Raw genomic sequence first — 275846 nt, 5'->3', positions numbered from 1 at the left:
TGGTAGAATCTAAATGCATAATCCTAAATATCGTGCTTATAAATCGTATTCACTAAAAAGTATGTATTAGGTAGCTTTTTTAATTAACCATCGTTATATCCGGGCAGAGGATACATATATTGATTTCAGTAAGCAAAGGACACGCTTGCGAAAATATAGTAAATATATTCATATTCAGTATCAACAGTTTACTCAATATACATACATAGCTATGTCGTCCGTCTTTTTTTGACGCAAACTAAGTTTACGGTACTACGCAAACTTTATTTTATTGCAGCATGGAATTTAGATCATGTTTTTCGGATACGAATTTTATTGACCATTATTAAAATAAAGTACCTGGAATGTTTGTCCGTTTACCGTATGAACGTCGAGATCTAGAGAACTATAAAAACTAAAAAGTTGGGATTGAGCATATGCATTCTAGTGCTGCCTAGGCTGCAAACGTTTTTTTCAAAACAATTTGACGGTCAACAACAAACCTCTTTTACGCCGAAGTCTTTTATTAAAGTTCTGATTGGTATAATAATTTTTAGTAACCACTCAAATACTTTTTTAGATACATTAAGATTTTAGGGCGTGCCATAGTCGATGACGTGTCGTTCGGTGCGTTTCGAAAACATTCGCTCTGCACGTCTCATCTCCCTCGCACTCCCTTTAGCCATTGTACACTTTCGACAACATTCGGTTTGCTGCTTGCATATCCGTATTTACCTCTCAGAAGGATTAAGTAAAGGGTATCTGATACTCGTTGCACTCGACTTAAGCCTTTTCACCTTTTCATATTATTAATGAAACCCTGTTTTGAGGTCATATCCATATGTACATAAGGGCGGGCGGGTGCAAAATTATAAAATTATGTTTGCAACAGTTGATAACAGATTGTTCTGAATCATATTCAATAATAAATTAGATTACCAGCAAATATATTATTATATAAATCTTTTTGGAAATTACGCAATATCGCTTGTAAGTCACAACATATCTGCCAAACAGAAGTATGAACTGGGTATCATACCCTTTTGGTGTTATTTACATAAAATAAAGTAAACAATTAATAAAGTAAAACAATTTTACTTGAACACGAGTATATTACACGATAAAACTCAGTAAGGCGTGTTGACCGTAGAATATATACTTTTGATTGCCATTAGTTGCAGATTACTGTAAGGGGGCACTTAGGGTACTTCAGCATCACTCCATATGGCGCGATCCTTAAATATTTTTTGATTGAATGGACTTAATTTGTATTTAGTTAAAATCAACTTGGCAATACAATTGTTTTCAATAGATACATTTTATTATGTAATTTGCAAATACAAGTTAAACACCAGGTATCTCCCAAAACCAGTTCCACTTACTTGAGTATTTTAAAAAATGTTCTTCTACCTCCAAAAACAAACTTGTTTAATATTGTTATCTTAATGTGTAGAGAATTACGGTATTATACAATGCCGCTTATATGTTTAAAAGGAAAATGTTCTTTACGAAAATGCTTTTATAAGTTTCAGCTTAAAAAATTAGGAAACATTTGCAAACATACACCCATGATTAAAGACCAACACTGAAATCGGGCAGCTACCCTTGAAAGAAATGCTTAGGAAATGAATCTTTTCCTTTAATAATGGATGTTAAAATCATTTAACCAAAGCACAATGTTATTTCATGTTAAGGTTATAAACTAATTTTAAGCTATTAAAATATATTGTTTGTACATACGCATTTTATTAACTTTTGATTGTCGTAGATAACTGGAAAGTAGCAATGCCAGTCATATACAACATCTAAGTAACAACACGATTAATGGATAAAACAAAGTGTAATTAATGTGGAGTTGCTTTAACCTCCTTTATAAGCTTTTAAATATTTTTCATCTCAATTGTTTTCATATTTCCTTTTTAAATAATATATAAAATTAATTTAAAATAAACAACAAAATAAATTTTATCAAAGTACCAACATTTTTAACAATAACCAGGCCTAAGATATTCCAAACCCCTTTACACCATATATTAAGCTCATTACAGAAGTATACTGTGGTATCCTAGACAGTATCTAAGTACAAATAAATTGTATTAACTCTATAATTACTACATAGATGCAAAACACAAATTATAAGTATAAGCTAACAATAAAAATCTTAAGAAACCAAGTATTTTAATTTTTGTTATAATTTTTTTGTTTTAGTGTTAACAACATATTAACACTATTAAATTTTATAACATTTATAAAAAGGATAATAGGGAAAATGGTTAAGTAAAAACTGATATGACAATGTTTTTTCAACGGCGAAAGTTAGATGAACGTACCCCGAAATCAATCAAACAGCATATAAGCAGTATAAACTGGCGCACCACATTGGAAAGAAACGTGTCAACGTTTTTTCTTGCACAAAGAAAATATACTATTTTGAGGAATCCAAATTCGAGCTGTTTCAACTGAATTAAAAAAGAAAGAAAACTATTTTCAACAAGCCGAAGCTTATATAGTCATGCAATAATTATACCTATATTGAAAAAATCCATGTATACCGGGTGAGAATATATGATTAAAATAACGAAACTTTGATTTCTTATCTATTACGTTCAATTAATATCCTTCCATATCTATATGATTATAGTATATATATATATATATATATATATATATAATTGCCTGATTTGTCTTATTATTAGAATGCCGTATGATCAAAAACAACGAAGCTACGTTTTCTTTGCCTTTAATTAGTTTATCAATATCCGTGTTTTTCTATGCCAGCTATATAAATACACATTAAAACATATTACCTTTAAAACTAAGATAATTCTTTGTTGACTTAATGACGGACGTGGCTATATCGATTCGGCTGTTGAATCATTAATATATATACTAAATATCGGTCAAAACTCTTCCATTTCTGGTTTGCAAACTTCTGACTCAAATCAATATACCCTACTGATTTGATCAAGAATATATACTGTATTGGGTCGGAAACGCTATCTTCTTCCTGTTACAGAGGATGTATGCAACAAATGTTGCATACCTTTGAACTCTAAGTACAACGTAGGTATAATAATAAAGTTAATTAAAAGCGTAAGCCCCTTGTTAAATTGAAATCTACACTGAGATTAAAGAAAAGTCAATCCTTTAAAACTTATATAATTGTATGTGTTATTTACATTAAAACAATTTTGTACAATATAATAGTTACATTCGGTAAATACTTTAAATAGTTTCAGTTAATGTATATTTATTTATAGAAAACTACTTTTATATGCTCAAAATTTAATGTTTTAAGCAATATTTATTAGGTTTGTGCACACATACACACATACGCATCTTAAACATAAAGAAAAATCTAATTTTAGACATACAAATATTTGATTTAGGTGTCATTTTAAAATTTGCAGTATTAAACTTAAAACTATCTTCAAAAGTTAGTTGTGTACGACGGCTGAGGAATGTTGAATGCTTCGTTCAAATTCTTCTAAACTGAGCGCTTGGTTCACATTTAATAGTGGCAGTTTTCCAGCGGAAGCTTTTGCTAGCAGCTCCGGGGAAAACCATTGCGCTAATTGATTGGTTGGTGATGAAATCCTATCATCCCTCTGGTAGCTAGGAGACGTGAGGCTATTAGTTTTGATCACATTACCAGAGTCGGAGCTGTCAGAGAAACCTTGAAATAATGAAAACTATTAGATGATTTATAAAACTAATTTTGTTTATAATATTTTACCTGGGAGTGGTGGGGACATTTGTAGATTTGATTGCCGGTGCATTTCTTCATAAATCACCCTTTGCCTCGGTTGCTGACGTGTCTGAAGATGTTGTTGTTGATGTTGCAGGTAAAGTTGGTGCCTTCCGACAGGAGATGCCATGTTTTGATGAACATTTTCAGTTTTCACATATTCCACAGATATAAATCTTAGTTGCTGCTGCTGCTGCATATGCTGATTAGGTTGATTAGGTTGATGAATGGGTTGCATTCCAATTTTATGGGCATTAAAAGGAAGTGCAGAATTGGGTTGCGGAATTGAATTTAGACCTCCTTTCAGAATAGGACGACCTAAAAAGGGTAAATGAAAATAAAGGCATTATTTATTTTTTACAGTTATCTAAAAGTTAATAACTGAAAGAAAGAATTATACCTGATTTATTTAAAGTATATATTTAATATTCTTATTTAAGAAGCACAAAATCTGTTTAAAACTAATGCGTATTATACCTCATTTTTTAAAATTAAATATTCTTATTTCAAAAGCAAAATTTCTGTTCAAAAGTAATGCATATTTTATTTAGTTTTGTTATCACAGGATGCGGTAAAAATGCTACGTTAAATCAATAATTATCCCTACAGTACCTGTGTTTGGTTGCAGTCTGTGTTCATTTGCGTCTAGAAGGGATATAATTTGTAGCCCATTTTGAAAAGATTTTTATCGAAATTTTATAATTAATTAATTATCAGTCGCTTTTGTAGTTTATTGTGTGGTGTGTTATTTTTGTGGTGTTATTATTTTATGGTGTGCCTTCGATTCATTAATTATTACAAAGTGCGTGTGCAGCTTATTTACAAACTAAATAATATATAAGAGATAGATAGATTTAAAACGGTCAAACAGGTATCACTTATGCGGATGTTTGAAAAGCACTGAACTTGTCTAAACGTATTACATATATATGCTCCCAATGCTCCCCAGTCTCCCCAATAAAATTTTCGACTACCAGTGCAATAGAATACTTATTTGTAGACATAAAATATCAAAAACGTTTTATAAATCTATTAATAGGGCGTGTACATAGACCTAATTGCCGAACGAACCTATAACTTAAGACTCCTAAATTTGTAGGAAAACATATAACTATATATGTTATATAACATATAACGTTTGACTAAAAAAATTAAAGGAGCATACTTTTCGCATATTAAGCAGATGAAAAAAAAAGGAAAACAAAAGTCCTTTCTTTGGTAAAGTCTTTAAAATATCCGTAAAATTGGGATTTGAAATATAAACGGATACTCTCTTACATTGAACCAAACTAATGAATTTACAATACATTTTTAAAAAAAATGTCACGTTTACAAATGAAAACAAAAGAGAATGCTCAGCTACTGGAACAGCAAAAGAAGAAATTGGGGAAAAAAATCGGTCGAAATTGGCGTGGCAAATCGGTAGAAATGTACAAGACTAATAAAAAAATTAAAAATATTAAGAAATTTTTCAAAAGTGTGGGCTTGGCAACATTTGGAAATAAACTTGTGCTGCTTGTCTTTGGAAGTTGCATGCGACTATGAGACTAACATAATTCTAGCTTTTGTAGTTCCTGAGATCGACGCGTTCATAGGGACAGGCGGACATGGCCAGTTCGACTCGGAAAACTAACTCTGATTGAGCATTATATTTAGTATAAGCGTATTTAAACGCTGTTTATGGTTATTTAAATTTCCTATCGCTTAGGATTTTCCAACTCCTGATAAATAACATGACATTTTTTAAAGTTACTTCTTTTCGTAGTATAATTACTATATAAATGTTGACACTAAGTTTATGAGAACAAATAAATAAAACTGGTGGGTGGTAGCAAAAAACACAAAGCCTAAAATTAGTCAACCTATAAATGTTTCTTAATACTCTTCCGTTCAACTTACCAAATGATTTTCCTTGTACCATTTGCATATTGCCAGAAGTCCACTTTAACACTTGTTGATTACGACTTTGTGACAAGTTAGGAGACAATTGTTGATTGTTTTGGACCATGGCAAAGTTTCCACCGCCTAATATCATTCGGGGCTGTACAGCCATTGTTGCGGTCAGCTGTGGCTCATGCATGTTTTCCCGAGTACCGAGTTGCTTGGCATGCTGTTGGTGTATTTTATATTGTGGATGCTGGCTATAAGAGCTTGGTGATTGAGTATCCTTGTCGGCTGTCATTTTTCTTAAAACTGAAGTAGGAGTAAATGCCAAAGGAGTTGGAGAGTTACCGTGGGAAATTAGCTGATTAATCGTATGGTTGGCAGTATTTTGCGAGTGCAATTCTAGAATTAAACATTTGTAGTCTTAGTTAATAATAGTAATGTAAATAAAGGTACTAGCCCAGTGTTATATATACGATTCTCTAACTGAATCAAATAAGAATCGCTTGTAACCCCATATTCATTTCATTTTAAAATTTTTAAATAACGGAGAATTACTAACCTTGAGAGTAGTGCTGATGGACCGATTGAGGCTGAAGAAATGATGATTGGTTAAAGATATTGGGATCGACTGTGACCACCGCATTACTTTTAGGATGAGAGTATTCACGGAAAACTGTTGCAATCACATCCTTTGTGGCCGCTGGAGTGCTAGGATTATCGAGCTCTTTTTCCAAAAATTCATGAGAAACGTCTCCACAATGAAGTCCTATTTATTATTACAAATTATTTTTTTCTTATTATTAAATTACAGTGCAAAAAAAAAAAAGCATAAAGGCTTTAAATAATTTCTCGTTCTTATGGCAAACATGTATATAGTAAACTGTAATAATATAATAGTAAAGTATTAATAATAAAATAGTATACTGTAATTAGCCTGAAAGCTTTTATTATTTTACCATAAGAACCAGAAAAATTACCATTGTATGGAAACATAGTGTGTAGACATGGAATTTTTAAACATATCTTACTTTGAATTAGATGTTGGATTTCCGAACGCTTTTGCAAAAATACATGAGTACTAGTTGGCATGGTTGGCACGTTAACACTTAACTCTGGTTGCTGCGAATGACCATCATTTAATTTTTTATGTAATTTTAACTCAAGCTGTTCATGAGTTGCTACATTTGTGAGATTTATTGAATGGAAACTTGGATGAGGCTGCCTGGCTTGAGAGCCCAACTGTTGGAGTAGTTTTTTGAATGCCTCAGTGTCTCTAGCAATAGGTTTTTCCACTTGTACTGTCTGAGAGAATGACCCTGCTATTGGATTTATTAAATCAGTCCTCATATCCACTTTAGTCATTTGAGCTTCCAGATCTTTTACACTTGGCATACCTTAGGTATAAAGTAAGTTCTTTGATATATAATAAATTATAATATAAATCTAGACATACCAATTTTTTCTTGAGCATGCGATTCCCGCAACCCTGAAAGCTCATTATTATTCGCAGCTTCTTTATGTCGAAACCATAGGCTAAAACGGGATGTTCCTTTTGCTTCACTTTTTTCAGTATCTTCATTATTCTGTAAATATGCAATACAATATCTCAATTATCTTTACATTAATTTTGTTATATTAAAAATATAATTCTTAGGATATTAACGCTATAGCTTACTACCTGTTACTTAGCAAAAGGCAGTGCAGGGATATAGAGATATGCTAGCGGCTGTATTCCAGATTGTGAACACGAGCCACGATTAGCGTTATTGTTTGCCAAGTTCATAGTAAACTTTTAATTTTTTAAAACCTTTCTCTACAATGTTTCTGCAGGGTTTTATATATTTTTTTTTTCTAAATAAGAAGACGACCTGATTAATTATTTAAAAATGTGGTTATATGGACAGACAGACAGACGGACAGATTGCCTAGTCGATCTGAGTGATCGTGATTAGGAATATATATTTTTATAATTTAAAACGCTTCCTTCTACGTGTTACATACTTTGCAACGAATCTAGAATATCCTCTAACTCCACATAAACATTTCCTTTACAATTTATTCGAACACTTTTAATAATCAGTCAGAAAAAAGTAACACGGAAGTTGTCTCTAACTTGTTAAACGTTGTTTTTTATGTTAATTTTTTTTCTGTTTTTTAACGTAACGTTCATAAATCAAGTTTTAGCGATATATTTACCAAAAGAGAATTATCCAAGGGATGCATGTTAAGAAAGGCATCAAAATTAAATTCACTTTCAGAACTCTGACTGGACTGCATCTGACTCGGTTGGTTTTTATTGTGATGACCGAGATCCGTTGAGTTTTGAATAAAAGTCACATTTTCCCCGCTGTCTTTCATTTGGTCACTTGGGTTTGCATCGCACAAATTTGAACTGACGTTGCTGTTTCTCATCGAAGCATTATCGATGGTTGCTTGTGTAGCTAAATTTTTGCTAAGTTGTTGAATTTGATCATTTTGATCTCCTATTTCAGATCGCTCTTCGTTGATTTCCAGGTCGTCAAAACCGTGTAGGTCAATAGTTTCAAGCTGTGATTTAGGTCCTGCACTGAACCATTCAGGTTCTTCGTGAATAAGATAGGAATTGGCGCGCTTGCCACGGCTTTGATTACTAAAAGTCTCCTTACCAGATATGCGTCGATTATTAATTCCCTGACGATCAGCAGGCTTTTTGGAGTCATATTGAAAACGACGATCTGTGTGATCGAGAGCACGTTCAACTGATTTCCCACTGATTGTTCGAGAACGATGCTGACTATTATTATGCTGATTAAAACTGCTTGTACCTCCAGATCCATTCAGTGACGTTTCTTTTTCATTCTCAATGCTGGCTTCCATGGTGTTCTGGTTTTTGTATTCCCAATTATCACTTCTTGGCAACAGGCGACCGCTACCAATTCGCCTTTCTTGACGGGATGTTGAAAATGTAGGTGAAGATGACAAGCATTGGTCTTGATCCGGTTGAGCATAATTTAAACATGTTCCAGCAGTATCTAACTCGCTACCCTTACGACTAGGAGAACTGGGTGCTTTGCCCTTGCTTGCACAAGTGTTTACTATCCCCTCGTTGCTGTCCGCGCTGTTGCCGCCTTTCGATATGACAAAACGCTTCTTTGCAAATGCCGGCATTAAATGGGAAGATGATATGCTACGATGATCGATCATAGTCGACTTATAGGGCTGTCCATGAGACAGCGCGTCTTTATCCTTTTCCTCCCCGCTAATTAGAAGAGAATCGGTAGGTACAAAGCGCTGGTAATAGTTGTTTGCCCGCTCTCGATTTCTCATAGCGCGACGTGAACTAATAGAGCTGCTATTGGAACAAACTAAGGTCGAGTTATCTGCTTCCGGAGAAAGTCGGTTTTTGTTTTGATTACAATAGGTGTTGGACACGGTTAATGCAGCTGTGCTCAAATTTATTTTCCAAAAACCTAAGGTCTGTAATTCAAGTCGACTTGCACATTGCGGGCGCTGTCGGCTTTTACCTTCATATCTTAGACCTAACAGATCTGATTTCGAGTACCTAAATAAATAAATTAAAACAATGTTAGTATCATGATTGCATTGCTCAGTATATACAAATTTTAATTATGAAACTTTAATTTTAAAAACACTATACGAGAATAATAAATAGCGATAAAGTTGACCAAAATGTAACATAAGGCTTAGCGCACATACCTGGCACTCAGTTTTGATGTATCCATTTCTGAGGACTCTAGTTCACTCTGTAACGGCCAACCTAACTTGATACAGAAACTCCCTAAGTTATAAATCAAAAAAAAAATTGTCGAAAACAATTAAGAACGGAACACTCGTTTATATGAACGGAAAAAAACGTACACTGAATATACAAATAGTACGCACCACTTATGCAAACACACACGAAAGAACTTATATATATATATAAGTATTATAAGGCCATATATATTATTAGAATCGCTACTTATTAATACATCCAACGACGTTAATATAAACAAATATTTTTCTTAATCCTGATAATGTTGCGATTAGTTTTGTGAAAATCACGCTAAATTGAGAGTTGGATATAGACATTGAAAATACTTCATTTCTATTGCAACTTAAGGAATTCTAAAATATTTTTATTGAAACAATGAAAGAGGAACTAAAGATATATAATTGATTATAGCGTATTCTCATTAGATAATCACCGTGAAACGGTAGATTGTTGGAGAAATGACATTCGTGGGACACGAAATTTTAAGGGTGTGTGTGATCAGATATATTCTTGATCAGGATCACTACTAGATAGCTGATCTAGGCAAGAGAAGATTAAAAGTTTCTTTTTCAAAAATGTATAGCTTGTAAAGACAATTATACTTTATAAGTTTTAGGGATATCCCTTCATTTGCTTAATATGATAATCAATTAAATAAAAGAAATTTTGCGCGATTTACGATGGGGCACTGAATAAAATTAAAAAAAGGAAAATGTGGGCTTAGAACAAAATTCAGAAACGCTATTTAAGTGTAAACGGACCCCATGCGTTTTGTAAGCCATTTGTCCGCACTGTAATGATGCAGAAACATCGATAAAGTTTATTAATCTCTATCGATATTTTTGGTGCATTCACTGTTTAGAGATTATATCGATAATATTCTATAGGTTTGTAATATGTTACATTAACATTTATATATAATAATCTGTTTGCAAGACATCCATTAGGCGCGATGATGTGGCACATTTAGATAAAACATTTAAAACTGGAAAAATCTATGCTCGCCGTATTACACACATACACTTTGCAGATGGGTTAACTTTTTCGTAGTGTGAAGTTTGAAATTAAATATCAAATAAAGTTTTGTTAAATAATTTTAAGAAAAATACCTAAACAAAGACTTTAAATTGATGCAATATACAAAAAAATGGGGTAATGGTATGCATTAATGACGAAACCATTTGTGTTTAATGTAAGTAAATCTAAGTAAACGAGCGAGTAAATGTCTCAAATCTTTTGTCGGCGGTCTGGCGAAACTTGCACGCAATAGGTGCTCGAGGGACTTTGCCAATTGGTCTGGGTGCACGCTGTCCAAAAAAAAGCGCGACATCCGCGTTCACACATTGTCATCTTCTATCACAATCAAGCCGGTTTTAGAGTTAAATATCTATTTTTAAAGGGCTTATAAAAGGTAGCTTAGTTACTTTCTTTTGCTAATTTATACATATATTGCTACATATCCCCAATCCCAATCTTTTGAACAAATTATCGGATTGATAATCGTCGGGTAGACCTCTAGGATTGATAAAGATGAGAGCATAGTAGATCGTTAGGGAGGCAAAGTAGAGAGCACAGTATGAAATATATTACAAAGTCAAAACTCTAAAGGATACCGTTGTCAACTACAACTGTAGTAATACAGTTTTACAGGTAATGTAGAAAAAAAAAAACAAACGTAGTTTCCAAATTTATGGAGCATTTGAAATTATTTATCTTTTAAAGGCCGCCGGTTTAAGATAAAATATTTGACAAGTAAAAGTCAATAAAGACGTGCACATGAACATTTGCGGTCCTAACCAAATACAGGGGTACTGGCAGAGATTGTACAAATAAATATTTTCAAACATTTCACAACTACTTTAAAATGAGAAAGTGATCTACAATTACTTGGTCCAGAGGTGCTGTTTTTATTTTAAATAAAAAGTTTATGGAGAGAATAATAATTCCCCCCTGTTTGGTTGTGTTTGCTTAAATATCTCTTGATAAGTTTATATTTCAACAAGCGACATTATAAAACTGTATGTTATATTTCAATAGTTGGATATTTCAATCTTAAGACCTAGGAAGTTTAAAGGGCAATACAGTTTTCAATCTAAAAGTTAATTGTTTGAGTATTTTCGGCCAAAAATTGATTTCGTTGTGTTATTATTAGATTCGTTGAAAAGTATGTAACAGGTAAGAGAAAGCGGTTCCGACCTTATAAAATCCGACCAAAGAATCTTAAAATTTCTCGTTCGCTCGCACACTAGTTTTTATTCTAACTAGAAAAAATGGGTTTGATATTTATGCATCCCATTATAACTACAGCTTCTTATGCTGAGGTTTTTAGGAACAAAAAATTCGTTCAGGACTTTAAAATACCGTATAAGTACAAATTGACAAAAATTTACTTACCATTGAAATTCAGCTGCTGAGAGCGGATGTTATGTTTAATGCCACCAATTTTCTAAACGTAGCGACCCCAGCTTTGCTTTTTGTTTTTAAAAAATTTTTATTTATATTGTTTCTAAAAGTGTAATCTTTTTTTTTAACTTAAACATAAAGTTAAGCAATTTGTAATTATATACTTTTGTGTGTATTATAGTATCTAGTTTTTTTTTAGGCACCGTTAATAACAATTGTAAAATAATTTTATTATTGCAGTGCTTTTGAAAATTATTTATTTCTGATCAATTTCTTATTTTGAGCATAGCGTTAAGATCCTTTTAATCAATAAGATTGATACATTTTCTTACTTCTAAGTGATTTTTTATTTCTTCAAAAATTACTTAAATTCTAGACAATTTTTATTTCCAGAAGTTTGGTAACAACATAATGGGTCAACGTTGCCGACTTGATAACTCCATTTATTAGACTCCGCCACAGAATTAGGGCTAAAGGATGCCGCCTGCTGAGCTTGTTGAGGACGAAACGACTGCGTGTGTGATTTTAAAAATACTGGGAAGGCAACATGCTGTTGAATTTGTAAACTGGATGATAGTTCATTAGCAGCTAAGCCCCTTATTAGCGATTTCTCACTAACATATTTTGAAACTGTTCTTTTGGAAAGACATCGATCCTTATGGATTTTGTCTTTTTTTCGGCGAGTTAAAACTTTTATATGTCCATTAATTCCTTTTGTCTCCTGAAAAGAAAGATATTTAAAAAACCAATTTTTTGTACAAAATAGCGGTTTATTACGCTGTTAGTATATGCCCCCTTCCAGTCCAACTTATCATTTCGGTAAGATGTTTTAACATGTCCGTTCTTTTGCTTCCGCTCATAAATACTCTTTACTCGATGGTCGGTTTTTAAAATAAATATACATATATGTGTTTAAAAAAATAAACTTCAAACAATGTTCTGTTTTATTTTTGATAAACCTGAAACCTATAGAGTATAGCTTCCATTTAAAGTCGGAAGATGACTAGCTTATTAACGGAATTTAGAATCCCTAAATTCGTTTTTTGTGTTTAATCATAAAATACGAATAGATCACATTTCTTTTAATAAATAAAAATTAAAAAAAAATATAACCACACCTGAGCCTCCCTTTTGACCATTTCTCCAAAAGTGTTGCCACCAAAAATCGTACAAAAACGGTAGTTGCAAAAATTGATTCTTCAACTAAAGACAGTGCCAATAATAATTGATTGACAAAATCAATTTAATAATTTTACAAAAGCTGTTTAGTATGAAAGAGCCGTTTTCTTAGTAAAATTGTTACTTGCCTTTGAAGTGATAGTTTCATTATCGCCGAGCCTCATTTTGGATTTGGGAGACAAATCTGAAATTTTTATTTTCTCAGTTTGGAAAAGTGATAAGGAATGACTTGTGTTTTCAGTTGCGCATCGGCTGACATTTAACTCTATTTGGTTCTCAGCGTCTGTTGTAATGATATCGACATCTACATCGACATCTGCTTCTACATCTATATTTGTACTTGTTGACGGAGAACGGCTGGTACTTTCGCTTCCGGAAATAACGGCGTCCGGTGTTTTGGGGGCGTCAGCGTGTTGATCTGCGAATTTCCCTTCATCTTCAGTTGTCTCGATGTCCACTACTTCGTCGTCATCATCATTATCATCTGCATTCCTGGTCACACTGTTTGCTAAAACAGAAGCTATTGACTTCTCTGAAATACGTTTATTATAATAAAATTTGTGTAATATTAAAATTTTGCTTACTTTCTGGATTAGACTGAATTTTTCCTAAAAGTGGCGAAAAAGTCTCATGACCTACTATCTTATGGGAAGAGCCTGACATACTATCATGTGTTAAAACCGTTGTGGTTCTTGTAGATTGTTTCGGGTTGTTACAATCAGTTCGTTTCGAATCATTAGATCTGGTGTACAAGGACGTAGACACAATGGCTGTCGAAGCTACAACTGGTTTAAACGCAGAGCAATTAAGAATGGAAGGAATGTTATAATCGGGCAGGTTAAGCCCGCTGTTCGCCACTCCAGAGAGCTTACGGTTCTTTATAATGCCATAAATTGACGAATGGGACTCGTTTTTGATATTAAAAGAACAATTATCCAAAGTTCGAATTGAATTTGCATTCGGTAATGGATTATTTGTGTCTGGTCTAACCCAAGATCGCGGGCAGGAATCAAAGTCCAGGCTTGAGTCACTGTTGTCGCAGTTGGGGATTTTTCTTGAGTAAGGTTGCTGATAATGTTGGTCCTTCTGGTGCCACATGTAGTCCACTACAAAGTTCCTGGAAATTGGCATTATAGAAAGATCACGTTCATTGCGAAGGGAATGCAGAGGTGATAGGACGGTTGAGCCATGTAAATTAAAGGGAACGCCGACAGTTGCAGCTGCTACCGCCGTTACTCCAACTACAGCAGCGGCTGCAGCTACAGTACCGTAGTTGTACTGGTTGTCTATCTGCCGTTGTGGGAGCGAGGACTCCGATTCCCCGTCGACTTCCTTGTCATCTCTTTCAAAATTCGTTGGGGAGCCACATGAACTGCTGCCAACTCCCGAACTTACCGCCGTGGATGGCGTCGGTGAGCCAGGATTTCGATTATTAGTGCTGCTGCCAACAAGGCGCTTTCTTGTCCCGCCATTAAACATGGCTTTCACATCTTCCCATGCATGAATTATTTTCTCGTCGTAGTCATTTCCACTCAGAGACATGTGCCGACGCCAGGAATTAAAGTTCGCTGCATCAGGCTGAACGTACCTGTCATTAGTTGTTATGCGATGTGAGTGAAAAATAAATTTATTTGGCGAGAAAAACATGCCGCAATATGAACACTTAATGCACTTAGCCCTTGATGAATTGTAGCGAGAGGGAAGGAAGGATCCGCGGCAGCCCCAAGCACATTTGTGCTGGACGTTGAATGCGAAGTCGTCAGGAAGTCGTGGTGGTGCATTGTCGCCCAAAAAACTCTTGCATAGACGCTCCGCTTCCCTTCGGGTTATCATGCCACATCGTCGGGAACTCACTGGCATGGCGCCAGCTCTTCTCAATATTTCCAATTGCACGGGTGTACATTGTACACAAGTAATGCCCAGAGCAACTCTCCTGTTATGTATCTCGTTATAACTAAATTGTTTCAGTAATGTATTTGAGATTTGCGCCAAGCAAAGGCGCTCTTGACCTTCAATGTGCAAGGATACAATCTGCACTCCGTACAGCAAAACGGAGCTAACCTACAAATATTAAGCTTTCATTATTTAAAAATTAAAAAAAAAAATATACAATTTATTTCCGTAACAGGCTTAATTCGATTCGATGAAAAATATGTAAATGGTAGAAAGAGCGTTACCGGCCCTAAAAAGTATGTATGTACATTCTTTATTAGGATCATTGCTTCAGTCGATTTGGCCACATCCGTCTTAAAAAGCTATAAAGTTAAGATTAAGAATAGAGATTCCACAGATTTAGAAAATTACCACGCCCACCCTACTATTGAAAAACAATTTGATTTTTCGTTTTATTATTTGGCTTCCCATTTTTTTCTATATACGCACACTCTATTGCCTATAAACCGCCCAACACTGCCACGCCTACACTTTTAAGAAATGTTTTAATTCACATCCGGATTGGTCTGCTCCTTTTTGACTTTCTTATTAATGACCTTCCATTAGTAATAAAACATTCTCGTGTACTTATGTACGCAGAGGATGTTAAATTATGCAGTATAAGATTACTTATTGCCATTCGGACTTTCAATCCGATCTAGACAGCTTTGGACAGAAAAGCAGGGCTGATGATCCTGATGTTTTTCTGGATCCTAAGCTTACATTTGCGATCACCTGTTTGGAGTTCACAATACGGAGTTCACTCGGACCGCGATGAATCGGTTTAAAGAGACTTCTTTCTGTTTCTCTACGACGCCAAAATTGGGATGCATCATTTTATTACCTCCCCATTCCAACTGTTGTTAATTAAGTTAACTTCCCTAGCTAACCGTAGAGCGATGATTGGAATAGTCTTTTCTCGGTTACTGACTGCTTCCTATATCGAGTCTATCTTATCGCGAACCGAGACGCATGGGACCTGCGCGTTAAAAGAAATAAATATATATATAATATATAGTATATATATACTCCGACACTCTTCTGGTCCCCTTTTAGAAGTCACTACGTTGGGTGCTGTCCAACAGTGATTCGTCGTAGTCTTATTCAAATAGAGCATCAAAGAGGTTCCGTACGGACTGATGTCGGACATGTCGATAGCACTGGGTAATAAATTTAAAGCGCATATAATATGTAAGAACTAACATAAAATTATGCACTGAAGATTTATTTGTTTTCAGAGGATATCTTTTCATTCAGTGAAATCTTGTGTTATTCACAAAAGCACTAAAATATGAAGCTGTAATAGATATAATCAATCGCTGACCAGTGGCAAATTAAATATTGGAACATGGCATAGCAGATTTGGACACCTCTACCCAACTCAATTATCATGATGACTATGACCAATCTAAAACTCTTCGATCGTGTAACATGTAACATGATATTTTAATTTATATTTTAAGTATATAAATTCTAAACCAGGATCACTAGCTGAGTCGATCTGGCCATGTCCGTCTGTTTGTATAAAGCTATAAAGGGCTAGAGAGCTGAGATTAGGCAAGCCGATTCTAGAGACGAATTGATAGTTGGTTTTAGAAGATTGCCATGTCCAGTCTACACAAACGACCAAGCCGTCACACACCCAAACTTTTGGAATATTATTTTATTTTTTTCGATATATTATTTGGTATGCAAAATTAAAATTAAAAATTTCGGAAAATTAAAAGAAATGTGGTTGTTCACAGCACAGAAAATTAGCACGTTCGGTAATTACCAGGGAAAAAAAAATAAAATAAGACAACAGATATCCATTACTAACATAATGGGAATGCTGGTGGGAAAAATCGAGACATTTTTATACCCGCTACTCGTACAGTAAAAAGGGTGTACTAGATTTGTTGAAAAGTATGTAACAGGCAAAAGGAAACGTTTCCGACCATATAATGTATATATATTCTTGATCAATAGCCGAGTCGATCTAGCTATGCCCATTTTTCCAAATGTTGCCACGCCCACTCTAACGCCCTCAAATCGCACAAAACTCTCACTCCCACACTTTTTAAAAATATTTATAACATTTTTTAATTTTATTATTTGTCTCCAATTTCTACCGATATACCAGAAAATTTTACAATTTTCGTTAGCACTTGCACTAGCTGAGTACGGCTATCTGATAGTCGGGGAACTCAACTATAGAATTCTATCTTGGTTAAAAGTGTTTTAGCCTAAGCTCGCGACATATTGATTCTATAAATAAAATAAATAAATAAAATAAATAAATAAATAAATAAAATAAAAATCAATAAAACAAATTGTAATTGTTTGTGCCGTCCTAAAGGTTCAAATATTCCTGTTTTAAATACGTTTCAAATTTTATTGCATAACCGAACAGATAGTCATGTCAACATCAACATTTCATGTCAATTTATGTATATCATTTGAAACAGGTTTGCTTTTAATTATGGTATAGACATTTTTCTAAAGCAGTTAATTAGTTCAGTTTATAGCCTATTAATCACATCTGCAAAGTACATTACATTATGTTTAAGTAACAAAACAGAAATACTCTATTTTTAAAAAGACAACAAATTTGTGAATACTTATCCGTTCTCTGGTTGTTGTTGTTTTTATTAACGTCATGGTTTTTAGCCTTTTGTCAAACAGACATAAATCTAACCACGTAGAAAACGATTTCTCAAGGGATAGATTTGTTTTACTTGAATTGGTTTCTCCACCCTTAAAATTTTTTTAAATTGCCTAAAAATCTTAGAAGAGACCCTCAAACTAACACCAGTCCCTGAACCAAAAGACAAATTTCGACAAAGAATTGTCAGGAAACAGCCTTATCGCAATGAGCTATTAAATAAATTGTGACTGATCTATAAAGTATTCCAATCTATAAAGTTGGACATAGCTAGATTAACTCGGCTAATCATCTTAAACAAGTACATATGTATGTATATACTGGATAGGCAAACTGGAACCAAAATATACTAAATGTAATTTTATATCTAGTTTTCTGGTAATGTTTAGACATTTTGACAATTATTACATTAATATAAGTATATTTTTTAAGCTTTCGAACAGTTTAATATTCTGTAATCGTCAGTTTTAAATTAAACCATTTATAAAGGAGAAATATCCGCTCTACATACTTACACCGGCATCAGCAGTAATATACAATTAAAAATAAAAATAAATAAAAACCGTGTACTGTTATGAAGCCTTTAAATAATTTACCCACTGTTTACAATGTCAAAAACTTGAAACAATAATTTGCCCGTATTTGTTTGTTTGTTTGAAGTTAAAGTACATACGTACATGATTTATTTATATTAATCCATATAAAATAAGTAATCATATAAAAATAAGTATATAAAATAAGTAATAAGTAGAAGAGAAATTTCCTATAAAGTAGGACACAATGGACATTAAATAAACTCACGAATTACCTTAAGTTGATGTTCATGCATTACATAAATCTAAAATTGTGGGCCATGTTGTCACATTTTAGGCCACACACATTTAGGCCATTTCTGTTACATATACCATGCTAGTATACATATATATATTTACGAATTCAGACCGAGGGTTTGATAAAAAAAAAGAATGGATATTTGGATGTAATAATGGATATGTTACTTCCCCATCCTTAAGAAAAAAGCCTGTCCTCAATACATACAGGGGTATTTACTTGGGGTACAACGTTTTCTGTTACAGGGTGTATAATAGTTTGTCATGTATTGTTTCACTCAGTATGTTACTGTTTCTGGGTATGGTATTATTTCAAAAACTGGTGTTTTAATTATTTCTCTCGGAATGTGGGATATTATCAGAATTTCGTTCGTATCAGATTTAAGCCAAGCTGAAGTTTTGATATTAAGAATTTTTTCAGAATTGACATGAGTTAATGAATCGTGTTTTAAAAGTTTTGGGTTAAAGATACCTAAGCGTGTCAGTTGCAAACCAAGTTCTATGTCTTCTATGTATTCAGTGAATTGTTGTAGGTTGAAAATTACTAAGGCTAACATTTGTTCTCCTTCAAAGTTACTATTTAGATGATTGGTTAATTCAATTCCTTTATTAATGGCTTCTATTACGTGGTTGAGTTCGCTTACTTGTGCATTATTTTTAGAGATGTCACCTATTTGTTGTTGCAATTCTTTTTTATCTTCTTGATTTAAAGTGCCCAATAAGTATTTGTACATTGTTCCTATAAAATTAGCGAGACCGCGTTTACTACGTTTTGCAATTCTTATACCGTTCATTTCTCTGTTATGTTTTTCTGTTAGATACTGAATTTGTGGTAGAGTTTCAAAGATTTGAGTTTGCTTGATAAGTTCTTCATAAGTGTTTTCGGTTTTAGTTAAATTAACAGAAGAGTAGTGATATTCATAGTTTATTGGTAAATCTAATGATCCGGTTTGAAAGATTAGGTTACCGTTTTTGGCCTGGATAGGTGTTACTTCTAAGTATTGTGTGCTAATTGTCGATAGGAGGCATAACATGAGTATCATGCTCGGGAGTAGGCCTGGAATTATCGTTATTATATTTACTTTTATTCATTTTCTTTTTCTTTTTAAACTTAGATTTATAGTGTATTATTTTTCTACCTCTATTTGTTTCTTCAAAATGTTTTTCGTCTATTTGTCGTAAATTTCATGTCTTTTTGAATGGGTTAGTCGTTTTTGAATTACCTAGAGGGGATTCTCTGATATTGGTGTCTATACTGAAGTCTTGTCTAGTTTCATTAAGTTTGTTAATTTTGTTCACTTTATTTTCTTGTGTGTTATAGGAAAGGGTTCCTGCAAAAATAAAAATGTCTGCTGGTGTTCGACCAGTTGTGTTGTGTTTTGTTTTGTGATTGTATACGTAAAGTATTTTTTCGAATTTTGTGAATTGGTTTCCGGGTTCATTTTCGCTTGATATTATTCTTAATTTTTCATTAACGGTTTTATGAAATCTCTCGATGTCAGAAATTCCATTTTTACTTGTTGTTATATTTAAGTTTACCCTTTCTGAATCTAACCAGAGTTTAAGTGCGATGCACATGAAAGCGGAGTCTTTGTCGGCTTTTATTTCTATGGGTTTACCCATGTCGTTGAATATACGTAAAATAGCTCTTTTAGCTTCAAGCTAGTCTCTACTGTTTACTTCTATCAGGGAGGCGTATTTAGAATAAATGTCAATACATGATAGGAATTGTTTATTGTTTATTAAGTAGAAATCCATGACATATTTGTCTCTGGGGCTGAAGGCTTCTGTTGAATGTTCTGTTTGAATTTCTATTAGTTTGTTACTGGTTTTCATGGTTTTAATGAAATTGTCGGGACTTATGATTTGAATATAAGCATTTTAAAATATCTGAAAGTCGATTTCATTAGGGAAGTAAATAACACTTTTCTTATTACAGAAGTATTCTTTAATTAAGTCTTTAGCAAGGGTGTCGCTCATTTCTTTATAACTGATTTGTATTCTAGTTTTGTGGAAATATTTTATTATCTGGACGTCGTCAAAATTGTCTTTTATGAATTCGAATTGTCTGTTATAATAATTAAGGGGCCTTTCTGTTATTGGAATGTGATTTTGGTTATCTTCTGATGCACTATGTATAGTAGCTGCTGTGGGGAAGGGAGATTGGGTCATTTTCTCCTAGGAAGTTTTCTTGAATTTGAATTCTGGATAGAGCATCCGGAACATGATTTTTTTTACCAGGTAGGTATTGAATATTATAATCGTATTCGTTAAGTTTTATCTTCCATCTCTGTAACTTCATGTTAGGGTCTTTTATATTGTTTAGCCATACAAGTGGCCTATGATCGCTTAATATGTCGAATTTTCTACCGAATAGGTAAGATCTAAAATATTTTGTTGCCCATACTATAGCTAATAGTTATTTTTCTATTGCTGAATAGTTTAAATCGTGTTCGTTAAGAGTTCTGCTTGCATAACAAATAGGTTTGTGTTCTTGGGATAATACAGCGCCTATAGCTATATTACTTGCGTCTGTCGTTAATGAGAATTTCTTTTCTCAGGGTATATCAGGATTGGATCGGACGTAATGAGTACTTTAAGTTTCTCGAAGGCGGACATGTAGTCATTACCTTTTGTCTTAATTATTGCTCCTTTTTTCAATTTAAGTGTCATGGGTTTTGCTATTTTTGCAAAATTGGGAATGAACTTACGGTAGAATCCGCAGAGTACAAGGAAAGATTTTATTCCTTTTGTAGTTTTTGGGATAGGAAAATTAACAATTGCATTTATTTTGTTAGGGTTTGGTTTTATACCGTCTGTCGTGATAATGTGACTGAGAAATTCTTTTTCTTTCTTCAGAAATTCCCATTTATCAAGTTGCCATTTTAGATTTGCTGATCGTAGCTTATCAAATACCCTTTTCAATGACATTATGTGTGACATTATTATGTGAAGTCGAGTAAACGATAATATCATCTAAGTAGACTAAGCGATCCTTATAGATTAAATCTTCTAGAAGGTTGTTCATGCAACGTTGAAAGGTTGCTGGTGCATTTTTCAAACCGAAAGGCATACGAGTATATTCTTAATGTCCATGTTTTGTTGAGAATGCGTTTTTGGGTATTGACTGTTGGTCCATTTTAATTTGATGGAAACCTTTAGCTAGATCAATAGTTGTGAAGTATTGACAGCGTCCAAGCTTGTCTAATATTTCATCCATTACGGGAATAGGGAATTTGTCGTCAATGGCTATTTCATTGAGGTTACGAGGTAGTCTATGACTAATCGAAATTTTGGTTTGCCAGAAGCATCGCTTTCCTATGGAACAATTTGAAACAATAGGGGGATTTCGATTTCCTAATTATTTTTTGTTCTATCATTTCATTGATTTGTTTATTAACTTCTTGGTCAAATGCTTGGGGGTATTTATATGGTTTTTTATAGATAGAGTCTTCGTGCTTTGTATGAATAGAGTGTTTAATCGTACTTGTGAAATTTTCACCTTCTTTGTACTGAATATCACTGTATTCGAGCAAAACGTGTGAAAGTTGTTCCCTTTCTTCAGTATTTAGATGTTCTAATCTGAATACGTTGGATTCTCTTAACTCGTCGCTTAAGGCGTAGTTAGAGGATGTTACTAGAAGGGCCTCTACTATGTAAGGGGTAATAAGAGGATTTTCCTCAGATTCAGAAGATTTGAGACACTCATTGGTAGTCTTGGATTCTTCCGGATTAGATGGCTTTGGCTCATCTGGTTTTAAGTGGGGTTTCCGCTTAATTTTACGGAGGGTTTTCTCCTAATAATATATCATATTTTTTTGAGAAATTGTGAATAAGCAATGTTTGTTTAGTCGGACAAAGTTAGCTTGAATGCAATGAAACGCTCTGGCTCAATACTATAGTGCCATTTATAGTGTGGACTTTCATTTTAGAGAATTTTATTGGGAAATTAAAAAAATGTTGTTTCATAATATTGATAGACGAACCAGTGTCTACCAGGCATTTGAGATTAATATTATTTAATTTAATTTTTTGGAATGGATTACCTACTCCTCTGGATCGCTTTCTGATTCCGAGGCTGGTTGAAGAAAATTTTCGCTTGTGTCCATTTTGTATTGACACACTGCCATTTGACGGGAGGGTTTGGTGCCTTACTATTTTGTTGTGGGTAATTTAAAGGGTTCTGGGCTCTACCCTGATTTAACTTTTGCTTAAATTCATGCATAACCTGCTGGTTTGATACAATAGGTATTAAATTATTGTGGAGATTTGATATATTTGTGTTGTGCATAACATTATTCGCGAAATCTTGATAATTTCCTTTATTCTTAGAAGTTTGGGGTGGATTTGTGTTAGGATTGGAGTTATTTTGGTGTTTCGTTCGGTCATTGAAGGTTATTTCGTATACACCTTCTTGTTGCTATTTGTTAGAATTTTTTATACTGTCGTTATGTCATGTCTAGCAAGGGTCGTAAATAACCTATCGGGCAATTTTCTCATGATCACATCTTTAACTGTGTTGTTTAATGCATTTCTGTATTTGACGTTCTGTTGTTGACGTTATTTTCTAGCATAAGCTTATTTGATATTGTGAATGATTTAGTTTCTAATTCTTCGACGAAACTTACGGATTCTTCCGTTGAAGGGTGTATTGTAAAGGCGACGGAGTAATTCTTCACATGGTATTTGCGTTTTATATTCGCTGATGAGTGCGTTCATTAGAGTTGGCCAGGTTGTTGCTCTAGATAATTGTGACACTCGTTGGGCATCTCCTGCGAGCTGCATCTCTATTGTGCTGAGGAATACATGTTTTTGTCTGGGGTCCGTTGTTGGATACAGTTTGAGTATGAACTCTACCCTTCGTATAAAGGCACTTGGGTGTCTCCACTGAATGAAGGTATTTGCCTAATTTGATCTAAGGCTTGATTCAAGTGGGATTCTCATAATAGTTGGATTTGTTCGGTTGCCATGGTTGATTTTGTTTCTGTAGACTCTTTTGGTTTTTTGTTTTTACACTTTTATTAATCGTATGCAGTAGGTTGACTATTGTGTGACAACCACCGACTATACGTAGTTCTTTTGCGGATAAATAGAGTTTATTGTATTACGATTTACGTTACGCTTATGGTAAGATACGCTTGGTCATACAAGGATCTTTTGTCACTAGATTGATATTTGTAAGCGAGTCGTACAACTTTTTCTTTTTATCCTACCGACTGCGTCACTTACGAATTCAGACCGAGGGTTTAATAAAAAAAAAAACACGATTGAGTTTTATATTTTATTAAACCTTTTTATTTATTCCATTTAAGGAAAGAACTAGAGCCATTTGATTATCACTAAGTTGGAAGTTTAAATCGGCTTTAGCGGAGTTATCGCGGTTGATAACGTACTCAGTACTAAACTGCTGCATGGAAGCATGCTTGCTGATTTATAGGCAATTTGGGGTAGCCAAAGAGCGAAGAGAGTTGGGTTGTAAACCTCTATTTTCCTGTTGGAAGAGAGTCTTGTCCTGGGATAAGTGCGTAGGCGTAGGTGCCGATCGCGAAAGTTTATTATTTCAGTTGGCTCGCCAAGTGGTCGAATGCAAATGATTAGGGGACGAGAGTCTGTGTTTATAAAGGCGGCAAGTGTCTATGTTTATGATAAGGCGACAAGTGTCTATGTTTATGATTTGCGATCTGTGAGAAAGGAACATGACGCTGTGTCCAAGGTTAATCGAAGGGCTCTCGTTCTTTGATTACATTTTGTGCTTAGACTTAGATATTTTGTGTTTATACATTAATGTGTGTATATGAGCTTATACTAGTGTATGTTGCTTATAATTATCTTATGGGGAGTTGTGGGTGTAATAATGAATATGTTAGTATATGTATGTATATATGTAGTTGCACATATGTATATAGTTTTACTCTATGAGGAACGGGTATAGCAAGAAGATGCTAAAGTCGAGTTTCTCCACCCGTTACTCAGCTACTGATAGTACAAAAAGAAACATATTTTGAAAAATATAGTTTAGTTCCTTGACTGTTAGATACCTCTTACTCAGCTAATGGGAGGAGTACGTAGGCATAAACTAGAATTTGGAAAGTAAACTAAATTTCAAAAGTGTAGGCGTGACAAATTTGTGCGGTTTTTGGGAGTCATAGTTTATTAATTTCATTATTATTGTAGTGCCAAATCTTTATGATTACCAGAGAAAATTGATAACATTATAAACGCATTTATTTTTTTAATATTCCTGCTGACATTAACCTACATACATTTGTTTTTTAAGAAGACGCATTAGACTGGGTGGCACGCCTCTATTTTGGGACGAACTTTTCTAAAGATTTTTATAAAGTTTGAAATATAATGGCGCAATATTGCCCATGTTAAGAAAATTCAGCGAAGTATTTATACACAATTTAAATATATTTTCTGTGAGCTCGCTAAGACGTTTTTAAAACGTTTCAAAACGTGGATAAATCTTCTCGAAAATAATAAAAACAAAGCTCTCTTGCATACTGAAAATTTTAAAGTACGTACGTGATTTGACCTTTGAGGCGTTTGGCAGTTTTCCATCCCATCAAATTGAGCCACTGATAGGGAAGTCATTTGAACACTTTTATTTAAAGCCATTTAAAAACGCTGTGGAAATATTTTTTTAATAAACATTTTGTTAGCATATTCTTAGCCATAGGCGATCTTAACAATTCAAGTCAGGCATAACTATACTAGCATTACACGTTGATGTGTATGCGTAATTGAGTGAAGTGGTATACATTTTAGATCAAAGTGGATAAATATTGTAATACTTAAAATAAAGAAAAACTCATTAAAAATAAGTTAACATTATTATAATTAAGAGAACAGGAAATTATAATTATTTTTACTAAAAAAAAAAAAAAAAGTATGGAAAGTTTATGCTTCTCTGCTTTTGCATTTATAAAAAATGCACTACTCAACAAGGCTTAGATGCTTTTTCTGTTAATATAATTAGTAATCAATTTGAAATCAACGACCCGAAAGCTTTTTGACTGGTCTATCACATAAAATGTTATGTATAGATTACTTGTAATCAATAAATTAGGGTAGTTGCAATAAGTGCACCAAGATAGTGTAAAATAATAATATGAAAAGAAATCGAACACTCTTTTAAAAGTGTGGATGTTAAACTCATGCACAGTTTATGCATATTTAATCTCTATTTTAAAATTCCCGATATCACAAAAGGGTATAAAAACTGCACTATACTGAAACTTTGATTTCTTTTATATTATTTTAATTATTTTCCGATTGTTCCAATGTTAATCAAGTTAAAATCGAATCTATGAATTGCAAAATACCGAAATACAACAGTTTAAGATCAACTTCAACAAAGATACTTCCAGCCCGTTCCGACTTATAAATAAAATAAATACAATAAAAATTGGGCGTTATGAAAGTTTAAAACTGAGAGACTAGTTTGTGAAGAAACGTACAGACGGAAATAACTTAGTCTCCTTTACTGCGTTGCAAATGTCTATTTTGGTCTTGTTGTCCCAGTAATTAAAAACTTGCTTTAAGTTGAGTAACCCACATTTTTATACATTAGACAAAGTATTTCAAAGTATTGCCACGGCTATATACCATTTTAGTAAATATTTTTAGAAATACAACTGTATCGTATAAAAAACAAGATAGAATGCTATAGTCGAGTTCCCTGACAATTACATACTCAGCTAGTGAAAGTGCAAACGTGAAATTTCAAAATTTTCTGAAATATCGGTAAAAAGTGGGAAAAAAATATTAAAATGCAAAAAAATTAAAAGTGTGGGCGTAAGAGTTTTAGGCGGTTTGTGGGCCTTAGAGTGGGAGTAGCAAAATTGTTGGGCAAATCTATAGAAATTTACAAGATACATATATAAAAAGTGAAAAATATCAAAAAATTTTACTCTACGAGTAACGGGTATAACAAGAATATATCCTTCAGCGGCAACGATCTGAAACAGAATTGCTCAGCGTGGGCGTCACTAGAATAAGCATATCTAATCTCAACTTTCTATTTTTTATAGTCAGTTCTCAACATCGTGACAAAAATATTTATACTTAATAGGGTCGGAAAGAATTCCTTTTGCATACTTATAAAGAAAGGTACATGTTTCTTTAAAACTGAAAGACTAGTTTGCGAAAAATCGTACAGACTGAACTGACTGAAATCAATATACCCTCAGCAAGGGTATAAGGAGGGAAATTTTCTAAATACATTAGTATTAACTTATACTACAAATTTATTCGTAACGTGAAAACTCCCTTATTCAATTATAGAATGCGTGTGAATAGCATAATTGAAAAGGAGCCTGTCCCTGGAGACCATTTCGTTAGAGATAATAAGGTTAGCAAAAAAGTTATAAAGTACAGATTGTTAGGCTTAATGCCTTTGTTACTACATGCCCACGCTTAAATTGCAAACGGCAAGCGAAACAAATGATTACGGTATTCCTTAACTTCTGGGGAATCCGAGGGTTGAACGAATTACAAACCAGTGAGGTAAATAATGACAAAATTATGTTAGTATTTAGAAAAACGGCAGATTGCTAACAATCTGGCAGATGTACTCAAACTTCCGATCAAAATCGAGTAAGCAGGGACGAGTGCCTGAGGTTTAACGCATTAAAGGCGGGGTTGTTTGCAAGAGTGAGCTTCAAACATTTTTTTAACATTCACATTTCACATACTATTTATATACAGCAATATAGAGCGTTATTTAATCTAAACTTTCTAGCTTTCATAGTTCCTCAGACTCTTACATACGGGCATGGCCAGATCGTCTCGGCTATTGATCCTAATCAAAAATATATGAGATTGGTGTATACGAAATTAGAACATTAAAAATTATTAAAAAGTGAGAACAATTATATAAATCACTGGGAACGGAAGGCCTGTAGTGACGAATCGCACCGGGAGAGTATTCCAAGGCGACTACATACATATACATACACTGAGGAATGAAAATATTTTAAATGAATCAAACTTGGAATTATAAATATCATAAATCATAATCATAAGTATAATTTTAAATCGTCCTTTCAACGATATATAAAAAAAGTGGAACAGCTTCAGGGTTTCAGGAGCTATGTCAGTATGAGACTTAGCTATTTATAGATTTTGTTCGGGAATTGAAAACTCGCGTTATACGGAAATACACCAAAATGTGAGTATTTTTTGAATGGGTCAATCGGATTTTAACAATTGAGGTGTCCATCGATGCGAATTTTAAACAAGAAGATAACCACCGGACAACCACAGCAGACTGTCACATACTCTTCTGGACCTCTTCGTCACTACGTAGACAGCCACTGTGATATCGAACAGTAGCCGTCGGACGAAAAGGAAATAAATAGAAAAATCTACATCGATTTTTTTATTGTAAGTATGAAGATATGATAATTAAATCTGTAAGCTTGGACAATAAAAGGTGCAAACCGCATTTGCAACGTGAATTCAATTATCCCTAATTAATTTGAGTGGTTGTTTACTCCTGGGAGTGCCTCAAACTTTCACTTCAATTGCTTGTCCAGGTTTCATATTTCAAATGGGAAGTGTGTACTCGTCATCCAATTGTACATATACGCCTATTAAAATCGAAAACGATTACGTTTTGCAAGTTCCGGGGGTTGATTTCAGAAGCATATGCCTTTTGACGATACAAATTCAGATACTGGGGTAGATAAAAAATGGACTAAAATACCCACTGATGAGTTGGCAATAATTCGCTTGACTGGGTACTGTCAACAGGCAAATAATAGGTGTTCTATTTGAGGGCGGGCAAACTTTACAACTCAGCTTGTCGCTGCTGGTACCGGTCCCAGTGATGGCCTTTTGTTTACACGTAAAACGTCATGCATATTTAATTGGGTTAAATTGCTTGACGATTAACATTTGAAAATGAAATGTGCGGATAATTGAGTTTACCTTGACTAATTATTTTTGCTTTTGAGGCTAACGGCTTGCATCCGTGAAACAGTAAATGTACTAAATTACTAGTAACTCCCAAGTGAGCTCAATTTTCAATATTGCTTTAATGTGAGAACATATATTGTTTTTAAAATGCTTTCATTTTGCAATGAAAGTTAATAAATAAAACTTCCTATTTTCGTGGCAATTCACTTAGATTAACGTGTTTATAAGTTTATAATATTTATACGAAACAGGTTTTCGTTTCTAAACTTATAATAACATACAAATAGCGTCCACCAGGATCATAAGCTTTGTCTGTTATTAACGCCAAGAATTTAGAAGCAATAAGAGCTTTTTTTTACTGGCATGCTCGTCAAAATTTCCAGAAATCACTTATTAGCGATTTTTAAGACTTGGTTAGAATGAAAATATAGCTTTTACTGGTAAGCGATAAACTTTTGCCGCGGCCTATATACCATTGCAGTAAATATATTTGGAAGTACAACTGTATCGCAAACAAAAACAAGAATATACCCTTCAGTGGCAATGATCTGAAACATAATTGCTCAGCGTGCGCGTCACTAGAATGTCTAATCTGTCAACCAATCTCACGAGTAATGGCAAGTGCTTAATAAGGTTCCTTCCTTAATTCCTTAATTATACCCGTTACCGTAAGGTAAAAAAACCTTAAGCAATACTCTACTTCTAATCCGTAATCTAAACTAATCCCTAATAGAAAAAACTTAAAATAATATCACAAAATAACTAAGTTCCATTTAATTAACTTATTAAAAGGGATAATAACATTTTCAAAATAATTATGTAAGACTTAAAACATTCTAATCACTACTAAATAGTAAATGGTAACAATCATTGGAATCAATGGAAATCATCATAAATTGGTAACATTATAAAATATTCAAAATAAGACTAAATATTATAAGAGTATATGTAAATACGAATAAAAAAAATATATACAATATAAATATATTTTTTTTAATAACATAACCGCTTTATTACAAAAATTTTTTAGTTTAGCCTTTTCATGCATTTTCTATTGAAGTGTGTCGAATTAGAACATTTTTGATATTGTATATTTATATTTGAATAAATAATCAAAGTTGAAATCAGCACTTTTGTTTGTTATAGGTTCAATCGTCACTAGTTAATACCTAAGAGGTGTTTTTGTTTCATAGCAAAAGTTTTTAAAGGAATATTTTAAGTAAGTTTTCAAATTACCATATAAAATTGATTTTTATATCCGTTATTCGTATAGTAAAATGGTATACTAGATTCGTTGAAAAATATGTAACAGGTAGAAGGAAGCATTTCCGATCATATAAAGTATATATATTCTTGATCAGGATCAATAGCCGAGTCGATCTGGTCATGTCCGTCTGCCCGTAGGAACGCCCCGATCTCAGGAACTATAAAAGCTAGAAAACTTTCTAGCTTTTAAGAAAGTTTAATTTAAGGAGGTTAAGCAGAGACATACCCGCGCCGCAATATTGTTTCCAAATGTTGCCACGACCACTCTAGCGCCTACAAACCGCTCAAAAAATGTTTTGAAATTTTACCAGTTTATTATTTGTCTTTCCAATTTATATATCCTAATCTAAAAGCCGCCCACAACTTTCACACACTTTTGAATTTTTGTATATATTTTTAATTTTTAATATTAATATTTTTTTTTGCCAATTTTTATCAATATACCATAAAGAATGTTGAACTTTTTCGTTCGCTCTCGCACTAGCTGAGTAACGGGTATCTGAAAGTCGAGAAACTCGATTATACCGCTTTCTCCTGTTTTTCATTTAATTGTCGTTTTTCCCTATTTCTGTCGATATTCCAGAAAAATGTGAATATTTCAATTTAGCACGTTTACTAGCAGAGTAGCGGGTATCTGATAGTAGGGAAACTCGGCTGTAGCGTTCTCTCCTGCTTATATTTGTAGTTATAGAATTCAATGTAGCAATAGAAAAGAATCTGTGACAATTTTTTTTGGGGTTTAAGACACTAAAGACATTAAAGCCGCCACACAGACTCGCGTAACCCTTCTATTTGTTACATACATTGCAAAGAATCTTATATACCATTTATCTCTATAAATATGGTGTATAAAAATGTTGTTAAAAATGTTGCATCGTTTACAATTACATATATGTAGGGTCACTTACCGACTTCATTTTACTATACTCGTATAGTCGCTTTGCATTATTTTAAACAACGATGAGCACTCCCGCCGTTGTTAACGCAATTTTTTGTATTAATACAAACCACTTTCTTTGTTTGTCCTAACATTTGTTATATAGCTTTATGAAAAAACTAAACTATTAATTTGTTTGTTTTAAACATTCTCTCCAATGTTATGATATATTTGATATGCGTATTTTTTTTCAATGCGTAATCATTCTGATTATTGAAGTTACATCTTTTATCTTAGATACAAGAAAGGTAACACTCGATTTTTATTAAACAATTTAACACACGACCGTTACTTTCTCTGAGGACTAGATTATTGCAACACGAAAAAGGTGCGAAAACTGAATGAGAAACACCATATTCGTTGGTATTGACATCGTTTAAGGAAAAAGCGCAGGAGTGAGAAACCGATACCGAACCAGCTTGTGAAGTTCTAAGATCAAAATACTCTTGACCGCTTATCAGCCAATAAGAGACCGAAAGCAAATGATACACCACAGAAGAAAAGGAATATATATATATACTAGAAAAAACAAACCAATACGAATCAACCTATCCCAATTTCGAGGGCGTTACCAAAAGTACGCGCCTGCGCTATTCTGTAAATAAAAGTTGCCATTTTAACCCTGTGTTTCTACAAGTATGTAGCGAAAATTGAAACGTTTGAACTGTTGAATGTTGTTTTTAATTTAATTAACTTTACCAATGAATTTAGGTAACGATAATTGAATTTAATTAGCATGTTAAAGCATGTGTGTGCAGAACATGAGTTATTTTTCTCTCACAATCCATGTATAACTGACATTTTAAAGCAGCGCTTTAATACAAAAGTATTATTAACATTCATGAAATGGCTGTAACTGTTCTAGGAAAACACAAGATTGAATGCTATAGTCGAGTTCCCCGACTACCAGATACACGTTACTCAAGTACTGAAAGTGCAAAAGAGAAATTTCAAAATTTTCTGGAATATCGGTAGAAATGTTAAAAAAGTTCAACATTTTTTAAAAGTGTGGAAGTGAGAGTTTTGTGCGGTTTGTGGGCGTTATAGTGGGCGTGGCTAAAAGTATTTTGGCAAATACATAGAAATTTACAATATTTATTTAAGAATTAAAAAATATCACATTTTTCAAAAGTGTGGCGTGACAGTTTTGTGCGGTTTGTGGGCGTGGCAACATTTGTAAACAACTTGCGCTGCGTCTATGTCTCTGGAAGCATAATCTCAACATTCTAGCGTTTGTAGTTCCTGAGATCGAGGCGTTGATACGGACAAACGGACAAGCGGACGGATGGACATGTCCAGATAGACTCGGCTATTGATCCTGATCAAGAATATATGTACATAATCTCAACATTCTAGCGTTTGTAGTTCCTGAGATCGAGGCGTTGATACGGACAAACGGACAAGCGGACGGATGGACATGTCCAGATAGACTCGGCTATTGATCCTGATCAAGAATATATGTACATAAATACCTTATATGGTCGGAAACATTTCCTTCTGCCTGTTACATACTTATCAACGAATCTACTATACCCTTTTACACTACGAGTAACGGGTATAAGAAGATAGAATGCTATAGTCGAGTTCCCCGACTACCAGATACCTATTAATCAGCTTGTGGGAGTGCGGACGAGAAATTTTCAAATTTTTCTGGCATACCGATGGAAAAACAACAATTAAATGAAAACAAATTTAAAGGTGTTTTAAAAGTGTGAACGTGGCAGTTTCTGAGCGTTATAGTGGACGTTGCAAAATACTATTTGGCAAATCGATAGAATTTACAAGGTTAATAATAAAATGAAACTATATCAAAATATTTTTTTTGTTTATTAATAAGTGTGGGTGTGCAATGAGTTTTTTGGCAAGACTAATAAAAAAATTTAAATATATCAAGACATTTTCCAAAAGTGTGGGCGTGGCAGTATTGGGAAGTTCGTTGGAAATTTACAAGACTAATACAAAAAGAAAAAATATCAAAACATATATTTTAAAAGTGCGGTTTTAGGCGGTTTTGTTGGGTGTTAGAGTGCCCGTGATAACTTTTGAAATCAAACTTGTGACGCGTCTAGTCTCTGGAACCTGATTTAATTCACTTTCGAGCTTTTATAGTTTTTAAGATTGCAACGTTCATACGGGCAGACGGACATGGCCAGATCGACTCAGAAATCTATACTGCTCAAGAATATATACATATACACTATACTTTTCAACGAATCTGGCCTAGTATTCAGGCCATACAACGGGCGTCCAATAAAAATAACTTCATATATAAGTGCGCACAAAATTTTAGTAGCTAAATTTTGTTCGAAGCCTTTGGACAGTAGTATTTAAGGCGACAAAAAAAAAAATGGTAGGTACCGTCAAAAAAATACATAATTTTATACATTTATTTTTTTTTTCTTAACATTGAATAAAATCTGAAAATGAGTTTTGATCATTCATAAAAAATGCTGCAGCCATAGCAACTACTATAGCATTAGTTTCAATATGTTTATTTACCATATCCTTGTTTACATTTGAGTTCTTAATAGTTATGTATTTTGGTTTAACCGGTGAGACCGTAAATGTGCGGGAGACCAAGATGTATATGACTGACATATGTGCGTCAAGCTAGCGTCAATGAGTTAGCGGCGATTATGGAACAGTGAATTTGTAACATGGGGACATTTCGTTGTTAAGCGGTGAATTCAACAAAAAAAATGCAAATATGTTAAGATAAAAGATCTATTTCTCTATATGCGACTTAAGTTTAAAGGGATCAAGAAAGTATTTAAAATATGCAATTGAAAAATCGGTTTCCCACTTTTAAGGAATATCTCATCTCGCAAAGCGTGTTCCAAAATGAACGCTAGAGCACCTTGAAGGACATTTCGGGAAAAATTAAAAAGAAATTATCTACGAATTTTGAGATAATATCATAACAGTGGGTCAGGCTATAAACCAGTCCATACATAAGAGAGCACCTGAAATTAATTTTATTTTGTGGTTAATCACAGATCATGTTCCGGATTACCATGCTTATAGGTTTAAGTAGGCCTAATTAAGTAATGATCCTAAAAAAATTCATCAAAAAATTATTCACAATTTTCCATGAAAATCACAGTGCGAAGAGTTTAAAGGTATTTGAAAATGCCGGCATCTCTAATACAAGTACCACAGCCAATTCAGCCAATTTAAGATTTCTGATGTGTGTTAAATTAGCGTCGATGAATTGACGGCGATACGGAACGGTGGAATCTGTAACATGGGGATGTTTTTTATTTATTTATTTTTTCGGTATTTGGAAGTGAATTCCGAAAAAATACAAATGCAAAAGTGTTAGGAAAAGAAAGATCTAACTATCTATGTGCGACTTATGTTTATAGGACTCAAGAAAGTATATAAAATATGCAATTAAAAAATCGGCGACCCACTCTTTAATATCTCCACTCGCAGATCGAGTTCCAAAATGCACGTGTTCCTTAGTAACAGTGGGAGGACTTTAAAAGCATTTAAAAATGGCGCCTTCTCTAGTTCAAGTACCACAGCTAATCCATGTCATGAACCGCCTCATTAACAGTAAGATTTCTACACTAACATCAAATATTTATTACTCTGTTCATATAGCGTGTTCCAAATCGCACGGTAGCTTAAAAGTTTTGTGATTTTATTAATTATTTATGCAAACATTTTCATTACAGTTTGATCTGTCTAATAAACATTCCGATAGTTGGCGCTAAACAGTACTGGGCAAACTATACATTCTAAAATTCATTCATTCTACTAAACAAACCGCTTCTTAATATGTAGCATCTTAACGAGAGCTGCAGCTACGAACACGTCTGTGAACACAGTAATTAATATTTGTAGTTAGGTCTTTTATACATGTATGTTGCCTCTTGTCTAGCACAGCTTCGAACACGATGAATGTAAAAACACGTGTCGTTATAGAAATGTGCCATTTCCTCCAAAAGTGTGGATCAAATTGTAATGAAACTTTTCGCATAAATAATTATTAAAATTAAAAAACTTTTAAGATACCGTGCAAAGTGAAACACGCTCTGTAAGCGTAGTTATAAATATTTAAAGTTAGCACTGAACTCTTATTGTTGATAAAGCGGCTCATAACATGGATTGGCTGTGGTAATTGTATTAGAGGAAGCGGCATTTTTAAATGCCTTTAAACTCCTCCCATTGTTTCTCGATTTTCTCGAAAACTGGATAATTTTTTGATGCTTTTTCCAGGATCATTACTTACAGGATTAGGCCTCCGGAACACGCACTGTGAACAGCCACAATATAAAATGGCATTCAAGGCTTCATTTATGTATGGGCTGGTTCATAGCTGAACCCACTGTTATGACATTATCTCAAAAACTGTTGATAATTTTTCTAAGAAATTTTCCTGAAATGTCCTTAAAAAAAAAGTCCTTTATTGTGGTTTAGCGTGCATTATGAAACACGCCGTTTTGATCGACCGTTTATCGACGTTTTGATGCATACATGTATATAAAATAAATAAATAAAAAACGTCCGCACCTTCCAATTTCAACCGTTCCTTCGTCTCCGCTTATCGACGCTGGTTTGATGCACATGCTTAACATAGTGAATTATTTTTTGGGACTGTTTCTGCCTGAATACTTGGCTTTTATATGGATTGGGCAGGGTACTTAATTGAAACAGATATGCTCCGATGTTTTTGTATATGCTAACATTTTTTAGCTATGACTTAAACACATTTATACACATCGCATATTTAAAATAATTTCATTGTTAGATTTTTCTATTTTATTATCGATTAGATTGAGTACTTGCGTAAACATTAAGATGGTAACTCAAAACATCTGCAAAGAGCGTGATGGCAACTCCCTATATGTATAGAAATAAGGATGGCAACATCGTTTAACAGGGCATTCATTGGTGGTGTTTACGTGGGAAATTAAAATAGTCGTGGGAATTTTACATGAACGAAATTCTTTCCAGTTTTTGTAGAGTTTTAGCTATTTTAAGTTTATTTGTAAATTGGTTTTAGTCTTGGTTTCAGAGCTCTATTATCAATTAGTATATTGAATAAAATGATGGTAAGTCTCCTTTTAATGTACATACATACACAAAACTAAAGATATTAAAAGGACTTTTTATTTAAAAGCAGTTGAACGTGCATCTAATTCAGCACGTCCAAATAAAAGATTTTAAGAAGTATGAAAACCAGAAATGGTAGTGGTCAAATCATAAATTCTATCAGCATGCCAACAATTTTCCGAATCGACCTTTCGTTAAAACGTTAGGAGTTGTCAATTTAATCGTAGGAGTTTCTGGAACAACAGAGGGTCAAAGGGAGCAGATAACCCTGACCAACAAACTGCGACAACGAAAAATTTTTCATCATATTTTATTGTAAATTAAAATATATTTTACTTCAAAATACATATCCATCTAACTCATAAAAGTACACAGTCGTTAATAAAAAAATAATGCTGTAAAAATATAACATTGTTGCTTTTGATAATTTTGCCTCCTGCTAATATTCGTTCTTTCGAAAGTATGTTTAAGGAAGCGTTTCCGACCATATACAAATTCCTAATCAGAATTACTCTTAGAGTAAAAGCGTATACTAGATTCGATGAAAAGTTGTAACAAACAGTATATATATTCTTGATCAGGATCAATAGTCGAGTCGATCTGGCCATGTCCTTCTGTCCGTATGAACGTCTCGATCTCAGGAACTATAAAAGCAAGAAAGTTGAAATTAAGCATGCAGCTTTCAGAAACATATACGCAGTTTGTTTCCAAATGTTGCCACGCCCACTGTAACTCCAACAAACCGCCGAAAACCACACGACCACACTTTTTATATATATTTTTTAATTTTATATAAATTTGCCAAACAACTTTTTGCCCACTCCAACGACCACAAACCGCCCAAACCTCCTTTGGAAAATTTTAATTTTTTTTAAATTGTATTTTTCACCAATTTCTACCGATTATTTTCGTTCGCACTTCCACTAGCTGAGTAACGGGTATCTGATAGTCGAAAATGGACTATAGCATTCTCTCTCGTTTATATTAAAATTTTACCGTAAAGGTAAAGGTAGATCGGCTTTTAAGGGTAGTACGTTACATAAATATATATTGCAAATGCCTCTTAATTTAATTTTAGTGCTCATAAGTTTGTTTTAGCATAGTAGTCTCTTATCGTGGAGTATGCATCGACGGAAGTAATACTTTTCATTATCTGCTTGTCGACACAAATAATAGGGTCTTTATGGCCCTTTAACAAGAATCTCGGCCTCACTGTTCGATATCAGCAGCCTGAAGCTTTTGTTATTACCTAAAAAATGTCTAATTTTGAAGCTGGTTCAAAAAAGTCGCCAGCCACAGATATCATCCTGATTAAGGTCAAACAAAAAAGCAAGAGAGATAACAATTGAAGATCACGACCGAAAGACGGGCCTGTAGTACAGCTTAGATAACAAAGAGTAGGAGATTCTACTACAAACCACAGCCGATGCCGACAAGGTTTTGAAACAAACAAAAGAGGTCAAAATCGTTACACTAAACACCCGAGCAGAGACGTGCCCTACATAGATAAATGGAAAAAAAGAATAGTCCTTAGCCAACCCCTACTTAGGGATGTGTTGTGAGGAGAGTTGAGCGCTACCCTTGAAGCAAACAATTAAAATTATGCATTGTGTGTGGATTTGTGCATGAATAAATGTGCACGATCTTCGTGTATGTATTCGCTGGTTAAAGGGCGGGACGATTATATGTCTATATGTACATATATATGTGCTGCACTTTTATACGCGTAGGTAACATGTACATATCTATGTATGATTTGATTTTAATTAAAACAAGATATAATTGAGAACATAGTTGAGATCCCCGACCATAAGAAAACCGTTACTCAGCTAGTGGAAGTGCTAACGAGAAGTTTTAACATTTTCTGGAATATCGGTAAAAATTGGGAAACAAAACAATAAAATTAAAAAAAAATTGTAACTTTCCAAAATGGCTTGGCAAAAAGTATTTTGGCAAATCTATAGATACTTACAAGGTATATAAAAAAATTAAATCACCATAATATCACATTTTTTTAAAAGTGAGTTTTGTGCGGTTGGTGGGCGTTAGAGTAAGCGTGGCAACATTTGAAAACTAACTTGCGCTGCGTCTATGTCTCTGGAAGCTGCGTGCTTAGTCTCAACATTCTAGTTTGGGAGTTCCTGAGATCGAGGCGTTCATACGGACAGACGGACGGACAGATCGACTCGGCTATTGATCCTGATCAAGAATATATACATCATATGATCGAAAACGTTTCCTTCTGCCTGTTAGATACATTTCAACGAATCTAGTATTCCCTTTTACTTTACGAGTAACGCGTATAATAAATGTTGATGAAAACTTTTAGTACACCCTTTTATTGGTCATTACTTATTTAAGTACACATATCGTACAACCTGTAGATTTTAAAAGGTTATCTGAACCAACTAACGATTACGATATTCACAAATTTGACTGTGAAACGCCAGGATGGTCGGCCTTCGGTGCGCGGAGGTCTTTAGAAGAAACACGCGTTTCATATTATTTGCCGGATACGGAAATATTATTTTAAATAACTGCGCACCATCACGAAGGAAACATGTTCCCGTGGGTTCGTCAAGGGACTGAAAGTGTGTGTATATATCCTCGGCCGTAACTACTCTTGCCCTTATTAAGTGGTAATGGGATGGGAAGAGTGTGCGTGTGCACGGGAAATTAACAAAGGAGCGTGCAGAATCTGATTCTTAATATTTGCTTATTCTCGCTTATTAATTTATTACTTGGATTATACATACTTTGAAAATATGTCTTAGTATTATAGTTTATAGTTTGTCTCAAAACCGGACTATTGGAACCTTTAATACCCAACAAACCAGCAATTTTTAAAAGGACAAGACAAGATTTACTTCTTCAAGTTGCACAATATTACATTAAGTTATCCATTCGACTTTAATATAAACAGATATTCGGTGCTGGAATGCTTTTTTTTCTTGGTTACACCTTTTAAAATTTAACGTGTCTGTGATGAAAGGCACAAAATGGCTACACTGGTTTTTGAAATATCATTTATGCGAAGGAAGATAATTTCTTAACGTATGAAGTTAAAAAAGCGTCTGTTTCCGAGACTTCACGCTAGCGTCAATTAGTAGGTATTATGGTTCCAAAATGTCGCAATCTCTGTAATTGATCCTGATCATGAATACTTTATAGAGTCGAAAACCCTCTCTATCAGCTGATACATACTTTTCAACTCTACAAGTAGCGCGTATAAAAACCTGCGCATCTGCAACTATATCGTTAGGTAAAGCTGAGAGATAAAAATGCCTTAATGTAAAATCAATCATTTTTGTTAGCTTGCTCTTCAAATTGAAATACATTGATTATTTAGAGAGGATACAGCTATGGAGCTATTGTTAATTCTTTGTGTTGCGTTGGCGACACATAGCTGAAAAGTGGCCAACCGATAGCAGAACAGCGTTTAAATCTCTATTTAGTGCACCTCGTCTCCAGCAGCGTATTACGGGTGTGGAGATTGCTTGAGTTGCTGTTTTTGAATAGGGCTGACGCTTTACATCATCATCATCACCGGCACACGGCCCTCGTCCATCCTCATCCTCGTTTATAATCGATGTTCTTGCAGCCGTTCAACCACACTGAAATAAACTTGAATTTGAATTGAGTGTAAGAATATAAACCACAGTTGTTGTATACGTACAATGATTTCATATATGTAGGAATATTTTCTTCCTATTATTAACGGTTTCCTCCGCAATCTCTATATTCTTCGGATGTTTTTCTGAGTGTCCCTAAACCAGTGCGACCAGCCACCCACCACCGCCTGCCTGCTGTTGCCAGCAAACTAGAAAGCCCGACCGAAACAGCCTTCCGCCACGTGGCGCTGACAAACTGCTTAAACACGCCATTGATGATTCAAATACAGTCTGGTTGGGTCTCTAGCCGCCGTCGTCAGACGTTCTCCCTCTTCGGGCTCAACAAATTACACACTTTGCGGCATTTTGCGCTTTTAACAATTTTATTGTTATCGATCGGCGGTCGCCAGGCTGCCAATTACCAAGTGCTAGAGCAGACAAATTCCAAATATATGGCTATACGTAGCCGGCAGTGATGCAAATGCCGTGTATTCGTCATTACGTATTTAGGCTACTTAGTACTGGCCTTGACTCTATTCCCGACAGGTGACCATTCGCTTACTTTTTCTCTTGCAAGTAAACTGGAATACTTACATAAATCGATGTCAGGTGGTACACGTGTTGAAGGGGATTAATGTGTGGTCATCGAAGGTAAGCGCAGCTGTAGCTGAAAAACAGGATTACAAGAGGATATCTTCATTGAAAATTTACTTTAAATATGTAACGCTTTCAACACGTTATATGATTTTCCAACATATTTTTAATAGACCTAAGTAAATTGTGTTAGTTGACAACTTGATTTACTTGAAATGGAACTGCATAGCTAGCGTTCTTATTGTTTTAGTGTTTCGCAATCCATAAGCCATGTGTTCTTAAGGGACTTTGTTACCCGCTGGGCGATTTTAAGGAAACTTATCATCGCATGATGTTTTCAATAATTACAGTTTATCTAGTCCAGAACAGTATTGTAATGCCTTATGCATGTATGCCTTATTGATCTAACTCAATTATATCAATACCCAGATACATATGGGCAACTAATAATTATGGGTTGTAGGTATCATAAATCATAAATTATAAAAAAATAGATGATGATCTTACGTGAAAGATTCAACATTATGACATACATACACTTTAAATTGAACAAAAAACGGCTGCCTGTTGGTGGGCAAGTCGAATGCACCTGGATTCAAGTGACAGAATTTGATGTATGCGTTTATTGAATTTATGTTGTATTTTTAAAGTAATAACGTACCAAAAAAATAGTTGACAGCAAAAATATCTATAATGAAATTACACACGATTATACCCAACGTCGTTTACAGGAATTACTCATAAGTTCTAATGAATGCTTTTAATGAATTTAAATCCCTTTTGGTGAAAATCCCATTTACACAGTCTCATTTTGGCTCTAGTAGTTTGAGTTTAGTTGTCGGCATTATAGCTAAATTGGACTTCCTTGTCTTGACTCTCTTGTTATTTAGTTCCCGAGATTTTCTCAGACAGATTTACACTTTATGGGATCGGAGTCGTTCCCTAAGACCAACCAAGGTATACTATATAGACTACCTATGTAGACTATGTAATAGATTCGTTGAAAAATATGTAACAGGCGGAAGGAAACGTTTCCGACCATATAAAATATATATTATCTTGACAGGACACCATGTCCGTCCGTCTGTCTGTATGAACGCCTCTATCTCAGGAACTACTAGAAGCTAGAATGTTGAGATTAAGCATGCTGCTTCCAGAGACATAGATATTTCTACGGATATTCCAGAAAATTTTAAAATTTCTCGTTTGCACTTCCACTTGCTGAGTAACGGGTATCTGATAGTCGGGGAACTCCACTATAGACTTCTATCTTGTTTATTTTTTACACACGAGTCCCACGGCCACACCTCCCGCCCAGCCGACCGAGGGGCACTGCGTGTATCGTAGATCGTAGAAGATAGACGCGATATAGGAATTGGTAAAGGAACGAGTAAATGTAAATATTAGTAAGATCTAATTATGTATGTGTTAAAAAAGTTAGTATTGATCGCTTTAAGAGCGGCATAGAGTAAGGATTGGATGTAATAACATAAAGTGTATTATATGATTTTAAATTAGGGGTAGCAGTTTCTAGTTAATCTGCTTGGAACAGAAAAGTTTAGCCGACTATCTAAGTCGGGACCTATAAACTTCACCACGAATCTGATTACAAATAGGGATTACAAATTAAATTAGCTAGGGAAGGTACATTTTTTTAAATTATGCTACTATATACATGTATAACAAATCTACCCGAGCAACGCAGTGGTTGAGCTTGTATGGAACCGCTGCAAAAGTACATATATAAATTTAAATTTTACTAATATGGATTCAAATTGGCCAGACCGTACCACAACATCCTGAGCTTCCCCGATAATATTTGCCACCGGAATGAATGCGTCCATTTCTTTCAGTCAAATAAGGTAGCCGTCACTATATTATTTCGTTGAAAAGTATGTAACAGGTAGAATGAATCCTTCCCAATCCTATAAAGTATATGCATATATTTTTGATCAGAATCACTAGCGAATGGATCTGTCTATCTGGGTGTCTGTGTCTGTCCGTACGAAAGTCAGGATCGCGTGAACAATAAAAGCTAGAAAGCTTAGACTCAGCAGAGTTTTACGCTGAGCAAGTTTGTGTCAGAGCGTTACCATGCCTACTCTAACGCCCACAAACCGCAGAACTATATCACGCCTACAATTCTTTTAAGTGTTTGGATTTGTATACCCGTTGCTCGTAAAAGGGTATACTAGATTTTTTGGATTAGTAACTAACAGGCAGAAGGAAGCGTTTCGGACCATATAAAATATATATATTCTTGATCAGGATCAAAAGCGGATTTAAGCTGGCCGTCCGTCTGCCTGTATGTATGAACGCCTCGATCTCAGGAACAGTAAAAGCTAGCATGTTGAGATTAAGCATGCACATTTCAGAGACATAGACGCAGCGCAATGTTTCCAAATGTTGCCTCTCCCACTGTTTTGAAAAATGTTTTGATATTCTTTAAATTTTGTATTGAAAATTTTTTTTTTAATTTCTATCGATTTGCCAAAATACTTTTGCCACGCCTACTCTTTTGCCCACAATCCGACCAGAACTGTCACGCCCACACTCTTGATACTTTTTTAGAAATTTTTTAATTTTATTTTTTTTCCCCCAATTTCTACCGATATTTCAGAAAGTGTTGAAATTTCTCGTACGGAAGTGCGTAATAGCGTAGTAGCTGAGTAACGGATGTCTAATAGTCGTGGAACTTTACTATAGCATATAATATATGTATATATATATACTGCATATATACGTATAATACGTATATAGCAAAGATATACAAGTATAAGTTTCGACTTGCCGATGGCAGGTTTCTTTTAATGTCGTATTCAATTTTAGTTCGTATTGAAAGTATCCTGTACCTTCAACTTGTTTACAGGTATGTAGCGAAATATAGTTTAAAATTGTCAGAAGAGGTTTAACGTTACTATATTATAATTTATCCGTGTGGTTGGCAACAAAATAATTGAAGAAAATTTGTGTATTAACTACTCAAATCACATTCATGCTATAACAGCAAGCAGTATAATTTAAACCTTATCTATTACTCGCAAAGGCAGCAAATTAAATTATTGTACAACAAATGTTTCGGCAATTTTCATGAATTCAAAACCATTGAGATGAAATAATGAAAATCCCAAAAAACAATCAAAGGGATACCCATACCCAGTTCTCAACCCTGGTGCATTCATTCCCTGTCATGCTTCTTTGCTTCCACCAGAAACACATCCCTAGCTCTACAAATATATTTCGGTCTGCTCCTGGACCTGACCCTTTTTGAATGTTTGACTTGAGTTTGGGGTGTCGTCTATGGACGCGTGCGTGATTGTTGGTGAGCCACACACATTTGCGTCACTTCAGCATCAATATGAAAAGTAGGCGTATCTCTACTGATGAAGTTAAATTAGCGCACTCAGTTGATCCAGGTCTTATTTATCTGAACTTTCCAATTTCTGTTACTGGCAGTTGCAGTACGGCTTCTAGGTGGGTTACTGTGATTCTGCAGACCATATGAGGCTTTGCTATACGGAAATGAGCATTTTGGGAGATTCAAGATTGGGGATTCAGAGTAATCAAATACATATTTTTGAAGCATTAAGCGATTTGACTTTGAACCTATTTTAAAAAGTTGTACCGTTTACTTGAACAGTGTTATTACAATTATTCCTGCGTTACAGTGCAGTTTCATACCGTGTTGAAATGAACAAACTCATTGTTTCATTATTTTAACAACGAATGCAATAATAAACAACACAAAATAATTTAGGCAACAATGTGATGCGCGCCCTAGGAAGACGATGACAATTACAATGAGGATTTAGCCATGGCTGCGGTGGATGGTTGTCCTCATCAGGGACACAGACTGAAGCACAAATCGCTTGGCTGTAGCCGGGGCTGCCACTTCACTGGGCAATTAGGCATTCGACTGGAAAAGAAAAAGGGGAGCTTTAGCAACAGCAGCATCAAGGAAAAATGATCAAACTAAATTTGTGAGCTCTGAAACCTAGCTTTTGCAATTGGATTTAAGTGTTAAGGCAAGATGTTACCGGTGCCGTCACTGTAATTCTCGGATGCCGTCGGCAACTGGTATTATTTCTCCAAATCGGACTCCATAATATACAGCTTTTAAAGAAATTAATTATGGTATTATTTCTCCAAATCGGACTCCATAATATACAGCTTTTAAAGAAATTAATTATCCATATACGAGTATGATAAAATTTCATTATATATTACATTAGCACAGTAAAAGATTATACCAAGTTATGTAAAAGGTAGAAGGAAGCTTTTCCGACCATATAAATTCTTGATCAAAATCACTAGACGATTCCGAATAAAGATCTCGAAGACTATAAGAACTGGAATGTTAAGATTGGGAATATTGTTAAGATTGGTTCAGAACTCGCGTTCTAACCCACAAAAACCGCCCAATCCGGTACGCCTACACTTTTGAAAAATATTTTTCTAGCCAATTTCTATCGATATACCAAAACAAAAAGCAGTCACGCCTTACATTCTGAAAAGCGTTTTTAATTTTACTAAAATGCTTTTTTAATTTCCATTGATATGACAAATTAATTTAGAATTTCTCTCTCGCACTCCCATTAGCTTAGTAAAAAAAGTCTGATCGTCTTGAGAAACTTCTCCTTTCTTAAAATTAATATCTTACATTTATAAAAATATTGTATTTTGTTTAAATGGATATTAAAAGTTTTTAAGTAATAACTTACTTAAATTTGAGTCTTTGATTAAATATAAACGCACACGGTCCCTTCTTTATTCAGTACAACAAGTGCTGTTGACAGCATCACTTTCCGCATTTCATTTTGTGTCATTAATTTTGGAGTCGGAGAAACCGCATTGTGAAAAATAACAGCTGATCCCCCTTTTCCCTTTGATTTTGTGCTCGGCATGCTTGTTCGAATCGCCGACTGGAACTAAATTGTGACATGTGATAAGAATTTTTCAGATAAATCTCGATGAACCGACGAAGTGTTGGCATATGTACCAAGTTCTCAATTTTCTTAATGCTCAGCTATTCGCAAAAGTTAATTTATAATAATGCTTTTAAGATATCTCAATAATAAATGCGTTAGGAATTTTATTTTTACAGTGCTATGTTTGCAACCCTATTGTTATTTATACATATTTAATGTTCATAAAATTATACATGGGAGTTGTAACACTTGTTTCTTTTATGTAATCTATTTTTTTTTTAACAACAATGAGCTTCACAACTACGCAACTTGCCACGATGATAATAAACAACAATGAATTTGGAATTATACGTTTACATTTAAAGCATTAGCGGATCAAGGAACTCGGCTTGTCCGTGCGACAGCCAGTTTCAAGGTAAAAATGAGCTCTGCGGCTCAAATACATAGATACCTGTAGATCTTAGTTATGAGTATCAAATTTTGTTATCATACATATTTCGGCACTTTTAAGTTGTTGTTGTTTACGTACAAGGGAATAGAATTAGATTAAAGATATAAAAGGCGCATCTAAGTTAAGTCACCTGTTTTACACAATATATTTAAAACTATGTCTTTGAGCAAGGACATACAGAGGTTTTATTTTGAAGCTTCTCTCTGGGCACATGACGATATTTAGTAGTTTGCGAATTATAATATTACATTTTTATAGCCGTTACTCGCAGAGTAAGGGTATACTAGATTCCGACCATATAAAATATATATATTTTTGATCAGGATCAATAGCCGAGTCCAACGGATCAATAGGCATGTCCGTCCGTCTGTATGACCGTCCGTATGAACGTCGAGATCTCAGAAACTACAAAAGCTAGAACTTTGAGTTTAAGGATGCAGCTTCCAGATACATAGACGAAGCGCAAGGGTGATTCCAAATATTGCCACGCCTACTTAAATGCCCACAACCACACAAAACTGCCATGCCCACACTTTTGAAAAATGTGTTTTTTTTCCATTTTTTTTTTTGTTTTGTAAATTTCTATCGATTTGCCAAAAAACTTTTGCCACGCCCTCTTCACCGCCCACATGCCGCCCAAAACTTTCATGCAATTTACATAATATATTTAAAGGCATATAATCGTAAGTATACCAAAAAAGAAAATATCATGAGTGCAATATCCAATGGTTATATGGATTTTTTGCAATTTAGACATTACGCCAAATTATATAAATTAAGGTATTTTCACACATTCCAGGAAAATCAGATTCGTCACCTTTACAATGCGCCATGAAGTTTTTGGCACACGCAATAGGAATGACAAAAAGGCGATTCAAGAATGTTTCCCTTTGAAGAACCCCAGCACACTGGATGCCGGCACTAAAATAATGGGAAATGCGAGGGGAAAGGGAAATAGATTCGTTGATGCGTGTGACTTCAAAAATCCAAAAAACGTGTCGGACAGGATGTTGAGAGCAAGTAAGCTCAGTGGTGGCTTTTTAGGGGTGGTTTAGGTTTCGAATGCTGTTACTTGGTGGTTTAAATTCAGTAAATAATATATATCGAAAATGTAAATGCAAGCAGAAGTAGCAGCGTATATGGTATATGTGTTTGCATATTTTATTTATATGTACAAATACGAACTAATAATTAACAAATATTCGAGTACGCGAACAGTCTGCGTTTACTCATTTTCACAACCATATATAAAAATGAATATACATATATAGAATGCTTTAGTCGAGTTCTCCGACTATCAGATACCCGTTACTCAGCTAGTGAAAGTGCGAACAAAAAATTTCTTCAATTTCTGGAATATCGTAAAAAAATTTAAAAAAAAGATTAATTTTTTCAAACTTGTGGACCTGACAGTGGGCGTGGCAAAACGATTTTTGCCAAATCGATTGAAATATACAAGACAAATAAATAAAAGGAAAAATTTTATAACATATTTCAAAGGTGTGGGCCTGGCAGCTTTTGGCGGTTTTAGTGGTCCACATCATTAAACTTGCGCTGCGTCTATGTTTCTGGAATCTGCATGCCTAATCTCAACTTTCTAGCTTCCATAGTTCCTGACATCTCGACGCTCATACGGACGGATAGACAGACGGACATAGCCAGATCGACTCGTCTATTGATCAGGATCAATATATTCTTATTCAGGATCAATATATTCTTGATCAGGATCAATAGGCGAGTCGATCTGGCCATATATGGTCGGAAACGCTTCCTTCTGCCTGTTACATACTTTTTAGCGAATTTAGTATTACCCCTTTTACTCTACGAGTAACGGGTATAACAACAATACAAAACATATCTAATAATACATACTTTTCAAAACCAAAAAAAAAAACCCATACATTTAGTTAAATATATTTAAAAAACGAGATAGAATACTATAGTTGAGTTCCCCCGCCGACTATCAGATTCCCGTTACTCAGTTAGTAAAAGAGCAAACGTTGGCGTTAGAGTGCGCGTGGCAAAAAGTTGCTTGGCAAATCTATGGAAATTTTTCAAAACAAATAAAAAACTGAAAAAATATCGCATTTTTCAAAAGTGGGGGCGTGACAGTTTAGAGCGTTTTGTTGTCTCTGGAAACTGCATGCCTAATCATTCTAGCTTTTGTAGTTCCTGAGATCGAGGCGTTCATACGGACAGACGGACATGGCTAGATCGACTCGACTATTGATCCTGATCAAGAATATCTATATATATCTATATGGTCGGAAACGTTTCATTCTGCCTGTTACATACATTTCAACGAATCTAGTATAACCTTTTACTCTACGAGTAACGAGTATAACAATTCAGGTCTCATGTAAGGCAAGGGTTTTTGTACTTCTGATAGTGTTTGACTATTTCAATAATTTTAATTAAATACATATTAAAAACAAATCTGGAATCAAGCCCAAGTGCCGCTACTCACGCTACAGGTAAGACAAGGCCTTATAATGTTTGACGTTTTTGAAGCCGGTACCTAAAAAAATATTTCATTACATTTTTTTGTGTTCAAAATAATCGAACTTCATTACGTACATAAAAATATGAATATTAAATAAAATAATTTATACAATAAACCAACTTCAATCACAGAACAAGAATTATTGTTAATATGCACATATAGTTTGATAACTGTAAGCATATTTATATACATACGTTGTATCCATTAACACAACCGACATCACAAATAATAATAATACTTACCTTGGAGATGGGGAAGGGCTTTTAAATGCCCAAGTCTAGTAAGCAGGTCCGTAAATAATTTGTCTTGAGTTCGTTCCATGCTTTCTACAAACAAAATTATGACACATGTTTAGATTGTAAATTATTCAGAATGTTCAGATTTTTTATAATTTTGGATATATTTATGATCAAATATGTTAGGGATTGAGAGCACTAAAGTTGATAAAATATCATCATATCCAAACATATGCATACAAAGACGAATAAGACTTATACATATACATGTCCATCTAGACTTATATGAATTCAGTTTTATTTGCCACCGTTATTATCGCTGAATCCATAAAGTTAAAGTTGCCCACGATTTATTAAACAACCAACCAAAACTTCAATAAGATTTTCGAGGGGATAGGGTACACTTTTCTTTCTTCTATAGCCATCTCCCTCCTACTCAACTCTTATTCGCCAGATGTGCGCACGATGCATTTCGTTGTAATGCCTCTCTCCCTCAAGTGTCTATAGCTATCTCTTTTCAAGGCACGGAAAACAGCACAGTTGTTAGCTACCGATGACTGCAATGGAAAAGAGACAACCAGAGCAACGCCGTCAAAATGGCTGGCCGATGTGTTAGCCGTTGCTCTTGCCAGTGTTTTTTCGCATGAGAGCTCATTAACGTTTCGCTTGGCTAAGTGCGCACCTCGTCACTGAAACCAGTTAGCAAAATAAATTTTTGTTCAAGCTTAAACCGATATCTACGTCACTATTCGATCATTTCGAATGCAAATTACTCCCAGATTAATAAACTAGGTCGCCATCCGTGGCGCTGCCGCCGGGCTGCGGACCGGAACCTTCGGCGGAAAAAATCGGGACCCTGTTTTATAAAGCCATTTATGATACACAAGTTAAAACCCTTCGTGCCCATCGTGCATACCCAAAATCAAACTCATAAAGTGAAAGTTCAGATCTTGGAAAGTAAAAAGTGATACATGTTTAACAGTCTGCCGAATTTGATTCATAAGCAATGACCAATTGAAGTGATAGTCTGGAGATTGATTACCAGGTGAAGAAGATTATTAATACGAAGTACAAAGTTGGCAACGAAAACACCCTCTTCTAACAACAATGAAAAATGAAGTACTCCTGCTAGCGCATTACCAACAATAAACATACGCACATATTCGACCACATCAGCCACCATCGAAGTCTCCAACGGCACATTAAAACTAATTAATTATGATGCTAACAACTGAACACATAATGCATGGGCACCCCCACTCGTCGGTAGGACAGAGTACTCTATTTGGGTGCTCCACGGCGGGTCATAGCGGCATAAATCAGCTGGGCGGCGTATATGTTAATGGCCGGCCACTGCCCGACTCGACGCGTCAAAAAATTGTAGAATTGGCTCACTCCGGCGCACGTCCTTGTGATATTTCAAGAATACTGCAAGTGTCCAACGGTTGCGTAAGCAAAATTTTGGGCAGGTGAGGCATTTTGAATGCATAATGACATTTTCTTAACTCAACAGGAAGTAAGGCAGTAGCCTCCTAGAAACATATTGCTGTGCGGACTTTATTATAGATCGTCGGCGTTACAGCCAGGGACTGATTATTTCGTATCTTATAGTTGTTATAGTATTGGAGACATTTTCGAGCATATAAAGAACATATGTAGACCTATCGATGTAGCCATGTTGGCCCTCCGTGTATGGCCGTTCATGCGCGACAGTTTTCAAAGTTTTAGGGCAATCGACATGAAACTTTCCGAAAAAAACTTGTTTATGCTTCAAATGGTATCAAGATAAATCAGAATGGATCTGCTCGGACCACTATATCAAATAGCTATGGAATACTTAAAAAAGTGGGACAGTTTTTTGACAATTTATAATTTCAAAATCGCTACCAAAATCTCTGTAACTTATTTTATACCCATTACACGTAGAGCAAAATGGTTAAAAAGAATGTAAGAAGAAGAAGGGAGCGTTTCCGACCTTATAAAAAGTATATGTTCGTGATCAGGATAATCTGACCATATCTGTCTGTCCGACCGTATAAGATCTCAGGAACTATAAAAGCTAGAAAGTTGAGGTTAGATATGCAGATTCCAGAAACATAGACGCAGCACAAGTTTGTACTCATGCTGCAACGCTCACAAAGCGTACACTCCCACACTTTTGAAAAATGTTCTGATAAATTGTAATTCTGGTGTTAGTCCTGTAAATTTCTATCGATGTTCAAAAAACCTTTTTGCCACGCCCACAAACCGCCCAAAACTGTCACTTGCAAAAATTAAAAATTTTTTTTTCTATTTTACAAAGATTTGAAATATTCTAAGTATTTTCATGGCTGTAATTAACAAAATTGTTGTTCAACAAAATAGTGAGATACCAAAAAGCTGATCTTCATTTTTATTCCCTACTTTTTTTTTAATATCATTTCTATATATTTTGTACTTTAATAAAAATGTTTTATAATATATATGACAGTTATTTAGAAAACGATATATGATATCGGCGTCCTGGATTTTTCCAGAATTTTTTCTTGTATTGCTATTCGGGACGTTTTGAAAATCATTTGTTATGGGTTTAAGAGCTTCCTTGGACACCATATCAATTCAAAGGGAAAAACAGTTTATATTTTTTATTCATAAATGAATTGTTTAACTAAAGTTTCGGCAGTTAGCATATAGATAAAATTAGAATTCCTACGAATTTATTTCGTACCCACAAGACAATATTCGTAAGACTATGCGTAATGCGTTATTATATGCGTTAAATCGTACATTAAATTATAACTTACTTAGCTTATGTTATTCGAGCAAGAGAACTCGGTTTCTAGAAAAACCGCTGGTACATTGTAAGTACAGTACATTGTTATGTTCACTAGCAAATGCATTTCTTCCCTTAGCTTCTAATTAATACTTCTTTAACTAACCATTTTTATTTGGAATTGTATATGCAATTGCAAAAAAATCATATTTAATTAAGTTTCCATTAACAGAAAAGAACAAAGTATGTATCAGTTAGAAAAAAGCATTTCGGTACGGTACCGGCGTTTTGCCCTTTAGCAGCTGTATTTGACTAATTCCATGTAGTCCATAGTCCATAGGCCAGAATACATAAATATGTCAGTGCTTAATCAACAGAAAATTAATGTTGCCGGTAGTTTGCATTATCTTACCGCTAAACTCTTCGACGGCGTTAAGTATTGAGACCACCGTATCTGATAACGCATATTCGGTAGGGCATGACAATTTGCAGACTTGGCTTATATTGCACCACTACGAATTATCTATTTGTGGTTTCCAACACTTTCGGAAGATGAGACTACCAGGGGTTTTCGAGAACAGTTCTGGGTTGACTCGCACCTTAAAGCTGTCCGTACTGCTTCTTATATTTTCCCTAAACATTTACATATTTTGAACGCTAAAAGGTAAAAGCAGTTCTATATTAAATACTTTAAAGTTAGACTGAGTCCGGGTGAGTGTAACAAGTTCTATTTTATTCGGACTTGTTGTTAATACACCTAATTACCAATATGAGTGAACTAACAAGCCCAACCCTGTATAAAAATAACTTAGATTTGTAAATTTCCTAGAAACTCGAGTTTCACACAACAAAGAAGCACTTTTGTAGAGCGCTTTCTAAAACATATATTTTGTGTAACCGCTTACAGCCGATGATCAGCTGAACGCAAGGCTTATAAAATGCAAACAAAAAATATAATCAAGGCATCTACATCGATTTGTGAAAAACAATCAAAGTTTTTCTTTATTTGAAAATCTGAATTAAAGCCCGCTAGCACTACCTAATTCTTCTTTTCTTAACCATTCGATAATATTACACAGGAATCAAAATTATGTAAAAAAAAAAATATATTTTTGAAAAATCATAGGATTTTTACATGGTAAAAATGTTTTTTACATAGTATGTAAAAAACAGAAATCTTGAAATGATTGATTAGATTGTATTTTGTATACTATAAATGTATATACCTATCTAAAATGTAAATATGCTTCTTTTTATTTTTAGATATTATGAAACAGGATCAATAAAACCTCGAGCGATAGGTGGTTCAAAGCCACGCGTAGCTACAACCCCGGTCGTACAAAAAATTGCCGATTACAAACGGGAATGTCCCAGTATATTTGCGTGGGAAATACGAGATCGACTGCTATCGGAACAAGTTTGCAATAGTGATAACATTCCAAGTGTAAGTTATACTAGGAACACATAAGAATATTTCTGCACTTATTGATAAAAGTGCAAAACCACTTAAGAGAAGAAACAATTTCAATTTCACAAAAAAACCCTATAAAATATATGTATATATTTTTGATCAGGATCACTAACTATAGATGCAATTTCGATTAATACCGAAGCCCACTCTAATACCCGCAACTGCCACTACCACCCTTTTGAAAAATGTGTTGTTTTTCATTTTATTAGGATTCTTGCTCATCGAAATGCCAAAAACATTTTTGCAACGTCATTTCTTTTAAAAAATGTTTTGACTTAATTTTCATATTTGTATTTGTCTGGCCAGTCGATCTAAAAATAATTTGGCCACGTTGAGCTGATGTAACAGATAGAAAGAAGCGTTTTCGACCATAAAAAGTATACATACATATATTTTTTTATTATTATTATATATTCTTTTTATTACCTATTCCCATATCCCAGAAAATGTGGAAATTTCTTGTTTACACTTCCATTAGTTGAGTAACGGTTAGCTGATAGTCGGGGTCAGTCTCTTTTTTTTATTTTAAATATAATATCTAATCAAAAAAATAGATTAAAAACAAGATAGAATGCTATAGTCGAGTTCCCCGACTATTAGATTCCCGTTACTCAGCTAGTGGACTGCAAACGTGAAATTTCAAAATTTTGTTGAATATCGGTAGGAATTGGGAAAAAATAATTAAATGAAAAACAAGATAGAATGCCATAGTCTAGTTCCCCGGCTATCAGATACCCGTTACTCAGCTAGTGGAAGTGCAAACGAGAAATTTCAAAATTTTCTGGAATATCGGTAAAAATCGGGGGAAAAAATAATAAAATGAAAAAAAATGTCTCTATAAGCCGCATGCTTAATCTCTGGAAACTGCATGCCTAATCATTCTAGCTTTTGTAGTTCCTGAGATCGACGCGTGTATACAGACGGACGGACATGGCCAGATCGAGTCGGCTATTGATCCTGATCAAGAAGATATATACTTTATATGGACGGAAACCGGTTACATACTTTTCAACGAGTCTAGTATATCATTTTACTCTACGAGTAACGGGTATAATAAGAGCTTCACCAGTTGTTTTATCAAAAGTTTAGATATTTATATTTTATATTAAGTTGATATATTTATCGCAGTAGCACACTTTCCTAATGCGCTTCATCACTCGTGGACTGCCGCCCACAGCGATTAATTAGAGTCACTAGTAGAGTAAAATGGTATACTATATTAGATGAAAAGTCGAGTTCCCTGACTATCAGATACCCGTTCTGAGCTAGTGGAAATTTTCACATTTTTCTGGCAAATTGAAAGAAAAAGGGAACAAAAAAATTAAATAAAAAAAAATTGGTTTAAATGTTTTCACAAGTATGGGCTTGACAGTTTTGGGCGGTTTGTAGTCGTTAGAGTGGTCTTTGCAGCATGTCAATAAACTTGCGCTGCGTCTATGGCTCTGGCATGCTTAATCTCAACATTCTACCTTTTATAGTTCCTGATATCTCGACGTTCATACGGACGGACAGACAAACAGACATGTCCAGATCGACTCGGCTATTGATCCGGATCAAGAATATATATATACTTTATATGGTCAGAAACGCTTCCTTCTGCCTGTTACATACTTTTCAACGAACCTAGTATACTCTTTACTCTACGAGTAAGAAGTATACAAATTGTAAAAATTCAGCATTACATAGGTAATAGCTCCTTTTCAGCAAAATATTGATGTGAATTTGGAAAAGTGGGGTTAAGTCTTAACAATTTTAATTCGTAAAATATCGTGTACTTTTTTACAATAATCTAAACAAGAATATTAAGAGCTACAACATGACGTTCATTTCATTGATGGACTCACTTTAAATGCCTATTGAAAGTTAAGTCATTATAAAAAATAATACTTTTGTAAGGAAAGTTACATTTTTACTATATTACGGGTACAACACGAGTTTTTTTTTTGCTATTGACAGTGACAAATACTTAATTATTAAATTAAATTACTTACACTTAAATTATTAAAATGCCTTTTACAGAATGGAAATTAAGGGTATAGTGTCAAAGATATCACAACTTTTGTAACGTGGAAAAACTTAACGTTGCTTTGTCAATACAAAACAAACGTCAAAATTTCGGAAACCATAAAATTTAGAAAGCTGAATCTAAGAATGTCTTCACTTTACTTTACGTTATTTAGTGCTTTGTATATTAAAAAAATAATGGAAAGGTTTTTACAGTGCTATTGCTTCGCCCAATTCTGAAAATAGTTTCAAAACCTAGTTTCGGCAATCTGAAGTATTCTGTACTACACTCTAAAAAAAAGTATTTCATGCAGTTTTTATGGAACGGAGGGTTAGAAAGGATTACGTTTGAGGAAGGGCATCAAGAACGAAGTCCCAGTTAAAGATGGCTATAATAGATTCAAAATCGATAAGCAACGGTGCACGAGGATTAAATAATTTTGGTACAAAATCATTCCATTATATTTAAAACGGATTATGAAAAGGATATCTTCGACTCTCTCGTGTCATTTTCTGCGTTTTATAGGTTTCTCGAAAGTATGCTCTACTTATGATAAGCCGAATAAAAACATTTCCATTCTTCAGGTAAACAAAGGCATACTTTTATCTTTTTCACCAAATCCTTCAGGATAACGAATATACCTTACCTGGGGGATTTAGGTTTTGCGGTTTAATGATTTGTAGAGTCGTAGCGTTTTTAAGTCTGGATGTATACAAACGATGAAAGACTGACGAGAAAGAACAATAAGTTTGTAATTAAATGTATTAGGGATTTTAATTAATTATCTTAAATCATTCCCCTTACGAATTTATATATATTATTTTCTAACCAAATTTTAATTTTAAAGAATTCTTATATGTTTTGAAATGTTATTAACTTAAAAAGCCTTTAATTTTTTCTAAAAAAGTTCGTCCTCACATATGTATGTATACCGATTAAACATCTAGGGGTTCAGTTTATTTGATGTTCTTTGATGTTTTGTTCACAAATTTAATGGGCGAGTAATTCATTATGACTATATTTCATCGCAACGTCAATGTCCTTCTGTTAAATAAAGAACAACATTTGGCTCAAGGCCCAAGCACGTGCCAGCACTTTCGTCGACTGTGAAAGTGGCATATTTCATGTCTCCTAATGACGTTGTTCATGTATACACAAATATGTATAAATTTTGCTTATAAAAACATGTAAACCCAATATAAAAAAATGTTTTAATTTAGAAAATGTTACCATTAAAAATTGATTACACAGCAATATAACGCTTAAGACAATTTCTTCGACTGAGCCAAATGGAGTGCGAGATACGAGATTTGCAAGCAATAGAGGGAAGACTTTTGGACAAGTTGCATGCAAAAAGCTGGCTAGTTTGAGAGCCTAATTGATAGAATGAACTTCAAATGGCTTAAAATGTCTCCTTTTCTGCGGTGAAAAGTAACACAATATATTGATATAAATATACGGATATATATGTAAATATACTCGCAGAGTAAAAGGGTATACCAGATTCTTTGAAAAGTCTGTAACAGGTAGGAGGATGCGTTTCCGACCACACTTTAAAACAATGTTGTTCTGGCCATGTCTGACTTTCCGTCCGTCCGCATGAAAGTCGAAATCTCAGAAATTATTAAAGCTAGAAAGTTGGGATTACACATGCAGATTCCAGAGACAAAGACGCAGCGCAAGATTGTTGTTGATTCCTGCTGTTACCACTCCTACGCTAACGCCCACAAAATGTTTTGAATTTTGAATTTTTTTATTAGTCACACTTTTAAAAAATGTTTTGAATTTTTTGGTTTTATTATTTGTCTAGGCGTTAGATTTACTTGATACTGCATTCATAATCTTAGCTTTCTAGCTATTATACACTTATGTATGCAAGTAGTTCGCGATATCGCACGGCTTATGTGCACAGAAGAACATACCACGATCAACTATGCTTGTTTCACACTTTTCAGATTAGTTGATAAATATATATATATGTACACATATTTTTATACGAATCTATTATATCTTATTGCGAGAACGGATAACTACATATGAATATATATATTTTTATATGATTGAAGTGCCGTGTGGGATCTAGAATCGACAACCGAGCTATCATAATAAGTATACTAGAATGGTTTAAGCCATCTGGCTTCGATTTCCGTGTACATATCTTTCTCGCTCTCAAAAGCGGATTGGCTGAAATATTTGGTTAGCCAATCGAGAAGCAGCAATAAAGCAAGGGGGTTGGCTCAAAAAGTTACGCATCCATCACGAGTTTGGTTAGAAAGCATGAAAGAAGTAGGAAATATGTTTGGTCTTCAGTAATTTAAACCGCTCCAAGGCATCATACTCAGTACATATGTGCACAAGATTTTTTCAGGTCTTGCATTCGCATTCGCGTCAGTAAATAAGACCGTTTACATGTGTTTCAGTACACATCGTTTTCCCATTTGGAAATGTACCTATTGTGTCCATGTATTTTATTATACGCAGTAAATTGGGATTAATTGCAGGTTTCATCTATTAACCGAGTCTTACGTAACCTAGCTTCACAAAAGGAGCAGCAAGCTCAGCAACAAAACGAATCTGTTTATGAAAAGCTTCGCATGTTTAATGGTCAAACGGGTGGATGGGCATGGTATCCAAGCAATACAACGACGCCACATTTAACGCTACCACCAGCAGCTTCCGTTGTGACATCTCCGGCCAATTTATCAGGACAGGCAAATCGGGATGATGGTCAGAAAAGAGGCAAGTACTAATATTGAATACAAATAATTATATACTGAACTGATTAAAGCTAGAATGAACGCATATTCCGAGTCCATATTTGTTGTTAGATTGTTATAAATTTGTTGTAAGCTACAAAGTTAAACTTTATATTTTCAATACCTTATCAAAGCGTTTCACACTATTTTGCAGCACAAGTGTTGCTCCTGCACCACAACTAGTTACTTATAAAACATGTGCCCACGGGCCCAAATCGCGAGGCGGGGAGTTTCTACATAGTATGTGCATATGTATGGAGATATTTATCTACAGTTAACATTATTGCTCTAGAAGTAAACGTGTCCTAAGATTATTTGTATACTTCTTGGCTCGTTTGTCCAATTCATTATAATCATAATTTATAAAAGTATTTTAGTGATAGTGGAGTTAGAGACAGAAAGTATCAGGTGCATATGTACATTGTGCATTGTGCATACAACGCACAATCGTATGTACATACATGCATATATCAATGTAAATAATCCAACATGCATACATATTTACGAGAATATAAAAATGCGCTACATTAATGCGATCCTCTGTTTACTGTGATGACTATAGAGGACTTGAAGTCTGGGTAAAAATAAAAATATTCAAGTAAAATGTAATCATTATTATGCACTAACGTACTAAACAAAAATTAAGTTAAGTAAATCTATTAAGAAAGATCTTCCACTAATGAAAAACTGGGGTTAAAATTGTCATAATATAAATTTCCTTCTGTCCACTTTCATTGAGAAGAACATGCGTACATTGCAAGAAAGGGCCTTGTGCTAAATAAAATTCAACCCTCCTTAGAGTCGGAAACAAACAATTGCAAGTATTTTGTCACAGATGATCAAACAACAGGGTAAACAAATAGTTAATTTGTTGGTCATTTGTTATTTGCCATTAAGTTTCATTGAATCAGCTACTCTATCCCAGCTTCTGGTAGGTTGAATTGTTTTTGTTTTTTCTTCAATCAATAAATTGAGCTAACATATGTCTTCATTACCAGTTACCATCAACCGACCCTTTAATAACATTTTACTTTATCTAATGTCGTTCCGTTGCGACGATTAAAACTAAGTCAATTAAGAAAAGAAATTAAATTTGTTAGTGGAATTAAAGAAAATGCATAGACATTATGACTACAACCGACTATTTAAAAATTCTTTTAATTTTCTAATCCTTATTTATACCCTTTACTCGTATAAATATATTATGTACATATGTTACAAATTTTTTTAAAGTTATCTTGCCTATTTCTTCCGATATTCCAAAAACATTTTCACAACGCCCACTCTTACTTAATGTGATACACATATATATACGATTAGAATCAATTAAATATATTCTTGATTAATGTCCCAGGCCTGGGTCATATAGTCAAGTCCGTCTGTTCGTATACGCGGCCAGATCACGGAAACTTAATGAACTTTGGCGTTTCTTCTTTTTTTTTTAAGTACGTCTTAGATCGAAAATTTAATGTATTACTTTCAATATTTGTTTTAGAATTACAATTTTCAGTAGAAGTTTCGCATACAAACTCTCACGATAGTACGTCGGATGGCAACTCTGAACATAATTCATCCGGGGACGAAGACTCTCAAATGCGGTTGCGCCTAAAAAGGAAGTTACAGCGCAATCGGACATCATTTTCTAATGAGCAAATTGACAGTCTCGAAAAAGGTAACCTTTATTTGTATTTTAACGGGAAATAAATTTTACTCTTACGTACATGACAAACTCGAGACGCGTTTGTGATGTTAGACCATACAGTTTCCATTTCTATTTTAAAATGTTGCAAGGGTGTGTCTAAGGGCATTCATGAGCAGTCAACAAATATTCTGCTTATACCTATACATACATGTATTATAAGGTTGGTTTTAAGGTCGGATATACCAGGCTCGTCTTTAATATGGAACTACTAAGATTAGAGAATCACTTCTAAAACTATAACGTAATTCTAATTTAATTGTCACGAGACTTATCTTACTACATTAAATGATTGGATAATATAATTATGAGATACGAAAATGTCGTTTTGTTTAGTGGCGCGCCTTGGGAAACGGCATATTTTGCTTTTCTTACTACCATCAAAGCTATAATAAGCGATTTAAAAGGTACTTGATGCTGATAATAAATGTATGTATACTCTTAATAGTAGGGTCAGTCAATTGCACATCAAAGTTAGGTACAACTAAAAACTACACCAAATTTTTTTGTTACGTCCATCCGTAAAGAAAAAGAGACCTCAAAATACCTCTTGCTTATAGAGAACTATTTTAAGTATATATACATTGGGCAAAATTAATTGTACATATAAATTTCTCGCATGTTTGCTTTGTTTAAAACTAAGACCTGACAAAGAACTTTCAGCGAGATTAATATTTGTTAAAATATATTATTTCATATATATTTGTTAATATATTAATAGTATTAGGTCCATTTTGGTATTAATCATTAATTTATAATCGAACTTATACATTTGAATTTTTATCGACGTGCATTGCAGAATTTGAACGAACACATTATCCGGATGTTTTTGCGCGAGAAAGGCTTGCAGATAAAATTGGTTTGCCAGAGGCACGTATTCAGGTTTGTCTTTCAGTTTTGTTTAATTATATTCTGTTTGTAGTCCTATTTTGCATAACTACATTTTTTTTTTCTCAATTATTTTAATATGTTCACACATATAACATTTTTGTTCCATAAAAAAAAATTATTTAAGAAATTATCCAGAAGTGTATTTTGTTTGGAATTTCTCCTTGCATTTAAGCAGAGCTTCGAATAATTTGGTGGTCAATTAAAGCGTCAAGTGTATTTTATTAGAAACTTCTCCTACCATTAAAGCCCAGTTAATTTAAAAATAAAATTAATCTTCGATTAATTTTGTGGTCATTTGAAGCGTCAAGATCTCTGTAAACTTAATAAAAAAAAACAGAGAAAAACCCGTTCTCCATTTGAGAATTTTTGATTTAAAAATCTAGCCAAGATGCTCAACGTATACTTAGAACGAGATGAAAGCATTCTCAGGTTTCCAATAACAATCGCCAATTGAAAAAATTACTCCTCGATATTGAGAGAACCAATCTCGATATCAAAAAGAACCGATTTCGAACCAATTGTCAATCCAAAATGAAAATTATTTAAAAATTCATTTAATTATCATAAATATTACATTCTTTTTATATTTTACAATTTCATTTTAATCAATAATTAAAGCAATATTAAATACTATTAAAAAAAAACGCATTTTTGTTTTTAACTGTTTTATGTTTTAAGAAATATCCAAGTGCTCAAGTTTCTGGCGAGGTTTGTTAAACTTCTGATGGAGATTTTTCTTTTTGAAACCTCCGGGAATTAAAAATATTTTTCATAAGATTTTGTTGTAAATAATCTTTACCTATACGTACATATGAATATGTCGAATATTAAATCAAAATAACATAAAATTCACACATAAATTAAGGCAATGCTTTTTATAAGTTATATTGTTTAAATATTCGACACAAAAATAATTATTATTTATTATTAAACTTGTAAGTAAGTAAGCACATATAATTACTTACATACGCATGACACATTCCCGCAACCGATGACACAAATATAGTTACTTACAAGTGGAGAAGCACTTTAGTTAGCCGATTTATACGACTTTTCGCAAGGTAATATTTAATTGTTAAGGATTCGAAGCTAAAATCGATAGCTCCGAGAGAAGATTTTTCTCATCTGAAAATATCTCCATTGAGATCGTTTTCGTCTCGAAATCAAGGTTCCTCTCGTGAGAATGTTTGAGGCCATTGAGTACGCTGAGCGCAACCGATGTCTTCTTCTTCACCCTCAATTTTTGTGGGTGTAATAACTAGAATGGAGCAAAAAGTTTCTGAAAGTTTAAGTATTACTACACCCAGTTTAACACCCACAAACATATTCAAATAACAAAAGGTTTTACAGGTTAATGAAAAGAACAGTACCTTCCTTGTTTTTTATCATAATTCGGTATACTCCAGTTTTTTAACAATATATAATTTGGATTTTATAAAGATAAAGAAAATATAGCTGCCTCAGACACATTAATAAAATTATTTGAAGATAATACCGAAAAAATCCGCAAGGGTATATAAGCTCCGGCTTGTAGAAGAATGCTTAATTTTTAGTTATACCCGCTACTGGTAGAGTAAAAGGGTAACTCGTACTTTATTCGTTAAAAAAATGTTGCAGTATGCAAAGGAAGCGTTTCTGACCATGTAAAGTATATATATTCCTGATCCTGATACTACTGATCCTGATCAAATATATATATATATTTACATACATAGTTTAAATGGTGGTATACAAATAAAGCAACAATAGGCTTTAATACCCATAAATAAAACATTTATCAAAATTTTTGCAACACATGCATAAGAGTGCCAACGTCGCAAATAATCTTAAATGATTTACCTTCCTTGTTTTTTATCATAATTCGGTATACTCCAGTTTTTTAACAATATATAATTTGGATTTTATAAAGATAAAGAAAATATAGCTGCCTCAGACACATTAATAAAATTATTTGAAGATAATACCGAAAAAATCCGCAAGGGTATATAAGCTCCGGCTTGTAGAAGAATGCTTAATTTTTAGTTATACCCGCTACTGGTAGAGTAAAAGGGTAACTCGTACTTTATTCGTTAAAAAAATGTTGCAGTATGCAAAGGAAGCGTTTCTGACCATGTAAAGTATATATATTCCTGATCCTGATACTACTGATCCTGATCAAATATATATATATATTTACATACATAGTTTAAATGGTGGTATACAAATAAAGCAACAATAGGCTTTAATACCCATAAATAAAACATTTATCAAAATTTTTGCAACACATGCATAAGAGTGCCAAAGTCGCAAATAATCTTAAATGATTTACCTCGGTCCGTTTTTTTTATTACTGTATCTTGTAACGTAATAGTAAATCATTTTAACTCGAGGCGGCGTCAAGAATAAGCAGCGGAACGGGCGGTTTAAAAGTCATCCCTCAAACAGGCTTTTCACCCCTACGTCTACTGTGTTGTTTTGTCGTCAAAGTGAGATGAAATATTCATCGTTCCGCTGTTGATTATTTGTTTAAGTGAATAAAAACAATTTGACTGTAAAAATACTTGAAACTTCTTGTGATTTTTCGCATTGAGTGGTAATAACGGGGGCGAAGTGGAATATACCAAATTGAAGGGCTTAGGCGGAAGTCGGAGTGGGAGCTGCAACAATAACGCTGGGTAGTAAATGTCATAGTGAAAATATATTAAAGCAAAAAAATATTGTAATCCGTTTTTACCCCTTTGTCATCTCCAATGTTTCGGCTCACTTTATTTCGCTTGTGTTATGTTAGAAGTAAAACCGCATACAAAGGGTTTATTTGCCCCTAAACTAAACTGCGTGACAAAAGAAATAGGTTCATTAGACTGCAAATGTTTTCTTCTCAAAGAAAACAATTTTTTTATGCTCTATCCTGTTCCACTTCAATAATAATACAAATTAATTCTCACAGTTCGAAAAATGCATTATCCCAATAATGAAATTTATTTCTTATGTTTTCAGTAAACTGCAAACAAACCGTATACTGAAAAATTTTAAACACTCAATTTGCTTTCTTTAACATAAGAGTAACCACCTTCTACTTTCCTCTAAATTCTTTTAAGTCCATAAAATACAGAGCTCTACATCAAATATTTCATTAATTCAGCGGAACTGAAATTATTATTTTTGCACATCAGACTTTACAAGAGTACAACCATACATTAACTGGGAAGTTTAAATTATAATTTTTTCTGTTGCACCTATCCCGCTATTCCGTCTGAACTGTTGGATGTTTTCAAAGCCTTGGTAAGCTAAAATAGTATTTGTCTTCTCGGTTGTTGTTAATTTATAACAAAACACGTTCTACATCATCATACCCTCCATAGCTTACATCATAGTTCAGAATCTAACTAATGTAACTAACTTAATATAACTAGCATCCCCGTACGTGTTTCGCCACGTATAACTGTAAATAATACAACAAAATAATTGATACATAAATTTCATTTATTAAAAAAAAAACAATTATATATAATTGCTATTTATTTAAAACTCAAACCAAAAATTTGGGTACAAAACATTTTTTGTTTTTGCATTTTGAGCACGAAACAAACGGTTAGAAACATAAAGTAGGCCATGTTAAAAAGATGATTTCTCCAAATGTACACACCTGTTACTCAGTGAAAGTGCGAACGAGAAATTGCGAAATTTTCTGGAACATCGGTAAAAATAAAATAAAATTTAAAAGTTTTACAAAAGGCGCGTGGTCCAAATATTTCTAGTATACCGATGGAAAATGGCAACCCCAATAATATATCGAAATATTTCAAAACATTTTTAAAAAGTGGGCGTGGCAATTTTTGTGCGGTTTGTGTGCGCTAGAGCGTGGCAACATTTGAAAAAAAAACTTGCGCTGCGTCTATGACTCAGGAATCTGCATGCTTAATCTCAACTTTCTAACTTTTACAGTTCCTGAGATCGAGACGTTCATACGGACAAGCGGACGGACGTGGCGAAATCGAGTTTATAGTGTCGGAAACGCTTCCTTCTACCTGTTATATTACTTTCAACGAATTTAGTATATAATTTTACTCTACAAGAAAGCGGTATACAAATTAAAAAAAAAAAATGGCAATGACATAAGCTGTTCATAAACGCTAAAACGAAAAAAACAGAAGTCGGGTCGGCAGATTTCTATGGTGGGCTAGTAGCTAATAATATGTAGCTATATAAATTATTTAGCTTCATTGTTTTCTCCTTTTAGTTTATATAGTTATTTTTTGAAGAAAATGTAAAATATATTATTATATTATTCAAATATATTGTTTTTATAAGAAAAATAAATAAATGAACTTCATCGAGGAGTATTTTTAATAGGTTTGGTTTTCAAACCGACGAGCTAAATGGCGTCGAGAAGAAAAAATGCGAACTCAGAGACGATCGGCCGATACCGTGGATGGCAGTGGTCGACCCAGCACGTCAAATAATCCTTCAGGGACAACAGCATCTTCCTCCGTCGCAACGTCAAATAACTCGAATCCAGGGATTGCTAACTCAGCCATTATCGTTGCAGAACGAGCATCATCTGCATTAATTAGTAATAGCCTACCCGACGCTTCGAATGGACCAACTGTAAGATATTTTCGTTGATCGTAATATTTTTACATTTTCTTACATTTTTTTAAATAGGTTCTTGGTGGTGAAGCTAATGCTACACACACCAGCTCTGAAAGCCCACCACTTCAGCCAGCGACACCGCGGCTACCCTTAAATTCTGGATTCAACACCATGTACTCATCTATCCCACAACCGATTGCAACGATGGCTGAGAATTACAAGTATGTTTTTTATTTTTAAGTTAGTGCCCAAATTATTCTTCTTAAATTTAATTTAAAAACAACAAGAATGGAAGCTGGTTTTGGCATGCCGGAGCTTATATATTTAAAAAATATCTAATCTATGCCGAGCTTTATAGTTAAAAACAACGAAGGTACTTTTCTACTTATTTTCTATTTTTCCCATGACAGCTATATGATATAGTTATCCCAACCAGCCTATTTCGACTTATGTATGTATATATTTCTAAAACAAGTTTGCGTAAAAACAGCCAAGTCCGTGGCTATATCAACTCGGACAAAAAATATTTATATGCTTTATATGGTCACAAGTGTCTCAAAATTCCCTCTGCAAGGGTATAAAATTGGCTAGGCAGCACTGTTTTTTTTTTTTGCTCGCCTCCATGCCTAACGATTCCATTGTTTCCAAAGTCCGAATTAATAGCCATTGTAGCCTTATTGTAGCCATAATAAACGATTTTTTTTGAGCTAATAAAATATATTTTTATTTGCGTCACGCAACCAATTGAATGGTTTTAAAACGTAGAAACTAACAATTGCAACAAACATTACACGGAAACATAACAGCAATAATGAAATTACAATTTGATTGACATTGGATTTAGACAATATTTTTTGGCGTTCTTTGCCTTCCCCTTGTCCAAAGGTATCCTGGATGACACCTCTTCGGTCTACGCCTGGTCGTCAGGTTAGCTAATGCTCCCTAACTGAGGGGATGTTGAGGTCGTTAATGATGTTAAAATTTCCCGCATACCAGGGCGCGTTTGTGATTGTGCGCAACGCTCGGTTTTGGACCCTTTGGACTCTCATAATTTTAGAGTCCAGTTCAGCTTCCAGAGTTCCCGCGGCAAGTTGGTGCAATTTTATTGGTGTGCTGCCTCCATGTGAGCCGTTTGTCCAGGGTCAATCCCAGCTACTGCGCCTGGGGAGATTAAAGGATAAGCGTGTCCTGCAGATTAAACTTAGGGACGGTTTTGTGCCTCAGGGAAAACTTACAATGTTGGGACTTATCACCATTAATTGATATGTTCCAAATAACATAAGAAATGCCAGATTCTAGCTTAAAAATCTGAAATAGAGTTCAATGTATCAGCATTATTGAATTCATTTTTGTTATACAAATATTTGATTTAATATAAATTTAGAATTTCAGCGTACAAAATATTTTAAGAACTTCACTCAGGTAATCATTTAATCTAAAACTTTTTACATTGCTGATTATTTGACAGCTCATCATTAGGATCAATGACACCGTCATGCTTACAACAACGCGATGCCTATCCTTACATGTTTCACGATCCGTTATCACTAGGATCTCCCTATGTGCCAGCCCACCACCGGAATACAGCTTGCAATCCCGCAGCTGCGCACCAACAGCCACCTCAACATGGCGTTTATACCAATAGTTCTGCAATGCCGTCATCAAATACAGGTAATGTTGTGAACCTATTGTTACAGGTGTCTGTTAACAACCATTCATTTTTTAAGGTGTAATTTCTGCAGGCGTTTCGGTGCCTGTCCAGATTTCAACGCAAAACGTGTCTGACTTAACGGGAAGCAATTACTGGCCACGTCTTCAGTGATCGTCAATCTTTGACTCACCATTAGATCTTTTATCAAAGGCGACTGCCGCGGCAATCATTGCCGCACAAGCAGGCGAGGAAAGACATAAACACCGAAATGCGCATTCAATTGTTAGTATACACACTACAAAAAGTAACAAAAACCCACCTAGTTTAAAGAGACAGACAATGTGCTGTTCATCCAGATATTTAAATATGACCGTCGGGGCGGGGAAGGATGTAGATGTTGTAATAGGTCAAGGTCTTATAGTTTCCTTAACACCACGTATTTCAGGAAAGCCGGATCTCTTTGGCAGTCCTAGCATGAACTATCATCAGGACTTTCAAGTAATTTAGAAAGGGGTTTCCCTTTCAACCTGAAACGTGTATACTGCATTCTGAATGTGTTTTAAAAAGGTACACAATATGTCTCATAAGTCTAAAATAAACCGAATGATTAAATAAAGATGTTGTTATTAATTAAACAAAAATGTAATATTTTTAACAATATTTCCGCTTGTTTTACATCCTTTTGAAGTTCCGACATTCCTAACATGCTAAGAGTTTGTTTTAATAAGTTATAGTATATTTAACAGATAATATATTTTTTTATCAACCATTAAAAAAAAAGGGTTGAACTTTTAAGATGTAACTAACCTTAAATGCTCGAATATTTGGTATTTATTTCTTAACAAAATATACATAGATATAGACCCAGTGCAATTATTTTCATGTTAAAACTATTTTTTTTATTTTTAACCTTTTTTAACCAAAATTGTATATCCGTAATATATTTATGTTAAAACACCTTTATTACAGACTTGTCCCACACATTAACTCAGCCATAGTGATTTGATGACCTTTGCGCTTTTTCTTGCAGACCCGCATTCCACGGCTAAAATATTGCCGTTATGCAAAGCGTTATACATCAGATACATTTAGGAGCGTTCACATCAAATTCGTAACTTCCTATTTAACTTCCAATACCTTCTTAGTTTTCTAAATTTAACAATTTTTTGGTTGTCGACTAGTAATACTAAGCAAAACAAAAACAAACGTACTTTTATCATTGTCGGTGCTCTTAGTTTCTTCTACTTAACGTAATTTTAAACAAATTTCTTATAATCTTTTATAAAATGTAAATCATTCATAAATGAATATGAAAATAATTATTTATCAACATCGCCATAGCTGATCACGGAATTGTTTCGTTTCCCATTGTAACCATTCCACATTTTTAATAAAAATTATACATTTTTAAGTTTTGCGAAAAATATTGAATGATTCCAATTAAAGGCTTTAATGTATACTTTAAGAGGGAAACTATTTTCTTTGTCGCCTTATAAGCATTTGGACGAAATTTTAATCCTGCAACTAAATGTATCTAAGTTATATTGAGGAATGTTAATACATGAACATAAAATATTTATCCACATTGTACATAGCTATTATAAGATATATATAGGTACTATAAAGTGTTTCTAATATGATCGGATGCAATTAAGTAAAACCATTGAATAATTTGCTTTAAAAAACAGTAAACCTCATATAGACTCAATTAATTTTAAGTTAATAAATAAATATTACTGTGCGTATACTGGTCTATATCTTTTAATAATTCTATATTATAAAATAATATTTAATTTTTAATAAATGTTGTGTACATGATTTTTTTAAATATATGTTAATTTTACTCCATATGTACACCATTTGTAAAAGAAATAGCTAGTTTTTAAACAAAAACTTATAACAACGTAAGATTGAAATGAATTGCAACGAACTTGACTCCAATGAAGGAAATGAGCCAACATCTCATCCAGATAAGCACCACCCCAACAAGCCTTCAGGTTTATAAATTTAATAATAAAAAGTCGTATATTTATAATGTATGGTTCAAATTTATAAATAGAATAAATTAATGTAATATTTCAGAATATACAGGCGTATCGGTTGTTCTTAAAAGGAACTTAATAAAATCGTACAAAAATGTAAAAATATTTTTTTACACTCTTACATTTTTCAATGCGAATTTAATAGAGAGTCCAACGTATATCAATACAAATTGGAACCGTTAGGAGTTTTCGTTAAGAATCTATAAATCCCCAGATTCAAAAATATAACAAGCAAGTATAATAGGAGAGTGCCTCAATTTTCAGAGCTCTACCTATCGGCGGTCACATTTATTGCTGATAACATTTTAATAAATGGTTCGATTTTGAACAATTCTTGTTCGTGGATATGAACAAACAACCAGTCACAATTTTGGAATATCTTTGGGCATGTAGACAGTTGGTGGTAAGTGAAAGAAGCTACAGTTTTAAGTAGGCGTGCACTGCGTAGAGCATGTATGTCGAGGCTCTAATAGCCCCAAGATCTAAATGTTTTTACATGGCTATATCACAGGCAATGGCTAGAAATCTTGAATAAGAGTATTTAAATATACTTTATCGGGTTGATAACTATATTCCACATGTTACAAAATATTCCACGACATTCCTGAGTACTCTACCATTGAGAGTTATTTATTATTCAAACCCAACTTAGTCTTGAAATAAAATAAAATAAGTAAAAATAAAATAATTGCTCAAGGGAGCCTCTAATAAGGGAAGGACATAAGGGCGTAAGGAAAATATTAATTTTGATTTATTTTTTTGATATCTAAACAGGGCTGTGAGCCACACTAAGCTATTTTGAACACAAGCTAGCGCATTTCTGCTAAGAGAAAGAAATACCCTATGCTGGTAATGATCGTTTGACAGTATCATTTAATTGCTGGAGCTCATGTATACATTTTAATTATAATGGAGTATTTCCACTATGCAATGGTCGACTTTGTCTGTTGAATGCTATGACATTTATAAATTTTGAAAATAATATGCATGTGAATTAAATATAAAAAAAACGACCAGCCACCATAAAAAGTTTATTATTATTGAAATTGTCTTTTTAACATAATGTGTATCTCTGTTTCGCCCTGAAACAACGTCCCAGCAAGTCGACGAGCCAGATCGTTTTACGGCTCCGAGTACCAGTTATTCAAAAAAATGACATATCAAGTATTAAAAAGGCGGACTATTTTTATAACTGTGCGTTGACCGCGTGCATCTGGAGTGATATTCATGGTGCCTACCATATAGAGCCATCTAGTTCCTAGACGATTATATATTTCCTAGACTTCTGCCAAAGGAAGTAAGAGGAAGATATATGCAATTAGGAAAGCCCGACTGTTTCCCTGATTGGCAACTATGCACTTTCATTCATTTTTATTATACCCGTTACTCGTAGATAAAAAATGTGTAGTAGATTCGTTAAAAACGTAACAGGAAGTGTTTCCATTCTATAAAATATATATATTTTTAAAAGCCGAGTCGATTTGGCCATGTCCGCCTGTCCGTCCATATGAACGTCGTGATCTCAAAAACTATAAAAGCTAGAAAGTTCAGAAACGCATGCAGATTTTAGAGACGTAAGCGCAGCGCAAGTTTGTTTACATATGTATGTACGTCCAAAAACGGCCACGCCCCACGCACAAATCACCCAAAACTGCCACGACCATTCTTTTGAAAAATGTTTCGAATTATTTTTCTTCTATTGTCCGTCTCGCCAATTTCTATAGGTATACCAAAAAAAAACTTTGGCCACGCAACTTTAAACGCCTACAAACCGCCCAAAATGTCACTCATACTTTTTAACCATTTTTTAATACTTTTTCATTGTAATTTTGTTTTCCTATTTTTATCGTTTAAACTCCATCTATCTAAATAACATGTATCTAATAGTCATGTAATCTAATCTAACATGTAATCTAATAGAACTCGAATATAGAGTTCTCTCTGGTTTTTAATGTACGGGAGAGCGTGTAGTCAAAGAAGAATTAAAATCTGCTCTAGTTTTCTAATCGTAATAAATGATACACCAAAACAGTTAGCTACAAATCCACAACAACTGTCACGCCCAAAGTTTTGGAAAATTAGTTGATTTTTGTTATTTATCTTGCACATTTCTGTCGATATAAGCCATGGCAGAGATTTTTTTCCTAGTAAATGTAGTAGTTTTTTCATATATGTATATTATGTATATATGTATGTGTATATGTATATTATTAGATGTATATATATTCAACTCGAAAGAAAACGCGACGAAAACTTTATTGCTTTATTGATACACCAAAACAGTTAGCTGCGGCTACAAATCCACAACAACTGTCACGCCCAAAGTTTTGGAAAATTAGTTGATTTTTGTTATTTATCTTGCACATTTCTGTCGATATAAACCATGGTAGAGATTTTTTTCCTAGTAAATGTAGTAGTTTTTTTCATATATGTATATTATGTATATATGTATGTGTATATGTATATTATTAGATGTATATATATTCAACTCGAAAGAGAACGCGACGAAAACTTTATTGCTCCCACCCTCGTCCTAAACTACTTACTCTACCGACCACTGAAAATTATAAGCATCCTAAGTTATCATTGGTTTTTAAAGTTTCATGACTAAATATCACAAAGTATTCAAAGGAAATATTTTGACCAGCGTTTAAAAAACTGCGTTAAGTTTCATTTTATATGTATACCTTTTGAGTCACTATTATGCTCTATGGCACCTCAGCTGTTCAACAATAAATTAATGCAAAAAAGCTGCAGAAGCATCTAGGCTCGCTTCTCGCCCTTGTACTCGCGCTTGCACTTTTAGTTTAGCGTTCTGCTGTCCGCTCAGCAATATAGCCTATATGTTTATTCCCTTTTGTAACGTACGCATATGCGCATCTATGCCAATTAACGCTGTAACCAACTAACATAAAATACATTCGAAAATCGATACATTATAAATCGTCAATGTTCTTAAAAACAGCTATTAAAAAGGTGTATTAGCTCAAATTAGTGTATAATTAATCAAATCCGTGTTTTACATTTCTAAACAATCAATCGTCCTGGATTCTTAAAAGACAGTTTACCACAGTTTACAGTTGTATATTTATTCAAATATATTACAGACACGTATACACACACAGATTAAAATACCATAATTATTATTATAAATGTTACTTAGATAGTACGTGCTGTAAGACTGGTTAACGTTTCGTTTCCATAGTTAGCCTGACATTCTTATATATACTTGTTGGAGATACATATACATTATAGTGGACTCGGATTTCTTTGTGTATTTCATGTATATTCTTATTAAAGCCCCTGCAAGAATGTGGAGATCAAATAATAAAATCAAAAAATATCAAAAACTTTTTTAAAATATGAGTATGACCGTTTTGCATGGCTTGTGGGCTAGGTGTAAACGTTTTTGATATATAGGTAAAACATGAGAGGATAAATAATAAACAATGAATTAAAAAAAGTTTTAAAAAGGTTGTTGGTGTTTTTTTAGCGTTAAGATGGGCGTGGTAAAAAGTTTGGCAATTTTCTGAAACAAACTTGTGCTGAGGTAATTGTCATTGAAATTGTCCGTGATGCAGATGGACGAAAAGACAGAAATGTCTAAATCGATTCAGAATTATACTAATGTCGAAAACGATTCCTTTCCTGTGTATACAAGGTATGCAAGGTAAGTCCATTGGGTATACAAATATTCCATCTTAAGCATTTTCCAATTTATTTCATGATTTTAAAATATTACCATGTTTAAAAATCATCAAATTTAAAATTTTAAACCGTTGACTAGCCCGAATAGTTGCTAGTTTTATGATGGATTTCTATATATTTTTCAAGTACCTGATGTAAGCTTTTTCTTAAAAGTTCAATCTGCCAAACTTCTGTTATTTCTAAGTTACTTTCATTGTTTTCAACACAAAAGAAGTAACGAGTACAAATCTCAGTATCTGATCTAGGTGAAGTTGATGTAAAATTTTGTAAAATCTCGGGAAGAACCTCTAGGTTAGGCTGTAATATAAAATCATTGGTAGTGATTCTGTTTATGTAATGTTAATGTTTATGTAATCCTCTTTCCGAAGTTCCGTTTTTTTATTTAATTGGGATATTGATTTGGTGGGAATTTTGTTTAGTGCATATCAGAATATTTAATTTGTATTTGGAATTTGCGTTTTATAGCAAATTATTTTGGTACAAATTAATGCTTTTTCATTAAAGCTCCGAATCATCGACATCATTTGATCTGCGCAATTTAATAAATATTTACAATCCATACACTATCAATTATTCATTTTTACATACATACACAATTACATGAAAAATATATTCTAATACATTACGTACTACAATTATATTTTCTTATTATTATAAGTAAATTTGCATAGTAGCAATAAATTGACCAGATAAAATGGTGAATATAAAAAATAAATTTTTAACTTTTAATCGACTTTTTTAAATGATTAAAAAACAGATGATACATGGTTATGTTGAAAAGCCCATCGAAATTTTAAAGTTTTTTTTTATAACTTTAAACATAAGTAAAATAAATAAAACGTTTTTTGTAACATAAGACATTAGATAAAAAATTATACCCAATATTACAACATACAACATTAGAAATTTTGGATAACAAACGAATAGTATTACGAAAATAAAGTTAATTGCAAATCAATTTGTATCATTTATATGCTAACGGTATTTTTTTTTATATTGATATTGATTTTAATTTATTTTATATAGATTACCGTAAAATGTTTGAATTATATTTGGATACGTTTATAGTTACGAGATGGTAAAGTCGCATTTTTTATCTAATTGACTTCCAAATTTTGTTGGACTGCCATTAAGCACAAAATTAATTAGTTCTCGTTACATAATTCTTTTCTTGTCGATCAGTATTAATAAATGGGCAAAAATTATATCTGTAAAATTTAAATCCAATATTGATTCCAGCCTTAGTTGTACTAGAAATAGAAATATATTCGGGGCAGTGTTCACAGAATATAAATACAATAAGACAGATTTCAACTCACTTCATGTATGTACATATTGATATCAATGGTAAAAATATATTTTAATTACGTTTTCAATATAATGTGAAAATGTTTGTAAGAAAGGTTTTGATATCGAAACCTGACGATGAGTTTGAGTACAGACCACTTGTCATACTATATGTGGGTGCTGCGACGTGACCATTTGAAAAATTCATAACTTAATCCGGAGTACAGGTAACAAAGCAGCAGCGATAGCCACAGCAGAGTGGGTGTACGAAGCACTTTTGTAAAGTTTGTAAACATCCAAGCGTCAAAACCACACAAGCAATTATTCTTGAAAATTTTAACATATTTACTAGACATAATTTAACAGAGTTAAACCAGCCTTTTTTTTAATTTCCATACTCTTAAATAAATGCTTTGAATAACCCTGTGAACCTATACGATGTTCACCGCAACACACTTATTTTTGTAAGTGGCGCCAGCAACCGTCTACCACGCCCCTTTGTGTGTATCTTTTTGAAAAATATTAATTTTTGTAATGACCTACATCCATATATAAGGTGCAAAAAGAATACAAAAAAAACTGGCGATTTTCAAAATTAAAAAGACATTTTTTGCCTTTAAAACCGGAAAACCCCCGGTACCCACAAAAATTCTTCAATTTAAATATCCTTAATTTTAATATTGTGCAACTTATACTGCGTGCCCAGGAATAAGTAAACAATAAAAACAAAAGAGATATCAATCAGTGTTATTATTTTGTATAAATATCACAACGCATAAATAATTGGAAGCATTTAACAAACCCGATATTTAAGAAACTTACGGTTTGTGTGTTTACTTCGAGTTATTTTACCGTATATACTAAACTTATTTTAGAGATGCCCAATGTTGTGTAAAAATAAATGTAGCACATATACTTTAAAAACTTTTGCTTTGACATACATTTTCTGTGACAACAAAAATCGTTGAAATTTACAAAAATTTGATAGTTGTATATCGTTGGCTTCGAAATAAAAATAACACGAGAATATTTTTTTTGGGAAAAAACGATATAAAAATAAACCAATTACTTTATTTTTAGTTTAAATAAAAGTCAGTCGATTTTTTAGTTAGATTACTTGTCTTGCATATTAGATCTTACATGAGTTTACTTATATTAAATACATACATACATACATACAATAACATACTATTAAGCAATTAATGAGCAAATACGACATTTACAAATGACTTTCATAAATTGCATCTGAAAAAAAAGAATACATTAGAAATTGTTTAGTAATTTGCATTGTTCAGGAAACCTTCGCAATTATAAAGAATTGGAATGATGTTCGCTTTACTTTTGAATTTAAAAACTATTTTTTTTTAATTATATCGTGTGAGTTAAGACAATTGTATTCTTTTGCTACTAATCTGTACAAAAAAAGAAAATAGGAAATACGCATTGTAATGCCTAATAGTTACATATTACAAATGCACGTCTCTCTTCGACTAACGGATAAAAAGAAAATCGATTACTAATAAAAATTGATAATTATTAATGATAGAAGATTATGTCAAATCAGACAGCATTTTGGTGTCGCAGCTTTACATAAATCGTTAAAACTGAGGAGTGTTTGTTATACAGCTGTGTTCATTGAAATAGCAGAGCTTATGACCAATGAGCTTAGGATAAAAGATCTTATGATTTATCAATTTTCTGTATAATATTATTAGGTATTTCATTTCAAAAAATTTTTTACTTTTATGTCATCAATAGGTTCAAAACTATGGATAAAAGCCGCATAAAAGGCATCAATTCTGATGTTCACTAAAAAGGCAGTGGTTTTAGACACGGTATTACGTCTATTTTATTTTGGGTAAACAAAACAGCAAAACATTAGTTAGTATATTTACATAAACGTTTTGTTCCATAATACCATCAATCATATGTTTGGGACTCATACCATGGTATGAACAACAAGCCCATATCGGGATTTTAGATCCACTATGCTTGACAGCCTTGAATTTGTGGTTTGGGTGATACTTCGTGTTTAGAAGTCGACTGATATACTCTCCGGAAACAATTCGACCAAATAAAATTATTTTTGACTTATCAATGAATAGGAAATTACGCCATTTGGAGAGTGGCCAGTTTAAGTGAGTTTTAGCGACCTTTGATTAAGTGGGGACACCTTTCGCGGGCTCATCGAACTTAAGTTTTCATTAAGTATTTGTCGTCGAATAGTAACGTTGCCGATGCCCAAGTTAAACTCAATCTTTGTCCCTAAGGATGCAAAAGGATTAACCTTGCTGAAACGAACTACCACGAGGCACCATGATTTTCGGCCATCATGGCAATGATTATGCCATTGGGGCAGAACATTGAGGATTTTTTGAATTTCTTTTTATGTTTTTCTCTCCTCTCTAAGCTGAAGAAATATAAAGTAGCTCATGAAAAGGGATATTGAAAAATACCTGTATATTTCGAAGTTTCTCATGCACTGATATTTCAATAAACACTGTATATATATATTATTTTATGAATGTATTCGAAAATAAAGTATCTTAAAAATCGAAAAAAGGATGTTTTATTTATAAAATTATTATTGCCCTATTTGATTTAATCCTTTCTTACATCATGTGTGTAGTTCTTTAAGGTAATTGTGCACGATATAAATGATCAATAACAATGTAAAATAAATGGTACAAAAAACTATTAAAGAAATAAGTTTTTGTCGTTAGGATTTATTTTAAAGTAAAGGCTATTAAAATCCCTTTCAATTTTGAAGATATACTGAATGTATATATATTATAAAGTATGTAGATAGTATGAATAAGATATGTGTATATTTAAGAATAATAAAAGTGAAAAGAACCAGAATTTACCGTATGATGTTGACATTCAGAATAAATAAATAATAAAATACTTGTGTTGTATATGAAGACAGTCCTGCTTAATAAATAGTGACTCTAAGAACTAGAAGCTTAAAAATAAGCTCACTTTTTGTATTTTGATGTCATCTTGGTAGGATAGCGCAGCTTTTATTCTGCCGACATTATGTTGTGAACTTGCTCTAATTTAAAAGCCAATCGCTGCTTTTGTGAAAATTCATCCTCTTCAAGTGTAACAGTAAGCTGTTCATTGTACTTCACAGCATATGTATATAGCTCATGTAAAGCACAATTTGTATTAAATTCTGTTGTGTGCAGCTGAAATAAAAAATTTAATTCGTATTCGGTCGATTATCTCGTGTTGTTAAAACTAACCCTTGACTCTTCTGCAAGCATGGCGTTCATGTCCTGATCTGAAATGGGGGACATATCCCGAATGTCCCTATAATAGCGATCTACCCATTTTCGATACTCTGGTATATCTTTTGCATACAGAAGTTTCGAACTTGGTGAGTCTTTGCCTAAAAAAAAAAGGTTCGCATGATTTGTTAAACTGAAGAATATAATACTTACCCAATCGATGATCAGAAGTTGAACAAGAGTCCATAAAAGTTTGAGCTACTACTGACAGGCAGGAATCTACTATGTTCGACTTATGGATGTCAAAAACAAAATTCGGATTTTTAATTAAGTTCACCCAAAACCTACAAATACAATATTCTTATAAATAAAAATTCTTCTTAGGAATTAATCATACTAACCGCAATGGTAAGCTGTTACTTTTCCAAGTGTGCACAACTTCTGGATCAGTTATACCGTGCAACTGCGCTTGATCGTCAAGAAAATCAAACATGTACTTTATAGCTAATGGCAGTGCCGATCCACGGTGAGCAGTGCTAAATATTGTTTCAAATAGATCATCAACAAATTTCTGAAGTGTTCCTTTAGTAGCCAATAGCCTGGTTAAGTAAATCTCTGACACCAATTTATTAACCCGTTCCCCTTCTTTTTGCATATCACTATCATGGTGTTTCACTAGATGCCAGTATCTCAGACCATTTTCATGCATATCATTGTTAAGAGGACTTCCGGCGCGGCTAAATGTCGGAGAGGAGGAGGTGTATTTCGATATATTAAGAGTTTCATACCTAAGATTGACAATAAAATATTTTAATTTGATGTTAAAAATATGTATACTGATTCCTATGAAAACTATCTTACTTGTGAGATTTTTCATTTTTGTCCGACAAAATACTAAAGTTATAAATCGAACTTTGTTTTGGTACTAAGCTCAACCCAGCACCATCTGGAACATTATAATGCTGCAAAGTGTTGAGTTTTTTCCATTCGCTCTCTGTTTTCGATGTTACGTCCTCATCGTACAGTATTACTCGCCCAGTAGCTCCTGTTCTCCACTCTAAAACAGAAATATTATGAAAAGTTAACTCAAAACTCCTATGAATTCAAAAAAATATCCCGTTTCCGGGGATTTAGGAGTTTCTTAATCAAACGTGTTACGCTATAAAAAGGAGTTGAGAGACCTGACCGAAAAAGACTTCTATATATAAAAATAAAACCTAAAGTTTAGTTACAGTTGCAAGCCTTTTTAGGTTTTATGGAATTTTAAACATCTTAGTGGAAGCAAAGCTATCTTTCCAAAACCGAATATAACTATTCGGTTATATATATATTCATATGCACTTGCAGTTAAAACCTTTTGGGGTAATAACACCCATTGTTCTATACATTTCAAATCATTTCCATCATTGCCAGATGTAGGAAAAAAATAATAAAATGTAATTCTTTCTGCCGGAAAAAATTCGTGTTATGCAACCTGCGATCTTTATTAATTATTGCTTAGACTTTACTGTAAAGGACTTTAAATTTATAAAAAGTTCTATAAAAATATTCTCTATATTACAATACTACTCCACCGTCTTCAGATAATGCACCGATTTACTGCTACAAGGATATTTTGTGTACAATTTAATTTTAATTAAATTACGAAACCGATTGTGATGGTTTGACCAATAAACTTACAATGCTATGAGCATACTCAGTATGACATCAAACTTATTATCAAATCATGACGCTCGATCGGGCGGACAGACAGTTAAGTAGACAAATCCAATTTACACGACTGTGTGATAAAATACTTTTAAGTTTAACTTTACTTACCTAAGTCTAAGTCATCCTTGCGAGGTCTTTGGCTTGATGGAATGTTTCTATAAATGGTTTCCAAGCATTTTTCTTTTACTTGTCCAATTGTATCGCAATCCAATACCTTAACAGATACGTTTTCGGTGTGAGAAGGTAACATATCTAAGTTGTTGCAAAATATTGGCTGCTGTATAATGCTTGCGTAAACGTTCATTGGTCGAAAATCAATAGATTGTCGGATAAGTTTTTCCTCACTTAGGGAGTATCTTGCCTCATGTGTGCAAGCATCAACAGGACCCTTGTCCACTTGCCCTTTTACAGCGCGGAAAAGCATATATAAAGGCTCGCCAGCACACTCCTTCAAAAACTTGTAAAGAAGGAATGTAAACCAAGCACTTAACATTTTCTCCGCCACACTTTCAGTTCGTCGTAGTAAGAGCTTTGGATGACTCTTTCCTTCTATACATTTTTCAATCAAGTCTCCCAATAAAGTTTTTAATATGTCTGTACAATATTCTAATTTAGATTGCAGAGTTACCATTATTAAGGAGGCCACATTAACTCGTTCCCGCATTGAGAAGTATCGGTTGGACTCTAAGGTTCGAATAAATAGTAGCAGGAAAGTTTTATTCATGATAAGTTGGCCAAAAATGCGCAAGCCCTTTTCTTTCCGAAGAAGCTCAGGACGTTCCCATTGCAGTACAATGTGGTCTTCGTGATTTGGAAAAAGAATCTTCATTGCATATGACCGATAATCTAAAAATGGAATACCTCCAGACGTAAGATCACCTGTGAGATCAGTCATCTCGGTTTGAAGTTCGGCAAATGCCTCTTTACATTCAGCTGCGACGCGTAACTCCAGTATGTCCATCTGCTCCTGCATGTTTCGAAGGACTCTATTCGATTCCGAACTTTTCTTTTTATATGCCACAAGCAAAGCGACAAAAATGAGCAGTAAGATTACAATTGTGGCTATTACAGCAAATATTGCATTTTCTCCCCAATCCAAAATGATGTTAGACGATTCGTAGCTAAGTATACCTATACGATACTCTAGCGAAGCTCCAATACGAACAATAACTTCTGGTCCATTGATGCTCTTGGTTGCGGTTGCTTCAGAAGGAGGCCTACATGTAAGTTGTTGTCTTGAAAGCGATGTAATATTGCAAAATCCATTTCCTATCTTTACTTCTACATCACTTTCTTTGCAGGCGCGATCCAAATTTCGACCATTTATGGTTAAGTATTCACTCTTAAAGTACTTTACTCTTTCTTCGAATATGAAGTACTCCGGATTAGGGTAAAGTTCAAAATGGTTGTTATGAATCTTAGATAAATTTTGAACACGCAAAACATTGTCCATCAGGAAACCATACTCAAGAAGAATTGGCCTTTCCGCTTCAATAATATTGCTGTCCACATCAACAACTGGAGATGCACATTCCATTTCCGTATCCGATTGCACCTGACATGGGCTTACATAAATCTCTCCATTATACACAACATAAATGTTAGGAGTTTGTATACTTTGAAATTGGGTACCAGTTACAGAAATTCGAATACCACCTGCTGGTATTCCCTTTGGTACTTTTAGTTGTCCACTTGGTCCAGAACTAACGTGTTCAACTGTAGGATCCAAAACATATTTAAAATTGTAATCATTAAACTCTCTGGGCCCATTATCAAACGACATTTTTAGTCTTCCTTCAATGATACCAGGGGAAGGAGAAGTGCGACATATTGCTTGAGAAGAATCTGTGCTCAGTATTTTACAAGCTAAGTGATCGTTTATGGATGCCTGTATGCGAGAGCCGGCATTTAAGTGTTTTCCAGTTATATGTATTTCAGTTCCACCTGAAGTTGGACCAAACTTTGGATTAAAATCCAAAATTTTCGGGTCAACGAACTCGTAGTCCTCTTTAGACTCACCCCGATAGTCCCCTATTTGTACCACTATTTTTCCATTTCTATACATCTGTTCTCCAGGACTATCCACAGTACATACTATTTGCTTTGTGTCAATATAAAATTGGGGAAATGGCATACAATTTATACCAGCTATGCGAACTCCTGAATAAATATCATTATAGTTTTTGCCTAAATTAATTCCTCGTATTGTTATATTGGTTCCTCCTTCCCAGGGACCCGTTTTCGGTTCGAATGTATGAATTTCAGGGTTTGGGCAAATTTCACTTCGATTTAACCAATCCGTTTTCCCCTCTTTGTTTTTATTACATTGTTCTTCAACTTCGCATGTATTAGTAGACGAACACCATCCGCAATTGTACTTTTCTGCTAGGGCCAAACATATACCACAGCTGTCGGCCATTTCTCGACATCGATATATAACAACTACAAAACATAAAATTTTAAAAGTGCAATTTTAAAAATCTTATTTTAAATTCAACTTACCATGTATATTATGAGGATTGTCAAGTGGCTTGGATCCGCCCCATATAACAGCGAAAGTTGCTGTTAAATTGGGCGATCTAGAAGTGTACTGAAATTCCATGCTATCGCAGTAAATGGTGTCACCTAACAACTGAGCATTTAAACTAGTTACACGTCCCTCAATATTAAATTGACAAACGAATCGCGTTTGAACTATAAATTGCCCAATAATATGAACTTTTACTTTGATAGATTTGCTTGTACCACCAGCGACAAGTACTTCACTTCCATCACCTGTTGCGTTGATCGTTGGACAAAATCCCGGACCTGATCTGTAACTGGGACCTATACGACTAACGCCTGTTACTAAAATATCGTTGCGACAATTTTCAGCTGTGTCGTGTGTGCACCTGTGAGCTTCAACACACCAATCACATGGAAACTCCGAGGACACGCAACGTGTACATGAAGAGTGCGTACTGCAATCAAAGAAAGTAAAATCCGTAGACACTAAGTCGGGTCCATTTCTAGTCCGCACAGATAGTTTGGCAGTAAAGTGATGTTTTCCTTGTTCAATTTGGGGAAGCATATCAGTTCGTGGTGTAGTGCAGTTTACCCCATTTCGTTTTTTTGTAGCATTAGTGAAAAGGGCTTTATCCTCTGTAGTAAAAGCACATATTAAATTCTCTTTTAGTTGAGGCAAATGATCTATGATGAGCTCTAAGGTTCGAGCTGTAGTACGTTGTAGCTGGTGTGGCACAACACTTGTTATTATTGTACACTTTCCTGTTTTATAGCTGACCCAATACAGAGGATCGTTAGCGTCGTCCTGACAGTTGGAACGTGGGCTACATTTGTTTTCCAATGAGCACCAGCCACAATATGGATCTCTAGCACCTAAGCAATCTCCACATGTCTTGTAATCAGAGCAATCAAATACTTTAACCTTGGATACTTTTGTTTGGGACATGACATACATATAAAGGTTTTGGTTGTCAAACTGCATATCCCGATTAATTTCAGATCCTACGTCCACAGCAAAACTAGCATACTCGTTGGCAACAGATGAAGACTCGATTACAACTTTCTTGAGGAATCCATCACTGGTCCCCGCGAAGACAACGGTATACCCGCTTGTACTCGTAGCAGCAACTGAAGTTAACTTTGTGTTAAACATGGCCACCGGTACTGAAGTAATGGGGGTTTCTCCTCCTAAAGGTGAGTTGACATCTAGTCCACAGAAATCCTCTCCAATGGTTTGTAGTTTCTGAAATCAATTTGTCAGCATCATAAAACTTACCAATAAGAAATTGATATTTCATTTTCATGCTTTCAAAAAACAATTGTTGGGAAATGAGATTGCGAAGAGCATAATAACTGAAGGAAAAATTACAGTCAAACCAAAGAACATAGAATAACAAGATGCGTAACGATGCGTTTTTTTACACAAGACTTTTTTGTGCTGGCTCTAGAGCTGACTCCAGGCCCAGGCCCTATCGAATTTTTGTTCAAGATCCAGGAAGAGAGCGTTCCAGAACCAGCAGCTCTCAATTTTACGCGAGCGGGGTGAGGAGCAATTATAGCCGTCACAAAAAAAGTGGCTACATAGTGCAAAACCAATGTATGGCCGTTACGCATATTGTTATTCAAATGTCTTTGGTCAAACGAATAGCGACGCCTATAGATAAATATGAATTTTTTTTATAACCTCTTTTTACATTTTAAGATTGTTTTGTTAAAATATATAATTATGGTACATTATTAGCGAGAGTAAAATACTTTTAATTGATTTTTCCACGAATGCCATTTCTGAAACTGGTTACTTTGAATCTCTGTTATTTAGACAAAACAGGTTTTTTCGATATATATGTCAGGTGATCAGTTGCTATGCCAGTAAAAAACTTAAACATTTCACTGGTTAGCGGTATTTTCCAAAAGTGGTAGAACTAAAGTTCCTTATTTCGATGTAATTAGTCGACAAAAGGGCGACCAAGCCAGAGCGCTTTAGTCGAGTTCCTTTGAGGGAGTGCGAATGTGAAATTTGTTTGGAATATCGTTATAAATTGACAAATTAAATAGATATACATTTAAAATTGCGGGCGTTACTGTTTAGGTGGTTTGTGGGAGGTATATTGCGTGGCAACATCAGGAAATTAACTTCCGTCTATGTCTCTGGAATCTGCATGCTTAATCTGGCTGATCAACAATATATATACATATAGGGTCGGAATCGATTTATTCTATCTGTTACATAATTATCAGCTTATCTAGAACACCATTTTACTCTACGAGTAACGGGTATGAAACGGCACACAAATTTTGGAACAAAAGTTTTGGTCAAAATATTTTGACAGAATATTTCATTATGTACATATATTATTATATATATTTTATAATTTTGTATATATAATTTTATATGATTCTTGAGGTAATGAGTATTATCAGTAAATATTGTTTACATTAAATAAAATTTGAAAATGAGTTCACAAAGCCCAGAGCGTGTCAAAAGGTTCTCAAATACCGACAATTATTTTGGTCAAAATAGTATTAAATTTTGGCCCAGTATTTGTTTTCCTAAATACTGAATTAATTTTTTCAGAAGTCTAAAATAACGCAAGGTATCATAGAGGCAAACGAAAGAAAATATGCATTTTGATACGTTCCCAGTAATCTGTTTTTAGGAATGGGAATCGAATTTTAACAAATGGCGTGTCAATTGATGCCCACACTTTTTTTATTAGTCTTGTAAATTTCTATCGATTTGCGAAAAAACTTATTGTCACGCCCACTCTACGCTTACAAACCACCCAAAACGGCCACGCCCAAGCTTTGAAAAATGTTTTGATATTTTACATTTTCATGTTAGTCTTGTAAATTTCTTTCGATATGCCTCAATTATGCTGACATTTTGAAGATTACGAACTGTGCATGTACCCTGGAATAGTGATCCGAACGCAATAAGTCTAGAAGTTGCACGATCAATGAGCAAGACCTTATTATAATTGTCCGTTGGACTGCGAACGGTATTTGTTAAACAATCAAGAATGCTACACTCTACGGAATCATTTTGAGGCCCCGTTTTTACAGTTTCGGAAAGCTCCAAATCAGGCGACAACTGATACAACCTGTTAACACCACCAACGAAGACTCGTCCAGTAATGGTGTCCACTAACAGGTAATTTAATTCTTAGTCAGGATCAGTTCCACTCATACGCCCACAATCTGCTAAAACTGCCACGCCAACACCTTTAAAAATTGTAAATATCTATCTATTTCCCGAAGTTTTTTTTGCCACGCACTCCCTTTAAAAAAAGTGTATTATTAGTCTTGCCGAATTAGAATTGTCTAGAATTATCAAAGTTTTGTCTATTTCGTTAATAGTCTAGAAGGTCGTCCTAAGTTTACATTGCGGTTTGTGGTAACGTTTCTAAAACTGTATGAACAGCCACCGGTGACCTCGCCATCCCAACGGCAGTGCTTTAAGATGTATATTTAAAAATTTTTAGACTCAGAATGTTAGTGTTTTCTTGTAAGATAGACTATTTGTTTTAATAATATCTGTGGTATAATAAATGTTGTTTTTGAATACATTTGAATGTCAAGCTTGACGTTAATTTTACAGTCGTAAAAAGATAAGTTAGTCGTACAGTTAAAAAGATAAGTTAGGTTTCTTGAAAAGTATGCAACAGGTAACATGACCTGTGGTCCTGTGTTGATAAAGGGTGGGAAGCACTTTCTCTTACCTGTTACATACACAATTTTCATCGAAACTAGCATACATAGTAACAGGAATAATAATATATTACATAACAATATATTTCCAGAGTTTGGTTCGTATTCTTAAGCAACATTTTCCTACAGGGTGTTGAAAAAGTATTTAAGCTCTGCATGTTGATATGCTGTATAGTTCCCGAGAACTCGACGTTAATATATACGGACGATTGACATTGCAAGTGATTTTTTGGTTTAAAAATATATGTATACCATTCTTCATGGGCTCTAATAAGCTGTAACTAGGTCAATGTTTGCCTTTAAATAATTGGACGAACCTTCGGAATTAATACTTTAATGGGCTTAAGTAAACATTAAGTACTTTAACAATAAGACAATAATTTGTATACCCGTTACTCGTAGAGTAAAAGGGAATACTAAATTCGTTAAAGAGTATGTAACAGGTAGAACGAAGCGTTTTCGACCATAAATTGTATATATTTTCTTGATCAGGATGAATATTCGAGTCGATCCGGCCATGTCCGTCTGTCCGCGCAAAGTTGTTTACTTCACGTTTTTTTATTGTTCTTGTGTATTTTAACTGATATACCTAATAACGTATTCCCACGCCCACAAACCGGCCAAAACTGTCACGCTTTCACTTCTAAGAATTTATAATTTTTTTTCATCTTATATTTTTTTTCCTAATTTGTACAGGTATTCCAGAAAATGTTGAAAATTCTAGTTGGCACTTATACTAGCTGTTTAACGGGTATCTGATAGTCGCAGAACTCGACTATAGCGTTTACTTTGAAGCTAAATAAATTAAGTACACAATAATACTTACCGTTAGAACACATGGCATGCTGGGAGATATGAAGTCTAGGCCCCTCATCCCATTTCCGTTGAAACAGGATTTTATGTTTTGCATAAATTTTCGGCGAATAGATTTTAATGAGTAAATGCAGAGTGCAGAATTGTTCGTTGGTGTGTTTCCGTCTCCTTTTGAAAAAACAGCAAAGAGGACATCATCCTGAATAGATATACCTAAGCTTTGAGCCAGGTCTGAGCTAGGTTTTCCTAAAAATCCAGCCTGAACCAAGTTGAATTTAGTGCCGCCTTGAACATCACTTATACATTCGACAGGTATTTCAGTGTAAGAATAATAGTTTGAATCTTCTTGGCATATTCGTACTAGTTTCGTTATGTACTCTTTAGGAGAAGAGTGGTGACTGTGCTTTAACTGTGTTGTCAGAAAGTAAGAAAATCGCTCAGAACTAAATCCATAAACATAGTTTACAAAATATGTTTCGCGTGCGTATGAATTTATAAAAGTTCGCGTTCCAGTTGTAACTGCCGAAGATGCAATCTGAAACATTTTCATCTTTTCAAGGGATCGAGATGCAACTGCGGGTATTTCACTTCTGTACGGTGAATTATTTGTGTAAGTAACTCCGACGTACATCACATTTGTCACCGGGTGTTGTGGAGGTCCCGGCGCTATAAATGCTACGGTTGACGAGTTGGCATCATTTGCCACAACAGCATCAGGCACTTCATGCTCAATTATGCTGACATTTTGAAGATTACGAACTGTGCATGTACCCTGGAATAGTGATCCGCACGCAATAAGTCTAGAAGTTGCACGATCAATGAGCAAGACCTTATTATAATTGTCCGTTGGACTGCGAACGGTATTTGATGGACAATCAAGAATGCTACACTCTACGGAATCATTTTGAGGCCCCGTTTTTACAGTTTCGGAAAGCTCCAAATCAGGCGACAACTGATACAACCTGTTCACACCACCAACGAAGACTCGTCCAGTAATGGTATCCACTAACAGGTGATTTAATTTCGTGTCAAACGTAGCTACGTTTGTAATAGTAGAATTTAGACTCTTTGCATTCTTTATCGGCGCATTTGCATTAGTCAAATTTATGGGCTCATTTTGCAAAGTCATCTTGTCAGACCATATATTTGCTGCCAGGGTTTGACCACCTGCCCTTGATGGCAGCCAGTGTTCATACTTATCTTTAAAAATAGCTATTAACAACACACTAAGAACAAAATTCATCTCCACAATCGCTCTTTCACCCGGGCGATCAAATCCACCTTTTTAATGAAATGGTTAGTTGTAATCGCTTGTATGTCCCTTATTTATTTCCAAATTTACGTAAATATTAAAATTTCCTTTGAATTGCTGTCATTTCTGCAATTTTTATTATCCGTTCCACTCAAGATAATTTTACTTGAAGCAGTTAAAGAATTGTTAATAGTTCATTTACTTGTATGACCATCATGTAAACCTGAAAATCGAAGACCACAGCAAAAGTGAATTAGTATAATTAGTATAATATAATATACAAATTAAGCATAAGCGTAAAATATATAATATACCCTTCCTTTGCCTTAAAGGACTCTAAGTGCCTTTGCATGGAATCAACTACATTCTGGCTTCTCGACACAGGAATAGAGTTCCAAGACCTTTGTACATCTTCTGAATGTTTCCGAGACTTCTCCCTTCGCGTCACATCCAAGTGACGTAAGTGGAATGTCCATAAAGGCATGTGGAAGCATCGCGTCGTTTAAAATTTTGACGTCTTAATAACGATTCGTGGTAGTTGTAATACTGGCTAACCTCCATAATTTTAAAATCTCAGCTAAATCATAACTCAACACCACCGTGTTCACCGAGACAAAGTACATAGGGGAAACCGTCTAACAAACTTCTGAGAGTTACTACCTCCGAATAAAACTATTTATTTAAATAACCGACTCCAAAATATTCCTCCACTCCTCAAAGGGCAATTTACCTCTAGACACTTAAAAAAATCGTTTTTTATTGTTTTAATCGATAGGTATATTGATAATTCTCAAAATTGTCGAAATTGTGTAAGAGAAGACTTCCCGAAATTAAAAGATTTAAAAACAAAACATTTAGACCTTTTTTGACAGCAATTATAACAAAACAGGGTTAAGTTTCAAATTTCGAAAATAATTTACTTCAACCCTCTCGAGTAAAAAACTTACACAATCTACGACGTCAGCAGTGACTTACAAGATCCTTGTAAAATTTGCTAAATTACAATTTTCATTTATGTAAAAAATGTGTTTTTGTTACCTCAGGCCTAACTCTAAATACAGCTGCGGCTAAAAAAATAGCACGACTGCAGGTGGAAAGTTTATTTTCTAAAAAAATTATTGAATGTTTATTTTTTTTAAAGTCAGATTGCATGAATAATAAGTACCATATGTTGTCTCTCTGAGCAAGAAATTTTTACTCTCTCAATGTAACGGTTCTTTTTATTTTTGAGCACTTTCTGCAAAAGCGCCCGAAATGAGGCGGTAACAAAACTAGCACTGACCACGTATTAGCTGAATAAAATTAATAGGAGTGATTGCTTTGGGTTTTTTTTCGACAAATTTTGAAAAAAGGAGTTGCATTAAAGGTTTTAATTGAATTTTATCCAAACGAAGACCAAAAATTCTATAGTCATGGGTCGCGGAAAGCATTTTACCGTCGAATAAAGAAATTTGATTAAAAACATGATCTCTGAAGGTAAAACCTACGCTGAATTTGGTCGAATTTTCGGTTGTTCAAACAAAATGATCCGCAACGCACTGCTGTTTGTCGAAAAGAACGAAACACTTGGAAGAAAGCCTTCAATGTCCAACGTGGAGATCAAGCGCTTGGTTTGGCAAAGCAAGAAGGAGCCTTTTAAACCGGCGACGGAACTGAAGAAGGAGCTTCAGATAGCTGAAAGCGTGGAAACAGTATGCAAACGCTTAAGACAAAACAACCTTAATGCGTGGAGTCCCAGAAAAGTCCCGCTTTTGACTGTGAAGCATGTGGCAAAGCAAATGGAATATGCCCAGATACACAAGGATTGGCCTGTGGAGAAGTGGCGCAACATTTTGTGGTCAGATGAGAGCAAAATTGTGTTGTTCGGTGGAAAAGGCTCTCTTATGTTCGGCGTCCACGACGACTTGAATATAATCTTCGCTTCACCTCTAAGACGGTAAAGCACGGGGGATCAAACATAATGGTATGGGCGTGCTTTTCATACTATGGAGTAGGTCCGATCCATTGGATTCAAAGCATCATGGATCAGCACATTTACACAGATATCCTGGAAAATGTGATGCTGCCATATGCCGAGGATGAAATGCCGTTGGTTTGGACATTTCAATAAGGTAACGACCCAAAACACACGAGCAAGAAAGCTCGAAAGTAGTTTGAGCAGAAATCGATCAGAGTAATGAAATGGTCTGCTCAGTCACCCGACTTGAATCCAATCGAAAACCTTTGGGCGGACGTGAAAAAAAAGGTTTCTGAAGCCAAACCCAATAATATCGAGGAACTTTGGGGTGTGCTCAAGGATGCATGGAGCAAAATTCCTCAAAAACGGTGCCAGGACTTGGTGGACTCCATGCCAGGACGATGCGCAGCTGTCATCGCCAACAAAGGTCACGCAACCAAATATTAAGATTCTTCAAACATAGATCTTAAGATATAATCCATTTGTTGAATTATTTTTTTATTTAGTTTTAGCAAACTACGAAAAAAAAGTGCTATTTTTGTTATCGCCTAAATTTGAAGGTTTTTTTTTGTTTTGCCAATTATTTTTAAAATATCCATTAGATCTGTTACTAATTTTGTTATTTCGATTGAAAATCATTGTAGTATTTAAGTTTAGTGAGTAAAATGATGAAAAAGTGTCAGAAAATACAGAAACGCTGGGACAAACACGAAATGTGCTTATGGTGCTATTAATGTCCCCGCAACTGTAAATATTAAATGGAAATGGCCTCTAAAGGTAGTTCCCCCCTAAAGTATTCTCTTGCAAATGTGTTTTGTAAGTAGGACCACTTTTATTGGTCTTCTTGCAATGAGTTTATTATTTTGAAGTCGGCTTATAATTGTTTTTAAACTTACATTTTGTCAAAGTTTTTTTTTTGTAATGAAGCAGACCCGAAGGAATGAACTGTCCTCCTCAGCAGCGACATAATCTATTGACAAATAACATGGTCCAACCACGCCATACATGTACTGTATAATTTTGTTTCTAACCATAGTCTTTCAAACAGAATTCAGTTTTATTTATAAGATCTAGCCTTTCGGCTTTAGTGTTACGTAACATAATATATAAAAAAAAATCCGGCAAAGTTAAGATATCAGCTGTTATAAAAAAGGTTATCAAAATGTCGTGCTCACGTGAGACTGTGTTTAAACAAAAATTGTTTTAACATTAATAAAAAAAAAGTCGTTGGCTGTTTTTATTAAAGAATTGATGTCATTGAAATAGAATTGTTTGAACAATGTAATTGCGATTACAAATATATTTTTATTGCGGAATATCTTGTTTATTTTAAGGTATAAACTGGGTATCATCTAGTGTCACTTTACACTGCGTTGAAGGTAATTCAATTCTTGTTCATATGAATACAGTCTTAAGGTGCACTTTTGCGAACTTTCTTCGTAATTAATCTTTTTAGGTAGGGATTTCAGGTCCCCAAATACGGAATTTTTTGAAATTTTGAGTTTTGCTGCATTGTTTTCCGGAGAAAACAAATTTTTTGAAAGTCGGAAATTTTATCTAATGAAATAATTTATCTTTATATAAAGTATTCAAAATAAATCAATAGTTTGATTATTCCAATTCTGCAAATAGAATTTTTTCAATTAAAAATTACTCTTTCTACGATTCTGAGAGATATTTTCATTTTTAAGATCTAACACGTATTTTCCAAATTTGGAACGATACTGAGCTAAATAGGAGTTATACGTGACGGTTGGTGAATTTGTACAATTTGTATTATTGTTATTGTGGTCAACTGTTTTAAAATAATATAAAACACTTTGATCATCGATATCATCAGTTGTAATTGCTTAGATTAGAAAGAGTCTCAATGTATATTAGTTAATTAAAGTAAGGGAAAGTGCAATGCCCACAATCTTTCGGATTCGCATAGATATGGTCTAGTGAAAACCAATGCAAAAAGCATAAAAGCATAAGCTAAATATCTTAATCTGTTCTGGAATTATAAGCTACAAGTATATACAAGCATTTATAGAAGATATTCGGTGGTGTAACCCAATATAAAATACACTAAATAGTATCTCTCTCTGTTTTGGAGTTATTTTGGACAGATAAAAGTATCATTCAGGCTACAGTGTGTTTGCAAAGCACATATAATCAGGTCTAAATGTCAAGAATATAAAAATACTCTTTAAATACACCCTAGAGTATTGTAAAATACCACAAATCTTGTTTAAAAGAGATTAAATTTGATAATTCCACAAATTTATGGCTATAAAAATTAATTAAATGAGTGAGGAATGAAGCAACTAATAAGATCAACTTTCTGCTTGACTGGTATTACCAATATTTTTATTCCAACTATATGTAATGTACATATTAAACATGCATCCATACCATGGAATAAATATTAATGCTCGTCCGAACGGAAATGCCATACGCTAAGAATTTTCTGATGATATTTACGCATACATATTTGCATAATTACCTGCCAGCGCCCGAATTACAAAAAAAAAAAAACCGGTGAAATGTTTTTTCATTGCAAATGTAGTTGGGAAACCTAAAACTGTAATAAGTCTTTTTCGCTAGTACATACACGTTCTTTTGCATTTGCGGTTTTTAGGATATACTGGTGCAAACACATGTATACACACATATGTACACATATATGTATACAAACATTCTTATTTTGCTGTAATCTTTGCCAATGCATATGTATTTCATTTCGTATATGTATACCACGCCCCTTCCAATTTACTTTGAACAAAAGCCGACATAGACAGTTTTCAAAAACAGAAGTGTTTACGCAAATATATAATATATATAAATATGTACTTGGTACTTATAAAAAATTTTTAATGCTTTGCCTTTTTTTAAATTTAATTTGTACATACATACAACTTGTAAACATATTTGTACTTTGTTTATAATCCTTAAGCAGTGCAATATTAAACATCAATGGAATGTTAAATGTTTTTATTACACTTTAATATATATATATATATATTCAGTAAAAGAGCAGACAAATTTGTATGTATATCTGATTTATTGGGCGGCGATAGCCTTCTAGTGAACACACAGAAACCCGGCTTACTATTTGTTTTGCAATAAATCACTCATTAAATATTATTTCTTTACATCGCAAGTAACTGGACATAATTTCTTCCTAGTTTTGAATTACACTACACTTTAATTTACTCATTATTGTAAGTAAATGTTATCGATATTATGAAGTAGAAGCGATATTGAAACAACTAGAGGCGCGTCTTAAGGCCCGTTGTTACCAACAACTATCGATATCTAAGAATGCCGCCATTGGTTTTTTTTGCGTCTTGTCATTTATTTGTATACCAATAATTAATGGTACAGCTTAAATTAATGTAAGCACGAGTACCGGCAAAATGTCTTGCTGTTGCAGTTCAATCACCTACGAATTTTTTAATAAGTAAAGTGGTTTTTCAAACCAAAATTATTTCGACTATTAAATATACGTATTAAATAAGATGATTCCGAATCATTCTCGTATAAGAACAGCAAGTCACCAATTTACGTACCATGACAACCTACGACCAATTTAGCTAAAAATTTGTATTGTAAATTTGAAGGTAGTTAATCAACTCAAACACAGATTATATTTATTTTCTCGGTAATTTCCTTGTCCATTACTTCTAATAGGTGTAATAAATATATTTAATATACTATGCTTTTATTTTATTATGTATAGAAAACTCGTATTAGTGTGAAGTGAGTATAATGGTCTGCTTACACTGAAAACACGTTTTGAAATATTTGTGAAAAGAAGTAGGTTTAAGAATTTTAAACTGATATTTACTATATGCTAACAGATGCTCCAAATGCAGAAGTGCAAAAATGCAGCCATGTAATACGTGTACCGTTAGAAACATTGATACAACCGTTCGACCAAGAATGTAAGTTTATTGTGTCTTAAAACATGTTAATTTCGTTTTTCTTACAATGGTTGAAATGTTTTCAAATCGGGATATTTTAATTTCAAGCGTTGATAAATAATTAAATTATAATTCATCAATTTATTCCATACTAAAAATTATCGATCATTAATATTGATTTGATGATCGCTCCCTTATATCACCGACTAAAAAACTGCCTATAGTTTCATATCATATGGTTTGCGAAAATCAAAAGTCACAGTCAAAGCATAAGCAAAAATCAAGGAATGATGAAAATCAATAATCAGCTTCAGCCGCTTGTTTCGTTTATTTTGCTGTTCGATCTTAGACGTATGCAAGTCAACAATGCGGCAACCAACGAGTTTCGTAAGTCCTTGGCAGTCACAGGGGCTTGAGTCGGTTCACTTGACATTTTGCTGCTTTAGATTAAAAAGATTATATTTGGTAGCTGTTTCTTTCGATCAGCATCGTAAGTCAAAAATGCAGGAAGCGACCAATTCGTGCAGTACCCGTCGCGACTTGTATTTGATAACCAATGAATTAAAGGAATTCTTTGGGCATAACTTATAGGGCACTTCAACCGGCTATCGCCAATATGTGTGCAGCATCAACTGATGTTGACGCACTTTTTAACATTAATTTTATGCACGTAACTCGTTAAATAGCAGCGAAGGTGAAAACGTGTTCATCTCTTTGATAATTGAGTTTTTTGGATATATAATAGAAAATTTGCATTTCCCTGGATATAAGCAATAATATTGAAAATTTCTCAGCTAGTAGAAGTGTGCAGTAGAATTTCTAACATTTTTAAAATAAAAAACAAAAATAAAAATAAAAACAAAATTTTTGAAAATTTTTGGTGTTAAAGCTTATTACTGTTTGTGGACGTGGCTAAAATATATTTTACACTGAAAATACGTTTTGAAATATTCGTCAAAAAAAAAGAGTTCGGCTTATAAATTTTAAACTGATAGCAGGACAATTGCACTACATATATGTGCTCAAAATGCGAAATGCAGAAGTACAAAAATGCAGCCCATGTATAACGTATAACGTTAGAATCGTTGATACATCCGTTCTACTAAGAATGTTGGTTTATTGTGTTTGTTTATTATACATGCTAAATACGTTACTATTAGAATGATAGATATATACTAGCAAGACAAATAATAAAGTAAAATCGAGCAATATTCCAAAAGTGTGGTGTGAGTGGCCGTACCAACGTTCTCATACACATTTGCCCATTTTAAGCGTCACTAAAATCCGCATGGCTAATCTGACTAAAATCTAGTCAATAAAAAATGACCGGGTGTAAAAGTAAATTGAGAAAAAAATTGACAAACTACCCAGAAGACTTATAATAGAGGGAAATTTGAGTCTGTGCAAATCTGTTTAATGTGCCTTGTAACAGGTCTAAAAATTCTAGTGCGTGTGAATATTTCGTAAATGGAAATGGGAATACGCCCTATTATAAATTTGTATATAAACATATGTATGTACATATTGTTGAATACCCAAATTCTAGTATGGCAAATATTGTTGAGATATTGTTTTATAACTTTTATAAAGTACGTTTTTTGACACCTTGCCAAATCTTTCCACCGAATAACCCTTAAGAAACAATAACCACATCTAAACCGAAATCACGTGTTGAGCTAATAATTACGTGTTATAAATACATTGTAATGTGTATTTTATTGGAACATAGACACTGTATTACGAATGCGGGTGGGGATACTTAGTGCCTAGCTATTAAGAATCAGGGAGAGGTAACAGTTCCATACGAGGGCAATGAACTGGGCGTAGAGCACCTGGTAGCCCAGCGGCACAAACCTGAAGTTGAATATCTGTGCGGCCGGCCAGAGCATGTAATTGCGGATCAAAATAGAGGGGTAGCTGTCAAGAATGCGCTGCCGTATTCGGTCGATGGGTTCCCCGTTGGCCAGTGGCACCAGGAAGGACATGGCCATTGTAAAGGGTGGCGCAAAGAGGGCCTGGTCCACCAGCATCTTGGTAACGCCGCGTCGCATTGGCGAATAAGTTTTGGAAATCCGGGACTCCAAAAAAAGGTACCACCGCCGCAAAGCTGGGCCAACGAACACCAGTCCAAGAATGCCGAATCGAAGAGTTCGCCCCGCATCCAATTCGTCCAACGGTTTCTTATCGAAAAGGAACTGGGCTATAGCGTCGCCCAGACTCATTACCGCCGCCGCATTCATGCCATCCTTTAGATACGCTTTTAGTCTCATCATCTTTATCGGAGATCCGTTTAATTTCATTGCCCGATCCAAAATGCTTTCAATCGGAACACTGAGAAAACGACTTTATGTTGCGAATATTGTTCGTGTAGTTTTAAAGGGTTGTCTATTAAACGCAAGGGTGTCGCGTAAGTTTCTTAAGTGACATAAAAAATTGGCAACTCTGAAAAATTATTATTAGTTATTAAGTTATTAAACTTTTTAACTCTCATGATAATTTTTTATTGTTGCGTGCAGAATGAGCAAACTTACTTAGTACCGTATTACCGTATTCGACGTTGTGTTATTTAGTATTTTTTTATTTATCGTTTATTACTCGTATCACACATTTTTCGCTACTTTTTTTTATCTATATATCGTAATTAATTCATTACTCTCACCACACCTTTCTCCGTAGCTATTAAGTTATTTCAACGTCCTTAGTATGCAATTTTTTGTATCACTTGTTTTTGTTTATGACAGGTCTCGCCTTTTTGTTTTACCTTTTTACAGCTAGGCACGTTCAAAATATAGCTGTTCTTGCTTAAATAATCACTATTTGTTATTATCATTTTTTTTATTATTTTTTTTTGGCTCCCTTTTTGATATTCCACTTTATGTACTAAATTAAGTTTGAATGTAAGTTTTTATTTAATTACATAAGTAAATTTATCTTATTTAAACATTAACTTAGGGACGTACTTCAGCTTCTTGCGCTTTCGCGGTGGCGTCTCCGAGAAACCTCCACTGTGCATTTACTTATATTGCTTCGTTCAGTTCATTAGCGGCTTTTGCTTTCATCATTTGATTTACGCTTCTTTTTTTTCCTGTAGGCGATGTCATCTTCCTCCTGTATATCCCCATTTTTGTGTCCGTCTAAATTAAATTTTTTTTTGCGCTTTTTGGCGGAACCGTCTGCCTTGCTCAGTACTTTTTTATCTATATCCTCTTCGGTAAAAAGGTCCTTATAGAGAACAGGGATAATTGTTGCATTCATGAACTGTGGCGTGCGCCCGGTAAGCACCGACTGCCGCACATCGTTTTCTTTTTGTTTTAGCGTTAGAGTGGTGGTGTGCAGCTTGCTGCGGATATTGTAGTAGTTAGCAGTGCGCCACAGCCTGGCAGTGGCATGTAGGTTTTTTTCGTCCGCTTGACTAAGAGACATGGAAATCATCTTTGGTAATTGGATGCGATGCTTGTAGCTGCGCCCGAACAAGGGATGGCGAACTCGTAATAGGTACTTGTGTGGCGTTTCATCAGCGGGAATGAGCTGATCCTTCTGACCGGTTGGCGGTTGCTTATTATATAGACGTTTGCTGACTACCACATAGCCGACAAGGGGTATTTTCCGGAGTGCATAGATACCCTTGGAGCTCACATAGCCCACTGCCTCGGTTTGCAGCGTCGAGCTTTTGACGGCACGCACCTGGAGATCTCCCACGCTCTTCCTGCCGGGCAGCTTTATGCGCTTGTCGGCTAGCAGATGTGGATCTGTACCCTTGGGACACTGCATCATCCAGGCCTCGTCGGTGTGGCCATCGAAGTCCCAAAAAGCATCGCCACAGCATTCACGTGCAGCCCTGCCTGACCCCAGCTCCTTGTACTGTTCCTCCTCCAGAAACTGCCGCCGAGGTTCATTCGCCTGGCGGCGAATGAGTTTATCTTCAACTTTTTGCATGGACCGTTCGGAAATCCAGATATTTGTAGAAAATAACCAAAAGCACACGTGCGGTAGAGGTGGAAAAAAGACAAGGGAAATATCGATGCATCGATAATTTAAAAATATTTTCAGGAGGCTTACATTGGAGTTTCGTTTTAATAAACACCCCATCTAGATAAACCATTGGCTTCAAGTGATGAGTTTACCGGCTAAACCGCTAAACTAGAAGGCTAAAGATTCCTATATCAACCTGTTTAACAGAAAAACTTTTTTTTCATATTAAAATAACGTTTTTCTGCAAACAGAAAATTTTTAATATGAATAAGTTACAAAATATTTATTTTGATGATATCTCTTAAACGAAGCATCAGATATTGACAAATGAGGTGATAATCAATCCTAACAAGAATTTTGTTGTTTTTTGTTTAATAGTTGTATCCGCACTCTCGATGCGATAATAACAAAATTAGTCTAGATTATGGTTTGAATACACTAAAATACCAAAATATCGATAGTGTTTTCCAAGCGCAAATACTAATAAAATAGTATTTTTTCTGATTAGCTCATCACTAGGTATTCTGCTCGCCCCCACATTTGTCAGTTAGTCCGAGAAAAATGTTCGCGTTACGTGCTGCTTCTAAAGCCGACAAGAATTTGCTGCCATTCTTGGGGCAATTGTGTAAGTAGTACAAATAATATAAATCTTTGATTAAGAAAAAATTGTATTAAATGTTAAGCACAAAAAAGTATGTGCTTCAATTTGTATAGCAGTTGTCGAACATAACCTATCATTTAATGAAATGTTACGAGCGAGAAAAAATATTGCATAACGATAATTTGGAATGATTTAAGGTTACTTTTGTGTTATAACATATATTTTGTTCCATTACTTAACCAAAACCGTACTCAAATTAAACGACTTTTGCATTTGTGTGTATGTATTTTTTTAAAGCCCTAGAACAAGTTTTGAACTATATTGTAAGCGGCTCTTTATATGAACGAAAAGGTTTTTATTTTTCCTTTATATTTTTAACTTAAGTCACGAAAGCCTCGAATAGTAAAATTAAATTTCTACGTACTATTCATATATGAAATAATAAATAATTTAAGTGAATATTGATTTTGGTGCTCAACTTGTTCCAGTAAATTTTTTTTTTCGATTCGATTAGCAATTTCATTAGCTGATACTGACTGTTGTAAAAAAAAAGATTTATCTGAATACATCGTTATTTAGCTATTGATTGTGAAATGATTAAATTGTTACTACTACTTTTTATTAAAACATTTTATGTTACCTTCGTGTTTTAAGAAAAACTTTTTCTTACAAGTGTTCTTTGATTAAGTACTATTTTAAGCACTTAGATGCATTTTGTAAAACTGATCAAGCAACTGCTGCTTTTTCAGCTCGTAGCCATGCTGCTAAGGCTGCAAAGGCTGCGGCTGCCGCAAATGGTAAGATTGTGGCCGTAATTGGTGCTGTCGTCGACGTCCAGTTCGATGATAACTTACCGCCCATTCTGAACGCCTTGGAAGTCGACAACCGTTCTCCTCGGCTCGTGCTTGAGGTGGCTCAGCACTTGGGAGAAAATACCGTGCGCACTATAGCCATGGATGGTACCGAAGGCTTGGTTCGTGGACAGAAGGTTCTTGATACTGGGTATCCAATCCGTATTCCTGTTGGTGCCGAAACACTGGGTCGCATTATCAATGTTATTGGTAAGTAAATTATGTTAAAACATAAAGAGCTTAAGAAATTCTTTGATCAGGTGAACCCATTGATGAGCGTGGACCAATAGATACTGACAAGACTGCTGCCATTCATGCCGAGGCTCCTGAATTCGTTCAGATGTCTGTTGAGCAAGAGATTCTTGTCACTGGAATCAAAGTCGTCGATCTCCTGGCTCCCTACGCCAAAGGCGGTAAAATTGGGTTGTTCGGTGGTGCCGGTGTGGGCAAAACTGTGTTGATCATGGAGCTTATTAACAACGTGGCTAAAGCTCATGGTGGATACTCGGTTTTCGCGGGAGTTGGTGAACGCACACGCGAGGGAAACGATTTGTACAATGAGATGATCGAGGGTGGTGTTATTTCACTAAAGGACAAGACCTCGAAGGTGGCTCTGGTATATGGACAAATGAACGAGCCTCCAGGTGCTCGTGCCCGTGTTGCTCTAACTGGACTGACTGTGGCAGAGTACTTCCGTGATCAAGAAGGACAGGATGTGTTGCTGTTTATTGATAACATTTTCCGATTCACTCAAGCTGGCTCAGAGGTGTCCGCTTTGCTGGGTCGTATTCCCTCTGCCGTCGGTTATCAGCCAACCTTGGCTACTGACATGGGTTCTATGCAGGAGCGTATTACCACCACCAAGAAGGGATCAATTACTTCTGTTCAGGCCATTTATGTGCCCGCTGATGATTTGACCGATCCTGCACCTGCTACTACTTTCGCTCATTTGGATGCCACCACTGTACTGTCGCGTGCGATTGCGGAACTGGGTATTTACCCTGCTGTGGATCCACTTGATTCGACTTCTCGAATCATGGATCCGAACATCATTGGACAAGAACACTACAACGTTGCTCGTGGTGTGCAGAAAATCTTGCAAGACTACAAATCCCTTCAAGATATCATAGCTATTCTCGGAATGGATGAACTGTCTGAAGAAGATAAGCTCACAGTCGCTCGCGCTCGCAAGATTCAGCGTTTCTTGTCGCAGCCATTCCAAGTTGCTGAAGTCTTTACCGGGCATGCTGGTAAACTAGTGCCCCTGGAGCAAACCATAAAAGGATTCTCAGCGATTCTAGCTGGGGACTATGACCATCTACCTGAAGTTGCTTTCTACATGGTCGGCCCAATAGAGGAAGTTGTGGAAAAGGCTGACCGCCTAGCAAAGGAAGCTGCCTAGAAAGGTGTATTGGACAAATCTTTAAAGTCGTAATACCAGCTTATAATCAATTTAGCATTGGATGTTATGCATTGAATTTTAAAAAACTTTGTAACATCAACTTGAATTCAATACACGCGAAGAAATCAATAAAACCTATTTAAACATTATGGTCATGTGTTAATTAAAAGTAAAATTTTAACTGGCTATTAATTACTGCTTGGTTATATTAAAGGGAATATTAAAAAGAAATGTTATTTTTATCATTTCGATATATTGTTTATGAAACAATACAGATTTCATCGACTATCAGATACCGGAAAAATCGGCAATAAAAATAGTAAAATACAGAAAATATCAAAAAACATTTTAATAAAATGGGAGCGTGACAAAATGTTTTTGGTACAACGACCTTAGTATACCCTTTTACTATACAAGTAACGGGTCCAAAATATTTAACCTGTAAATTTAAATAGGATATTACTTTGAAAAGATATTTTGATGTTTGACTTTTATTAGTACCGATTGGTGAATCTGAAAAGATAACGCTGGGTATCACCAATTCAGCTTTTTTCGTGTGTATATAAATATATATGTTGCTCTATTACACTTAAATTCATGCTGAAATGTTGATCTGCTTCGGATTGTCGAACATCCAGTTTTAGAGATGTCTTCCAATAAAACAAGATTCCAAATCTAAAATCAACATATGTACATATAAAAACCTTAAACTGGTTGAGTGTAGATATTTCCTATGAATTTAAAACCGCATTCGATCAGTGTAAATGATTATTATCATTTTAAGTATTTATTTGTATTTAATAAATCATATATATGGAATATTTTTTTAGTATTTGGAATTATTAAGTTGTGTTATGGACTTTGCTTTGTGGGCTTAAAATTGCATTACGCTTTGAATTCCCTTAAAATATAAAGGACATCTAAGGACATCACAAACAAAAGAATTTCTTTAGGCTATTTGCATTCCTTGCTGAATTCATTTAATTATTTGGATATAAGTTGAGAAACATAAATTCTATTTGGTTATTATTTTAAAGGTTTTTACCTTAGGAGCAAAGCTCTTCGATCAATATAATATATCCAAAGCTTGTTCGTATAATTGTTATCATATAATTACTATTAAAATTGATTTGTGAAGACATTTAGGTCCTAAAATTTGAATTTAAGCAACTGCACTTACGTTTTGATAATGCGAGTATATTGACCAATAGTATTAGGCTAAAAAAAATCATAAGTACTTTCCAAGCATTGGTAAAGGAATTGCTGAGTAATTATTGAAGGCTATGAGATGCAACTAAATTACAACATCCTTTAGATCGTGAGTCCAATATTCCCTTTCCGTATAATCTTTTTTACTTTTAAGTAAAAATATATATGACAATTTTTTAAATGTGTTTCAAACCAAGTTTTTCTTTTAACATATGATACTATCAGGTAATCATTTTGTAATCATTTTACGATGTTAAAGTCTCATACATCGAATTTATTTTCGCAGTTATGCTTATAACACAAAAATATTCATTTAGTAAGACAGCTTAACCTAATACACTTAGAAGAAAAATTAGAAAACACATCATCGTATCTTTCATTTTAGGAAAAATAGTTTTTTGTGTCTTATTGCATTGCTTAAATTACCTTTTTGCTCATAAGGTTTAAACACAATATGAAACAAAAACTTAAGAACCTTTGTATGTATGCTTTATGTTGTAAATGACACATTTTCCCGCGCGTCCCTTGTATTTTTTTTACTGTGGCACCACTTAAAATGTCTTTAAAAACGGTTCGGAGAAATATGCATTTAAATGTTTTTTTGTGACAAGTATTCATTTCAATTGTATCAACATCTGGTTATCGGTGAAAAGAAACATAAATTCTATTAAGCTATTCGACATCTATTGGAAAAGATCGAGTTAATATACTGATACTAACTCTATTGATTATGTTATGCCCATTAACTTAAGAATGGAACAATTGGGAGTACTTTTGGTATATGGATATTAACAAATGAAAATATCAGCAAAAACTAATAATAATAAAAAGTTAATACACTTTATAAATAAAGCCCTTAGGCATGTTTTTTATAAGGCCAAGTAAACAATGTCTAAAAAAAAAAAGGAAATTTATATAATAATCTATGATTAGAAAAAAGATTACTTTTTAAAACTTGAACATCTCAAACACAAATTAGTAAAAATGGTGTTTCTATTTAACCAAAGAAATGTATATAAAAGGTTGACCAACATTAAAAACCGTATATGTGGGTTAATAGTGTTCTTATACTTCGAAAGTTTTTAAGATGCGGACAAAATGCCGAAATAGATGTACATACATAGAAGTAATTTAAAGTATTCGCATAATTGCAATTATTTGGATTTAGTTTTATATTTCAGTTAGCTAATTTCATTATTCTGTTTAAACGTACTTAATTTTTTCAAACTTCATGTTTCATTGATATAACCTAATGCTTTACACTTGCTAACTTCAGTAATTTTAAACGCCTGTACTCACACGTTTTGATAAACTTTATGTGTGTATTTATTTTACGAACGAGAATAAGCGGACTGCGCGAACAAAAAAATTTTCGTATCCTAGTAGATGATACAAGTGTTCTAAATTGTTTGCAATTATTTTGAGACGATTAATTAAAGTAATTGGAATTTATTTTACTTGTTCCAATAGATACAAAGTTTTCCATGTTATTTCAATATTAATAATAGTTAAATAATAAACTTGATTCTGCAATTGAGAACATTTATGTTTACAATTGGTACCACGACACTTACATCAAACATTTAATGTACCAATGTTTTTGTATTTAAATTGCGTTTGCTTCTTAAATTTCTCAAGTAAATGTGGTTCTATGTGATATCTAAAATGTGATATATGCTGTTAGTAGTATTTTTTATTTTTATAGGTCCACACTAGACTCTTCAAAATGTAAATAAAATAATAAAATTTGCACTAGCATCTTTATTTGCAATAAACTATTGCGATCTCTAAAAATAAATATAGCACTTTCATTGACATGTGCATAATGACAGTTTATATTCCATTGATTAATGCCCACTATTTTTGGGGTATAAAATCGAATGTAGTTGCTCCACTTATTTTGGCAGATGCACTTCGATGAAAATGAACATTCTGCCATTTGTTATCGCGCTTGTGCCAGACTCGCGTCTCCTCGGACTGATGAGTATGTGCATGTCCTTGCCTGCGTAATAAAGAGGTTTGTATAGATACGTTTTCCGTTACATTTTAAGGAACTTACTTATCAATGTACTGTGTAAGTCTGACATAGGCAATGCAAGCGGCTTCTTCACCAAGTAAGTGCACATGAGGATTTAAAATGGTTGTGTTTATAGCTTTGCAGTTTTTACCAAGAACTGTAATGAGATTTTCATAACGATTTATTCTGCGCAGAAACCTTATCGAACTTACCATTTTCAAAATAAAATTTGTGAAAATCAATTCCTTCTACAAGGTTACCCAATGCTTCCGGCTCAAAGGCAGTTAGATGCGGATCACATATTTTGCTAAGAAATTAGGAAATAAATCTAGATTACTTTATAATTTTAAATTCCGATACTATTAATAGTATAAGATTTATTCGGTAAAACTATTTTATTAGGTACAAAATAAGGTGTCTTTATTGAATTAGGCATATGCATATATAGTTTCCAGAAAGTATGTAACAGGTTTTGAGGATCCCTAGCTGAGTCGATCATTCCAGAGTGTTGTATATATATATACATATTTATATAATATATTTACTCTATAAGGGCCCAAATGTCTTCTTAACTTCGTTTTAAATCGAAATCTATAAAGCCTCTGCAAGGATATAAAAACCTTGTATGTTACTAAAAATATAGAGCCAAATTAGGTAACTGAATTTGGGTAATCAATTATGTGCATATGTAATCAATTTGAATGGTGCAATTTTAGTTTCGCTACAAATTAGATTAAAATCCTTTTACCTTACTTTCTAGACTTGACAGTCTAGACAGAAATTTACGTTTATTATATAGTAACGTTTATTTTTTTGTAAGTAACTTTTTATTATAATTGACCATTTAATTTAAAGTTTAATTGTTGATCCTCTACTTCTTATTTTTATTCTCTTATATTATTTACTATCGACTTACGTGTATCCATCAAAGTCGCCACTGTTAATTGCTTCAATCAACTGCTCAGTTATCTTTATTATTTCTTGTCGTCTAGCTGCTTTGTTGGTAAATACAATTTTTGTTAGTTTTATTTATTTTTTTAACGTTTTAAGTTTGTCAAAATTGTTCGATTAAAAAATTATGTTTAGAAGTATAAGCTGTAAATACGTAAATACGTTTTATGTAATATGTAAATATGTTTTAATATTAAAAAAAATGTTTTTTGTTTTTTCTAGTATTTTTCGTTTTTTCAAAAGTAAAAAGGTAAAATAATTGCTTTTTTGGTATGCAATTTTAATATCCGTTACTCGTAAAGCATAAAGATATACTAGATCCGTTAAAAAGGGTGAAACCTGTAGAAGGGAGCGTTTCCGACCCTATAAAGTATACATTTTCTTAATCAGAATCACTAGCCGAGTCGAACTGGACATGTCCGTCCGTCTGTCCGTATGAACGCCTCGATCTCAGGAACTATTAAAGCTAGAAAGTTAAGATTAAGCATGCATATTCCAGAGACAGACACAGCGCAAGCTTATGTAACCATGGTCATTTAAACGACTACAAAAACCCCAAAAATTACACGCCCACACATTTGACTTACCAATTTCTATCGATATGCCAACAATTTTTTTTGCAATGCCCAGTCTAACTCTTACAAACCACCCAAACCGCTTAGTACGCCCGAACAACTCATTTACAATTAACTTATTCTGCACGCCTCATAAGGGGACATTTTAATGAGGCAAGCCGAATGAGTAACTTTTAGATATTCTATTTATTTGGTTAAATAAACAAAAATTTCGTTACAAAAGATGATATCAAAACTTCTGTGTGTTGAGCTGCGATCATCACTAGATTTGACCTCGTTGATTTTGATTTAGAATAGTTTTTTCAGCTATATAGTAGTATATGTATAAATAATCCCTTTAAATTAAATGTGATTAAATCATATTAAATATTTAAAAAGATTTAGTGGGAGTTTAGACTATTTAAATGTTTATATGAAAAACAAAACAAGATAGAATGCTATAGTCGAGTTTCCCGACTTTTAGATACCCGTTACTCAGCTAGTGGAAGTACAAACGAGAAATTTCAAAATTTTCTGGAATATCGGTACATATTGGAAAAAAAATATTTAAATGAAAAAAAAACTTTAAAATTTTTGAAAAGTGTGGGCGTATAAGTTTTGTGCGGCTTGTGGGCGTGGCAAAAAGTATTCTTGCAAATCTATAGAAATTTACAAGATAAACGTGAAAAAATATCACAACATTTTTCAAAAGCGTGGGCTTAACAGTTTTTGGCGGTTTGTGGGCGTTGTAGTGGCGTGGCCAAAAGTTTTTTGTCAACACTATAGAAATTTAGAAGAGATTTTTAAAAACTCAAAAATATCACAACATTTTTCAAAAGTGTGGGCGTGACAGCTTTTTTGCGGTTTGTGGGCGTGGCAATCTCAACATTCTAGCTTTAGTATTTCCTGAGATCGAGGCGTTCATACGGACAGACGGACGGACATGGCCATATCGACTCGGCAAATTCAAAATTAATGGTCCAAAACTATCGTTTTCTTCTATCTATCTCGCACTCACTTTAGCTGAGTAACTTGTATCTGGTAGCCAAGGAAGCCGACAATAGCGTTATCTTATGTTTCTTCTGCTTTTCTTGAAAACTGTATTGTTTAGTTTACGGTTTTAAATCAAAAAAACCAGCCAGGTGGTCTACAAAAATAAATGTAATAACCAAATAATTTTTGATAATGTTGTACAATGGTGTACAATAGGAATTAAAAAACAGTGAAAATGTATCTGTAATGTCTAGGCCAGCAAAGAACAGCAGTCGGCACACACATAAGCCGTTCTGTCCAATTACTCAAACATTTGAACATATTGAAAATATAAGTGGGAACAAAAAACACACAGTTGCACAAAAAGATTGTTCCACTGTAAAAACTTTTTGTTTGTAGTATTATAGTAATTTTTCATCTTAAATATAAAAGTCTTGCATATGAATAAAATATGGTTGGCATGCACTTATTTATACGAGCAATCGATTATAAATTATAATTTACAAATATATATTTTTTGGATTTTGGATTTTGCAAGTGCTTTCTGAATGGAAACCAACCGTACACATACTTTTTCTCCCTTCGCAGAGAAGAATACAATATTAAAAATTATTTGGCCCCGAATAACTTGACACTACACCAACAACAAAATGTGACTTTAAGCTTCGAACTCTAAACTCATACTTTGGTATACATACCTGAAGAGCACTGCGAGTTTCCAGTAATTTGCTGACAAGTTTTTGCAGGACACAGTATCCTTATATCTAAAACGCACATTTTTTATTTGTATAAAAATCAATGTTTTATACAAATTGTAAACGTTTTAAATTAAAATTATTAAATAAAAATACATTTTGTAATGTAATAAGAAATTTTGAGTGGTTAAAAATATGTGATAAATCAAAGTCTACGAACTGTAATAGTGTTTTTGTGAATAAGCATTAATTTAATATATATTTTTTGAAAAAGTGTACTTTTAGTATTATTGGATTTTGGCAAACTTTTTGAAAGAAATAATCTTGTGAAGAAAACTTTTATACAAAGATTTTGTGTAATTTCCCAGATAAACACATTCCTCACCAAAAAAAGAACCATTTAGCATTTAATATGCAATGAACAACTATATGGAAAAAAGCGTTAAATTCGCTGTAATTTTTAAAATGTTATGAAGGGTCGAATTTAATAATCGAATTTTTACTATAGAAATACCATTAAGCTTACCAATTACGAATACCCACCAAAAAGGGAGAACGATACCTAGGCTTAAAGAGCTTTGCCATTTATGCAATAAGCATGCCCAAAAACGGGTGTTTAAAGGTTTAAAGTTAAAATCTGGCTGGTAAGTAGCTAAATATTGTTCAAATCAAACCATTGCTCTTTCATTAGAATATAAGCTTTTAAATATATAAATTTTATTCATCCCATATGTGTACATATATATCCATGTATAATTTTGAAAACAACTTCTCTTTATACACTTGCAGGAGGGCAAAATGTGCAATGCAGTTGTGGAGATATTTGCTATATGATCGCAAATATATATTTTCTTGATCAGTATTATAACAATATAACAATATACCAATATCCGTCACAATTCAATCAACATCGAACGATCATATCATGTCTTGGGAACTTTCAGAAAATGTAAAGTGTGCTAATTCGGTATATATAACTTTTAATAATATTTATATTAACAGTTCCTTATTAAAATTGTAGCTGCCACAGCACCAGCAACAAAATAAATTTAAAATATTAGAAAAGAAATAATTATTCGTTGTTTTTGATCATAAATTGGTAACTTGGTTTTTCAAAAATATATAATTACTGCAAGGGTATATTAAGGTATATATAGCTAGCTTCCATTCTTGTTTTTATGACATTATTATTATTTAAGACGAAAATTACGTTTATTAGTTCCCATTATGAAATGTACTTAAATGGTTTTTTCTGGCCTAATTAGAAAATAATTAATATTGTTTTATAGGATGATAACGACTTAGTCAGAAATCTATTTTGAGTGAAAAGTATTAAGGAAATTAAAATTATAAATAAAATTCTATTAAATTCATTTGAAATTTATCTGCTATATTTGAACAAAAAGTTGAGTATATTTTCATTTATTGAATTCTTTAAGGGATAACGTTGTTAGTCATTACCCTTTCAGGAGGTTTTACATGGGTTTACAAAATATGTCGATGCATGTTGTCCTGGCCAAATCAGGAACCAGGAACAAACTTGCGGTATGTCTCTGAATTCTGTATGTTATGAGAGTGTGGCGGTCATACGGATAGGCTGATCAAGAAATTATACACTTTATATGGTCGGAAGTGCTCATAGTTTCTTTTTGTTTTTGATAATACGTTGTTCCCGTTTGGAATACACCGCTTGTTTTAAATTGTAATTACTGCAAGGGTATATAAGCTTCGGTTTCCCGAAGCAAGCTTTCTTTATTGTTTTTATTATGGAAGAATATAAGGGGAAATCAACTTCATCAAACTTTAAACGTAAAGCCAAGAATGTAAATTCTTAAATTCTTCAAAACGATACCAATTGAGATCTATTTTAATCAAAATTAAAATTCAATGGGGCACAGTTACGAACTAGTTATTTTATCTATATTAAGACAGAGTGTTGTAAGGGTTTTGATAAATTATAACATACATTTTGCGAAATGCACCTATTTTAAGATCACCTTTATCTTTTATTAATTTCATTTTAATAATTTCAAATAAACCTTTAGAGCGATTTCCTCCAGTACATCGTAACCAAGACAACTATACTTTTTAATTAATAGCAATGACAGTTGGCTTCTTAATTAAAATATTTTAGTGATCTCAAAAATGAAAAATCTCTTTCAATCGAAACTGTAATCTTGTATTATTATTGTAGTAGTAACGATATTAACGATAATTAAGTAAATATTGTTTCATTGAAGTCTCAATCCAAATGCAGAAGATTCAAAGCTGAAATAAAAACCAATATAAGACGTGGAAATAGGTACCAACCTTTTAAGTATAAACTAGTCTGTTTATAAATAACAAAAGCCCATAAATTGTGAAATTAATGTCAGGCTTGCAGGTATGCATGATACTACCATGGTTAAATAATTTTAGGAAGTATTTTATACCCAGCGTTGTTATACTAACAAAAACACTTAATTACTGTCCTCATAAATAATGATTGGATAATAATGATTGTTGGTAAAATGAATGTTTTAAATACAAATATGCAAAGAAAAAATTGTTTTACCAAATAATCCAAAATTCAAGTTTACATTTACCTTCAGGCTCTTTTGATACGACTGTGGTACTGCGATCAACGGTTCCTTTTTTATCTTCTAGGAAAAAAAATGTACAAAAATTTCATTTTTGAAAATGCAATCGTTCCAATGTTTTCTTTACGTTGAAATGAGTTGTGTTTGTTTTTATGATTTAGTTTAAAATTCAAGTACATGTAAAAAACCTAAAATATAAACAAAAAACTAATATATGTAAATATTAAAACAAAGTATATGCAATGAAGTTTAGCTGCAACTTATAATTCCGAAGATTCTTAAAATTAATTAAAAATACGCATTCGAAAGCGTAAGTGTTACATTTGTTAACGTGTTAAATAAATGTAATGCCCAAGAATCTGGTTGCGTTGAATCCGGTTATTGGCGGTTATTTTATACAAAATGACATAAAATAAGGTGGCCAAACTTTAATAAAATCAATCAATACATATGTTAACAAAAATGTGGATACACGTACCAAGGAGGTATGTAATTAGCTTGATGTGGGTTGTAAATTTAAGAAGCCGATATTTTTATTATTTTTAATTTAAATCATTTTCAATCAGCTATTCTTCATCAGAATAAAACTATTTCTTTTAAACAAACAAATTAGAACTATTATTATTATTATTCCCTGTTTTCTTATTTCAGCTGCTTATTAAAAAAAAGTATAATTTTATATATAATATAATAAATTCTAAACAGACTATCGTAGCGGATTTCCAATTAAAAGGCTGTTGTAGTAGGTTCCTAGCTTACCACGCTTTGAGATCTCTTTCCACCCATGTGACTAATACTCTTGATACTTATAGGCGAGACCATCTTGTCAAGCTCAAATATTTGATGCATGAGCATATTTTACATGAGCACAATTTTTGTTGTTTTTATTGCCAAGTATGTGTAATTAATAATACATAATAAAATGTTATAAAAAAAAAACGTGAAAGAAAACTAAATTGGGCAAGCCGAAGCTTATATACCAAATTATAACATTTAATGATCACACAACAAAGGTAAACTTCATATAAACTAATAATAAAGAAATACCTAAAGTTAAGGTTTGAAGATATGGACCTTAAATTGTTTTTGTTCCTATTTTTAAACGCCAACGATTTTACAAAAATTTTGGCTAGTGCAACCTTTTATTTTTCGAATGTGTATTTCCAATCAATGCAATTAAATAAGGCGTAATTGTACAACACTGTTTTTTGTCCATTCCCATGGCAGCTATATGATATATTTGTCCGATAAGGCTAGTTCTGACTTATTTTCTAACAGCTTTAAAACTAGAGTCTAGTTTTCAGTAGAAATGAACGGACGGACATTTTTATATGGACTCGGCTGTTGATACTGATCAGGAATATATAAACTTTATATGATGTAATTTATTGCGTTGCAGATTTTTGTAAGCCCTCTGTAAAGGCACAATTAAAATCGTAATTAAAATATGTTATTCAAATACGTAAAAGATAGATTAATCTTTGTGTTTAACAGAAGTTTACATATAAGACAAAATAAATGTGCTTCTGGACATTTTTAAATACAAATTTTTTTAATCGTATATATTTCGATTCTATTACAATTTAGAAGTGCAGAACTTTTTATTGACTTTATTTTTTTGTATATGTATAAGCAAAGGCGTGCAGAAAATATATTACTAATAACAATTTTAAAAATTGATATAAATTTTTAACATTACGTTTAAATATTAGGTAATGATAGAATCAATTTATAAAAACTGGCCATTTTTACTAAAGTTTTTAGAGAAACTATAGGCTTCTCGGAATCTTGAGCAAATTTAAGGTACTTCATTAAAAATAAATGGTAAATAAGGCTTCAATCTAAGTAGATTTGTATAAAATACATGCAGCCTATAGTTTTGATAAAAAGGTTCAGATTACCCATTATGTAAATATGTAAAGGCACCTATATTTATTAATAGGGAAACAAATTTACAGAATAAAAAACTTCCAATCTGACCACACTTCCAATCTGAACTCTTCTTTCAAGAATAAAAACTATCACATACAAATTAAATTAACAAAATTAAATTCAAATTTACCCAACGTTCACTGCTCTATTACACTTTAATTAAATACTCCGTACTGTATTGGTCTAAAGCTCTAGTAGTTAATAGTAAATACTGACCTACTTAGTCTTCACTTATTTGGTTACGATAAATGAAAGTTAAATACATACTTTATTTACTTACCTTTTATGTCATCGTCTTCAAGAGTAGTGCTAGATGAATCGGTTGACTCTTTGACTTGGGATCCGTCACCTTTTTTAGTTATCATACTTCTGCCTATAAATTAAATATAGTTAAATTTTTTAGTTAAAATCCTTTAAAGCCGTGTAATATGTAATTAACTGTACGTGCAATGGAATGGAGAAGTAGATATCCTTAACCTAAACCAACTTTGTTAAATCTAGTGGAACGGGACCACCATTTACCGAATGTTTTTCATAAAATAGTGCTTAATTCTGAACTTCTAGAGTGGTTGCCTCGCCGGAGTATTTCAGTCAAATTTCTCCATTGCCTTTAAGCTGTGTATGGTAAATTCTCTAAGAACTTCGTAATTATTCCCGTTACTCGTAGAGAAAAAGGGTATACTAGATTCGTTAAAAAGTATGTAACAGCCAGAAGCCGTTTCCGATTATATAAAGTATATTTATTCTTGATCAGGATCTCCTCGATCTAAGAAAGTACAAAAGCTAGAATGTTTAGATTAAGCATGCAGCTTCTAGAGACATCGATGAGACATCTGTTGTCTTGTATGTATATTTTTGTGTTAACGCCGACTATAGTGATGATTTATAAAGATTTATTTAAATTACATACTTGAAAAATTTCTGGTAGCCAACATTGTCGTAAGTATGGCTCCCTTTAGTTTGCGCCGCGCATTAAATTTCTTGAGACAGTCTACGGTTTCTTGGCGATGCACAACGGAAGCCACACGTTCTCGTTGCTGTAACAATGAATTTACATTATCTTTATGTATAATTAACAGTTAATTTGTCTGTACTTACACAAATCCACGGATGTTTTAATGCCTCAGCTGCGGTTATTCGTTTATTTGGATTAACCGTTAGCATTTGATTGATAAGATTTTTAGCTTCTGGAGTAACCGTATCCCATTCTGGCGACGGATACTAAAATAATACCATATTTAAAGATAAGTAATCGACATGAATTTAGTTTCCGTACATCATACGCTCCTGCTTTTATCTGCGAGTACAGTCGATGCTGATCTTCGTCCCAAAATGGTGGATAACCGACCAAAAGTATGTAAAGAATAACTCCTGAGGACATAAAAAAAAAATAGTTGTAGAATTGTGTAATACGACTGCCGTTTGTCATGCAAATGTTATACGAATTATAATTGCTTACCACATGCCCATATGTCTACCGATTTGCCATAGGGCTCCTTTTTCAATACCTCAGGCGACAGATATCCTGGAGTGCCGGCAAATCCAAACCAAGCCTGATGATCGCCTTGAACTTCAATGGCTAGACCAAAGTCAGCGAGTTTCACTGCTGCACCCTTTGCCTTACTAGCTAATAGTAAATTCTCTGGTTTCAGATCTCGATGCACCACACCATTTTGGTGGCAGTGATTGACTGATTCCAATATTTGTTGAATACAATGTGATGCATCAGCTTCTGAATAAAATTCGCGTGCAACGATATCTTCAAAAAGTTCACCACCGGTTACACTGCAAATGTATGTAGGCATAGTCAAATTTTGCAGTTGAAGCTCTTAATTTAGATTTAGTGTATATTTATGTTGCGACAGCGGTAGGCATCACTTTATTAGTACAAAAAATTATATTGCGCTTAAAAAATTTGATTCATATCTCAGTATGAACGATCGGAGGGAAAAGGATGAAGTATGAATCTCAATAAACAATAGTCGAGTCATTGCAACATTTACAAGCATTTGTTAGAAACTTATATTTAAAAAATATTTTTGGGAATAGGCAATGAAAATATTTTGTAAAAATCTTTTTGCAGGTTAATGCTTACAGATCAAAAACAAGGTAGTGATAGTTTTCCTCCTGTATGCTGTCATGTAGCCGCACTGAAATTGTACATAGTAAGAATTTATTAGGTTTATACTTTTTATTTATTGATGACAAAGATTATAGGTCTAAGAAGGTGACAAAATATATATTTTTTAAATTTAATATATTTTGAACATATTATTTTTATCGTAACTGGCTTGAATTATTTGAAGGAGCTAATTGTTATTGGGGAGTAGGGGAAGGAGTGTTACTTGCAGATGTGGATTGCTCTATCAACGTTACTCATGGATCTGTTTTCTTTTTTGTATTGCGTTACTGTGGACGTCCGTCAAGTCTTTATTAGCATCACAATGCGTGCCGTTTGAGTCTCCACCGTTTATAACTCAGTTTAAAAATTATACATATTTCAAACTTCTTGAATATTTAACTAACAGGTAGAAGGAACCGTTTTTGTCCGAAAAAATGTATAAATTTGAATTATGTTCTAAAGCATATTATGGCATGTCTGTATACTTTTATGTACTATAGATAAAATATTTTAAGAAAAAGCGTACTATCTTTAAGAATAATATTAAGTGAATTATATTATTAACGTAACCCGTTACATACCTATGTTGGGATGGTGTAACTTTCTGCAGATCCTTGCTTCACGTTCCAGTTTTTGAAAGTCTAAAAGCATATAAAATTATATGTATATGTGGATCTGAACTTATATAGATACATGTGTGTATAATAAAGTGGGTCGCTTTTATGACGGAATTTTCGTATTGGAAAACGTAGATGTTCTAGATTTTTTCTAGCAACTCTGGCGAACGGACAAATGGTTCGCTATTTGTTTGAATATTTAAATATTTTTCAAAAGCGTGCGAAAGACAGGTTTGGGCATTACAGTGGGCATCGCAATCGACATTCTGTCTTTCTGTCTATTTGAGCGTCGAGAGCCCGGTACCATAAAATACATATACTGACGAATTACATAGCTGGAAAAATATTTTTCATGGCGTTGTCGATATAGAGAAATATAGCAGTCAATTACTTTAGAAGCAACTTTTTGAAAAAATCAATTTTTTATTGCATTTTTTAAGTTCAGTATCCCGGAATATACAAATTGACTGAGACGTGATAATTGTGTAATGGGTGACTAGTATGCACAACCATCTGCTTTATTTCAGGCCAGTGTTCTATGAAGAGCTCTTTTTGTATTCACAAAGGTGGTATTTATTTTACATTACACTACACAAGAAAGGAAGCTAGATTCGACAAGCCAACGCTTGAAAACCGCTGTATTAATATAAAAAAAAAGAAAACACTAATGAAATTGAATATTTTTATAATCAAATACAACAAGATTATGACTTATTTCTTTCATCTGTTAGGTGTAGAGTAAAATGGTATACTAAATTTGTTGAAACGTATGTAAAAAGTAAATGGAAGCGTTTTCGACCCTAAAAAAGTATATAATATATATATTCTTAATCAGTATCACTAGCTGAGTTGATCTGGCCATGTTCGTTTCGTATGAACGTCGAAGATATCAGGAACTATAAAAGCTAGAAAGTTGAGGTTGGACGTGCAGATTCCGGAGACAGACAGTTTCTTGACACGCCCACGATCCCTCCATTTCTATCCATTTTCTATCGGCAAGCCATATTTTTGTTTGCCACGCCCACACTTTTGAAAAATGTTTTTTCACTTTTTAGTAAGTGTTGGAAATTTCTATCGATTTGTTGGAAATTTCTATCGGTTTGCTAACAAACTTTTTTGTCACCTTTTAACGCCCATAAACCGCCCAAAACTGTCACGCCCACACTTTTGTAAAATGTTTAGATTTATTTTTTTTATCCAATTTCTATTGATATGCCAGAACAATGTAATTTCTCACGCTGACAGTCGGGGAACTCGAATTTTTTTTTGACAACCTTACTGAGTACTATGGACTGCGTGAGGTCTTCGACTATGACAACTCCGACTATTCAACCGATGCACATCCGCACCCACGGTGAAGAAGCGAATGGTTTTATGATTTTTTATTTCTAATTTCAACGGTATACCAGATGCCTTAAAAAGTATGTAACAGGCAGAAGAACGCAAACTGATATATATATATATATATATATTTATATATATGGTCATATATATATATATATATACAGTGGTGGAAAAAATAATAGAAACAAGAATCGCTCCTGCATGTAAAACAAAATTACTAATTATGTACGAAGTGTGTGTGGATAACCCGTTAGCACATAAGCCACTCATAACGGTACTTTATTGTGCACTTCTTTTTGAGTTGATTTCGCTCTTGTTATTTGCGGTACATAGCGATATTTGAAGTGGTCACGTGTTTGAGCTGGAAAAAATAATAGAAACAAGCTACGTTTCTGCGATTTGTTTGAGTTTTTCCCTGTTAATTTTGTAAAATATAAAAATCAATATAATAGTAAATCAATATATTAAATACTTTCAGGTATGTTTAGCTCATAATAAGTGATTTTGTAAAAAAAAAAATGTTTCATTTCGCCTTTATATTCAGAATGGGGCGCGGAGTGCACTGTTCACCTGTAGAACGAGATATTATACAAAAACTAAAAGACGAAGGAAACTAAAAAACAATAAGGGAAATTGCTGAACTAATGCACTGCTCTGCAAAAAAAAAGTGTTTTCCGCGATTCATTATAAAGATACGAAGGAGAAACGGGGCAGGAAGCGAGCCACATACCAAAAGTTCGACGACCTTTTGATTCGACAATCCAAAAAAAATCCTTTTATGTCGACGACGGACCTGAAAAATACTTTCCAGACATCAGTGTCAAGTCGAACAATAAGAAATAGACTAATTGGAAAGAATTTGAAGGCACACTCGGCTAGGAAAGTTCCACTTCTTAGTAAAAAAAATATCGCTAAAAGACTGTCTTTTGCAAAGCGACACCTAGACTGTAAAAACTGGAATAATGTTCTATGGTCTGATGAAACTAAAATTAATTTGTTCGTATCTGATAGCAAAATACGTCCAGACGTCCAAAAAATACCACATTTGATTCAAAGCACACAAAAAAAAAAAAAGTAAAACATAGCGGAGCTAACATCATGATATGGGGATGCTTTTCCACGTCTGGAGTTGGTCCGATATTCCGGATAAAAGATAGGATGTGTGCTCCCGACTACTTTAACATATTGGAGAATGTTATGAAACCATAAGCTGAGGAGGAAATGCCCTTAAAATGGGAGTTCATGCAGGATAATGATCCGAAACATTCGTCAACCCTTGCTTAGAAATGGTTTCAGGACCAAAAAATTAATGTTATGGAGTGGCCTGCTCAATCCCCGGAATTAAACCCCATAGAACATTTATGGATAATATTAAAAAGAGGAATTGGAGGTTTTAAATCAAAAAATAAGGAAGAGCTGTGGGAAAAAGTTAGGTCAGAGTGGTATGCCATTAACCCGGAAATTTGCGTTAATTTAGTGAATTCAATGCCCCGTCGATGCTCAGCAATTATAAAAAATAAAGGAAATACCACTAAATATTAATATTGCAACTATTTTTATAAGATAATTCATAAAAATGAAGTTTTTCTTAGTTTTAAGAGTTTTGTTTCTATTATTTTTTCCAAGCGCCAAAAATGAAGTTAATTATTTTTAGTTAATATAAAGATGAAAAAAAATGTTTTCTTCCTTATTGTATTTCACAATCACAATGCTTATATATGAACTTAAAAAAATAAAGATTAAAAAATATTACTTTCGTTCTGAGCACAAAATTTAAAATCATTGATTTAACCAACGTGTTTCTATTATTTTTTCCACCACAGTATATACATATGTATATGTACGCACTAATACTCAATTATTGGAATTCGATTTAAAGTTAACTAATATCTATTTGGTAAACCAGTTTCCTAACTTATTGCTAATGCAATAAATTCTGCTTGATACAGCACTCGCTTTCCTCATTCCATGTACTTTATTAGCTAATATAATGTCGTGGGTTTACACTTTGGAATTATGTATCTCTTATTTAATTTGAAGTGTGCCCATGCTAAAGGTTTATTTCCAACTACTTTTATCTTGATGTTATTGATTGAATTAACGATTTTTTGTCTACCTATTTTATTGAACATTTTCTTGTTGATTTTAGAATAATAGTTTTTTGACAATATATAAAGTATAAAGAGAATCCTGTGATGCTGAACTGTTAATCAATTAATTTTTCCATTTACACACTACTAATGAAAATAATTTAGTTGTCTTTTCAAAAACTTGTGCAGAGCATAAGGAATTTTCAACCTAGAACATGGAAGGCCTTACCTCTGGCTGTTAATTTTTTTGTATTTATAATTTTTGCAGCAAATTCGAAGCCAGTCGATTTTTGGACACATCTTTTCACAATTGAAAATGCTCCTCTAAAATATAAATAGACGGATTATTATATATATTTAATGACTTTGATTCTGTTACACTTACTTTCCCAACTCTTCTTTGATGTCGTAATTGTCCGAAAAACGCGTACAGGCTGCTGGTGCAGCCATCGCGATGGCACACTTAAGAAAATCTATTGCGACTAAAAATCTTTAACTGCTCTCCAGATTTCGCTTTTTAGGAGGTTCACTTCTTATTTTCTAAATAATTTTTAAATATAAGAAAATTTTCAGTATTAGACACCAAAAATTACTTACAATGGTACATGCATACAAAAGTAATTTAGTTGTACTTAAATATATCCTTTCTTCAAATATTATTTAGTAATAATAGTAAAAAACTAACTGGTATAAGTGTTTCAGACGTCGCTGGTTCTATAGAATTCAAAGAGACTATGTGCAGTCTCATTTTCTGGATTAAATCGGGTATGAAGCTCGTAAAGTAAAGCTCGTCAATTGTAATTAAGAAGTATTTAGATCAAGGATAAGATTACTCCTTTTATTGGAACACATATCGGTAAAATCAAAAGCATTGCGTGATATCCCATGCGGTAGTTCCTTGAAATCGAGGTTTGCCAGATTTCAGACTCTGTTTTTGGTGCAGTCGAAGCAGTGCAGACCTGCAGCCTACATACATACATACAACACAGTTCTAGAGTTAAATGGTTTGTAACAAATTAAGACATCTATACCGTCGCCGATTTCTTATCGAGTTAGTAATTCACGCTGCTTACAAATGTAAAACTCCACCTTCATTTCAAAGATTTCGATGGTGGCGTTCTGTCCATGTGGCAATACATACGAAAAAACACAATACTTCTAATTATGATTACAAGAAACATAAATGTGCATGGTTTCGCAAATTGGAAAATGCCTGAATTATTGATATACTCGAATGTTGCATATGATATCTTGTTGTTGCCTAGAGATGACATAGCATACGATAGATCAAAAATGTAATGTATACTCGATTATTAAAAAAAAAGAAGTCCAATCTTTACCAAAACTACATATAACTTTTGCTCATGCACAACAGTATGTTATACCAAAATAACAAATATATCAACATATGAATGTAAATCCATACCTCCGCAACTAATAGAGTGTAAACGGGCCTTACAACGACATCCCTCCGTAACGTTTTGAGTATTAAAATGAACTAGCGCCCTGAGAAAAATACGTTTCTATTACAGAATTATAATTATGATAGTCAAATAATCAACACATAAAGGCATTTATATAAACATGCCCGGTACATACATATTAATATACTTAACCCTATGTATATCTGTATACCTATGATACAAACCTCTTAAAACTCTTTTTATTATTTTTTGTATTTTTTTTTTTTAATTTTGTTCCATTTATTATTTTATTTTCAATTTCCTTCAAATTCCCAAATAATATTATTTTATTTTCAATTTCCTTCGAATTGGCAAATAAATATATGAGTTCCCGAGGAACCCGACTACAGCGTTCTCTCTTGTTTTCTAGCTAGTCATGAAATGTTGATCCTTACCATATTTCCGGTAAAAAAAAGGTACTGCTGGTATGATTTTGTATACGTGTTGACTAAAATCTAGACTCTAATACAATGTAAAAATTGTTTTTTTCTGGTAATATATAACCCCATAACAGGGTGCACCCAAGCAATGTTAAAATAACATATAAATAATATAATACTGTCAAGGCAAATGTAACGAAAAATTAGGAATATGTAATCAAATCATTATTGTCCAGTTTTTAAATAATCATAATTTGTCATAAATAGAAATATTTTACATTTAAATACATATTTAAAAAAATTAAAAAAAGCGACAGGTGTTTTTGATTAATGTTGTAAAAAGAGAAAATCCTGATTATTAGAATGTATCTGGGGCGCAGTTATAAGCTGGTACGTACATATGTATGTATATGTATAAGTATGTATCCTTTGCAGGTTTTCTTGCATTGGAGCTTTTTAAGATGGAGCTTAATGGTAAAACGCCCCACCCCTTTTGGCAAGGATATTTCAGGGTCTTGGAAATGACTTGTTGCAAATAATCAACTTTTATTAAGTCATATAAACGGGTTATGTGCACAAATTAAAAATACTATTTACATGAGACCTTAAAAGCTATATTACTAAAGCCCTTAATCGGTCTGGGAAGGATCGTTTCCAGTATGTAATACACTTTCATTAAACTGAAAAAAAAATATATATTTATTCTAATTCGTATTTGAGTATGTGCCATATATTCCTATGCAAATCAAGAGTAATTTTTTGTATGTTTGTATATAGGGCAACAATAATTACATATTTACACATATATTTACGGTGTAACTGGACAAATGCACATACACTTGGGTACATACATTAGTTTAATATATGTCCTTTTAAGCTATAAGTGAGTCGTTAACTTAACTTACGCGCAAAAAAGTATTTAATATTTGTTGGTATATACACAGTAACAGACCATATATAGATCAAATATATATAAACTGGTGTATATTTTTGAATCTGTGTTGACCCAGAATTGTATCAGGAGAATAATACACTGTTATAGATATGTATACTTATATAAATATACATATATATATATATATATATATGTACATATATATGTACATATAAACTATATATATATATATATGTACATATATTATAAGTGTCCACATTTGTATATAAGGTTTTTCTTTATCATTTTGATACCTATAATTGATGTGTACTTTTAAAGTACCACTAATATCAATATCTTTTGTACGTCTGCAACGGAGGTGATCTGATGAATTTTTGTTCAGATGTGCTTATAAAAGTATTTAAATAGGTATATATGTATATGATTTTAGCGAGCTGGGAGAACACGAGACACACAGCAAGATACCGAAATTTTTAGAACTTCTGTTTGCTTGAAAATCGAATTCAATACTGACTAACAAGATTTTGCGGCAGCGTTTGATTCGATGGACTGCCAGGGAGAAAAGCTTTTTTCGTTATTTCTCATAATGTCGTTTCAGGAGCGCCTGCGCACTAATATACGTAGGTACGTATCAGTATCTTGAACTACCTCCGCATTTGACCATTATTGGGTTGGTGGTGCAAGATATTTGCTACACGACATTAAAATGTGTTTTTAAAGCGATTTCTCATTATCCTAATTTTTCTTTCAGGACGTGATTCCCTAACCCTGGCCATTACACAATACAATAAGCCAACGTTAAACTTATAAGTACTTAACATCAACGCTTCACAACACCTTGGCATGCCGCAAAAACACAAAAACACCGAAATGAATAAATAAATAAATAGAAAATCCTACATTCCCAATGATTTTGATATTTCATTTCAAATTCTAAATAAATCTCAGGAACTAAAAAAGCTAGAAAGTTAAGATTAAGCATTTTAAGCAAAACGCCCAAAACTGCTACGCCAACATTTTTGAAATATGTTTTTAATTTTTTTTTGTTTTATTATTTGTATTTCCTATTTCGGTGTACCAAAAACGTGTTTTTGCTGTCTTTTTTTTTTTTGTTTTTCTTTGTTTTGTTTTTCTTTTAAAACGTAAAAAGTTTTACTAACAAACACGGAACAACCGCAATAAAATACTAATTAGAATGACAGATGCACAATGATCTCTTTACGTGATCTTTTAAAAAAAAAGCCTTTAGGAAACTAAGTATAATTACCCAAAACAATCTAAAACACTATAATCAATACAGATTATCAGATATCCGTTAACCAGCTTTTAAAAGAGCGGGGTAGATAGAGATAAGCAAACGTCTAATTTCCTAGTATATAAGTTATAAAGGGCCGTATCGGACCAATATATCATATAGCTGTTATAGGCTTAATCGAAAAATACATGTACCCTTGGTTTTAAATTGAATAAAATCGGACAGAAAAATAAAAATCGGAAAAGGAAAGGAAAGGAAAAGGAATTAAAAAAAAAATACAATAGCATAGTTTTGTTGTAACTAATCATAATTTTTGGTGTACTGCAACTAATAGTTTCGGTTTGATTAAAATCCGACCTTGGGAGATATCATAAAATAATTGAAATGAGTGGTCTCTTTAGTTCTTTAGCTCTTAAGTTTCGTTGTTTCATAAATTGAAGTGCACATACGTTTTTCTTTCAAAAATATAATCCTGTTTTTATTTATTATTATTAAAATAATCTTATCTGGTAAAGCGAATGATTAAAGGCCTTAGGGTCGAAACGATCTTAATCTATTCTCTAACTTTAAATGGGTAAGAACCTTAAGTTTCTTGATATGAAGTTCAAGGTTATGATATAATGTGCCCAGTGGGCCACTTTTGGTAAGCAGAACTGGCGCTGTGGGATGAACCAAACGTTACGGTGCCAAAATTAACAACTCATGCAGATACCATGAAAGGCGTTGGTTGCTTAAAACAGCAGGACGGTGATCATGGAAGTCGAAATCCGCTAAGGAGTGTGTAACAACTCACCTGCCGAAGCAACTAGCCCTTAAAATGGATGGCGTTTAAGTTGTATACCTATACATTACCGTTAAAGTAGATGATTTATATTACTTGTGATATAAATTTTGAAACTTTAGTGAGTAGGAAGGTACAATGGTATGCGTAGAAGTGTTTGGCGTAAGCCTGCATGGAGCTGCCATTGGTACAGATCTTGGTGGTAGTAGCCAATAATCGAATCAGACCTTGGAGGACTGAAGTGGAGAAGGGTTTCGTGTGAACAGTGGTTGATCACGAATTAGTCGGTCCTAAGTTCAAGGCGAAAGCCGAAAATTTTCAAGTAAAACAAAAATGCCAAATTATATAAACAAAGCGAAAATAATACACTTGAATAATTTTGAACGAAAGGGAATACGGTTCCAATTCCGTAACCTGTTGAGTATCCGTTTGTTATTAAATATGGGCCTCGCGCTCATCCTGGCAACAGGAACGACCATAAAGAAGCAGTCGAGAGATTTCGGAATAGTTTTCTTTTCTGTTTTATAGCCGTACTACCATGGAAGTCTTTCGCAGAGAGATATGGTAGATGGGCTAGAAGAGCATGACATATAATAGGTTGGAAAATATCTCCCTTCCGTTTTTTTGCTCTTTATTCAATGCCTTATAAAAAGTGTTGCAGTGATCGGATTTAGTTCAAATATGCGCCGTTTTGTTCGATAATCTGTTTCCATCTAGATGGCAACTTCATAATACCTCCCTCGTAGAAGCCCCCCTCCTTATTTGCGAAGAACTCGGACAGCCACTTTTCACAAGCCTCTTTTGAGTTCAACTCTACACCACCAAGGGCATTCGCCATGGACAGGAACAGGTGGTAATCACTTGGCGCTATGTCCGGGCTATATGGTGGATGCGATAAAACCTTCCATCCGAGCTCCCTTAGCTTCTGACGAGTCATCAACGAAGTGTGTGGTCTGGCGTTGTCCTGGTGGAACACTACACCCTTCCTGTTGGCCAATTCTGGACGCTTCTGGTCGATCGCTTGCTTCAAGCGGTCCAGTTGTTCGCAGTAGATGGTAGAATTAAGCGTCTGGCCATATGGGAGCAGCTCATAGTGGATGATTCCCTTCCAATCCCACCAACCACACAGCAAAACCTTCCTGGCCGTCAATCCCGGCTTGGCCACTGTTTGGGACGATTCACCGGCCTTCGACCACGACCGTTTTCGCTTGATATTGTCGTCCGCTTCAAGAATGGGTCGAGTTCGTTCCGTTTCAGCAGCATATCGCAGGCGTTGATTCGGTCCAGAAGGTTGTTTTGCGTCAAATCATGCGGCACCCAAACATCAAGCTTTTTTTTGTATCCAGCCTTCTGCAGATGGTTTAAAATGGTTTGGTGACTAACTCCCATCTCCTGGGCGATGTCACGAGATGCCACATGCCGGTCTAACTCGATGTATTCCATGATTTGATCGGTATTTGTCGTCACAGGACTTCCGCCGGCTGGCTTATCCATGGTGTCGTTTTCACCGGCTCTGAATCGTCGAAACCATTCCTCCGCGGTTCGAAGTGATAGAGTACCATCCCCCAAAACACCATTAATCTCACGGAACGTTTCTCTGGCGGATTTGCCTTTAACGAAGGAAAACTTTAAAATAGCGCGAATTTCGGCGTTAGTGAACTCCATGCTTACACGTCTATAACTGTTGAACGCAATATCCAAACTAATCATAGCGTCGTTTTGTAGGTTATGTCAAGACCTTTCAAATTATGTATAGTATTGCCAGATACGAGCTCTGTAGCGCTTTGTACATAGCCGCGAAATTCAAAAGACAAAAAGGCGGAAGGGAGATATTTACCAAACTAATACATACTGTTGTGTCGATATTTTCTCCTCGGACCTTGAAAATTTATGGTGGGGACACGCAAACTTCTCAACAGGCCGTACCAATATCCGCAGCTGGTCTCCAAGGTGAAGAGTCTCTAGTCGATAAAATAATGTAGGTAAGGGAAGTCGGCAAATTAGATCCGTAACTTCGGGATAAGGATTGGCTCTGAAGATTGAGATAGTCGGGCTTGATTGGGAAACAATAACATGGTTTATGTGCTCGTTATGCGCTACTTGTTCCCCGGATAGTTTAGTTACGTAGCCAATTGTGGAACTTTCTTGCTAAAATTTTTAAGAATGCTATTTGGGTTAAACCAATTAGTTCTCATTAATTATAACGATTATCAATTAACAATCAATTCAGAACTGGCACGGACTTGGGGAATCCGACTGTCTAATTAAAACAAAGCACTGTGATGGCCCTAGCGGGTGTTGACACAATGTGATTTCTGCCCAGTGCTCTGAATGTCAAAGTGAAGAAATTCAAGTAAGCGCGGGTCAACGGCGGGAGTGACTATGACTCTCTTAAGGTAGCCAAATGCCTCGTCATCTAATTAGTGACGCGCCTGAATGGATTAACGAGATTCCCACTGTCCCTATCTCGGGTGCTGTGACCCATAGAACAGTAGAGATTTTAGGTAGATCTAGCTCCTCAGCAAGGGGGAGTGCTTGCCCGGCAAGCAAGCACTCCAATTGCTACCGGGGTGGTCGCTATGTACATAGCTATAGCTTCCAGACCGGGACGTTTTGTCTAGCGTATTTGGACACATGCATCATATGCTCACTTGTGGGTGTATAGGGTGCCGTGGTTGTAATCCCTTCAATGTGGAACACGCCACGTAAAACAAGTTCGGAGGGATCGGATTCATACATACACTGTCCCTATCTACTATCTAGCGAAACCACAGCCAAGGGAACGGGCTTGGAATAATTAGCGGGGAAAGAAGACCCTTTTGAGCTTGACTCTAATCTGGCAGTGTAAGGAGACATAAGAGGTGTAGAATAAGTGGGAGATATTAGACCTCGGTTTGGTATTGTCAATGAAATACCACTACTCTTATTGTTTCCTTACTTACTTGATTAAATGGAACGTGTATCATTTCCTAGCTATTAAACGGATATATTTATTATATCTTATGGTATTGGGTTTTGATGCAAGCTTCTTGATCAAAGTATCACGAGTTTGTTATATAATCGCAAACAAATTCTTTAATAAAACGATGCATTTATGTATTTTTGATTTGAAAATTTGGTATAACTCCAATTACACAGGTATGATCCAATTCAAGGACATTGCCAGGTAGGGAGTTTGCCTGGGGCGGTACATCTCTCAAATAATAACGGAGGTGTTCCAAGGCCAGCTCAGTGCGGACAGAAACCACACATAGAGCAAAAGGGCAAATGCTGACTTGATCTCGGTGTTCAGTACACACAGGGACAGCAAAAGCTCGGCCTATCGATCCTTTTGGTTTAAAGAGTTTTTAACAAGAGGTGTCAGAAAAGTTACCATAGGGATAACTGGCTTGTGGCGGCCGAGCGTTCATAGCGACGTCGCTTTTTGATCCTTCGATGTCGGCTCTTTCTATCATTGTGAAGCAAAATTCACCGAGCGTTGGATTGTTCACCCATGCAAGGGAACGTGAGCTGGGATTAGACCGTCGTGAGACAGGTTAGTTTTACCCTACTAATGACAAAACGTTGTTGCGACAGCATTCCTGCGTAGTACGAGAGGAACCGCAGGTACGGACCAATGGCACAATACTTGTTCGAGCGAACAGCATATAAATAAGCAGCATACATATAAAAGCATTATTTAATACAATGACAAAGCCTAGAATCAATTGTAAACGATTTTTGTAACAGGCAAGGTGTTGTAAGTGGTTGAGCAGCTGCCATACTGCGATCCACTGAAGCTTATCATTTGCTTGATGATTCGATATAAAATATATAAGTACTCATCATGTACTTATAATGGGCGCCCATAGTGCCCAGAGTAGCCAAATGCCCGTCATCAATTTAGTGACGCATATGATATTGTCCCTATCATATTAAAAAAATAAAGATTTCTTATTTTCAATTTATTTTGAAAATGCTTCTATGGCAGCTTTATGATAAAGTCGTTCGACTATGATCGATTTAAACCATAAAATATATATTGTCGAAAATGTTTAATAAATAAAACGAGCACTCAATTCAATGTTCTGACGTCATGCGCTTCGTTAAAGCCTGAACTCGTTGTGCATTACAGCTTTTACATAGAACGTGATCATCCAGGGGATAACATCCGCGGCCCTCAGCTTCAGATGATAGTAAGAGCCCACAGTCCTATTACAGGCAAAAAAAAAGAAGGATAATTTTTTGATTAAGAAATATATTTTCTGTTTACCTCACACTTATAACATTCTAGGTGAAAACTTCGATCTAGGGCCACTACTCTGATCGTTTCTTCTTGTCCTGGATCTGGCATAATTGGTTGCTTGCAGACACAACAGCGAGGGGCAAATTTTCTATGAATTCATATAAATAGTCATTCGATCATACTGCTAAATTACGCAACTTACTTATGAAAATCTGTTATGCAATAGTTTTGATTAGTAGCATCAACTGTAAATAATAGCCCATCTAAGCTTTTTCCGCATACAACACATGTAAAACATTGCGGATGATATGGTTTTCCAGTAGCTCTAAGAATTCTCTCTAAAATAGGTTCCATACAAACAGAGCATTTTTCCAGTGTTTGTAAATAATCATATTCGCAATACGGTTTGCCGTCTAATGCATAGAATGGTTTTCCCTGCAAATTAATTTGACAATCTGCACATGTGAAGCAAGTTATATGGTATATTTGATCCATTGCTGTACATCCACTACTTTCTCCAAGTACACGTGAATTGCATTTGACACACCTACCTGTATAAAATACTCGTACTTTTTTTTGGATTTAAGTGCATTACATTAACTTACCGTAGTTTTCTAATTCTTGAACTGGATCGGTGGGTATTGAAACGAAGTTTTTTAGACCTTCATTATCATTTCTATGGACAGTGTTCAAGTTATAAAATTTTGTTTTAGCATTACCATGTATGTATGCTGTTTGGTTTGCTTCAATCGAATTTAAAATATTTAATTCATTGGAAATGCTTGGAATACTATCACTGACGTATGAATTATACAGATTACAAGTTTCACGAGGCAACATATCTGCAGACGGTCGCGGGTTTATAGGCTCATATATTGAATCATATGTAGAAGTGCTCTGAAAATTAAAAAATATTTTTAATTATGTAAATTTTTATTATTAAACAATACAATGTAACAGATATTAGGATGTGCTTTCGATGGTATAAAATATATATTTTCTTTCTAAAGGTCACTAGCCGAGTCGGTCTGCCCATTGTCAGCCCACACGTACATATGTATGTATGACCACTGTGATTTCGGAAACAATGAAAACGTTTTATTTTTTTTTAATATAATATTTATCTTGCGATTGGGTTACGCCCACCCTAACGGCCAAAGCTGCCAAACAATTTTAAAACCGGTTATAAATTGTTTCTTTTTATTTTTTGTGTAGCCAAAAACTCTGTCACGTCAACAACTCTGAAATATGTTTTTACACATCTTTTTTTTATTTATGTAAATATTAACACATGTGACACTGTAGCACAGTAATAGAAGTTATGAATATGTTTAGATTTGAGATTCGAAAAAATAACCGTTGAAAGAAAGTGTAGTATACAACATACATATTTAATATTTTATTATAATAAAAATTAAAATGGTATATAAACAAATCGTGATAATAGAATTTCAAATATTAACATTGCGTAATATCAAATAATTACATTAATATGACCTAAAAAAGGGTTGGTTACGGTGCATAGAATTCTTAATTAATATTTAGTACATATGTCTTAAAATTAATATTGTGTGGAAATCGGAACATGACAAAATATATTTTTATGACTTTAAGATAACAAAACAGTTTGTAAGGGGCAAGAATATTTTGGCATATCGATAAAAATGAAAAAACATAAAAATTTAAAAAAAGTTAAAAAATGTTCAAAATGGTGTGCGTGACTCAAATATGCATGATTAATCACTTAACCTCCCAGCTTTTATAATTTCCGATATCGCAAAGGAAGACTCTTTTATTTTATTAAACAGGTTAATTTTTGATGTACGACTACATACATAAACCATACTAGTTTAACGGACAAACGGATAAAACAGCTGGTTTATCCCCGCCCCCTCTTCTTCTAATCAATTTTAGTATGGAGTTTCAAAACATAAATGGCTCTGATCCGACCATCAGATCTATCAGATTTTCAATTGTATCTCTCGGTGCGTGATGCTCGTTACTCAAGAAGTAAGTTCTATTATGGGATATAAAATTTATTAAATTTAGAATTATGATTAAATTTTTATAAAAATCGGATTACTGTCATTTAACGGTCAGATAACCTAAAAATAACTTTTCAACACAAAAGTCTCAACTGTTGCATGTAAAAGGTGCAATCATTATTAGTTTTTTTACCTTGTTAAGAGGCGACTGATTAATAACACTGTGTTGTAAAATGAGAGCTTTATTTAATTACACTGATACGCCAAAAAGAATGGAATCTTTCATATTTGATACTCTGATCCTAAGACTCTTGACTTCGAGAATTTTTTTTGTGACAAAATTCGTTTGGCAAAAATATGCTGTACTGTAATAAATTAAAAATGTTTTGTACCTTGCTTATGGCATCATGCTGCAACGCATATTGGTTTGCATATATTTGTAAAGAAGGATTCGATGTCTCGTCATTTTGCAAATAATCAATTGGCTTGTTAAATTCCGAAGTGGCACGCCGAAGCTCGCTGTATGAAGAACTCACAGCGCTTTCTGGACTAGGTGGTGGCGGTAAGTCATCTATTTCGTTGTCTGAAATAAAGTTAGTGCAGACGGATATCATATTTTGCGTCGAGCTAAGAGAAGAGCCCACTGCTTTGATATCTAAATTATATTATAATTAATATTATACTTTTTGTATATAAGCATCACACACACATACCAGCTTCATGAACATTTGCGTATGTACTTGCAGTAATCTTAGTTGTCTCTGTAAATAGTTCTGATCTTTCTGCACTTTTGTGTACAGAATCTAAATTGCAATATATTAAGCTTTTGCTCAAAGTCTTTGAAAGAGGCTCTGAAAAGCTGTTTACAGATTGTGTTGGTTTAGCTTGTAGACCCAAAAGACCCTTTTTTTCCATTTGAAGTTTGTGGTAAGCCAGGGCTTCTAATTGCTGTTCCAGTATTGCCGGATTATCCAAAGTTGTTTTTCTGTTCATTTCAGTATCAGCAGCTCCGAATTCAGAGCTAAGGTATTTTCTAAAAGGCATATGCCCACTTATTGTTTTCTCGACTCCAATCAGCGGTTGTGAATAAAGTGGTTCCCGCGAACATAAAACCTGTCTGCTTGATGGAACCTGTAATAAATAAATAATTTCAAATACGCATTATTTCATAAGAAAAATACGTCTTCCATTTTCAAGAAATATGCAGCGTATTGAACCGTTCATTACCAAAACCTATCATTTTAATGAACCAAAGATTGATATGAATGGAAATGTATGGAATGTATAATTCCAGTGCAAAAGACTAAAAAATTTCAAAGTCGTGCCACTTTTCTGTTCTTGGATCGGGTCACTAGCCGAATTCATAGGTCTCTCCGTGTGAGCGCCGAGATTTTGGAAACTATAAGAATTATAAACAAAATGAATGTGCAAACTTGCTTCAAAATATTGGTGCGGTTTGCATAGTTTGGTTTTGGCTGGTACAGGTAAGAATATCCCCTGGACTTTTTTTATGATTTATTCATTAATATACCGTGGAAGAATCAATGAGGCATAATTATTACACCCGTTAATCGTAATGTAAAAGGCTATACTAAAGGCTATATTAAATAAAATGCAACAGGTACCAGGAACCGTTTCCGACCATTTAAAGTACATATTTTTTGATCAGGATCAATGGCCGATTCGACCTTTTTGACCGTATGATCGTCTCGATCTCAGGAAGTACAGAAGCTAGAATGTTGAGATTATGCATGCAGCTACCAGAGACATAGACGCAGCGTTGACCGATGTTTCCCACGCCCACTCTAACGTCCACTAACTGCTCAATACTGCACCGCTCTCACTTTTTTGGAAAATCGATAGCAATTTACAAGACTAATAAAAATATGAAAAAATATCAACACATTTTTTAAAAGTGTGGGCGTTAGAGTGGTCGAGCCAACATTTATCAACAAACTGCGTCTACGTTTCTGGAATCTGCATGCTTATTACATACATAATAAATACTCTCACAAACGGTACAATAACGGGCTTTAAGAGTTGAGGAACAAACCTTTGAGTAGACATAAGGAATAGCTCCATAATGTATATAAGTAAATTCGGTATACTACCTGAGGCATTTCCTTATATTTTATCGGCGGCTTAGGAGGTGTATCCAATCTCTTATATACGGAATCATTTTGCCTTTGACTTATCTTGCCGACTAACTCTGCAACTTTTCCATGTCCAATACATACAGGCGGTGAGCTATTTAATGTTTCGTCTTTTGAAAGCGACAGCTCTTTAAGTTGCTGGGCCACTGACTCCATAGAATTTTTATAATAAAAAAATGAGTTTCCTAAAACAAAAAAGAAAAAACATGGTTTTAAGTTATAACTAAAACATTAAAATAGACGTTCTATTTTAATTCAATATTTCAACTCTTTAGCACTAATACAATTACACGAGTTAAGGTGTTCGCCTAAAAATTGGTCTGTTTTGAATGTGCATACAATTTGCGTACTTATTAGACTTAGTAAATAATCATTTATTTATGTAAATTTACTGACCTTTCAATACTAGGTGACAATAAAACTATCACTTATCGAATTTATCAACAATGTGGCCTTCTCTTGAGAACTCGAAAATCGTTCAAGGCGCTCTAGCTTACGTTCGAAATTATTAAATGTGTAATACTCACTTCGCACAGTCGCTTTATATCGTTTAAGCAAATACGAGCTTAGACACTCTTACGCGAGATACCAAAGACTGCGTAAAATAAGTGTTTAGCTTGCGTTGCTGCGTTTCTTATTTACAAACAACAGAGCAAATGGTTGAGACCCATTATCAAAGATGAACAACGAAATAACTAAATCAGAAAGTAAATCAGAAGTGAGCTGCGCACATCAGTATTTACAAAAGATATTTTTATTGTTATTTTTATTATTTTTTTTAGAGTTCACCTAAATAATATGTAGAAACGCGTCAAAAAATCTTCTCATTTGTTAAAATACGAGGTTTCCGTCAGATGTACAAAAATAAGGCTTTAAGTTCAAAAATAGTTTCGTTGTATATTTTTCATATTTGCTTTTGCTAAAAAAAACCTACGGTTTGGGTATTGCACCACAGTGAAAATAGTTTCCAATAGTTAAATTTGTGTGGCCAAAAACTTTTTGATATATCAATAGAAGTTGGTAAGAAAAGTGTTAAAATTGTGTGCACGACCGCTGATTGCAGCTTGCTGGCGTTAAAGAGGACGAACAGAAACTGGCAAAATGTCATTAAAAATGTCATGTTTTAATTTTGAAGATCGTAGGGTTTTATGTACATACATATACACATACATGTAAGCATTTTAGTCGAGCAAGCGGCTATATTAGAGGAGTCTTATTAAACGTCCGTGCTACAGGCGCCCTCATAAAATGAGCTGTATAATTTGGAGGCAAATAAAAATTGTATAATGTGTTCCTAACAAACAATAGAAGTTTAGTTATAGTAAAGGGAAATTTGATATTATCATAATATATAGCCCTTGTGCTACGTACGCCCATTTTTCAAGATCGTAAGACTTTAAGGATTCACACATCAAACAGCGTAGAATCTGAAGTAAAGGGATGTGTCCAACTAGCTCGTTGAGTCAGACTGGTAGCTAGAAAATTCAGTTCAACAATAAACGACTCTCACATATTCAGTCGAACGGTCAAAATTGTTATATAATTGGCAAAGTTCACCAGTCGGGCATTAACTCCTAAATTAGAGGAAATAGTGAAATATTACTCCTAAGTGGGAACACTAGCCCATACAACCGATTACGGGAGTAGATAAGAGAAAGCTCCATTCTAGTATAAAAGATCTTAGTCCACTAAAAATGATAGGACTTCAGATTTCGTGCGGCACAGCCTTGATTTCATTGCTATTGTGTTGGTGTTTCTGGTGATTTTGAAACTAGTGAAGACCTACAAGAGATCAGTGCAGCGACATGATGACCATCACCATGTGTTGAAAAAGATCGTATCCAGCACCCCAACATCCACAATAAGCCTATAGCGTAAAAGCATAACTGAAATACGGAGCCCTCTTAACAATCATAAATCAGCAAATTAATCTCAAATTATTACAGCCGGCAAAATAAAGAATAGAAAATATTGGACCTATGCGCCAGTCAAGATAAAGAAAAGATAAGTTCAAGTAATTGGAGAATCAGATAGCGGCTAGAGCGTGCCGCAGTGAGACATATATACTTCCTTACAGATATATGTATAAATATTGAACAAATTAACTTTATGTTATATGTATTTTGTATGTGCTTTGTGTATATGTATGTACAAAACGAATCTAGTTATTTTTTAGGCACTTAAAATATTTATTCTCGTTACGTTGGAGTGGAGACACCCATACTAAAATCTAACGAACCAAATACGACGAGCTTACGCTGGCAACTTGATGCCGGAACATCGGATGCGTCTCCCTCGGCCCAAGTCCTTTTCCACGAGTTGGCACTGAAATATCGACGTACCAAGTGCGTGGCTGCTTGTTCATTTGAACAGTTCTGTGTTGATTTCTCAATATTTCTCATAGCATTAAAAAAGGCAGCTTCTGGCAACTAAGAGTTAACCAACAGCATCACAAGACTATTTAGTACACACATATTTACATAAATGGTACAGATCCGAGTACCTGGCGAGACTCGAACAGGTTGAAGAAACATTGGCTTTTCTCAATGCTACTTCTCTAATGCAGAAGTAGTTTGCCTTCATATTCGAAAGGGAATCATTTCCATGTTCTCCTATTTAAGCCAATTTCTCTCAAGCCAACTAGCAAGCTCAGCCTAGTTTCTATTAGGGATAACAAACTGCTTTTAAACGATGATTATTTTTTGTATCGTTTTTATACCCTTTATGAGAATAAATTTCAGTTTTCAATGCAGCAAGTTTTACATTTTCGATCATATAATTTATACGTCGCAGTTCATAAAATAATTAAACATTTTCTAGAAAACAACCCAATATGCCTAGAATCTGCCGCATCCCAAGTTGGAAAACCGTATTATGCAAGTCTTGTTTCTATTCCAGTTACAGTGACTCTAACGAATAATCGGACACGTACATACTTTATAAACTTAACAGGCAGTGTACATCATTGTTTTTGGTTTTATTATTCCTTTGTAATACATTTCACAGAATTGTTCACTACAATAGCGCAAAAAAAACCTTTATGACCCTCTAAACAAAATAGAGCTAAATAATATTTGATGAAATCAAATGACTTGGAATAACAGTAAATGATCTCAGAAATGTTGTATATAATAAATAATTCAATTTTTAATGGATTAATCAAAGGAATAATAAATGTCAGAGAGAGAGAACTCTCTAGAGCCAGCATCTCTCTTGAACGAATACATTCTACCACTATAAGTTTTTAAATAAATCTATGTACATATATTGTTTTTCATCTATTGCCATTAATTGATATTTGATCTCCAATTTTAATTTGATAATTATTTGATAATTATTCGAATACAGCATAGAAATATATAGCCGAGCATATGTTGTATATGCAAAATAATACATATAAAGTACAAAAATATACATATGTCCCACTAGCCATTGTGCTATAAGAAAATTATATAATACATATATATTATATAATTATATTATTTTATTTAATAGATTATTTCTATAACAAACATTTAATTGCCCTATTTGAATGCCCTTATTTACACAACAAATTTAATAGTTCATTTTACAACGAAATTGATAAATTGCGAATTCTTAGATCAAATATAATTTCGGCTCGGAAATTGTCTGCTTGCATCATTACATACATACATATGCACACTTTCTTGCTTATTTTTCCAACTCAATCAAACAAGCGCGTAAAATTTTTAGATTTTTAAGCTCTTAACATTACGCGAGCGGAGAGAGAGCATTTTTTGCCGCCACCAAAAAAATGGCTGCATATTTCAAAACCAATGTATTGCCGTTACTCATCTTGTTATTCTTATGTCTTTGCTCTAACTGTCTATTAAACGATTACTATTAGACGCTTACTATTGTCTATTAGACCAGTTACTCGTAGTGTCAAAGGATATACTTGAGTCGTTTATAAGTAAGTAACAGGAAGAAGGAACTGTTTCCGCCACTATAAAGTATATATGAATACGATTTGCTCATGTCCGTCTGTTTTTTCCCAAGCCTTTTGGGAAAGTTTCATGTAGATAGATAGCTGGTGTGTATATCTCAGCAATGTTAAAATAGTGATGATCAACAACGAAACATAATTTCATAAGAAAAAATAAAATCTTAAATTTAGTTATTCCGCACGATTCAATAAAAACACCTCGGTCATTTTTTTTTTTTATTTTTCCTTCCTTCTGGCTGCTACATACTTTTTAACGATACTATACTCGTTCTATACGTTATTACAAATAAGTATTACAAGTAAGAAAACCCCAGGTAGGGGGGAAACATCATGAATAAAGCCTAACATTTTTTTGGCGAGACTCAATTGAAACTGTCAAGGACCGTGAATAAAATATTTAAATACCTATTCAAGGACGTAGAGCACCATTTCGAAACGGAAGTTTGTTTAGAAACTGTGGGCGCTGTAACTGTAGTTTTTTATTCGTTATTCTGGTAATTGAGGGGTTTAATGTTACGATTAAAATGGTTCTAATCGGACAATCGTGACTGATTTTCCAATCTACACTTCTAAACATTAGTCTCGTCCTTTCACACCACACTATTAGTGCTCTTCTCACAATTTAGAGTGCCGCTTACAGTGATTTACTAACGTGGAACAATACAGAAGTAACATTCTTTCGAACTGTAATTTTTTCTGTCCGATCACGCAGGCTGTCATTTTGCGTGCTTATCGAGCAGCGTTTTGCTTTCCAGCAACTTTTAATTAAAGATTAAAGTTTCTTATCAGTCGGTAACTGCAATTCATGAACGAACTTTCATATAAACATATTTTATATGTTCGAAATCAAATTAATATGTACATATGTATGTATGTAAATATATGTTATATATGTTTTATATGTACATATGTTTGAAATCAAATGAACATGTGTGTATACAAATATGTGTATGCACATTGTAAATAACTATGCACTTACGTTTGAATTTGCATGAATAAAAATATATGTACATTCGTCAGGATGAAAAAACTACATAAAAAAGTATAACGAATTCATGTACAGATATGCAAACATGGGTTGCATTTGCCCATATGTGTACATACATATGTACATGCACATTTTATTGGGTTTCGTAGTGTTGATAATTGTTATCATTGAACTTTATAAGACCTAATCATAATACATAAATGCTTTTATGCTGCAATTATTGCCTAACATAGTTTGCTTATTTATAACAGTTTGCTACTTTTATTATCATCATACAACTTTTCAAATGCTCCAGATTTTCTGGCATATGTATGTATGTACATATCACATTATTTGCCCATCACTTTTAGTGTAGGCAGGAAACGATATATATTGTAGTATTAAAATGAGATTTTATATTTCTTCATTTATTAAATTAAGGGAATGCATTGTTTTAAAAAGAAGAAACTACTTTATTTATTTATGTAATTAAACCTATGGACAAATCTATTTAGTCGTGTCCCTCGATAATCAGATACCCGTACACACTTACGTGAATGTAGTTCAATGCAGTGCGGAAAAGACTAATATATGTATGTATATGCATGTATGTATGTACATACAAGTAGAAGAAAACTGTTTTCCAGATTGGCCACGAGCACCCTAGCGGCTGCTACTTTGCTTACCGCTTAAGAAGCAAAATCCTAATTCGATACTAAAATAATAGAGCGACGCAAACGTGATACGCCAACCGAAAGGTAGCGCAAAAACTAAATGGATATGCGGTGAAAGTATAAATGAAAAGATTTAAAATTGGGATAATAGGGCTGGTAGGAGGAGAGTCAGGAGGTGCTGGTTTGCAGCAAGCGTTTCCGACCCTATAAAGTATATATATTCTTGATCAGAATTACTTCCCAAATCTAGCCATGTCCGTCTGTCCGTATGAACGCTGTGATCTCGGAAAGCTAGAAAGTTGAGATTAAGCATGAATATTTTAGTGACGTCTAAGCTGTGCGCACACCTTTGAAAAATTTGATTTGATTTTGATTTTTTTTCTTAATTTCGAATTGCCAAAAACGTTTTTGCCACCTCTACTCTAACGCCAACAAACTTTTACGCACACCCTTAAAAATTGTTTCAAAATTTTTTTCATTTTTATTATTTTAGTGTCCAATCTTTACCGGTATTTCAAAGAATGTAATTTATAGTTGAGGAACTGGACTACACCGCTCCATTTATTTATTTAAATCAGAAAATTAAATTTTTTTCTTATTGAATTTCGTTCTATTTTTCGTCATGTACGTATATGAAAATAATTGAGAGTAGGTAAAGGTACTAAGCTAGGGTCGAATATGTCGAAGTCCGATTATAATGAGATAATATTAAGTACTCGGCTTTGGCCTGCGCACCCTTCGCTGGTGATAAAGAATCGTTCTGACATGCACGTCTCTCACAATGTGGCTTTACTCGTGCGGCTGTATTTGTATTTATTTACAAGACATACACTTAAATACTACGTGGCACAAGTACAGATGTGTGGGTTCTTGATTTATTCGAGGTATTTAAAGTGAGTGTTTTCACGTAATCCGGCTTAATTCGTAGACAGCGTTCATTGTATTCGAATCTGTTCAATTCGCGGACGGCCTGTGTGTTTCCAAGCTAAGAAGTATATACAAAGTGAAATAGGACCAGTGCTGGTAAAGGTAAAAATTCAAATTTTTACTCATTTTATATAAAAATACATATTGTTAAATACATATGTGATACGAATTGTGGCGTTCGCTATTCCCAGGCTATCCCCAAGGGGCCCAGCGTAATGGCTAGGATAGAATATAATAACGCTTTGTTTGGAATCCTAGCGTCTATGTTTTTAACCATTGCTGTAAATGCTGGTAAGTTCTAAAAGTTAGACCATAAATTATTCAATTCTCTATTTTATAGATTAAAATAGAGGTTTTTATAAAATAAATAAAAAATAAAGTGAGCACAGCGTTTAGAAAACAAAAATGCTTAAATCTGTCACAGGACAGATGAAATAACATATGTACATTCGCTTTATTAAATTGATTTGAAAACGATGGCCACGACTACACTAATCATAAAAATATTTAGAAATAATAGATTTTTCCATTTGTGTTTTTCATAATCCCCAAATCAGGGGCTATTTGCGTGTCCGGGATTCGGATTTTTTACTAAACTAAATCTTTTGAGTCCCATCAATAAAACAAAAACTCCATACCGAGATATAAATTTGTGAAAAATCGCACCATTATAACACAAGTATTGATATCAACTTTTGTGACAAAAATAATATTTGTTTTGTAATAAAATACAATATGAAAAAAAATGCAAATCATAATGAGATACATACGTACTTATGTACTTATCCGGTTCAGTATTCTTGATCAGTATTCCTGATCCGGATCAGTAGGAGAGCACAACTAACCATGTCCGCCTGTCCAACCGTCTGTAGAAATTGCACATTAAGCTATGAATATACAAGTGACGCCTACGCTGCGCAAAAATTAAAGATTGAACCATAGACTTCGCACTCCTTCTAGCTGAGTAACGGGTATCTGATATCCTAGAAACTTGACCATATCTTCTACCTTTTTTCTTTAACTGATGTATAATGCCTATCTGATATATAGTAATACAAAATTCGAAATGAATGAGCATTTAAAAATGACGAAGAAATGCGACAATATTTTAAATTTTAATATTTATTTTTCCAAAAGTGGTAGAATTAAAGTTTCTCATATAGAGTTGTAGAAGAATACGTCAAAATCTTTTGAACGGAACGTTGGATTTAAGCAAATAAGCCGCCGATCGACGCGTTTTTTAACAATATTTTTCTGTATTTTATTTCTGTAATGTCTAACCTCATCAAACTCGATTTTTAAAATTTTGATGGTTTGTCCTTTAATGTTTATTTTTCTGACCCAGATATTTTTTTAAAAACTTAGTATGCAATCCCTTTAGTTTTAATAACTACAGAAAATGTTCTTCCCAGTGTATACATTATACAAAAATTAATTATCCGACATGCTTTATACAATAATTTATTTGCCGAAGTTGGCATTAACGGTTTTTAATACATTCTAAAAAAATATTTTTTTTTTAATTTTAGAAAACACTTGCAATCTAGGATGTCCGAAATGTAAGTAACACCAAATAATATATGTATTTCGTTTCTAAACAATTTTATTTCCTAGCTGACAGTGGACTGTTAAAGTACATACCCGGAAACTACTATGACTATTCCTTCGACAGTATTTTAACTATTGGACTGAGTGGCGACGTTCTTAGTGACTCCGATGATACCAGTCTAAAAGTATCCGGATCTGCAAAAATTTTTGCGAAAGGAAACTGTGGGTATACATTACAGTTAGGTTCCGTAAAGGTATCTAATACAAAAGAGTCTGTGGAAAAAAAAATATTGAACAGCATTCAGAAGCCAGTTCAGTTTACACTGGTCAATGGAGTTTTACAGCCACAAATTTGTTCAGACTCCAGCGACTTTGACTACTCTTTGAATATTAAGCGTGCAATTGTGTCATTGTTCCAATCGGGAATAGAAGCGGAACATGAAGTTGACGTATTCGGTATGTGCCCTACACATACATCAACATCGAAAGTGGGTAACGCGAACATAATTACGAAAGCGCGGAACCTAAACAGCTGTTCGCATCGCGAGCAAATAAACAGTGGTTTGGTGTCCGGAAAAGTCAACGAGAAAGCTGGCATTACGTCTAGTCTGCTGCTGCAGGCAAACTATATTAAGGAGTCAAAGGTTGTAGACAACCTAATTGAAAATGTTCAGCTGACAGAAACATACATGTTTATTGGAAGTACTAAGGGAAATTCTGATATCAGTGCAAAAGTAGTTACAATATTAAAACTGAAAAACCCTAGCGGTACCAAGGCCAACTCCCCAGCAACTGGTTCTACTGTCAGAAGCGTAATATTCCAGAGGCCAGATATCTATACATCCAAAAATATTAACTCCCTTAAAACGATTCTATCTGATCTTGTAGATTCAACTGGAGACTATGTGAAAAAAGAAAGCGCAAAAAAGTTTGTTGAGTTTATTAGGTTGCTACGCCAATCTGATAGTGAAACTTTATTAGAACTGGCTGCATTTCCACATCCCAACAAAGTCTTAGCACGCAAGGTATATTTGGATGGATTATTTCGTACCAGCACAGTAGAATCAGCCAGAGTTATATTGAAACAGCTTTCCAAATTTGATGAGAAGGAGAAATTACTTGCGATACTCTCCTTAAACTTAGTCAAAAATGTTGACGAAGAGACACTCAATCAAGCGGCTGCTCAGCTCTTACCTAACGCGCCTAAAGAACTATATATAGCTGTGGGTAGTTTAGTTGCTAAATATTGTTCAGGAAATAATTGCCAAGGACCGGAAATTGATGCCATATCTAAAAAGTTTTCTGATGGCCTTAAACACTGTAAGCCAAATACTAAGCGCGAAGAAGAGCGCATTGTGTACATTTTAAAGGGAATAGGAAATGCAAAGAGCTTAAGTGGCAATACGGCTGCTGCTCTAAGTGAGTGTGCTTCCACAGGGCGCTCTAACCGTATACGTGTTGCAGCCGTGCGCGCGTTTTCATCGGTTAAATGCGATGGAACCTTGCAGTCTAAATCCATGGAACTTCTTAAGAATCGTAACGAGGATTCAGAGTTACGCATTGAAGCATATTTGTCCACTATTTCATGCCCTAACGCGGAAGTTGCTAATCAAATTTCGGAAATAGTGAATTCCGAAACTGTTAACCAGGTTGGAGGCTTTATTGTATCTAATTTAAAAGCTATTAGAGACTCTACAGACGTCAACCGCGAGCAGCAAAAGTACCATTTGGCTAACATTAGAGTGACTAAAAAATTCCCCATTGACTACAGGCGGTACAGTTTCAATAATGAAGTTTCCTATCAACTTGAATCCCTTGGTATTGGCGCCAGCACTGATTACCAATTAATATATTCGCAACAAGGATTCTTGCCGCGATCATCTCGTATTAATGTAACAACTGAAATTTTTGGCACCAACTACAACGTATTTGAGGCAAGCGTACGACAAGAAAATGTTGAAGAATTATTGGAATACTATTTGGGGCCGAAAGGATTGGTAAACAAAGATTTTGAAGAAATTGTTAAACTCATTGAAGTTGGAAATAATGGTGGTAGTGTTGCTGGTGGCCGAGCCCGACGTTCAATTGTTGACGACGTTTCTAAAATTTCGAAAAAGTATAAAACGTATGGAAGTAAAAATGTGCAAGATCTCAATTTAGATTTGTCATTAAAACTTTTTGGATCGGAATTGGCATTTTTGAGCCTTGGCGACAATATACCAAGTTCTCTGGATGACATTATTAACTACTTCTCAACTTCTTTCGAAAAAGCAAAACGGGAACTATCTTCGTTTGAAAAGCAACTCTCCAGTCACCACCTATTCCTTGATACCGACCTCGCTTATCCAACTAGCATAGGAATACCTTTGGAGCTTGTAGCCCAAGGCTTTGCCGCTACCAAAATTGATCTTGCCCTTAGTCTTGATATTAATGCAATTCTAGAACAAAACTGGCAAAAGGCTAAATATAGACTAAAGTGTATTCCGAGTGTCGATATTACTGCTAACCTTCAGGTAGGCTTTAATGCACAAGTACTCTCCACTGGACTTCGAGTGGTATCATCAGCGCATTCAGCGACTGGTAGCGATATTATTGTAGCTGTTATTAAGGATGGTGAAGGCTTTAACGTTGACCTCGAGCTACCACGCGAAAAACTTGAGCTTATTAATTTTAACGTTGATACAGAACTATATGTAGCTGAACAAGACAAACAAAAAGCAATTGCTCTTAAGGGTAACAAAAAATATAAGAATTCTCAACCTAGTGAGATATGCTTTAATCAATTGGAACTCGTTGGATTAAATATTTGCATTGAGAGTTCAGCAAGCTTAAGTGAAGTTCAAGCTGGAAACGGTAATGTTCCAGAAAGAGGACTTGCTGTTTTGGACAAATTTCATTTATCTAAGCCATTTAGTTTCGCCGTCTACTTAACGACTGAACGCAAATTTACATTCAAAGGAATTCACACACAGGAAGCTTTTTTCCAAAAGTGGAAATTAGATTATTCCACTCCAGGATCCAAAGTATCACATGATACCAGTGTTGTCTATGAGCTGGGAAATAAGCCTAAGACATATAGTAGACTATCCTTTGATAACTCTCAATGCCACTTTGCAGTGGAAGCTGGAATAAATAACGACAAGAGTGAATTGGTTGTATATGGTCAATACGAACAAGATAAGGACATAAAAAAAAGTAAAATTGGTTTTAGCAAAAACGGAAATGAATACAAGCCTTTAATTGAAATCCAAGACAATAATGGAATCTCAAACAGCATAAATGGGTACCGCGCTGCCGGAAAAATAGTTGTTAAAAAAAACAGTAACAACATTGAAAGATATAATTTCGAAAACTTCCAAGTGTCCAATGCTAATAACGCCCGTGTAGTAGTAAACGGATGGTCGGATGTTGGATCAAATTTATTAACCTCTGAGTTGCGAATTACTTCAGATCAGCAAACCTTCTTAATAAAACAAAATTTAAAATCGGAAAATGGCCTGTATGAGGCAGGCTTTTACATAAATGATGAACGTTCTCCCGAAAACATTTACGGAAGTTCAATACATTTGACAATAGCTGACCAGTCTTATGCCCTTAAAATTAACGGTAAAGCAGCTGAATGGTCCATTGGCGCCGATGGCGGTTTGGATTTCCAAAAAAATGGCGATTCCGATTCTGTGCGTGCAGGCTCACTTGTGCAAAATTTAGCTATTCAGTATAAAAACAAGCAGGTTGGAGCATTAAAGATAAGGTCCAATTTTGATATAAATAAATTGGATCTTGATGTGGAAATTTCACGTGATCAAAAAATTGGCTCTATAATCGTAAAATACGAAAGCAATCAGCGACACGCGCGGGATTATTCCCTGGAGGCTAGAGCAAATATTAACAAGCAGTTTATAGATGTTATATCTAAGCGTGAATTTAACGGAAACGTCTATGTTGTCGATAACTCTATAGTTACAAGTTGGGGAACTTTACTGTCTGCAAAGGGAGAAATAGGACAACGTTTCTCGGCCCAAGACATTAATATTAATATTCAAGGCAATGTTCAAATTAGCGGCAAGGACAAAGCTACTCAATGGATACTTAAAGTAATCGGTACACCTGACAAAACCAACAGTGAGTTCAGGATTAGCCGAGACGCCGCAGAGCTTGTTAAGCTAACCAGTGAGTCGCAACATCCGCAAGACAAAATATCCTTGGCTAAGCTAAACCTTATTGTAAAAAATCAATTAACTGCCAAAGGCGATTTTCGCGTAGCCAAAAATGGCAAGGGTGAGTTTACAGCCAGTTTTGAGACGGTGAAGACTGAACCGAAGCACAAACTAGAAATTGAATCTAAATTCCACATACAGGCTCCCAAGTACGATATAGATGCTTCGTTAACGCTCGACGGAAAAAAAAAATTGCAGTTGAAGTCTGAAAACAATATAGAAAAGTTAAAGTTCTCCACAAAAAACATTGGTGAGGCAAACGACAAAAAAGTAGCTTTCGAGGCTAATGGAAGTTTAAAAGGCGAATTCCGAGGGAGTGGGGAAATATTAGGTAACTTTATATTTACAGCTCCCGATGGTCGAGTCATCGCTGGCAGTATCAATCGCAAGTTCTCCACAAATGCTAAAAGTGGCTTATCCCAAGGCAACATGGATGCACAGCTCAGTGATACGTTATCTGACAGTAAAATAAAACGCTCAATTACACTAAAGGGAAAGCTTGATCGGCTGAATACAAAAACTAAAGAATTTTCTGCAAACAGTAATTTAGTATACACGTCATTTAATGGAGAAAAGTCGGAGATAGGCTTTCAAATTAAGCAGCAACAAAACGGTGAAGCTAAAAACACAGATTTTAACCTTAAGGCCTATGGAAATCCACTGCCCCAACCTTTTGAGATCGCCCTTGTCTTAGAAGATTACAGTACAGAGCATGGCGTGGTTAGAATCACGAGTAAATACGGTGAGATTTTTACAGTAAGTGCAAATGGAAACTACAACAATAAGCAAGCAGTTGAATATGAGCTTCACGCTAATATCGAAATCCCAAAATCCAGCTTGAGGTCCTTAGAAATAAACAGTCATGGAAAGGCCTTAAAATCTTCAATCGGAAATGACAACAGTGCCTATAATACTGAATTCTTCCTGGATTCTAAAACCGGTCAAGGGCAATATGCTCGCGTTAACACAGTATGGAACGGCACGCCAAATGATGGGACATATGATTTTGAAGCTCAAACTAACGATATGAAGTCTTCATTGAAGTTTAATGGTAGATATCATCGGAAACAAACTGGTGATATAAAAAATGGTGATCTTACCGGTAAGCAAACGTATGTACTTAACGCACAGTACGGAGAGCAATACGTAAAAATGGATTCTTCATTAAGTTATGGAGCCGAAAAAGTAGACATAGCATATGTTCTAGATTCTAGCTTTGTTTCTGTAAAAGACATCAAAATTAATATTCGCACGGTTAAATCTATCGATGATTCGACATATGTAGTCAGTGCAGAAGTCAAACAGGCTGACAAATCATACGGATTAGACACAACATTTTATCGTTCGGCCCACAAAAAAGGTGTTGACATTCGCTTGGATCTGTTGAAAGAAAACCCTATTATCATAAAGAGTATTGCTGAACTCTTAGGCGACCGAAAAGGAAAGGTTAATTTTGAAATTCTAAACTTGGCAGATTTGGACATTAAAATAAATAGTGAAGCTTCATACGTCAGTATTGATGACTTTTATATAATTGGCAGCTGGAGCTCAAAGAAATTAAAGCTCGATGGTTACGAACTTGAGGCACGAGCTCAAAGTAAGAACATTAAATTGCAACTCAAGAATGTAAATGGCGTAATATTCTCAGGTACAGCCACTTATGCTCTTAAAAAGGAACTAAACAAAGCCATTATTGAAGGCCAAGGCCAAGTGCAGTACCAAGGAAAAGTGCAGAATGGCAATTTCAAGCTGACCCGGCAACACTTTGATTTTGGTACGGATAGGGAAGTTGGTTTCTCGTACACTTTTATGGGTAATTTGGGAACCAAAAACGGCATATACACTTTAAAAATCACGAACAAAGAATTCAACACCAAATTTTCCGTTTGTGAAGAAAAGAGACAATGCACAAATATAATAGTACAATCAATTGTGAACATTGATGAACAAAAACTAGAAGCTGTGGAACATACCACCCTTACTATTGTTGACCTGAGAGAGCTTGGATATCCATACGAGTTTGAATTAAAGTCTCAGAATAAGCGCCAAGGTTTTAAGTATCAGTACCATTTAGATAGCTTTATAATAACAGGAAATAATTTCAAGTACCAATTAACAGCCAATATTCAGCCCACGGCGTCCACAATTAAATTAACACTTCCGAAGCGTCAAATGTTGTTTGAAACATCTCAGAAAATACCAACAGAGGGAAGCCTTTTTGGACACTACGAGCAAACAGCTTCATTCTTTATTGATAAGTTGCAAAGGCCTGAAGACGTTGCTCGCTTTACTGCTATTGTAGATGTAACAGGCACCGAGCGCGTTGCTCTCAACGCCAACGGCCAACTTAAATTTGAACATCCAACTATTCGTCCATTGAGTATTTCTGGACGATTAAATGGGGACGTGAATCAACAAATCGCGAATGCTGAAATAATATTTGATATATTCCGACTGCCGGAACAAAAAGTTATCGGAAACACTGAATTGCGCAACTCCCGTTCCCAAAATGGTTTCAATATTGCTTCTACTACAACTATTAAGTCTGCTGGGCTTCAGTTTCAGTACCAAATAAATAGTAACGCTGCAGTAAATATAGAAGCCCATGAGTACAACCTTGGCCTAGAAGTAAATAACGGTGAAATCGATGTTAAGGCGATTTCGTTTTTGAATAAGGAAAAACTAGAAATCTCTTTAAGTGAATCAAATAAACATATCATTCATATAGTCGGAGACTTTAATAAGCAAAAACGTTATGCAAAGTTCAATACAAAAGTCCAAATTCTTGATAGAAATCCAATTGAAATTACATCAGAAGTTCAACCTAATTCTGCTAAGATAGTACTGAAGCGTCAAGATATCATAGATGGCAATGCAGAACTTAAGCTGGGCAAGGAATTTAAAATTGATGTTTCTGGCAGTGGTAAACAATTATTTAATGGGCGAGTGGCATTAGATGCATCAAACTTTTTACAAACAAATTACTTTATAAATGAAGATCATCTAAATGCTTTCTGGGTAAGATACATTAAATTAAATTAATTTTTATTTATGACATATATTTTATTACAGCATAATTTTGAATCGGAACTAAACAAAGATAGTGAATATATTTCTAAAAATATTAAGGAACGCTTGGAAAAATCTCGTCAAGTACCGGATAATATTGTTAAATTGGCAAAAGAAGCTTCTCCAGATTTGTCCAAAATTAAGGGAAAATTTCTAGATTATAAAAACGATATTGTTAAAGAACTTGAGGCTGACCAATCAATTGCACCGATTATTGATGGCATGTAAGTAAATTAATTAATATAACATTTTCGTTTATAAAAATGCGTTTCCTCTTTTAGACGCACCTTATTTGAAAAAATAGCCGGTATTGTTGATGACATAAGCAAGGTAACATCAGAAACATTTGAAAAGGCTCAGAAGGTGATTGTTGATATTTATGATAAATTGCAAGCTCTTTGGAAGGATTCCCTTTATAAGACGTGGGAAGATTTTATTATAACTGTAAAAAAACTATTTGCTACTCTCCATACAGAGTTTATAAGGTATTGTACAAAGACATTTAAAGATATTCTTTCTGCGCTTGAGAAATATGGACCAGCTTTGAAAAGCTATGGAAAAGCTATTGCTGAAACTGTCAAACCTATCAACGACGCTGTTCAGGAAGTAATTAAAATTGTGGTCAATACTGCTGAAGGTGCGGCCGATGAATTTAAGCAGTATGTCGCAAGCCTTCCGTCATTTGAAAGTATTCGTAATGAGTTCAATGACAAAGTTAAAGTTCTAAAACTTTTTGAAAAGGCAATAGAGTTTACAAATAGTCTATTTGATCAGTTAAACATTTTACCACAAACTCCAGAGACTTCAGAATTCTTAGAAAAACTCCATGATTACTTAGTCGCTAAACTGAAGCAAGAACATATTGATGATGAAAAGAAGGTCGAAGAACTTGGCAAGCTATTAATAAAGGCCGTTCGTTCCATTTGGGTCTCGATTAGAAGCACTTCTCCAGGGTCATCGGATCATGTGATTGATTTGCAATCTTGGATTGGTTCCCTAACGCATTCTTTTGACTCATTTGCTGTACTTCCAAGCCTACTTTCAATCCGTTCTAGTATCTTAAACTATATATTAAATGAGAATTGGGATGTCGTATTCAACAAAAAATTATTATACTCCTGGATATTCTTTAATGACTTTGAACTACGAGGCCATGTCGTTGATGGGAAGCATATATTCACTTTCGACGGCCTGAATTTCGAGTATCCTGGAAACTGCAAATATATTCTCGCGCAGGACAGTGTTGACAATAACTTCACAATAATTGGCCAGCTTACAAACGGAAAACTTAAAAGCATTACGCTTATAGATCGGGAGGGTAGCTATTTCGAAGTAGTCGACAGCCTTGCTTTAAAGATAAATGGAAACCTAGTTGAATACCCACAACATTTGTCTGGTATTCACGCGTGGCGCCGATTTTACACTGTTCACCTATATTCTGAGTACGGAGTAAGCATAGTATGTACTACAGATCTGAAGGTTTGCCACTTCAACGTAAACGGATTTTACACAAGCAAAACCAGAGGGCTTCTCGGTAATGGCAACGCTGAACCATACGACGACTTCTTGCGAATTGATGGTACCGTAGCCGAAAATTCGGCCACCCTAGGCAACGACTATGGAATAGGAAAATGCACAGCAATTGAATTTGACAATAACCAGTTTAAAAGCTCCAAAAGAGAGGAAATATGTAGTGAACTGTTTGGTATTGAATCAACTCTGGCTTTCAATTTCATTACCTTGGATTCGAGACCTTACCGCAAGGCGTGTGATATTGCCCTTGCAAAAGTGGCTGAAAAGGAAAAGGAGGCAACTGCGTGCACGTTTGCTTTAGCTTACGGTTCAGCAGTTAAGCAGATTCATAAGTGGGTGCTATTACCACCACGTTGCATTAAGTGTGCTGGACCTGCTGGACAGAACGGCTTTGGAGATGAGTTTACTGTTAAGTTACCAAACAATAAGGTGGACGTTGTATTTGTCGTTGATATCAATGTGAAACCCGTTGTACTGTCTAATCTAATAGCGCCGGCCATCAATGATATTCGTGAATCGTTAAGAAGCCGTGGATTTTCAGATGTGCAGGTCGGAGTGATTGTTTTCGACGAATCTAAACGATATCCCGCTCTACTCACAAGTGATAGTGGTAAAATCAACTATAAGGGAAACGTTGCTGATGTTAAGCTGGCTGGAATAAAGAGCTTCTGTGACAATTGCGTCGAGCAACTTATAACTGAAAAACGAATTCTAGATATTTACAATTCTTTAAAGGAAATAGTAAAAGGTATTGCACCCCAAGCGGATGAAAAGGCCTTCCAGTTGGCTTTAGATTATCCCTTCCGCGCCGGTGCCGCGAAGAGCATTATCGGTGTACGAAGTGATTCTTTAGAATATAACAATTGGGTAAGACAAGTATTTCTAGTTTCGAAATATTAAAACAAACAATATTTTTGTATTTTTAGTGGAAATTTGTTAGAGCTGAGTTAACTGGTTCAATCACTAAGTTTGACGGTGCACTTCTTCATCTTATTACCCCTGTAAAGGGGCTCTCATTAGAGGGAGGATTAAGCGAAAAACTAATTGGTACGTATTTGTTGTATTATATATTATATATTATACGTATAAGTCAATGTTAACTTGTATTATTTTAGGCTTCAACTCTCGATTGGTGGCTACTGTAGATGGCAAAGATAGCAAAAAACGAACCAAACTGCAATTTGATAATGACATGGGCATTGACTTTGTCCTTAATAACGGTGGCTGGGTGTTTGCCACACAAAACTTTGAAAAGTTAAAAACATCGGACCAAAAGAAAATGTTGAACCAGATTACATCATCGCTGGCAGATACTCTCTTTAAGACCGAAATCGTTAGTCAATGTCGCTGTCTTCCGATTCATGGATTGCACGGCCAACATAAGTGTGTCATTAAGTCATCATCATTTGTTGCGACCAAAAAGCCAAAGGCTGCCTAAATTTTATCGAATCAGAAAGAAACATATTTTTCTTAAAACTATGTCAAACGAAAAATTAATAAAAGCTTAATATCATGCACCTTTTTTTTTATTAAATAGACGGTATTGGAAAGTTATTAAAATGCCAAATTAAAAACCGAACAAACTTTCAAAAATTTTCGGTGCAACAGAAGTTATGAATAAAACTTGCCCTGATTAGGACTCACTTGATGCTTGATCTAGCGTTTTCAAGATCTCACCGCTCTTACGGATGGAAATGGGTAGATCAACTGGTTTAGCGATCCTGACCAAGAAGATACAGTGGCTTACAGCATATTTCCTGTAGAAGTATGCAATGTTCTGTTACCGGGTTACCAAAAACAATCGCTGTTCAGCTTGACATATGAAAAATAAAATAAATGTGGTTCCTCAGGACCTTAAATCAAAGATTTCATACAGAACAACTGGCAAAAAACAAATGGATGAGCCAGCAGCCCAGCCCAGCGATGTCTACATTGCTTAGTACCCGGAAAACATAAATTCATTGAATTTCATATAGTAATCCTTATTTTAATACTTTATTAAAGTGTAATATGAAATAAGTATTACTAATCTGTGATATTAGGTTTTCAAGTTAGTAAAATGAATGTTTAGACAATAACGAAAGGCGCGGCGCTCATATTATAGGCTATTAAAATATTTGGTTTTGTACTTATGTATTATTGAACATAATTAATGAAATAGCGAATTTTATTAGTACAAAGATATCTTAGTGTTATTTGAAATATTCTTAATATTTATAAATATTGATTTACGTAATTTAGGCACTTCCTCAATTAGGGTTTGTTCGTAAATATACAAATATTGTCATCAGCATGTCTAAATATAAAATATAATTGAGTCTACTTTATTTATATTAACTAAAAAGTTAAAGACTTCGTTTGGACTTTGACGCTAAGTTAGGACACTTATCAATGTCTAGATGTTTATGTCTACAGGACGGAAAATATAAAATTGAAAGGCAGATACCGGATCAAGCTGTTAAAGAAATGTTGTAAAAAAATTATATAAAGTTAGATTGTGGTATTACTTACGCTAAGGGCAACCACATTCATCAACAACCATTTTTGGCAAGTCTCGTTTAATAATACCATCATCACCATAATATATTAGGGACATACTAGAGAATTTTATTGGGGCGCAACACGGTCGCATTCCATTCAGGAGGCCCATTTTCCGATACTCTTCTATAAAATGAGCATGAAATGTTTGAAAAGTGTCTGGCGTCCTAAACGATCCTGTGCAATCGCCTCGGCAATAGTTCGCGAAATATCCCCTGGGTGCAATAATCCAGTCATCCCAACCCAGTGCTTTGAAAGAAACATAAAATGATTCTTTACAGCACTGTCCATTTAAAGCTCCGCCACAATCTACGGCGCGTCGCCTAACGCGCCTTGTTTTAGATGATTCTGTATGAAGTACGAGAAATGGTCTGTTGGGATTCGTACTCAAGTAGTCGGATGAGTTCCCTCTTAATTTTGAAGTTTGAAAAAGGTGCAACGAGTAGCGACCACCGCATCCAGTGCAATCAATCAAAAGTCGCAGTTTCTCGTGACTGGTATGTCCGTACCAGTCACGAATTGTATCTGTTAAGTCGAATTTTTGCCATCCCAAATTTTTCGTGTCAACTTCAAAAGAAGCCCGGAAGATAATAGCCTTGTCTATTCCCTAAAAATAATATTCTTTAAAAATATGTTAAAAACCATATATTTAATATTACCTTCTCCGTAATATTGATTGATGTTGATAATTGAAATACCCATATTTTTATTCTGTGATGTAGTTTTTTTGCTCCCCATTTTCTTTTAGTATTTAGCCAGTGTTCTTCTGGCAAACTTTTTGCTCGTTCAATCCAAAAACTATGTGGCTTGTCTATCCGTATGTGGATCTGAGCGCTTCGTATGGATAATTTTTGGTTGGAAACACGTCGGCTTTGAGCGGAAAACTCAAGTATTCGATATTGTCGGTATTGGGTTCCTTAAAATAAAATGTATTAAGTCAATGCATTATAAGATGATAGAGCGGATTATAAATAAAGATTGCCTTGTTTTTTTATGATTCAAAGTGACAATTGATTAAAAAATCAAATAAAATTTTAGGTATACAATAATTAATTAAAAATCAAAGCTTTGTTGTTTATTATATGTATAGGAAGTGTGGGTATGGTAGTTTTGGGCAGTTTGTTGGCGTTAGAGAGGATGTTTCTAATTTTTCTTTTCTTTTTGCCACAAACGTCCCAATTTTTATATTTTTTCATTAGTCATTTCATAATTTGTATCAAATCGCCAAAAAAGTTATTGCCACGTCCATTCTAAAATTTTAAATTTTTTTTTCTTTTTTGGAGAACTTGACTATAGCATTCTATCTTCTATTTTTTCATTATATAATTTCAATATGGTTTAAGGAACTTGACGAAAGTGTTCAATCTTATATTGAATAAAAATCTACTTACCCTCTTCTGCAAATGTAATTATTTCCTGAGTATTTCCAAAGAAGTCTTCATGATCAATATTCTCCTGGTCACGAGCAATCGATTCGTGATGTTCCTTTCGATCTTCATCTTCAATGCTGTTGAAAGCTGACTGATATCCAATGCTAGAGATACCTTCATTGTACCGGTTTTTATCATGAGTCTGAACACTGTAATCGTTAAAATATTCATAAGCATTGGGCCTGATCTCACCATTTATGACAGTATGGTTACTATTATCACTACTATGATTTATATCTATAAGATATGTCGATTTTTTTAGGGCATTCTCATTAATTTGTTTGCCGTTGATGCCGTTAACTTTTCTGAGCTCTCCACTTTTAAGCTTCTTGGTACTACTGTTATGGTGGCTTCTAAGTTGTTCTGTAGGCTTAGGTGCACTACGAGAGTTAATGTTTAATTGGCGATTTTCTTTCCATCCTTTAAAGAATGACTGTTTTTTAACGATTTTTTGTATATAATGCCTTCGGTCTAAAGAACGATTTCTCAAAACTTTCCCAAATGTATTATCTTTACTTATATTGAATGTGAAATCGAACCGGGATCGATATTGATGGTGACTGGGATCCCGTTCGCTGCTATGATAAGTCCTTCCACCTCGGCCACTAAACATATGTGTTTCGGGTGAGGCTAACGCCCGTGACTTGATAGTCTTCTGATCTAAATCCTTACCACTGCTGTCAAATGCATTGTTTGGTATCATTCGTCCACCATCGGCACGATATATTGTTTCCCAAATAAATTGCTTAGGCAAAGGATGGGATACATTGGGCTTGTGGCTGAGACCAAGCTTTGTCAAAATTTGCCGCTTTATTGACTCCAAACGAACCTCATCGCTCGGTGCAATGTTGTTATGGGGTTGATTAGTTTTTTTGTTGAAATTATTGTTGTTATGGTATTTGTTGTAGATGTTGTAGTCTGTATGTGGATTATCTGTGTAAATGTGATAATTGTAAAGTGTTATGTAAGATTCGTTATATTTATTATTTTTTTTTTGTATCGAGAGTATTTGTGTTTTTAGTATAGTTACTTTACTCGATATCATACGAGTTCTATTCGTTTTGAAAAATTCTTTTCCCCTTACATTTTAAATTTAAGTAGAATTTGAGAATGTGAAAAATTCATTTTTTCCTAGCATTTGTAATTTTAGTACAATTTGCGATATTATTTATTTTAAAATTGTTCCTAAAAATCCCGGAGACGCACATTATCGTAATACCGCTTAAGCATGACGACTAATGTGAAGTTAAATAAAATCAATAATGTACATATGTACTTTATTGGGTCGTAGACATTTCTTTTTATTTTATTTTACGACAAAATAAAACGATACTGCAATACCTTTTTAGACTCGTATCGTACGTACTCGTTTGTATTGAAAAAGATGTTTGATAGTCACCGTGTAACAAGGCCATTCTTTCCCATCCTTACACTTATCAAATTGCAATATTAAGATAAAAACTCAGCTAGACTAAATTAGTTAAAGTTATTTGATATTTTTTTTGTTATATTTACCCTTTTACTGGATTTATGAATATCGCAGGCTAACTGCGGCATGGTCCTTGTATTTAAATTATTATGTTTTTACTAGTGGCACAACATTTGTCAGTTTAATATGTTCAATTCATAAAATTTTTTTTTTTTTTTTTTTTAATAACAAATAAGTCTTAGAAAATACATTTATTTTACAAAGAGTACTGCATTGAAATAGTTTTGGTACGGTATGACATCTATTTATTTAAGGAATATGTATTGTTTTCTGCTACATACGTGTATGTCCGCCCGACTCCCATTTCCTAAATTTTAATTACCTCAAGCACTATACAATTTTTTTGTCTCAATAAGAATATTCAAAGCATACCCTATATTCGGTAAGTAAACAATTTTTGTGAAAACTAACCTTTCTCGGTGTAAATGTTGGGTTTTCCGCTTTCATGACACAAGGTGCAGCCCTTGTGTGTCTCCAAATTAGAAGTATAGTAATTACTACTGCTTATCCCATTGCAATTTATTAATTTGACTTCAAACCAGACAAGTCCAATGAGAAGCCAAATAAGATTAGCTCTATTGCGTTTAATCTTTGAACAGTTACGCATTGAACCTTGAATCGATGGCCAAGGCGCTTCAATTTCCTTCAAAGGGGACACCAGAAGGCTCCTCTCTGACTGGCCCAATGGTTTTCCTCCGTGTACTAAGTCATAATTAGTTCCGTAATTTGTCTCCAAAGACTGACATTTGCCGTCGTTAAAGTTAAGTCTTTGCTCAAAGCCGCTCACATTACTTTGCATTAGATGATCAGTTCGAAGGTATTTTTGTGGTTTCCGCTGCATGTGATGTCGCTTAGTATATGTATATCTATGCCTGCGCCGTCTGTGTCTGCGGCGACGTCGCCTCCGTCGCTCTCGATTACGATTGCGACTTTTGCAAAACACTTTACATAGATTGTTGGATTTTACCTGTTGGTCGTTATCTATGTCGTACGATGTATACCCATAAAACAACTTGAGCTTTGCCTCCGAAGTGCTGCTGGGGGTTCCGTTAGGTGTGGAAGAAACCGAGACGTGCACTGTCCTACTGCTGGCTTGGCTTCTATCTGCAACTCCAGACTGGCCAGGCACCGAAAATATGTCTAGGAGAATGCAGCTAGTCAGGAGTGTCGCTAGCGCAGTTAGCCAACGAGCCAGCACTAAAATAACCGCCACAAGTTTAGATACGCTAAGAACTTCGGGGTCAGAAACTTTCTTACGCATTACAGCAGGCTGTGAAAATAACTTCCGTGAGCCAAGGCTGTTGCAGCAGTTAAAGCTATAGCAGCAGCAGCACTTTACAACCACAACGCAGCAGCCCTGGCGACAGCAGATGCATTGGCAATTAAAGAAGCACCTGTTGTTTTTGAATGGCGCCTCCGGTTGCGAATGATTAGAATCAAAGGCAAATCGCATATTTGGCAAGCGTGTAGTACTGGCAGTGCCCCTTAGAGAAGTGATACAAGTAATGGCACTTTTATTTTCCTGGTAAACATTTTCCGATCCATTGCAAATCTTTTTCGTTGGAGCTGAGTTTCATTTGATCTGCCTGTTCAAAAAACAAATTTTCGAAATGCTTGCTTAGATATACACATACAAAGAACATTTTATTATATTTCGATTGAATAAGTGGTATGTCAACTGGCGAGAAGTCAACAAAAAGTATTGGTTTATAGAAAACGTGTTTCTACAATTTATATGAAAACTACAAGAGAGAACGTCATTGTTTTCGAAATATGGATAGTAATTGGCAACCAAAGACATAAATTTATAAATTGGGCATGAAAGCGTATTGCAGTTCGTTAGCGTAAGAGTAGCGTGCGAACATGGTTTTGGCATATCGATAGAAATCAACAACACATGTGATAAAATAACCATATCAACACTTCTTATTTCAATTGTGGGATCTACTTTTTTTTGTAGCCGCTAGTTTGGGCGTACCCAAAATGTTTTAGACAAATGTATACATACAAACATAGATAGAATTTGAAAATATAACAATAAAATTAAGAAAACGAAAACCATTGTTAAGAGGTGTGGGCTTTGTGGGCGTGGCAACATTTTAATCAAATGAGGTCCAGTAAAGTCAGCATGATTAACTCAATCTTATCTAATCTAATCCTTTGTAGTTTCCGAGAACGTTACGTGCATACGGACGAACAGACCTACAAACAGATGGAAAATGCCAGATCGATTCGCACGAAGTAGTAAATTTTGTGCTGTAGGAAGTATACATACAAACATATGTATGTAAGTCGAATGCTTTAGCAAGCAGTAGACATTGTACACGAGGTGGATTTACTAATTTACTAAACTCATGGACTTTAAGTGTGTAGGCGCCAGACAGACTGTGACGTTAAAGCCGTTATAGTGTACGTGGCTCAGTGTTGCACTGGGTCGGAGTTTCCTGAGAACCCAACGTTCATACGGACGATTTTAAAAACATAACATAACGTCACTAGAAAATAATTAAAAACCAAATTTAGAATAGTCTTAAACATATTTATGTAATAAATTTATCAACAGATCTGATGGTTGATGTAACCTTTACTCTACAAATTAGCCGAAGCTAATTAACATATAATTACCAAGCAGTAAATACATATATGTTTAATATGCGCAATAAAAGGAGCTACGTTCTTATGTAATGTGTGTATGTATGTATGCAGTAATATTACGTTAAAAGTGATGTATGTATATCGAACCAGAACTTTTGATGAATAAACAAGGAAACTATATTTTTTATTCTAATGTCAGCTTTTTGATATATTTCAAGCATATTAAAACCGAATATCTTTATTGTGAAAATTACATTAAAATAACATTAGCTGATAATTTTATTCTCATTATTATATTCTCAAAAAACTCGTCTAATTTATATTACGAAGGTACATTTTTTGTTTTTATTTTTTAATTGAGACTAGTTTGCGTAGAAATTGACGGGAGGACACTTCTCTTAATTCTGATCAAGAATATATGTACACATATCCTTAATGTGGTCGTAAATGTCTCCTTTACTGCGGATGGCACAGTTAGTACTACGCCTGATAGACTCCACACCAAGGACCCACAAAAACGGACAAACAGCCTCATCTGCACCATCTGAAGAACTCAGGGCGTCACTCAGACTGTGCCCAGACGAAACGACTCCTGAATGGTTACTTACAAATGTGTCAGTGGAATGAAGACGAATTGAAAACATGTGTTTCACAGCAAAAATAATACATATGTATATGCTGGTTATGTGTCTAGGTTAATGTACTGTGTGTGTTACAAAATGTATCACCTTTTTGTTTTTAAAAGGAATAACTTTCAACTTAATGAAAATACTATTTGTTCACGGTCGATTTCTTTAACAGAAATATTATAAAACACTCTCTGTAAGAAATATCACATTTTCACGTTTTGTACACGTTTTTTGCTTTTTCTTTCAGCATAGAAACAATATATTGTATCTCCGTCGGTTGCTAAATGACATTGCATACTTTGTGAGACTACGGTGACACTCAAAGCTTTTCAAAAGCTTTTTTAAGATAAAAACATTTCAGCGTTACCATCTGTCCTAAGCAGTGAAGGGTTATAAATATCGATTGCCATTCACGACTATCGATGCTATCGATATTTGATTTTTCTTGATGAAAAGCCGGTCGATTCAAATGAATGGACCACCCCTTATTCTATAACCGCAACAGTTTTTCAATAATCGTTAAGTGTTATTAGCTTAATTTCAATTTAAAATGTATACTAGATTCGTTGAAAAGTATGTCACAGGCAGAAGCATTCGCTTAATTCGCTTAATCTACTTAATTAGCAGTAGATCTAGCCTTGTCCATTATTCTTTAGACTGTAATTCAGTTATACACCATTTTAGATTTATATAGTTTCTTTATACCGAAAATGTAAAACTGTATAAAAACAAAAAAAACAAATTTGCTAAAATAACCAAAATTAATCAAATATGATTTGAATTCTGAAAAATGATTTACAGCGGTAAACATTGCTGCAACCATTGGAGTATTCGCCTCTATAAATCTGCAGTTAAATAGTTCCACTTTTTTTTTATAGTGAAATTTGAGAAAGTATTTTTATTATTCTGCCAAAAAAATTATTATTCCATCTAATTGAAATGAGAAAAAGGTCAGCAGGTAATTTTTGTACATCCCTTATTTGTAGAAAATAAGAGGTAAACCATACCCGCGTAGAAGAATATGTAACAGGCAGAACGAAAAGGAACTACGTGCAATTACTATTTCTCCAATTTTTAGTTTGTTACTTACATCATGTGTATGTATGTGTGTATGTTTGTATAACAAAAGAAATAAATAACGTTTTGAAAGTAACTTGCGCCTCGTAGGAGTTACTAGAATCTTCACGAATAACTTAAACTTTCTAATAACTTAGTTTCCGTGGTTTTTGACGTTCATACGGACGGATCGACTATGTTAGTGATCAGGTTTTGAAAAACTTCCTTAAGCTGTTATCTAAAAAAGCGTGTTGAACCTTATAAAAGTTATAATTATGACATGGTTTTAATTTTTTTTTTCTTGTTTTCTGTGCTATCGACTTTATGAAGTTATATACAAATGTATAATGTGTAATGTCTCGATCAGGAATAGTAGCCTTTAATGTGTGTCTGTATAAACATTCGGCTCCCCAAAAAATTCCGGTAATCATTTTATTACTCCCGAAAAGGGTATAGCAACAAAGATAGTTAGTAGTAGTAACAAAGATAGTTACAGTATATAACATAATAAATACAGCAATGGCATTTCCAGTACCTAGAGCTAGTAGCCAAAAACAACCAAAAGAAACGGCGGAAAAGCTGTCTCGGTTGGCTTGCAGACCGTGAAAAGCCACGAGCCACGATTGAAATACCGAATTTCATACCAAAACATATGAATACCGATTGTTTATATCAAAAACTATCAGGCGAATTCTACAAAAAAATGTTGTGTATACTTACATACATATATGTACATAACCATGCGCTCACACAGATACACACAAATGGTTACTCCGAGTTTCTTATGCGCAATAACCAAGCAAGTACCTTCTACGTCTAAAAAAAAATTGATAATATTTGTTTAGAAAAATTAGATTCGTCAGAAACCTTTGAATTTGGTCTGCTCTTTAATACATATGTATGTATATGGTAATATAATAATATTTAAGATCATTGAACTTTTTCGAGTGACTTATTGCCAGTTTTAATACAAACGCACATATTAACCACATAAAATGTACATATATAAGAAGAAAGGAAAATTAACAAAGGCGCGATCGGAGGGTAGGTTTTTTCCGGTCCGGACTAACAGGTGTTCCACTAATAAAGCGCGGGCAACAGTCATGAAATTTCCTTCGATCGCAAAAGAAGGCAAGGGATGGCGGTAAATGAACACCTGAATATTCTGTTAAATACATTAAATACACTACATAATTCTGTAAAACATTACTATCTAAATATATTTTTAGCATATCAAAGGGCGTATTGATGTATTTATGGAAAAACGGTAAATAGGGTTTATATCAGATAAAAATAGCAAAAGCCTTATGTTGTGGGAGAGTCCTGTTTACACTATACATATATGTTTACATACATATATACATACGTATATGGTTAAAATTAAATTTTATTTTTATGTCTTCTCAGTCTCATTTTTCTAGGCAACTTGCCTGGTAATTCTGATAAAGTATTGTTATATACTAATAGTTTTCTTAAATAAAAAACTTCGTATTTGTTGTAGTTTTTCAAGTGTTCAGTTTCTTATAACATACTATAACGCACGAGCCAGCTTTAGATTTTGAAACGGTTGAGCAATTTCTCTTTTCCCTTACGTGTAGTTTCCAACGGTAGTCGAAGATTTCTTGGCACGCGCCGTCTTTGCTTTAATAGTTTGAGTACCAGCACAGCCTACTTGAGTCGTCGTTCAGGGATACCAATTTAACTTTTTCTTGGTCTTACTATTCTGACGAATTTGTGGATTTCTTTTGTATAAATGTAAGCAAACAAGCTATATATACATATATATATATGTTTATATCATAAGCTATTGCCGACTGTACTCCTTTTGTCTATATTATATGATTTATCTATAAACATACTTCACACATTTCCTTATACATATGTATGTACAAGTATTTGGACTCTTGTCAACCTGTAGAATGCAGGTCACTCAATGTTATAATACAACGCGATCTAGTCAGTAAAAATTGGGGTTGATTACTTATGTATATAAACTGACGTAGCTTCCGTTCAACACAATATAGTTACTTCAAATATAATACATAGTCTAGAAAGCGCTTTTCGAGATCCGGTTGTCAAATGCCAAAATATATGAGAAATGAGCAAAATAAACCAATAAATATATAGACCTTAAGTGGAAAACAATTCGATGGATATTGATCGGTTAAACGTTAAGAAACCTTTAAGCACTCTGACGCACTGCAGGGCTATGAGATTTTTGTTGGACAGACGAAAGAGCGAATATACCGAATTGACTAGTGATCATGATCACAAATATATCAAACGATTCGAAACGCTTTCTTCTTCATTCCAACGAATTTAAAATACCCATTTGCTGTACGAGTAACGAGTATACACCAAACAGGGGAAAACAAGAATAACCTCTCATCCCTTCTCTTTCAGTGACTTTAACTAATTTGTTCTCTTTCTTTCTCTCTATCACTCATTCTGCTTGAAGCGGCGATCGTATTTGAAACCCAGCTTTTGCATCCGACGAACACGCTATGTCTCCCTATTAGTCGATAGCCAGTTGAGTGCGAATGTAGCCGACCAACCGTAAAGCCGCCTTGGGCCAAGTTTTGAGAGCGACTCTAATACATAAGCCATCATGAACACACTCGAAAAAGTGGTCGCTTGAGTTTGAGCGATGTAAACGGCTTCCGTCGTCCATTGCCATTCAACAATTTAGTTTCGCTCGAGATCTCTTGGCGTACGCTTCAAGATCCACCTGAAAATCGTGTTACTTCGTATATTTAAAGCCAACAGGTGGTACGCGCAGTCTTTTTACCTTTCAAGTACCGTACTAGCTTAGATCCGTAGAGTCAGTGATGTTGAGAGTGTATAAGGAACATTTAGACTGCATTGTGATTTTAAAGAGTGCCGCCGTTCAATAACTGACTATTTATTTAAATTATTTAAGGCAATTATATGCTTATCAATCCTTATAGTACGAAAATATTCAGTGAGTAAACTATATTGCGTGCATTTAGTTTTATATATTATTAAGGTGAAAATAAATTTTTAAGTTATCCAAGTTATATAACTTTAAAAACTTTAGACGATTGAGCTCGGCTTTGAATAAAAGAGCGTAAGCTGAATTTAAACGTCTTATATTTACCCACGCTCCTGACCTTGGAATACTTGTTTTCTCTGTTTTCATAGACTGTCTTAACTAAGTATTCTGGCTTCCCATAGCTATTATTCGACTGGAGTGTGTGAAAATACGATTTTTTTCCCACTTTTAATTTTGTTGAATGGAATGTAGTATGGGTTGTTACCCAGTATTCTGCCAAAATATCAGTTGGTATTGAAAAGAACAAAGTGTAGAGGCCCCAATGACCTCGTAGCAGGACCGCAGTGCTCGACCGTGACTTTTAACTGTATATTTTAAAATCCCAAAGCTTAAATAAATGAACAACAAAATAAATCTGTTTTTTTTTTGCTTCTTTTATATTATTTTGTATAATTTTCATATTAATATTTTGTAACTGTTACAATAGCATAGTCGTCCAATTGTTCTATTGCAAAAAAAAATGTAAATAAGTCAGAGGGCATTCTTTTTATTTATATATTACTGTATCGTCCTTCGGCGCTGCTGTTTGCCAACCATTAGAATTAGTATAACAAATAGGAAACCATCCGATGCTTGTATACCCTTGCACTAATTATATATTTGTAAAAAACAACCGATGTATACTATGTATCCGATGAACAACAAAATAAATCTGTTTTTTCGCTTCTTTTATATTATTTTGTATAATTTTCATATTAATATTTTGTAACTGTTGCAATAGCATAGTCGTCCAATTTTATTAAAATTAAACTTTATTTACTGTTTTAATGACTGCTTTATGATATAGTCATATTCAAACCAAAGCTTCCAGCAGTTAGTTAAACTGAGAGACTAGTTTACATAGAAACAGACGGACGGATTTCGCTATATCGACTTCGCTGTTGATACTCATTCTACCAAATGTATTCTTTACTGCATCAAATCCTTATACCCCCTGCAAGGATATAAAAAGGTCCGATGGTGGTGGTAAGAGGTGTCAAACTGAGCTTGACACAATGGTTTATGAGTGAATGTTTAACCTGTAATAATTATGTTAATAAGTTTATTCATCATAACAAATCATAAATAACTATTGGTAGTATATTTATACACACTCGTATACTAAAATCGTAAAAAAATGTAAGATATATATATTCTTGATCCGTATCACTAGCCAAGTCGATCTAGCCATGTCCGTTTGTGTTTCCGTTCCATCGTCTAGAATTCGGGAACTATTAAAGCGGTGCTAGCTTGTTTCAGAAGTTTACCACGCCCATTTGAACGCCCAGAGAGAACTCCAATGTTTTTTCATTTCTTATTTATTAAATTTTATCGATGCGCCGATAACGGCTTGGGACTCTAACGGCCACAAACCATAAAATAATCTTACCAAAAAGAATGGATCGAATTTTTCACCCATTGTTGTCCAATTCCCTTGCGCTGCTACTAGCTGATAAATGGGTATCTGATAGTCGGCAAACTCGACTTTAGCGTTCTTTCTTATTGGGCCATTATTGAAACTATACATGTAAAAATAAAGCAGATGGTCTAAGCGAACACATTTATTCCCATACTCATGTACGTAGCTGACTCGTTCATTTAGCTATATTGACCCTTAGGGGAGTGATGGTCCCAAAAAGGTCAATTAACAACAGGTGAATGAGTGCTAGCAAACACGTTTGCGCGGGTTCAGCCTTCATTTGGCGGGTAGAATGTGCACCTTGCTCGAGAAAACAAAGACAACAGAGACGTACAGTTACTTGAGCGGGAAGTGCAATAGTCTTTTGTGTGCCATAAAAGGCACAACTGGAAAATGAGTTTTACGCGTCAAATTAATTTAAAATGTTATTAATATGTTTAATCCTTTATAAAAAATGAAACTAAGATAACCAAACAAGCTCGTATACCATTTTGCTCTACGAGTAACGGGTATAAAAATGCAAAACTCGTTTTTTTGTTGATCATATATATTATAATTTATATTTCAAATCTAGTCGATCTAGATTTATTAAAGTTGTCTATTTTATATAGTCCATTTTTTTTTATATAGCTATACGAATAGCCGGAAAATAATTAAAGGAAATAGAAAAATCATAATTTTGTTTATACCAGGCAAATCGAAGCGATGCTACCCTTGAAGTACATATATACATTTTTGATCAGGATCACAAATCTGACCAAGTCCGTATGTCTGAACCCTGCAATATTGGGGAACTATAAAAGAAAGAAAAACCTTAAAGAGACCTAAACCTATAAAAGAAAACAAACCTCCAAATCTGCAACACTCAGTTTTGAAAAACTTGTCGAGGTTTTTCTTCTTATATTTTGTACTGATAATTTCTATTGAGCCGACAAAAAGTTGGCCACGCCCACGAACCGCAAAAAGTTGTCACGCATTTAGAATTGTGAAATTTTGTTAAATTAACTTTTTCGTGCACTTAAATCGGTAGGACAAAAAATGCACAAATTTCCTCCTAGCACTTCCACTAGCTGCCTAACAGGTATCTGATAGACAAGTAAATCGACTATAAAATTATTGTTAATCATAAAATGTACTAAATAGGTATACACCAGATATTTGACAACAAATTAACTTCGTTCGTGTTTGTTTTTATACCGTATACTCGTAGGGTATACTAGACTTGTTAAAAAGTATGTAACAGCTAGAAGAAAGCGTTTCCGCCCATATGAAACGCCCAAATTAAAATCCACAATCGCCCAAAATTGTCACGCCCACACTTTAAAAAAAATTTTTAAATATTTTTCTTTATAATTTTTTTTTTCCAGTTTCTAAAATTTTTCCAAAAAATTTTGACTTTTCTCGTTCGCAATTCCACTAGCTGAGTAAAGGGTATCTAAAAGTCGGGGTATTAAACTAAAGCATTCTCTCTTGTTTATCATAAATTACTCTTATTCGTCGAAACACGCCACTTTAATATTTACTTTCTGCAAGGAGATACAGCTTGTTTGCTTGCTTTAATTTATTCTAGTCGTCACTCTTAGAGTAATAGTATTCCATGAAACGTATGCAACAGGAATAAGAAGTGTTTTGATCCTATAGAGTATAATCATAACTCATTAGCTAAGTCGATCTGCAGATACTAAAGACGCAGTCGCAGGGTAAGTCTATTTTAGAAAATGGCTACATAGATTAAGTACTTTTGCTAAGCAAACTTCTCTGCTCGTTCCTTTCATAATAAAATAACACAAAATTTTCTCTATTCCAGGAGCTTTCTGTTGAATCATTGATTCTTATAATGGATGTACAGACATCGTCACATCATAGCCACGGGCTCGGGACACTATCACATGAGCTTCCACATCGTATTTTACAGCCGCACATTCTACACTCAACTCAAGAAGAAACCCATAATACAAGTACAGGCCAGCTTGATCACGATTCCCAGCATCTGCAACAACATCACCTATCTCATCATCAGCAACAGGTCGTTTCTCCGACTTTGCACAATTCTCAGAACCCCCGCACTGTTGATAACCTGAGCAGTACTATCAATGCTAATCAAAATCAGCATAGTCATCAACATCTTTCCGGAAGTAACGTGTATACCTCACCCCAAATGGAAGATAAGTCAAAAGGTAACCAAAATACCCCTGAAGAAAACATTTGCGCCATAAGAAGTATATATGTATGTATATTCTTCACCAGTAGCAACAGCCCAATCGATATAGCCTATCCGTCCGCCCGTTTTTACGCAAACCAGTCTCTTAGTTTTAAAGCTATCTGCATGCAATTTTTTAGTCGGAGCGGTTCAGATCACCCCACTGTATAATAAGTATAGCTGCCAAAGGAATAATCAGAAAAAAATGTAACTTCGGTATTTTGATCAAAGAGTGTCATAATTCGGTATACAATAGTTTTTCGATAATATATAATTTGGGTTGTAATTTGATAAGAATCGGACGCATAAATTTTGAGTTTTGAATTGTAAAATTTTTAAATTCGAATTCTTAAGAACGAATGTTAAATAATTATTTTATTTTAGGAAATAAAAAATAAGTAGATTGATATATTCCAGTTTACATTTTTGATTATACTTAAACAAAAGATTACATTTTCATGTCATTACCATTTGTAGTGGATAAGTGATGACCGACAAAAGGAAAGGATGGTAATTCAAGTTGCAACCGTCCAAATCTAAAGAACAATAGCGATTGCTGGGAGAACAGAAGGGGAAAACAGCGATTGAAAACCTTTTATATCCCCTTCCAAGATTTTGCTAGTGGCACCAGTAGTCGTAGAAATCGACTCTTTTTGAATTCATATTCAAGTTGTATGAAAGCCTCAGGGACCAGAAATTAAAAGGTGTTTACTTCAAGTCACGGAATTTCCGGTAAGAGGAAATTTCACATGTTCCCATTGGAATGTTCCACGATTTTCCTCCTCGAATTCTTCAATAACAAATAATATACATACATATACATATTGTCGTTTTGTACACTAAAAAAATCAGTAGCAATTTGTTCCTCCCTTAGATATGTTCTAATACTAACTTTTGTGACAAAAAATGAGTTTGCACTTGACTTTATAAATACAATTTAGTCAATAAATTTTTACTTGTATTACTAGGTATTTCTATTAAAATCAGTCATATGAGTACATTTAATATATTTCATTTAATCTTAATATCATTATTCGTGTTGAGTATATATTTCGTAGAAAATTTAAAGGGCTATACGGCTTTGCATTCGAAAAAATAGTTCGAGACTTTTTCATAATAAGCATAAATTTTAGTTCCATAATTTTTTTCCAAAAAACTTGTAGGAAGCGAGGATTGCATTTGATTATGGATATGTTTTTCTAAAAGGGTTTCAACTAAACTTTCTTATATCGAAATATTTTGAATTATTTAAATGGCTTCATGGCCTTAAAACACTGTTTGGATTCGCTTATACAACATTTATTGATGAAAAGTAATTATTTTGAATTGGGGAAAATGGCTGCTCTTATTTTCTTCTTTGATTTAGTAGTTTTAAATTGGGGAAAGTGGCTGCTCTTATTTTTTAATGACTTGATGTTGTGTCCCACCAGATCCATATGCTCTAGTATTTAAAATTGTTTCTTATGTTCTTTCACCCCATTTTGTCCTGAATCATATATTTTTTCAAAGTTCATGATATACAATCCTTTTACTTCATAAAATGCCGGTGTAACCAGTTTTTGAGATTTTTTACCGATTCTAGAAAATGTTTCAAAAATATTCAGACCCGTTACTCGTAGAGTAAAATTTTACCAAATTGGTTATTTTTTAAAAATACCAAAAAAAAAAATTGTTTGCCACGTCCGCTCTAACTCTTGGAAAATATTTCAATATTCTTCGTTTTATTATTTGCCATGCCCTAACTTTTGCATTTTCATTTCATTTTCTTATTTATGTTGCCAAGTTCAATCGATATTCCAAAAATACGTTAAAAGTTCTTGTTCGTACTCCCACTACCTGAGTAACAGGTATCTGATATTCGAAGAACTCGACTATACTGTCCTACCTTGTTTTTAAGTCATTATTACCAAAGAAAAAAAATATCAGAAAGTAAAACATTCTTTAAATACTAAAATCTAGCGAACAAGTTTGATGAATATTCAAACAGGATACTGAGCAACATTTCGGATACCAATACGACGCCATCTGCTAACAATTTCATGTCACAGGCCCAAGGCGTGGAGTGGATAACAGCCATGAACGATATTCAAAACGGGGCAGGTACCACACAGATATCCGTGCTTATATTTATACCCATATTTAAATGGAAAATATTATTCATATATCTTTTCAGAAGACTCACACAGTTCGCAGGGCAGTATTTCTGGTGATGGTAAGATATCTTTATAGTTTTCCATACGTATTAGTACCGTGTGACCGAATAGTACACATACCCATCTCCCACGTAATCATTCACACTGATTTTCGCATCAGCAAATGTTTCTCACAAAGCTAAGTGACCACCGGATCAATTTTCTGCGGCTTAGTTGGAATTGTCTCAAGTAACTGGGTGCCTAATTGAAAAAAAATACTTTGACCGCAAGCTGTTTCCTGGCTATGACATAGTTCTTTTTGTTTCTTGAATTTATTTTGTTCGGGTAATGGAAATGGTCATTGGAGACTGGACGCTGTCATTACTAAATTGATGATTGTGCGACATCAAGATCTGATTCGTATTCAAATTGAAGTACAATTGGTGTACGATTACAACGCTCCTTATAATCACGATATATAAAAAAATGTTATAGTAACTCAGCACCGAATCGGTGTAACCACAAATGTATGGGAACACAGATTACTCCATTAGTACAACTTAAATCGAGTGAAGGCAGAAACCACAAATCAAGTTGTTTCCGGTAGCTTAGGTACCTTCTTCGAGTGTTAAAGGACTTTTAAATTTATATAAGCCATTTTCAAGCATGTTAATTTTAAAGTTCGTACTGATACAAGTCAGTGTTATTTTGTATAAAAATATTTATAGTTTCAATTCTCGATGAATTTCAAAGGGTTGGTTTGATAAAGAGAACTACAGAAAAGTGTACAAACATTTACTATATTAAGTTAAGTCAGTTAAATACACAGTTGGAATTTAATTTCAAAGTAGATGCACTTTGCTTTATTTTTGTTGATAACTACTAATGTGAATAGTTTTTGAAAAATGTTGTATTAAACTAGATAAAACAAGGTAGAATGCTATATGCGAGTTCCACGACTATCAGATACCATTTACTCAGCTAGTGGAAGTGCAAACGAGAAATTTCAACATTTTCTGGAATATCTGTAGAAATTGCGGAAAAAAAAATAAAATGAAAAAAACTTTAAAATTTTTTAAAAGTGCGTGCTTGAGAGTTTTGTGCAGTTTGTGGGCGTTGGAGGCGTACAAAAATTTTGTGGGCGTGGCAAAAATTTTGTTGGCAAATCTATAGAAATTTACAAGATATATAAAAAAGTGAAAAAATATCACACAAAAATGTGGGCGTGACAGTTTTGTGCTGTTTGTGGGCGTTAGAGTGGGCGTGGCAACATTTGGAAACAAACTTGCGTAGCGTTTATGCCTATGGAAGCTGCATGCTTAATCTCAGCATTCTAGCTCTTGTAGTTCCTAAGATCGAGGCGTTCATACGGACAGACGGGCAGACGGACGGATCGTAATCAAAAATATATATTTACTTTAAGGGTATAATAATTGGTCAAAAACAACGAATCTTTTATTTTGTTCTGCAGTCTTTTATTCTATTCTGACTAATCATATATAATATAGTCGTCCGATTTCGATCTAATTAAACCCGAATTCATATATTTGCAACACTGTATGACAACAACGAATGTAAATTTTTGGAACTTATTTTTAGATTACTTTATAGACAGCTTTATAAGAATGTGTCATTTCAACTGTCGGAAACTTAATTTAAATATATGACACGAAAATATAATTTCGATGTTTGCATACATGTTCAAAATTATTGAAATAATAATAATGCTGGTGTGCATTCAAATCAGCAAAATTTAGAATTTTAATTAAAAATGTTTTTAATGTCCGGAAAAAACTAGAACAATATTTTAAGGCATATATCAATATCTATCAACAGTAATTTTCGGTAAGTTTTACATTTTTAAGGTAATATTTAAGGTAAATATTATACCAAAGACATTAGAATCATGGTTATGCTATTTATGCTTTTCCTTTGGACCATGAGTACAAAAGTTTAGGTAGTTAGGTAAATATTCCAGATAAGTTACATTTATTACGCTATCTCTTTGAAGTACATCAGATCACTTTTAAAATTGTCACATTTCTAAATACTGTTTTGAAACATATTAGGTCCTATTTAAAATTTTGCAAAGATGAAATTAGTTATTAAATTTCAATGGGTAGATACCGCAGTATTGCAAAGAAACGGCTACGTGTTATTCAAGAGTGAGAAAGAGATGTCGAAATACGCAGCGACTACACGTGAATGGAGTAGGCATGGAGGTGTGCTGTGATTGGTGCCATTGCACACGATGCCAGACCTTCTTTGTGGCTATTGGTTGATTTTGTGGCCGCTCGCTTGACATTGCCAAATCTGTTTGCGCTCCTGTTAATGTCAGTTCAAGACGGACGGAGAGCACATGCAAAAATATAAATTCATTAAATATTCTTCATACTTCGATTAGCCGGCTTAGTGTTTTTTTGACTTTTGGCATACTCTCTATAAATTAATTGTTGTCGTTCGGAAGCCCAAATTGTGCCAGCTAAATTTGGAGAAGTCAGATCTATGCGATTGCGTAACCGTTGCCCCCTGGCACTATTCACAAAACCTAAAACTGCCTAAAAATAAACATTTTGTCTATCCACACAAATGCTGGCATGCTCGAAGCGATTTTATTGGCCACTACAAGAACAGCCACCCAGTATTCTCGTTTGGCGATGCTACGCCTGGAACGTCCCCCGCCTTTGGACCGTCTTCATTGGCTGGCTGCAATGTAAGATGAAAACGGCATACCGGAGTCAACGGCAACCGATATGGGTGGGCGGAGCGGTGGCGTTGTAAGTGTAAAGAGAACGACGTATTGCCAAGGACATGCATACGCCCGCGCCTTTGCACGTGAAGTAGAGATAGGGACAATCAAAAATTGTAGAAGTAGATAAGAATAAGGAAATCGTGCGCAGAATCTCTGCGGCTGACAGCAAACAGTCCGGAAAAAATGGTTAGCAATATTTTACGGTACACAAAACGAAAGAGAAAACACGCTTTTAAATAAAAGAAAAAATAATGTCAATGGCTGGCCAAAAGAAGACCATATCTACTGAATAAGCCACAGCAACGAGAGTGCTCGGTCCACTTTACTTATGCAAAGAAGTAGACAAACGAAAATCAAACTTCATCTTCAACAGCCTGCCGATGGACAGTGCTTTTCCAGAACGTCAATCTGAACATCGGTTGCTGCAATCGGAGCACTTCTAGCTGTTCCGGCATCGATTACAAGTTCGGTTTACCGTTACGGTTTGTGGTTGCGGTGAGATACGTATGTCACGCTTGCAGATAAATCCCACCCTTCAACAAACTTTTAATAAAATGGTGATCAAAGTGAATACAATAATGTGATTGTGTCTTAATTTTTGGTTCGAGAAAGAAAATACAATACTACTTGTCTACTCTACGATGGACCTATCTACAGCTTATCGCTACAACCAGAACATGATGGAATATTATACATGTAATAACAATATTTTATACGCATTTGCGTACTGCCAAAAGATGTTTAAAATATCTCAGAGTACCGAAGTTAACTTTTTAAGCTTTGGGCGCTACTGGCACCTTGTACCGAAACCGATGATAATTAAATTATTTTTTAATGTTGCTATTAATCGTCACATCCGCATTTTAGATGATTTATTTAATTTCAAATATTAATTTTCAATTCCTATATTTATTCCAAATCGATTAAAATCTGATTTTAGGAATTGCTATAAAATATTTGTATTTGTGTATTTAACTATATTCTTTATTTAATAGCTTGATTTATTATGTGGCTTTGCAGTCACGAGCAAACGGCAACAAACACATTCTATACATTCTTGTGACATTAAGAACAACAATGCCCTTTGTACGCACTTACTGTAAAGCAGAAATCACGCAGAGTAATTTCAGCATGGGTATAGGTCAAAATCTTCAGCTGCTACTTTTATCTATTTAAAAATGTTCTGTTTAAAAGATCAAAAAACAAAGGGAAGCTATCTCCGCAAACATTTTTTCATGTCTATTGGTCTTAAGAGTTTAAGAGGGTAAACGTAGAGAAAAGTTTTTAAATATCTATTGATACTACCAAAAAAAAAACAATAAAAACTTTTAAAAATCTAAAGTTTTTTCAGATGTGTCGTGAGGTATTTCGGCCAAAGTGGCACACAAATAAGTACGGTTTACGCTTTATCGACATTATATTATATTATAAAAGGCATTACTAAGTCTGCGTTCCTAAGTAATTACAATTACAGAAATAATTACAGAAAGGTTCGTGGTTATAAAGGGAAAAAGGTTAGGAAAATACTTTTATTATAATAAAAGAATAGTATAATTAAAAATATGAAAAATGTTATAGTCCTGTATCTTGACTGTCAATTACGGTTAACTTAGCAACGACTTCATTTATCATGACATTTATTCGGTAAATCTGTAGTTATTAAAATGTATAAATAAGCATTCCTATTACTCGTAGAGTAAAAAAGTAATCTAGATTTGTTGAAAAGTATGTAACCGGTACAAGGAACCGTTTTCGACTGTTGTATTTCTTGCCGATTTCTCTGAGTAACGGGTATCTGTTATTCGGGGATCTCGACTGACATTCTCTCTTGTTTTTCTATCTATGTATGTATCTGTACGGTGCAGAAAAGTACATCTGATTTATTATAGTTTTTATCAAATATGTTTATACTTTTAATAATATTACAACTGCTTAGCTCAATCGACTCATTAAAATCAGGAATTACACATTTAAATTAAACTGAATCAGTACGCACTGAAAATTTAAATTAGTGAACAAATTGAGAATCCTTCAGTCATGTCTTTTAAATTAAGTGTGACAAGTGAACTTTTATCTGTTCACTTGCAACATGTTTGTCATTAATACTTCTGCGTTCATTCTATATGTGACGTGCGGCATCTTTTGCTTTACATAGGCAGCGAATCGGTTGTATTTTACGAAATAACGAAGATAAATATACACCGATAAAAACAAGAGAAAACGCTCTAGGCGAGTTTCCCGACTATCAGATAGCCGTTACTTAGGTAGTGCAAGTGCGAACGAGAAATTGAAACTTTTTTCTGGCATATCGATAGAAATTGGGAAAAACAATAATAAAATGAAAAAATATCTAAATGTGGGCGTGGCAGTTTTGGGCGGTGTTGGTAGAAGGTAGAAGAAAGCGTTTCTGACCCTATAAAGTATATGTATTCTTATAAGCTAGAAAGCGGACACTAAGCATGCGGATTCCAGAGACATAGTTTGTTTCCAAATATTGTCACGTCTACTCTTATGCCCATAACTGTTTTGATACTTTTTTTATAAGTCTTGTAAATTTCTATCGATTTGCCAAAAAAACATTTTGACCACGCATAATCTAACGCTCACAATCCGTACAAAACTGTAACGCCCACACTTTCAGAAAATGTTCAATTTCTTTCCAGCAATTCCAGATATTCCGATATTACAAAAAAAGGTAGAAATTTCTCGTTCGTATTTACACTAGCTGAGTAACGGGTATCTGATAGTCGACTATAGCATATACTCTATCTATATAGCATATACTCTCTCTATACTCTTGTTTTTTCATTAATTATTCGATTATTTTTTTTTACCAGTTTTGTGATACGATTCAGCCCCTCCGACTTATATAATACATACAAAAGAAATAGCTTTACAACTGAGAGACTGGTTTGCGTAGAAACAAACGGACGGAGCTAGCTATGTTGACACGACTGTACATTAATATTATATATATGCTTTATATGGACTAATGTGTTCTGTACAGTGTTGCAAATTTTTGTCCTTTGAAAGAGTATACGGACAGGTTAAGATATGCAAGCATCAAAGCGCGTGGTATAACTAGATAAATGCCATTTTCAATGCCATTTAATAAACCTTTTATTAGTTCTCCTATAGTTTGATTTTAACAATTTCTGGCACGTAGATTGATAAGCAGATCTAAATATATTTTAGACATTGACAAATAGACAGACTAGATAGGTTTATTAACTCGAATAGTTTTCTGATCAATAGTAGACTTATAAGAAGAAAAGGCTTTCTACCTATTTCTAAAGCCATAACTCTACACTTAGCCCCTGTACCAAATGCCAATAGAATAATTCGGATGCTATAATGCATTTCGTTGCGTACTGAAGATGAGCACTAAGATGCTCAAGAAGCCTACTATTTAGAGCTGTAAAATTGAAAGTCAGCTACGTAGACCGATGCAACGAACTATATATTATTGAAGCCTCTGTTAAACCTCTATGAAACTGCATGTTCAGGCTTTTCAAAAGGGCATTAGTTCAGGAAAAATGTAAGTACGAGTTCAAAAACGAATACAGTAGAATCCGGTTATAACGACTCCGCTTATAGCGTCCGGTTATTGCGAAGGAAACTCGATGGCTTGGTTGGTCCCCATACAAGGATTAGTACGTTAGTACGTCTCCGCTTTTAGTGACAAACCGCTTATACCGACGAGATTTTTCATAACCCAACCGGATATTGCGACGTGCCAAAAGAAAAAAACAGAAAAATGATTACAATAATTTACAGTAATACTTTACAATAATTAAAAAAAAAAATACAAAAAATCACAAAAATGTTTACAGCGTCCGTGTGCAGACCTCATGCCTATATATCCCGTTATATTTCTAGTTTTTTCTTCTTTTTTCCAATTCATTTTTATGCTTAAATTCGCTAAATGTGAGGTAATGCACTAAAGGCGCATAATGAGCTCATTCAGTTTAAGCTCGACACTTGTGCATTAGGCCCACAAAATGTCTTTAAAACGAAAGTGCTTCTCCGTCGAAGAAAAAATGCAAATTATTCGGCGCTTGGAAGCCGGTGAGCCAATGAAAACACACATTTTATTAAATTAAATTTATTAAGATTTTTGTTTGATTAAAAAATTAATTTGTTTTATGTTAAAACATATTACGAACATGGCAACCATAAAATAAACAAAAAAACATTTGTTTTTGCCACCTTTCTGTTAGTGCGTCTTCCGGGTATAACGACGTAAAATCGTCGGTCCCTTGAATTCGCTATAACCGGATTCTACTGTATTTTGAAAATTGTGATCAACATGATATATTAGTTATTTGGGTATTTTGATGTTGAACTGGAACACAATTTTCCAAGTGTAGGGCAATTTTCTGGCATTTAAGGATAATTTGGCTTAGGTGTAAGGTTTCTAAATCAAATACAATTTTTCAAAAATTTGGAAAATATTTAGAAACAGTCTAAACAAGGTTGTATAGTTTCTTGAAGTCAGGGTAAGCACCACGAAGTTCAGACAGTGTTTTTTAAATTCTCAAAAATAAAAACTCTTATTTTTGTTTTTTTTTTTTTTTACATGCGACTAAGCATTCATACATTTGTATGGTATAATTCATACGCAGTTTCGCGTGCCCTTTTGGTATGTAAATGTGTATGCATTTGCGACTCAAGTAGTGCGATTTTTAGACATGATCTTGCCTTTAATTTATTGTATGTATTTTAACACTCATCACAACACACTAAAATCGAGGCATCACTTATGGGTAAACGAAATGCACAACAAAACATTTTTCCACTCTTAAATTAGCAAAAAATAGAAAATTGTGTTTAGCTATCTGGCGATTTTCAAAAATGCTTTTAATGATAAGATTCCTTTTGAACCTGGTCTTTCCTTTGCTTTTTTTTTAACTAGATCAGAGGTTACATATTTAAAGCCGATTAAAATATATTTTGATTTTAAACTGAAATATGTCCTCAACAAATTACCTTATATTTTTTATTATTTTGTATTACACTTTTTAATGCCAAGTGAATATCAAACCTTAACATAGCTCCATTTGATTTCTCTTAATTAGGTCATGGAGGCGTTAATCAACTTGGTGGTGTATTCGTTAATGGTCGCCCACTTCCCGATGTCGTTCGTCAGCGTATTGTGGAGCTGGCCCACAATGGTGTCCGCCCATGTGACATATCACGACAATTACGCGTTAGTCATGGTTGTGTGTCTAAAATACTTTCAAGGTAATGAAGCACTTAAGTGAAACGAGTTTTAAAAGTAAATACTTCATTACAGGTTAATAATAACTTTTTTCCGATCATATGAAGTATATACACCACATATGTATATTTATACTTGATATTGGTCTGTTCCGCCGTGTGTCTGTCCGTATGCGACTCGGCGAGATCTCGGCGACTTTTCCAGATTGCCCACGAACGGCAGACAGCGGTGGTAACATTTATTGCTTACGGCTTATATTTTGTTTTTTTTTTTTTTAACTTTAAATGCATATGCGACTTGATGCTATTGATCTGATCTCATAGAGTCGGAAACGCTCCGCTCTATCTTTTTTATACTTTTCAACGAATCTGGAATAGACTTTTACTCTATGAATAACGGAGATAATAAAGTGTCCGAATTGTAGATTTAAGAATTGCGCGTATTGTCATAAGCAGTTTTTAGCATTTCAAGTTAACTGAAATTTCGGCACAAACTTGTATATTTAATTAAAAAGTATCAATAGAAAAATGTATAAGAACACTTTGTGTTCAAATACAACGAAACTATTTTCTAATATTTTTGGACTTTTCCTATAAACAACATACAACAAGGTATAGTCGTCTGATTAATTCGAATTAAAACCGAAAATAGGTATTGGCTTAAAAATTGTGTATACATATCGATTTCATGATCGAAAACACCGAAGATATAATTTCTTTTCTATTAATTAGCTACTTATTTCACGTCTGTTCCTATTGGAGCTATATGATAAAGTCGTTCGATGCTTTTCAACAACTAACTAGCTTATATCCAATTAGAATACAACGAACATAAACTAAAGTGGCCAGACTCAAATATGTAAGACTCAAATGTAATTTAAAAAAGTCTTTTCATGCATTGAGCTTTAAAACTTAAATACTAATTTTCGAGGAATCGTACGTGCGGACAGACGGACATGGCTTTATAGATGTACTTTATATGGTCGCAAATTTCTGCTTCAATGCCTAGCTGTTGTTGGGTTTTGGTTCTTAAGCTTTCCAATCCTTCACTTTCAGATATTATGAGACTGGTAGTTTTAAAGCTGGTGTTATCGGCGGCTCCAAACCGAAAGTGGCCACTCCTCCGGTTGTAGATGCAATAGCAAACTATAAACGCGAAAATCCCACAATGTTTGCTTGGGAAATACGAGATCGACTTTTGGCAGAAGCTATATGCTCCCAGGATAATGTTCCCAGCGTTTCTTCTATAAACCGGTAAGAAAATACTAAAAAAGAGTTTTAGCCCCGATGAAGTCCGAAACAGATTAGAACGTATATACGCACATCCGTTGTGCGGATGTGATCTAGAGTTTGTTTGCTGTCATGCTGTTAACATCCGTATCCGTTTCCTTAAAAACTAAGCTAGGAAAGAACCCATCTTCATGCAGTACTGAGACTTTATGTTCTACCAAACCTTTCATCTAATAAAAATATCTAAGTAGTTTTTAGCGTTCATAATTGTGGCACAATGCTTGACACACGACCACAACACAAGCCACTTTCCCTTCTAACATCCGGTGTGGCTTTATTGCCGACAACATCATCGTAGAATCTTGGCGTGCCACGTGGCAGTACCGAAATCGACACTGTCCCACACTGCTATTATTTACGCGCATCCATTTTGACCATAATTTATCTTGGTGGCATTCTACGATGCCACCTAGAAACAGCTGCGATAACTTTATATTATTATTTTTTGTTTTTAATTAGCAGAAACCCTGTTAAATTTAAATTAAATTTACATTTAAAACTGTTATAGTACCTCAGAACAAAATACAAAAACAACCAGAATTACTATCATCCATTTATGATCTTTCTTCCGTAACTACGAAGATTAGGGAAAACATTTGGTGACAACGAAATTAAATTTTTTTTTTCAAAATTTTCGATTAGTTGTCCGATGCTGTACGTTCCGACTTACTTCCTGTAATGACTTTAAAACTAAGAGATTAAACTAGTCTTTACTAGTCTTAGGAACCATTGTGGAGCCTTTCATAATAGAGTATTGTGATTTTAAATATGATTCCGTTCACATTGAATAAAATATTCATAAACTAGCAAAGACATCTCGAAATATCATAGAGAAATTGTAAGTTTAGGAAAAATGTTAAAAATTTAATTCTAATTTAACCAAAGAATATATCATTATCTGTTGATCGTTTATTTCAAATGGCAAGTCGCACTTGTTTCTATTTCTGCATGCTAAACAATTTAATTGGAATTAGAATTTTTAACCATAGCCGACACGTGCAGTCATAATCAATTCGTTTCGTATTACCTCTAGGTCTGCAAAAAGTAACCAATGTATAGGCTGGCATGTGGCCGTTGGTAATGCAAAAGTCGCGACGGACAAGGGTAATTCATTGTATAATCAAGAAAGAAGAAAAAAATTCATAATGCGACAATGTGTGATGTGATGGCACTTGAGCGATTATTAGGGTGGCGGTGATTCAATCGAATAACAATTGTGCGTACGGCGGCGGCAGGACTCCCCCTTATATTGATTCCCAGGAGACTGTCACTTAATAAAGTGACTTTCATAGCACTCAACCAATTTTAGTTTTCTGCCCTCCACTCAAATACATTGAAATGTGCACGTAGCAGGATGTACATTTCTCGCATCCCAAACATATGTCTCAATTGTGTGCACTGTCCATATATCCAATTGCTCATCCCGTTTTAAGCTGGTACTCAAAAAAAATAGCAAACCTGAAACTGTTGTCTTCAGGGTACGAACTGAGCAGAATTAACTTCTGCACTTACAACCCTCTGTAGCATATGGTTACCTTAACAATCTGAAAAAAAACTTGTCAAATGTTCTTAAATCAATGCAATCCCGGAAGTCCAATGATTCTTAATAGGTGCATTAGGTCGTCGCGATTTGTAATTATTAAAGTTTATAGCAAGAGTGAAAACGAAATACCGACTCGACACGTTCAACATCCCTGGAGTCTACATCCCATATTCTTGCCGCTTATACGGAGAGACAGAAGTATATAAGGACATGGCTGTAGTGACTGCGCTAGCAATGCTGACCAAAAATATTAATGTCTTTCGCGTCGGCAAGGCTTCCTTCTTGTTTGTTACAACAATTTTTACTATAAGCTTACTACTTATACTTTACTATAGCTTAACTATAAGCTATTTATTATACTGTTTTATCGTATTATAAAAAAAAATCAAATTTTTAAAACATTTTTTTGTAATTTGTGTTAGTTTTATTCACGCTTCACGCACGATCTTTTATAAAAGGCTTAGACAGATTTCAATAGCTTTTTCCGCGCCCACTTTAATGCCTGCTTTAAAAAAAACTGTCTGAATCACTATAATTTAAGAATATAAATCATAGGTTGTAAATAATATTATCGCCAAGGTGCTCGTGTGCAACTTGGAGAACCGTCACAAAACGAACTTTTAATTGCAGTTATACGGGTAATCTTTATTCGTTGATAAGTATGTAACAAGTATAAATATCACTTGCTGAGTTGGCCAATTTCTATCGAGATTCTGGTTAACATTCTCGTCAAGCCCATTCTAACGCCCAGAAACCGCACAAAACTGTTACACCCAAACTTTTAAAAAATATTTCTCCTTAGCACCAATCCACCTAGCTGAGTAGCGGGTATCTGATAGTCGAAGAAATTGCGTTCTCTCTTTTTTTAGTAGGTTTATGCACGAATTGGCATTTAACTGTGGGCCTTTTTTACCTGTAGAGTGGTTTGACCTTACCAACTAATTTCTTTATTTAAGTCACTTGAAATGTTATCCCTCAATTTCAGAATTGTAAGGAATAAAGCCGCCGAGAAAGCCAAACACGTACATCATCACCAGCAGCACCATGTTCCACAGAGTCTCGGTGGGGGACATATTGCAACGGAAAGTCTTGACAGCAGCACTGGAACGAATGGGGAACCGCAGCAACCAACTAGTAATAGCAGTGCTAATTCCGCCAACACAAATGTCTCTGCGTCGGCGAGTGTACACGTATCTATACCGACGTCAGGCACTGATTCTGTTCAAGTTTCAGTCGGTCAAATCAATACCAATAGTAATGAAACCAGGCTTATAAACTCAGCGACTGAACAACGAACGACTGGATATAGCATAAATGGCATTTTGGGAATACAACATGGTCACCACTCTCACAACAACAATAACAACAGTAGTGTTAACAATAATAATACGGAATCTAGTTGTAAACGCAAAAGAATTGAAGCTCATGGTAAGTTTTTTCTATAATTAATATGACTTGATTTTTAAACAATTACTTTAAATGTGAACAAATGAAAGCTGGAGAAATCACGATAACCAACGTGTGGTAAAAATATAGATAATTTTAACATAAACAATTTCAATTTTTCATTAAACTCCAGAAACATATTCAGAAACGAATCAAAAACTAAGAATTGCCTTGTGGCATCGTTACTTCAGATATCTTGCACCGCTTGGCGGACATGCCAAAAAGATTTAATCTTATTTGATTTTGAGGGTTGCTGATAATAATTCCAAGCTGTTCAAAATATCTAGCCCTTGACAGATTTAATAAGCACCCGTTAGTCTATAACACCAAGACAGCAATCACACCCTAGATTTGAGTGGAGTACTACCATTACCCTGGTGGCATTACACACATCAACGTTATCAGATTTTAACAGAACTGTAAAGTATTGTCATTAGAAGGGTAAAAAAAGCATATAAAAATTACAAGTCTACTTTTTTGCCGTTCTTAAAAATGTCATTCAAAACCCTTTGGGAACAAATTGCTTTTCACATGTGGTAAATTTGTTCAAATAATATTGTGTCTGAAGTGGGACCATTAAATGGAATAAATGGCTTTAACCAAATGAACAACTCAAACCCATTTCGAATAATTTTTTAATTTTCTTGTGTTCAGTGGTAATATTTATGAAAATACACTATTCTGGGTAAGCTGGGAAAAGCATTTAAAACGATTTAGTAAGTGCCTCTTCTACCAGGTACTAATATTTTAATTAAGGAACTAAATATTTTTCCTGTATGACTTTTAAAAATTTAACTCATTTCATAGTATATTCTTGAAATGCGGATGCCATTTTTGTAAGAAAATTGGCACGTATGGGTTTTTATTACATGATATCCATGACTGACCACCAAAAAATTTCATTATGTAAATTATCGAGAATAAGTTGCGACCATTTTTGGGGATGAGAAACGTGTTCTGGACTATTATTTATTACATTATTCTCCGCAAGGGTAACATAAATATATGAAACAATGTTATAAGGGTGCTTGAAGTACTTATATTTGCATTAACGTCAACGAAAAAGTGTCTATTAACTTACAAACGCACTTAGGCGGCACGTGCATATGAAAAAGTCTTTTGTTTCAACATCAAAATATAAATCAACTTAACTGATTAAAGTTTAACCAAATTTTAGATGAGAACCGTGACGCAAATATACATTCCGAAGATGATGGAAAACGGCAACGTATGTCAACGTACAGTGGCGATCAACTTTATCCAAATGTAAGTGTTCAAATATATTAAGCTACTAGATATTTACACCCTTGGATGTGATGTAACAGGTAAAAAAAAACGTTTTTTTTTTATTTTAATTTGTTCATTAGTTAATTGTAACAAATTTTAGTAGAGATAGAACGACTCTTTGTTGTAAAGAAAAAATAATCGGAAAAAACCGCATTAACTTAACTATGCACGAATCATAATAATTAAAAAAAATTACCTTGAAGAATTTTGAGATAGTCCACCGCCAGGCTTAAGCGTGTCCTTTACTTAATGTCTTTACATTTTATCTCCAGGTCTACGTCACTATTATTGTTTTCCATCGGAATGAAAACGGTTAAATTTATATTAATCATACCAGACAACACACTTTTTAAATTTTACACGATAATTTTTTAATTTTGTTTACCAAATCCAGAAGCTCTTTAAATCCCAGCAAGCTTCTAAGATTATAATACCAAAGGTTAAAAATAAATCGAAGTCCTTTCTCGCATTTAAGATTTGGTCAGGAAAATGGTGTATAAAGGATGAGCACAAGCTCCTTGCCGAGCTAGGCAATTTATCAACCGGCACTGGAAACTGTGCTGCAACCTACTATGAGGCATCAAACGGATTTTCAACAAACCCAATATCAGGATCTGGTCCCACAGCATCTGGCAGCGATACTTCTATGTTGTACGACAGTATTACAACGATTTCGCAAACTCAAAGTTCACTTTATACACCAGCAATCGGACCTTCAATTGGTAAGTTATGCTGTCCTCTGTTTTTAAAATCAATTTCGTTCGTTTTCATGTATAATTATTTGGTCAATTTATTGTTAATATAATTTGCAATTTTTATTTTTTTTATTTTTATTTTTCTTTGTAAACGTAACCGATGAAGGAGCCAGTTCGCTTACCCCGTTAGTTCCTATTAGTATGCATGAAATGAAGTTTAGCACAAATTCAATACAGGAACAAACAGTCCCTCCATTTTACACAGGTAAGGAACGACAGATTTGCTGAGTTTGAATAACAGCCTAAAGTGCAATGACGCATAGTCACATTTTACAATCTTTAATAAAAATTATAGTGATTTTAATTATACTGTTCTATATTTTGTCACCTCTCTGACCAGGTTATCTATTACACCTGAAAGTGATTAAGTTCAAAGTGATTTAAGTTAATTAAGTTCAATCCGCATAACAGCAAGGGCTTGCGCCATTTAAAAAACTGATCGATGATAACAAAGGTTAATTTTTTTTGCATATATACAACTAGGGGAATCTAAAAAAACATAACATACAAAATACGTCTTTTAGTGTGTAATATCGAAATATTGTTGAGATCGGAAACTTTTCGAAAACATCATAACAATATTAAAAACTTCCAAAACGCATAGCTTTAGTCGTCCTTAAGTTTCTAAAAAAAGAAAATATGTTTTCACTCAAACGAGGAAATAAAATAAAATCGCACTGAATTTTTACGACACAAAAGATTCCAAGATTAGATATCTTTTAATTCCATTGCATATATATTAGCTCTAGCATTTGACGGAAACTACACATCAATGACCAGTGTGGAAAATTGTTCATCCTTAGTCGGGCAAGAACACATTGTTGTGACAGAAAGCTCGGATCCGACAACTATTTGCCCGATTAGTACTAGGATTGCGCCAGACAATACGGAACGTAATAGTACCCGTGTTAAGGAGACCCTGACTAATAGTGATGGAGGCAGAGATGATAATAATACGGAACCTGAAAAGTCTATCTCTAATTCGCAATCCAGTGATCATATTGCTTTACCACATCTACATCAAATAGGAGAGGAGCAATTGAGAGGAAATAGGCGAGCACACTTAAACACAAGTACACATCCATCTTCTCTAATACTTCTGCAGCCGAGCGGAGGAACATCGTCACTAAATATAAACCCGTCTGACAATCGATCAGATGTTGAACCCAATCTAAGTAATAACGTAGGCCTTTATTCAACACCTACAATGCTACCAAGTTTTAATCACTACCCCGCAGGCAAGTTGATAATATACGCGCATAACGCAACTTAGAAGATTATCCCATGACTTTCTCATATTAGCACCTTTCTTCTATTGCACAAAACCGGTGTTGGGATAATTAAGATGAAATCTAACTGAAATTTCAAACAACAATAGCCGAAAAACATGACAGAGTGCTATAGTCGAGTTCCGCGACTATCAGATACCCGTTACTCAGCTAGTGGCAGTATAAGTAGAAATTTTAAAATGTTAGGTGTATTGATAGAAATTGGAAAGAAAAGTAGAAAGAAACATACAATTTTTATAAATCGTGGACGAGACAGCTTTTTTCAATTTATTTCAATAAACAAGACAAATGTTGAAATGAAAAAAAATCTAAACATTTTTCGAAAGTGTAGGCGTGGTAGTTATGGGCGGTTTATGGGCGCTAGAGTGCGGGAAGCAACGTTTGGAAACATATTTGCATAGCTTGGGCATCACTAAAATCTCCATCTTTAATCCCAACTTGCTAGCTTTTAAAGTTTCCGAGATCACGGTGTTCAACGGATATGGCTACATTGAATCGGAGTCTTAGGAATATGTACATATATGAACCTTAACTCTCTGTCGGTTCGGTTAGTAACGGAAATGAAGAATATTTAAATATATATTTAAATATATGAGGTATACATACATATAAAGGAGCTTGTTATAGAAGCTTCTCATATCTCGGTGACGTCATTGAATGATGTTGACTTAGTAACTACCAAACAATCAGTCCCTACATGTCTCAACACAGGTTTTTAATTTGTGGGAGCGAGTTGTCAGTTCAATATGGTTTAATCAAAACAAGAAATAACTTACATCTGCGGTTGTTCATTGGCATGTTCATACTTCATTCTTATGACTTATTCGCTTCTATACTGCATTGTAAAACTTAATGTAAAAGTCACATCACTGTTGAAAATTTGCTCTGCTACTGAACAAAGTTAGAGGCATATGCACAATTTGTCGTTTCTGGAACCAAAAGTTCTTGTTTTAATAGTTCCCATAATCTATACATTCATAAGAACGCACAGACAGACGGACAGGCAGACAATTATGGTTCGGTTTACTTGGCTTAAAATATATATAAAAATATATATAAAAATATATATATATCATATATTTCAACAAATCTAGTTAACTAAAAACAAGCAATTATCTTTACCGGTTATTGAATTGCAATAAACTATATGTACTTTAACCTTAAATTAATTACCCATTTTATCGATAAGTTTATCGATATCGAAATTAACTAAGATTTAAATATATTTTTATGTTAGTATACTTTATAAACTCGACTTATTTTTTGTTATATTATCATATTATAGACTACATCAAAAAAAGTTTTTATTCATTTTCAGGATGCAACTCAGTTGGGCCCGGCTCAGATTACGCCTACAACCCTGCATATACGCAGTATGGCGGAGCTTACGGATCCTATGGCTATGGCACTGGCAGCGGCTTGATAAGTAATTAATTTTCAAATACGGGTTCTTGAAATACAATAGTTTATATAATAGTGAAATGCAATAACTGCTTTATTTTATAATTATATGGGTAAGCAATGAAGAACGCTGAAGCATTAGTGATTTTAAGTAATGTCCTCCTTTGCAATATTTAAAATATATTTCTATTAAAAAAACAAGATATAATGCAATAGTCGAGTTTCCCGACTATCAGATACCCGTTACTCAGCTAGTGGAAGTGCTAACAAGAAATTTCCAAATTTTTTGGAATATAGGTAGATATTCATGGCCAGAATCTGGTAGGACATGGCCAGATCGACTCGATTGATCCTGATCAAGAATATATATACTTTATATGGTCGGAAAAGTTTCTGTCTGTTACATACTTTTCAACGAATCTACGCTACGAGTAACGGGTATAAAAATTTAAATCGATATTAGATTGTAATTTTAATGTTAATAAACATATGGAGTGGCTTAAGGGCAGTCCTCTTTTTTTATAAGACAGCATTGAATTTACCTGGTTCTACCTACCTATTACGTACATACCTTTATGAAATCCAAAAAAAAAAAACAAAACATTTCGCACTCTTATTAAATTTTTTTAAAAGTCAGAATTGGTCATGATAGCATAATAATTTTTTTTAATTTTGATTTTTCCTTTTCCCTTAATATGTGTTTTTTGATCCTTGCGTGAATGATCCTAATGAAGTTTACACCAAAATTATATAATAATCCCAGATTCGTCCTACTACTACGAGACCGGACAAACCCAGCTACCATTAACACAAGATCTGCGTTCACCTTTAGCTGCAACACGCGCAAACTCTCTAGCATCAGCTGCATCACCCGGAAGTGGAAGTGCGTGCACAAAATCCGAATCATCGGACATTTTTCTTGCTTAATTAAGCGTAATATAAACAATAAGTAAGAGAGTTTAAAGTACTCACAACACAAATACTTCATTAAATTTATTTAGGATTTACATAAATGATAGAAATTTGAAATATTTAGTTATTGTTCAATTATTTTTCAGTGTTTCTGTTTGCTGTAAATACTCACTACCAATATGATTTATAATGATTCGAATTAAAAGAAATCTTAAAAGGAACATAGTTTGATTCAAATGCAACATTGAATGAGAACAATCTCTAATTTATCTCGGAAATGCATTTATAAGAATTTTAATAAGAATAATTTTTAAACTTTACAACCGGCATTTTTCTTCTCTGCCCAATGAGAACGGGATTAGAGACTATTTAAGCATATACAAGCAAACAAACATCACTTTGTATGAAAAACAAAATCTGCACAAGGAAAAGATTATTATTTATTTATCATACAAACTTGCATTTATTAATAAGTTTAGGTTACAATTTAAGAAGGTATATTTATAAGAGTGAAAAATATAAAATATTACAAAAATAGTAAGTTACTCACTCATCCCTTACATATGAAACCAAAAGGCCCATTAAGGCAAAACCAACCAAAAAGTTAGAACGAAAGTTTGAAAAACTTCACAAATATTTTGTAACTAAATATTATTTAAGCAACAAAGTATATAAGAATTAATGTAAAAATGTAAATAATTAAATGACTATTATATGTTTTTGAGTCAATAAACACGCAAACTTATAAGTCTTTGCGCAACTATTACTCGGTGCGCATCTTATTCAAAAAACTATAATGGTTTTAATTATAATATAAAATTTATATGGCGTGAATTAATCTATGAACTGCAATATCATTTTTTCTTTACTATTTATAATAATGAATATTCTTTAAAAAATTTGGTCTATTAAGTGAGATCAAGTTAAAATATTTTGATTGTTAAAGTAAAATAATAAGTTACTTAGCCTAAAAGAAATTTTGTGCAAACCGTATTACACATTGCTTTATTATAAATTTTTAAATAAAATTCACCGCTAAAAATGTTTATATTTAATTTTCTACGACTTTTTTTTAGAAAAAATTTGTTCTCTTGGCCTTTGTAATATACACATCTAAAATCAAAAACTCGTAACAATGTTTCATGACAGAATAAATTATAAATTATATAAATATTTTCAAATTACTGTTTATATTCCGTTTTAAAATACTCTAGTAGACTTTGAGCGCAATATTCAATTGAAGTTCCATTCGTTGTTCAATATATTTAGACCTAATCTAGTTTTTACAACAGGTTATAATAGTAAAGCACAAACCAAATTTAAATGTATTTAGACATAAACATCTATGTATCTTAATAAATTGACAAGTTAAGCAAATTATATAAACAATTCGCGTCTCAATTGGTATATTATACAGCTACTCCGTATATAAAGTGTTATATTATACAGCGATCAGGGCAGCGCAGCGTAAAACCATCATGAAATAAAAAAGAAAACGCTTCAGTCGAGTTCCTTGACTATCAGATACCCGTTACCGAGCTGGTGGGAGTGCGAACGAGATATATTGTTTTTGACAGAAATTGGTAAAATAAATAATGAAGTGAAAAAAAAACCTAAAAATTGTGGGCGTTGGAGTTTTTGGTGGTTTGTGGGCATTAGAGTAGGCGTGACCAAAATGTTTTTGGCATATCGTTAGAAAGTGACAAGACAAGATTAAAAAAAATGAAAAAAAATCAAAACATTTTTTTTAATGGCGGCCGTGGCAGTGTTCGGTTTGTAGGTATTAGAATAGGAGTGGCGACATCAGAAAACTAACTTGCGCGGCGTCTATGTCTCTGGAATCTGCATGCACTGTAATTTGTAGCTTTTATGGTACCTGAGATCTCGACGTTCATACGGACGGACAGACAGACAAGGCCAGATCGACTCGCTATTGATCCTGATCGAAATACTCTACGACTAACGGGTAACCGTTTGTAGACAGTACATTGGCAAAAACAAGTTTTTATTTGATAACAGTAACAGTGATCGAACTTCCCCTTTACACAAATAAACCAAATTGTAGTCTGTGTGGGCATATCCGCCCATATCCCCCACGTCCACACTTTTGTATTTATTTATTTTTCTATTGTATTATTTTTTTGACAACTTCAATCGATATGCCAAAAAAATTTTTAAAGTTTTTCGTCCAAAATCCCACAAGCTGGATAACAGGTAGTCTGTTTTCTTAACAATTTGTGTTGTAGCTTTTATTATTAAAGGTTAAAAATGTTGGTGCGAAAATAAATAAAAGTAAACAGTGTGGGATCGCTCACTCGTGTTCAAGAATTACATTCTAATCTAGCAGCATCGCACGCTTGCTGGATTTTGAAGCTAAACGAAACACTAAGAAACAAATCATCTACTTGTGTGGAATACCGCTAAAGGGTTTTGTCCGGTTGGACACTGAAGCGATTTACGGATGGGGAATGTTATGTAGAGTAGCGTGCATTTAAGGATCGTCTTTAATGTTAATGGACATTGGCGGTCGTGGTCGGGTGAGCACTGATATCATAACTGCTGTTTTGAGAAGCTGTTCCTTGTTAGTCATTTGTCATCAATTGAGAGCTGTATCGCTGATTAAAAGTTTACACTTGTGAATACTCCTTTTAAACATTGCTGCATTATATTTATAATTGTAAGATTATATTGAAAAAATATTTATTTAATGTTATGACATAAGACAACGCCAAATAAAATGTTTATGTTTTATTATCATCATTCCAATGGTCGGATATACCCTAACATTCGCAAGGGAGATTTTTCGGTTTCGTTTTTTTTCTTCCCATTCCCTTTGCATTTGAATTCGGCGTTCCAGGCTGTAGCGGACCAAAGTATTTTTAAGTGAAATTTTTGTTCGTTTCATATCAGAAGTTTTTTATTTACTTCATTTGTATTATTGATATGTTGAGAGGTGTATTTGTTTGCTTTTAGAAGTTTTAGAGAGGTTATTACATTACCTGAATGCTATTACAGAAGAAGTTCGCACAAGCTTAGTAGCACTATATATATCTATGGAAATATTATTTTGCTGGTCCACAAAGTCAATCAAATGGAGTGCGAAGACGGGAAATTTAAGGTCTTGCTTATTAAATTTGGGCTAGTAAAAACCCTTCCCCATTTTATAATATTCGACATATACATATGTATATACATATATAGATATGTTTGTGCTTGTGAAGTTGGCTTTTTTTGAGAAAAAAACAAAGGTGTAGGTGCCTGAGCTCTAAGGAATTTCAACCTCTATCAGAATTTTAACAAACGTAGCCAGAACATAATCGAAATAAATTTTTTTTTTAGGTTTTTTTTCCTAAGAAAATTATTTTTAATTAGTTAAATTATAAATAATAAAAATTAATTATAACTCAAAGTACATAAGCCTAATGTAAGATGTTTGTTAAAAATAATGTATATTTTATAATAAAATGCATTTTAAGTACGTAAGTCTTCAAGAACGAAATAATGTAACATTTATGTAAAATAAAATACATTTTTATTTTGGATTGGCAATTGCGATCCAGATCGCTACGTCTTGAAAGCGACATCAGTTCGTCTCAATAGCGAGAAGACATTCTTTCAGTATCGATACAGAAATGAACGATAGTCAATAGCAACCTGAGAATGTTTAGATCTTGACCTGAGTATGTCGATATTGGCTAGGTTTTGAGATTGAAAATATTAAAATCGAGAACGTTGAGAACTTTTTTTTTCTAGGTGTAGGGATAGGTACTGAAGGGACATTACTTACGGATCAGACATCTGCCACCAGTATGATCGGGTCAACTCAATCTGAAAGCCAAAATTTCGATTGATTCGACTTAACTCACTTGGCAAAAATGTGATCGTGAGTGATACAAACTCTTAAAAAAATTTTAAGCGCATCGTCTGAATTCGTGTACGATGCATATGATTATGAGCAAACTCAAAATATTATAACAATTTTAAACAAAAACATAGGAAACATCTCTGAAGTATAATCCAAAAAATATATTAATTCAGACATTGATTGCTTTGCAAAAACATTTCTATAAACAATTTAGCCAAAGTTGCGAAATTTCGAAAAATTTGTTTCAATATAATATAATATAATATGTATCAACTATATAAAAAAAAAAAAAAAATTAGAAAGGAAGCTACCTTCAACGAACCTATGCTTAGTAAATATATATTACAAAAAACTGGCTTCTAATATATTAAATAATAACCGATGTTTATTGTCAAAAAACTGGTTAATACGAATTAGAAAACCAACAAAGCTCTAATTTTTTTTTTTTTTCTTTAATTTGTGTAGAAAGGGACGGACGGGCAGGATATATCAATTCGGCTGTTGCTACTGATCAATAAGATACATACTTTATATGGTCGTTATATGGTTATATGTCTCCTTCACTGCGTTGAAAACTTCTGACTGAAATCAATTTTTAGCAATTTTTATCAAGAGTAAAAAAGGAATTTTTCCTTACTTTTTTCGTCCTTTGCTAAGCCCATACCCGTCTCCATTCAAAATAGAAACGATCTAGTTGTATTCCAAAGTAGAGTCACATTAAGAAACCAATAAAAAATGCGATTTTAATATTACAAATTTGTGGGTAATTGAAAAATAAAATTTGTATACCTTCGATATGTCTCTTAATCTAAGTTGTATACTTGAAAATAATAAATCAATAACAACTTCTGCTTTATTAAATAACTCAAAATTTTTGATAATACGATTATTTTCCAAATTTGTTATATTTAACTGTTAGGCTTAAATTATTGGGACGGAGAAACCTCCTTCTATGCATTAGCGACAGAATGCAGTTGAAATTTGATAGACATGTGCATTTACATTTCTAGGTGACGGCTGGACAAACTATAAATTAAATAGATCTTACGTTTATATATTTTTATGCCTATAGCTTTTATTATTTATGGATCTAGCGGCGCTGGTTACATAATAATTGTACTATACCTTAGCTATATTTTTGCTCGCGCTATTATTTTACGTACATGCATATGTTGTGTTACGCACTTTCTCTGACTTAGTTTTTACAATTAAACAATTACAATAAAAATGTTTTATTGCAAAACAAAATATAAATGCGCGTCTTTACAATTATATGTGATTAAATATATGCAGACTCTTTAGAACTCATTTATTAACTTCTGCATATTTCTTGATTTAGTTGTTTATATTTTATAAGCACATTTACATATTTTAGTTCCAGTGTTGAGAAAAATATTCATTACGTAATTTAATGTTGAAAAATATTGGAGTTATCCCATTCGAGTTGATTGATGTGACTGAATCCGTCTTTCAAAGCTAGTGCCAAAGATATCTCTTAAAATGTTAATTATATTTAATGAGTAATTACCATACCTTCATCATCTTCAGATTCAGAATTTTCTGATTCAGAACTCGCGTCAGATGTAACATCTGTTTGCATAGGATTTATAGTTATAGTCAAAGCTGAGTCATCCCAAACTAATCCTTCATCGGAAATCTTAGAAAATAAAAATTCAATAGTAAGAAAGATTATATCTAGATGATCCAATTAAATTTATCCACTTTACTGTGTTACAAGAAAAAATTACTTTCAAGGGGATATATATATCTGAAGTGGTCTTATATGGTATCAAAATATTCGATCTGCAAGGGTATAATCATATAATCATTCTAAATATACTTACTTTTGGACATGGTTGATGGCGTTCAATATATTTTTGGTTGTTTTTTAAACGTGCAATCGAAACTCCACAAAGTAAGACCGCCAAAAAAACACTTACAAGAATTATGAGCATTGTAACGTGTGAGCCTTCAGCTAAAAAAAGTATTTAAGTTTCTATAGATATTTATACAAATTACTTTGGCAGTTCCATTTACCTTTGTGTACGAAAGAATGAATGTGAGATTTTGGTTCTTGCACATCATTTGTATGCAGAAGAGAATATGAATATACCTTAGAATCTGAAGAAAAGCATTAAGGTTAAATATATAATAAATATTTTTTATGTAAGTATTGGGAACCCACCAGTTGACTGATTATCATTGCTATTTATCGAACCACTGTTTAGGTGAAATGTTGTTTCAGTATTGGTGTTGCTAATCAAATTTACTTTAGATAAAGATGAAGAAGGAAGTAGATTTGTTGACTTAAACAATGTCTGTTTAGGATGCAATACAGTAAGTGTTAGTGTATATTCCCCGCTTTTGTACTGGGAACTTTGTTGGGCACAAGAAAGCTTAAATACACGGTTAAGATAATAAGCAGGTTTCTTATTACTGTACACAAGGGATCTTAACACATTTATATAATTGCTAATGGTATCCTTTCCAATCATTTCGACTCCATCCTTATTAATATTGGTCTTAATATCCATGCTAGAAGACAATGACTCGTCACCATCTATTTGAATGTCTTCATGGTCGGGATTCAAAGAGGGAAATACAACAACGTTGCAGGAATCAAGATGATTCTTCTCTTCTAATTTTCCATTGTTTTTAGATAGCGTTTCAATGCAAGTTTTTTCCAAAATGTGTACTCCCAATTTAATTTCTTGATATGATACCATCTTGTTTGAAGTTCCTAAAATCAGATAGCGGAAAAGAAATTAATTACAAAATAAATTAAACAATTGTATATGTGACTTTTTTCCGATATTCCTGAGTATTCGTATTAGTTATTTTGACACCTGTTAGCTTCGGTAAATCAGCTAAAGATTTTGCGAACACAAATCGTGATTCCAACAACTTTTAGAATATTTTTTTGTAATTTTATGAGTAATTAAAGTTTAAAACACTTATTTTAAAGTAAAAAAGAAGAGCCGACTGCTTTGCCTGCACGGCCGATACTTTCACCAAATCTCTCGACACGATGTCCCAGAAATGGAATGTGAGAAAATGCAATGATTTTTACTTCAATTACTTGACTAATCAACCAAATTTGAACTTTTTTATTACTAGCCGACTGCGATATCGGAAAGAAAGGCATCACTGTAAAAATTTAATAAAAGTATAATAAGAGTATATTGGATTCATGGAAAAGTATGTAACATGTAGAAAAAGACCCATTAAGTTCATATGTAAGTACGGTTAAAATATTAGACAAAAACGTCCGTTACTCATAAAATAAAAATGTATATTAGAATTGTTTAATATAACGGAAAACTACTATCTAAACATTGTTGTCATTTTAAAATCCGAATTGCCCAATGTAATTGTGACCTACGTACCAGATATTGCTATTTTGGGTGAATTCGATGGTGGAGTTAAATCGGAGGTTTCCAGCTGTAAGATTGATTTTTATATATTAATGTTAACTTTTAATGACGGATTTTTTTGTTATTTACCGACGCTGAGCCGACATCAATATCGATGCCGAGTGGAGCTGTCGGTTCGTTAACCATAATATATGTCTCAATTGGTGGCAAGCGAAGAGAACTTTCATTATTACAAGTCAGTGTTGTACGCACTTCTATGTTCCGGCGTCCTACCGTGGGCTTTCGTTTAATATTAATATACTGAACTTTTCGCATCAATTGTTCAATATCATGTTTGTTTTTCGCCGCAATGTAAATTTCGTTCATTTCAATATTTTCCTTAATCTGAATGTTTGCAGAGTCCGCTTTTTCATCGTTACTTTGCAACGGCTTCGGAGGTAATAAATGCTCAGCACAGGTAGTTCCACATTTAATGTCCTCTGCGGTCAAAACGCTGTTGAGCGAGACTTTTACCTCAGAAATATCTCCATTAAAGCCATGTTTCAGTCTATTTTCCAAGCTTTGGTAGCAGGCACCAATAGCTAAGGAGGTATTAACTCCGTGGGCTGCGTGTAAGGGCCAGTCGTCAATTACTTCTGGGTTACTATGACGATCTTCAATAGAATTTTCGAAACGTACACCGTCAATAAATAAATCAACTTTGGACGGATCTTCAATATTGAGAACATAGTGATGCCATTCGTTGTCACAGACCTCCGGTATTTTCCAACGCCATTCAGCAGGGCTAAAGATATTTAAGTCACCTTCGTTAAAATTTTTTCTTAATAAAAAAATAAGCCGACAATTCCGAACGAATAATGCCATATGATGACGGTTCATTTTGTGGTCGTCCGCACTGCAGATAATATGCTCCTTAACATGTTTATTAGTCACACCCTGACTATTGTGTCGAAACAAGGTAAGAATGCTAAAAGCTTGTGATGAAAAATCGTAATGGTCAATAACAGTGGTAGGAACTACTACTCCAGTAGACCCATCAAAGTGAAATATGGGTTCTACACCTTCGTCATAGCTTAACTCTTTAGTCCATTCTGCCGCATGAGGCAAAAGGTCTTTCACTTTTTGGCTTGAAGTGCAATTAGATATGTCTCGATCACACCCGAATGAGATGTGCTTTGTCTGAAAATAAATATTACATGAAAAAATTATAAATATTGGTTGATTACGATGCACAGTCTGCTCACGAAAATGGTCGCTAAATCAAATGGTATACTAAATTCGTTAAAAGAGTATTTAACAGGTAGAAGGAAGCGTTTCCGACCCAAAAAAGTATATATTATATTCTTGATCAGGATCACTGTTCATATGTTACTAACTAACGTTAACGTTAAAGGTTACTAACTAACAACGATTATTCGGTGCAAGTTTGTTTTAGGTGTTTGCCACGCCTACTTGTTTTAGGTGTTTGTCACGCCTACTATAACGCACACAGCCTGCCCAGGCGTTTGAAAAATGTCTGGATATTTTTCATTTTATTATTCCTGCAAATTTCGATGGATGCAAAAAAGATTTTGGTCACGCTCACTTGAATGCCCACAAACCAAAGAAAATTGCCAACCACACACTTTTAAAAAAATTAAAGGTATTGAATACCACAAATTAGACAGCGATAAAACGTTCAAAGTGTCAAAATATACATTTTAAAATTTAGCCTCAACAAATATTTTAAAATTCCTTATCAAAATAATTATTTGCCCACTAAAGCATTATATCGTGCCGAAGAAATACATTTATGAAATTGTATTTTTCTTAGTAGAGTACAAAGTCTATTCTTTCGTTGAAGGTGCGATCGTCATAAGTTAAGAAATACCCGGTAAAACAAATTAATAAATTTGAAATTAAGCAGAATTAACTTAAAAAGGTATATTTGCATTTCCTTGAATATTTTTGTTTTAAAATTACATCTTTTGATTATTGGAACAAAAACTTATTTTTTCAAACTTTTTTCTTATAAGCACCAAAAAAATACATATTTGAATAAAATTTAGTTATCTAGTTTATGTATGTATATGTTAAAGTTCTAGTTGCAATGAGTTTGAACGTTAATTACTTTTAATATATTTTAGAAAAAAAATAAAAAGATGTATTTTTATCTATATAAAAATATCATAAATTATAGTCTTGTAGACTACATTCTGAATTTGACCTAGAGAGTTCGCAAAAGGAATCGGACCAATCGTTATATGGAATACAAAAATTTATAACAAAAAATTTGTAGGCTTACCTTAAGGGCTATGGAAGAATGAATCCTAAGGTCTTCATTCTTGCAAGAAATGTCACATAAATCTAGACGAGCATTAGGAAACAATTGAAGGCTTTCAGTGCTTCCAGACTGAAAACACCAATAAGAATAATTAACGTTTTTGTTCATTAAATTTGGCTATGAATACTTACAGTGTAGTCAATACGTTCTGGCATGCCTAAATACTTTGTTTCACAAACGCGTCGAACTTTAATGCTGACCATAATAGCTGCAGATTCCTTCATTGCGCAATCATAGGCAACAACGGATAGAATATGGTTATGAGAAGCCTTGTGAGAAAGTGGTTCAGTGTTTTTGATTGAACCTTCGTTATCTATTGAGAATGGTTCATCATTGTTAAGAATCTCATATTTGCAAACATCACCAAAGAGTGGAGTGCAGTCTTTATCGGAAGCTTCGACTCTTAGGATCTCGTTATAAAGTCTTCCCTCGTCTACTTCAGTTACGTAAGACGGTTCTAAGAATGTTGGAGCATACTCATTTACATCGATAACTGTAATATGAACATTGGCTGTATTTGAAGGTGTTCCATCACAGTAGACCGCAACGATTTCAAAATGATAACTTTTGCGATTCTCGCAATTTAACGTTCGACGTGCTTTTAAAATACCTAGGTTATTAACCAATTCAATCTAAAATATAAAGTGCAAGTTATTACGTTAATAAAAAGTAGTTAGAACTTACCTCAAACGGAATTTCATGATACGGCTTTTTGAGAATATGAAAGTTACAAATTTTCTCTTCGTTCACTTTAATAAGAGGAGTTATTTCTACAAGTGTTTCGTTTTCTCGAATTAAACCGTGATATGACTTTTCTAATATGATTTCTGAAATATAATAAGTAATTGTATGCATTCCTTTTACAACTTGATTTTAAATAAAGCTTGTAGTATACAGTTCCACGGATTTTATAAATAAAATAATAATATACATTTGTGTGTGTTTCAAAACTTTACAACGTTTTTGATAAGTGGATCTGATACTCAAGGTCTTCACTGCAACTTTTCTACTCATTATACCCGCTACTCGTAGACTAAAAGGGTATACTAGATTCGTTGCTAATTACGTAACAGGCAGGAAGCTTCGTTTCCGACCATATAAAGTATATATATTCTTAATGAAAATCAATAGCCGTGTCGATCTGGCATGTCTGTCTGTCCGGCTGTTCGTCTGTTTGAAAGTTGAGATACTATAAAAGCTAGAAAGCTGAGATAAGGCATGGAGATTCCAGAAAAACAGACACAGCTCAAGTTTGTTGTCACGCCCACTCTAACACCCAAAACTATCAGGCATATACTTTTGAGAAAAGTTTTTGTTTTGTATCTTGTGTTTGTTTCTATCACTTTTTAATTAAATATCTTGTCAACTTCTAACAATATGCCAAAATAGGTTTTGCCACGCCCACAAGCCACCCAAAACTGACACATCCACACTTTTGAAAAATATTTTGATTTTTTTTTCATTTTTTTTTTACCTGGCCAATTTCTATCTGAATACAAAAAACATTTTTGCATTTTCTCTTTCGCACTTCTGAGTAACGGAGCATTCTATCTTGTTTTATTACAAACAAATAAGAGCGAAAATGTCAGAAAGCGGAAATAAGCGGGAATAACATTCAACATTTTTGTCGTTATTATAATAAAGTAAAGTTGTATACAATACCTTTTTGTGTTAAATATTCATCATCATTTTCGCTGGACGTTACAACTCCAGCGACCAGGAGTTCGCACAACATTACAACAATGCAGACTGAACCAAAGCTTTTATGAAACGTCATGGTTTTGAACGTCAAAGTTTTTTGAATATCGAGCCTTAATATATTTGTTTTGCTGAAAAAGAAAATTGATTTCAAATTAAAATGCAAACACCGACTAAAAGCAAAAATATCGTTGTTTTTTCGAGTTGCTTAAGTTATTTCATTATTGTAATTGACCAGCATTAAACAGTTATGTATGTATGTACTTACATAATATATAGTTATTAAAAAATCCTAACAAAAAAAATATCTAGCAGATGTTTGTAAAATAATAATATACGTCTGCGGGAACAGAAATATATATATACAAACTTATAAATATCAAAGTTACATAAAATATAATACCAAATAATTATAACACTGTGATCTTGTGATCTAACAGTGCCGGATTAACACAGAATTTAAAGAATTTGCTAACGTAATTATTTTTCCAGGTTAATGCATTTTGTTAATGAACTGAAGGTTATTATTAAAAAAAGTGTTTCTCAATTCGCAGACACGCTTTGACAGGCGCTTAGCACACATATGGAAATCTTACTTGCAATGTATTTGTGTTGGCATTACTGCTTTAAAACTTTATTATTTATATATTTCGCTTTACACAGCAATGCTTATTTGCTTAATAAGCAACGAATTCCCGAAAAAAATAATTTCAAATTATAATATATGTATTATTCGACAAATTACTTCGTTGCTTATTAAGTACGTTTTTTGCAGAAACATAACTTAGTAATTATTTCGGAACATTTTTTAAGATTACATACTCTTGTCCGCAATTGCGAAAAATAAAACTGCCTTGAAAAATAAAACTCACAAATCGTGAATTTTTTTGCACTTTGGTCTTCGTTATGTAAATATATTCTTTTTCTAGGTGCTGATGGAGCTTTTTATTCTGAATACTGAAATTCTGTATATTTAAGTATTAATGTAATTATTAAGTATTAATTAATATTGATACAATTTATTAATGATACATCAAATAATCGGTATAATTGATAAAAATAAAAATCTATTACGCCAACCATTTGGGAGAATTTTTTCATTTTTTTTATTTTATTAATTGTATTATGGTTGTGCCAATATCTTACAAACACTCCTACACGCCTACTTCTGACTGCCAAACATCTAACTAAAATGCAAGCATTCCAGTATACTAATTTGTTTTCGATTCTTTCATAAATTACGGCAATGGTCTACCAGCATAGATAAAACACAGTTAAAAAGAAAGAACAAATAGAGGCGAATTATAATGAATTTAGCGAAACAAGGTTTTGCAACTGCTTGACGATTTGCAATTCCCATGCTAAATTGATATTTTCATTGAGCCACTTGTTTGACAATTAACCTGTATTTTTTTTTTGTTGGTAGTCCTTTGGACTACAAGAATATGGCCAAAGCAACAACAAACACGGGAGTGTTGTATGGAAAATAGAAATTGTATACATTTTGTTAGAAAAAACTAATTTAGTCCCCCAAAAATCATTTTTAAAGATTAATTTAAAGAGTTTAAAAATACGTTTTTTATTTTTTAGTCAAGTTGATTTTAGTAAAAGCACCAAAATATATTTTATTCGAGACCTTGTAAAACTTTTTATAAACTCTAGATGCCGTGATTACAAAATGCCACTAAAATTTTTTAGTGAAACTGATTGTTGGATTACAAAAATGTATTGGCATATGTATGTATATGCATATGCATGAAAAAATCTTCTTGTGTATGTGGTTGAATCCAAGAGATACACATTCTGGTTTGGATTAGACCAGATTTCTAATGATCAAATGGACGAATAAGGAATCTTTCCGCAGGGAGTCACACATAACCCTAATACTTTGATTATAACTTACATCGATTTAAATTGACTTAATTATGAAATAATACAAATTAATTAACGGGGCACTTTAACAAAAGCCCAGAAAAAATAAATCTTTTTTTTCTTTGCTTAGTTTCTTACTTCTGTCAGCAAAATGATTACTTGTGACGTTTGAGAAACCAGTTGTAAGTTTAAAAACAGTAGTTAATACCCTGGTAATGTTTATCCGACATTTTTAGATTCCTGTGTAGAAGAGATTAATACTTAAAATGTGATAAAAAGAAACACCATATAAGGCCCTGTGCAGACTATGCTCAAACGTAATAATCGGCATTTAAGCTAGACCATGTTTTGTTTAAGCGAGAAGTTAGAGGGCGCTTACACTGCACTATGAGGAATTTGACCTGTTTTGTTGGGATAAATGAATATCTATTTAAGATACGATGATAATTTTTTTTTCCCAACATATTCTTCAGTATGTATTTCAATGTATAAAAAGAAGTCATTTTCATATATGGAGATCATTCAAACATTCGTTTGTATGTTAAAATTCGTACTAAACAATTCAGTGACTTCTTGCGGAAGAGGAAGTCGCTTTCGTTTTTGAATACGAAGGCCTAAATTTAGAGATGATATTATGGGATCCGAAATTTTCAATCCTCTGTGAAAAACATCAGTAAAGTTGGAATTCAACTTTGCTTGAATTTCCAAGTAAGTTCAATCTATGATTGCTTTCCGTCAATGCCGGGTATTTTGCTGCAACCTTATCCAGCATTCTATTGCATATTTTCCATTTATGCAACAAATTCACATAAAGTGTGCGTGCTTTCTCCAATAAGTGACTTTGATTAATTTTAAAAATGCTGTCGTCGATATGCCCACAAATAAATTTGAATATTGCATTCAGTTTTTCACGATCCAGCCATTGTTTGCGGCACACAGTTCTACTAAGGGCTGCATTGCTAATTGACAGGATGCTACCTAAAAAATTAGCTCACCGATGGCGCGTGCCTTATGTCTGCAACAGCTGACTTTACAGTTGATTTTTTTTTACATTGGAGTGTTAACTTAGCATTTCCGTTGCATAGCATAAGCCTTTGATTAATTCTAAGTTCATTAAAAAAAATTTTTTTTTTAATTTCCAAAACTTTTAAAAACACATTTGTTTTAACACATTAGGTTAAATTCCCCATAGTGCACTGTCTTGAATTATATATGTTTAGCATAGGTCTCGATGCGGCCTATTTATTGGTTTTTTTTATTGATCTATAGATATTCGGATTTCTGGATATCCCACGACTTTTAAGCTTTATTCTTTAATTTTGCATTGGAGGCAAAATATATGGTTATTTTAAGTAAAACATATAAAATCAAATTTGTGTAGCCGATACCATTCCAAAAAAAATGGTCTGTCATATATATCGGCCAATAATATAAAATAATACAATAACACATATTGTATGATGAATAAAAATGTAAGTATCGGTCGTGATGTTAGGAACCGGAAAACAATTTTTTTGAATCGGCTTATGAAACTAAGATTACGAAAACCCAATCTAAGCCGACCTTAATACAAAATAAATAATTTTTTTAAAATAGAGTGGAGGAACTTGATTACGATATTCAGAAGAAAAAAACGTATTTTTAGGCAGATTTATGGTATTTAAATATTAGTTAATTGGTTTTAAATATTGATATCACCTTTTCACCCCATTAGTCGTGGGATAAAAAATATGGTTGTTTTGGCAGTTAGAGTTCGGGAATTATATAATAGTCCCACATACGACATTTGTATGAAACAGTTGGGATTTTTAAAAACTGTTTAACTCCGACAACAACGAAAACTTAGTCTGAGTTGTATACTCCCTAAGCTTTTGAGAACATCCTGCTAAGATACAGTACTCTTAGCCCCTTCTACGTGCCCCTTTTCTAAGTATATTAAATTATAAAATTTTCACGTACAAAATTTATTTAAAAATGCTTTTATTAAAAAAAAATTGGTCTTAATGGTGCATACAAATTCAGAAGATATTGAATGTCGGTGCAGTTTTGTGTTTCTTTTCATTGGTTTCAACTGGCCAATATACTGTTTGCAGTATTTATAGAATACTGGATTTCTTTAGCATCGTTCTACTTTTCTTAAAAGTGCAGCATTACTAATCGAATGACTAGTTTACACGTCAATTTACTTAAGAACAACTCTGCCCCATAAAATATTTTTTATTAAACATGGGACTAACCATATCTAGTCTTTTGACACGTTTGTTTGGAAAGAAACAAATGCGTATTCTTATGGGTATGTTGTTAAAATTCGATACTTCACTGCCTTAAGTATTTCCGACCTTTAGTTCCTTTAAGCCTTTAGTTCTCGCTTAATTTTACAATCAACGTGCGCATAACTTAATATATTTTTACACGCAGTTGGTTTGGATGCTGCGGGAAAAACGACTATTCTGTACAAATTAAAGCTTGGTGAAATTGTAACCACCATACCAACCATTGGCTTCAATGTTGAAACTGTGGAATATAAAAATATATGTTTTACCGTTTGGGATGTTGGTGGCCAAGACAAAATTCGTCCGTTGTGGAGACACTATTTCCAAAATACACAGGGTCTAATATTTGTAGTGGATTCCAACGATCGTGATCGTATAACTGAAGCTGAAAGAGAACTACAGAACATGGTACTCATTTTATTTTATGAATTGGATGTACATACGTGTCAACAAATACCATATATTATTTTCTCCACAGCTCCAGGAGGATGAGCTTAGGGATGCAGTACTTTTGATTTTTGCTAACAAACAGGACCTACCGAATGCAATGACAGCTGCCGAGCTTACGGACAAGTTGCGCCTTAACCAATTAAGGAATCGCCACGTATGTATAAGTGGTAATTTCTTCGCAAATATTTACTTATGTATACATATTTTTAGTGGTTTATTCAATCTACATGTGCTACCCAAGGTCACGGACTATATGAAGGACTTGATTGGCTATCAGCTGAACTGGCTAAAAAATAAAAATATTCCTTATATTGTAAGATAGGAATTGATATTCCTATGCTGTAAACTAGACTCTAATAAACTTGTATATGTATATAAATTCGTTTGGAATTTGGTTAAAATATGAACATATGTATGTTGGTGAGAAAACTGCACTTGTGCCTTGAACGATCCCCGATGGACCTACAGAAAAGTAAAAAAAACTGGGTGTCCATCTAAAACTATTACTCGTTAAAATAAAATATGTAATTTATACAGACTAATTTTAATAATTTATAATTTTTCTGTGTTGTATTTATAAAACTTAAAAATTCAACATATCAAAAACGTTTAGTTTAATGTTAATTTTTTATATGCTTAATATGCACAGCTGTTTTCTCTTAAATAGTTGTGCTATGACCCCGCGATTATAGTAGTCCTTTAAATAGTAGTGCTATGATCCGTGAGATAAAAAAAGATAAAGATAAGATCAAAAATTCTGTTTTACACTTTTTAAAGGAAAAAAATCTTTATAACATCATTTGGTATTTAATTTCAAATAATTCAACAAATGTTTAATTTTTATTTCTTCAACAGTTTCGAAAATATGGGTAAAAACAACATAAAAGGGGCATAAATTCTGATGTTTACTAAAAAGCAGTGTTAGGAGAGAATAGCAAAAAATATTCAAATTGACTCAAAACTAACAAAATTTTTCTTTTGATTGTGTGATTGGGATCTAATACTTTGTTGCAAAGCCTTGTTGGCTTTTACAGCCTTACACCTACGCGGCATGGAGTCCACCAAGTCTGGGCACCGTTTGGGGGAATCTGAACCCATGCATCATCCTACACAACTTGCCAAAGCTGAGCCTTAGAATTTGGGGAGTTCTTCGACACATATCGTTCCTCACATATTGTCGCCCCACAGGTTTTAGAGCGGAAGATTGTGCTGGACACACCAGGATTTTACGTCCACCATGCTCGACAGTCTTGAGTGTGTTTGGAGGTTGACTGGCAGAATCTGTTCTTAGATAGGGTAAACAATTCACTTATTAGGAAATAAAAAATAACTACAATTGTTCTATTTATGCTTATCTTAAATAAGGAACTATATTAAGAACGACAAAATTAGGCGATAAATAAAATAGCACCACTTTATGAAAAATGCTTAAATCTTCAATTTGAAACTTAATAGTAACAAATTCAGTTATAACAAATGTTTGTATATTAAAACTACTCCTATCCCACTCATTTAATATTTTTTTAGTCTATCCCTTATTAGCAATAACAGCTGCAAAGTTTTCGCATATAGTCAACCAGGTCCTGGCAGCATTTTAGGGATATTTTGCTCCAGGACTCCTTAGTCATAGCCCAAAGCCTGTTCGTTGTTAGTTGGCTTAGAAGCTAGAACTGCGTTTTTAATATCCGATCAAAGATTTACGTTTGGATTTAGGTCTGGGGACTGGGCAGGCCACTCCAAAACAGGAACAGATTTTTCTTTGAACCAATCCTTGGCTTTCCTACTGGTGTGCTTGAGGTCATTGTCTTGATGGAAGACCCATTTTAGTGGCATATCATATTCGGCAAGGGGTAGCATCACCGTCTCCAAAATATCCACATAGACATGTTGATCCATGATGGTATTTATCCAATGTATTGAAACAAGCCCATTACCATTTCACTGGATCCTTCGTGTTTAATTTTATTACAGTGTAATTTGGCTCATTCTTAGGGCGCCTTACATACACTCGAGATCCCTTGCCACCAAAAAGAACAACCTTGCTCTCATCTGACCATATAATGTTCCTCCATTTTTCGCATGGCCAATTATATGTTCCTTGGCGAACTTAATGCGCTTGGCTCCCATTTAAAACTGGGACTTTCCTTGGATATGTTTCGGATATGTTGAGCTCCTTTTTCAGTTCGGTAGCAGCTTTAAATGGATCCTTCCTGCTCGCGCGCATTAGCCTTCTGTCGAGATGGGTGCGCCCAGTGATCGTTTTCTTCCACGTGTTTCGGGCTTTTCTCATTGCATTACGTATCATTTTGTTCGAGCATTGAAGCATTCGACATGATTTTCCTGAGATATGAGTTTTTTGATCATGTCACGTCCCATTTCAATAATTTGTTTAAGGTTTTCAAAAAAAATGTTGAAAATGGGAATACAAAAATCAAGTTTATAACCATGTGCTTTTTATCAAAAAAAACCGACGATATGTATCGAATATTTGAAAAATAGATAGTGGTGCCATTTTTTTCTCTCCTCATTTTGGACCTTCCCATACCAAAAAAATAATTAAAAATAAAGGAGTTGCCAATTCGATACATTTTTTCTATTCGGATAGGGAAAATACCCAGATTTATGTGAAAAATCGGTATTTCCTAAGACCGGTGCCGCAACCTTAATTTATTATTTATTATTTATTTCGTTATTATTTTTTTTTGTAATTGTAAATGACAAACATTCTTAAAATGTTTTTGTTATATTCTAATTTTATATTTTAAAAACCGTGCAATTTGGGTGGGTAAAAAAACCCGCCAAATTTATTGGATCCTCTTCTAGTTCCTTTTTATCCGTTTGCTTAAAGCAAACATACATACATGCTGACATTCTATTTATTTGAATTGTGTATATGTAGTAGTCGCCTTAGGACACGTTCACAGATAGATGTTGTGAAGGCTATGATTTGGAAATTCTCGATTAAGTAATTTAATATTAATTAGTTAATTCAAAACTTTGCATCAAGGCATTTGAATTTCAAAATATTAATATATGATAATATTAATAATAATATATTATTTATATTATATATTACAATATTATATTATATTAATATAATATATTATTATTATAATATAATACCATATTAATAGATTTTAATATTATAAAATATGGGCTGTTCAAACAAATCATTGCTTTTTAATCTTGAAAAATGTGTTTTGTTCATTATTTACATTTACATATTTAAGTACTCTCGCACTTTTTGCTCAACACAAAGGAATTACAAAAAAACTGCATGCATAAAGAGTACCTTTTTGTTGGCTTCTTAGAGCTTAAAGCTCAGAACTTTGGGGTGTGTTTTCGTGGGGTTTCTTATTAGTGGTGCTTTTTCCATTGCATTCAATTTATATTCGATTCTTCGTGCTAAACAAATGTCTTTACGCTAATAAATTATAACCAAGAGTTTCGGAATGTAATTAAGCAGAATTATCCACATAGAATAATGGTAAAAAAAAGTATTAGTACCTTTATTTAAAATAACATTTGTATGCTTGTTAGGTACGAAGAAAACGGAAAACCATAATAAAGGAAAATTTACAAGGCCAAAGATACCTTAAAGAAATATGTTTTTCGTATATAATATTTTCCACACTCGTGATTGCTAATGCATTGCCCCCAGTAATACGCGTAGGTAAGTTTACAGTGAATAATTAATTTATTTCGACTATTATAAGGCCTTGCTGTATTACCAGGTGCCATATTTACCGACGATGAACGTGAAAGCAGTATTGAATCGGCATTTAAATACGCAATATACCGTATAAATAAGGAAAAGACTCTTCTTCCAAATACCCAGTTGGTATACGATATTGAATATGTTCCCCGAGATGACTCGTTTCGCACTACTAAAAAGGTTTGCAGCCAGTTGGAGACAGGTGTTCAAGCAATTTTTGGCCCAACTGATGCTCTTCTAGCTAGTCATGTACAATCTATATGCGAAGCTTATGATATACCCCATATTGAAGGTCGCATTGATCTTGAATATAATTCCAAAGAATTTTCTGTTAATTTATATCCGTCGCATACGCTCTTAACTCTAGCATATAGAGATATAATGGTCTACTTGAACTGGACGAAGGTGGCAATAATTTATGAAGAAGATTATGGTAACTATATTTTATATATATTTTTTTTCAGTTTTCCTTGACATTGAATTATATCGATCATCGTGTATTTCTTAATCTTAATCTTAACAAAAATATATTTGGCATATATCGTTATTAAAAGGAACCCAACATTTTTAAAAACTATGGATTTTACAAATTTCTGATATTAAATTAATAGCAGCAACAAATAGCAACATTTATTAATAATATATAACCATTTTATTAAACTGCCAATAAACTGCCTTGAACCCAAGGCCTTCAAAGGAAATGCGCAAAATTAGTATAGTTTTGTCAAAAAATAACCATTTACGAAATGATTAAAAAATTTTCCATAATTTCTTTATAAGAAATGCTACATTTTGATTTATATAGGTAGTTTGAACAAGATTCATTCTTTGGTTTCTTTCTATATGCTTAAAATATTTTTGTCACTTCTAATGTAACGCTCACAAGTCGTCCAAAAATGCCACACCCATTTTTTTAATTTCATTTTTTCATCTCCTTTTTTGTGTTACCAATATCTATCAATATGCTCAAATATTTCGGACACGCAAACAAACTGCCCAACCCTGTCACGCCCACACTTCTAAGAAATATATAATTACAATGTTCATACCATCCGTATGTCAAAAAAAAAATATTTTTGTTTTACCGAAATACATTGGAATACATTGTAGTATTTTACATGGGAATTTATTATTTCCTTGGTTTGTAAATACTCTATGGGTTTATTAGTTATGTAAATTGTTTGTGTAAAATCTGCTACATTGTTTGAAATTATGAATTCATCAAATTGTATTATACAATTTGCAATCTTTACAATATTATTTCCAGATATTACAATTTTGTTGTTAGTGCAATCTTGATTGATAGTTGTTTCTGGTAGATTCCATGTAATTAGTATATTCGGTTCTATGTAATTGATCTGAACATTTTTATGAGTCTTAGTGTATTTACACTGAGTTTCTTCTTGTTTGATTAATCCAACTATACATTTGTCATATATTACTAACTCTGTGTCCTTATGGTATACTTCATTATTGAAAATATAGAACTTATCGGATATTAGTTAGAATATTATTATGTTCGTCTGGGTACGGGACTACTTGAAAGATTGGAACTTTTGTGACTTCGCTTGGAACATGGGAAATAATTAAATCTCATTTGTATTTGTTTTAAGCCAAGTTGATGTTTTTATCTTTAACATTTTTTCTGAGTTTAATTGTTTCAAATAATCATGTTTTAATAGTTTCGGGTTAAAGATTCCTAGTCTAGTTAGCTGCATTCCTAATTCGATATCCTCTATATATTCTGTGAATTGTTGTAAATTGAAAATATCGCGATCTGTTGATTCTTTTCTTTCTCTACTTTGAGCTTATTGATAATGTCTATTCCGCTGTTGATTACGTCTATAATAATTCTTAGTCCATTGATTTCCCGTTTTAGTTTCTCAACTAGATATTGTATTTGGGGTAGATTTTGAAAAACCTTTGCCTCTTCTACTAGGTTCTCGAATGTTAGCATTGAAAGAAATGGTATTCGTAGCTTATCGGAATCTCTATTGTTCCTGTTTGGAATATAAGGTATCCATTCTTAGCACTGAGTGGGTTTACTTCTATATTACTGGATTGGGCCATGGTGATAAGGGGTATCATACAGATAAATAATATGGGAAGTATGTGGCATCGCTTAACTCTCTTCGTGTTGTCTGAAATTATCGTTTTGCTCTTATTAATCTTCTTTTGTTTCTTGAATTTAGATTTATAATTCACGATTTTTCTGCTGCGGTTAGTTTCCTCAAAATGTTTATCATCCACCTGTTCAATCCTTCCTGTCTTCCTAAATGGATTGGTTATTTTACTTTTCACGAGTGGAGTTTGCTTATAATTTGTGTCAACTTTGAAGTCATGTCTTTTCTTATCAAGTTGTTCGATTTTGTCAATTTTGTTTTGTTGTACTTTTGAAGTCTTGGCTGCCTCCGTATAGAAAGATGTCTGCCGGAGTTCTTTTGGTAGTGTTATGTTTAGTTTTGTGGTTGTAGACAAATAGGATTGCTTCGAATTTCGTACATCTGTCTTCTATATTTTGTTCGCTACCAATAATTCTCAACTTTTCATTTACAGTCTTGTGAAATCTTTCTATGTCAGAAACACAGTTTTTGCTAGTTGTGACGGAAATTTTTACGCCTTCAGATGTTAACCAATTCAGCAAAGCTATGCACATAAAAGCTGAGTCTTTGTCTGCCTTTATCTCTTGGGGTTTTCCCATATCGTTGAATATTTTCATTATGGCTCTTTTTGCTTCTAGCCAATCTCTACTCTTTACTTCGACTAATGATGCAAGATAGGAAGATTTGATTCCCTGTGAGATAAAAATCTATTACGTATTTTTCCCTCGCATTCAATATTTCCGGTGTTGTTTCATATTTCAACTTTGTGTTTCTATGTTCTGTTTTCGCTATGTTACAAATTTCACATTCGTTGATAATATTTTGGATTAGTTTTTGACTATCCGGGTAATAGTATTCTTCCTTAAACCAATTAATGGTTTTTCTATACCGGTATGTAATAATTCCTTATGTTTCTTTAGAATTAAGTTTTTAAATTCGGCGTATGTTAATATATCAATTAATTTCCTCGTACATCTCAATAGTTTTGCGAAATTGTTAGGGCTTATGATTTCAGTGAATGCCTTTTGGTCTTTCTGTTATGGATATATAGTTTAAATTATCTTCATTGGCACTATGTATTGTCGCGTCTGCGCTGCTTGCAATTTCGCCAACAATAACTTCTTCTATCTTTGTGCGGGAAAGGAGCATCCACAACATAGTTTTCTTTGCCTGGAAGGTATTTTATTTTATAGTCGAATTCGTTTAATTTCATATTCGGCTCTTTGATATTTTGAGCCACACCAATGGTTTGTGGTCACTCATTATTTCGAATGGCCTGCCAAATAGGTATGACCTGAAATATTTTGTTGCCCAAACTATAGCTAACAATTCTTTCTCAATAGTAGCATAGTTTATTTCGTGTTCGTTTAACGTTCTGCTGGCATAACAAACGGGCTTATGGTTCTGAGATAAAACTGCACCGATAGCAATATTACTCGCGTCAGTTGTCAGAGAAAAGGGTTTTGAGAAATCCGGGTAGATCGGATCTGAGGTTATCAAAACTTTTAGCCTTTCAAATGATTCTACATAGTCTTTGCATTTGGTGTCAATTACAGCGCCTTTTTTCAACTTAAGGGTCATGGGCTTAACTACCTTGGCAAAGTTAGGAATAAATTTGCGATAGAATCCACATAATCCCAGAAATAATTTTATTTGTTTGGGCATCTTAGCTAATGGGAAATTTGTGATTGCATTTGTTTTATTTGGATTATGCCGTCTGTTGTGACGATGTGACCCAGGAATTCAGTTTCTTTTTTTATGAATTCACATTTGTCTAGCTGCAGTTTCAAATTGGCGTCTCTCAATTTCTCAAAGACTTTCTTTAGAGATAAAATGTGTTCCTCCAATGAAGTGGAGTAAATAATTATATCATCCAAATAAACTAAACAATCCTTGTAGATCAAGTCTTCCAAGAGATTACTCATACATCTTTGAAATGTTGCGGGGGCATTTTTCAGCCCAAAGGGCATACGTGTGTATTCATAATGCCCATAAATCAAATGTTGTAAAGTATTGGCATCTTCCTAGTTTATCCAATATTTCATCCATTCGAGGAATGGGAAATTTGTCATTAACAGTTATCTCATTGAGATTTCTGTAATCGACTACCAACCTAAACTTTTTCATCCCAGAGGCGGCTGCCATATGACATATTTAATGGTACTTGTGAAGGTCAAATTTTCGCCCTCTTTGTACTGAATGTCTCTATAATCGTATAGGACCTTCTTTAAACACTCAGCTTCTCTGCATTTAGATGTTCTAATCTATATTCATTGCATTCGCGTAACTCGCTGTTAATCGCGAAGTTGACTATATCGTTGTCAACGGACATGGAGTTGAGATGTGTTACATCATTATCCACTGTGTCATTAACAACTTTTGAACTGAGGCATTTTTGAAATGCGGTCTCTTTCTTTTGTTGTTTAACTTAAAGTATTGGTTTAAGGCACTCAGGTGCGGTCTTAACCTTTTGCTTCTTTGAATTGATTTCATCGACTGGAGAAAAATCTATTTTTGGTTTTGGGTCGAGGCATTTAAGTGCGGTCTCGCCCTTCTTCTCTTCATAGAAAAACCTAAAGGCTTTTGAACCTAGAAAAGAAAGAAAACTTCTTTAGTTTTATTGCCCCTTTAATAGTATGTACTGTAGGATCTTCTTGTTCTTCTCAACTCTTCTTAACTCAACTTAATGATCTAGATTGATTGACGTTCAAGCCTCGGGTTCGAGCTTTTCAGATATGGACTTTGGATTCTAGGATTTTAGAGAGAGCTTTGGAGTTATCTACATTTCTCTTGGATTCAAGTGCATTCGCTCTTGGATACAAGTGCTCTTAGATTCTTAAGATTTTGTTTATTTGAATCTTAAAACTTTCGTTTTCGAGTTTGCGAGTCCGAACTTTGAACGTGGGAACGTGACAATTAGGCAAAGAATGTTTAGTCTACCAGTGGGTGATTTGTGTAAATAAAATCCTGTATTCGTATTACTTGGGGTTTTTCCGCTTGGCGTTGGTTCTGGGATTCTGGTCATAGTTTTATTCTTATCTAGGGGCTGAGTACATAAAGGGTAGTATGGGGTATGCTGATTTACAATTGTGAGGTGTAGGGTAGTATTGGGTATGCTTGTTGTATGTGTAAATAAGTAGGCATGTACTTAAGTCTAAGGGACTTACGGATATGCCACTATATATATTTTTCATTGTTTGCCTTGCCAATTTCTGTCGATTTGCCAAAAGGAATTATAATTATTTCTTGGCACTCCCACTATTTGAGTAGTGGGTATCGACGAGGAACTCGACTTAATCGTACCCTTTTGTATACTGCTAAATTCGTTGTTTAAATATATATTTTATATATATGTCCAAACAGCCATATAAATATGTCACCAAACAGCAAAACTATTTATCGAAAATATTTTTACATTCTTATTTTTAGGTCTATTTAATTTGATGCACTCATCTACTGAGGCAAAAGCGGAAATGTATATAAGGCAAGCCAGTCCGGATTCATATCGTCAAGTCCTACGAGCGATACGTCAAAAGGAAATTTACAAAATTATAGTGGATACAAATCCATCTCACATAAAAACGTTTTTTAGATCCGTAAGAACAGTTTCTGATGCTAATTCTACAAGGCATTATACGTTTAATTTATTATTTTAGAAACCTTACATAATTTTACGTAATCGTTACGCTAGTACAGTTAAGGGCTCTCCTAGAGTATTTGAAAAGTATGTAACAAGTAGAATCCCAAGTGAAACAGTAACGGTCACACATTAACATTATCAGGAAAATGGTGTAAACGTATTAGTTACATACATACATATATTATGTAGAGGGATATTAATTTAACCAACACAAACAGAATATCTTTTCGGTGTTAAAATATACCCGATTTATTAATATATTTAGAAATTTATCTCTACTATTTCTCTGTAATATGGGCAGATAAATCAGAGATTAAAATTACTCCCACGAAAATGTTCCCTAAAGCAAGGATTCGGATAAATAGGACATAATTTTCGGTATTTTTAACGCCAAAAGATCGTAAACATTTATTTGGTCATGTTATACGTGTTATACATACCATAACATGAAAGTTTCAATGCATATTTCAAATAATTTGTAGTATTATTTTAAAGGAGATATTAGCAAATTGACATATGTAACAATCTTTTCACTTAAAAAATAAAAAAAATTCTATTTCTAGATTTTACAACTACAAATGAATGACCATCGTTACCATTATATGTTTACAACATTCGTAAGTAAAACAGTAAATTAATAACGCTGGACCCAAGACAATCTATTAATTGCAACATGGTTCATAATTTTGTACAGGACTTGGAGACATATGATCTGGAAGATTTCAGATATAACAGCGTAAATATAACTGCATTTCGCCTTGTTGATGTCGATAGCAAAAGATATCTCGAAGTAATAAATCAAATGCAGAAATTACAACACAATGGATTGGAAATTATAAATGGAATTCCTTATATACAGGTAAGAAATCCAAGTATCTTAATACTCAGTGTCACAACGCCCACACAAGAATATTTGTGTTATAACGCTTTTAACTAATACTCATTAAGCAATTATTATAATTGGGTGCATAACATAACGCCACGAGCCCGATTAAAGTTTTTAATTTGAAATACATTCTTGTCTGCGTTTTAAGGGCAGGAATTCTAAAAACAAAAATGGAACGGAAATTTTATTTTATTGATCCTTTTTTTATCCTAACTGTTTGCTTTGGTATGCTTTGCAAGTTTTAAGAAATTGTGGGAATTATGACACTTTTAAGAGTGTTATATTACTCATTGGCGTTATAACGCAGTTTAATAGTGTCATTAAGCCCATGGGCGCTATAACATTTTCGAAGCGGACTTTTTGACCCGTACAAAAGTAATAGCGCCCGTGGGTCTTATGACACTGGGTGTTATGACACGCCTACACGCCTAATACTCCAACAATATAACTTTTTTTAATTTTAATAATTTTTAGACAGAGTCCGCATTAATGTTTGACTCGGTGTACGCGTTTGCGACTGGATTACACTTTCTAAATTTAGATAATCGTCAAAATCTTTATATCAAAAACCTCTCCTGCACCTCCGATCAAACCTGGAATGATGGAATTTCATTGTATAACCAAATAAATGCAGTACGTATATGAAGATTAACAGCGCTCTTTAAGAAATATGATTTAATAAGGGGTAATAAATGAGTAAATTATACTTATGTGGAAGATTGGGAGTGGGCCTTCCAAGCAGAGATTTATTCGTCCAGCTAGATGTACGCGTTTATAGTCGCTTTTCGGGTCTACACTTCTGTACCCCAAATAAGTCGATCGATACCTTCAGATACGACTTCGGTGTAGTCCGTAGGATGAACATTGAATTGCTCAAAAACACTTCTCCATCGACTCTTTGTCAAGTAAAAAGGGTTTAACGAAAACGAAGGTTGTGTGTGGTTATACATGACTATATTAATGGATGCATTAACGCAAATAATGTTTATGAAATAACCTTAATGGGTTGATGACTGTACGAATTTTCAAATAAACACAACTTGTTTTATCTACATAGAAGGTATGCATATATGCTTATTTTAAGTTTTTGGTATTTCGTTCAAAAACACATATCTATATGTAAGTCTAGGTAACCTTTTGTGAGAACCAAAAACCGAATCTGGCAGATATAACACACATATTTTTGTAATTTGCGGGAGTAGGGCGGTGTGGTACCACTTTGCTCACGTTGCAACTACATAGGTAACATCTAGTCAAGTACAACTTTAAACTTAGAACTATCGAGAGAAGAGAGGGATAGGCAGGGGATCAGTATGTTAGACCAGTTCTGGTAGTCTTTGTCTCAGTAGTAGCGTATCCCACATCCATAGGCCAACATCGATTTAGCTACGCCACTTTAAAAATAAATGCATTAAAAACTCACTTGGTATGCTTTATCAAAATATTTTTGCCTCCTTTACTTTTCTTTAATACGTGCTGAAAGAGGTAATTTTAGATGGAGTATTTTTTTTTTTTTTCTTTAACTCTTGTATGTTAATAACGTCATTGTTTTTTTACCTGTTTTGTTTGTGTTTCAGTCCCTAACTTTAATGGTTCGGCACATATGGCAGTATAAAATGTATTTTTAGCTCTGTTCCCGCTACTTTTTCATTGGGGTATTTCCCGTGATAATATATTAACACATTATATACTCATTACTTCGAGTATATATACTTTCCTAGTGCGCTTCGTAACTACGTGTACGGGCTGCTTAAAAAACCGCATGTTTATAGTCGGACTCTATATAGCAGTTTCCTTGCGTTGCCCGTCATAGAACATACAATGTTCTGAGGACTTAAATCTTTCTTTCGTGATTAATTTCTAAAGTGGACACAAATAAAACTTCATCTAGACAAAGTGTTGTTTGTTAAATCTAATATCAATATTCATTTTATGTGCTTCAGGCCATCACAGACGGTTTGACTGGCAATGTCAATTTTGTGGAAGGTCGGCGAAACATATTTAAACTTGATATTCTTAAACTAAAGCAAGAAAAAATACAAAAAGTTGGATATTGGCAACCCGACGGTGGCGTAAACATTTCGGATCCAACGGCTTTCTACGATTCAAATATCGCAAATATAACATTGGTTGTTATGACTAGAGAGGTGAGCTTTAAAAACAACAACTTTTATTGATACTTACTTAATTCATATCTTAAAAAAATGTAAGAAGTGGTTGATACTGGCTTTACGGCACATTTGGCTCATCTTTTGATTAATGTTATGATTTCTTTGCATTCTATTACTAGTCTTCCGATTTGCTATTAATAATTTTCTATTAATTAAAATTATTATTTTTTAAATTTAAATTCACTCTGATACCTACAAATTACAAAACTGTGGGGAGACATGGTAGAGACTTTTTCTTGCGGGTATATGTATATTTGTTGAGTCAACATTCAGCTAAACATCATAAATGATAGAAATCAGTCAATTCCATCTCCATCGCACTCTCTTTAGCTGAGTACTGGTGTCTGATAGTCCCATGAAAGCCATTATTTTTAAAAATACATTTCCGAGACCTGTCAATGTATGTTTTAATTAATTTTTATGTAAGTTTGGTAAATATTTCAAATACTTCCCCTTTTTCTGACAAAACTAAAATTTTTCAAATTTTCGTAATAAAATCAGTTTAAATTTTAATACGAATATTGAAAAATTTTTAGTTAATAATTTCTAAAATTCCAAAGATTATTAAATATTATATCCTGGTACTAATTACAGATTTTAAAAAAGAATAAGAATAAGAAAACATTATTATGAAAAACTATGACATAATCTACATATGTGGAGATCATGTAATCGCACGCGAATTAAGTAAGGACGTTGATACGTGTCAGTAGCCGCGACGCAAATTATTCCCCGCAATGTAATGATCTCCACACATGAAAGTGGCTATGAGCTTACGGACGACAGGAATCACGACGAACAAGAACATAGCCACTTCCCATAGCAGCTATTATGCTGCCTACGCCCAGTAATTATTTAATAGTGATCCCTAAAAGTGGCACAAATGATCAAGGACAGGTTAAAGGGGTTTATATGGACTATCACCACATAGTTTTAAAATTATACATCTCAATTTAGGATCAGGACCACATGAGTCGATCTGGACATGTATGTCCTCCTTCGATCTGTCCCTATGAGATTTTAAAAATTGTTTTTATTGTTTATTTTATTATTTTTCTTGTTAATTTTATGTATTTATGTTTATTTCTATCTATCGATTTGCAACCAAAATGTTACAATTTCTGGCTCGCACTCCCACTTGCTGAGAAACGGGTATCTGATAGTAGAGAAACTGGACTTTTCATGTATATAGTCCCTTCGCACTCTTTCCTGTGAACTGCCGTCTTCCGTCCTAAACTCTTAATATTAAAGTTTTGTGTATGCTTTTTCTAATCAGAAAGTGTGAGAGTTGCTTATCTTCCAAGTCGAGTAAAGGCAATGCTTTTTTTTGACACTCGAAATATCAATTGCCTTAGTAATTGTTACAATTTTTTAGGAGCGCCCGTATGTTATGGTTAAAGAAGACAAAAATCTTACTGGAAATATAAGGTTTGAAGGATTTTGTATTGATCTTTTGAAAGCGATCGCCACACAAGTTGGGTTTCAATATAAAATTGAATTAGTTCCCGATAATATGTATGGTGTTTACATACCAGAGACTAATTCATGGAATGGAATAGTGCAGGAATTAATGGAAAGGGCAAGTATAAACATTAAATTATATTTATTCCACGATTGACATTATTTACTTTTTAAAAATATTTTATAATTATTAAATGAATACTTCTTAGCGCGCTGATCTTGCTGTAGCCTCAATGACAATTAATTACGCTCGGGAAAGTGTTATCGACTTTACAAAACCATTTATGAACTTGGGCATTGGTATATTATTCAAGGTAAGCCTAATAGCAAATTTGTATGCTTTTTACTTTTCTTTGTGTAGTTACGTAAATTTAAAAATTGTAGTATCAAATATATAAATTCCCTACATATATGTGGACAAATTTAATAGGTGCCGACAAGTCAACCCACACGACTGTTCTCCTTTATGAACCCTTTGGCAATCGAGATATGGCTTTATGTGCTAGCTGCATACATATTAGTATCTTTCGCGCTCTTTGTAATGGCTCGATTTTCTCCATATGAGTGGAAAAACCCCCATCCATGCTACAAGGATACGGATATAGTGGAAAATCAGTTTTCTATATCAAACAGTTTTTGGTTTATAACAGGAACATTCTTACGCCAAGGATCTGGACTTAATCCGAAGGTATACATAAATACGTCATATGTGTAAAGATCCTTTTATTATAAGATTAAAATAACTTACTTAAAGGTTTATTTAAATTGATCGCGTTTTTAAAAGTATAATAAAATTAATATTTGCTATATTTCAGATTTCAGACCGAGCTCAAACGAAATTTTTCTCATTCATTGCTCCATTCGCTATTGAAATTTGGTTTTATATTGCTTTTGGATACATTTTTGTATCGATCTCCATTTGGATTGTTGCTCGATTATCACCGATCGAATGGGTTAATTCAAAGCCACCATGTTCAATGGCTTGTGACCATATATTGCGCGAAATTCAAAAAGTAAATGGCTTTGACGAACAACTGGAGTTAATAAACAAACAAAAAATGTCAAATAATGATGAAATATATTTAAGTACATACTGCAAAATAAAAAATTCTACCAATTATGTTGAATATGATGATACTACTTGTGATCACGGTACTTTACCTTTACCACTACCTAATGATGTTAATGAAGAAGACTCGGATGATAATACAGTGGACTTAGTTCGAATCCAAAACAATTTTACTTTAAAAAATAGTTTTTGGTTTGCCATTGGCGCTCTTATGCAACAAGGTTCTGACTTATATCCTAGGGTACGACCATTCACTTACATCCAAAAAGCACTCCATAAAGAGTAACAAAGAGAAATCCCAATTGGAAAACAAAAATAAAAGTTATTTTATACAGAGGTGGTCAAAATTAGTTACACAAAATGCATTTGATGTATTATGTAAATCATTTTGAACACCTTTGTAAAACTTCACAAAACTATATTACAGAAACTATATTACTTTTAAAAAAAGTTACATTTTGATTGCTATGTATCTTTGATGCTTATATTTTTAAAGCCGTTATTCGTACAGTGTACCGCCCTTGGATTAGATTAGTTAAAAGTTATTTAGACAGTGTTTAGAGACAGTGTTTCCAACTCTATGAATTATAATTTTTTTTTTACCAGCCGAGTTGATCTAGCCATGTGTGTTTGTCCGAATGCTTAGATTTTCAAAGCAGTAGTATTTCGCACGTAACATGTATATTTGTCAAATTTTGACTTCGTGGGCATCAGGATACAACAGGATGATTCTGTAATCTGCATGTCAAATCTCAATTTCAGTTCCTGATATCGATCGGTTTATACGAGCAGACTGGCGAACAGACGGACGTATAGGCAACCGGACATGGCCCGATCGACTCAAATAGTGATCCTGATCAAGAATATATCAGATTAAGAAAATTGGACAATTTTTTTGTAAAAGTGTGGGGTTTAGTGAGTGTGGCAATGAAACAAACTTGCGCAGCGTAGCTGTTATTAGAATCTGCATGGGTGCTCTTAACGTTCTAGCGTAGTTTCCGAGATAGGGTCGGAAACGCTTCCTTCTACCTGTTACATACTTTTTAACGAACCTACCCTTTTTCTCTAGTAGTAATGGGTATACAAAATCAATATGAATATATAATTTACCTAGTTACATGGGGTTAAAATATCAGATAGCCATAATGGTAGATGTATACCAGTTGAGTAGAGTAAAAGGGTAAACTTTTCGCGACACTGAAAAATACCATATTCTCCTGACTCTAACTATATTTACAGACGCTTTCAATTCTAATACTTTTTTTTAGGCAACCTCGACGCGTATTGTTGGCGGATGCTGGTTCTTTTTTTGTCTAATCATAATATCTTCATACACTGCCAACTTAGCTGCATTTTTAACTGTTGAACGGATGATTTCACCAATAGAAAGCGCTTCAGATTTGGCAGAGCAAACAGAAATATCATATGGAACTTTGGAAGGTGGATCTACAATGACATTTTTTAGGGTAAATATTTTAAACGAAATACATAATCATTTTAATGTTTATTTGCATAACATCATAATTTCTTAAGTCACGTAATTTAATAATTACTACACTCTTAGCGTGTAAAGTAAAATTGTGACACTGGTGGATAAGCTATAAGGTATTTAGGGTAAATATTTTAAACGAAATACATAATCATTTTAATGTTTATTTGCATAACATCATAATTTCTTAAGTCACGTAATTTAATAATTACTACACTCGTAGCGTGTAAAGTAAAATTGTGACACTGGTAGATAAGGTATAAGGTATTTATAAGGTATTTATGTATTTATATTATGTATTTATATTACTATCTGAGTCGAACTTATCTTGTCATTATCTTGTCATTCCAAATACGGAGTATAGAAATACAGGTATTACATGATTATTTTAAAACTTTGTAAAACTCTTAGACAAGAAATTACAATATGCGAAGGTTATTTATAGGTTTGACCGATCCGATTTTCAATACAAGCTTGAGTACACCGATCACCATTACATTTTAGACTGATCCGACCTAGACCGATCATAAGCCGTCATTATTTGTGAAACCGTCTATATACACCAGTTGACCGAAATTATTAAGATATAAACTAAATCTAAATCTGAAATCTTTCATACAAAATATAAAGGAAGAAACTTGTGCTTAGTAAAGTAGCCGGCCAAAACTGCCACACACATAATTAAAAAAAATATGTAGTTTGTTGACTGACGGACTGTGGCATCGACTGCTGATCTTTGCCTTTGATCCTTTATTACGTTGCAAACATACCTTCTGCAAGGATATAGAAAGCGAAATTTATCCCTCATTAATACGAATTAAAAGTTATTATTGATTAATACGAAATTGGTAACCAAATATTTCCAATTAAATAACACTTAATTTTGGTGCTAGGTTACTAGTTGAATTTTAACATTTATCGGTGCAAAATTTAAAAATATTTATACAGTTGCAAACTATAAAACATTTTTTTCGTTGATTGTAAAATATAATACAAATGAATAAATATGTAATACCTTTTGCAATGGATATTTATATGTTTTAGCCAATATCAGTCAGTCGATTCCGAATTAATTTTCTGAAAATACTTTTGACCGTCGCCTAGCTGTTTATAGAAACGAACGAAGAAATATAATAGAATAAAAAAAACATATGTTCTGAAAACAAACCACTTTATATTCATATCCGACGATATTTAAAGGCACTTTTATATATATGTTAAATACTTTGAATAAAAATTGTATTTCTATTTAAGGATTCAAAAATTGGTATATATCAAAAAATGTGGCGTTATATGGAAAACCGAAAAACAACTGTATTTGTTAAAACCTATGATGACGGAATTAAACGGGTAATGGAAGGAAGCTATGCTTTTTTGATGGAATCTACAATGCTGGACTATGCTGTTCAACGTGATTGTAATTTGACTCAAATAGGAGGCCTGCTGGATTCTAAAGGTTATGGCATTGCCACGCCTAAGGGCTCTCCTTGGAGAGATAAAATTTCACTTGCTATTTTGGAGCTACAAGAGAAGGGAATTATTCAAATATTATATGACAAATGGTGGAAAAATACAGGTGACGTTTGCAACAGAGACGATAAGAGCAAGGAGTCCAAAGCCAATGCACTTGGAGTAGAAAATATTGGTATAATAATATTTTACTTTATATATAAAAAAATGCTCAACACCGTATTCTAGGTGGCGTATTTGTTGTTCTCCTTTGTGGACTTGCGCTTGCAGTTGTGGTGGCCATTTTTGAGTTTTGCTGGAATTCAAGAAAAAATTTAAATACAGAAAATCAATCTCTGTGCTCAGAAATGGCGGAGGAACTTCGTTTTGCAATGCACTGCCATGGATCAAAATCAAGACATAGGCCGCGAAAACGGAATTGCCTTAAATGTTCTTCTGGACCAACATACGTTCCGAGTAATATAAGCTCGTCAAATGTGGGCGTTCACTATAATTATTTTAATTAAATTTGATCGTGCTACTATAGTAGAGTTTTTCTACAATTTGAAATGAAATTATACTATAGAATCAATATGTAATTTAAGACATGTTTTATTTTTTACCTGAATGAAAGCTAGCTTCGGCTTGAAAATATGGATTGTAGAAACGGAGACGATTGCCAAGTCCACTATATGGTGGTTAAAGTTTACCGCCCAAAATCAACAAACACTTTTAAAATTGATTTTGTCTATATTACTTATTTTATTAATTTAACGACTATATTTGACTGCTTTTAAATATCTTTTATATTGTCAAAAACAGAATTATACAGAATCATAAAACTTTATGATCAAAAACTAGAGAACTAGGTTGTTGGTTTTGATTATAAAACTTTCCAATTCGATATACACCAGTTTTTGGCAATATAAAACTTCTGTTTTAAATTGAAAACTACTAAAAATTGAACTACTATGTATATCATATGGCTTCCATAGGTTAGGTTTGATTCTGATACTCTGCTCTTATAAATTAAAGGATCTTAGCCTTACGCTACTATGCTGATAAGCGAAATGTTCGTACCCTTTGTTTTGTTGAATCAGGGAACCATAATTTTTTAAAAATTATATATAGAAGTCAGCAAAGATTTTCCACTCATAGGTGCGCTGAACGACACAGTTTGGGCTAACCTTACCAATCGGATTTTTCAGCGCGTCGCGCACACGAAGTCAGTGTCAAATAAGCTAAGCGTCGGAAAAAGTTTTACAATTTTTTTTTAATTTTAAAATTTAAAAAAATCCTAAGAAAATAATATAAAATATAAAAACATTTTCGTTGTAGCGTTTATGTCTCTAAAATCTGCATGCTTTATATCATATAATCTTTATAGCTTTTAAATTCCTGAAATCTCGATGTTCATACAGCCGGACAGACGGGCATGGCCAGTTCGACTCGGCTATTGATCCTGATTAAGAATCTTGTTATTCTAATGTCTTTGATAAGATTATGATAGACATTGGAAAATGTTTGATTCCAAGCCAACCTGTCCAACGATTCCTCAAATTTCGTGATCGAAACCGTTTTTTCTCAGATTGATGAAAAGAAATATCGGCCTATGTGCCTATGTTTATTGCACTAACCCACCTGAAGAAAATTATGACCTTCGAGCAGATGTACGGCGAAGTGTCGATATATACACTGATTACCAATCGCTGAAACTAGCGCTAGAAAATATGAACTTTAATGGAAAGTTGAAACTTTGGAAAGCCAGGGAGTCCTTTATCGTTACTAAAAGTGCATCGACAAGTTCTCGAAGTTTACGAATTCGTTTCTGAATAATCTGCGGATGTTAAGGCTAGAATTATATGACAACTCAGATTATCTGCTTATATTTGTTTATTGTATGTATATATGATATGATGATGTGCAGAAGGTAACACCCATCAGAATGCTCTTTTCTACTGCGAGCCCCCTTACCACCCTCGGGAGCCACCCGAAGACGAACGCTTAGCAAAATGCTCTTCCCTACTGCGCCCACTTACCAATCTCGTAGGCCAACCGAAGAACTGCAGCGTGGACAACATTGCACACTGGCAACCACTGACCGAAAGCTAAACCGCACCGCGTCCCACCGTTGCACCAATTGGAGAATTGCTGACATCGGTAGATCGTTTACCGAGCGGGACCGGGACCAAGGCGATGGATGGCCGCTCTTTAATAGAATAATTAAATTCATTCCGGTTTTACCTACTCGGGAGCTAGCTACCTAATTGTCAAATACCCTAAAGCTAATAAAACCAATTTAATAAACCAAAACTCATCAGCCAATTCGTCATTGTTTCGCTGGAACTATGCTTTAAGTAATTGTGGATGGGTATAATCCTAATAGGAAGTCCTTCCCCAAAGTCGCCCACGGGGCAGGACTTTAACCTTACATCTATGTCGTTGCAGTTCATGTACTTGGGAGTTTTTCTCCTTCTGCAAAATTTTTTTTTTGCGCTTGACATACTTTTGAAAGAAAAGTTTAGTCGGTACCAGCAAAATACCGCTAGGAGGTTGCTCCCTCCAGATGTTCGACGGGTCAGGTATGATGTAGGCCAACAAAATGCATGGCTTCTAAAAGCTGCCGAAATGTATTTGTTTTGGTTTCGAATTTGAATGCGGCGCTACGATGACTTTGTGATTCGAAAGTGAAACATAAGTTGTTCACCCAATATAGTTTTTAAATCGATTTCAAAAACTAATCTTTTCGCTTTCGAGATGAGGCGAACCATTTGAAATCATGAAAATATTTTAGTTTTAATTTTTCTAAATTGTAGGTTTTGGTTTAATTATTCTTTACAACATTTTATTAATCTTATTTTGTTAATAAATAGTGTTTATAAGGCTTTGTGTATTAGGAATTTTTCAAAAGTTTGGGAAAAAATAAATAAAAGTTAGCAATGTCTGGTTACGAAAATTGGATGCTGGTTCTTAAAACTTAATAAAACAGTCTGATTGAAATCAGCTATTTGTGCAGAACACTGCTAAATGGTTTTGCTCTATATTGGTTTTTAATATTGTTGAGTTGTGGAACTGCAGGGTCTGATGCCCGTAGTTTACCACTGAAGCCTGCATAATATAACAACCTCGTACCCTAGTACGGAAAAAATTCGATCGTTCTATGTTAAAGAATAATTACTTCTTCCAAACAAACTCCAAAAAACCAATATAATAATTAGTAAACAAATCACAATCGAATTAGTAAAATCAATTATAATTATTCCCAGTGCGCATGTAAATATTGGAGCAGGGTGGTAACCGTATTAAAGTCTTCTGACCGAAGTTATATAACCATCTTTCATAGCAAAAACAGTTTCTAGAAGATCATGAAACAACTTGAATTACAATATAAGGTATGTATAATTTTATTTTGTTACATTTTATAATGTACATCATATGTTACAATAAACGTGTTTCCTAAATTAAATAATTTTTTATTTTATGATTTTAATATTAAAAACCCCAACCATGCGTAGACTTCAGGACTTGTTTGATGATATTTAATTTTTGACATATACTTAATCTTTTACTGATAAAAAGCATCCTATTGTCTGATTTCTATATTTTGTAATTACAAAATTCTAAATTATTGTCACGGGACTTACAATTAAATATTCTATGTATTTAATACAAGCACGTACAGGTTTAGTTTAATACAGCATGTGTTTGCCATCTCCATTTAAACAATGTTTACCAAAGATAGTTTTTATGGTTATTTTACAAAATATATAAACATTAAAATAAAAACAAAGTACAATTTTAGAATGTAATTTCCTAATTCAGGGGGTCAAACTGTATCAGAAAATCAGAACTTTTTTAGTTTGTTATATTTTAGAAACACTCTAATGGGATGAATTAAAAGAAATATATAAAAATTAAAGGATTTTAAATTGCCCAATTAATTGAATTTGGTTAAAATTTCTTATACTTTTTTTTTTAACATAAAAATCATGTAATAGTGTTATGCATATGAACTCAAAAATTATTAGCTCTTATAGCTTATATTATGTTATGAAGTATTATCTCTCAAATACTATGAGTGGAATGACTGAATGAAAAATGTTGGATATGAATACCACATGTTTTCAGAATAATCCAAGCTAGCTCTGATACGTGCTTTGATTAAACACCTTCTCACCAATAAAGTACATATTTAGTTATAATTAGGTTGTATAATATTAATAATATTTCGATATGTTACATTTTACATTTATTTTTGCATACAACATTTTTACCAGCCAAACTAAAATCAATATTTCAAACCGGTTGATTGAATAATTCAAGTCATACTAGATAGGAAATCTGTACTCTACATTATTGTTAACGATTGTTGGCACGAGCTTAAAAATGTTGTATAATAATTATATATAACGACAGGTATTGATGTACATTTACGTTTTGCGCACAATGCCGTATTAATGATTTCTTGGTTACAATAGTGTAATTTTGAATGAACTTTAATACAGATCGTTAGTTTATCTATACGTTTTAAGTTCGAGAACAGGAATTTAAATAACATCCGGATTGAGCTTCACGTCGTTATTATATTAGTTAAGTCTATATGTATTTGAAAAGTAAAACCTACTTATAGATGTTGATATGTTTATAGTTAATAAATAGTAAACTTTTGTTTTACATAATTTTAAAGTAGGTACTTCCGTGCAAGTTTCTTTTTTTTCTATGTTGTGTTTTTTGCGAAATTCTGAATAGATAGATATTGACAGACTAGTCCAATAATTTGTATTGTATTTGATTGTAATCGATACCAAACGTAACATTAATTGATTCGTCAACATGGTTGATGTCGACAGTCAGTTTGCCTTTTTAATCGAATTATCGTCACCACTTCCTATTATTAAATAAAAAAAAATAGTTTTGACTTTTAAAGTGCGGTGAGTTTTCCCATTTAGATGTAACATAAAATAGTTGACCAAAATTAAATTCGTTCAAGTTTTAACTCAAATTAGGGAGGCACAAATTAACTACCCGGCAATACTTTTCGATATGTGAAGGGTATTTTTAATATCTGTATAATTGTAGCATATTATATTCCTTATATAATCCAGAAATTGTTTTGATTTCATTTCAACTGGACTGGAATAACATGCTAGAACCAAATTGAAGTTATTTAAATTTCTTGCAAACTAGTAACTTCCAAAAATATTAAAAATGTAATAGGCATTTAAATTAACATTCGCCTGTATTTACAATTCAGATTATTAAATTTTTATTAGGTGTAATTAAAATGTATAATAATGAGACTAATGTATTCCACAAACATTTAGCGGCTAGAGTTATCGTACTCATAGATTCCAAGATCAAATCCATCAGCTGCTCGTTTTTGTTCATTTAACACTTTTAATTGCTCGTTGCTTTCTAAAGATGCCAAATAATTATCATCATTCGGATGATTTTGATGTTGAAGTATATCCAGTTTGTTGCCTAACAAATTTTCCTTAGATAACAAATTACTGCTTTCTATTTCTTGTGTAGACATTTTGGAAGGCCATGACGGTAATCCTCTCAAAAATCGATGAAAATTACCATTTATTTGTGGCTTTAATGCAGAAAAGTAAAATTATTAGATTTTCATTATTCGTGCTAGTCTATAAACTATATGGGATAAATGTATAAGGATGGGAGAAAAGTCATTTCCTCACAGTTGATATGACACTTTTAGTGCACCGAAAACTCAGTGCTTAAAGATTTCGTAAAAATGTGAATTTGGTTTTGTTTAGTTATACTCGTTACCCGTAGTGTAAGAGGGTATACTAGATTCGTTGAAAAGTATGTAACAGACAGAAGGAAGCGTCTCCGCCATGTAAAGTATATATATTTTTGATCATACCATCCGTATGAACGTCAAGATCTCAGGAACTACAAAAGCTATTAAGCATGCAGCTTCCAGAAACATAGACGAGACGCCCATTTTAATGCCCACAAAGCGCCCAATGTCTTATATATCTTATATGTCTTGTAAATTTCTATCGATTTGCCAAAAAACTTTTTGCTACGCCTACTCTACGCCCACAAACCGCCCAATAGAGTCACGCATAAACTTTTGAAAAATTGTTAATATTTTTTCATGTCATTATTTTTTTTACAATTTTTTCCGATATTCCACTAGCTGAGTAACCGGTATCTGATAGTCGGGGAACTCGACTATAGGATGCTCTCTTGTTGTATTTACTTTTGTACATATACATATATTATATATGCACATTATGTACATCATCTTTTACAATAAACGTGTTTCCTAAATTATTTAATTATTTATTTTTTGATTTGAATATCAAAATCCCCAAATGCAGACAGACAGACAGATGGTTGTGGCAGGATCGACTCGGCAAGTGATCCTGATAATACATGTAAGCAGGCGATATATCGAGCAGTTGGCAGCATTGGTTGGAGAGAGAAGAGTTGGCAGCTCTAGAAGTTGAAAGTCAGTCGGGAGTCAGCGGAGAATAAGAACGTGTAAATTCCTAACTCTAATTAACGGTTTACCTCTTTTAGAAGTGATCGATTTCTCTCTCTGAAGTGTGATTTTCTTATTGGGTATGTTCTTGGGATTCCAACAACGGAGAGATCGCTTTCTGCGGAATCGTCTGATAAAAATTCAGTAGCTGGAATTTTAATGCGGGCAGCTCTATTGCTTCCAGAAAACAAGCTTTTAAGTTCTTTATTTGCTTGAACCTCTTTATTATTGTAAGGGGTATTTCCAATGCGACGCGTAGTTGCTCTGAAACCAGATCTATGGCTATTTTTGTTACTTTGAAAATGTTGATCATTTAGAATTGACTTCCGATTGGCGTCACTATCTTGGTATCTATTTTCTTCAGGACTTCGATTTTCATCCATTAATAAAGAATCAGATAAGCTTCCGACTTGATGATGATAATCTGAATGTAAGCTGTTTGATTGGAATTTATTAATAAAAAAATTTATATTTTTAATAGTGTACATACTTTTTTCCGTTAGCAATTTCTTTAAGGGCAGCCGAACGCGCTGCCAACTCCTCATCTCGACGTTGATCTATTAATTCCTTGGCCCTCTCAGTCCAAATTAGCTCTTTAAGCTTCTGAAAGCTACCTTGTATAGCAACTGAATTTTTACTTTCTTTTGGATTATTTCCGGTAATATTTGGGATTCCCATATGCCGATTTTTGCTAGACCTACGAATTGAGGAAGAAGTTCCCGTTTGTGGTCGCGTTTCGGCGCCATAATAACGAGAGTGACTTAAATCAGAAGCGCTTGATCCAAATTCATCCAATCTTTGATGGTGCTCAAATGGAATACGCTGTGGTGCATTTGGCTCTCGATTGAGAACACGGCCAAAAACAGGTGACCTGGCTCTTTCCCTTGCGCTCATCCTTATCCTTAAATGAATTTAATAAAATATAAACGTTCTAATATTAGAATATTTATATATATTATAATAAAATATTGTGCTTCAAATATTATACATAGTTGGGCATCGTTGCTCCGTCGTTTTTGTGAAAATACACCTCTACTAGATAGTGATCTATCGCGCTCAATGATAAGTTTTTGGAAGGTGGGTTAAAATTAAACATTAAATCATTATGCCTGATTGATCAGATGGGCAAGGAAACCGCTGAGCCGGAGACCCGTCGATCCTTGGTGAGTGCATGATCGCGAAACAGATATCCTGAGGCTAGCTCAGCAATTTTGTTGTTGAAGCGGCTGCGTGCATTTGTGAGGGAAAGAGTCGCAAGAAGAATCCCTTTTGCACTTACCCTTATTGCACTTTATAAATACATTTTTTATCATTAAATATTATAATTTAATTTATAACTTTGAAACACTCTTTTATATAAGATAAGATAACTCTGCCAAAAGCTATTAATATACAATTATTTAAATTTATTTTTAAAGCCGGTAAAACCGGGCTACTGTTTCTATTAGCTTTTATAAGAGAATAACATTTAACAACGAAATATGTTAAATCTATTTTTATATTGAATTAAAAAAAATAGAAGGAACATAAAGTACATATAAAGTACATATATTCTTGATCACACTAACCGAGTCGATCTGGCCATGTGCGTCTGTCGGTATGAACGTATCGATCTCAGCAAATATAAAGCAAGTTAAGATTAAGCACGCGGATTCACGCACACAAACCGCCAAAAACTGCTACTCCCACACTTTCAAAAAATTTTGAAATTTATTAATTTTGTATTAGTATTGTAATTTTCTGTCGATATGTCTAAAAAAATTGTGACACGCCCACTTTTGAAAAAGTTTGTGTCCCCAAAGGTTCAAGAGTTTTGAACACATAAAACGATTTAAGGATACTAAGCAAACAGAAAAGCCGGCGAAAAAGATTTAAAAATTTTGTTTTGGCGTAGCATCTGATTTCATTTTTTCTGTCAGATGCTTCTACAGTTATCGACTTTCAAATGATAAATATATGTTAATGCATTTTAAGGATCCTCCAGACTACAAGCACTGTGGTCATAAGTAAAATTAAGCCTATTGATGAATTTTTACCAACAAAATTTTTCTGTGTGAATTATGTAGTATATCAGTCAGTAGTGCTTGCTAGTTGTTGCTGATATTGAAGCTGGTAGTATTGTATCCCTTGCCTAATAGACGTTAGACGTTGCCTAAAACATTGAAGTTCCATTTAAATAAAGTGTTATGATGATAAATTATGAGCAAAATAATACAAGATAGATGGATTTAGCGTTAATTTAAAACTAACAAATGTATAAGGAAGAAAACACTTACGATCCCAGCATTCGAGAGTTCAACAAAAGAGGCTCCCAAACATTATAAGTAAAGGGATCTCTATATGTTGGAATTTCATTAGTTATTTCTGCAGCTCGGGATTGCCTTTTTGAAAAACTATGTAAAACATGGAAAAAATGGTTATATTTTGAAAGATATTAAGAAAAAAACTTACATCCACATGGCGCGAAGCTGTTCGCATGTCGGTTCCTGTGAGTTAAGTGAAAAAGTTTTTGGCACAAACACTTCACCAACTGTTCTTACACCACCGGAGTTTACGATATGTGATGATTCTTCAGTTTTTACTCCGTTGCTATTACCTAAATTTCTTTCCCGACTGCGTGGTCCAGGATAATTTGCGTTTCCAAGCCTTATAGTTGCCAAAATTACCAATACGTCAAATTGTATATACTTGATCTGGGATGATATAATTTGATATACAAAACTTTATGTGAATCAAGAATTACGCTCATTCTTTAATGTTCCTATCGTCAACTTTGTTGTTCTAATACCTTTATCTTTAAATTAGTGTATTATTATTTTCATACTTATTTTTTTGTTTTAAATCTTTCATAATCAGATAAATAAATTTTTTTCCGCCCGACCTTTACTTCGGTATAAAAAACAAGATAAAATGCTATAGTCGAGTTACCCGACTATTAGATACCCGTTACTCAGCTAGTAGAAGTGCGAACGAGAAATTTTAAAATTTTCTGGAATATCAGTAAAAATTGGAAAAAAAATAATTAAATGAAAAAAAATTAAACATTTTTTAAAAGTGTGGGCGTAAGAGTGGGCTTGCCAAAAAGTTTTTTGGCTAATCTATAGTTATTTACAAGACACGAGTATATTAAAAAGTGAAAAAATATTGCAACATTTTTCAAAAGTGTGGCCGTGACAGTTTTTGGCGGTTTGTGGGTTTAGGTGGGCGTGGCCAAAAGTTTTTTGGCAAATCTGTAGAAATTAACAAAATATATAAAAAAAATGAAAAAATATCACATTTTTCAAAAGTGTGGCCGTGAAGGTTTTGTGCGGTTTGTGGATGTTAGAGTGGGCGTGGCAACATTCGGAAGTAAACTTGCACTGCGTCTATGTCTCTGGAATCCGGGATTAATCCCAGCTTTCTAGTTTTTATAGGTCGCGGTGTTCATACGGACAGACGTACATGGCCAGTTCGACTCGGCTATTGATCCTGATCAAGAATATATGTATATACTTTATATACATCCTTTATGTATATACTTTTCTACGTGTTCCTAAATAATTCCACTTCCAACTGGGTATATATATATACTTTATTTCTCTTCTACACTGCGTTTCTGACTTATATCAATATAAACTCTGCAGGGGCAAAACTGGTGCAAACCGAATAATATATATTTGTTGTTCATTATTTGATGATATATATACGTACCAATATGCGACCGCAATGCATTTTGGTGTTGTTATATTAGAATTCCGGAACCATATATTATAGTCTAATTTTAATGCATCCGTGTGATATGTATTAAAATGTGGGATCGTTTCTGCTAATTGGAAGAGACTTTTTAAAAGAAATAATGTAATTTTATATTTATTTTTTTAATAATTAAAAGTCATGCAATAGGTAAAATATTAAATAGCCTAATTAAGACATAGTCCCTTTTCTTTAGATTCTATCTTTTTCAAATTATCACCATGGGCTTCGTGACTTACAACTAAATTTTAAGAATCCTAAGGTCAATATTTGAAAAAATTATTTTAGTTTTTATGCGTTTAGCTTAAAACCTTTTTTTGTATTTTTTATACCCGTTACTCGTAGAGAAGAAGGGTACACTAAATTCGTTTAAAAATATATAACAGGAAGCGTTTCCGACAATATAAATTATATAATATATATAATTACACGTTCATAACATCCGTATGTCAAAAAAATATATTTTTATTTGACCGAAATATTACAAAGGAAATTTGAAATTTAAAACTTTTGTTTTCGAGTTTGCGAGTCCGAACTTTGAACGTGGGAACGTGACAATTAGGCAAAGAATGTTTAGTCTACCAGTGGGTGATTTGTTTAAATAACATCCTGTATTCGTATTACTTGGGGTTTTTCCGCTTGGCCTTGGTTCTGGGATTCTGGTGATAGTTTTATTCTTATCTTGGGGCTGAGTGCATATGGGGTATGCTGATTTACAATTGTGAGGTATAGGGTAGTATTGGGTATGCTTGTTGTGTGTTTAAATAAGTAGGCATGTGCTTAAGTCTAAGTGACTTATGGATATGTCACTATATGGATCAGGATCACTAGACGAGTCGATCTGGTCATGTCCGTATGAACGCCTCGATAACAATAACAATAACAGTTAGAAAGTTTTTATGTATACAGCGTTAATGACACCGCAAGTTCGTTTCTAAATGTTGCCACGGCGACTCTAACGCCCATAACCCGCCAAAACGTTCACCACCACAGCTATGAAGATTATTATTTTTTCTTTTTTTTTTGCATATCGAAAGGAATTGCGAAGCCAAATGACAACGACAATAAAAGCACAAAACATTTTTCAAAAGTTTGGTCGCAACAGTTTAAAAATAAAATAAAAAGAAATTTGATTCAGCGTTATAAATTAAACTTCCTCAGCGTAGTCAGAAACGCTTCTTGGTATATACCTTGTAACGAATTTAGTATACCCATTTAAACTTTTAGTTAGGTTTTTAGGCAGTGAATCCACACGTTTAAAAATCACAGCTCCGCTATCAGAGGTAGCTATCAAATTATATTCGATTTTATGGTCTTAATTGGTTTTATTTTCTGTTTTATTACTAAAAATTAACTACTGCAAGAAAATAAAAACTTGTTTGCTTTTTTGTTACTTTTAGATTAAACATTTTTACAGATTGGCGTAGAGAGCTATAGATTTTTCAATAAATGTAGATAAAGACTGGAAACTATTATTAGTACATTGAAATCCTTTTATACCAATTTAAAGTCTTAAAATAGATGTCTTTTCACATGATAGAATGCTGAAGTCGAGTTCTCTGATTATCAGATACCCGTTACTCAGTTAGTGGAAGAGCAAACGACAATTTCAAAATTTTCTGGAATATTGTTAGAAATTGGGAAAAAAATAATAAAATGAAAAAAAAAACTAAAAAAATTTTTAAAAGTGTGGACGTGACAGTTTTGGGCGGTTGGTAAGCGTTAAAGGGTGTAGCAAAAAGGTTTTTGGCAAATATCACAACATTTTTCAAAAGTGTGGTCGTCATAGTTTTGGGTGGATTGAGGGCGTAGAAGTGGGCGGGGAAAACATTTTTTTTTTGGAAATCTGTCCAAATTTACAAAATATAAAAAAAATGTAAAAATATCTCAACATTATTCAAATTGCTATTAGATTGCTGGCGTTAAATTTGGCGTGGCAATATTGGGAAATAAACTTGCGCTGCGTCTATGTCTGTGGAAGCTGCGAGCCGAGTTCCGGAGATTGAGGCGTTCATACGGACAGACGGACATGGTCAAATCGACTCGGCTATTGTTTCTGATCTAGAATATATATACTTTGGTCAGGAACGTTTCCTTCTTCCTGTTTCATACTTTTCAACGAATCTAACATACCCTTTCACTCTACGAGAAATGGGCATAAATACTTGGAATCCGCTTGACAAAATCTAACGACTAAATATACCCAAACAAACTTGATATTTTCATTATAACTCATTTCATTCCATAATGACAGTTAAAGTTTTTTTGAAATTGTTAGCTACCTAATAATGAAGATTATTGGTTTATTGGTAGACTTAATAATAAAGTGAAGCATTTATTTACAAAAAATAGCAACGCAACTTCTTTGAAACAAATGTTATGTATGTGCAATTCAAAGTGCATGGTGCTTTGTAAAAACTTATTTAATGGTGCAACTATCTTTAAAAATGTGCAAATGCTCGTGTTTTCGCATAAATGTTTCATTTACTTTTTCCGGCACTTTTGATATTTTCCAATTAGGCAATTTTTCATTTTTAGAAAGATGTATTTCTTCGTCCCAGAACAAAAAAAACGAATGCACATTAGATGCCATGTTTTATAGAATATCCACAAGTCAAGTGTCATCCTGCTGAAAAATATCGTGTTTCAAAAATACTTAGATAGATACAAAATTGAGGTCATTCATTAATCTTTAAAACTCGGACTTCTGAACACAATTTTACTTATTACAAATTTATTTTACCTTCATCTGCAGTTTATTAACATTCTTATTAAAAAGTATATGGAGTAAATGTGACGAAAATTTGCAATAATTTTGAACACTTTATTATTATTTAAAACTTTATAAAGAACTGTATAAAACACAAAAGCACATAATATTGTTTAAGGATTCATAGAAAAATATAGATACATAGTTTAAAAACGAAGTATTGTAGATAGTGGTAAATCGTCAAATCCCGATTTTGTTACAACACTCAAATAATTATACATATATTTTACCTTTATATCTTATTAATTATAACTGTATGGATAAAGATTACAAAAATCAAGAATGATCTTTGTATTTTTTTCAAGTTTATACAATTTTTTGGTGTTTTAAGAAGTTGTAGAAAACTGTATAAGTATTTTATGAATGAATCGTATATGCCTTCGTACCTATATACACAGTTTTCTTTCAAAAAATATATATACATTAAAGTCATGCGCAGGAAGATATTCACTACGTCGCTAAAGCTCTAGTAATGAACTTACATATTACTATTTGAGAAATTCGACTGTTTAAAAATGTATTTAAAACAAAAAATTATCATAAATATTGTTATTATAATTTGTTACTTTATATAAAATTATAGAGTAAACAAAATAGTTTAATTAACAGTTTTTTTTTTTTACTTTTTTATACGCAAAATAAAAAATCTTAAATAATTGACCGTATGTGTAATAAACGCGCTTTGCTTTAAATATGGTACCGTGTACCTGTAATAAATACTTTTTCTATGACGTCTACAGCAGTGCGCGGAAATGTGACTAAGTCACGAGGGTTGGCTTATGTCGTATTCTAAAATCACGCATGCGCAGGTTCAAATCTTTTCAGTTTACAGAGGCCGGAACAGAAGCTCAAATATTAAACGGAAAACTTAAAGCTTTCAGAAATCCTTTTAAATGCTTAAATGCTGCGCAAAGCGCAATGTTTTTCACACTGGGTTAACTAGAGCTATGGTGTTTTCTAAGGTTTTCTGTGCTTACAAGCCAACACCAAACCACAAACTCTTCATCTGGGTTGGGATTAAAATTACCTTTTTTGTTTTTAGCTTAAATTAATCACTATGGACGGAAATAATAAAAAACAAGATAGAAAGCTATATTCGAATTCCCCGAATATCAGATACCCGTTACTCAGCTAGTGGAAGTGCAAACGAGAAATTTCAAATCTTTTTTCTGAATACGATACGTACAAATTGGGAAAAAAAATGATAAAAGAAAAATTAATAAAATAAAAAATGTTTTGAAAATGTGGGCGTAACAGTTTTGGGCGGTTTGTGGGCGTTGCAAAAATTTTGTTGGCAAATCTATAGAAACTTACAAGATATACTCAAAAATGAAAAAAATCACAACAAAAACTTTTAAGTTTTTCTCTATTTTATTATTTTTACACCAATTTTTACCGATATTCCAGGAAACTTTGAAATTTCTCGTTTGCACTTCGACTATCTGTGTAACGGGTATCTGAAAGTCGGGGAACTCGATTATAGCATTCTATCTTTTTTTGTTTTAGCAATTATTATTATTAATAATAAGGAACATGTTTAACATGATTAAAAAGAAACATTTTAATTGTCAACGTTTTAATGGTCAACAGAGAACGTTACCGACCCTAAATCAATTTTTAAGCGGTTAACTACCTAAACGATTTTGCCATGTCTGCCTATGGGTGCCAAAAAACCGTTCAATCAAGTGGAGTGGGAAAAAAAATGATAAAAGAAAAATTAATAAAATAAAAAATGTTTTGAAAATGTGGGCGTAACAGTTTTGGGCGGTTTGTGGGCGTTGCAAAAATTTTGTTGGCAAATCTATAGAAACTTACAAGATATACTCAAAAATGAAAAAAATCACAACAAAAACTTTTAAGTTTTTCTCTATTTTATTATTTTTACACCAATTTTTACCGATATTCCAGGAAACTTTGAAATTTCTCGTTTGCACTTCGACTATCTGTGTAACGGGTATCTGAAAGTCGGGGAACTCGATTATAGCATTCTATCTTTTTTTGTTTTAGCAATTATTATTATTAATAATAAGGAACATGTTTAACATGATTAAAAAGAAACATTTTAATTGTCAACGTTTTAATGGTCAACAGAGAACGTTACCGACCCTAAATCAATTTTTAAGCGGTTAACTACCTAAACGATTTTGCCATGTCTGCCTATGGGTGCCAAAAAACCGTTCAATCAAGTGGAGTGTTCTGGTTAAAAAGTACATAAAATTGTAATGATAATATAATGTCATCTTCCTTGCAATCTGAAAAGTAGTCAAAAGTAGCTTTGTCGATTTATTGCTTCCTTATTCAGTCGCTATGCTGCTTGCTTAAAACGCGGCTATATTGCCCATGTTTTATTTTGGTCGTTGTACGTTTTAAAGATATTTTTTATACCATAAAAATATATTTGATTTTGTTTTAATTGTAATTTAATATAGTTTATTTCACTATATTATTAAATTTAAATTATAGACTTTTGGATAGAGCTTATGAGATACAATAGACTTCGGCTCTACCAAAAGCATGGTATGAAAATGATTTAAATTCGGAGCTTTATGTGAATGTATTTAAAAGTAGCTTTCATATATGGTTTTTATCCTGAAAACAATTATAAATATTTTTAGTACATTTTGAGAAAATATTAGACATATTTCGACCATCGAAGTAAAATGAGTGAAAATATTAAAGTTGTTGTTCGATGTCGACCGATGAACCAATGTGAAAAAGAACGAAAATGTCAAGTATGTCTGTTTTTATTTATTATATCGATTTCGCAAGGCGAAGCTTGTATTGTAACTTTATTTGTCGAGCCGCCAACTTTTACTATATCCATAAAACATTACTACAAATCTAAGTTATTCTATATCTGCGGTGTATGACCTATATATATAAATGAAATATATAAAATATATAAATATCTAGAAATATGGAAGACAAACCGAAAACAGTTGCCATTAATATTAAAAAAAAATTAATTCGTTGAAACAGGTAAAAGGAAATATATATTGAGTTCTATAAACTATATATATATGCTTGGTCAGGATAACTAGCTACGTTGACCTAGCGATGTCTTCGTGTTCATATAGTTTCCATGCCTTGGAGACTTAGCATTCAGATTATTAATGTTGTCACTCTCAAAAACACAGTAAATATATGAATTCATATAAAGTACTAGCGTCCCGGTAGACTTCGTACTGACTAATCGATTAATAACACAACCTTTAAAATGATTTTAAAATCGAATCCTAAAAAATATTTTAAAATAATTTAGTATAAAATAATTGTTAAACAAACAGAATAATTCACCAAAAAATAATCTTATGCATGGAAACCAGCCAAACGACTTATTTTTTCTTTTTATTTTTTTGGGAGTCATTGACGTAAAATAAGAGCCATCTAAAGTTGGAGTTTAGTCTGCCATGCTAAACTTGTAATTGTTATCCGATTTTGATTATATTAATCCCGACATTATATCAAAAAACTGGTGTATTCCGAATAAGGATACTTTATGATCAAACAAAACGAAGCTAGGATTTGTTTTTCATTAATAAGCAAATTGATTCGTAACTTCTGACTAAAATCAAAATACACTCTGGGTATAAAAATAAGGATACACTTAGTTTCACCTGGAAGTATTTCGAAAAAAAACAAAAGATTGTTATTAACTTTTTTATGTGAATTGGCTATACAATAAAAATGTAAAAATAAAATGGTTACAGTTTCCCATGTAAGTGAAGTATTTGTAATTTAAAAAAAAATTATATTATAAAAAATGATACCTTAAAAGTGGGCCTGAAATTAAGCTGTGTTCCGCTAAATAATGTTATCTGAAAACAGGGGTTTCAAAATTCCAGGAACGTAAAACTTTTGCAATTTCACTTTTCTTCCATCACAACTAAATCCAGTATATTCACCAGTGTGAATATAAAACCAGTCTTGTAACGCCTAACAATATTTACAATTATTTCCATTTCTTTAAATTTAATAGCCGGATTTAAGTGAAATTCACCTCTTTTAAGAATCGTAGGACCACGACGTCTGCGGATTCCGTACATTTTTATATACTAAATAATGAAATTCTGAAACAACAGTACGACTATTTTTTTGGCCTGTCGTTCTCTGGTCATCAGTTTGATTAGTACGTGAGGTAGCTCTTTGCTGATTTAATTGACTGCGTTGACCTATGTCAGGTCGTTCTCAGCTTAATCAATACTTGAGAATCCGACTCGATTGCAAAGCAATAAAGCTCAAAATTTTATGTATTTCCTTATATTACTCGACGAAAATTTCAAGAGCAAAATATTTATCCGAGCCTACCTTGAATTTTAACCAGACCAACAAAAATCATTTTATTTATGTATAATTAGCTTATATATACATATATAAATAAATTTCAGATGAATTTTTTCACTGGTTTGTTTAAAGTTGAGACATATATATATTTTTTGCTAAAAATGATCTCTAAGACGTCAAAAAATATTCTGAGTTGCCGATTTTAATTCCTTACCATAATTAGTAAAAAAAATAATGTTTACTTTTTTTAAATCCAAATAGACAAGAAAAAATCGAGTGCCACAACAATTATACATATGTTTTGTTATATGTTTTGATTTCTATTTTTTAATTTTTTGATTTGATTTACTATTTTCTGGATATTTATTATTTATACAGGGTGCGTTATGAAAGTAATGCGCATGGTTTCATTGTCACGTAACTACCTGTCGTAGCACGCTCGGACCTGTCTGAAAATTTGGGGCGGAGTCTCTCCTTTCCAACGCGCTCGGTCTCAGTTCGCTCTGAGCAATAGAAGTGGTAGGACGTGTCGTAGAGCGAAGTCATTTTTTCTGTTGTGTCACGGTGCGATGGAGCGTTCGCTGGAACATCCTAAACTTGTCAACATTTGGGGTACATGGAATAGTGACGGAGGATTTGCAAATGCGAAAGGTCTGTGCGAAGCTTGTGCCAAAGGTGTTGACGGAGGAGCAGAAAAACGTTCGAGTTTTACGCTGTGAAGAATTGTTGGCCTTGTGCCACCTTCCACACTGAGATCTCGAAATGCACTCCTCCTTAAAGGCCTCTCGAAGCATTTGATAAGTTTCCGATGCATTTTTGCCAAGTCGCACACAAAACTTTATGGCGTACCGCTGTTCCAGCGAACGCTCCATCGCACCGTGACACAACAGAAAAAATGACTTCGCTCTACGACACGTCCTACCACTTCTATTGCTCAGAGCGAACTGAGACCGAGCGCGTTGGAAAGGAGAGACTCCGCCCCAAATTTTCAGACAGGTCCGAGCGTGCTACGACAGGTAGTTACGTGACAATGAAACTATGCGCATTACTTTCATAACGCACCCTGTATGTGTGGCTGCTACAGACTTGGGCTGGTAACGCGCTCGTGGCCTATATGAGAAACAGATTTTCCTGCTCACTTGAAAAAAACTGTTGCTTTCATTGTTTACAATACTAAAGTTCGATATAAACCAGTTTTTTACAATATATAACTTCGGTTTTAGTTTAACCAAAATCGTATAGATACCAAGGAACAGTCTAAAAATAAATGAAATAGTAGAAAGGAAGTCAGTCTTGTTGTATTTGAACATAAATGCTTACATCTTGTTTTTTTTTTTTTGCGGTCATGATATCAGTTCCTTGAATTTTGTTTCAAAACATAACGACAATTTATAAACCTTTTTATTTCAGAACATTGTTGAAATAAATGGATTTGCAGTTTCCGTAACTAATCCATCAGCTCGGATTTCTCAAAAAAAAAAATTCATTTTTGATAGTGCTTATAAAATGGAAACCAATACTGAAGTGATTTACGACGAAATGTGTTATTCATTAGTAGAGAGTACTATCGAAGGATACAATGGAACCATTTTTGCCTACGGCCAGACAGGTTGTGGAAAAACTCACACAATGCAGGTACAGTGTCAAAAGATGTACATATGTAGACGGTAAGCGGTACGCACTTTGTGTAACTTTGATCACTTTGATCAGTAAAGTGTAAAGTGTAAAGTGTAAAAGTTGTTCGTAAAAAGCCTGGAACAGGTAAGGGTAAGAGGCCGAGTTGCTTTATCCGACTGGATTCTATACAGATCCTAGTGAAGACATGTTTGTTTTAAAACGGATCCAACCATTATAGCGTACAACGATAAATTCTTAAGCAAACTGAAATATAGCATGCTTATAGCTTGGAAAGTAATTCAAGTAACATGGATCCTTATTCTGTGATATTTTCTAAACTAACATTTATTTTACATTTTCCGATATTACTTTAAAAACATCTAATGATTGATTGATTTAGTAGATTGAAAACAACAAAACGGTTTTTAATAACGTTTAATATACACTCATTCCTTATTATTTTATAAGTTGCTGTCAGAATTTAATAAAAATATTATATTAAAAAGGGTTGTTCGCCACACACACATAAAGTTAAGACCATGCTGCTATTGTATAAATAAATAAAACATCCAACACCCAAACATCTTTTATTAAAAACGGCTTATCACAGATTATTTATACATAAAAATTATTTTTCCCGTTATATTAAGCTTCTATAGCCTTGCAAATAGTTTATTGATTTCTACGTGAAACAGTAAATGAGATATTTGCAGCCATATAAAGTATATATAAAACATATATATATATATATATATATAGTAGCATATGTACCATAGTAAAACACTTTGTTACACACACACACAGTACATACTTGATCACACCCACCCAATACATTTGCCCAGCAACACACTTAAACTTACAAACCCCAACACATAAGTCAGATCCCAAGCTCGTGGCGACAATAACAATTTCGGCCGCGTTAACATAAATAATTGATTCATAGACATAAACATCCGCCGATGCCGAAATTCGTTATTCCCACTAAGCAACCAAATAGCTTACGCAGCACAAATCCTGGTAATTTTCCATGCGCAACTCTCTTAAGGAGCGCAACGCATTTAAATAAAGAGGAGAGCATTCAGGTTCATATAAACAAAGTCGACCAAGGGTTTGCTAAGCGTTCAACTCACACTCCAGATTTAGTTCTAATTCATCCACTATACCATTAAGACGTGAATTGACTCCGATTCAAAGTTGTATTATTATCTTGAAATAAAAATTTTTTTCAAAACTTGCAACCGCGAACTCGTTATTATATATATATAATTATATGTTGGTAATTTCCATAAGTCAAAAAAATATAATTTTTATTTAACTGAATAATTACAATACTTTATTTTTGGAGAACACCGACCTTCTTAATTTAAGTCTCAAACTGAACTCTCTTATTTGATCTAGATTGATTACCGTTCAAGCCTCGGGTTCGAGCTTTTCAAATATGGACTTTGGATTTTTAGGATTAGGGAGAGAGCTTTGGTTATCTGCATTTCTCTTGGATTCAAGTGCATTCGCTCTTGGATACAAGTGCTCTTAGATTCTTAAGATTTTGTTTATTTGAAATTTAAAACTTTTGTTTTCGAGTTTGCGAGTCCGAACTTTGAACGTGGGAACTTGACAATTAGGCAAAGAATGTTTACTCTACCAATGGGTGATTTGTTTAAATAACATCCTGTATTCGTATTACTTGGGGTTTTTCCGCTTGGCTTTGTTCTGGGATTCTGCTGACGAGTTCATTCTTATCTAGGGGCTGAGTGCATAAAGGGTAATATGGGGTATGCTGATTTACAATTGTGAGGTATAGGGTAGTATTGGGTATGCTTGTTGTGTGTTTGAATAAGTAGGCATGTGCTTAAGTCTAAGGGACTTATGGATATGTCACTCCCCCAACCTTTGTATTTGGCCTGTCCTCAGGTCACTAAATTTGGACAATTTGGGTATAGCATAACATTATGTGATTGAATTAAATTGTTTTCTGATTGAATATTATCAATAGTTAATGTGTGCGGATGTTCTTCTTTTGGTTTACAATATTTGATCATTATTTTCTTAGGTATATTTTTAAACTTATATGTTGAGTACAGAATTAGGCTTATAGTTGTAATTACAAAAGTTGTCACACATATTATTTGGAATACATTGTGGTATTTTACATGTGAATTTATTATTTCCTTGGTTTGTAAATACTCTATAGGTTCTAATTTTGTAACATTATTAGTAATGTAAATTGTTTGTTTGAAATCTGTTATATTGTTTGAAATTATGAATTCATCAATTTGGATTGTACAATTTTTAATCTTTACAATATTATTTCCTGATATTACAATTTTGTTGTTAGTGCAATCTTGATTGATAGTTGTTTCTGGTAGATTCCATGTAATTAGTATATTTGGTTCTATGTAATTGATCTGAAAATTTTTATGAGTCTTATTTACACTGAGTTTCTTCTTGTTTGATTAGTCCAACTATGCATTTGTCATATATTACTAACTCTGTATCCTTATGGTATACTTTATTATTGAAAATATAGAACTTATCGAATATTTGCTCAGTTAGAATATTATTATGTTCATCTGGGCACGGGACTACTTGAAAGATTGGAACTTTTGTGACTTCACTTGGAACATGAGAAATAATTAAAATTTCGTTTGTATCTGTTTTAAGCCAAGTTGATGTTTTTATTTTTAACATTTTTTCTGAGTTTAATTGTTTCAAGTAATCATGTTTTAATAGTTTCGGGTTAAAGATTCCTAACCTAGTTAGCTGCATTCCTAATTCGATATCTTCAATATATTCTGTGAATTGTTGTAAATTGAACGTTTTTCCTTGTTTCTTGGGATAATATCAACTACTGCACGAACAACATAGGTGTTGATGTCAACTTCCTTCATTCTGCGACGCAGTGTACTATCGCTAATATGTTTTCCAATTACATTTTTCGAAGCCGCAACAATTTAAACGGTACTTATGGTGGGATTACTTAGTACAACTCCTATAATGTATCTGCAGTCTCTTGGGTTCAATGCAACTTTTCGGGCAGTTCTCTTTTTATTTTCCAAATTTCCCAGTATGTCCTTTTTTTTAACTAAATTGTACACAGTTTTACGTGATATTTTGTACAACTCAGCTAATTTGGATGTAGAAGTACCAGCCTTAAATTTAGTGACAATCTCGGCTCGATGCTCAACTGATAGCTCCTTTGTTTTTGCCATTTTACAAATTAAATGTTTAGTTTAATCTATTAATTTAGTTGTTAACAGTTAGTTTAAGTTAATTAATTAAGCGATCAACATCAACTAGAACTTCACTTACTCAATGCGAATCCAAGACTAATCTTCAATTTGCACTGTGTAAATAATTTTGACGTGTAAAAATTGTGTGTAAATACTTCTGACAACAGACAAGCATCAGTTCAATGCTTCTATTTTTCCCCCATGAACAGTTATTTTTTCCACTTCTTCTTTCGTTTGCTTCTGTATAGATGTAGAAGCACGACAAATACCGTTATGTTCGTTTCTGAGTACAAATGCAGCAGCAATAAGCGATCAAAGTTGACAATTAAAAAAAAAGCACGTTGTGTAAATACTTTTGACCACCTCTGTATATGCATGTATCCGCTAAGCTCATCATTGTTGTTTAGAGAGCGTAATTAAAGTTTAAAAATATCAAAAATTATATTTGGGCAAGGTAGAACAAATTTTGGAATTGGCGAAATTATTAAAATGGGTTACAACAGGTTCAGTTACAGGAATAACAAATGAGTACAGAACTTCTTATAGTATACATGGTTATTAATTTCCTGAATCCTCTTTTCTTCTTTTAATATTAGGGCGACGAACTTTTTAGCAACAAGAGTGGAATAATTCCCAAATGTTTTGATCACATATTTGAAACGATATCAATGGCAACAAATGTCAGATATTTGGCATTAGTAACGTATTTGGAAATTTACAACGAACGTATTCGAGACTTACTTAATAAAAATGAAAATACGAGCTTGATAAATCATTCCCTTAAGGAAATACCTGGAATTGGTGTTTCAGTCCCAACGCTTACCACGCAACCTGTTGTCAATGCAAACCAATGTTACGATTGGCTACATTTTGGAAATACAAATCGTGTTACTGCAGCTACATTAATGAATAAGCATAGCTCACGATCCCACACTATATTTACTATTACTTTGGAACAATCTCCGTTTTTTAATAGTATGGTATCGGAGGATGACTTTCGAGGAATACGTAAAGGAAAACTAAGTTTAGTGGACCTAGCAGGATCCGAGAAGCAGCATAAGACTGGTGCTCAAGGAGACCGACTTAAGGAAGCGTCTAAAATAAACTTATCACTTTCTGCATTAGGCAACGTTATTTCATCTTTAGTTGATGGTAAAGCAAAGCATGTACCGTTTAGGGACTCAAAACTTACACGTCTACTCCAGGTAATTGAACACGTAAAAGAAATATACTCCTATATCTGTCCCTTTTTATATACTCTTTAAGTTATTTTTAATTAGGATTCCTTGGGAGGGAATACAAAAACTCTTATGATATCTTGTATATCACCAACAGACATAAATTATGATGAAACTTTATCTACACTTCGATATGCAAGTAGAGCAAAGAATATTTCAAATAAACCTACAATTAATGAAGATCCAAAGAATGCAAGACTTCGGGAGTACCAAAATGAAATATTATATTTGAAAAAAATGCTTCAAGAGAGTCAACAAATCCTTTATAACAATAATGATACAATTAAAACAAGCGAGTCACCACAATCCAGAAATTTAAATTCAAAAAAATTTCAAATAATAGAATCAGGTCAAGATTGTAGCGTATCGTTTAAAACAAATTACCCCTCTATTCAGTCGAAGGAAGAGATACAACTGCAAGCACGAAGTCGCATCGATCTAATAAAGGGCACTTTAATTGGTGGTGAACGTATCCATGATTTTAAGCTTAAGGAACAGCACATGGCCCGAAAATATGCTGCTCAACGCCACTTAAGTGCAATAGCTATTGCTTTAAGTAGAATGAAATGTGAAGATCGCGACCTTTTGCAGGGTCATTATGCCACTATTACACAAGAAATTAATATAAAGAATGATTGTATTACAAAATGCAAACAAAAAATTAAAATGCTTGAAATGGAAGTTTCGGATTTGAATTCAGAGTTTCAGCTTGATAGAGAGGATTATTTGGAGGAAATTCGCACTCTTGGACGTCAAGTAAAGTTCCACCAACAACTTCTTTATAAATTTCCTCCAAATCTCCGAAAATTAGACCGGAATTGGTAAGACCTAACATTGATGAAATAATTAGCTTTCAATAGAGAGAGAGAGAAAAAGAGAGATAGTTAGTAGATACACACATCAAAATTGGCAAAAAAATCGGGAAAAAATGTTAATATTGTGGGCGTGAAAGCCGTTTACGTTTGTGAAACTGCGGACAATTGTATATACTTTAATGGGCCTAAAACGGAACAATACAAAAATATTGTCTAGTTTATTATCTATAATTTTTTGAAACATATTTTTTTGAAACATATTTTGTTTTTAAAACAGGACTCTAGATACTATTTTGCAAAATTCTTCATGGAATGATGATCTTAAAATGTGGAGGATCCCAGATTTCGATTCTATAAAACTACCTCCGGCAACACAAAAATCAGGGATTCACTTTAATCATCCTTCAGCGACCGATAGTAATAATTTTATTCATGTAAAACAGCACGGCAATCAAAATGAAATTGTAGTTGGAGAAAAAGTAAGTATTTCAAATATAGTATTTCTATTTATATTGTTATTAAAAAATTGATAATTGTGTGTGGGGTTTTAAAAGTTGATTTTTTCATTTTATTTTTTAAACTTATTTTATTAAATACGTTGAATATATGTATGTCAGACTGTCTGGTCATGTCCTACTGTCCGTCCGTCTGTCTGTATGAACAATGATATCTCGGGAACTTCAAAAGTCGCAGCTCAAGTTTGTTACAGATGATTGCCTGCCCATTCTAACCCCCTCAAACTTCTAAAACTTTGGCGTTAATAGAATCGGAATGCCTAGTATTAATTTCCTCTATAGTTCACTTCATTTTATTATTGTACTTGACAACTTCTTTCGATATTGCAAAACTATTTTGGCCACGCCAAAACTCGCACCCTTGCAAACAAAATAGTCTTAAACGAAATATTTTCTCTAAAAACAACTTGTCCCGACCAAATTTGTATTTTACGGAGCTAGTGATATCACTCGCAAATGACCGGTTCGGGTTTCTGTTGAGGTCTTACGTTGAGCTATTTGTTAGACGCTCTGTCAACGAACATCGAAAACAACGAGGTTAGGATTTCACTTCCATCACATTTTCCGACGCTCCTACCCATATAGGCATTCGGTTTTGATTAAAAAAAAAAGAGTTTCCGACCCTGCGTATATATTTTTATTCTAGCCCAGTAGATATGACAGGTCTAATTTCACAAATTTGAACCTCTTGCCTTAAAAATGTAATAACATAAATTTATTTATAAGATACGAATGATTAATAATTTTCCTTAATTATTTCTTAAAGGAGGGAACCTCAAACCTGTCTAAGGAAAAATACAACATAAATGTACAAAAAAACTACTTTCGTACAAGCCGTCACAAAAATAAAAATTTCGGAGACATCGAAAACATATTACATATATTACAGAAGTAAATGATAAAATAGGAAGTGATAATAAGTGGCATCTATTTCATTAGGAGCTTTGTCACAATAAAAGAACACGCAAATTATGTAACACGAAGGATGGCTCATACAGTTCCACTTAACTGAATAGATTTAAAACCTATCTTACATTCTGTTCATCTTTTGATTATACCCGTTACTCGTATAGTAAGAAGCCATACTAGATTCGTTAAAAAGGATGTAATAGGTAGAAGTATATGAAGTATATATATTCTTGATCAGGATTGAATAGCCGAGTTGATCTGGCCATGTCCGTCCGTTCAGGTACTATAAAACTAGAAAGTTGAGATCAACATTTCGATTCCAGAGGCGTTTTGAAACGCCCAAATTAATACCCACTAATAGCACAAAATTGTCACGCCCCACTTTAAAAAAAATGTTTAATTCTTTATCTTTATAATTTTTTTTCCAGTTTCTACCGATATTCCAAAAAATGTTGACTTTTCTCGATCGCAATTCCACTAGCTGAGTAACGGATATCTGATAGTCGGGGAATTCGACTATAGCATTCTATCTTGTTTATCATAAATTACTCTTTCTCGAAACACACCACTTTAATATTTACTTTCTGCTAGGAGCTTGTTTGCTTGCTTTAATTTATTCTAGTCGTCACTCTTAAAGTAAAAGTATTCCATGAAACGAATGCAACAGGTATAAGAAGCGTTTTCATCCTATAGAGTATAATCATAACTCATTAACCAAGTCGATCTGCAGATTCTAAAGACGCAGTCGCAGGGTAAGTCGATTTTAGAAAATGTCTGCATAGATACACTTTTGCTAAGCGAACTTCTCTGCTCGTTCCTTTCATAAAAAATAACACAAAATTTTCTGTATTCCAGGAACTTTCTGTTGAATCATTGATGCTTATAATGGATGTACAGACATCGTCACATCATAGCAACGGGCTCGGGACACTATCACATGAGCTTCCACATCGTATTTTACAGCCGCACATTCTACACTCAACTCAAGAAGAAATATATATAATATATAAATACAAGTGCAGGCCACCTTGATCACGATTCCCAGCATCTGCAACAACATCACCTATCTCATAATCAGCAACAGGTCGTTTCTCCGACTTATATTCTTGATCAGGATCAATAGCCGAGTCGATCTTAGGAACTATAATAGCTAGAAATTTGAGATTAAGCATGCAGATTCCAGAGATAAAAAAGCAGATAAAGTTTGTTTACAAATAGGGCCACTTCCTCCTCCCTGCCCACAACATTTTTAGATGAGCTTCTTTACTTTCAATCCAATCTGTGGTTTTTGTTTCAAAAATGGAAATGTACGTTGGTCAATAAAATAGTAGTCTATAACGTATTTATCGCGGATATTTTTGTTCCAGTATTTGCTTCAATTAATTTCATAAAGACTAAAAAATTGCAAGTCTGCGTCTTTATTAACGTACAAAAAAATTGTGTCCACATATAAATTTTATAATTATATATTTTTCTAAACGTTCAGTCATGTCACATTATTTTATTGATATTTTATTCAAGTTTATTCAAACTGACAGTTTGTTAAAATCTTGATTTCCTTTATTTATGGTCAGAGCATATTTTCAAACTTCTTCCGAAGAGTGGAAATATTTAATTGCCAACACCATGGCTGGTAGTTCTTTTTCAATGGCTGCATAATTTAACTAATGTTTGTTTAAAGTTATACTGGCAAAACGGATGGCTTTAAATTTATGGGATAATACGGCACCTTATCCATAATTGTTTGCATCTGTAGCTAAAACGATTTTCTTTACAAAATCTGGATGTGTAAGAATTGGATCGTTACTATATAAAGTTTTTAATTTTTCAAACGCTCCATCATAACTGGGATCATATTAATATTTATTTTAGCTCCTTTCTTTAGGCAAAGTGTTATTGATGTAGCGATTTTCGCGAAATATTTTACAAAGTCTGTTTGGCTGCCGCCGTCGCTGTCACCCATAAAAGCCATAGTTATTAGAATTCTGTATTTATAACCGTAACCTTATCATTATAACTTCGCTAAAATGCATTAAAATAGAAAAAAAAATTGTTTTATTTTTATTTTATTTCCGAAGCGGAAAAACAAAAACTTTCATACATATGTGGGTAAGTTAACAAAACTAAAAGGTAACAACTCAGAATTAACAATAGAAGACTAGCTATATTATTATATATCATATCATAATTATATGATATGATTATCATATCATATGATTATATGAATTATATTAAGTGACGCTAGAGTGACGGACTACTCTCACTCCCAATATCTCCCTATAACGAACGGAGTTGCATTGGTATGGAAACATTTTCCGCGATTCCCTGCTAAAAATCCATTATTCTTGTAGTCCCTCAGTGGATCATAACATGAGCTCCGACAATTGTCGTTAATATATTTTATTTCGGCAAACTGAATTTCAGGCCAGCGACATAGGAGGATAGTTTCTTCTCAACCTTATTCCTTTTGGCAACAATAACCAGTGGCCGCCCACCAGCAGTGACCAGTCTACTCAGGGATTCTCGACCAGTGAAAATAAAAACCATTGTGCCCGCCCGAGGAAGCCACGTAAACAAATTATATAATATAATTTGTACATCATTCCTGTCCAAGCTCAAGGCAGTTCAAAATACCTTTTTTTTGCCTGAAATTGACAAATATTAAGTAAAGTTGATTCACTGGAAGATGATTGATCTTATGTGTATATTGATAAAGCAACGTAACAAATTAAGGTCTATGTTTACATACATATGTACTTATGTATATGTTTCTGTACATCCCAAAACATTCGTGCAATTCCATAATTCATAGCTACTAATAAACCAGATAGAGCGAATTCATTCAGCACAGCGGACTCTCTCGCTCTCTCATTTCATTTAAAAATGTAAAGTGATGAAAATGTGATTATAATTTGCTTAATCATATCGAGGAATAAGAGATATTTCCAATAAATGTATTGCCTTTTCATATTTAGCCGTATGCTATGTCTGCCGAAACGCCAACAGATCCGACGCTTTCTGTGAGCAAACGGAGAGCCCGGGGAAAAGAAACTCTAAACCTTTAACTTTCCCTCTTAATCCAAAAAAAAATTGACAAATATTAAGTAAAGTTGATTCATTGGAAGAAAATGATTGATCTTATGTGTATATTGATAAAGCAACGTAACAAATTAAGGTCTATGTTTACATACATATGTACTTATGTATATGTTTCTGTACATCCCAAAACATTCCTGCAGTTCCACAATTCATAGCTACTAATAAACCAGATAGAGGGAATTCATTCAGCACAGCGGACTCTCTCGCTCTCTCATTTCATTTAAAAATGTAAAGTGATGAAAATGTGATTATAATTTGCTTAATCATATCGAGGAATAAGAGATATTTCCAATAAATGTATTGCCTTTTCATATTTAGCCGTATGCTATGTCTGCCGAAACGCCAACAGATCCGACGCTTTCTGTGAGCAAACGGAGAGCCCGGGGAAAAGAAACTCTAAACCTTTAACTTTCCCTCTTAATCCAAAAAAAAATTGACAAATATTAAGTAAAGTTGATTCATTGGAAGAAAATGATTGATCTTATGTGTATATTGATAAAGCAACGTAACAAATTAAGGTCTATGTTTACATACATATGTACTTATGTATATGTTTCTGTACATCCCAAAACATTCCTGCAGTTCCACAATTCATAGCTACTAATAAACCAGATAGAGGGAATTCATTCAGCACAGCGGACTCTCTCGCTCTCTCATTTCATTTAAAAATGTAAAGTGATGAAAATGTGATTATAATTTGCTTAACATATCGAGGAATAATAGATATTTCCAATAAATGTATTGCCTTTTCATATTTAGCCGTATGCTATGTCTGCCGAAACGCCATCAGAGCCGACGCTTTCTGTGAGCAAACGTAGAGCCCGGGGAAAAGAAACTCTAAACCTTTAACTTTCCCTCTTAATCCAAAAAAAAATTGGGCTCAAGGCTCCAAAGCTCAGGCATTACGCACCCCATAAATTAAAAAATTGGTAAGCTTTAGTAACATTGTATTAAATTAAGAATTTATCTAAATTATTTTGTATGGGAGGCTCAAACGAATATATTTACAAAAAATATAGTAACATACTTTTGGCAATCGTATATTATTTGTTATTTTTTAATTACGTTATCAGATATGACAAATTTGCTTCAACACGTGTGAATTGGAGCGCAGCTCACTGAAAATACATACATCAAGTATGTATATATGCACCAGTATAGGTAATCGTATTTATTTATTTTTAAGGGTGGGCAAACTTTTTTATTGATTATATTAAGTTTTAATATAAGACAGTAACCTTATCCGGCAAAAGGAAGTTCAGCCTTGATGGGCCGGATGGCTATAATTATTAAATAATAAGGTTTTTCATGTCGACATCACAGTAGTGCAGGTGGAGTAATATTATTAAAAGTCCTTTGTTTTAATGGAACATTTGAGCTTCAATTTTGAACCTTGAAGATGAGTACAATTTCGGAGAAATAATATGATTCCTTATAAACCCGTACCGCGTCTATGTCTCTGAAATCTGCATGCTTAATTTCAACTAGCTTTTTTAGCTTTCATAGTTCCTATATCAGGCGTTCATACGGACGGACATGGACCGATCTAATCGGCTAGTGACCCTGATAAAGAATAAATATACTTTATAGGGTCTGAAAGGCTTCCTTCTACCTGTTGCATACTTTTAAACGAATCTAGTATACCCCCTACGAGTAACGGGTATAAAAAATGTCAAACCTATTGGGCGGCACTGTAAGTATCAGTCCAAAAAAGAATCATTCATCTTATATATATCTATAACAATCCCCAATGGTAGATTGTTAGTCAATGGTCAATTACGAAAAATTATATAAATTAAAAAAAAACTGGATAATATGTTAAACAAAAGTTAAAATTGAAATATAGTACGCGGTGAGCTTTACACTTTTGAAATTAACACTATTACATTTTTGAACCCATTGTATTTTTTTTTAAATCTTTAAATAGACCTTGCTTACATTTCAAATGGTGAGCGAGATAGGGCGATCACTGCAGATTCCCATTTTTTCTTTCTTAGGCACTGTCGAAGTTTACTTAAATTAAGTTCAAACATAGCTTCACTTCAATATGAACATAAAGGAAGTTCATGTTAACATACTTTTATTCATTATTGTATTTGCATACTCCTAAAAATATAATTAACATGAGAGAATGGTATTGTCGAGTTCCCCGACTATCAAATACCCGTTACTCAATTAGTGGAAGTGCGAACGAGAAATTTCAACATTTTCAGGAATAACGGTAGAAATTCGGGAAAAAAAAATAAAAAAATTAAAAATAAATTAAACATTTTTCGAAAGTGCGGGCGTGACAGTTTTGGGCGGCTTGTGGGCGTAGGAGTAGGTATGGCAGAAAGGTTTTTGGCGAATCTATAGAAATTTACAAAATATATTCAAAAATGAAAAAATATCACATTTTTCAAAATTGTGGGCGTGACAGTTTTGGGCGTCTTCTGGGCGTAAAAGTGGGCGTAACAAAATTTGGAAAGAAGCTTTTCTGAGTTCGAGGGGTTCATACGGACAGACGGACGGACGGACAGACATGACACGATCGACTCGGCCATTGATCCTGATCAAGAATATATATACTTTATATGGTCGGGAACGTTTCCTTCTGCCTGTTACATACTTTGCACCGAACCTGGTATACCCTTTTACTCTACGAGTAACGGGTATAACAAATTTCATAAGTGTGGGCGTGGTAGTTTTGGGCGGCTCGTGAGCGTAGAAAAAATATGTTTGGCATATCAATAGAAATTTACAAGACTAATGAAAAAATATAAAAACATTTTCCAAAAGTGTGTGCGTGACACTTTTGGTGGTTTGAAGGCGTAAGAGTGGGCGTGGCAACATTTGGAAATAAACCTCCGATGTGTATATGTCACCGGAATCCGCGATTAATCCCAGCTTTCTAGCTTTAATAGTTCCTGAGGTCGAGGAGTTCATACGGACAGACAGTCATGGCCAGTTCGACACGGCTATTGATCCTGATCAAGAATAAAGTATAAAGTATATATTATAGGGTCGGAAACGCTTCCTTTTGCCTGTTACATACTTTCCAACGAATCTAGTATACCGATTTATTCTAAGAGTAATGGGTATAAAAACTAAAATTAAACCTACGTGACAAAGAGCATACAGGAAAAGAACAGTTAGGACAAATTTATATTTATTTTTATGAACTACATTACAATCCCAATATTAATATAATTTACATACCATTAATCTGGTTTTATTTCTCAATCAATTTAATCGAAATCATAGATTATTTTTTTTTATTAAATTTAAAATTAGTTAATATTTTTATACAATTTTGGGGTTTGCGAAAGGGACTTTTAAAAAATTAAAAGAATATTAATGATAATTAATAAAAATAATATTAATAATCATTCCAAATTTGATCGGAAATTTGTCGCTCAGTCTGCGTATACCACAAACGGTACGTGGTTTTCTGTAACACTATCCTGTAGCTCTACCTTAACATAATTTCTAGAGTTATCTTCACTCTGGCTGTTTGAGTCAGAGTTTGAACAACCACTTTTCACCGAAATGCTGGTATTTCTCCTTAAAAAAAACTAATTAGGAACAATTTTTTCGAATATTATACAAAACTTACAGTAATTACATAATTTAAAAGAACGAATTATAATAAAAAAACGAGGCTCTAATTTTGTTTCCAATATATTTAGATAATATTGTAATACCAGTTACTCGTAGAGTGAAGGTATACTCATTGTAAAAGGTAGGAAGAAACCTATCACTAGCTGAGTAACTGGTATCAGAAGTGGAGTAACTGGTGTGTAATTAAGCTCAAAAGGTTATTAACGAATCTAGTTGAAATGTTTTGTAAATATTCCATTACAAAAAGTATAAACTGAACTCTGGAACGTTACGTTCTCTGGAACGTTAAATTGTAAAATCTCTTTTGTCTGTGAGAGAAATAACACAAGTATAAAAAAAAACTTTGTTTAAAGACCTCCAGAATATTAAAGTACATTTTCTTAGATAATGTGGTGCTAGCAAAAAAAAGAGATCATAATTGCGATCTCTATGTTCTACACCAGTAGTCAGCATCACTGGTGATCGTCTAGAAACACCTGTCTCTTACTTCTGTACATCCGGTGGAAATAACATCCAAACAGTTTTAGAGTACTTTAAAATAGAAATAAACTATCCTGTGTGAGTGTTAAAAAGGACACTCACTATACATTACCCTCTACTTGGGTTTTAATTATTAATTTACCCCCTTTTTGTACTGTACCTTAAGTTAAAATCCAGAGCAAATCGTTTTCCACATCCCTCGAATGTACACTGAAATGGTTTTTCACCGGTGTGAACCAACTGATGTCTTTTAAGCTTAGAACTTTCTACGAAAGCTTTACCACATTCTGCACAAACATGGACTCGAGGACCGTGAGTGTGCAAATGTTTTCGCATCGCAGATGAGTCTCTAAAGTGCTTATGACAGCCCTTATGAGGGCAAGCTATTTTTTTATCATTTGTATAGGCCACCGTAACTTCGGAAAGATTTAATCTGACTTCAGCACATCCTGTCAAGCCTTTAATTAGAAATTAAAACAAAAAATATAGGAATATTTTGTAAATTCTTTAATTTTTACCTGTATTTTCATGGTGGGTTGCTTGTGATGTTGATAAGCTTTCATTTACTTGTCCCTCCTGCAAGCCAAGATCAAATGGCACTGAGCTTGTCAATATATGCACCTGTATTGTCCGTATGATTATTTAAAATTCTGTGATTATTAATTGTCATTGCGGCAGTTTCATTAACCAACTGAATACTTGAAGAATCAGGAATTAAGATTGGGTCTTCGAAACTTAAGCTTGACTTAGATAAAATCCTTTCGGTAAAATTATTTTCTTGGAACAAAATTCACCTCTCCTTTGTTAATTGATCCATGATCTGAACTGAGCTTATAGGTGGATGCATTTCAAGTGCCTGTGTATTAGTTAATTTCGACTAGCTGAGTAACGGGTATCTGATAGTCGGGGAATTCGACTATAGCATTCTCTCTTGTTTATCATAAATTACTCTTTTTCGAAACACACCTTTTTAATACTTACTTTCTGCAAGGAGATACAGCTTGTTTGCTTGCTTTAATTTATTCTAGTCGTCACTCTTAGAGTAAAAGTATTCCATGAAACGTATGCAACAGGTATAAGAAGCGTTTTCATCCTATAGAGTATAATCATAACTCATTAACCAAGTCGATCTGCAGATTCTAAAGACGCAGTCGCAGGGTAAGTCTATTTTAGAAAATGTCTGCATAGATACACTTTTGCTAAGCTAACTTCTCTGCTCGTTCCTTTCATAATAAAATAACACAAAATTTTCTGTATTCCAGGAACTTTCTGCTGAATCATTGATGCTTATAATGGATGTACAGACATCGTCACATCATAGCAACGGGCTCGGGACACTATCACATAAGCTTCCACATCGTATTTTACAGCCGCACATTCTACACTCAACTCAAGAAGAAATATATATAATATATAAATACAAGTGCAGGCCACCTTGATCACGATTCCCAGCATCTGCAACAACATCACCTATCTCATAATCAGCAACAGGTCGTTTCTCCGACTTATATTCTTGATCAGGATCAATAGCCGAGTCGATCTTAGGAACTATAATAGCTAGAAATTTGAGATTAAGCATGCAGATTCCAGAGATAAAAAAGCAGATAAAGTTTGTTTACAAATAGGGCCACTTCCTCCTCCCTGCCCACAACATTTTTAGATGAGCTTCTTTACTTTCAATCCAATCTGTGGTTTTTGTTTCAAAAATGGAAATGTACGTTGGTCAATAAAATAGTAGTCTATAACGTATTTATCGCGGATATTTTTGTTCCAGTATTTGCTTCAATTAATTTCATAAAGACTAAAAAATTGCAAGTCTGCGTCTTTATTAACGTACAAAAAAATTGTGTCCACATATAAATTTTATAATTATATATTTTTCTAAACGTTCAGTCATGTCACATTATTTTATTGATATTTTATTCAAGTTTATTCAAACTGACAGTTTGTTAAAATCTTGATTTCCTTTATTTATGGTCAGAGCATATTTTCAAACTTCTTCCGAAGAGTGGAAATATTTAATTGCCAACACCATGGCTGGTAGTTCTTTTTCAATGGCTGCATAATTTAACTAATGTTTGTTTAAAGTTATACTGGCAAAACGGATGGCTTTAAATTTATGGGATAATACGGCACCTTATCCATAATTGTTTGCATCTGTAGCTAAAACGATTTTCTTTACAAAATCTGGATGTGTAAGAATTGGATCGTTACTATATAAAGTTTTTAATTTTTCAAACGCTCCATCATAACTGGGATCATATTAATATTTATTTTAGCTCCTTTCTTTAGGCAAAGTGTTATTGATGTAGCGATTTTCGCGAAATATTTTACAAAGTCCGTTTGGCTGCCGCCGTCGCTGTCACCCATAAAAGCCATAGTTATTAGAATTCTGTATTTATAACCGTAACCTTATCATTATAACTTCGCTAAAATGCATTAAAATAGAAAAAAAAATTGTTTTATTTTTATTTTATTTCCGAAGCGGAAAAACAAAAACTTTCATACATATGTGGGTAAGTTAACAAAACTAAAAGGTAACAACTCAGAATTAACAATAGAAGACTAGCTATATTATTATATATCATATCATAATTATATGATATGATTATCATATCATATGATTATATGAATTGTATTAAGTGACGCTAGAGTGACGGACTACTCTCACTCCCAATATCTCCCTATAACGAACGGAGTTGCATTGGTATGGAAACATTTTCCGCGATTCCCTGCTAAAAATCCATTATTCTTGTAGTCCCTCAGTGGATCATAACATGAGCTCCGACAATTGTCGTTAATATATTTTATTTCGGCAAACTGAATTTCAGGCCAGCGACATAGGAGGATAGTTTCTTCTCAACCTTATTCCTTTTGGCAACAATAACCAGTGGCCGCCCACCAGCAGTGACCAGTCTACTCAGGGATTCTCGACCAGTGAAAATAAAAACCATTGTGCCCGCCCGAGGAAGCCACGTACACCAAGCGATCGTCAAGGAGCCGCCGCGTGTAAACAAATTATATAATATAATTTGTACATCATTCCTGTCCAAGCTCAAGGCAGTTCAAAATACCTTTTTTTTGCCTGAAATTGACAAATATTAAGTAAAATTGATTCACTGGAAGATGATTGATCTTATGTGTATATTGATAAAGCAACGTAACAAATTAAGGTCTATGTTTACATACATATGTACTTATGTATATGTTTCTGTACATCCGAAAACACTCCTGCAGTTCCACAATTCATAGCTACTAATAAACCAGATAGAGCGAATTCATTCAGCACAGCGGACTCTCTCGCTCTCTCATTTCATTTAAAAATGTAAAGTGATGAAAATGTGATTATAATTTGCTTAATCATATCGAGGAATAAGAGATATTTCCAATAAATGTATTGCCTTTTCATATTTAGCCGTATGCTATGTCTGCCGAAACGCCAACAGATCCGACGCTTTCTGTGAGCAAACGGAGAGCCCGGGGAAAAGAAACTCTAAACCTTTAACTTTCCCTCTTAATCCAAAAAAAAATTGACAAATATTAAGTAAAGTTGATTCATTGGAAGAAAATGATTGATCTTATGTGTATATTGATAAAGCAACGTAACAAATTAAGGTCTATGTTTACATACATATGTACTTATGTATATGTTTCTGTACATCCCAAAACATTCCTGCAGTTCCACAATTCATAGCTACTAATAAACCAGATAGAGGGAATTCATTCAGCACAGCGGACTCTCTCGCTCTCTCATTTCATTTAAAAATGTAAAGTGATGAAAATGTGATTATAATTTGCTTAACATATCGAGGAATAATAGATATTTCCAATAAATGTATTGCCTTTTCATATTTAGCCGTATGCTATGTCTGCCGAAACGCCATCAGAGCCGACGCTTTCTGTGAGCAAACGTAGAGCCCGGGGAAAAGAAACTCTAAACCTTTAACTTTCCCTCTTAATCCAAAAAAAAATTGGGCTCAAGGCTCCAAAGCTCAGGCATTACGCACCCCATAAATTAAAAAATTGGTATGCTTTAGTAACATTGTATTAAATTAAGAATTTATCTAAATTATTTTGTATGGGAGGCTCAAACGAATATATTTACAAAAAATATAGTAACATACTTTTGGCAATCGTATATTATTTGTTATTTTTTTAATTACGTTATCGGATATGACAAATTTGCTTCAACACGTGTGAATTGGAGCGCAGCTCACTGAAAATACATACATCGAGTATGTATATATATACCAGTATAGGTAATCGTATTTATTTATTTTTAAGGGTGGGCAAACTTTTTTATTGATTATATTAAGTTTTAATATAAGACAGTAACCTTATCAGGCAAAAGGAAGTTCAGCCTTGATGGGCCGGATGGCTATAATTATTAAATAATAAGGTTTTTCATGTCGACATCACAGTAGTGCAGGTGGAGTAAGATTATTAAAAGTCCTTTGTTTTAATGGAACATTTGAGCTTCAATTTTGAACCTTGAAGATGAGTACAATTTCGGAGAAATAATATGATTCCTTATAAACCCGTACCGCGTCTATGTCTCTGAAATCTGCATGCTTAATTTCAACTAGCTTTTTTAGCTTTCATAGTTCCTATATCAGGCGTTCATACGGACGGACATGGACCGATCTAATCGGCTAGTGACCCTGATAAAGAATAAATATACTTTATAGGGTCTGAAAGGCTTCCTTCTACCTGTTGCATACTTTTAAACGAATCTAGTATACCCCCTACGAGTAACGGGTATAAAAAATGTCAAACCTATTGGGCGGCACTGTAAGTATCAGTCCAAAAAAGAATCATTCATCTTATATATATCTATAACAATCCCCAATGGTAGATTGTTAGTCAATGGTCAATTACGAAAAATTATATAAATTAAAAAAAAACTGGATAATATGTTAAACAAAAGTTAAAATTGAAATATAGTACGCGGTGAGCTTTACACTTTTGAAATTAACACTATTACATTTTTGAACCCATTGTATTTTTTTTTAAATCTTTAAATAGACCTTGCTTACATTTCAAATGGTGAGCGAGATAGGGCGATCACTGCAGATTCCCATTTTTTCTTTCTTAGGCACTGTCGAAGTTTACTTAAATTAAGTTCAAACATAGCTTCACTTCAATATGAACATAAAGGAAGTTCATGTTAACATACTTTTATTCATTATTGTATTTGCATACTCCTAAAAATATAATTAACATGAGAGAATGGTATAGTCGAGTTCCCCGACTATCAAATACCCGTTACTCAATTAGTGGAAGTGCGAACGAGAAATTTCAACATTTTCAGGAATAACGGTAGAATATCGGGAAAAAAAAATAAAAAAATTAAAAATAAATTAAACATTTTTCGAAAGTGCGGGCGTGACAGTTTTGGGCGGCTTGTGGGCGTAGGAGTAGGTATGGCAGAAAGGTTTTTGGCGAATCTATAGAAATTTACAAAATATATTCAAAAATGAAAAAATATCACATTTTTCAAAATTGTGGGCGTGACAGTTTTGGGCGTCTTCTGGGCGTAAAAGTGGGCGTAACAAAATTTGGAAAGAAGCTTTTCTGAGTTCGAGGGGTTCATACGGACAGACGGACGGACGGACAGACATGACACGATCGACTCGGCCATTGATCCTGATCAAGAATATATATACTTTATATGGTCGGGAACGTTTCCTTCTGCCTGTTACATACTTTGCACCGAACCTGGTATACCCTTTTACTCTACGAGTAACGGGTATAACAAATTTCATAAGTGTGGGCGTGGTAGTTTTGGGCGGCTTGTGAGCGTAGAAAAAATATGTTTGGCATATCGATAGAAATTTACAAGACTAATGAAAAAATATAAAAACATTTTCCAAAAGTGTGTGCGTGACACTTTTGGTGGTTTGAAGGCGTAAGAGTGGGCGTGGCAACATTTGGAAATAAACCTCCGCTGCGTATATGTCACCGGAATCCGCGATTAATCCCAGCTTTCTAGCTTTAATAGTTCCTGAGGTCGAGGAGTTCATACGGACAGACAGTCATGGCCAGTTCGACACGGCTATTGATCCTGATCAAGAATAAAGTATAAAGTATATATTATAGGGTCGGAAACGCTTCCTTTTGCCTGTTACATACTTTTCAACGAATCTAGTATACCCATTTATTCTAAGAGTAATGGCTATAAAAACTAAAATTAAACCTACGTGACAAAGAGCATACAGGAAAAGTTAGGACAAATTTATATTTATTTTTATGAACTACATTACAATCCGAATATTAATATAATTTACATACCATTAATCTGGTTTTATTTCTCAATCAATTTAATCGAAATCATAGATTATTTTTTTTTATTAAATTTAAAATTAGTTATTATTTTTATACAATTTTGGGGTTTGCGTAAGGGACTTTTAAAAAATTAAAAGAATATTAATGATAATTAATAAATATAGCATTAATAATCATTCCAAATTTGATCGAGATGAACTTGGAAATTTGTCGATATACACGCTCAGTCTGCGTATACCACAAACGGTACGTGGTTTTCTGTAACACTATCCTGTAGCTCTACCTTAACATAATTTCTAGAGTTATCTTCACTCTGGCTGTTTGAGTCAGAGTTTGAACAACCACTTTTCACCGTGCTGCTGGTGTTTCTCCTTAAAAGAAACTAATTAGGAATAATTTTTTCGAATATTATAAAAAAACTTACTTTGCTTTCGCATGAGTTAGTATGTGAGATTTTAAATTCGTGGATTGAGCAAATTTTTTATTACAGGCATCAAACGGACAAACAAAAGGCCTATCTCCAGTATGTATTCTTACGTGCGTTCTGCAAATAAAAATAATTGATAGTACAAGGTCATTTGAAAAAATTTATATTTCGTCTAAAAAGCTTTCCTGGTAATGACGAATTATGATTTTCTTTTATTAATGCATCACTTGGAAAAAAAATTAACCATACAAACAACTAAGGATTGCAAGCTTCGGCAAAACGAATCTTATATACCCTTGGAGTAATTACATATTTTAAAAGAACGAATTATAATAAAAATCGAGGCTATAATTTTGTTTCCAATATATTTAGATAATATCCCGCCTGTTTGAAAATTAAAAACGAAAATACACTACGCTTAATGATCGAAAACAACGAATCTGCGATTTCATTTCTCTTATTTTACTATCATTTTCAGACTATTCCTGTTTTTTTTTGTACAAAAAATAGTGCATTCCGAGTTAGAAGGTTTTAGATAGAAAATAACTAAGCTTAAACATCTGATACACGAAAACACAATATTTCAATCCAGCGCAGAACATAACAGAATATATTTTATATAAATACAATATTTTTACCGACGGTAAAGATAGAACGGAGGTAGAACCTGGACGGTGAACCATTGGTTTCGGTTAATAAAAACCAAGAGGAAATATAGTTTCACGACTATAACGTGCTCCTTACTCGGCTAAAGCGAGGTAAGGAACTGTTTTCAAAATTGGCCACCAGAGCTGAATTGGCGGTGACATGACTTATTGAATACGACATAATCGAATGACTAAATGTTATATAGTGTATATATATTCAGTGCAAAATCGTTTCTTTTTACAGGTGTTGAGTCTAAACTTTCGTATGTTAATGGGGCCATAAAAAGTTTTGAGGCACAATTAATTTTCCACTATTTGTTTAAGTATTAAATATATCTAAATTAATATATCGACTTTATCGTTTACTTTTAGCTCTATTTGGTGAATTCACGGGTCGACTGCACATAAAAAAGAAAAACCCCAAATAGGGGTGATTTTTCAAAGCCAATTTAGACCGTTAAAAATTAAAATGTTCTTAGTTGGTACATATTATTATACCAGTTACTCGTAGAGTGAAGGTATACTCATTGTAAAAGGTAGGAAGAAACCTATCACTAGCTGAGTAACTGGTATCAGAAGTGGAGTAACTGGTGTGTAATTAAGCTCAAAAGGTTATTAACGAATCTAGTTGAAATGTTTTGTAAATATTCCATTACAAAAAGTATAAACTGAACTCTGGAACGTTACGTTCTCTGGAACGTTAAATTGTAAAATCTCTTTTGTCTGTGAGGGAAATAACACAAGTATCAAAAAAAAACTTTGTTTAAAGACCTCCAGAATATTAAAGTAAATTTTCTTAGATAATGTGGTGCTAGCAAAAAAAAGTGATCATAATTGCGATCTCTAGGTTCTACACCAGTAGTCAGCATCATCTAGAATCGAATCAGCATCGTCTAGAAACACCTATCTCTTACTTCTGTACATCCGGTGGAAATAACATCCAAACAGTTTTAGAGTACTTCAAAATAGTAATAAACTATCCTGTGTGAGTGTTAAAAAGGACACTCACTATACATTACCCTATACTTGGGTTTTAATTTTTAATTTACCCCCTTTTTTACTGTACCTTAAGTTAAAATCCAGAGAAAATCGTTTTCCACATCCCTCGAATGTACACTGAAATGGTTTTTCACCGGTGTGAACCAACTGATGTCTTTTAAGCTTAGAACTTTCTACGAAAGCTTTACCACATTCTGCACAAACATGGACTCGAGGACCGTGAGTGTGCAAATGTTTTCGCATCGCAGATGAATCTCTAAAGTGCTTATGACAGCCCTTATGAGGGCAAGCTATTTTTTTATCATTTGTATAGGCCACCGTAACTTCGGAAAGATTTAATCTGACTTCAGCACATCCTGTCAAGCCTTTAATTAGAAATTAAAACAAAAAATATAGGAATATTTTGTAAATTCTTTAATTTTTACCTGTATTTTCATGGTGGGTTGTTTGTGATGTTGATAAGCTTTCATTTACTTGTCCCTCCTGCAAGCCAAGATCAAATGGCACTGAGCTTGTCAATGTATGCAGATCACCTGTATTGTCCGTATGATTATTTAAAATTCTGTGATTATTAATTGTCATTGCGGCAGTTTCATTAACCAACTGAATACTTGAAGAATCAGGAATTAAGATTGGGTCTTCGAAACTTAAGCTTGACTTAGATAAAATCCTTTCGGTAAAATTATTTTCTTGGAACAAAATTCCCCTCTCCTTTGTTAATTGATCCATGATTTGAACTGAGCTTATAGGTGGATGCATTTCAAGTGCCTGTGTATTAGTTAATTTCGACTCCATTTTCTGGTATTCTTTATTTCGTTGAGACGTGAAGCGATCATAATCAATATCCTCCTTTTCTTTTAATATATCCGAATCACCGATTTGTTCTGAACCGGAGTATTCATCGTCGGATATCCCGGATGCCCACATTGTAACACTAAACTCTCCTTCCATAGTTTTGATTTGAACAAGCTTTTGTTCCCATCGTCTTGACTTGCCAGTTGAATTGAGTATTGTTGTACCTAAAGTTAGGAAAGGTGCACTTTTATCACCAGCGCCAGACTCTTCTGTATTAATACCATTGTTTAAAAAACTATTTGCTATATCTTTTGAAGTTTCTGGATTTTTGCCATATTCAATATTTTTAAAACAGTTGATATTCATTTCATAGCCCATATTCGTATTCATTCTTCTAAAATATATAAACATTTTATTATTTTTTTTTTTAATTTAAATTATTTTTTTTTAATTATTTTACTTACAATTTCGAAGAAATTAAAGTATCAGCCGCTTTTAGATGTACCTTTCCATGAATGTTGTAATTAATCTCGTTATAACTATCTTTTGATTCTGAATGAATAATTCGGTCAAATGATTTTTGTCTGTGTAAGTCGTTGTGGTTGCCTAAAGAAAAGCAAATAATTACTTTAAAAAAAATTTAATATTAATTTAGAAATACATTGTATGATCTAGATTTCTTAACTTAAGATTAAAATGACGTTACGATAAGCACATAATAAACAAAAGAGAATGCTATAGACCGGTTTGGTTTGCAAGCGGTTTGTAAGCGTTAAAGTGGGTGTGGCAAAATTTTTTTTGGCAGAATGATAGAAATTTGCCGGAAAATATTTTTGGTGAGTGGGCGGAAGAGCATGCCTGGCAAAAAGTTTTTTTGGCTATATCGATAGAAATTCATAGGACTAATTACAAAATAAAATAAATATCAAATCATTTTTGAAAAGTGTGGCCGCGGTAGTTTTCGGTGGTAGTTTGTGGGTATTATAGTGGGCGTGGCAACATCATTTAACAAACTGCTGTGTCTATTTCTCTGGAATCGGCATGCCTAATCTCAACTTTCTAGATTTTATAGTTCCTGAGATCTCGACGTTCATACGAACGGACAAGAATATACAAATATACTTTATACGGTCGTAAGCGCTTCCTTCTACCTGTTACTTACTTTTCAACGAATCTAGTATATCCTTTTACTCTAGGAGTAACGGGTATAATTATTTGTTAAATGATGTTGCCACGCCCACTCGAACGCCCACTGTTGATATTTTTCATTTTTTTATTAGTCTTGTAAATTTCTACCGATTTGCCAAAAAAAAAATTTGCCACGCCTTTTCGACCGCCCACAATCCGCCCAAAACTGTCACGCCCACACTTTTCAAAAATGTGATATTTCATTTTTTGATATATATATCTGCAAATTACTTCAGATTTGCCAAACATTACTACAAAATCACTAAATTTTTGCCACGCCCACTCTAACGCCCACAAACCGCCCAAAACTCTCACGCCCACACTTTTAAGAAATTTATAAGTTATTTTTAATTTGTATTATTTTTTCACCAATTTCTACCATTATAAAAAAAAAGTTTGAAATTTCTCGTTAGCACTTTCACTAGCTGAGTAACGGGTATCTGATAGTCGGGGAAGTCGACTATAGCATTCTATATTGTTCTTTTTTGCAATTTTTACCGATATTCCAGAAAATTATGAAATTTCTCGCCTAGTAACGGGTATTTGAAGTCGGAGAACTCGACTATAGCATTCTCTCTTGTTTTGGTGTAAGTTTGATCAAAATCGGATGACCCAACATTGATAAAATTAAATTATGGTCGAAAAGCGGGTATATACCGACATTTGACAGTTGACATTTTAGAACTTTTTTTTTAATCGCAATAACTTTGTTTGTCCCCTTTAGAATATTGAAAAATCTTTTAGTTTAGAAAATATAAGAAAATTTAAGGAATTAAGCATTTTTCATATCTCAAAACTAAATATTTTTAAACAATATCGTTTGCCAACCCTTTAAAAAAGGTTTTCATCGTTTGCCCACCCTTTAAAAATGGTTTTTATCGTTTGCCCACCCTTTATTGTTGTTCTCCCACCTCTTAAAACTAAATAAATTAAAGCAAAAAGAAGATGCCATCAGTTTTAATATGTTTTCATTCTTACAACTCTTTCTTACACCCAAGAAACGACCAAAGACTGGAGGTGTCTTCGCATATGAAACACACAAACACATTTTATGTTCTGATATCAGCACTGAAAAAATAAATTTGAATGAAAAATGAATATACATATTTTGAATGCTTATGAAAGCTCCAAATTATGTTAGATAATGATATGGTGAGGCAAACACATATCTGTTTTTTTTTTTTAATAAAACATTTGATTCTGGGTTCTATGCATGTAAACCAATTTGCTGGCAACGCAACGTACGACTGATTTTTAGCTATGTACCTTTTCAGCCGCACAGGAAATTATCGGTTAAGAATATGAAATTTGTGTTGCTCATCATAAAGAACTATAAGCTAACTTAAGAATAAGCAGAATACGCAACATTGTTTTTGTAATATACAGAAGTGGTAAAGAGTATTTACACAACGTGCTTTTTGTTTCAATTGTCAATTTTGATCGCTTATTGCTGCTGCTTTTGTACTCAAAACGAACATAACGGTATTTGTCGTGCTTCTACATCTATACAGATGCAAACGAAAGAAGAAGTGGAAAAATAACTGTTCATGGGCTAAAAATAAAAGCATTGAACTGATGCTTGTCTGTTGTCAGAAGTATTTACACACAATTTTTACACGTCAAAATTATTTACACAGTGCAAATTGAAGATTAGCTTCCGCTTCTACAGCGCATTAGTGCAGCACCAGTTACATATGCAAAACAATCGAATGTCATCACAAGTCGAAATGAGTCTAGCTCAATTCAATTGCAAAAGAAAAAATAAAGTAAACACTATCTGGCCGAGGTTCGTTGGAAGAAATCTGGATCCGCTAGATTCAGTTAATTCGACACCGTGAAGATCAACGGTTGTGCAAATTGCATCAAATTCCAACTAGCATAAGCTAGCACGTAGTCAATCTCAATTTATTTCCAAATATTCAATAAATAATACAAAAACTAAAAAATATATTTTTTTAAATGAATTCCGCAAAACCCGATGGGACAATATGTTATCAAAAGTAAAAGATACTTCGCAGCGTTATCAATCCTCAGAAACAGAATAACAGAAAAAGCGAACGACACATTGACTATACATGGCACTGTATTACACTTTGATGCCATTTTAGCAAGGTTAGATTTCGACCATTAGATTTTAGACCACTGCATATAATAGAGCAGGAACTAAGTATCTTGACACAGGGAAAAATGACCATTATAGAATATTATAACCAAGTTTATAGGAAGCTGACTTTGCTGACCAATAAAACAATTATGACATATGGACGGAACCAAGCTATTACTAACGAAATTAATAACAGGCATAGGCAAAACGCTTTAAGAGTTTTCATAACCGGCCTGAACGGCCCAATATCAGCCATTCTATACTCCATGAATCCGACCGACTTGCCAAACGCAATGGCATTGGTCCAGGAGATGGAAAGCAACCAGATGAGAGCAAAATGTGCTCATAATTTCACTGGATTGAATCAGAGATATCATGATTCGAATTTTCAAAACAAACCCGGTCCCAATTACCGGTACAACCGTAATGATACAAGCTTCAACAAAAACAATTTCCCACAACAAAATCAAAACCGACCCAAGATTTTAACAAGAATCAATGGGGTCATCAATGGAGCCAGAATAATAACTGGAAACCCAATAATAATCGCCAATATCCAACTCCAGAACCAATGGAGATTGACGAGTCCATCAAAACTCAAAACCGACCGCCCGTCAGTTATAACCAAAACAATTACAGACAATACCCAAATCATTACAATCCAGGAAATAGTTCCAACCGGTATAAACCACCGAGAACCAAAAAAAATTATCAACAAAACGGACCGTTAAAGAGAATGCCTATCGGTTTAATTAATCAACCGGAACCAAAGGCAATGAGGATAAATAATATCGAAGAAGAAAATTGTTTAGACCAAAGCCAGGAGCAGGACTACCTTACTTAACAAGGGTAGATCAAAAGTCTAACAAAGAACTAAAAATACTAATTGATACTGGAGCCACAGCATGTTATATAAAAAAGGGAATCTACCCGAATAAATATGAATTACCAATACACAAAAGGGTGTCGACCATTAATGGTCACACCATTATTAAATATTACCATAACATAGTTATATTTAACGTTAGACAGAGATTCTATGAAGTAGAGGGCTTAGAATCTGATTTATTAATAGGATGTAACCTCTTGAAAAGAATAGGTATTAAGATCGATATACAAAAGGGGGTTATCAAATACAACGGAAAAGAGGAAAAATTACGTTTCGATGACGATGACTCTCAAAGGGAGAATTTATCCTAAAAAAATATTACGAGAAACAGGAAGCACTTACAACAGAATCAATTATTGTAGAGGATAGTATAGATAGCTCGGGATCGAGTTATCCTGAGCATACTGGCGTAGAAATATCCGCCACCAATAATAGTGTATCCAACTTGGGATTCAATAAGGCCGAGAACGCCAGCGATGTTCCTTCCGCCAATCAAAAGTACTCTAGTTTCGGATTACAACGGATTACAAAATCCGGAACACGCCGTCGATGATAATTCCGACACTTATCAAATTAATAATATTAATAATGTCCCTTCCAATCAAACTGAAAAATTGGAGAGACAAATTATTGAAACAATACAAAACGAGCAATCGATACCTCATTCCATTCAGAACAGACGTAAGAGGAGAAATCAACACGGTCCATGATAGACCGATATACAGTAAGCAATATCCTTATGCACTATCACTATCCAATTTCGTTAACAACGAAATTAAAAAATGCTCGAAGTAAACGTTATTAGATCAAGCAAGAGTCCGTATAACTCACCAGCGTTAGTTGTACCGAAAAAAGGGTTCAACGAAGACGGTAGCCCTAAACACAGACTAGTATTTGGATTTCAAAAATTAAATGAAAATACGATACCAGATAGGTATCCTATGCAGGATCCATCGGTCATTCTGGCAAACCTAGGCTAGGAAAATATTTATCTACACTGGATTTAGAATCAGGATTCCATCAAATACTCATGAAGGAATCCGATATCGAGAAAACCGCTTTTTCCATTAACAACGGAAAATACGAGTTCTTACGGCTACCTTTCGGGTTGACTAATGCTCCCCGAATTTTCCAAAGAGCCATGGATGATATTTTAAGAAATCAAATTGGTAAAATTTGTCACGTCTATATGGACGATATAATTGTTTTCTCAGAATCATTGACCCAGCACCATAAAGATTTATTGACAATTATAAAAATCTTACAAGAAGCCAATATGAAAATATCATTGGAGAAATCCAAGTTCTTCAAATTGGAAACACCTTTTCTTGGCTATATTGTGTCACACAATGTGATAAAAACAGATCCAGAAAAGATAGCAACAATCCATAATTATTCCCTTCCAAGAAATGTTCGTGAGCTATGAAGCTTCCTAGGCCTAACAGGCTACTATAGAAAATTTGTGAAAAATTACGCCCTAATTGCCAAACCTCTAACAAGGTACTTAAGTGGACAAAATGGAAAGGTCACGAGACAAATGTCTCCCAAGATTTCCATCCAACTAAACACCGCAGCCTTACAGGCTTTCAATGAACTAAAAGAAAATCTGATAACCCAAGTAGAACTGGCACAACCAGACTACAACAAAAATTTTGTTTTAACTACAGATGCCTCAGACATAGCTATACGTGCAGTTTTATCGCAGGACAATAAACCAATCACGTTTATATCCAGTTATACGCGACAAACAAAAAAGAATTATTAGGCATCGTATGGGCCTTAAAAAATCTAAGGAATTATTTATATAGGTAACTGGTATTGAAATACAGACTGACCATCAGTCATTATCGTTCTCAATATCAGACAAAAATCCGAATATATAAATGAAACGATGGTATTCGTTCATACAAGGATTTACACCTAAAATAGTGTATAAACCAGGCACAACAAATGTTGTAGCCGATGCATTATCCAGGCTAAAGCTAAACAACCTCACTGAAAGTGACGAAGAAAACGTAGATGACTCAGATATTAATACCCAGCATTCAGCCGAAAGTAGTTTCGAGAATATAATTCAGGAAACCGGAAAGCCATTGAACTAATTTCAACAACAATTGTTGTTAACCACAGGTAGGCTCACGGTACACGAACGCCTAACAGTCTTTGACAAAGTTAGACACATAATCGAATATGATACACCAGAAAATCTTGTATCAATACTGAGAGTATTTACCTCCCAATATTACAGTAGGAATACACTGCACTATAGAAGACCTATATCAAATTCAGGAATTTCTAAGAAATAACTTCAATAACAAATTTCTTTATACAAGAATATTTTTGCAGGATATTGAAAAAATATTGGGAAGTTCCAATCCCAACAAAAGAAGGAGAAAACCTACACATCGACATATACTACGCTCAAAAATTAACGTTTTTGACATGTATCCATGCGTATTCGAAATTCCTAGTAGTAAAGAAAATTCAAAACAAATTCAATATCGAAAACACAGTAATGGATTTGCTACAGCAGTTCCCAATGGCCAAAATAATTATGCTAGACAATGAACCTAGCTTCACTTCAGCGCAATTCACATCCTTTGCACAAAGATGTGGATTAACCCTAATGTTCACTGATCCAAGGCACAGTACGACTAAAGTAGAACTCGACTAAAGTAGAACTACGACTAAAGTAGACTCAAGTAGAACGAGCACACTCTACACTAATAGAATTAGCTTGCTGTATAAAAGAAGAATTCAGATTAGTAGATCATTCAGAGATACTAATTAGAGCCGCCCAGGCATACAACAAATCAATTCACTCCACGACTAAACAAAAACCATTTGAAATACTCTATAACCGAATCCAACATGCGGACGTACCACAAACACTACAGGACGCCCAGGAAAAAATGTTAAACTTTCATAATAAAAATCGTAAAGAAAAGGATTATCACATCGGACAAGTAGTTTACGAAAAGAAAATTGGGGTAAGAAATAAACTCAATCCCAGATACAAAAAACAAGTAGTTCAAAAAGGATGTCCTTACTTATAAGTCCTATAATGATTTATTCCACAATTTAAGTTTTTATATGGAAATAATAAATATTGAATCACAAAACATTAAGAAAGATACTAATAAAAGATCACAATGGGAAATTAAGTACGACTTAGAAGTAATTGAATTAATTTTCTCACAGTTAATATCAACTAGACCAAAAAGGGGAATTCACGAGTTAGGCACTGTGTGGAAATGGTTAGCTGGAACTCCAGACCATGATGACTTCATCAAAGTACAAAATAAAATCAATGACCTAATAGAAAATAATAATAAACAGTTTATCATCAACTCCAAATTGTTCAAAGAAATAGAATCCCTTTCTGATGAATTTAAACATGTATTTATCTATCAAGATTTACCAATACGAAAACATCGCCTAAGACTTTTAACATTTGATTTGCAAAATTTAATCGGTACTATCACATTGGCGAAAATTGATGTCTTCAATACTAAAATTGTAAACAATGAAGACATAAAAGAAATACTAAATCACGAACCAAGACCGGTAATCATTGCCTAATGGACCTAATGCATATATCAGTATTCTAAATTGCGCTACACAAAGAACTCTTAATAATTTATATAAAATACCCTATAATTGATAGCAGGTGCGATATATACTATGCTAAAGCCATCTCTAAAAGCGATGGAAAACTAATAATAAGCAATCAAGTCGCAAAATGCGACAATACGTATTATGAAATGTCTACATTTAAGACCGAACTCTTTAACAATTACGGTATAATAAATCAGAAAAAAAACCTGTTTTACCAAGTTATTAAATGGAGAGAAATCGACTTGTAAGAAAATAAGAGAAAAAAAAAAGAAATTAGATATCATCCATAATATTGTTAACAACTCCTATTTAAATGGATCATTTCTAATAACATTTAATAGTACAAGCACAATTAACAACATTTCATACACCAATTCAGAAAGTAAAATTCTCGAGTACATAACTACAAACCATTTTACAAGTTATGAAATATCCAATTACATTTTGTCGAATAACTCGGAACTCTCTCTAGACAATGTAAGCATTCTAAACCCTTTCATTCAAATTAATAACACCAAGATATCACTTTCCCTTATATTATTAATTGTAATTGTTTTATACATCATTTTTGTAATCATATATCTAAGTTTCAAATACAACAAATTTATATTTGTAACCAAAAAAACACGGCCAGAACGCGAAAACAGCTTGAATCAAACAGAATTTTTAGCAGAGTTACGGGATCACCTACATATAATTCAGAATGAATCGAGACGATCCTTTTAGAAGGGGGAGAGTTATATAACCCCTAATACAGTGACCCGCATTTGAAGCATAAACACTTTCGTCCAAAACAAGTCCGTTCATTTGTTGCCTTTGTATCTAGCAATTGGCTCTTGCCACCAGCGAACATAAACATAAACAGAAGCTTCCGCTTCTACTGCGCATTAGTGCAGCACCAATTACATACGCAAAACAATCGAATGTCATCACAAGTCGAAATGAGCCTAGCTCAATTCAATTGCAAAAGAAAAAATAAAGTAAACATTATCTGGCCGAGGTTCGTTGGAAGAAATCTGGATCCGCAAGATCCAGTTAATTCGACACCGTGAAGATCAACGGTTGTGCAAATTGCATCAAATTCCAACTAGCATAAGCTAGCACGTAGTCAATCTCAATTTATTTCCAAATATTCAATAAATAATACAAAAACTAAAAAATATATTTTTTTAAGGGAATTCTTAATTTGCATGTATTCTGTAGGCAGATCCTAAAGCGTGAGTTGGTGCCACAAATTACTGAAAGTAAGTTTTAATTGAAAATAATTCTTTTTAAAGAATGAAACCAATTTTTAAAGGGTGGGCAAACGTTAAAAACCATTTTTAAGGGGTGGGCAAACGATTTTCTTTGAAAATATTTAGTTTTAAGAGGTGGGCAAACGAAAATATTTTTGTTTAAGGTAGGCAAATGATAAAAACAATTTTTAAAGGGTGGGCAAACGATATTGTTTAAGAATATGGGAAATGCTTAAATCCTTAAGGGCTTATATTTACTAAACTAAAAGCTTAATCAAAATTGTAAAAGGTGGGCAAACGAAATTGCGATTAGTTCAAAAAGTTAATTTTTATGATTTTCGAACATTTTGGATATTTTATATCTTTAATACTGGACCAATTGGTCGGCAAACATGGGCAAACGATTCCAACTTTCAAATTTCAAAAATTCGATTTTACCGAACCCAGCTGCTTTGAGATAACGAGTACAGGGAGACAATTTTGGAGATCGTATCAGTTAAAGAACTTTTTGTTCCTTAAAAGAGCTTGCACAGCGCAGTGATATTAAAATCTACAAAAATACTTAAATAACGTGATACATTTTCAGCTAATATAGCTTTGGTTCGTTTCATTAATTAAAGAGAATACAAAATTATAAAAACAAAAAAAAATGACGATGTTCCATAAAAAAAATTATTGGAATGAAACGTTTATACATTAAAATATAGTTCGTGCAAGCCCTAATACCCTCAGAATTACTGAATTACAGCAGAGTTACTTTTACAATAGGTGGGTTTCTTTTAGCACTTGTAATTAGTTTCTTGCACTGTCCTTTAGAAGATTTATAATCATTTCCAAAGCCGTTTTTATTTAATTTAATTTTTTCAACATCCTTATATAGATTCTGTACGGCTCCTTCCCCATAGAAGGAGCAAGAATTCGACTGATCCTGTTAAATGTTCCAGCCACTCTGGGTCTACTATCTAACTCTGGCGACAATTACATCGAATCCAGTCCACAAACCCTAAATCTTCTCATCCACACTTCCATTTCTGGTTGCGTAGATGTTGACGACGATCAAGGTGGATTACCCACGGACGTTATTGGCCATCTGCAAAGGCGAGCGTCTGCTAGAGGAAGTTCATAGCAGGTGGTGAGAAAATCAAATGGCAATAAATTCGATCAAACCCTTTGAATCGGTGGGCCGGACTATATTAACCCGTAATGGTTTACAATGGCAGCTCTTCTTGACAAGAGCTTTTCTTGAACCAGTAACAGACCCTCTATACCGTATCGACTCGCCCTAGATGATCATAAGGTTGCTGGGTTTTGTGCTCAGCAACGGGCTGATCAACTTTTCTCTCGGAGTAATTAAGGTCATAAGAAAAAAAAAGCTGCCAACATCAAAACCCATTTTTCAAAATATCTAAAAAGTTTGTATTGCTCAGATACACAACCCAAACGGCATTCAATGCCCTGCTAAATGTATTACCGATGCCTTTCGGCTAGTACAACTGCAAATCTTTAAGCCAAAGGCCTAAAAAAGGGACTGGTCACGGACCCCAGGCTTGGGTGGCAACAATGTCAGGGGAATGTTACTATTGCTGTTCAGAATTTAGATGGGGCAGGAATTTTAGATCCAAGGCACGGATCGGAACACTAACTCTGTACAATCAAAGAACGCAGTTACAATCCTTACAGATGGATTAAAAACTGAAGAGGAAAAAGGTGCCGAAATATTTATAGACAAACAAGTTTGTGGACAGTCGGGCGGTAATCAAATCTGTTTGATCGCACACTTTCTATGAAACTTTTTTTGAAGCAGTGTGTTGCTGTTATAGTATTTATATAAGTATATGTATGTTTATATATGTATGTAAATACATATCCATGCTTGAAAAAACCTAACTTACCATTGCTTATATCGTGGTCATTCATTTTCTGATTGCCTCTTGCGTTGCCTATATCTTCATCGTACTGTTCACTTTCAAGAAGAATTCCAAAACGTTCGTATGCCATATTTGCAATGCTATAATCCATTAATTTATGAATTTACGGATAGTATTAAAGCGTTTTATATGCAAACATAAATGCAGGCACATGTGTTAGGTAAGATTTGTATGTTTCCTGAGCGTTTTATTCCCTGAGGCTATTATATCTGAAAGAACTGCATTAGTGCATATGTAGGTAATATAACACAATAATTTAATATCACGATTTATTGATACTTACAAACTTCCACAGAATTAATAATTGTCATATTGCAGTAGAGAACATAATATATAGCGATAAAGATGCCAAACGGATCTCTTAGAAAATGCAGTCTATATGTACAAAAATGTGGTTGAAATAGTCCGCAAGATTTGCTAAATGCCCGATAAATTTATTGATAACCTATTTTTTTTCACAAAACAAAACAAAAGAAAACAAAACAATGCTAATAAATTTTATAAAACCCGATACCAAATGTCTCAAAATATTGAAAAGGTATTCTGGTTGTTTGGCATGGGTATTCGATGACCAAATATTTGCGATATACTAAACTCTAGTATTTTTAGCAATGAAAAAATATAACTTGATTCCACATCAACTAGCTTCTACAATATAGAACGTGCGAGTTTAATGCCAAGCTTATCAGTAACTGTAACTATAAACAGTACGGCTTCGGCAATATCTTAAATAAATAAGCAAAACATCAAGATAATTGAAATCTAAAATTTTTATAAATATTTTCTAAAAAAAAACACCTGGCACTTAGACATTAATTTTGTTAAAATCAATCCAAAAATTTGTACAAATCCTATTACTAGTATTTGGACAAGAAAAGTTTTCTATCATTAAAATTCTTTCAGATATTGTTTAAATGTACCGGATATGTTGCTTGTGCCATTCCGTTGGAAATAGCATCATTCCAGAAACTGAGTGCAATCGTGCTATAACCAATTTTACCATCGGTAACAAACACATTAATTTTGATAGAAACAATCCAAAAATGTTTACTTATTTTTATTACTAATTATTGGGATAGGAAAAGTTTTCTATTACTTAAATTCGTTCAGATTTAGTTACATATTGTTTATATTTACAGGATATGCTATTTGTGTCATTCTTTCGAAGCATATTTCAGAAACTGATTGCACTAGTGGTATAACTAACTTTGCGAATGAGATTTTCGTGAATGTGAAACCCAATTTAGTAAAGCCAATATATGTATTTGGGGTCGAAAGCTTAGCAATGTTTGATTATAAGAAAACAAACTTTTGGGTACATACATAATATATACATATATGCTATGTAACATAACTTTATTAAGACAAATCACAGTTTTTGGCTTGTAGTCGAAAATCGACGATTTTAAAAATATGAGCATCTTTATGAGTTCTTTATTTTTTATTTTTCAATCGAAAACTTTACAACTAAATGCATTATAGTAGAACACTATAAATTACTATTTAAATTTTTTTATTAAGCTTCTTTCTTGTAGATAAATATATATTCCTTGCTAAGCTGAAAATTATCTCTAGAATATTTATTTTTTCAACGCGTTCTCAAACTTCTGATTGGGTTGGCCAAAACACTCAAACAATCATAAGCTTGCGTTTCACCGTGTGCGTGTGGTAGTGACGTTATACGTATGGATGGTTGAACATGCACGTGCTACAGAGCTGCTGTAAGTTATTTGCACATGGGGTCCACCAGAGAAATTCCGATTTTATTTATTTAGATTTAAAAGTGTAAACATGCATGAAAATTAGTTAATTTCTTTGTTATCTGCTAGTGCCTATGACCTGCACTGGCATTTTATCTTATATTTTTAGGGACATCAAGATCGTACACAAATGGAAAGAGGCAGCTTTAAAAAAAAGAGGGGAGTTTTTATTGCGTGGGATCAGATATCGATGTTTCACCACATCTACTGAAGAGCAACTGATCCAGAGCTCTGCTTCAGCGTTGAATATTTTCGATGATTTGAGATCAAATATTTGATTAAATAGAATTGTTTTTTTGTGCGGTATTTTTATTAATATAAATTTATATTATGCTGACTTAGAGTATGAAACTAAAATTAATTTGACGTACTACGCAGGCAGACAGAAACTGACCCAAAAATAATATACTATGTTCTGCCATATATATCTTGATGGCCAAGTGTGAAGTAATGTAGTATCTTTGTTTAAAGATACGGTTTCAAAGGCTAAACGAAAATGCATAAATTTTAAGAACTCAAATGTAAACATGGAAATTTTAATTTAAAAAAATTAACTAATGCTATGGTAGCTGCGTTTGCTACAGCAAATGATGAATGATCAAAACAGATTTTCAGATTTCATTCAATGTAAATAAAACGCGGCGGTCTATCGACAATCCTCGATAAACGGTATTTAGTATCTTTTTGACCGCTTAAATACTGCTGTCCATTTCACTTCGACCGAAATGTTGCCACCAAAAATGTTGTGCCGTTGTTTTATAAGAAGTTTTTTGCTATGGACTCCCGTATTGTGGCCTGAATACTAGGCCTAAGGCTGTTCTAGGGTGACAATTAATTGTTTAGTGTATGAGCAATAATAAATTCACCTTATTTGGATTTGCTTACAGTTTTGCAGGTTTTTTTTCCATGTTCTCTTTTTTAGTATTTGCATTTTATTGTAATGTCTAATTAAGGTTTTGTTTACGGTTCACCGCCCACCTCCAAGATAATATAATATTCAATGCATATTTTATTAAAATCATTTAACTTTTTGAATTTTTCCTACCCAAAAATCTGCAACAAAGCCTTGGTTTGTACTAATTTGAGAGATGTGAAAAATGCTAAATGTAGCATTAGCGACAAATAAAACCGATGTTGGCTTAGAGAGGAAAAATTGGATATCTCGTTAGACCATCGATAGCTTCCAAGCCTAAATCCCTGCCTAATGAGACGCTGCCTATTCTCTAAAGAATAATAATTTTGCAATAATTCTGAAAACCTTTCCGATCAAGGAAATTTCGGAAAGGAAGAAATCAAATGAAAAGAAAATGATCGTATAATTAAATTAACATGACTAAGTATAAATATTGTAAATAAAGTAATGATAAATAAAAACCAAAAATAAAAAGTAGCCACGAAGTATCTACGACTCACAACACAATACAATAGCAAAAAAATATATTACGTTATCACTTTTTTACGCAGTCCAAATATTGGTTTTCTGCAATCAGATTTGCTGAATTTTGGGAGGCCATGTACACAGCTCACGTTTATGCACTTTTGAGCTGGCCATTTCTCGGACTTAGCGTGGAATTAGGTCTAGAAAACTACCCGTCTCATTGTCTCGGATACTTTTATTTCTGCGACACCCTTAACATCCGTAACATTTTATCTGGCCGAATTTGAAGTTATCGCCTTCCTTTGAAACGACATTTAACAATTTGCGCAAAGTATTGGCTTCCTCGAACATGTTATTGATACCAGTACTGATCACTTGTATCCAGTTTTGCATCTTTGTTAGGTAAAACATATTCGACATTTTAACGGCTTTTGATATTGATTAATGGGACTTAATGGCTAAATTATTATGTAAAAAAACATTTACACCAACTTATGCGTTAGATAACGAGTACTTCCTCCCACTATTTATTTTGATAAATGTGGGGCTAGAATAGCCGGCAGCATTGCGGCCTCCCATTTTTAAAGCTCATTATGGAGATCTGCCTGATGAGGTTACTCGGTTTTAATTTAAAAATCGGAGACGAAATCCTATTGTTGCTATTAAAGCAGTATACAAATTATTTAAAAATAATAGAAAATTAGTCTTAGTTACGTTGTTTTAATCATAAAGTATTATTATTCAGTATACATAATTTTCCAAATATATAAATACTTAAAAAGTATATCAACTTTGGTTCGCAGAAGATATCTTACTTTATTATTTGTTCTATACCTAACGACTACAAATTAAAATAATGTAGCCGGCAGCAGGTTGTGCTGGTTAGCGCTCGAAATGTCTTTTCCTATTTGTTTTTATATATTCTATCTCCGTCGCACTTACTCTAGCTAAGAACCCAGTATCTGATAGTAGAGGAACTGACTATATCATTCTTTCTTGCTTTACTTAGAAATAGAATGTCTTGCAGGTTTATTTCTTTTTATACAGGTCTGAATTCCAAATGTGCATTCTACTTGCTTTAAAAGCTTTTAAATATTTTTGGAAGAAAGCTTTTACTCATTTAAAATTAACTCAATTTTGAACATTGTATCTACATGTACCGAATCTGCCAACGCTAAGAAACAGTCGGACTTCAACTTCCGAACGTTAATTACTAATGATAAAACATCCAGATAGGTCTGCTTTTAACAACCTATATTTTAAGCATCAGTATAATTAGTTAATATACTCATTATTAATTTGTGAAACCATCATCGATGACATACTTGGATGCAAACTCTTATATATTTTGTGGATCATTTAAAATTATGTATAAGGTACAATACGATGCCAAAGAGTGTGCTATTGTTCAGTGTGTATTCATATATACACTAAAAAGCATGAACTCGTAGAAAAGCTTTTTTATTATATAAATATCCTAGCTAGAGTTCAGACATAGGTATTATAAATAAAGTTTCAATTTTTCCCAAAAGTGTATATTCCTTAAGTGCTACGTGTTCTTCTAAATAATAAAAATTTGAACAAAAGATGGGAGTATAGTTTTTTGAACCCCTGTTAAGCAAATACAAACACTTTTTGATAGTATCCCCCTAATGTGGATTGTATTTTTATTTCGGGTAGTATATTTAAATATTACATTAAACAAATAAAATTACGTATTTTGTATTAGTTTTTTTTTGTATTGTACTCAGACAAAATATATGTCAAAATGCCTTCAATGGCATATAGCAAAAGTTTCTAACCTCAAGTGTTCAGAAGTTATTATCGTTTGAATATGGTTTCTTTAATCTGTTTTTCTCCTAATACATGTCAAAATGCCTTTAATGGCATATAGCAAAACTTTCTAACCCCAGTGTTCAAAAGTCTTGAGCGTTGGTATATGGTATGTTTAATCTGTTTTTCTGCTAAACTATTGATTTTTAAGAGTGGTAAAACTACATTTTTTTTTATTATTTAAATGTTATTTCACGTTAGCCATGTACTTATTTTGTTTTGGTATGCAATCCCTGCATTCTTAGCGCTATCTTTACATTCATGTATCACTCAAGTATTTATAAAATCAAGTGCAATTTAATTTTCGTCACAAAAGATTATATTAGAAAGTTTTATTCGTTGAGGGTGCAATTGACCCTTGACTTTTACCTTGTCAAGTGTTTTTGTTAAGCACTTTATTTTAGTAATGCTAACTTATTTAAGTCAAAACCTTAAAATTTTAAATTTGCACTATAGGATAGAGCGTATTAAATTCTTTTTAATTAAAATAAAATAATTATATGTATTTAATCTTATTTAATTTATTTAATCTGACTTAATCCTATTTAAGTCATCACTTTAAAATTTAGCAGGAAGACGAACAAATTAACATGGACACTCAGAATCCAAATAGTTCAAAAATATCTTCTGGAAATAAATTACCCTCAAAAAAGAGCAAATCAAAAAGGTCACAAACAAACGAATATGATAACCAAAATATAAATATGGTAAGATTTGTGGATTTCACATGTTCGAACAAATATGTAAGAACGCTTTATTAATAGCACTGTGTTACAAAATGACATCTTTAGTAAATAATTAATGAATCATGACAACGTTTTTTTGATTACGATGCGAGAAATAGGAACTCAATGTTAATAATGTGCTGTTTTTGATAGGAACTCAATGTTAATAATGTGCTGTTTTTGAATTCCACCAAACAGATTATTGTTCAGTAATGTTTTTAAGGCCGTGTATGTGTAACATTTAACATGTTGCTACATAAAACATGGAAACTCTAGTGACACTTGTGCAGCACAAGTTTGTTTTAGAAGGTTACCACGCCCCCAAACCTCCAGCACGGGCACACAAACGTTATGGAAAATTACTTCGATTTTAAAGAATATGAAATTTGAAAATCACACTTATTTTACCGTAAAGGTTTTTAATAAAATAAGATTTCAAGGCGTACCACAGGATGTCGTTCGTGAGCAATAAAAGTAAGTGCCGCTAAGTGGCGCTAGTGTAGAAATAATAGCATTGCTAATTTCATATCATTATCTCACTCACGCTCTCTTTACCTGAGTATTGAGTCTATATAGCCTGTAACCCATTTCTCTAGGGTATATTGTAAAGTAAAGACACTCACTCATTGTAACAAATAAATATTATGTGTATCATACAAATATATCTTTATTATGTATAACTCCTTACCAATTTATATTGTTTCAATTAAAATTTTTATATTTTCTAGAAAAAGAGTTTTTCAAAATTCGATGATCTGCAAAAACGTAATGTTATTCATGTACGTTCACGAGATTCTAAAAAAGCACAATCACTTTTTCGAGTAAGCTAAGTATCATAAAGATAACGCACTACATTTACAATATATCGAAAGGTTGTCATTATTAAAATTAAAAATTTTCATGCATTTTATTATCTTCTTGAACATTTAATTTACTTTATTTTACCAGTCTACAATTACTGAGAAGATTGAAAACTGTCACCAATGCAAGAAACCCGTATACAAAATGGAGGAAGTCATTCTTAAATTGAAGACAGAAACGACTATTTTTCATAAGACGTGCGTACGTTGCAAAGAATGCGGCAAACATCTTAAGTGAGTACCGGAGAGAGTTTGATTAATAAATATTAGGCACACCCTTTTTTCTTAAAATTGTAAAGCCTTAGCTTAATATTTGTTGTACCAGTAATAAACAAATACAGTCT

The 275846-nt window shown here is 33.7% G+C and overlaps 19 protein-coding genes and 5 long non-coding RNA genes across 103 annotated transcripts in view; 11 read left to right on the top strand and 13 right to left on the bottom strand.

The window, feature by feature from the left end:
• Positions 1-3122: 3122 nt before the first annotated feature.
• On the bottom strand, positions 3123-9814 carry LOC6555834 (protein cup). Of its 2 annotated transcripts, none has more exons than XM_026983255.1 (9): positions 9473-9814; positions 9311-9392; positions 7811-9155; positions 7068-7197; positions 6643-7008; positions 6174-6380; positions 5627-6013; positions 3716-4045; positions 3123-3655 (listed from the first exon to the last, which is right to left on the bottom strand). In XM_026983255.1, the coding sequence occupies exons 2-9, from the start codon at positions 9334-9336 to the stop codon at positions 3417-3419; spliced, it is 3030 nt and encodes a 1009-aa protein (XP_026839056.1). In that variant the 5' UTR covers positions 9337-9392; positions 9473-9814; the 3' UTR covers positions 3123-3416. The 2 variants fall into 2 exon arrangements, with proteins under 2 accessions (XP_026839056.1, XP_001982700.1); XM_001982664.3 differs by having other exon boundaries at positions 9497-9813.
• Positions 9815-12017: 2203 nt separating this feature from the next.
• Positions 12018-35110, bottom strand: LOC6555833. Its single transcript, XM_026983365.1, has 6 exons — positions 35002-35110; positions 32983-33093; positions 24885-24986; positions 13535-15011; positions 13079-13482; positions 12018-12492 (listed from the first exon to the last, which is right to left on the bottom strand). Exons 3-6 carry the CDS (start codon positions 24975-24977, stop codon positions 12133-12135), a joined length of 2334 nt encoding a protein of 777 aa, XP_026839166.1. The 5' UTR covers positions 24978-24986; positions 32983-33093; positions 35002-35110; the 3' UTR covers positions 12018-12132.
• Positions 35111-39096: 3986 nt separating this feature from the next.
• On the bottom strand, positions 39097-48118 carry LOC113564658. The gene is made up of 4 exons (XR_003408197.1): positions 47874-48118; positions 47596-47646; positions 39221-39822; positions 39097-39168 (listed from the first exon to the last, which is right to left on the bottom strand). It is a non-coding gene; the product is annotated as an uncharacterized LOC113564658 (long non-coding RNA).
• A 364-nt stretch (positions 48119-48482) lies between these two features.
• On the top strand, positions 48483-66957 carry LOC6555832 (paired box protein Pax-6). Of its 8 annotated transcripts, none has more exons than XR_003408189.1 (10): positions 48483-49336; positions 51883-52063; positions 56597-56834; positions 58347-58523; positions 59350-59432; positions 63774-64028; positions 64086-64234; positions 65482-65684; positions 65741-65946; positions 66634-66957. XR_003408189.1 is itself a non-coding variant. In XM_001982662.3 (9 exons), the coding sequence occupies exons 1-9, from the start codon at positions 49086-49088 to the stop codon at positions 65833-65835; spliced, it is 1632 nt and encodes a 543-aa protein (XP_001982698.1). In that variant the 5' UTR covers positions 48483-49085; the 3' UTR covers positions 65836-66304. The 8 variants fall into 8 exon arrangements, 6 of the variants coding, with proteins under 6 accessions (XP_001982698.1, XP_026839044.1, XP_026839043.1 ...); XR_003408190.1 differs by lacking the exon at positions 66634-66957 and adding an exon at positions 66110-66304; XM_001982662.3 differs by lacking the exon at positions 66634-66957 and having other exon boundaries at positions 65741-66304.
• Positions 66958-73761: 6804 nt separating this feature from the next.
• On the bottom strand, positions 73762-91187 carry LOC6555831 (plexin-A2). Of its 7 annotated transcripts, none has more exons than XM_001982661.3 (10): positions 90974-91179; positions 84684-86145; positions 80147-81392; positions 77753-80086; positions 76796-76991; positions 76336-76722; positions 76148-76278; positions 75950-76095; positions 75684-75892; positions 73762-73946 (listed from the first exon to the last, which is right to left on the bottom strand). In XM_001982661.3, the coding sequence occupies exons 2-9, from the start codon at positions 85911-85913 to the stop codon at positions 75725-75727; spliced, it is 5838 nt and encodes a 1945-aa protein (XP_001982697.1). In that variant the 5' UTR covers positions 85914-86145; positions 90974-91179; the 3' UTR covers positions 73762-73946; positions 75684-75724. The 7 variants fall into 7 exon arrangements, with proteins under 7 accessions (XP_001982697.1, XP_026839187.1, XP_026839185.1 ...); XM_026983386.1 differs by lacking the exon at positions 73762-73946 and adding an exon at positions 90277-90367 and having other exon boundaries at positions 75414-75892; positions 91018-91187; XM_026983384.1 differs by lacking the exon at positions 73762-73946 and having other exon boundaries at positions 75414-75892; positions 91018-91186.
• A 2283-nt stretch (positions 91188-93470) lies between these two features.
• LOC6555830 (mpv17-like protein) lies at positions 93471-94580 on the bottom strand. The gene is made up of 2 exons (XM_001982660.3): positions 94319-94580; positions 93471-94229 (listed from the first exon to the last, which is right to left on the bottom strand). The coding sequence occupies exon 2, from the start codon at positions 94085-94087 to the stop codon at positions 93554-93556; it is 534 nt and encodes a 177-aa protein (XP_001982696.2). The 5' UTR covers positions 94088-94229; positions 94319-94580; the 3' UTR covers positions 93471-93553.
• A 59-nt stretch (positions 94581-94639) lies between these two features.
• Positions 94640-95827, bottom strand: LOC6555829. The gene has a single exon (XM_001982659.2). It carries the CDS (start codon positions 95721-95723, stop codon positions 94827-94829), a length of 897 nt encoding a protein of 298 aa, XP_001982695.1. The 5' UTR covers positions 95724-95827; the 3' UTR covers positions 94640-94826.
• Positions 95828-96267: 440 nt separating this feature from the next.
• On the top strand, positions 96268-98762 carry LOC6555828 (ATP synthase subunit beta, mitochondrial). Its single transcript, XM_001982658.3, has 3 exons — positions 96268-96384; positions 97110-97421; positions 97472-98762. Exons 1-3 carry the CDS (start codon positions 96321-96323, stop codon positions 98611-98613), a joined length of 1518 nt encoding a protein of 505 aa, XP_001982694.1. The 5' UTR covers positions 96268-96320; the 3' UTR covers positions 98614-98762.
• Positions 98763-100062: 1300 nt separating this feature from the next.
• LOC6555827 (calcium/calmodulin-dependent protein kinase type II alpha chain) lies at positions 100063-119026 on the bottom strand. Of its 21 annotated transcripts, none has more exons than XM_026983443.1 (17): positions 118748-119026; positions 117143-117239; positions 116102-116256; positions 115946-116040; positions 112247-112306; positions 111639-111693; positions 111003-111328; positions 110820-110914; positions 110642-110764; positions 110454-110580; positions 109824-109916; positions 107618-107674; positions 105036-105101; positions 102756-102834; positions 102052-102146; positions 101882-101996; positions 100063-101824 (listed from the first exon to the last, which is right to left on the bottom strand). In XM_026983443.1, exons 3-17 carry the CDS (start codon positions 116164-116166, stop codon positions 101680-101682), a joined length of 1596 nt encoding a protein of 531 aa, XP_026839244.1. In that variant the 5' UTR covers positions 116167-116256; positions 117143-117239; positions 118748-119026; the 3' UTR covers positions 100063-101679. The 21 variants fall into 21 exon arrangements, with proteins under 21 accessions (XP_026839244.1, XP_026839242.1, XP_015008676.1 ...); XM_026983441.1 differs by having other exon boundaries at positions 117143-117222; XM_015153190.2 differs by having other exon boundaries at positions 102756-102831; positions 117143-117222.
• LOC113564664 lies at positions 119007-119353 on the top strand. 2 transcript variants are annotated; one of them, XR_003408216.1, is made up of 2 exons: positions 119007-119078; positions 119206-119353. It is a non-coding gene; the product is annotated as an uncharacterized LOC113564664 (long non-coding RNA). The 2 variants fall into 2 exon arrangements; XR_003408217.1 differs by lacking the exon at positions 119007-119078 and adding an exon at positions 119085-119124.
• Positions 119354-124447: 5094 nt separating this feature from the next.
• On the bottom strand, positions 124448-129353 carry LOC6555826 (zyxin). 4 transcript variants are annotated; one of them, XM_026983309.1, is made up of 8 exons: positions 129250-129353; positions 128812-129038; positions 127414-127831; positions 127093-127283; positions 125321-125612; positions 124918-125266; positions 124743-124863; positions 124448-124681 (listed from the first exon to the last, which is right to left on the bottom strand). In XM_026983309.1, exons 2-8 carry the CDS (start codon positions 129007-129009, stop codon positions 124550-124552), a joined length of 1701 nt encoding a protein of 566 aa, XP_026839110.1. In that variant the 5' UTR covers positions 129010-129038; positions 129250-129353; the 3' UTR covers positions 124448-124549. The 4 variants fall into 4 exon arrangements, with proteins under 4 accessions (XP_026839110.1, XP_001982692.2, XP_026839111.1 ...); XM_001982656.3 differs by having other exon boundaries at positions 124449-124681; positions 127093-127355; positions 129250-129352; XM_026983310.1 differs by lacking the exons at positions 124448-124681; positions 124743-124863 and having other exon boundaries at positions 125030-125150; positions 127093-127355; positions 129250-129352.
• A 5859-nt stretch (positions 129354-135212) lies between these two features.
• On the top strand, positions 135213-147270 carry LOC6555825 (apolipophorins). The gene is made up of 8 exons (XM_001982655.3): positions 135213-135490; positions 135580-135679; positions 136918-136947; positions 137003-144171; positions 144226-144446; positions 144504-146622; positions 146682-146802; positions 146871-147270. The coding sequence occupies exons 2-8, from the start codon at positions 135604-135606 to the stop codon at positions 147191-147193; spliced, it is 10059 nt and encodes a 3352-aa protein (XP_001982691.1). The 5' UTR covers positions 135213-135490; positions 135580-135603; the 3' UTR covers positions 147194-147270.
• Positions 147271-147750: 480 nt separating this feature from the next.
• LOC6555888 (inhibin beta chain) lies at positions 147751-156227 on the bottom strand. Of its 6 annotated transcripts, XM_026983474.1 has the most exons (7): positions 154536-154807; positions 152470-152798; positions 151624-152409; positions 149685-150656; positions 148953-149209; positions 148267-148900; positions 147751-148210 (listed from the first exon to the last, which is right to left on the bottom strand). In XM_026983474.1, exons 2-6 carry the CDS (start codon positions 152663-152665, stop codon positions 148268-148270), a joined length of 2844 nt encoding a protein of 947 aa, XP_026839275.1. In that variant the 5' UTR covers positions 152666-152798; positions 154536-154807; the 3' UTR covers positions 147751-148210; position 148267. The 6 variants fall into 6 exon arrangements, with proteins under 6 accessions (XP_026839275.1, XP_026839274.1, XP_026839271.1 ...); XM_026983473.1 differs by lacking the exon at positions 154536-154807 and adding an exon at positions 156213-156227 and having other exon boundaries at positions 151624-152798; XM_026983470.1 differs by having other exon boundaries at positions 151624-152798.
• Positions 156228-158118: 1891 nt separating this feature from the next.
• On the top strand, positions 158119-182288 carry LOC6555887 (paired box protein Pax-5). 4 transcript variants are annotated; one of them, XM_026983475.1, is made up of 13 exons: positions 158126-158454; positions 161772-162141; positions 164124-164264; positions 164338-164376; positions 172127-172292; positions 173325-173522; positions 176087-176529; positions 177725-177813; positions 178310-178556; positions 178696-178794; positions 179333-179827; positions 181197-181304; positions 182043-182288. In XM_026983475.1, the coding sequence occupies exons 2-13, from the start codon at positions 161802-161804 to the stop codon at positions 182204-182206; spliced, it is 2529 nt and encodes an 842-aa protein (XP_026839276.1). In that variant the 5' UTR covers positions 158126-158454; positions 161772-161801; the 3' UTR covers positions 182207-182288. The 4 variants fall into 4 exon arrangements, with proteins under 4 accessions (XP_026839278.1, XP_026839276.1, XP_026839277.1 ...); XM_026983478.1 differs by lacking the exon at positions 179333-179827 and having other exon boundaries at positions 158128-158454; XM_026983476.1 differs by lacking the exons at positions 164124-164264; positions 164338-164376 and having other exon boundaries at positions 158127-158454.
• Positions 182289-186846: 4558 nt separating this feature from the next.
• On the bottom strand, positions 186847-195659 carry LOC6555886 (calsyntenin-1). 3 transcript variants are annotated; one of them, XM_001982652.3, is made up of 12 exons: positions 195462-195659; positions 193416-193582; positions 192438-192580; positions 191885-192385; positions 191715-191822; positions 189560-190609; positions 189443-189497; positions 188242-188796; positions 188094-188177; positions 187901-188031; positions 187590-187713; positions 186847-187532 (listed from the first exon to the last, which is right to left on the bottom strand). In XM_001982652.3, exons 2-12 carry the CDS (start codon positions 193528-193530, stop codon positions 187465-187467), a joined length of 2934 nt encoding a protein of 977 aa, XP_001982688.1. In that variant the 5' UTR covers positions 193531-193582; positions 195462-195659; the 3' UTR covers positions 186847-187464. The 3 variants fall into 3 exon arrangements, with proteins under 3 accessions (XP_001982688.1, XP_026839005.1, XP_026839006.1); XM_026983204.1 differs by having other exon boundaries at positions 195532-195659; XM_026983205.1 differs by lacking the exon at positions 195462-195659 and adding an exon at positions 195088-195393.
• Positions 195660-197440: 1781 nt separating this feature from the next.
• Positions 197441-198425, top strand: LOC6555885 (ADP-ribosylation factor 2). The gene is made up of 4 exons (XM_001982651.3): positions 197441-197616; positions 197742-198004; positions 198075-198200; positions 198257-198425. The coding sequence occupies exons 1-4, from the start codon at positions 197550-197552 to the stop codon at positions 198341-198343; spliced, it is 543 nt and encodes a 180-aa protein (XP_001982687.1). The 5' UTR covers positions 197441-197549; the 3' UTR covers positions 198344-198425.
• A 2936-nt stretch (positions 198426-201361) lies between these two features.
• Positions 201362-216632, top strand: LOC6555884 (glutamate receptor ionotropic, kainate 2). 3 transcript variants are annotated; one of them, XM_001982650.3, is made up of 15 exons: positions 201362-201533; positions 201587-201719; positions 201781-202194; positions 207293-207459; positions 208067-208120; positions 208198-208362; positions 208864-209022; positions 210333-210536; positions 211936-212139; positions 212231-212335; positions 212452-212709; positions 212837-213331; positions 214359-214556; positions 215834-216224; positions 216278-216632. In XM_001982650.3, exons 1-15 carry the CDS (start codon positions 201531-201533, stop codon positions 216553-216555), a joined length of 3228 nt encoding a protein of 1075 aa, XP_001982686.2. In that variant the 5' UTR covers positions 201362-201530; the 3' UTR covers positions 216556-216632. The 3 variants fall into 3 exon arrangements, with proteins under 3 accessions (XP_001982686.2, XP_026839058.1, XP_015008665.1); XM_026983257.1 differs by lacking the exon at positions 208864-209022; XM_015153179.2 differs by lacking the exon at positions 212837-213331.
• Positions 216633-221240: 4608 nt separating this feature from the next.
• On the bottom strand, positions 221241-229822 carry LOC6555883. 11 transcript variants are annotated; one of them, XM_001982649.3, is made up of 8 exons: positions 229668-229822; positions 228763-228903; positions 226233-226361; positions 224994-225235; positions 224819-224935; positions 223033-223443; positions 222572-222977; positions 221241-221624 (listed from the first exon to the last, which is right to left on the bottom strand). In XM_001982649.3, exons 3-8 carry the CDS (start codon positions 226251-226253, stop codon positions 221349-221351), a joined length of 1473 nt encoding a protein of 490 aa, XP_001982685.2. In that variant the 5' UTR covers positions 226254-226361; positions 228763-228903; positions 229668-229822; the 3' UTR covers positions 221241-221348. The 11 variants fall into 11 exon arrangements, with proteins under 11 accessions (XP_001982685.2, XP_026839080.1, XP_026839077.1 ...); XM_026983279.1 differs by lacking the exon at positions 226233-226361 and having other exon boundaries at positions 229765-229789; XM_026983276.1 differs by lacking the exons at positions 226233-226361; positions 229668-229822 and adding an exon at positions 229527-229559.
• Positions 229823-231596: 1774 nt separating this feature from the next.
• Positions 231597-240544, top strand: LOC6555864 (kinesin-like protein KIF17). The gene is made up of 4 exons (XM_026983502.1): positions 231597-231776; positions 234739-234963; positions 238772-239380; positions 240506-240544. Exons 1-4 carry the CDS (start codon positions 231705-231707, stop codon positions 240542-240544), a joined length of 945 nt encoding a protein of 314 aa, XP_026839303.1. The 5' UTR covers positions 231597-231704.
• A 3999-nt stretch (positions 240545-244543) lies between these two features.
• On the top strand, positions 244544-250169 carry LOC113564661. 4 transcript variants are annotated; one of them, XR_003408213.1, is made up of 3 exons: positions 244544-244979; positions 245070-245680; positions 250094-250169. It is a non-coding gene; the product is annotated as an uncharacterized LOC113564661 (long non-coding RNA). The 4 variants fall into 4 exon arrangements; XR_003408212.1 differs by having other exon boundaries at positions 245034-245680; XR_003408211.1 differs by having other exon boundaries at positions 244544-245421; positions 245511-245680.
• A 1453-nt stretch (positions 250170-251622) lies between these two features.
• Positions 251623-252165, bottom strand: LOC113564663. Its single transcript, XR_003408215.1, has 2 exons — positions 252021-252165; positions 251623-251916 (listed from the first exon to the last, which is right to left on the bottom strand). It is a non-coding gene; the product is annotated as an uncharacterized LOC113564663 (long non-coding RNA).
• A 4-nt stretch (positions 252166-252169) lies between these two features.
• LOC113564662 lies at positions 252170-252969 on the top strand. Its single transcript, XR_003408214.1, has 2 exons — positions 252170-252598; positions 252688-252969. It is a non-coding gene; the product is annotated as an uncharacterized LOC113564662 (long non-coding RNA).
• A 2304-nt stretch (positions 252970-255273) lies between these two features.
• Positions 255274-269565, bottom strand: LOC6555863 (polycomb protein PHO). Of its 5 annotated transcripts, XM_026983439.1 has the most exons (8): positions 269461-269551; positions 269230-269232; positions 268911-269164; positions 258449-258611; positions 257615-258378; positions 257257-257554; positions 255541-255660; positions 255274-255487 (listed from the first exon to the last, which is right to left on the bottom strand). In XM_026983439.1, the coding sequence occupies exons 3-8, from the start codon at positions 269035-269037 to the stop codon at positions 255340-255342; spliced, it is 1620 nt and encodes a 539-aa protein (XP_026839240.1). In that variant the 5' UTR covers positions 269038-269164; positions 269230-269232; positions 269461-269551; the 3' UTR covers positions 255274-255339. The 5 variants fall into 5 exon arrangements, with proteins under 5 accessions (XP_026839240.1, XP_026839239.1, XP_026839238.1 ...); XM_026983438.1 differs by lacking the exon at positions 269230-269232 and having other exon boundaries at positions 268911-269155; positions 269461-269565; XM_026983437.1 differs by having other exon boundaries at positions 268911-269155; positions 269230-269561.
• A 1773-nt stretch (positions 269566-271338) lies between these two features.
• LOC6555862 overlaps positions 271339-275846 on the top strand; it is a 10292-nt gene continuing 5784 nt past the window's right edge. The window contains exons 1-4 of one of the 13 annotated variants that reach the window (XM_026983340.1): positions 271339-271550; positions 274468-274624; positions 275371-275463; positions 275591-275736. In XM_026983340.1, coding sequence (XP_026839141.1) covers positions 274508-274624; positions 275371-275463; positions 275591-275736 — 356 coding nt within the window. In that variant the 5' untranslated portion in view covers positions 271339-271550; positions 274468-274507. The other 12 variants (XM_015153182.2, XM_026983332.1, XM_026983336.1 and 9 more) reach the window with 12 other exon arrangements.

This window comes from Drosophila erecta, unplaced genomic scaffold (genome assembly GCF_003286155.1).
Source record: "Drosophila erecta strain 14021-0224.00,06,07 unplaced genomic scaffold, DereRS2 tig00000294-arrow-arrow-pilon, whole genome shotgun sequence".
In the NCBI taxonomy this organism is placed as follows: Eukaryota; Metazoa; Arthropoda; class Insecta; order Diptera; family Drosophilidae; genus Drosophila; species Drosophila erecta.
The sequence above is the reverse complement of the archived record's forward strand: the minus strand, read 5'-3'. Positions and strand labels throughout refer to the sequence as shown.

Excerpts from the sequence above, each read along its gene's own strand:
- LOC6555834 (XM_026983255.1), bottom strand. The coding sequence starts at position 9,336 with ATGGATACATCAAAACTGAGTGCCAG. Across the intron at positions 6,381-6,642 it reads AATCCAACATCTAATTCAAA|GACTTCATTGTGGAGACGTT; the intron begins GTAAGATATGTT and ends AATAATAAATAG. Across the intron at positions 6,014-6,173 it reads CCATCAGCACTACTCTCAAG|AATTGCACTCGCAAAATACT; the intron begins GTTAGTAATTCT and ends GTTTAATTCTAG.
- LOC6555833 (XM_026983365.1), bottom strand. The coding sequence starts at position 24,977 with ATGGCTTTAAATAAAAGTGTTCAAATGACTTCCCTATCAGTGGCTCAA. Across the intron at positions 15,012-24,884 it reads CGCCTCAAAGGTCAAATCAC|GTTAGCTCCGTTTTGCTGTA; the intron begins GTACGTACTTTA and ends TAATATTTGTAG. Across the intron at positions 13,483-13,534 it reads AATTCAGTCTAATCCAGAAA|AGAAGTCAATAGCTTCTGTT; the intron begins GTAAGCAAAATT and ends AACGTATTTCAG.
- LOC6555832 (XM_001982662.3), top strand. The coding sequence starts at position 49,086 with ATGATGCTAACAACTGAACACATAATGCATGGGCACCCCCACTCGTCG. Across the intron at positions 49,337-51,882 it reads GTAAGCAAAATTTTGGGCAG|ATATTATGAAACAGGATCAA; the intron begins GTGAGGCATTTT and ends TTTTATTTTTAG. Across the intron at positions 52,064-56,596 it reads ATAGTGATAACATTCCAAGT|GTTTCATCTATTAACCGAGT; the intron begins GTAAGTTATACT and ends GATTAATTGCAG.
- LOC6555831 (XM_026983386.1), bottom strand. The coding sequence starts at position 85,913 with ATGAATTTTGTTCTTAGTGTGTTGTTAATAGCTATTTTTAAAGATAAG. Across the intron at positions 76,723-76,795 it reads AAAAATGAAAAATCTCACAA|GTATGAAACTCTTAATATAT; the intron begins GTAAGATAGTTT and ends TGTCAATCTTAG. Across the intron at positions 76,096-76,147 it reads AACTTCTGATCATCGATTGG|GCAAAGACTCACCAAGTTCG; the intron begins GTAAGTATTATA and ends TTTTTTTTTTAG.
- LOC6555830 (XM_001982660.3), bottom strand. The coding sequence starts at position 94,087 with ATGAAATTAAACGGATCTCCGATAAAGATGATGAGACTAAAAGCGTAT.
- LOC6555829 (XM_001982659.2), bottom strand. The coding sequence starts at position 95,723 with ATGCAAAAAGTTGAAGATAAACTCATTCGCCGCCAGGCGAATGAACCT.
- LOC6555828 (XM_001982658.3), top strand. The coding sequence starts at position 96,321 with ATGTTCGCGTTACGTGCTGCTTCTAAAGCCGACAAGAATTTGCTGCCA. Across the intron at positions 96,385-97,109 it reads GCCATTCTTGGGGCAATTGT|CTCGTAGCCATGCTGCTAAG; the intron begins GTAAGTAGTACA and ends CTGCTTTTTCAG. Across the intron at positions 97,422-97,471 it reads TCGCATTATCAATGTTATTG|GTGAACCCATTGATGAGCGT; the intron begins GTAAGTAAATTA and ends TTCTTTGATCAG.
- LOC6555827 (XM_026983443.1), bottom strand. The coding sequence starts at position 116,166 with ATGGCTGCACCAGCAGCCTGTACGCGTTTTTCGGACAATTACGACATC. Across the intron at positions 107,675-109,823 it reads TGAAGACGATGACATAAAAG|AAGATAAAAAAGGAACCGTT; the intron begins GTAAGTAAATAA and ends TTTTTTTCCTAG. Across the intron at positions 102,835-105,035 it reads AAACTCGCAGTGCTCTTCAG|CAGCTAGACGACAAGAAATA; the intron begins GTATGTATACCA and ends TTACCAACAAAG.
- LOC6555826 (XM_001982656.3), bottom strand. The coding sequence starts at position 129,009 with ATGGAGTCAGTGGCCCAGCAACTTAAAGAGCTGTCGCTTTCAAAAGAC. Across the intron at positions 125,613-127,092 it reads AGCATGATGCCATAAGCAAG|AGCACTTCTACATATGATTC; the intron begins GTACAAAACATT and ends TTTAATTTTCAG. Across the intron at positions 124,682-124,742 it reads TAGAATGTTATAAGTGTGAG|GACTGTGGGCTCTTACTATC; the intron begins GTAAACAGAAAA and ends TGCCTGTAATAG.
- LOC6555825 (XM_001982655.3), top strand. The coding sequence starts at position 135,604 with ATGGCTAGGATAGAATATAATAACGCTTTGTTTGGAATCCTAGCGTCT. Across the intron at positions 144,172-144,225 it reads ATCATCTAAATGCTTTCTGG|CATAATTTTGAATCGGAACT; the intron begins GTAAGATACATT and ends ATTTTATTACAG. Across the intron at positions 146,803-146,870 it reads ATTAAGCGAAAAACTAATTG|GCTTCAACTCTCGATTGGTG; the intron begins GTACGTATTTGT and ends GTATTATTTTAG.
- LOC6555888 (XM_026983473.1), bottom strand. The coding sequence starts at position 152,665 with ATGCGATTTGCCTTTGATTCTAATCATTCGCAACCGGAGGCGCCATTC. Across the intron at positions 150,657-151,623 it reads CAACATTTACACCGAGAAAG|ATAATCCACATACAGACTAC; the intron begins GTTAGTTTTCAC and ends ACATTTACACAG. Across the intron at positions 149,210-149,684 it reads AATTACATTTGCAGAAGAGG|GAACCCAATACCGACAATAT; the intron begins GTAAGTAGATTT and ends TTTTATTTTAAG.
- LOC6555887 (XM_026983475.1), top strand. The coding sequence starts at position 161,802 with ATGGATGTACAGACATCGTCACATCATAGCCACGGGCTCGGGACACTA. Across the intron at positions 177,814-178,309 it reads GCGATCAACTTTATCCAAAT|ATTTGGTCAGGAAAATGGTG; the intron begins GTAAGTGTTCAA and ends CTCGCATTTAAG. Across the intron at positions 181,305-182,042 it reads CACTGGCAGCGGCTTGATAA|ATTCGTCCTACTACTACGAG; the intron begins GTAATTAATTTT and ends TAATAATCCCAG.
- LOC6555886 (XM_001982652.3), bottom strand. The coding sequence starts at position 193,530 with ATGACGTTTCATAAAAGCTTTGGTTCAGTCTGCATTGTTGTAATGTTG. Across the intron at positions 190,610-191,714 it reads ATTCTTCCATAGCCCTTAAG|ACAAAGCACATCTCATTCGG; the intron begins GTAAGCCTACAA and ends ATTTATTTTCAG. Across the intron at positions 188,797-189,442 it reads ACCCAAAATAGCAATATCTG|GAACTTCAAACAAGATGGTA; the intron begins GTACGTAGGTCA and ends ATCTGATTTTAG.
- LOC6555885 (XM_001982651.3), top strand. The coding sequence starts at position 197,550 with ATGGGACTAACCATATCTAGTCTTTTGACACGTTTGTTTGGAAAGAAA. Across the intron at positions 198,005-198,074 it reads AAAGAGAACTACAGAACATG|CTCCAGGAGGATGAGCTTAG; the intron begins GTACTCATTTTA and ends TTTTCTCCACAG. Across the intron at positions 198,201-198,256 it reads ACCAATTAAGGAATCGCCAC|TGGTTTATTCAATCTACATG; the intron begins GTATGTATAAGT and ends ACATATTTTTAG.
- LOC6555884 (XM_001982650.3), top strand. Across the intron at positions 202,195-207,292 it reads AATTTATGAAGAAGATTATG|GTCTATTTAATTTGATGCAC; the intron begins GTAACTATATTT and ends TCTTATTTTTAG. Across the intron at positions 212,710-212,836 it reads GATCTGGACTTAATCCGAAG|ATTTCAGACCGAGCTCAAAC; the intron begins GTATACATAAAT and ends GCTATATTTCAG.
- LOC6555883 (XM_026983279.1), bottom strand. The coding sequence starts at position 228,867 with ATGGCATCTAATGTGCATTCGTTTTTTTTGTTCTGGGACGAAGAAATA. Across the intron at positions 225,236-228,762 it reads TATCAAAAGTGCCGGAAAAA|ATCAAGTATATACAATTTGA; the intron begins GTAAATGAAACA and ends ATATCATCCCAG. Across the intron at positions 223,444-224,818 it reads AACTCTCGAATGCTGGGATC|GATAAGGATGAGCGCAAGGG; the intron begins GTAAGTGTTTTC and ends AATTCATTTAAG.
- LOC6555864 (XM_026983502.1), top strand. The coding sequence starts at position 231,705 with ATGAGTGAAAATATTAAAGTTGTTGTTCGATGTCGACCGATGAACCAA. Across the intron at positions 231,777-234,738 it reads AAAAAGAACGAAAATGTCAA|AACATTGTTGAAATAAATGG; the intron begins GTATGTCTGTTT and ends TTTTTATTTCAG. Across the intron at positions 239,381-240,505 it reads AACTTACACGTCTACTCCAG|GACTCTAGATACTATTTTGC; the intron begins GTAATTGAACAC and ends TTTTTAAAACAG.
- LOC6555863 (XM_026983438.1), bottom strand. The coding sequence starts at position 269,037 with ATGGATTATAGCATTGCAAATATGGCATACGAACGTTTTGGAATTCTT. Across the intron at positions 258,612-268,910 it reads TGACCACGATATAAGCAATG|TAATTATTTGCTTTTCTTTA; the intron begins GTAAGTTAGGTT and ends TTTTTTTTAAAG. Across the intron at positions 255,661-257,256 it reads TCTCTGGATTTTAACTTAAG|AACGCACGTAAGAATACATA; the intron begins GTACAGTAAAAA and ends TTTTATTTGCAG.